General features: G+C 39.1%; 24 protein-coding genes, 2 long non-coding RNA genes and 1 other non-coding gene across 47 annotated transcripts; 15 read left to right on the top strand and 12 right to left on the bottom strand.

The window, feature by feature from the left end:
* Window positions 1-2,237: 2,237 nt before the first annotated feature.
* Window positions 2,238-10,568, bottom strand: LOC105833930 (condensin-2 complex subunit D3). The gene is made up of 3 exons (XM_012676044.3): window positions 6,985-10,568; window positions 5,259-5,808; window positions 2,238-4,534 (listed from the first exon to the last, which is right to left on the bottom strand). The coding sequence occupies exons 1-2, from the start codon at window positions 10,536-10,538 to the stop codon at window positions 5,382-5,384; spliced, it is 3,981 nt and encodes a 1,326-aa protein (XP_012531498.2). The 5' UTR covers window positions 10,539-10,568; the 3' UTR covers window positions 2,238-4,534; window positions 5,259-5,381.
* On the top strand, window positions 3,873-12,762 carry LOC105833932 (syntaxin-1A). Its single transcript, XM_012676046.3, has 9 exons — window positions 3,873-4,014; window positions 4,275-4,370; window positions 4,460-4,553; window positions 5,253-5,327; window positions 11,284-11,475; window positions 12,034-12,107; window positions 12,181-12,318; window positions 12,416-12,526; window positions 12,604-12,762. Exons 1-9 carry the CDS (start codon window positions 3,982-3,984, stop codon window positions 12,673-12,675), a joined length of 885 nt encoding a protein of 294 aa, XP_012531500.2. The 5' UTR covers window positions 3,873-3,981; the 3' UTR covers window positions 12,676-12,762.
* Window positions 12,630-14,871, bottom strand: LOC105833931 (lymphokine-activated killer T-cell-originated protein kinase). Of its 4 annotated transcripts, none has more exons than XM_012676045.3 (5): window positions 14,628-14,871; window positions 13,789-14,022; window positions 13,414-13,710; window positions 13,040-13,264; window positions 12,630-12,934 (listed from the first exon to the last, which is right to left on the bottom strand). In XM_012676045.3, the coding sequence occupies exons 1-5, from the start codon at window positions 14,734-14,736 to the stop codon at window positions 12,780-12,782; spliced, it is 1,020 nt and encodes a 339-aa protein (XP_012531499.1). In that variant the 5' UTR covers window positions 14,737-14,871; the 3' UTR covers window positions 12,630-12,779. The 4 variants fall into 4 exon arrangements, with proteins under 4 accessions (XP_012531499.1, XP_028044599.1, XP_036146241.1 ...); XM_028188798.2 differs by lacking the exon at window positions 14,628-14,871 and adding an exon at window positions 14,470-14,615; XM_036290348.1 differs by lacking the exon at window positions 14,628-14,871 and adding an exon at window positions 14,483-14,615.
* A 447-nt stretch (window positions 14,872-15,318) lies between these two features.
* On the top strand, window positions 15,319-22,477 carry LOC105833928 (cell division cycle protein 27 homolog). Its single transcript, XM_036290342.1, has 13 exons — window positions 15,319-15,558; window positions 16,480-16,555; window positions 16,686-16,833; window positions 16,918-17,301; window positions 17,374-17,695; window positions 17,770-17,958; window positions 18,029-18,275; window positions 18,356-18,536; window positions 18,752-18,977; window positions 19,066-19,193; window positions 19,278-19,599; window positions 19,686-19,839; window positions 20,513-22,477. The coding sequence occupies exons 1-13, from the start codon at window positions 15,535-15,537 to the stop codon at window positions 20,638-20,640; spliced, it is 2,529 nt and encodes an 842-aa protein (XP_036146235.1). The 5' UTR covers window positions 15,319-15,534; the 3' UTR covers window positions 20,641-22,477.
* A 129-nt stretch (window positions 22,478-22,606) lies between these two features.
* On the top strand, window positions 22,607-25,603 carry LOC105836893 (ras-related protein Rab-38). The gene is made up of 6 exons (XM_012681245.3): window positions 22,607-23,060; window positions 23,510-23,542; window positions 23,840-23,936; window positions 24,085-24,141; window positions 24,591-24,832; window positions 25,114-25,603. Exons 1-6 carry the CDS (start codon window positions 22,934-22,936, stop codon window positions 25,236-25,238), a joined length of 681 nt encoding a protein of 226 aa, XP_012536699.1. The 5' UTR covers window positions 22,607-22,933; the 3' UTR covers window positions 25,239-25,603.
* A 478-nt stretch (window positions 25,604-26,081) lies between these two features.
* LOC105836892 (phosphotriesterase-related protein) lies at window positions 26,082-28,544 on the top strand. Its single transcript, XM_012681244.3, has 7 exons — window positions 26,082-26,308; window positions 26,513-26,672; window positions 26,832-27,022; window positions 27,197-27,355; window positions 27,457-27,621; window positions 27,932-28,152; window positions 28,261-28,544. Exons 1-7 carry the CDS (start codon window positions 26,272-26,274, stop codon window positions 28,393-28,395), a joined length of 1,068 nt encoding a protein of 355 aa, XP_012536698.1. The 5' UTR covers window positions 26,082-26,271; the 3' UTR covers window positions 28,396-28,544.
* Window positions 28,545-28,800: 256 nt separating this feature from the next.
* On the bottom strand, window positions 28,801-42,935 carry LOC105836890 (G-protein coupled receptor moody). Of its 8 annotated transcripts, none has more exons than XM_036290343.1 (10): window positions 42,404-42,935; window positions 42,183-42,334; window positions 32,677-32,829; window positions 32,061-32,201; window positions 31,618-31,788; window positions 31,340-31,467; window positions 31,015-31,168; window positions 30,725-30,924; window positions 30,073-30,276; window positions 28,801-29,331 (listed from the first exon to the last, which is right to left on the bottom strand). In XM_036290343.1, the coding sequence occupies exons 3-10, from the start codon at window positions 32,802-32,804 to the stop codon at window positions 29,240-29,242; spliced, it is 1,218 nt and encodes a 405-aa protein (XP_036146236.1). In that variant the 5' UTR covers window positions 32,805-32,829; window positions 42,183-42,334; window positions 42,404-42,935; the 3' UTR covers window positions 28,801-29,239. The 8 variants fall into 8 exon arrangements, 7 of the variants coding, with proteins under 7 accessions (XP_036146236.1, XP_012536692.1, XP_012536691.1 ...); XM_012681238.3 differs by having other exon boundaries at window positions 42,183-42,315; XM_012681237.3 differs by having other exon boundaries at window positions 42,183-42,935.
* Window positions 42,936-46,293: 3,358 nt separating this feature from the next.
* LOC114254635 lies at window positions 46,294-50,127 on the bottom strand. The gene is made up of 2 exons (XR_003625948.2): window positions 48,516-50,127; window positions 46,294-48,292 (listed from the first exon to the last, which is right to left on the bottom strand). It is a non-coding gene; the product is annotated as an uncharacterized LOC114254635 (long non-coding RNA).
* Window positions 50,128-51,477: 1,350 nt separating this feature from the next.
* On the top strand, window positions 51,478-58,799 carry LOC105829924 (G-protein coupled receptor moody). Its single transcript, XM_028195063.2, has 5 exons — window positions 51,478-52,326; window positions 53,962-54,180; window positions 55,605-55,843; window positions 56,145-56,457; window positions 56,824-58,799. Exons 1-5 carry the CDS (start codon window positions 52,255-52,257, stop codon window positions 57,571-57,573), a joined length of 1,593 nt encoding a protein of 530 aa, XP_028050864.1. The 5' UTR covers window positions 51,478-52,254; the 3' UTR covers window positions 57,574-58,799.
* Window positions 58,800-58,923: 124 nt separating this feature from the next.
* LOC105829909 (sensory neuron membrane protein 1) lies at window positions 58,924-66,885 on the bottom strand. Of its 2 annotated transcripts, none has more exons than XM_012669002.3 (9): window positions 66,701-66,885; window positions 64,967-65,080; window positions 63,629-63,786; window positions 62,878-63,077; window positions 62,049-62,251; window positions 60,994-61,249; window positions 60,393-60,613; window positions 59,874-60,100; window positions 58,924-59,670 (listed from the first exon to the last, which is right to left on the bottom strand). In XM_012669002.3, exons 2-9 carry the CDS (start codon window positions 65,069-65,071, stop codon window positions 59,454-59,456), a joined length of 1,587 nt encoding a protein of 528 aa, XP_012524456.2. In that variant the 5' UTR covers window positions 65,072-65,080; window positions 66,701-66,885; the 3' UTR covers window positions 58,924-59,453. The 2 variants fall into 2 exon arrangements, with proteins under 2 accessions (XP_012524456.2, XP_012524448.2); XM_012668994.3 differs by lacking the exon at window positions 66,701-66,885 and adding an exon at window positions 65,690-66,048.
* Window positions 66,886-70,451: 3,566 nt separating this feature from the next.
* Window positions 70,452-76,053, bottom strand: LOC105829935 (sensory neuron membrane protein 1). Its single transcript, XM_012669023.3, has 9 exons — window positions 75,823-76,053; window positions 75,100-75,213; window positions 74,326-74,483; window positions 73,806-74,002; window positions 72,572-72,777; window positions 71,976-72,231; window positions 71,469-71,680; window positions 70,873-71,099; window positions 70,452-70,790 (listed from the first exon to the last, which is right to left on the bottom strand). The coding sequence occupies exons 2-9, from the start codon at window positions 75,205-75,207 to the stop codon at window positions 70,595-70,597; spliced, it is 1,560 nt and encodes a 519-aa protein (XP_012524477.1). The 5' UTR covers window positions 75,208-75,213; window positions 75,823-76,053; the 3' UTR covers window positions 70,452-70,594.
* A 4,019-nt stretch (window positions 76,054-80,072) lies between these two features.
* On the bottom strand, window positions 80,073-89,208 carry LOC105829904 (zinc finger protein 512B). 2 transcript variants are annotated; one of them, XM_028188749.2, is made up of 3 exons: window positions 88,898-89,208; window positions 83,338-83,602; window positions 80,073-81,792 (listed from the first exon to the last, which is right to left on the bottom strand). In XM_028188749.2, exons 1-3 carry the CDS (start codon window positions 89,096-89,098, stop codon window positions 81,365-81,367), a joined length of 894 nt encoding a protein of 297 aa, XP_028044550.1. In that variant the 5' UTR covers window positions 89,099-89,208; the 3' UTR covers window positions 80,073-81,364. The 2 variants fall into 2 exon arrangements, with proteins under 2 accessions (XP_028044550.1, XP_028044549.1); XM_028188748.2 differs by having other exon boundaries at window positions 88,856-88,946.
* A 1,894-nt stretch (window positions 89,209-91,102) lies between these two features.
* Window positions 91,103-94,284, top strand: LOC105830515 (protein suppressor of hairy wing). The gene is made up of 2 exons (XM_012669881.3): window positions 91,103-91,962; window positions 92,057-94,284. The coding sequence occupies exon 2, from the start codon at window positions 92,181-92,183 to the stop codon at window positions 93,771-93,773; it is 1,593 nt and encodes a 530-aa protein (XP_012525335.1). The 5' UTR covers window positions 91,103-91,962; window positions 92,057-92,180; the 3' UTR covers window positions 93,774-94,284.
* On the bottom strand, window positions 94,020-116,354 carry LOC105830514 (actin-histidine N-methyltransferase). Its single transcript, XM_012669880.3, has 7 exons — window positions 115,386-116,354; window positions 114,626-115,117; window positions 113,793-113,916; window positions 97,533-97,647; window positions 97,308-97,460; window positions 96,768-97,091; window positions 94,020-96,663 (listed from the first exon to the last, which is right to left on the bottom strand). The coding sequence occupies exons 1-7, from the start codon at window positions 115,510-115,512 to the stop codon at window positions 96,538-96,540; spliced, it is 1,461 nt and encodes a 486-aa protein (XP_012525334.1). The 5' UTR covers window positions 115,513-116,354; the 3' UTR covers window positions 94,020-96,537.
* LOC105830513 lies at window positions 100,491-113,731 on the top strand. Of its 2 annotated transcripts, none has more exons than XM_012669879.3 (2): window positions 100,491-101,142; window positions 109,882-113,731. In XM_012669879.3, the coding sequence occupies exons 1-2, from the start codon at window positions 101,116-101,118 to the stop codon at window positions 113,029-113,031; spliced, it is 3,177 nt and encodes a 1,058-aa protein (XP_012525333.2). In that variant the 5' UTR covers window positions 100,491-101,115; the 3' UTR covers window positions 113,032-113,731. The 2 variants fall into 2 exon arrangements, with proteins under 2 accessions (XP_012525333.2, XP_012525332.2); XM_012669878.3 differs by lacking the exon at window positions 100,491-101,142 and adding an exon at window positions 103,810-105,419.
* Window positions 116,355-116,765: 411 nt separating the features above from the next.
* Window positions 116,766-130,858, bottom strand: LOC105830516. Of its 5 annotated transcripts, none has more exons than XM_036289929.1 (12): window positions 130,566-130,858; window positions 126,820-126,893; window positions 125,462-126,685; window positions 124,266-124,802; window positions 123,996-124,099; window positions 123,577-123,874; window positions 123,168-123,285; window positions 122,210-122,357; window positions 120,496-121,409; window positions 118,846-119,413; window positions 118,183-118,744; window positions 116,766-118,074 (listed from the first exon to the last, which is right to left on the bottom strand). In XM_036289929.1, the coding sequence occupies exons 3-12, from the start codon at window positions 125,949-125,951 to the stop codon at window positions 117,905-117,907; spliced, it is 3,909 nt and encodes a 1,302-aa protein (XP_036145822.1). In that variant the 5' UTR covers window positions 125,952-126,685; window positions 126,820-126,893; window positions 130,566-130,858; the 3' UTR covers window positions 116,766-117,904. The 5 variants fall into 5 exon arrangements, with proteins under 5 accessions (XP_036145822.1, XP_028044579.1, XP_028044578.1 ...); XM_028188778.2 differs by lacking the exon at window positions 130,566-130,858 and adding an exon at window positions 127,823-127,955 and having other exon boundaries at window positions 126,809-126,893; XM_028188777.2 differs by lacking the exon at window positions 130,566-130,858 and adding an exon at window positions 127,823-127,955.
* Window positions 127,664-130,434, top strand: LOC105830517 (proliferating cell nuclear antigen). Its single transcript, XM_012669883.3, has 4 exons — window positions 127,664-128,030; window positions 128,607-128,784; window positions 128,866-129,010; window positions 129,560-130,434. The coding sequence occupies exons 1-4, from the start codon at window positions 127,810-127,812 to the stop codon at window positions 129,883-129,885; spliced, it is 870 nt and encodes a 289-aa protein (XP_012525337.2). The 5' UTR covers window positions 127,664-127,809; the 3' UTR covers window positions 129,886-130,434.
* Window positions 130,859-131,914: 1,056 nt separating the features above from the next.
* LOC105830518 (G patch domain-containing protein 2-like) lies at window positions 131,915-135,379 on the top strand. 2 transcript variants are annotated; one of them, XM_012669884.3, is made up of 5 exons: window positions 131,915-132,208; window positions 132,886-133,061; window positions 133,360-133,717; window positions 133,799-134,001; window positions 134,186-135,379. In XM_012669884.3, exons 1-5 carry the CDS (start codon window positions 132,189-132,191, stop codon window positions 134,896-134,898), a joined length of 1,470 nt encoding a protein of 489 aa, XP_012525338.1. In that variant the 5' UTR covers window positions 131,915-132,188; the 3' UTR covers window positions 134,899-135,379. The 2 variants fall into 2 exon arrangements, with proteins under 2 accessions (XP_012525338.1, XP_012525339.1); XM_012669885.3 differs by lacking the exon at window positions 131,915-132,208 and adding an exon at window positions 132,255-132,566.
* On the bottom strand, window positions 135,275-136,182 carry LOC105830519 (mitochondrial import inner membrane translocase subunit Tim9). Its single transcript, XM_012669886.3, has 2 exons — window positions 135,980-136,182; window positions 135,275-135,801 (listed from the first exon to the last, which is right to left on the bottom strand). The coding sequence occupies exons 1-2, from the start codon at window positions 136,025-136,027 to the stop codon at window positions 135,574-135,576; spliced, it is 276 nt and encodes a 91-aa protein (XP_012525340.1). The 5' UTR covers window positions 136,028-136,182; the 3' UTR covers window positions 135,275-135,573.
* Window positions 136,183-142,184: 6,002 nt separating this feature from the next.
* LOC105830393 lies at window positions 142,185-221,455 on the top strand. Its single transcript, XM_036289926.1, has 10 exons — window positions 142,185-142,300; window positions 144,227-144,393; window positions 147,196-147,618; window positions 148,357-148,453; window positions 212,904-213,153; window positions 213,225-213,397; window positions 214,480-217,995; window positions 219,164-219,200; window positions 219,932-220,126; window positions 220,949-221,455. The coding sequence occupies exons 3-10, from the start codon at window positions 147,237-147,239 to the stop codon at window positions 220,976-220,978; spliced, it is 4,680 nt and encodes a 1,559-aa protein (XP_036145819.1). The 5' UTR covers window positions 142,185-142,300; window positions 144,227-144,393; window positions 147,196-147,236; the 3' UTR covers window positions 220,979-221,455.
* Trnat-cgu lies at window positions 158,490-158,561 on the top strand. The gene has a single exon. It is a non-coding gene; the product is annotated as a tRNA-Thr (tRNA).
* LOC118646621 lies at window positions 158,564-172,146 on the bottom strand. Its single transcript, XR_004964129.1, has 2 exons — window positions 168,381-172,146; window positions 158,564-165,739 (listed from the first exon to the last, which is right to left on the bottom strand). It is a non-coding gene; the product is annotated as an uncharacterized LOC118646621 (long non-coding RNA).
* LOC105840407 lies at window positions 172,466-177,177 on the top strand. The gene has a single exon (XM_036289927.1). It carries the CDS (start codon window positions 174,357-174,359, stop codon window positions 175,080-175,082), a length of 726 nt encoding a protein of 241 aa, XP_036145820.1. The 5' UTR covers window positions 172,466-174,356; the 3' UTR covers window positions 175,083-177,177.
* LOC105833141 (interferon regulatory factor 2-binding protein 2) lies at window positions 189,680-208,900 on the top strand. Its single transcript, XM_012674623.2, has 5 exons — window positions 189,680-191,489; window positions 204,115-204,266; window positions 204,468-204,654; window positions 204,872-205,116; window positions 205,226-208,900. Exons 1-5 carry the CDS (start codon window positions 190,664-190,666, stop codon window positions 205,364-205,366), a joined length of 1,551 nt encoding a protein of 516 aa, XP_012530077.2. The 5' UTR covers window positions 189,680-190,663; the 3' UTR covers window positions 205,367-208,900.
* Window positions 221,456-221,674: 219 nt separating the features above from the next.
* On the top strand, window positions 221,675-225,914 carry LOC105840617 (inositol-tetrakisphosphate 1-kinase). The gene is made up of 5 exons (XM_012687601.3): window positions 221,675-222,776; window positions 223,051-223,149; window positions 223,224-223,365; window positions 223,428-223,564; window positions 223,782-225,914. Exons 1-5 carry the CDS (start codon window positions 222,492-222,494, stop codon window positions 224,358-224,360), a joined length of 1,242 nt encoding a protein of 413 aa, XP_012543055.2. The 5' UTR covers window positions 221,675-222,491; the 3' UTR covers window positions 224,361-225,914.
* Window positions 225,915-228,720: 2,806 nt separating this feature from the next.
* On the top strand, window positions 228,721-231,090 carry LOC105829353 (anamorsin homolog). 2 transcript variants are annotated; one of them, XR_004964073.1, is made up of 6 exons: window positions 228,721-229,059; window positions 229,164-229,489; window positions 229,572-229,716; window positions 229,994-230,106; window positions 230,210-230,373; window positions 230,846-231,090. XR_004964073.1 is itself a non-coding variant. In XM_012668118.3 (5 exons), exons 1-5 carry the CDS (start codon window positions 228,906-228,908, stop codon window positions 230,300-230,302), a joined length of 831 nt encoding a protein of 276 aa, XP_012523572.1. In that variant the 5' UTR covers window positions 228,721-228,905; the 3' UTR covers window positions 230,303-230,381. The 2 variants fall into 2 exon arrangements, 1 of the variants encoding a protein (XP_012523572.1); XM_012668118.3 differs by lacking the exon at window positions 230,846-231,090 and having other exon boundaries at window positions 230,210-230,381.
* LOC105829354 lies at window positions 230,932-233,940 on the bottom strand. 2 transcript variants are annotated; one of them, XM_036289613.1, is made up of 3 exons: window positions 233,674-233,940; window positions 231,789-231,941; window positions 230,932-231,594 (listed from the first exon to the last, which is right to left on the bottom strand). In XM_036289613.1, exons 1-3 carry the CDS (start codon window positions 233,797-233,799, stop codon window positions 231,556-231,558), a joined length of 318 nt encoding a protein of 105 aa, XP_036145506.1. In that variant the 5' UTR covers window positions 233,800-233,940; the 3' UTR covers window positions 230,932-231,555. The 2 variants fall into 2 exon arrangements, with proteins under 2 accessions (XP_036145506.1, XP_012523573.1); XM_012668119.3 differs by having other exon boundaries at window positions 230,940-231,636; window positions 233,674-233,845.
* Window positions 233,941-243,793: the final 9,853 nt, after the last annotated feature.

The following is a 243,793-nucleotide window of genomic DNA, read 5'->3' as shown; positions in this document are numbered from 1 at the left end:
TCGGAAAGTGATATTGCCAAATTAGGAGATTTGATTACAGAAGATAAGTACAACGTTTAAAATTTTCTTTGTAATAAATTGTCATTAATTTTCAATATTAAGATATATTACTTTTTAGTGGGCCACGTCCTTGGATCTAAAATATCAGAAATGTCAGCCAAGATAGACTATTTTGAAAATCCATTATTACAATATCAAGATAATGAGATCAGAAATATGGGAAAAAAATAGAAGAAACAGAATAAATTTGTTTTTTTAGATAATGTAGAAAAGGTTATTGTATTTGAAAATAAACTTAATAACAAACAATATCAGAAAATAGTGGGACATTTACGAAAAATAACAGGATCAGCAGAGCCATAGAAAACTGCTAGTTATAAATTAACTTCTACATTATTTACAAAGTAAGTGTGTTATAACATTTGAATATTCTAATTAAAGTTTTTATTAGTAATTTAAGAATGCATTAATGTATTAAACTAATTCTTTGTTGTAGAAAACTCACCATGTATTCACGAACCGGTGCAAACCGTACTGGAATAACCAAAAAGCTTTTCCAGCAGTTAGTTAATATTTTGGGTAGGTTTAATTTCATCTTATGTTACTGTAGATCTAGATTATATAAATATTGTGTGCGTGTGTGTATGTATGTGTATATATTTAATGTATACATGTATGGATATGTGTAAATGTATTACATTATATTTAAATTATTTACATAATGCTACATGTACAAAATTAATTTTTTTTTTAATTTTAGATGTTTTATCAAGTTGTTAAATACGCAGATAGCACTTTTTCTCATAAAGGAACAGTTTTTTCGAGATGGTATTTTAAAACATAGCAATACCAGATTAAATCCCCCAAAAAAGTTACAAAAGGTAAGTTCTTTTTATCAAAATATTACTTTATAAGCAACTTTTAGTCAAAACTTTATACCATTTATCTTTCATGTAGTAAAATAAAAGTTATATTAGAATTTAGTAAATTTTCTTTTAATTTAACAAAAAAATTATTAATCTGTAAATAAAGTTTTCTAATCAATTATTTTTAAATAAACTTAATGTAAAGTAAAATTTACAGTATTTTTGTTTATATTTTAAGTTATCTTTTAAAGTACATTGTCAATTTAGAAAACGTTTGAAATACTTAAAAAAAGAATATTTGACAACTAAATTATATTGACAACCTGCTATATTTTTGTTTAAACACTAATAATTAACTTAATTTCTGTAAAACCAATAATAGTATTTTTACCTTTTTAGGACAGAGTAAGAGCAATATTCTTCCAAATGATTTGAGGAATAATCATCAGGATAATAAAGATACAGAAAAAAACAGTACTTCTGAACAAGATGTCAATGATGATATGTCTAACAATATTGATGACCCTGAGATTAACGAGACCAATGAATATGATTAATATTGTTTATTTTTGTTTTAACTTAAAGATAGCTTGTGTATAAGGTAGTTATACAGGGTGCTAGTCAATAACTTGTCTTAGGCTTAAGACTCAAGAGATAAAATGTACAAAAAGCTCAGAACTACATATCACGATATCTTTGTGTTTCATGGAAAAGAATTTATTAATTAAATCTACTGCTGCGAGAAATATATAGATTCGAGTCTCTCACACGTCTTGTCCTAGGTAGTAGATAAGTTACTTGTGCACTATATACCAACAAGTAACTTTTTGACTAAAAAGTAATTGAATTTTTGGTATATATTTCTTATTGTAGATTGCAGTATTTCTAAAGAGGATAAAAGGATACAACTTACATAGTGTCCTGGAAAAAAGTAGGCTGGCTTTAAAGTCGATAAGAATTTTATTACTGATAAAATATTGTCATAATGAAAGTTATTTTATTATTTTATAGATTATTATTTAAAAAAATTACTATATATATTTATATATAAAGAATGCAAAGTGTAATATATATACATATATCTTTTTATTACTGATAAAACCCTTATCGACGCTGGAAATAAAATTGGACTTTCTCTTTCGTGCGTTACTTTGTATAATATGAGTGATATTAATAATCGCTCTCTATTAATAATCTATAGAATACTTGTACTGACTACAGGATAAATTATCGAAACGAAAATGAAATTTATTGAAATTGATGAGTTTACAAAACTGATTTGCCTTGAGACGCATAATTTTCTTATTGTGCAAGTATAAAGTGCAATCTTTTATCTATTCTACTGCGTAAGAAATGTGTATGACGATAAAATTGTGATGTTTGTTCAGAACACTTTATTATAATTTATTATAAACGTAGATTGGATAATTTTCTTCAAAAAAATTATAACAGTAATCACATGAAATATTGCATATACATATTACGCGTCTTGAGTTATCAAAAAATAAATTTCTGTTCAAGTTAAAATACACACATACACACAGTAATACCTTAAGCATTTTATATATTTTAATATTTTGTAATAATTTTAGTTTTGTAAACAAATAATGGGTACTCTTCCCTAACAACACAGTTCATAAGGTGTAGTTATCGTATTATTAACGAAGAGTTGCACAAAATTAATGATAAAACGTTTTACAAGAAAGATAATTCCTAATGACATAAAAATATGTTATCAATATATTCCATTATATGAAACAAATTTGATTATTATTCGTTCATGAAATATATTTTGTGCATATATATTATTTTATGTAACTATCACTAAATTAATGTTGTTTGTACTTCTCTCTAATATTTATCATTAATTTTCTTTTATATAATATAACTAATAATCTATATACACGCATGTACAATAACTCATTATATATGCGTATATATAAATTATAGCCAGGTTAGCTTTGCGCATTATCACAGAATAGTTCAATAACATTTGGAACGGCATAAATTAAAATAGCACTTCAAACTAAATACCAGTCGATAATAAAAAAAAATACATTTAAAATACGCCTTTTTATTAACTTTCTGATAACCATACTGTAATAAAATAAAACTTATTGTAATAAATAACAATAAATCATGTCCATATTTTTATCAACAAAATTAACTTTTTTTAAGTTAGTAAATAAATAATTAAAATATTTCGTCATAATAATAAAAGTAACTCTGTTGAGCAAAAATAATTCTGAATTCATAATTATTTTAAAATATTTTCTTTTTAATCTTATTACCTTTCACTCTTTTCTATTACATATATATATATATATTGAATAAAATTTTAAAATAAAAATAGAAAGTTAATTGCTAATCAAATAGCATGTCATCAAATTAATTTTATATTTGCATTTATTTCAGAGCATTTGTCTAAATATCTTATAAATAAGAGCTATTAATAAAAAAAAATAATTGGCAGTTTTTCCATCGTTACGAACTAACCTAAGTTTAACGATAAATCCTTAATCGGTGTCCAAGTTTTGTTTTATCATCATGTTCTAACTCAAGTTTTAATTTTCTACAGGATCGTACTGCCTTATTGTCATTTAAATTTTTTTAAATTAATTTTACTCAAAAATATCTGTTACAAGTAAAAAGTCGATATTTTAGTTTTTATTTCGGCGGCTAGCCTCTTGAAATTGTAATTTTTTAAATTATTTTGTCTTAAATATTAAACGTTATTTGCCGAACAAAAATGGCAACGCTTTTAAATATCAACATTATATTGCTCTTTTATTGAATGAATAAGTTCATATAAAGAAACGTGTAATTGCGTCGTCCTTCTGACGCGCAGCTGCCAAGTGCTCATTTCCTATTTCATTTCAGATGCAAAGTATCTTGTACCTATGTGCAGTTCAAAAGCGCCTCACGCGTTTCAGTCGAAGAAACACTCGTGGTGTTTCTCCATCGACGGCGATGTATCGACTATAACGTTACGAAGCGGCGAAACGGATTTCAGCCGATATTCATAGTGCACTGATAAGAGAGATAACAAAGTGTACCGTATTTATTCCACTCACAAAATTATCAGTTACATGCCGATTCTAAAGGAATACTCATCATGGTTCGCGATCGTATGCCCGATTTGCGTGCCGTTAGTATTTTTCATTTTTTCTAGAATTATTAGAAATGTCAAAAAGAAAAAACGACCGCCGGTTGTCGAGTATATCACCTCGAATAATGCGTTCGTGAATGACGTGTGCAAATAAAAGTTTTGATAAGAGAAAAAAGTTTCGCTTTAGAGTCAACTTGTCGCTATTCTCTCGCTTACAATTAACGATATACATTCGAGCAAATAAATCAAACAAACAGCCTTAAAATTGCCAAATTAACACAATGTACTAACTTTTCTAGAGCCGAAGCAACAGCAGTACCTTTGGCAGAGGATTCCTGCAGGACGTACATCTTCAAATAGCTCAAAACAAAAAGCTGAAGGAGGTGCTCGACGAAGTACGTATGAACACTATCAAGTTTTCAGTCAAGCCATGTACCTTGTACTCTTTCATAATTAAAATAATCGTGACACACCGTTGACGTAGGCCGAAGAAATACGCACTCTGATCCACCTTATAGTCGAGAATGTTTCTATCGTGAAGAATTTGCATAACAATATCCTGTCACATACAAACAAGGGTAAGCGTGGCAGTATTTTGAACATATAAAAAATTTAATTTGTGTAATTTAAGTAATCAGGATGTTTACTCAAATTTTAGAGAATTCTCGAATTTTGCAGTAATTTTATTCAAAGTTCCAGGTTATAGAAATTTTTCACGCAGTTTTGAAATAAATTTATTTTATACCTTTTATTTAAATATCTTTAAAGTTTCTCCTCTTAATTATCAACAATTGCAAAGAAAAATCATTTAAATTTTAAATATTAAATTTGATGAACTAAATAAATTAAATATAACAATCTATTAGCAATGCATGGATCTAACTTAAACAGTGTCAATTTAGAATAATGTATTGTCTTCTTTGTCATTAATTTTTTTTTTGCAAAAAACTGGCAAATTACACGAAAATATATATGGATATACCATATTTATTGTTAATTAATTTTGTATTATCAAAAGAAAGTGATTAAAGAAACAATTTTTTTAACAGAAAAAGAATTTCAATTCAAAAATTCTAAAATTTTCTTCTATTATCAATAAGTCCCACAAAAAAACCATGATTTTGAATAACATAAAACAAATTCCCTAAAAATCCCATTTTCTTGGTTTTTTAATAGTAAACATCCTGTTTATATATAATCTTTAATTTATGTAACATGTTTATGTACATATTGTATATATATAAAATCTTTAATTTATATATATAATATATTTATAGACTTACAAAAAGAACTGGAGACTCGCACATGTACAATTTCGCAAACGGCTTTTCGTGTACAGCGAAAATTACGAGGTAGGTAGATTTGTACGTAGATTTCGTAAACGCGTAAAGCTGAGATCGAAATCGTCATTCACAGTTCACACTGTCCGTCAGAATTTTACGTCGAGCAGGATCCGGTGATAGTCCTCGCTCATTCGAGGGCCTCTTTCGTTCTCCTCGAGCGGGAGTATCGCTGGAACACGACTTTATATCTCGTGTCAATATAGGTGTGCTAGTACTAAAGCCTGGCTCTGGAGGTGGTGTTTGTATCAGCAACGATCTTTCCGGATGCATCGATGGACTTTCTATTAACGTGTAAGACCTTGCGATTTGCAAGCAATTACCGGACTCTATCGATTCATTGCTCTTGTAACGTGATATCATCGAAGATGAGATACGTTGGAGTAGAACACGGGCCCCCTTACGTATTTCCGGATCCCTGTGATTTGCAACGGGTGACAAACTAATGCTTCTACTGTCATCAGTTTCCGAATTAATTTTGTCTTTCAGTTTCCTGAAACATTAACATGTATTTATATAATATATATTTCTGAAAAGCAGATTTAAATCACAAAAGTTCAGTGAAAAAAATTACGGTTAATTCAGTTTCCAAATGTTTACTGTCTCAAACTTTATGCAATGGAATAAAAACCGACAAAACTAACAAAAACTATAAAAATTATTAATATGCAACATTAAAATATTTATATGTTTTTATGCAAAAAGAAATTTTTGCTTTAAATCAGTAAACCAGTAAATTATAGTAATCTAAAATGTTTCCTCAAAGTTTGGAGAAATAGAGTATATAACTAAAAAGAATTCCCCATAAACTTTCAAGAGTAAAAAAAAATGATCTAAATATATCAAATTTTCTTGATTTTTTTCGCGATAGTAAACATCGTATTATCATTATGGTTAAAAAAAAATATATAATAATAAATAATAAAATTACATAGTCAATAGTGACAAAACAACAATAATAAAATACAATAAAATTTTTAATTCTAATTAATTTTAGAAATGCTTTTTTAAAACAAAAACTTTAGAGATATAAATATAATTTAATTTTAATTTTTATAACAAAATTAAAAATCTGTACTTATATGTATAGATCTGTTTCATATTTACAATTCAACATCTTATCTTATAACAAAGGCTAAATTTATAAATTTATAAATTATTTACTATGTCCTAATTTATTAAGGATTTCTGCAAGATTAAGCTTAAATAAGAAAAACCTTTTCATTAGCAACATTCTCTTATTATCTTCTATTTATTTTATCATTGTTAATAGAAAACAAGTTATTACTGTTGCCCCCAAAAATACTAATTTTCTTATAACTAACATAAACTTTTTCCAATAAATGAAGATTTTTGCCTATCCTATTGAGAAGATAATTTATGTTACAAAGATAATTTCTGTTACTAACGCATTTTTAAGTCTTTGGATATTTTATCAAATATTTATAATTTTATTCTGCAGAAGATAATCTATAAAAAAAGCATTTTACATCAAAATGTATAGTATCGTGTAAATTTTAATACAATCGTTCAAAATTGTGGAGCCTTTACATCAAAGATAAAAATTAGCTTTTGTAGCAAAAAATTACGAGAAGTATAAAAATGCACAGGAACTTTATATGAATTTGTACTAGAATACAGAGAGATGCCGTTTATAAATTTTACGTACCGTTGATAATGATCCATTTCTTTTTCCAATTTAGGATATTCGTTCAATATGCTGACCAGCTGTTCTTTTTCATATTCCGAGTAAATCTTAAATAACAGACTGCTCACGTCGTCCTCCAAGGGAGACTTCAATGTAACCAATTTCTTCTTGAGCGTAATCAACGTAGGTAATAGTTTATCCAAATTATGTTTCTTCATTGCCGCTATAATGGCATTCGAAGCGTTGTTGTTAGACGTACTGGAGGGCGTACTCGCAATCGTCTCATCGAGCTCCAAATCTTCCTTGTGCTTCTCGCCAAGGGACGACGGTTGCAAACGATTATTACTGATTATGAATAGCGCGTCCCTCAGGACACATGCACCCTCCTCAGTCGTGACGTCGATAGAATTCTCGTCGCATACCTCCCGAAATATATACTTGGTCAGTTTCACGACCAGTTCCGACCTCGCGGACACGTCCAAGTGCTCGAGCATAAATTCGTAGATAACATAGCGTTTGTGTCGATTCGCACGCCCGGGCAGCGTCAGGAGTTTCCGCTCCTGATCGCGCATCACATGCCCGCAAAACGCGTTCCGAGAGCGACAGTTGTTGTAATGGTATATGCTCTCAAGAAATTGCTGGGAGATCAACGTCTTGTTCTTCATCAGAAGTCTCTCCTCCACGAGGAAGATTGTCAGTTCGCGTATCATGCTGTCTGCGTCCGACAGCATCGTCAGAATGTGAAAGAAAAATGGTCCCTTCATCCTTATGAAATCCTCCAGCAGCAGCTCGATGAATATCACGACTATGGCCTGACGCACCGCGGGATTCGGGTCCTTCATGCTGATGCACAGATCCGGCAAATACGGCTCCACCAGCGCGGTGAACCTCACGCAGATGTCACCCAGCGCCTTTGCGGCGTTTATCTTGACCGCGGTCCTCGCCAACGGTGAGTTTGTGGTCGTCTCCTGGCGCATCAGATTGCCGAGTATCGGCGTGACCTCCTTCGCGACCTCGCGATCCCTCAGCGCCTGCTGGCAGAGGAGAACCACCGCGGACGCCTGCAGGTCCTTCACCTCCTTCACCGTGTCTGGTAGCGAGTCCCACTGCAGCAGCACTCTTCCGAGAATCTGCAGGGTCGACGACGAGATCTTGTTAGTGCAAAAGAGCGACGCGTGGCCCAGCGTAAATATAGCCCGCATCTTCACTGTGTCTTGCGCGCAGTCCTCACTCTCTTCCAGCAAACTCTGGATCTCCGCCTCCGACAATCTCATTAGCTCCATTAGGTCCGAGTTCATCATCAATTGATCGCTCTTGGCAGAGTCCTTTAGGTGGAATCGCGGTAGCCTACTCAGGATGTCCAAGCAGACGCTGATCAAGTTGAAGTTGACCTCGAAGCGGCAGATACACTTGTAGAGATGCTGATAGAGGTCCTCGAGTCGGTCACGATCCAAGTCGCGCCAGACGTATCGCAAAACGTGCAGGACCAGACTCGCATGAAAATCGTTCTTCTGCAGAATCTCCTTGTAGTCCGCGATGTACCTGTCTATATTCGGAATCTTCATGTTCTCGGCCAGCGCGGCCAGCAGTATCCACGCGCCTATGGTGTTGTCCGTGCCGACGTGCGACTGCAGACTCGTTACCAGAGACCGGGTGATGACGCCGTTCTTCACCCACAAGCTGCAGGCCTTGGACAGATGTTTCCTCATCCTCATGTCGCTCAGTCTAATCAGCAGTCGCCACGGCAAGCTGTTCGACGCGTCGTTCGGCACATAGGCAGCAGCATTTGTTATTCTGCCTAGCAACACGCTGCCCAGACATTCCAGGACCTTCTCCTGCACTTTGGCCTCGACGTCGTATATCTGCGGCACCACTGCCCATATCCACTCGTCGAGGAGGCCCGAGTCGTGTGGGAAATGCTGCAGGATCTCGGACAGAACGTGTACGGCGAACTGGCGCACGGTCAGCGTAGAATCCCTGCAACGATCGCTTATAACGTTTTTCAATTTGCCTACGAGCGATGGAAACATGACCACCAGGTTCTGCGAGATCTTCAGAGCGTTTCGTCGCACGAGCGCGCGCTCGTCGGTAACCCGGTCCAGCAGCATCGCGATCAGAGCGGTCGAACCCGGCAACGGCGGCTCGACGTCGACGTCCCCCTCTTGCGACAGCGCCTTCTTCAGCTCGTCGATCGCGGGGAAGGTCCTGTCCGCGGCCGAGATCTCGAACATGCCCCGGAGAATCGCTCGGTCCACGTCGTTGTTGCAGTCGGAGAACGCGGCGAGCGTGGCCATGGCCTTTCCCCTCACGAAGGCCGAGCGATCCATGCAACGGGACGCTACGATGGCCACCAAGATCTTTCGCATCCTCATCTTCACGTTCCCGTCCAAATTATCGTTCGACAGGGAACTCGATTCCGTCAGTAGCTTCCCCGCGATCTCTTGCGCGAACAATCTGTAAGGTATCTTATTGTGGTGTGAGAACAGTACGATGTCTCGAAAAACGCTTACAATTACATTCTTGTTACATATATTCAGTAGCTTTATCAGAACAGCCGCTTGCCTCTGACGCCCCTCCAATCTCTCCGGACACTTCACCATCAGCTGGTGAATTAGAGCTACGATCGCCTGGACGGTCTCCTGCTCGTGAACCTTCGACAGGTTCTTCAGAAAGTGTATGGCCGCCTCGTGCACGTTGATCATAGACCTCGGTTGCGCGGGATAGAACAGCAGGTCGGGCAGCATGTACCGCGCTATCAGCATGACGGTCTCGGTGACGGGTCCGTGGCGACTGTAGCACAGCTCTTGCAGAGCCACGAATATCTTCTGCGACAGAGACGCCGTCCCGTAGTTGTTGCCATGATACTTGACGTGCTGCGCCTCCAGCAGCCTCGTGACGTCCAGCAGCTCGCGCACCGTGACGTCCAGGGACTCGTGGTGCTCCTTGAAACGAAACAGCTCGAGCGTCGTCACGAGGTCGGTGACGACCCTGTTCAACTCTCTCGCGAGCTTCGTCCTCTCGGAATGCGAGAGACCGAGTTCCGACGGCTCATCCTCGACACTGAAGTTCATAGCGTGCACCTCCCTGCTGCTGCCGCCGCCGACGGCAGGGAGAAATAGACTTTTCGACATCCTCAGCGTCTCGATCGCTCTCTTGTACAGATTCGGATGGTAGACTCGGAAGGCATTGCTGCCGGGTATCGCGAGCAGCATGAGGTATAGGCTCGTGGCGTCCAGGCAGGCCTGTCTGGCATCCCCGTCGGTCTCGACGCGGCTCTGGCCGGTCTTCATTACGTAACCCAGGACGGCGAGCAGGCCGCGCACGTCGATGTTCAGGACCATCAGCGCCTGCCACGAGAAACCGTCCGGGTCACCGCCATTCGCGGCGACGAGCCATGTCCGCAGGACCCGGCAGCACTCGTCCAGCAGCATTCGCGCGTCCTCGCCCTCCAGGTACTCGACGTAATCGCACGGCGGCTCGTCGTAGACGACGAACTCGCCATCCCAAACCGACTTGATCCAGTCCTCCTCGAGGGTGTCGAGCTTGAGGCTGTGAAACACGCGCAGCGAGTCCATGACTGCGCGCCGACGATCTCGGAAAAACTCAAAACGCAGCACCCGCTATCATCGTTCGCCTCTCCCGCGCGACATAATAAACATAACCTCAACTTATCGCGTCGCGATAGCGGCCCCCGCAGATAGGGATTGCTCGTCCCGGGGGTTTCAGGTTATCATCCGCGCGCGACGTAACGACGATGATTTCACGGCTTTGCTTTTACGATATATGCGACTCGCGAGAACTGTCCTTGTGAGGGATTTATCGTGGAACATCTCGTTCACCGTAACGGGATACGTGAAGCGAACAACAACATCCATCTATAAGCGGGAAACTGAATGGCCAATCATTCATCTGCTGCACGATGCAGCGTGCAGTGGCCTGCACCACTCAAACAATCGTTACGTCACACGCTCCTTACACATGATATATATGTTATAAATATTTGTTTTAATTAAAAGATTTGAATGTTGCAATTATTATAATTGTATGTACATACGATAATAATAAAATGTAATAATTACATGATAAACAATAAAATTAAAAAATCAAAAATTTTATAATTAGAGTAAGAAATTGCATATACGTTAATTTAAATTTTCGACAGTTAATTGTTTTTTTTTTTTAAATAAAAAACAGTTTATGTAAAATTTCTGCCACAAGATCATTCTATTAGATTTATGTATTTTATCGATATTCGATTTAGACAATGTATTTATTTTCTTTTCCTGTTATTTATTAATTTTACCCATTCATCCTTTATAGAGATAGGAAAAGATATTGCTGCCATTGATGATTTTACTGCAGCGCAAGATGAACCTGTGTACACGAGAATTAAGACGATACAGTACACAACTATGTTGCAATCGTTTTCTGAAATCATGGAGAATTATAATGCCTCGTTACTGAAATATCATGATAAATGCCTCTTGCTTTTGCAACAGCAACGTTTCCTATGTGCGTAGTTATAAAAAAAATGTTATTCATAAATATATACTTTTACATATTTATGTATGTACATTTATATATATAAATTCTTATAAGTATATTTTATTACAATTATTAAACTATAATATATAGCTTACTTTAAATTTCCTTATATATTAATATATAAAACTAATTTTATACATAAATATAATATACATAAATCAGTTAGTATTTTTTTAAAACTAAATTAAATAAAAATTGATGACTTATAAAATTAATTTAGTTATGTTAAAAGTTTTTGAACTCATTTAGAAAAACTCAGTTGAAAGAATGTAATAAGAATTTGATTAAACTTAAGCTTAATTAAAACTCAATTTTGAAAAATAAATATTTATATTAAATTACATAGTTGAAACAAAATTTAGAACTAGATTACTTTAATTAACAAAACAATTACAATTTGAATAATCGAATATTTAAGTTGAAAGTTATTAATTTTTTAACTTTTACAATTAATTTATAATTAATAACTCAATCCTTTGACATTTATATATCCATTATTCATTAATTAAACTATTTGTTGAATAGTAAGACGGCAAGTTACAAGCATGGAGCTGGATCATATGCTTGATACTCAAGAAACTAGCTTATTTGTCGATAATGTAAATATAAATATTGTGTGAATAATAGCATTTATTATAAATCTTTTTGCATCAAATATCTGATTAATTGTAGATTTTAGAAGACAGCAAGGTAGCAAGGCAACAATTGTCCGACATAAAAAGTAGACATAACGAAGTTCTAAAATTGGAAAAATCTCTCACAGAGATCAGAGATATGTTTGCGGAAATGGCATTTTTAATTGAAAAACAAGTGAGTATAAATCGTTAATAGCAAATCATAGTTCATGAAATATATATAATATTATTAAATATGCAATTTAAAAAATATATTTCAAATCTTTTTATAGGGTGAACAAGTTAATAATATAGAACATTTCGCTAATAAGACCACGTATAATATAGATAGCGGACGCATTCACCTCAAAAAGTCGGAACAAAAGAGTCACAGGTATAGAAAGGTAAATCGTACATATTTAGTTACTCCGCTAGTTATTTTTAAGACGTCGATATAATAATAACTATATTATTTTTACAGCGGAAAATCAAGATTGCCATTATCATAAGTATAATAATAATAATTTTGCTTTTATTTATTATCGTACTTTAAAGACTATACAAGATATCCTATAAATGTAGTTGATGATTTTAATATTGTTGAAAGTTATGAATAAAAGTATTATGTGTATGTGATAAATTTACAGTGGTAACTTATTATTTTTTATTAATATTTGCATATTTTTCGTAGTAGTTTACCAGTGCTTTCGCGCTGGGTCTTAATTTATAATTTGTAGTACATATAAAAAATATTTCCAGTACCTTTTCGTATTCTTTCCTCAAATCGATAGCAGGCAGGGCTGGACGAGTGCCTAAGATTAGATTTTTATTTTATTAATAATTTAATTCATACTAATATTCACTTTTAAAGAAAATTATACGTTACATAAACGGGAACATTTAAAATTAATGCTTACCATATTTACTGTTTCTACGTGGCATTATTTCTTTCAGGAAAGTCATACTTTCGTTCATACTAATGTCAGATTCATTAAGCTCATTTAAACTCATATCTTCTGACACGATTGATTCATCGCAAGATTCATCATTATCCTCACAGTGAGGTGGCGATAAAGATATCATTTCCCAAAGAACAAGTCCATATGTCCAAATATCAGCAGCACTCGTAACCGGTCCATTTTCTGCAAAAAGAATTTCAGAATTTAAAAAATTGTAAATATAAAAAAATGGAAATAAGATTTCTTAAGTAATTATGATTTTGAAAATCATGAATAAACTCAGTAATACAATTTTAAAAAGTTAAGAATTATAATTGAATAAGCATACATACCGGATACAATCTCAGGAGGATTCCAACACTCTGTCCCAACATAACAAAAATCACCTTTTGACGTGTCCACTTCTAAAGATTCTGTTAAAGGTAGAGAATTTCCAAAGTCGCACAATTTGACAGTCTGGAAATCATGGGATACCAAGATGTTCCAGCTTTTTAAATCACCGTGCAATATGTGTGCGGTGTAATGCAGATACTCAAGTCCCTTTGCAATTTCGAAACCAACTTTCAAAATGTCCTTAGCTAGGAATGGTTCGTCCTCCAAGGCATCGCGTCTCTCCTCAATTTTGTCACCTGATTTGCAACATTAACATCAATATGAATACAAATGTATACTTTAAATTGTTAAATTTGGATTGGCTTTGTAAATACCAAGTGACGCATCCAGCGCTTCCATAGCCAAGCAAGGCTTTCCATCTACTCCCTTGGTGAATGCTCTGAAACCGACGATATTGGGATGATTCAGTTGTCGTAGGACATCGGCCTCTAATCGGAGACGTCCATCATTTTTTTCACTGCTCCTTCCTTTCATCCATTTCTTTACTGCCCAGGGAGAACGTACAGAACCCACTTTGGGTGATCTTTCCAACATATATACTGCAACTCCTAATAAAAATAAAATAATGAAAATAAAATATAATTCTGAATATAGATTCAAGTCTGATAAAACAAGTACAATAAATGGCAATAAAATAAAGCAAAAGTTCTATATAATTAATTTTGTTTACCTAAACAAAGAATCAATACCTCAATTCATAATAATGATAAAATAATAAAAATATTACCTAATAAATTAGTCAGAAAAAGAAACAAATTATATCATTGTATAAAAATGTCATAAGACAAATGCATGAAGAAATGGGTAAAAAATTAAGAAAGAAACATAAACTATAGGATTTGGGCATAAAAATTTAAACATAGTAAAGAATAATTTTTAAAAAATAATAAAAAGATAAAAAAGAAATTAAAGAAGATAAAGTACAAGGATGGAAGCGTAGGTTAAGAAAAACTAAACAAAGTCTCTGTTTGACAGATCTAAAGTAAATATTCTACATTGTTACATAACAAATTAATCATTAATTAATTATCGACTAAATCAATCGGAGCTTGGTCAGTCAAGTTGTCCTAAACATTTTTCGGTTGTAAAGCAGATAAAAAAAATAGAGGAGTATGAGAAAAGCGCTCGCGGTACAAGATTACAAAACACGTACCAGTGCCATAGCCTATCTGCTGCAGGAAAGGCGAAGCCGGTATTTTTATCGGCGTGTTTAATTCGGCTTTGTCTCTCCTCACCCTCGGCGGTGTACGATGCTCGGTCATGTTCCCGAAATCGAGAAAATTGGCGGAGAGACAACAGATATCACAAACAGACGCTTGGAATATAATAACCTGATAATAACGGTTTCTTAGTTTTCAAACGATTTGAATTTCGACGGAGCTGCGCAGGCGCGTCTCACGCGACGACGCGATTGGCTATGGGGAATATCGAAAAAACTTTGAGTCACGATGACTTCGATCATACTTCAATTAGTTTCATCAATTGATGAACTAATTAGATTTTAAAACTATTGGATTTTAAAAATCCAATAAGCGAAACCGCTGAAATATTGATGTTTCTAATTACATATAATTTAGCATAATTAATCTTCTTTTTTTAAAATTAGTAACTACAATAAATCCTTAATCTGTTTTTTTTTCCAATTATAAGTATCTTGATTATTCGATCGGCAATTAATCGAAGCCGCGCGCTCCGACTTTTTCCTTCGCCGGTCTCGAGAAGACGGCGTAACGGAAGCCGATTGGTCGCCGCGTGTCATTTTCCACCAGGTTGCCAATCGTCACGAAACTCGAAGACAAAATCCCTGCCCTCTCCCTCCTCCTCCTTCTGTCACGAGGTTGGCGGCCCTTCAACCCGAGAGAGCACAGAGCAGTCACTCGCTTCAAAAGAATCGAAGTAAAGATGGACTCCTGAGAGAGACTTTTATACACACATACACACCAGAGAGAGTCGCTCCCCGAGTTTCTTCGGATATATTCCGCCGTTAAATTCCCACACCTGAGGCGCGCCCGGAGGGCCGGCAACGTTCCTTTTATGATCACGCTTGCGGGGTGTGAACGATGATCGTGCAGGAGCCCGTACAGGTAAATCGAAGCAAGGGAGGAGATGGCGAGAGAGAGAGAGAGAGAGAGAGAGAGAAAGAGCGAGAGTGAGTAGCGAGGAGTGTTGGATTTTCGGTGGATCTCGTTGCCGCTGTGACATGCGAGAGATTTTTTTATATCGGGCCGCAACGTCCAGGCGCCAACGTCCGCTTGCCGATCCGGACTGATCGCGTCGATCGACGATCGGCCTCCCGAGGGCAGGATGGTCTTCTGGAAAAACAGCACTCCCTCGCGCCTCTCGTTTGCGCCGTCCTTATGGTGATACTCTGGAGGTGCATCCTTCAGAGTGTGCTCCGTTGTAAAAATATGACCGAAACGAAGAATTCTGATTATAAGTAAAGCACAAAGCTTCATTGTAGGACTCTTGATAGATGCCTGAAAATCGAATATGGAAAAACGTTGCCTGTAGAGTTCACATACGTTGCGTTTCTGTAAAAAAAAATAAACTTGTTACTTTGTTTGCAAATTATGTTGGAAAATATTAATATTGCATGTGTCCACTGAGTTGCTTGTTCAGAATCTGAATGGAATAAAGTACATATTATCTGTGTGTTATTCTATCAATTCAAAGATTAAAGCAAATTTAATCGTATCAGAATTTTATAGTGTTTGTAGTATTATAATTATTAAATTAAAATAAGACTTAAAGATATATTTTAAAAACTGATAAGTAACAGTGATATATTGCATCACTTACGTAATAATGTATAATAAAAGAAGGTATCTGTGCCTCTCTCTAACATTATATTGAAATCTGAGCATACAGATAACACATATCTCACTGTAAAAAATATTGTTTCCTTGTATGTTGTTTCTTTATTTTTTTTTTTTTATTCACTTGAATTATTCCTAGTAGTGTTACGTAATCAGTTACCAAGGTAAATGTTGAATTTCTAATTTCAGGCAGCCATATGGCATTGTTTAAATCATTATGCTTATCCAGATGCTATATTCCTGGCAGAACGGTTGTGTGCAGAAGGTAGGATTGTTATTTTTAATTATTGATTTATTCTCATAACATTCTTGAAACAAATTGATTAAATAATTTAAAAAATATACTTAATATTGCTGCAACATTGTTATTCTTGTTATTATTATTGTTATTACAGTGGACACAGAGGAAAGTTTGTTTCTTTTGGCAACATGTTACTACCGCTCTGGCAGGATTAGGCAAGCTTATGCCTTGTTGTCTCAGAAGGCGCCTAGTTCGGCGCAGTGTAGGTTTCTGCTAGCAAAATGTTGTTTGGACTTGGAAAAGTGAGTAATATGATCATCTTGTTTTGTTACTGCACTGCTGAATGTAATGCATGCACATGTTGACCTATCCTCAAAATTTTCTAGATATGCGGAAGCAGAGGCTGCAGTAATTGGTGGATATTACAAACAGTTGAAGAATCTGGAAGAAGTAACGACTCAGTTTGGAGAACAGGCATGTTTTTCTCTGCAGATAATAGCCAAGATCTACTACAAGATGATGCGGACCACGAGAGGCAATGAGGCGCATAAGTTGGCTTTGAAATTGAATCCCTTTCTCTGGCACTCGTTCGAAGAACTCTGTAACGTCGGCGAGAAGGTAGATCCCGCTAAGGTTTTCCAACTAGACAAATTAGACTCTTTCGCCATGTGCCATGGTACCGGCTCTACGCTCAACTACGTTACCGAACCGGATCTTATCGTACCTGCAAGTAACGCCAATAGTACACCAATGTTGAATGGCACTAACCTGTATGTATAAGATTTATATTACGATATAGTTTTTTTTTTTTTTTTTTACTAATTTTATTTTGTGCATTGCAGTACACCCGTGACGACAGCGCAGACGCTGATAAACGGCGGCCAGGTACCTCAGGTACGGTTGTGTTCCACTATAGAGGAGACGCCGCAAAATGCGCCAATTCACTACAGCAATTGCTCCTCGATATCGCCGAGGACCAAGCTGTCGCGTTATCGCAGCATGTTCAGCAATTCCATGAGCCCACTTACTCCTAGCTTTGGTATTTTGCCGTTGGATAACAATACGCCTGAGCCAACGGTTCCGCCCTCGCATACGACTCTCACGGAGGCCAACGATCAGAAGAGCTTGGCGAAACGCGTCAGTAGTCTAAGAGCTCATGTAGGGGTGAGTGCTGTAATCTTTCGCTTCATAATATGCATAGTATGGCAGCTTGACATTCTGTGTTCATGTCTTTATAGCAATTAATGTCGAGGAAAGAGACACCGTTGCAACAAGGCAAATCAGTATTTTCCCAGTCGGGTAATACGAGTAATACTGCCAATATTGTGACAGTGACAGCATCCAATCCGACTTCACCTCCATCACCGACGTTTCAAGGCACCAATGTTAGACGGTCCTCGCGACTATTCAGCCACAACTCCGTAAAGGTACAATTTTTTACTTCTGTTCTTCTAATTACTATCGTTCCCAATTTAATATAACACATGTATATTTTAGGAAAATAATAAATCACCTAATAGGAATAAATTTGCAACTCCAAAGTCCCCATCTCGGAAGACAAAAGCGAGATTAGCCAAGGCAAATTTAAATAAAGCCAATTTCAACGAGTTAAACGAGAGAAATAGAAATGAAAAGGAGAAGAGTGAAACGATTACGTCAGAGAAAGCTGTGGCTAATGCAAACGCGCTTAATGCCCAAAATAATAATATTCATTCTGGGATAACGTTACAAAAACAGTCGGCAGGTATGTTAGTTACATTTAATTAATATTCACTGTCTTTTTTATTAGGATAATTTAAATTGTTTTTACTGGCAATATTTCAGAGGGCTTAATGTCTTTGTTGCGAGAATTGGGGACGGCGTATCAGCATTTAAGTCAGTTCAAATGTGCGCAGGCGATTGAAATATTAAGTATACTGCCGATGCAGCACTATAATACAGGCTGGGTACTTTCTATGTTGGCTCGTGCGCATTTTGAAATGATGGATTATAAAAAAGCTGCTAGGTAATAAATTTATATTAATTGTCACTGTTAAAGAAATATATTTATTTCGACATTTTCTTTCATTTATAATTAAATAGATGTTTAAACTTCGAAGCAAGGAAATGAAAGGAAATGGAGTGAAAAGTGCAACTAAAACAGATCTTTTATTTTTGATACATTTTGTATTCCTTTTTAATTCTATCTTTTTAAAATTTTGTTTTATTTTTTGTACAAAGTTATTTCGCCGAAGTGCGACAGTTAGAGCCACAGAGGACAGAGCTGATGGAGATTTATAGCACTGTTTTGTGGCATCTGCACGCAGAAGTACAGTTGTCTACGCTTGCTCAAGATTTGGTTTCCCAAGACCGTAATTCGGCGGCGGCGTGGTGCGCCACGGGCAACCTCTTCTCTGCGCAAACGGAACATGAAACCGCGATTAAGTTTTTCCAAAGAGCTATTCAGGTACTAGACGTTTTATATTAAATATGATAAAATACATGTACAATTGTTTTTTTTTTTAATTGAAAATAATATATGATCTAATTATTAGGTGGATCCTAATTTTCCATATGCCTATACGTTACTAGGACACGAATATGTTTTGACTGAGGAACTGGATAAAGCAATTACTGCTTTCCGTAACGCCATCAGACTCGACCCGAGACATTATAATGCATGGTAAATTCTTATAGAGTTTAATTCCGTTTTATACTTTTTCACTCTCTGAGTTTATATGTAAAATTTTTCCATATTATGTTGAAGGTTCGGACTAGGAACGATATTTTCGAAACAGGAGCAATATAGTTTAGCGGAGTTACACTTTAAACGGGCCTTACAAATAAACCCGCAGAATTCTGCGTTGATGTGCCACATAGGTGTCGTGCAACACGCTCTGAAGAAAACTGACCAGGCATTAAAAACTTTAAACACCGCGCTAATTAACGATCCGGATAATACTTTGTGCAAATTCCATCGCGCAAGCATCAACTTCTCTATTGGTCGACATATGGAAGCTCTAAGAGAATTTGAGGAGCTGAAGAATATTATACCCAAAGAATCTCTAGTCTATTATTCAATAGGAAAGGTAAGGAAAACTGGAATAGAAAACTTAATCAGATAAAACTTTCTATTTTAATTTCTTTTACATAAATATATCTATTTTTGTAACAGGTGCATAAAAAGTTAGGCAATACCCACCTTGCATTAATGTACTTTAGTTGGGCAACGGATTTAGATCCGAAGGGTGTTAATAGTCAAATTAAGGAAGCTATATTGAGTCCAGGTCAGGGAGATGATGATTCCCCGCAATCTCCGACGCAATCCGGTATAATGAGAGCTATACAATTTTTTTAACTTTAAAGATGTAATTTGGAAATATTAAAAATATTTTATACATATAAAGTTAAGAAAAATAACGGTTTTCCTTCAAGTCGCCAGTAATAAATAATCAGAAAATGACTAAATCTTCGTAAATTTAACCCAACTGGCAATTTTTATTCAAAATTAAAAAGTCAACTACAACGTTTCGACCACGTATCGGGTCCTTTTCATGTACAAAGCTGACGTAGTTGGCAAAGAAACATAGCAATCAATAAACTTGTTATCGCAAGCTACAGATTATGCACTGTGTAAAAAAAGAAGAGAAAAAATATAATAATGACCAGTTTTTTTACACAGTGCATAATCTGTAGCTTGTGGCAACAAGTTTATTGACTGCTATGTTTCTTTGCCAACTACGTCAGCTTTGTACTTGAAAAGGACCCGATACGTGGTCGAAACGTTGTACTTAACTTTTTAATTTTGAATAAAAATTGCCAGTTGGGTTGAATTTACGAAGATTTAGTCATTTTCTGATATAAAGTTAAGATTGTCTATTTTATTTTATATTTATATATGAGTTTTTGTGTGTAATATCATTAACACATATGAATTATTCATAATATAACTTGCATAATATGATTATACTTTTAAAGCTTAAAGTTATTGTATTCCTGTAGATGAACAGCAAGCACAAAGTAATTCAATGGAACAGGACATCGAAACCAGTAGAGAAGAAAGTGCCGCGCCACTTGCCGGAAACGTTTCGGTTGAACCTCATGCTGACGATAGCGACGATAGTTTATGAGAACGATGTGCGAGAAGACTTCCGTGAAAAAAAATATGGAGCATCATCATCCTCATTGTTAGCCATTCGAATCGTTTCTCATTCGCCGACTTGGTTTCGCTTACAGAATCACTGATGAGCTATCATTGATTTAAATTGAACGGTTGTCGACATCTTTGGGAACTATTTCGTACGATATATGATTTGGTTAAAAAGAATTTATATTATTTTTCCGCATCACATCAAATTTTCTTTTCATCTTGCACGAATTCAAGATCCTTATGTACACGGATGCGGTTCTTGCGATGGTGAAAAACTCGCGTGTGATATTCTTTATTGATTTGTACATTACACGTTCGCATCTGTATATTTTTTACGATTACTTTTTATATTCCTTCATGCGCTCTTATCTTTTTCTCTTTCTCTTTCTCTCTCTTGTACCTCGTCTTGCGGATTAAACATTGCTTCAAGTCAAATATAATTCAAAAAACGGGAGTTTGCAAAGCTGATCAAGTTTGGTTTTGATCAAGCTAAATTACAATAAGGGAGGAAAGAGAAGGGACAATTTAATTCTCGCTCGCGGATGAGATATTTACGGTTGAGTAGGAACTGTATCATGTTGCGAAAAGATGAGTGAATATAACCGTAAGCATGTCATATATAGTTAGATAATATAATTGTTCGCGAATAAGGAGGAAGAGTCTTGTGTAAATGTAAATTATTATTACTGTGTATTTACCGCTATTATTACTATTACTATTAGCGCTATCATTACCATTATTATTATTCGTATGATTATCATTGTTGATTTAATGATTGTGAAAATGTCGTTGGCCGCTCGGCGTCGGAGCGGCCGCTCGGACGATCGTGCAATTCTCGTCGGGAAGATTCCCCTTGGTCGATCGAACATATGAGTCCGAAACACCGCGACTGCGATTTCGGTGGTTCAGTAATCGCGCGATATTCGATTTTCGATTTCGACTCGATTATTCGGAATTTAGCATAACTCGCCTCGCAAATGTCTATATATATATACATATATATATATATAGAAATACTCGTCGGATTATATATATTCTTAATAGTGCTGGACAGAATCTATGACGGCGTCGGTCTTCGTATCGATATTAAGTGTACAATGCAAATTGTGTCATTACTCTTCGAACTTCGGCGGATTTCCCGGAGAGATCGCAATGTTGTACCCGAAGAAAGAAACGGCGTATATAAATATATACGTTTATCTCTAATTTTGATTGAAATGAGTTGTGATCTTAGCGCCGTTGCGCGTGACTGTACCACTTTATATTGTACACATAATTAAACGAAAGACACGTCACGGAAAAAAAAGGGAAAAAAGTTTAGACAAATCGCCGATTGAGAAATGCGTCTGCGTGTGGTGCACGCAGGCACGCGTATCCCTCTTGTTTTTTTCCGCTCCTTTATATCTGTCCTTTACAAATTTATTTATTTGTGTTTTTTATATTTTATTTTTTTCGCGTGTTCCACGTTCATCTCTCACGTCTTTGGAGGAGAATAGAAGGACGAGCACGAGGGCGGAGTTCTTTTTACATATTCGGCATATATATAGCGTCTAATCTCGTTATTTATTAACGGCGTCTAATCTTTATTTATTATTTCATCTCTGTATGTTTATCACCGAGCGGAAATGACTATCGCGACTATCTTCCAAAGAATTTAGGAAACCAATACGCGTATGTATGTGATGTCTGGTTCTCGCCTTTACCCAGCCTCCGCGATACAGAAATCGAGAAGGTTCGATCGAAGTCAACAATTGCTGCCGTGTTACTCGTTACAAAGAGGTGTATGCGCAAAATAAAGGCCTGCACTTTTTACAAAAGTATCGCTATTCTGACGACCTCATCACTCCTACTCCCTGCGTCTTCGATATAAGGTTTGTTTTTTATCCCTGCACTGGTGCAATAAATTAGAATAAGACAAATATATTTTTTCTCATTCTAACTTATTGTACTAGTGCATCAGTGGAGGAATAAGAAACAAGCCTATATTTATAGCGATTTTTTCACGCGGCGCGAAAGGATTAAAAGACGATATTTATCAGCGTAAAGATATAAATATATTACAAATCTTAAGAAGAACGGTAGCATGTTTGCGGCGATGTGAGATAACGAGAGAATGATACGAATGCGCTGACCGAGAGGGGAGCAAGAGGTGGACGTCGACTTGCGGGGTCGTCCATCTCTTTCATCTTTTTATGTTTATCATTCTTCTACCGTCGGCGAGAAACGACAAGTGGTTCACGAAGTGAAGTATTGTGAAGTGATCGAATCGAGCAATGAGACGAGCGGATCGAACGATGAGCATGACCCTGCGAGGGTCCAGGAGGGACTCTGATATCGTGTCCAACTTTGTACACAAGGAGCACCTCTTCAAGTTCCTCGTTATCGGTGATTACGGTGTCGGTGAGTCACATCAAGATTTTCAATCTCGTTAAACACTTTTATATATATATATATATATTATTCGAATCTTACAAAAATATCTTTTTTTCCGATAAGATAAATATTCGATAATCTCCTTTTCGGTTTTATCTAGACTCTAATTTTGTAATAAACAACCATTACCAGTGACCTGAAAAATAATTGTAAACAAGCTACTTAATACAAAACATCTTTTTTTTGTAGATCCTAACATGTACGCGGAAAGGACGGTTTTGCTGAAGTGTTTAACGAGTCAAAATTTATTGCGATCGTTCATCATGTTTTAACGTTCTTCACAATTATTTTGATAGTTCAACAAATTGTTTTAAGCTCTGTTATTTAGCTAAATTTTTACATACTTCAAAAGTGCTTCACGTTCTTTCCGTGTACAATTTCCCTTAGATGGTTTTCACAGAAATTTTCTGTTTTAGGCAAAACTGCGCTGGTCAGAAGATACACGGAAGGTAATTGCAATTTGTCCCTCGCTCTTTATCAAAGCTAATTAACGATTCTTAGCTCAAATTCGTTCCGCAAGAAATTCCTTAAACGTTACGTGCGTCTGTCGTGATCGTAGACGGATATATTGTGAGAGGCTATTGCGGGGTCGTTCGTAGAATGAAAAAAGAGGAAAATAAATGCACGCAAGCCGGCTTATCCGTTTTAACGATATAAATACATACGTCAAATAGCGCAGCTGTGATACTACACTGTTAATCCGGGTGTCTCACTCCGGCGCACACTCTCGAAATTGTTTTTTCCAGGGAAGTTCTCCTCGAATTACAAGATTACCATAGGCGCCGATTTTGCGATAAAAACGCTCGATTGGGATCCGCAAACTAAAATTAACTTGCAGCTATGGTACTTGCAGACGCATAATTTATATTTGCTTATTTCGTAATCCTCGAGGCTCCCGCATGTACATTTTGCGGCCCTTCGGCATTATTCTCAATCTCGCAAAATATAATCGCGAAGACGAGGACGATAATTTTAATTTTGAACATTTCAGGGACATCGCTGGTCACGAGAGATTCGGATACATGACGAGAGTCTATTACAAATACGCGTAAATATGACTTTAACGTGCCTTTTTTATCTGATCTGTCTCAGTTAATAGTAAACAATTAGTTGAAAACAAAATAGTATTGACGATAATTATGCAAAATGATGTATCTGTAAAAATATTTAAAATATGATTTGTGTGCTATAAATTTAAAGAGACAAATAGTATTAACATAGTATATTTATTAAAAATAACATATTCTAACATTTTAATATTTTAGTAATTATGTCAATATAATCTTTAAATATTTCTATTAAATCTATTTCAACTTTTTCTTCAATACTTTCAATATTAGTCTTATACAGTTTATTTTCTCTATATCACATATTTTTTATTATTAATATAAATATTTTATAATTCGAATTTATCTCTTGAAACAAAACTGCATACAAAAATGTATCATTTGACTAATTAATCAAAAAATTTTAACAATTGATTTGACCTGCACGTAGGGTGGCAGCGGCTCTTGTATTCGACATTTCACGTGCGGCGACCTTCCAGTCAATGAAAAAGTGGCTGAACGATCTCAGGGAGAAAGTCACGCTACCGGATGGTTCGGGTATACCAGTCGTACTCCTGGCGAATAAATGCGACATATCAGTCGCCGTGACCGATGAGCAGATCTCAAAATTCTGCAAAGAGAACAAAATATATGCCTGGTACGCGACTTCCGCAAAGAACAACACCAATGTCGGTAAGGGGACATTATCATCTCTCTTATTAATTGATTTTTAATTATGCTTAAGTTTTTTCACGCTTATATATTTGTTATTATTTGTTGTTATTTAGAAAATAATTATCGGTATTATTATTAATATTTTTATATTTATAATTTCGGGCGTAAAACTTTTTTGCATTAAAGTTTAATGCCACTCTTTTTGAAAATTGCGTAACTAAAGGTGGAATCCATTGTTATTCCTCGTTACATGTTAATGAACAGAGAACTGATTGCACATTCTATCACGAAATTTACAGATGCAGCGATGCGCTACTTGGTGGATAAGGTGCTGAGTGCGAGGCTCGACAATGGTATACGGGACTCGATACGATTACGACGCGATAGCTCGTCAAATCGCGAAAAAATTATGTGCTGCAAATAGAGCGATGCGTAGATGATCTTAATTAATTAAGAGTATATCGAGTACATCGAGGATCAATCAACGGAATGCTTCGGACAGATAATTAAGGGATTCTCAAACATGATGGTTGTGTGACTGCACGACGAAGCTACGAAAATATATCGTTGAAATGTTTACTCATTGTTATTAAATATCACAAAAAATATATAATATATTATTAAAGAATACATTACCAAAAGTTGATCGAAGTTTCGATTCTCCTTTTGCCGCATAAAACATATATTGCATGCTGTATAAAATAAAATATTCAAATATAATAAATTAGACAATAGTGAGAACTAAGTAAAATATGTTATTCTTCACTGCGAGGCAGGCTCTCCAAAAAATTAAATAATAGAAAGTTTTAGAATAGTGTTATTAACGAAAAAGATCAAGGTTTAAGAAATACACTGAACGATTTTCGAAAAATACTTTTATGTTAAGATGACACATATGTCTTTTAATGCAAAATATTTTCGAAAAGAATTAAATAATAAAATGTATTTAAAATATCATTCTGTAACAGCATTTACCAAGAGAAGCAGAGCTCGAAGAGCAATATACGATATTGGACGACTTTCAAAAAATATTTTTATAGATAAATGCCAGGCATAATAGACGAAAACGCAACTTCATGCTTCTTACAGGTGCGTTATCTTTGTGTACAAATTGCAAGTCTATGTATATAAGTCGTGTTTTCAGTAAGTTCTACTCCTTGTAGCGATGATAATGTTTTATTAAGCATTGAAACAGCATTTAAATGTTTGAGAATGGCGCTGAGCACAGAGAGATAACGAGTATCTCCAGGTTGAGTTAGGTTGATTCTAAAGTATGCAGTAAACACGTCACAGCAGTTATAAATTATAGCTTGTAGCGAGCAGATGTGCCTACATTTCTATGCCAACCGCGAAATAATTCCAAGCTTATGGAATTTTAAAAAGTGATTTTTCTGTATTAATCGTAAAGTGCAGGACGCAGATTATTGAGCTTTTTAATTTGTAAACGACGAAGAGTGATGATGACTGACAACTGTTCGGATATTGTAAACACAGGTAAGTGTATGTTAATTTAAAAAATATCTAAATTAAAAGGGAAGTAAATAAAAGTTAAGCAAAGAGAGTTAAGAAATACGAAATAATACGCGCGATTAGATGCTTGAGTAAAAAATTATAATTTATTATTTTTAAATTAAATTGCAAAGCTTTCGATATATTAAAATCTAAAGTTTATCATTGCTTATTATTTTCCGATGCAAGTACTAGGACGTAAACCGTTGTCCGAGCTTGGAAAAACGCTAACGCATGAGCATCTGGCTCTCGATTTTCGCAAGTTTTACGTACCTCCACCGCAGCATCTTAAACATTTTCCTAAGGGCCGTCCGTCTCTTCAAGATATTGGATACGTTCGGCAGTATCCGTAAGTCAAATTGAACTATATTTTTCTCATAGTTTTACGTAAAATGAGAATGTTTATACGATTATTATTATAATCGTCATGTCAATAAATAAAGAATTGCATTAATAATAAAGATTTAGAATTAAATTAAAGATGACAAATTTAAATGTTTCGTATCAGGTATAGCAGCTTATACAATTTGGAGTTTTATGATGACGACGCGGCGGAAGCCGTTTGTAAAGATGTGGAATTATTCAAAGAAGCCATTGGCGGTACCATTGTGGAGAACAGTAGCCACGGTTTGAAGCGTGATATCCCTTTAATGAAAAATGTTAGCCGGTCCACGGGAGTTAATGTGATTGCAGGAACTGGTATGTTATGCTATAATAATAATAATGAAAATAAAATAATAATATTACAATTATACATAACAACATATTATTTATAGATTCTAAATTATATATAATAATATAATGTATAATTTACAATTTAAATTATTATATCTGTATTATTATTACTCTTTGTCTTTTTTTGCATCTCGATAGGATATTACGTCGCCAGCATGCAAAGCGCGTCGACTCTCAATATAACTGAAGAAGAAATGTATAATTTAATGTGCAAAGAATTGGAAGAGGGTTGCATGGAGTGTCCAGATGTAAAAGCGGGATTTATCGGGGAAGTCGGCAGTACTTGGCCGATCGAAGGTATGCACGCAATCACACACTGACTTCAGTAATACTTGTACTAATTGTAAAATATTATTTATGAACAATGTAATTAAAATATTATACAATATTCATATTAGATTTTGAAAAACGTGCCATTCGCGCGACTGGCGAGCTACAAGCTCAGTTACGTTGCTCCGTGAGCTTTCATCCTGGAAGGAACGCATCTGCGCCCACAGAAATAATGAGAATCTATCAAGAGGCTGGTGGAGATACGAGCAAGGCCATCATGTCTCACGTCGATCGTAAGAGTTACAATTTTTTTCTTATTCTACATGAATTCTACATGAAAAGAATAAAAGTTTTGCTAAAAATTTGCTGTATAGATAAAGATTTTGTTAGATTATTAAAATAATTATATAGAACGTTCGAATATGATGAGCAAGACTGTAAACAGTTTTGATACTCGATTTGATTGTCTTTCTCAATGATGATCTGCCAAAATTATTTTTAAACCTGTATTTAACTTAATTTTTAAACATTTTATCAAAACCTTCTTTCTTTTCATGAAACGTTAATAGTACGTCGCTGAAATTAATTAAGTCAATTTATTAGGTACGTTGATAAAAAAAGAGCAACTCATGGAATTCGCCGATGCTACCAAGTGTTACATCCAATACGATCTGTTTGGCACCGAGTGTTCCTACTATCAGCTGAATCCGTCGGTCGATATGGTGTCTGATGCACAGCGTGTCAAACGTATTGCACTGCTAAAAAAAGAGAAAAAACTGGATCGAGTTCTAATGAGTCACGACATACACACTAAGCATCGACTGGTACGAGATTTTCTCGTACATTTTCTATTTTTTATTTAATTTTATAAATTAACGTTTTTTCGATTGCCGGGACCAGATATTTTTTAAAGCATTTTATTGACTTTTAAGGTGCATTTTGGAGGACACGGATATTCTCATATCACTAACAATGTTGTGCCAATCATGAAAAACAAGGGCTTTACGACGAAAGATATCGAACTGATAACGATTGAGAATCCTAAGAGATGGCTTACCCGGCAGTAATCCGTTTGACAGACTGCATTTCGCCTTATTGATAATTATCCACAAATAGCGCTTTTCTAATTGTAGTCATGGCATAAGAAGCACACATGTGCTTTCTGTATATGATCATGTTTTTAATAATAAACAATGTTGCTAATTGTATAATTCAATTTAACGAGAATGCAGACCCTTATGCGTCAATTCAAATAATGATAAGATATCAATAATTATTAAGAGAAAAAGGTATCTTAAGATAACTCCTTCTTTTAATAACTTACAAATTTCTGTATCGATTTCAAAAGTAAACTTGAAATTTTTGTGCTTGGTAATTTATCGATGCATCTTGGAAACATATTTGGGGATAAACAATATTAGAGACTAATTATATAATTTCAATCAATAGGAGAAATGATTTTGCGCAATGAATTTTTATGAATATAATGTTTAATCTAATTACTACAACAGTCTATCTTTAATTGTTATTACATATAAATAAAAAACAATGCGAAGTTTGTATTTTATTATAAAATACAATGACACATAACAATCTTTGGTAGAAGTTATTATCAGACGGAGAATATAACTTTTTGTCTAATGTCTTTTGTCTAATTCTGTCCACAAATGAAAAAGGAATGTCTCGGAAATTACATACGTGAAATTATTATTTTGCTTTTTAACGGAGAAATAATTTATAAAATACTTTATTTTTCTATTAGACAAAGTAAAAAATTATGCCAACTAATTCGATAACTGTTGCACTGTTATCAAGAGCAATTTCTTCTTTCTCTTCTTCTTCTTCTTTCATTTCTTCTCTTCTTGTAACCGGAGATGTCCTTTCTCTTTTCGATTTTTCCCGATGTCGGCCTCACAGCTCCTCTTGAGTTTGCGAGCCTCTCACGGGATTCATAGCGATAGAGACGGTCGACACCATCGTCTTGCTGAAGTCCTTCGAGTAGTCTGGTCCAAGAATAAGATACAGTTGCATTTTGATGAAAATACAGTATATGTAAAATGCACAAATAAAGACAACAATGGCAAACAATAATAAAGCAAGTTATTTTTAAGCATAATTACAGATTTTTATTTTATTACGTCTAATATAGTAATATACATATAATAATAAAAAATATATATATAATAATAAATAAATTTAAAGAAAAACAATTAAGTTTACAATCAAAGTTTTGTTCTAAGTTCCCATAGTTTTGTTCTAAGTGTTAATATAATTTAGTTTTAGTCATTAATTAGAAATCAGTAATGAAGATTAGGACTGTATTTAGTAATTAAGTAAATTAAGTAAATTCAGCAAATTGCAATAAAAAAAATACGAGGATTTTGTTAGCACATTGTTCATTGTAACGACAATCGAAGCTGCGGAAGCATCCAGCGACGATCGCGGCGATTTAACGCCGCTTGCTCATACGGCTCAAGGTTCTGAAAGTGATGAACGCAGTTAACAAACGTGCTGAGCATAAAGGAAACTGATTAGGGGATGCGATTAATCGACGTTATTAGTACGCATACACGCACACACACATAATGCAGACTGACCAGCAGCGGTACCGAAGGCCAGCGATCAAAAACGAAAAGCAGCAAACTTGTGGTGCCCTTGACTTACGAAGTGAGCGAGTGGTCGCTTAGGTCACGCGTTCGGTCAGAGTTTGGTGAGCGTTACCGCGTGTCGTTGCTCGAAGTTACCTTGGGCGTAGTCATGCTGATGAGCCTGAAAGCCGCCGGCACCACCCGGCGCGCTGCTACCGTACGGCGTAAGGCCCGCCCTTATCCACGAGCAGCCGATCACGCCGGCGTACGCCTGTCTGTACTGCTTGTTCATGATCACGTAGATGATCGGGTTCACGCACGACGCGAAGTACAGCAGCAGATATCCCAGAATGTGACACTCTGAAACAGTTCGACGTTCGTTCATGTAAGTGAAAAATCCTGGTATCGCTGGCACAGAGGCTCAAACATTTTAGCCTTTGCGAGAAAGATGTTATTTAGATTCCTGTATAATAAGAAAGAAAAAAATCTCACAAATTTCTTTCATGGATTTAAAAATATACCCCGAGAAAATGTTCTTGCTGAATTATCTAAAAATTTAGCTAGATATAGATGAAATAATTTTGTTAAACTATTAAAATAATTATGTAGAACACTCAAGCACAATGAGCAACATTGCAAAAACTTTTAACATTCTAACAACTCAGCAAACACAGAACATTACAGCAACATTGCGGCAATTTTGTAATATTGCTGTAATGTTGCTACAATGTTATAACGTTGCCGCAATGTTGCTATGTTCTACGTTTACTGGGAATCGGCTTCAACATCATAAAGCACACATTCTTACCAGGACACCTGACTTCCGCGTCGGCCACCTTGACGATGGTGATCGGTAAGTAGCACGCGAGGAAACTGAGAAAGATGGCCAACACCATTTTCGTGATCCTCCATTCACTGCGTTTCTGCTTGAGCTCTCTGATATCCCTCCCGGGCGTGTGAGGTGACTTTATCGTGGGTGCAGCGTGCTTTCGCATTCGCGATTCTGACCTACAATGCAAAATTCCGATTGATTAACATGACATAATTGAAACGATGATAAAAGTATAATATTTAAAAAATGAGACGGGTGTTAATTACTTGTGCACCACCCAGAATATCTTGGCGTAACAGCCGACGATCACCACGCAAGGTATCAGGAACCCCATAATGAAGAGGAATGTCTTGGAAGTGCGGCCATGACGGTCCTTGACGATGGAGCAAGTCTCCAGATTGGGATCGTAGTCGAATCTACCTGATAAAGCGCAAACGGATAATAAAATAATAACAAAATGTAATATATATTTTTTAAAAATATATATAACATTTAAAAAGTACATGTACAAGCGCAAGCATAAAATTTTTAATTTCTTATTTTAAAAAATACTTAATGAATAGTTATTAAATAATAAAAAGCAACTCTTACCCCACACTCCCGCTAGCGTAGGTATTTGCATCCCGTAAGAGAATAGCCAGCAGAAGACTATCATTGTGGCTATCCAGTATTTCGTGTAAACCCTACTATAAATAGCGTGGTGTGCTATCATAATATATCTACAAATTGAAAAGTTTCAATTACCATTTCTTATTATACTTTGTCGTATATTAATTTCGTTTCTTAGAATTGATTGAAGAAAATCTTTTAGCTGAATAGGACATTTTCTATTTCAAAGAGTTAAAAAGAAGATAAAGAAGAATGCTCGCCTATTGATAGTGATTGCCGCGACAGACAGGAGACTGACGCCGACATTGCCGTACCGCAAAAAGGGCACGAAAACGCAGAGGAATCGTACGTCCGCCCAGCTGGCGTTGATGAACCTGATGGAATCGAACGGCAGCACCAGCAGACAGAATACGAAGTCCGCGATGCACAAGCTGGGCACAAGTGGTAATAATTTTATTATAATTGACATGTACATGACAGAAACAGTCGCTTTTAAATAATTTAAAAAAAGCTAGAATGTAAGTGCCAAGCGTTTTATATTAGAATGACGTCATATGTTCAGGCAAAAAACACACACAAAAAAACAAATTTATTAAAATAATTAAGAACTTCACTGATTTATCAGAGCAGTTGTACAAGCATTTTTATTGTAAGTTATTTTTAAATGTGAATAAAGTTACGTAAATAAATTTGATCGCCATACCTTATGATAAAGGCCGCCGCAACGTTGCGAACTTTGGGATATTTACATAAAGCAACGATAGTCAATAGATTACCGGCTAGACCAATAATCATAATGGCGATCGCCATCACTGCGGCGAAGATCCTCAAAGGCTTCGGGAATCTGCGGCAGATGAAACAACCATTCCTCGTGTTTTATCATGATTTTATTTGTTAACAAGTTAATATAAGTAATTACATTTTTCAATAAGTATTATGATATAAGTAATAAATAATTTTAAATAACAAATTAAATATAATTATATATAAATTACATATAATTAAATATAAAAAAACATTTTAAAATATATTAAAAAGGCAGAGAATTTTCCAAATTAAATTAAAGGCTCAAAACAACAGGTCGCACGTAAATTTAGAAATTCCACGGAATTTATTTTAAAAATAAAAATCAAGATTATGCGCCTTAAATTCAATTCACACAATTTAATTAATTGTGTTATTTATCTAATTGCACGATTTAATTTGCTTAGAGACAATATCCTTGTTACGGTAAAATCTTAAATTCTAAGGCAGCGTCAAGAAATGTGTATATGTGATCGGAATATCTAGGCGGAATTCTAGATGTGAAGACGATATACCTCGACACTTCCGCGTCGACAATGGTGCTGTACGTGGCGTTGTCCACGATGCGCGGCAACCACGCGTTCGTGCCGTCCATCATGCCGGCCGTGCCGAAGGTGTCGAAGCCCTGGTCCAGCGCTTCCATTCGGCCTCAATCCGACCTCGAAGGCCTACGACATTCACGGAGCGGAAGAACGGATTAAATATTCGACCTGCATTCTCCCCTTAACGGATGACTAAAGCGGATGACTAAACAAAGTCTCGTACTTTGAAACATTTTTTGGCGAACACAAAAAACGAGGCTGGAATATTCTAATCTTATTGTTAGATCGATGTCTTACTCTAACAAATAATTAATATTCTTATTTCTGTGATTAGTAATGCTTTGCATTCCTATTAAGCGAGAAACATTGAGATAACATTTAGAAAGATTGATTTCTAAATCATCTTCAATTTTATGTATACGTTTAAAAGTTTTACATAAAATAATATTGTATAAATATTTTAAAAGTATATATTTGATGTATGATTTGTTTCAAAAAATAAAATATTTTAAGAATATTATCTCCAAGTCATAATTACAGTTTGTTTATGTTATATTAATATTGTATATAACGTTAAATTTGACATATTTAGAAAATGTTACATATTATTAAATATCGTTGTAATAACATGATAATGATTGTATACTCGGTTGCGACGTTACGGTAGGATACGAGAGAGAGAGAAACTGGAATTTCCAGGCAGAGGAAACCGCGATTTAAAATTCCGGTACGACGCATTTATTCGAAACGATCTGACGCAAAACATATGCAATGTATTTGTTTTAAAACTGTTTTCTTGAAATGCGACAAAGAAACGCTCGCACGACAGCGAATTAATAATTCGTTTTATTACGATTTATTAAAATTCATAACGGTATGCTCTAAATAGTATACGGTAAAAATTAACTCTTTAACATACAATTGTAAAATTAGAATAAAAAATAAATTCTAAACGTGTATATTAAAATATATTTTTGTAAAAACTATTAATAGAAAGTTTATTATTCATTTATTTATTAGGAACTCTAACAGTTCTCCAAATAAAAAATATTTTAAAACTATTATTAAAAGTCCCGTACAAAATCTTTTGAAAAAAGAAAAACTATATACGCCAAGTTATGTTTAAAAATGTTGTATATGCTTTGTTCAATAAAAAAAAAATAACTGCTCAAAAATATATCAATTTAATTAGCGCATTACCGAGACTAACTTGATACGATTATGTGCAATCAAATTTTTTTATATTCTTTACTTTAATGTACAGCATACAATTTCTAAATTTCGTACAAATGTATCGTATTCTTAGAGGTATTGAAGACTTTAAGGAGAGATATATCCGCGAAAGCGATTGTCCGAGGACGCGTGGGACGTTTGACATTTACGTTATGCAAATTTCGCACGTGCGAATCTGCGCATTAAAACAATTCTCCGACGTGGACAATGGCTGGAGAACAATCTTACTGTTTAGAAAGATGGATCGTCAGAATTTATTATTATTATTTATGGGCTCTCGTGACGCGCGAAGGGCGCCATTGACGGAAATGGGCCATCCGGAGAATTCACGGAGGACAATACGAGACTCTCACGACGGGCAACACCACGCTAATTCCACTTTTCAACGCGCTATTAATAACTCCGATCCGGTCGAAAATGTCATCACACCACATACAGTTGATAATGTTTCGTTAATAACTTTAAATTAGTGAAGTTAAATTCACACATAGAAAAGACCGTTTATGCTAAAATATCTCAAAATAATTTTCTGTCAGACCTTAAAATAATTAGACAGGACATTGAAAAAAGTTAATTGCTAAACTATCAAATTTTCTGCAGCTAATCATCCTTCATAATTACTTCGATTAGATCTAACTTCATATTATTAAAATCCCATCAATGTATTTTTTATCGCAATTATATTTGCTTCGCGCGGTGCTTTTTCGCATAATTATGACCGCCAAGAAAAAGTCTGTCAAATGTTTTTTTTTAATTACCAATAAATATTAATTAACGGATGCGAAACGAGTTTCCTGTTGAAGATACAACTGTACTGTCGCGTATAATATTTCGCGTCATCTTTCAGACATTTGAATTCATACGTCGATTACAAACACTTAAGAATCCATAAGTCATACGTTTTGTCTCTCTTATTTCTTCGACCGCTCGATCGCAGTCACGCTAAACTAACTGAGTTTGCTAATGACTGCAGCGGGTCACCGGTACATGAGTCACTCGTGTTATTGAAACATGTGTCACGATACTCGATATTACGAACTCGCAATAGGCACGTATCAATCCCTTGCAATTCAAAAAAATTCCGGAAATCTTCTAAGTGCTGACATTGTTACGGCTTATCACGTTTCTTCAAACCATTTAAATTTATTTCATTTAGGGGCGGTTGTTCCAACTTCTTGATAAACTTACCTAACAGGTAAATATGTGTTTGTCTTTATTTATTTAAGAAAAAAAATAGATAGATAAATGCTTATCTGGTAGGTAAGTTTACCAAGAAGTTGGAACAACCGGCCCATAATTCTTAATAATTGTAATTTAACGTAAAAATATAAATAAATTCTATTTTATTGCAGCGATCACATCGTTACAGCGATTCACACGTCTCTCGACGCGAAAGAGAATAGATCGTAGGAGAGAAAAAAAGACGAAAACAAACAAGAACAGGCTCCTTAAATTCTTCGAGTGTTTGTCTCCGTAAAGTCGTATGAATTTCGGTATATACATATGTCCTAATCGCATTTGTGTTTATTTTTGAATTCTTGCGATGGAGAATCGCGAACAATTCGTTTATCGATCAGCGATCTACATATGCGTAAACGCATAGCTGCAGAGGGTGCGTTAGATTTGGTAAACTGGGGTCAAGCTGCGGTGCATTAACCCCGATTGAGTTTAATTAAGGGAAATTAACGGACACCCGGTACTAGGCGTCCCCTCGCGACAAAAAAAAAGTGATGAAAGCCACGGAAGACATGGGAACGCATCAACGCGTCGCGTCAACTGCTCTTGTTTTCATACATTTTGTCGAGATATTTGATATTATCATAAGCGCACTGAACAATTGATTCAATATAAAAAAATTTTTGGAAAAAAACTGGATCGGTGTTATATTTAAAAAAGTAAAACAAGAACAAAATCGAGATTAAATTTAAAAAAAAAAAATGTAATTTTTAAATTTGTCATTTATTTATATCAAGTTCAGTATGTCATGTTACTGTTTGAATAATATGAGTGAAAAATCTATGAACTTCGTTTTTATTATTGGTCCTAAAATTTTATTAACATTAATTAATCTTAATTAACACATCAGCGAGTTTAGGGAATTATCCGTTTTTATTACTACTACAAGAAAATTGAATTTTGTCAGGGATAAGCGTAATCGTCTTGGTTGATTCAGATCTGTTTAGGTGACTGGTATTTGATTTAGAAACGTGTGTTTGACTTTGATACCGGTTCGATAAGGCGAGTCCTAATCGGTCCCCCCGCTGACGAAGGAAGACGCGAAACCACGAACATTATTTTTCTCGTTCCGTGGAAGTCCTTGGTGACGGAGAATTGACGTCACCGAATGATTTCCGCGTTAATCACGCGGCGAACGGCAATGAATGAGTCAAGTTGAGTCACGGTGAAAGTACCTAGGCCGAGTCGTCGATGCGTCGGTCCGCGTCTCATTGCACCTCCCCGATCAAAGGCGCGTTTGTACCTTGTACTCTTGGATTTACATCAGAGGTTTATATCGATGCCCTTCCCCCCTCCGGACAATACTTCGGTTCGAGGGGCTGCCGATTTAAATCTCCTCCGATGTAAATTAGCATCGGCTGACACGCAGATAGCATCGCTATAGAATACTTAATTCGCAGGAGGATTGAGCTAATACTTAATTAAATAAATTACATCTATACAAAATTATTTAAATGTTGATCGTTTTAACAACATATCTTTTATTATTAGATTAGAGTTAAGTAAATATTCACGATTTTTTATAGCAATATTTCAAAGCGAGCAAATGATAATGTGAGTTATTGCGCGATTTTTATTGCACTATTAAATTCGGTGTGTTGAATTATACTGAATTTTGATCATTCAAATAGATCGTCTTGTCATTAATCCTAAGTATATCGTTATTTAATTAAAACAATAGATTTAAATGATCTAACTCAAAAAATGTCAAATTTCACTCAAATTTAGTTTATTATTTATGCGTTGAACGCTGCTTATGTTAAAACAAAGTAATTATAAAACTAAGATAAAGTTGTTCTTTTAATTACTTTTAATTACTCGTTTTGCGTTAAAATAAATTTTGATACATGCGGAAATTATACAAAAGTATCAAAACGGCATTTATTATAACTCCAAAACTGGCTTAATATCTGTGCTTTTCCAAAAAACTTCGTGCCTTTTTGTTTTAGGGACATAAACGGCGAACGATCTCGAGATATAAATAAGCAAATACCGTGTGCGAAAAGATATGTGCGCGCGGGTCGAGTGCGGGATCGTTGAAAGTCGATCGAGTCGCGAACAACTCTCGTATCCCGCCCACGAGAGCACCACGTGGTGTGGATGTCAAATGTCTGCACGTACGACACAAAACATGTGTCGTGCTATTCACACCGTGCATTTAGCGTCAAATACGCTGGGTGATATTAAAATACCGACCTGCCATCTCACTTAAAGCGTAATGTTTTCTGGCAATTGCGGAAAATATATTTACGAAAATTTATAATTTATTAAGAAAGAAAGATGGTTTTATTCGACTCTGAAATGTGGCAAAGCAAGTAACAACAATGAGGAATCTATGGTGATCGTAGGATTTTTCAAAGTCCATGATATTTTTGAAAATTAATTAATTAATCAACTTTGGGATTCGATTAATTGTATCCGATAAGAGCAGAGATGCTCGTCTAGGTATTCGTGGATCCACTTTCGCATTAACTTTCGGTACGGCCCAGCTAATTGAATGCCACATGACCGCGCGTCATAATTCTCTCCGCGTCACGTTTCTAAATTGCCCCTCGGGACCAGCGGGTAACTCGCGGCGCTTTTTTGCCCGGTTCTTGGCATTGGTCCCTCAAGATCGCAGAGACCAATGCCGCCCTTGCGAACGGGGGACTCGGGTTAGCGAAAGCCGCAATTACGGATCGAGTAAAATGATATTTCTCGAAAGATCAATTAACCGAATTAGCGCGAGCAATTATCCTTCTCGTTTCATCTTCTTTCTGAAATGACAGTCTTTCAGGAATTGAATTCTGTGGTGGTTTCGTGAATCGGTTGCGTTTCGTGAGGTGTGTGACTTAAAATTGTTACGATATACTGTTAAAAAGAAATTGAGAAAGAGAAGGAGAAGATAAATCGGAAGGTATCGCGTCACTTACCGCTTGTAGTTGCTCTTATCTCAAACCCGCCATAAGTTTGAAATTGATAATCGAAGAGTGGGGGAGAAAAGTCTGTTTGCTGATTGAAGAATACGATGGGAATTTTCGACGAAACTTCGACACGCCCAGGCTGCGTTTCCTCGAAAAATGAATTAAAGTCACCACACGACGTGTCAGGGAAATTATCCAGCGACGCTGTTTCACGCGACGATTCTCTAATTGTCCAGTTACCGAACAATTAACTCGCGACTGAAGTTTCGCAGTCTCTTTTTTAATAAGTCGATTTGATTTGACGTCAGTTAACTTGTCAATGACGTTTCCATTCGTTCCAACTATCTGTCTTTTTTCGGTTCCCTCGTAGGAACTTCACTTCGGCAAATTTTCAACTGGTCCTCACAGAGTCCAGTTTTCTTCCTTCGGAAGAAGGCTGATCCTGTTGGTTGTTGCTCACAAGAATCGCGCACGTGTTTCAATTGCGAGGATCTGGTTTCAAATTTTCTTTCGAACCGCCTTGAACAGTTTTCCTCTTTATTATCGGAATACCTGCCGCTTCGAACGATCGCGGTGACTCGCGATGATTGCGCGCGTCCACCGGGGAACGAGCCAATTCGAGGACCACCACCGCACGGGTGTTGCTCCGGCACCGTGCACGCGCCAACGTCACCGTGAATGGACTGCTGCTTATCCAGCATTCCGTCAGATTGTACACACGCTAGATACGGGCCTCGCGCGAGTAGGGCGATCGCTGGAGGAGGAAGAAAAGTTGTTGTAGGTGGGGGAATTGCGGGGGAGCGGTGGCTCGATGACGAACGTCAGTGATGTGTATAAGTATGAGGGCACACCATCTGCACCCAAGATTCAGAGGAAAGGAAAGGGAAGGGGGGGCCCCAGTTGACCCTTTCACTGTGACACATCGAGCTGCTTCTTTCTAAATTGCGCGGAATGTGCTGCAATTGCGATATTCTTTCGTTACCACGTTTAAGTGGGATGAGAATTATGCAAATTATGAACCTCGATTGATTTGATCATTTCCTGGTTTGGGTTGATTGATACTCTTTTCAAATTAACAGTTAAAGTTAATAATATATAACATTAACCTAACCTGGTTATATTAAAAGTTGAATAAATGAAATTAAGATTAAATTAATTATAATCAAATTAAAAGTTAATTTTGAAAAGCGTTATTTATATGTAAATTAGAATGTCGGAACTTTTTAAAATTGGATTACTCTAAGTAACAAAGAAGTTATAGTATGGATTATTAAATGAATTATTATTTCACTTATAAATTAAATTTATAAACAAAACTGAAAATATTAATTGTTATATAGGAACGTATTTTTTCTTTTACATTATAAGTAAATTTTTAACTTAGAGGAAAGAAGCGAGTCAAAGTTTATGATGTTTTTAAAAGATCTAATTAAAATTAAGTTATTAATTTTTAACTTTATTCCATACTATTCGGCACTGATTGTTTAGTAAAATTTTTCTTATGGAATAATAATTTAAATATATTAGAGTACAAAAAAGTGTTCGGACTCTTCTAGTTCTATGTCTATCAAATGAAAAGTTAAAGTTTCGACGAGATCTTACTTTGACATAATTTTTATTTCCGTCTCGATTATTTTCCAGACAACTCGCTGGATGCAAAAAGAGACGAACATCCTTAAAAGAAAGAAAGAGGCCATCATGAGACTCGTGAGTCACACGCGGATATGTGAGGTTTCGAAAAAATACAAAACAGCAAGCATGCTGATAATCACAAAGAATTAAATACTAGGCAAAATATACATGTGATACACGACGTATAAATTAATTTTTTATGTAAAAAATTGATTTAATTCGTAATTTTGCTTCCTCATTTTAAATTTGCAAACAAGTACTATGCGATTTTACATAAAAATCAAAAGCAAACAAAATATAAAATAACTTTTAAAACGATAAGAAAGTTGCACTCAAATTTTACACAAATACTCAAACGTAGTAATAAAACAATCTACAGAATTTTCAAATTTTCGGTAATACTTTAAGATGTGACATCCATGTTCTTAAAACAACTTGAACGCAATAAGTTGAGTAATTAAAAGTTAATTGTCTCGTGAATGACAAGTAAGTCCACCGTGAGACAATGGCGAACCATATTTGGTACAAAATTTGTGCAAGAAGAAGTCGAATAACCGCGGAGCTACTTGCGGCCAACCGATAAGATCGCCGCTCATACCGCAAGCGCGTATTGCGCAAGCAGCCGAAAACACGCGGCGTGAGTGAATTAGACCTAACGAAGTGGAACCGACCGGCGGAATTAATTGCTATGACTAAATCGAACGTCTCGTTAGTTTCACGCGTCATAAAGGCGACCCGCATCCAGCCGCGTTTGCCCGGAATTGAACTCGGTCGACTGAATCGTTCGCTTTTCCAATCTGTATCCTACACTCATTCTATGTGAGAGGAGATAACATCGTTGAATCTGCTTTTAAACGTAATTATTTATGAGTACAATATTAACAATACGCTTACACGAGGCGTTCTAGATTTACCGGATGTCTTTCCGGCGTGCCATAGATACGCAATAAATGATAAATTAAAAATGTCAATCATCACAAAGAGCTATGTAGAGAATTGAAGAATTATCAGCAATTAAGTCTCATATGTTAAGGAAGGCTTAATTTTTAATTAACCAGATATGCATAACTAGAAGAGTAAACATGATTTCGTTCAAAAAAAGTTTGTTTTCCATTCAAATTGCCTAAAGAATTTGTTGTTAAAATATAATGCAATAAAATCAAGACACCATGTAGAATTGTCGCCTAATTAATTCTTATTATTTAGATGGTATACATTTATATTATTTATATTAAAATATTAATAAATCGTATAATGTGTATGTGATGATTCACTGATTATCGATTGCGATTATCAGTGCGGATACTCTTTTGATCGCGGATTTTCCACGAAATGTATTAATTCGAAGTTTATTTCTATTAAAACGAAATGCGTGACATCAGTTATTTCTGCTAACACTATATTACACTTTACAAACGATATTTTATAATAGTGTCTGCAAGTAGCCGGAGATTGCAGTGTTTCTAAAACTCGGACAAGAGCAGCGAAATGGGGAAACGCGTTTCCGACTCGCTCGCTTCCGCTCGCGTACGTTCGTGCGCAGCTGGAGGCTCTCCCCCTCGCGGCCGCTACTAACAAAATGCAATTATTTTTAAAAAGGATGTAGGGACGCTCTCCCGCCGCAGTTTCCAGGGGACGGTACGCCGCCGATTGGAGGTGCTCTACTACAAGTGGCATGTCGACCCCGTGGCTGGCACCGTTTTAATACTTTCTCTACTACATCGTCGCGCGACATATACGCAACATCCCGATTCGCGCAATAAATGTTTGTAATAAAATTAGAGGGCAAACGATGCCTTCGCTCAAAGCTCATTCAATTTTATAAAACTAAATTAATATACGGAAAAGAGAGCTTTGCCGTCTAAAAATTTAACTAGATATAGAGCTAAAGATAAATGTTGTCGGAAAGAAATGTTCAAGCACAGTGAATAATGATGCAACCAGCTTGAGTGTCCTGCATAATTATTTCTATGGTCTGACAATATTATTTTCAGATCCTATGTAAGATCTAACTTTTAAATTTTTTGGATACTTTAATAAAACCGTTCTGTAATGCAGCTCACATTACGATATGGCCTGTTAAAAGATTTCTGTTTTTACATATAAATAGAAGAGAATAAAATCTCTCTCTTTTTTTTCTCCCTTGAATTTTTCGGAGAGAATTTTCTCAAAATCGGTGTCAAAGAAAGAGTTAAATTTGATACAAGTGCAGTGTATATAACTAACAGGATATTCCTGGTAAATTTATGATTGCGTCTCGCAAAACAGTGCTCCGTTGTTATAGTCTCGTATGCGATCTTCTCAATCTCCGTTAATATTATTATAATCTCCGCAAGTGAAAAGTTGATTTAATTAATTAAACTGTTTAAACTAATAAATTCACTATTAACAATTATTTCCCGACTAAGGCACGGAGAGCACACTTATCTTTCTCTCGACAGACAATAACTTTAACTATGCGCTGCTGTAACTTACACTTGTCTGTATTCTCACTCGCGTCCGTTCTCAGGTAGCGCAGCTGAACGACTGATCGCGTTGACCGCCGAATTTTCCTCGATGATCGTCATCCCCACTCGAATTATTTTCACTTTTTCCAACGCCGGATTTGCTAAGAGACATCAGGCCAACTGACATAGTGTCGTTAAGAGACAATACAGCGGAAAGGGGATCACAAACGCTGCGGAGATTCATGTTACCTGCATGTCGCAAAAAAGGTCGCCGACCTTTAATTAGCTGGCTAGGGGGTGACACTCCGAGCAGGTCCGCAGCCTTGTTTCAAGGCCCGTCTACAGAGGTCGCAATACGTCAGACGCAATTCGCAGACGCACACGCAAGATGACGTTTCTCGCACGCTGATTGGATCGGATATCCACTTGGGGAGATTTAAGAAGAAGCACGCAACGCGCACGCATTCGCAAATCCGTCGCGCGCGACGAATTTAATTTTCTACGGTATATAGCTGCGTTGACCAATCATAGAGCTGTGTCGACCAGAAATAGTTGGTTTGTTCGCGTCGGCCAATATGCTCCAACTCACTTCAACGCACTCTAATAGACTGGCGTCATCGGAATTAACGTATTGGAGTACGTTGAGGGTGAATACGAGCATGTCGGGGCATGTGACACGAACAAACCTAGTGAAAGGGTCTTAGTACATTGACTAATTTATAATTTTAAAATTTTATTTAAAATTAAAGCTAATAAATAAGCAAAAAAAAGTAAAATTATAAATATTAAGTTTATATTATTTGTTCACAATATCAACCTAAACATTTTAACTTATTTGAACTTTCTTAACGATTTCATGAAATAAAATTAGTTAAATTTTAAATAAATTTAACATCTTATTTAATTAAATAAAAATATTTAACAAAATTTTATTTAACAAAATAAATAAATCGCACACATTTTAATGTAAATAAATAATCGACAGATTGAGCGATTACGTTATACGTATACAAAGATTCCTATTAAAACTTAACATGTCAAACTGTTAAGAAAATAGGGTTTATTTCTAAAGAAATTTTGCGACCGTGTCGAATGGTCTAGCAACATACGCATTTGAACGGGCCTTTGTTAGCTCGGTCATTGCTTTCTTAAGAATTTCGAAGCTTCTCGATTTATCGATCTGCACGTTCATGTCTGAACATGCACAATTGTAACCATCTGCGATCATAAACTACTGTCGTCAACCGGTTCGGGACCATCCCCCTCGCCTTGCAAAGGGCTGTCCCCACTTCTGCTGCCTAAGGGTGCGTTCGGGGAGCTCACTATTAGCGCTACGCAGCACTACCGCTGTTCGCGGAGACGCTGGATAGCGCTATCAAAATTATGATGACGTCACTGTCTGTAGCGTTTGACGTCATAAACGCGCGCTATCCATGCTACTGCTTCAGAGGTAGTGCATGGATAGCGTTTGGCTCAATCCCCACCATTGTCTGTTTAAACATCACGTGCTATCTCTCTTTTAAGGTTAGAGAAAATTTATGCGTGATCTTGAAAGAAGAAAATAAGAAATTGTTTATATGTCCTAATGAAAATATTTAATTAAAAATCTCTCTTCATTGAGAGAGAGAGAGAGAGAGAGAGAGAGAGAGAGAGAGAAAGAGAGAGAGAGAGAGGAGATCTGTTTCATTAAAATTTATTAAATTTATTAAAATATATTAAAATTCCTTAATATATACTCATTTAAATTTGTTAAAATTTCTTAAAATTCATAAAATTTATTTTATTACATTGTTATTTATTATATAAATAAATTTTATAAATTTTAATAAATGTTAAATATTAATTTTTAATAAATTTTAATGCATTTTAATAAATCTTAATAAATAATAAAAAAGGATCAAATAAAAAAGTTTCTGTGAAATATTTCATTAATATATTTCTATCGAGATGATCAAGACTGGATCTTTGAGTTTAATATTATTTTTCATCAAAATATGTATATAATAATATATACTATTTTGATTCATTACACTGCATGTACTGTTTGTCTTAAAATGCAATCCTTTTCTGTACCAACTGCAAATATGTAAACGATTTAAGTATCATTATTATCAATTAAATTGATAACGTAATCATATATTATTTTAAAATTTTAGTTTAAATAATTAATGCAATTCAAAAGCGACAGTATACGACATAGTGCAAAAAAACATAAATTTACATAAAAAAATTATATTAGGCATAAGCTTCAAACATATAATATTATGTAAAATAAATATAAATTAATAATTAATTAATTTGATTTTGAATTGAGATAGAAAAATGGAACAAAATAAAAATTTATAGGAAATTGTTTAAATTATTTTATTTTATTACATATAAAATAATTTTAATTAAAGAGTAATATATAGGACTTATTAATTATTATTTAATTTATTTAAAAATTAAAAAATTTATTTAATAAGATCGTAAATAACTTTAATAATTTTTATTTTGTGAACTTCAATAATTTCAATTTCCATTGAAAAATTTAATTGTTTAATAATCATTTTATAATTATTAAAATATTGAATATAAAATAAATATAAACAAATAAGTATCATATATATATAAAGAAAAATAATAATAAATATACTAAGTAACATAGTTAACATAAATAATTATTAATATATATATAAACATTTTGTTAATATTGCTGGCAGTGGCTAATCAACTGCCCAACAGTGTTTGCTACGCTATAGCTGTTCACGGAACTCGCTATCACTACCGCGCTATTGGCTCCACGAACAGTTCAGATAGCATTAGCGTTTGTAGCGTTAATAGTGTCTCCCCGAACGCACCCTAAGATTTTGGTGTTTCTAGTCGTTTATTGGAAATTGCGTAAAATATGTCAATTCCCTCGATATCTTCTTAACCAATAAACTATTCAGAAAAGTGGCAAGAAATCTGGGCGATGAGTGGGGACAGTAGTCACGACGAAAAATTACTATACTATCATTCTCCATACGCAAGTAAAACGCTATCATTATTTGAATACCTAATAATTACGATTTCATGCCATCAATTAATTCTTGTGATTATCGAATGTTAAACGTATTGTGGCGACGATTATTCACCGATATACATATTTTTCTCTTATTTGAAGGAATCGAAGCAATAGAAGAAAATAATTCAAAGTTATTGTTTTATATAATATAATAATTGGTAATTATTTATTTGATAATGCTTAAATAAAAATATTGCGTTTCTTCATTGATTTCAATGCAAATTGATGATTATTTTTCACAATTGACGTGCAAAGTAATGTACGAATCGCTGATTCGGGTAATTTAAGTGTCGAAAAACCATGTTTTGTCAACGGTTATTAATAATATGTGTATTTCGAGAGATATAGTACTCGAAATGTACTGTACATGCTATATTAAATTTCGAGTATATATATTTTTGGATTATTCGTCATAACTTAATTCAAGTTTGTTATTGCATGATATGAAACTTGACGATCGGAAACGTAAGATTCCGAATGGAATCATAAAAGTTACATAATAGCTGCCCTGATCTGGTGATACAGAGCCGGAAAGGGGTCCAAGTGGTCGATGTAACAGTCCGCCACGAGGACAATGATTACCTTGCTCAGGGACACAAAGACAAGCTACAAAAATATAGCCGACTGCTACCTCACCTGCGGCACGAATTAGGAGCGGTGTCTGCAGAAGTCCTACCAATTGTGGTAGGAACGCGAGGGGCTATGCCCAAGGAGACGGTCAAAAATTTGGCAAAGTTGAAAATAACAGACCGCAAAACGCTCATCACAATATCAATGCTCTAGTTTACACCGAGCACTTGGTACGCGTATCAAGTAGTGAATTTAGCTGATCAGCCAATGATTAAACACATTCACTAGTTATTTACTACTTGATACGCGTACCAAGTGCTCGGTGTAAACTAGAGCAATGATAGCGTTACGTAATTCCATCGAGCAGTACCACATGTTCATGGATTACGATGCCCCTCGTAGGCCGGCGAAGGCCCCCAGCCTTGTCGGTTAAAAACTTCCGACCAAATAGCCTGCTAGCCAAATAATGATTGAACGAAGTGGTGCCACAGGAGTGGACCACGGATGACCATGATTTTATCTATTTATTTATTTATTTATTTATTTATTTATTTATTGCCGCTTTATGGTCTTTTACTGCAGGACATCGGGTGATCCGGACAGCAAGGGCACTTTACACCCAAGCAAGAAGGAGAACCAATTTTACACTATGACATTGGCGTAAGCCGCATCAATTGCAAGTTTTTATTTATTTATTTATTTATGAATATTTATTAAGCTTTGCATAAGATGCGATGTGGTAAGGCTAGCAGTGCGAGTCGTAAGGCCCCGAACTTAAAAAGAACCATAGTCATGAGTTTAAAAACTATACAACTTTCAAAAATGATAGAATCAACAACATAATAGGAGGAGGAACTGCAATTATAGCCAAAAATTGTCTAAACCCTTACAGAATCAATCTTGATTTGCCCATAAATTTTAGGCTTGAATATAGTGCCATATCTTTCGGCAAAGGAACAAACTCTAAAGAAAAAGAACTACTGATTTCTATAGACCACCAGACAAAAATATTAGTAAGACAAAGTGGCAACTTTTTTTAACATACTCCAAAATAAATCGCTTGAATTAAACATAGTAGTATGCGGAGACTTTAACGCTCAAAATAATTCATAGGACTCTTCCTACTCAAATGAACAGGGGAAATCATTAATAGAAGTCTTGAACCATTCACCATTTGTTTTCCTCAATGACGGCTCCCCAACTAGAATATCTGGAATCCCAAATTTTCTTAGTGCCCCGAATATCTCCTTAATATCAGGTTCTTTTGTGAGATATACCACGTGGAGGACGAGTGAGGACAGCATGGGCAGCGATCATCTTCCAATTACAATAATTTTAAGTTCAAAAAGTCACCAAACTACAAAAATTGATTACTTCTCACAAAACGAAATGACCAGAGAAAAATCGCGAGACCGTTCCAAATATTTAGAACTTGGACAAAGATAAGTTGCATACTATTATTTTTGTATATATATAATAATATGAAATGTTCATAAATTATATACATATACAATACTTTAAATATAATGTTACATTATGTAGTGAATATATGATAGTTTTTTAGTAAAAGCAAATGTAGGGTGAACGAAAAGTAACATGGGTGAGTTGTTACAGCTGTATAAAAAACGTCATGAATAAGATATAAGAGCGTAAAAAAAATAGAAGTTTGTTATAGTAAGTCTTTGTCTTTTTGTCTTTTTTCCCTTTTCTTTCTCTTACACAGATATATGTACGCGTTTGGAGACCGTTCTGAGGAGCCAACAGAGACGGACATGTTTCGCCAAACCTTATATATAAAACATAGTGAATTTAACAAAAGAAAATTGAGCTTGAGCTTGTATCACTTATCAATCAAATAACTATAATCGGCTCCTAACCAAAAATTATACCATCATAGCAAGATATCAAAAGGCTTTTCAACAAACTTCTCTCGGATCTTTCACTCGGATTTTGTAAAAAAATAGCGAGAAATCGTGATTCATATGGCACTATATTCAAAAGTGATTCATTATAAACAAAACTTAGAATCACATATTTATATTTAAAGCATATTACCAAAATTACTTTTAAATCAATACTTTTCAACTAAGAAATTCGTTTAATTTGTAATAAAATTAGTGTCAACCAATAGTGTAAGATTTTTTTTTTAAAGAATAATTTAAAACTTTAACGATTATATATATAAGTAACTTTAAAACGTTAAATAATTATCAAAATAAAACAATTTAATTAGTTAATAGGCACAAATAGAAGTGTAACTAAGTTACAGATAAAAAGAAAGGAGAAAAACAGTTAAATCTTTCTTGTGGCGGTATCTCCAATATTGTAATAGTTGATATATGTTTGTCTCATCTAACCTGTCTAGCAGCTTTTCGTAATAAAGAAATGTATATACGTATCTTTTGCGCTTTTCCTTACAAAAGGTCATCTAAATTCTGCGAGCACGAGGGCTGATTTAGCTTCCTGGCGTTTGTCGGTTTCTCTAGTATAATCATCTCGCATCCGTCGGGATTCTGCGCTTTCTGCGTATTACAATTAATTAAATTAAACAATTAAATTACAATAAAAAGAATTAAATTACAAACTAAAAAAACAAACTGTAACTCGTTATAAGTAATAAATTATTTTCTAACTTTGAATTAAATATATAATATATTATACTATCATAATATACAAATATGCACGCAAAGTGTAATGTAATAATATATTCTATTATATTCGAATATAATAAATAAATTTACTCACCAGCCGACGAATCGATGTTTTCCTTGTTGCGTTCGCACACACACACACGTACTCGCACGCACACGTTCGACACGATCAGAAATGCTGATGACGCCGCGAAGGACACGACCACTTTGCATGCCGATTAACGGCATGTCGGCTCGATTCGGCATCCCCGATTGAGATGCCTTCCGCGGGGAAACTCGCTCTCGACCGACGAGAGGACCGCGAGGAACGCGACGAGACCTCACCTCGCGGCACTAAAGAGACGAGACAATTAATGGCGGCGACGCGACACTCTACGTTGCGTACGCCGGACACCGGCGATGCCTTCCACGGGGAGATTCGCTCTCGATCGACGGGGACGCGAGAACGCGACGAGATCGAGCGGAGACGGGGACTGCGACACGACACGAACGCGTGCAACCGTTGTATGATGATGAACCGCATCACACATGACCGTCACTGTGTACACAACGTACGCGACGAAAAACTCAAGCGATTTCGCGCCAATTTCTCACACACGAGAGGGGGAGGGGAGAGGGGCGCGAAGGACGCGACCACTTTTTACACGTCGATTAACGGCGTCGACTCGGTTCGGCATCCCCGACGATGCCTTCCGCGAGGAGACTCGCTCTCGATCGACGAGAGGATTGAGAGGAACGCGACGAGATCTCATCTCGCGGCACCAAAAGGACGAGACAATTAATGGCGGCGACGCGACACTCTTGTTCCGTACGCCGGACACCGGTATCCCCGGCCGGCCCCAGCGATGCCTTCCGCGGGGAAATTCGCGCTCGATCAACGGGGACGCGAGGAACGCGATGAGATCTCCCCTCGCGGCACTAAACAGACGACACTTGCCGAGTTGCCGCGCGGAAAAACGCAGAGCGTAAATGATCGCGGCCACCCGCTTGCGTGTTCGCGATGGTACTGAGATGGTACCGCGGTACCGCCTGGCAATAGGAAAACTCTAACGCTTCGGCTCATGCCTGGCGCCAAATATCACGTGAAAACATGAGCTCTACTTCCGAAAGGAGATTAACCACATACATGGCGCGGCTCGATGTTTTGATCAAAAATTGTTCGCAATGTATCAGAATTATATATACCATACAATTTTATAATAATTTGAAACCGTATTATTGGTTCGTCTGTATTAAAAAAGAAGCCAACTCTTGTTTTAAATATGAAATCGGTCTAAAATAATAAAAAGTGAAACATATACAGATTTAATTTGAATAATTTTAATTTAAAAAAATTAAAAAGCACAATTGTCGAAAGACACAAATTATATTGCACGAAATTAAATTTGTTTTCATAAAAATTTGCTCATTAGATACTGGAACGCTAATTTTCAAGAAAGAATTTGCGATATTATTTTTAAAATAAAGGGTAAAATTAAGTTTTAAAAACTATATAAATCTGCGAAATAGCTACTTAACATAAAGAACATATAGTCACCGTAACCTTATCTCTTTATATTATTTAATTTCATTAGCACACATTAATGTGCAATGTAAAATTCACGAATGTTTTATCAGGAACGAGACAGAAGAGAAATATTTATTTATTTATTTATTATTGTATACGTCCAAATATTGAAAAAACTGGCTGAATTTAATAATTCTTTTCGTATATTAATTTATATAACATTTAATCCTGAAAGAAAAAAAAGAAAGAAAAGAAAAAAATTAATGTGATATTTTTACTGTAAAATATTAATTATTTCCTTCTCAGCCAAATTGTAAATAAATCAGATCTATACATAAATATATCAGGATTTCTTATAAATTTAAATTATGATTCAAATTATTCACTTTTAAAATAACTGTAAATTCCATGAGAAAAATTAGCTACAAATTTGAAATTAATTACATGACTGTTGCAACTTGAAAACGAAGCCTCTAACAAAAAAATGGTACAGAACATTTTTTGTTTATCTTGATGTTTTCTACAAGGAAAATGTGTTTTCAAATTAAAAATTTGTACATTTGCACTGCAAAATAGAAAAAACCGATTAAAAATATAACCTTTTTTTAAGCGCTTTGTAATCAAGATAAACATTAGTTGTTATTAATGAAAATGTAGATTAGAAAAGTTTAAACTATTCTTAACTTATATTCCAAAGCCGCCCGTGATCCGTCGAATAGTTTTCGCACAATCAATTTGTTAATTTACAAAAATTGAAAACTTTGATCAAATGCCGCATCTATAAAAAAGCCCTCATATAAGCGCTAATTTTTTTACATATTCTCGGGAACCTCCTAAACAATAAAAAATTGAAAAAATTCAATTTTTTAGTCTTACCCCCTCTTTAGAATTTTTTGAAAATTTTGAGCTTATAAACAAATAGAATTTCTTCAAGGATTTTGATCGGAGAAAAATGTTTTTTTCACACATTAATAGTGTTGCAAAGCCCGGTTAATTTGAGCTCAACCAGTTTAAAATATCTTGATTAGGTTCGGAGATATTAAAGGTCAAAGTTAGTCGCTGTTTGCGGCTAAACTGTATAACATACCGACATTAATCAAAAACGTGCTGGCAGGTTATTTCATGCAGTTTTTAAGCATGTATTGCATATTGACGTTAGCATTGTTCTGCGTCTTGAAAAACAGTTGGAAGAGTACTGCGAGCGCGAGAATTTTGCTGCTGCGGCTGAAAGTGGAGGGGTGGGAATAGCGAGGAGCAAAAGTAAATCCGCGCGCTTCAAATTCGCTCGCGCAGCAAAAAAGTAATTTTCTCAGCAACGGATGCACGAATCGAGACGTTTTTTTTTTAATCGATATAGAAAATCGAGAGAACAACGAATTTGATGTTAAAAATTAAAAATATCCGTAAACTTCTTACTTATTTCAGGTGTTTCGCAATATCCACACTTTTTTGCATATTTAAACGAATGTATATTATTTTTTCATACTATTAGTTACTATTGTTAGTCCAAAATTATTTAGTGTAAATTAAATAAATAAAAAAGATAGTGCAAATTAAATAAATTGAAAAAATTATATTTTATTAAATAAATTTATTTATTAACCCGAATAAAAGTATTTTAAAGCTTACATATTATTTTTATTATATTTATTTGCCCTGAAATCTTGCTTTTTCACAGGGAATTTTAATATCTATATCTTTAGTATTAATATGTATATCTATATCGTCGTTACTTTCTACTTCTACATTGTTATCCACACAGAATCTGTTTATGAATTGTGCCGTGTATTAATAATTAAAGTTTTTTATTTAAAAGCAGCATTCTATTTTCCTATCCTCTTATAAAATAGCCATGTAACCCTAAAGTTGCCTGCTAATCGCGATTGCATTGCTACAAGGACTGATAATCAAAAGAGTACATCTATGTTCTTGTCTATTATACCCAGTACGTAAAAAGTTAAAAAGAGATAGAGAAAAATCCTTTGGACAGTCCATCCTTCTCTCGCGTTTCGTTTATGACATATGCATGCCAGTGACGCTTCCAATATTATATTTCAGTCCTTACAATTCCACTAAATACGTAGACGAAATGCTGCGTAGCTTTTGCTTAAACGCGCGTGCGCGAGAAAAAACTTGCGATCTTCCCTCACTGGTTCCGCATAGTTTTGATTGCACTTTCAGTTAGTTCTCGACGAGTTCTGATGAAAAGTCTTATGAGTCAGAGTGATTCCGACAAACAGTTTGCAACGTGTCACGTATTCGATCAGTGATTGAACATTCTTTTTTAAGTTTCAAATACTTCTGATTGCATTTCCACGCAGTTTTGATGAGTTCTGACGAAAAGTATTATGCCTCAATACAATCGGATAACATGATAACCAAATATGAGCCATTTTTGGTAGGTTTAAAAATTTTGTTTATTGTTTGTTTTTTATTTTACATTTCTTTTGTTTTTGGATTAGTGTATAAAAACATAACAAACGAATACTTAGATCAGATAGAAATCCGACTATGGTTTTTTAATGGGAAAGAAATTATCGGAATATTCAAAAATAATTGTAAGATAAATACTTATCTATCACTTTTTAAACGGATAATTCGTTTTTTCGAACATTACGACAATTTTATTTCTAATAATTACTAGAAATCATCGTAATGTTACTTTAAAGTAAATTACTTTAAAGTAATTGGATTTTTGTCCGATCTAAATATTCGTTTGTTACTTTTTGAAAGGATAATTTGATCGAACAGTTTCTTTACTGTACAAGAAACTCTTAACCTCTTTAGTAGAAAATAGGAAATACTACGAAACTCTAATGTCCGAGTACTTATTTAACACATGCGTTTTTGTTTGCACTTTTTGTGTGCATCTAGCGAAAGGGAGATTTTTATTTGCGTGCGAACGTTAATGCGCCTGTCAATTTGATGATTCGCGACTACACGAACTGACCGTTGATACTTCGCGGGACTTTAGATCGTGGTTCGGACCATAGAAACATCTGAGAATTTACGCTTCGGCGAAAGAGTTTATCGTCTCAGGTGGCAAAAATAGATCTCTCTGTTCCTCTCCGACGCACGATTGGGAGAAAAAAGAGACGCCCCCCGGGTCCAACGCACAAACATGCGGGAGCGACGGCAGCGTACGAAATTCGCGCCTTTGAAAAGACAACAGATACGCATATGTTGATCGTTAAACGGGATCGTAATGTATTAGATATAAAAAGGAAAAAATGAGAAAAGTGTGATAAAATAATGTATTTTCAGTCGGGAATAGTGTAAACTTTTGAACATATCCCTAGTCGAATCTTCTTAAAAATTCGATTATACGCTAATATATAACTAAATAATATAATATGTAATAATATATAAAATTGAATATAAGTTAATATAAATTGTATTAAATTAAATAAGAGCTAGTAGCTGTAAATTTAATTTAATTGTGTTAAAAGCTATACAAACAAAAATTAAAGTTATGTTAAGATTAAGTTAACTCAAGTTAAATTAAAAGTTAAATTTAAAATATTATTTATATTAAATTAATAAGTCATAAGTAATTAAAGATTATTGAAATTTCAAAACAATTATAATATAGAATATATAGATCAACAAATATATTTATTATTTTTTACTTGTAAATTCATATGAAATATCCAAAAAATTTTTTTATATAAAAATGTATTTTTTCTAGAAAATTAAATAAAAATTGAAAAATTAAAGCTACAAATAATTAAATAATCTGTATTAATCAACTTTGGTGAAGGTGACAAAGCATCGCTCAATTATGCTACAATGATTCAATTTTCACTTCATAAAAATATAAATTTCGACTCTTATTAGAGTAGCGAGTCACTTGAAAAATTGCAGAAGCTCAATTTCGTGTGACTCTTTTGGAGTTTCACTCTACGGGCTTTAGAGAGAGAGTCGAGATAAATAAATATCTGGCAAATGGCGGAATGTAAAGTGTCAAGACTCTATTTACGGCCCTGACACGACATTCGTAGACGTACTCGGTGAGAGTTCGGCTTTTCAGCAGATGCTGGAGTACTGGTGGATGACGAGCAACGAAACCGGACGCAATCGCAGCGACGAAGCAGCGATCGAGGAGATGCTGCAGGATCCAGGATTGGTGATCCTCTTCGTCGACTATCCACGGTGGCTGCTGTGCTTCGCCGCCGCCTGTTGCATCCTCTTCATGCTAGTCGGCATTCCGGGAAATCTCATCACGGTGATCGCATTGTTTCGCACCAAAAAGGTCCGTAACCGTAATTCCATACAACTATCTGTATGATAAATAATATAATGGTATAAAAAAATAAGAGTGAAAACGAAAGAAGAGAGAGAAAAACAGAGATTGATTGATTAGTCGATTTCATATAAATTTCACTTTACAACCCCGATGATGATGTTGGTGATAAGAAAACGATAGCGATTCGTAGGAAGGAAGACAGCAATTTATAGAAAAATGATAACATATCTCAATATCGTTGCGACGTGTTGTCGCAACAAAATTCCTTTCTAAAAGAAAAATATTCTGAAGTGCTCGTTAACACAAATAACGCACTCTCATTAGTGAAATGCATTTTGTGCCACTTGTAGTAATTTTCTCGACTCGTGCTCGGAAGGGTTTAAATATAATGATTCGTATTATGCAAGGCTACTTATGTTTCCGGCACTGCTTACTCGCAGAAATCTTAAATACTGTGTCTGAGTGGTTTAGTTCGAGTCATTATACTATTAGTCTTACAAAGCGTTAAATCCTGGCAATGAGAGCGTTAAAGCGTACAGAGTATTTCTCAGTCAAACATTCTTTCTCAGATCACAGTTTTATCTCATACAAATTCTGTATGTACGTAATAATTTTTTATTTTATATATTAATCCTTTATCCTTTTTATCGAATTAAATATCTTTTTTTCACGACGTTGCAAAAAACATTTATATTTAAAGTGAGCTAAATCTTTAAATTAAATAACTCCATAATATCTATAATTGTAATATTGCATAATAATAATAATATAAATAATAAATATATTGCTTAAATTTTATATTATTATTAAATTAGTGACATAATTTAGGAATATAGAAAACAATTATTTTATTGCTTTTTAAAGCGTATTTTAGTTCATGAAAAATAACCGATGATGAACGGAGGTCGTCGGCACGATTCTATAGCATAGTCTTCAGCCAAAGTCGATCATCAATGAGTTAAGTTTGGAATCGATTACGCAGAACCGCGCGCATATACAGTCCTGTGTTTTCACGAAGGTTCACGTACTCCATTCCGATATAATCGACTAACATCGAATCGATGAGGGGAAGTCTCCATCAATTTTATCGTGTTTACTCCGAGAAATTCGAGAGAGTTTATTCGCTAACTTTGCAAATCAATTTTCACGATTTCAACAATTTCTTCGTTATTATTCAAGTATTATTAAATATTTGTCATAATTGTAATTAACTATATATAAAGAAATTTAAAAATATTCGGGCAGCATAACAACTTCTAACAAAAATAATTCTGGTCAATAACAGCAAATTATTTATTAATATAATAATTATATTAAAGAATATTTGTGTGAAGAATGTAATTTTGTAATTTTATTTTTATTTTTAATTTTAATTTTATACTTAATATTTTATTGTCCTCTATAATTCTCCATAATTAATTTTGTGACAGTTAAAAAACGCTACGGCGGTCTTCATCATGAATCTCTCGATATCAGACTTGATGTTTTGCTGCTTCAATCTACCACTCGCAACTTCAACGTTCTGGCATAGGTCGTGGTTACACGGACCACTTCTGTGCCGGTTGTTTCCGCTCTTGAGATACGGTCTCGTTGCAGTCAGCCTCTTCAGCGTTCTCGCGATCACCATCAATCGCTACGTCATGATCGGTCATCCCGGTCTTTATCCTACGTAAGTAGTCTTCTCTTCCTCTTTCTCCTACATAATTATTTTACTTTTTACAATTGTTTCTCGCATTTAGCAAACTATATAATAAATAATAATAATATATTTGTAAAATAGATAAAAGAAAAAATTAAAATAACAATTAGAGGAAAGAAAGATGTTATAAATCTTTCAATCTTTAACATTTGAAATTTGAAAATCAAGCCTTAAATATGTGAATCTTTCTTGTTACCTTTTGCACATAAAATAATTGTCTCTTTAGCCGTGTCACGAATTAAATAAATTAATTTTTAAATGTTGTTTCAAGGCTGTACAAAACAAAGTACCTAATACCGATGGTTGTCGCGATATGGATCGTCGCTTTTGGCCTGTTGATTGTCACGTGGTTTGAGCGATTCGGGCGTTTCGGATTGGATCCTGCTATCGGATCTTGCTCGATCCTGCCAGACGTAAACGGACGGAGCCCGAAGGAATTCCTCTTCGTTCTCGCGTTTCTAGTGCCATGTTTCGCTATTATCATTTGCTACGCCAGAATTTTCTATATTGTTCGTGAAACTGCGTCGAAGAGCAGAGGCAGAAAGAAAATCTGCAACATAGAACCTACGGAAACCAGCCATGACGTAAGATCTATTTATTTCCACGAGAGAAGAAGAGAATAAAGTTCAATGCGAATGAAAATAAAAATCACAGAAAATGTTTGAAAGACCAAAAAAGATAAGTTATTATTTTTGTATCTCCGCATTGTTCTCGTTAAAAAAAAATACATGATTTAAATATTAACAGAAATAATATGCATACTTTAAGCAAATAAAATAATAAAATTATTATTATTATATGTTATAAAAATAAAAGTAATAAAGTTGGACAATTCTGTTAGAATAAATGTTCTTTTTTGCTTAATCAAAATATAATTACGGTTAATTACGGTCTTCCTGGTCACATTATTTCAATTCTAATAATTTTTCATTTTCTAATTATCTTTGCAGCAACCGTCCGCTAGAAACCAAGAGCAGGAGCTTTCCATCCTCTGCGCTCCCTCTTCGTCGATGCAAGCGGTTTTTCTTAATCCAAACGAAAGACGAGATCTCCAGGTATCATCGACCGACGAAATTTCGATGGACGATCAACGAAAAACTGACACTCGTACAGACGACTCGACGACGAATGTCGGCCCCGATGCAAACTCCAGCGACGATTACGACGAGGATATGCCATTCGTGGACGAAAGGACGGACTTCGCGGAAACGAGATTGTTCCCGAACTGGAACCAGTGCGAGCCGCAGCGGAAGTCATCGGCGAGTCCCTGCGGCCGGCTGGGGAGGCTGACCGGTCGCGCGTCCTTCGCGATGGAGTCCTCGCTGCAGAGAATCGCGAGGGGTGGCGAACGCCTGGACCCGGGGCCGCCTGAGATTCGCGAGTCCTGCGCGAGGAAGGCGTTTCGCAGGCAGTCCAAGTTCAGGAGCGTCGGCAGGACGCGCGAGTACGCCGCGCCCAGGATGTCCGCCAAGGATCGGAAGCTGCTGCAGATGATCCTCGTGATATTCGCGTCGTTTCTCGTGTGCTACCTGCCGATCACCGTCACGAAGATCTTCCAGAGCGCGGTAGATTGGCGGGGTCTCAACATCGCCAGCTACATACTCATCTATCTGACGACCTGCATCAATCCCGTTATCTACGTCGTGATGAGCTCCGAGTACAGGAGCGCGTACAAACACGTGTTGCTTTGTAAAAGGTGAATGAGCGACGAGGAGACGATTGAATCTGCTAACACCTCCAAACTGCAAATGTCTGATGTAAAGAAAATATTATGAAAGAAAGGATGGAGGTATGAGTAAGGACGTAATTTGTATTTGTCATCTAGAATTTTTGTTGGCGCTTATTGAGGTTTTCTTTTTTGTGATATAGTATCGCCTTCAACAGCACGTATAGTATTAACTTATTGTTACAATAAACGTGTGGATTTCTAGTCTTTTGGTTTTTGTAGTTTTTAAAAATTTATTTACTTTTTATTTATTACAACAAAATTAGTTTAAATTAGATTGTATAATATTATTTCTTCAATGGTACTCGCCATTTTTTTACTCGCTTTGCGTGTAATCGAATGATAATACTTTCTAAATCAGAATTAGTGTATTATTCACTGAAAGACAATGAATAGTCTAATTTCAATGTATACTGGTATAAATATATACGCTGTCTTTTAGTGATAATAGACTGATTAGTTTCCGATCAATAACCCTCTTTTAATCGGAATCACGGAAAGTGAATGATGATCACAGTTATAACACTTTAAATCAGTAAGACTTCACTGATTCAGATTCAGAGAGTAATTGTTTAATTTTATAAAATTAACCCTTCGCGAACTAGGTGGGGTTAAATTAACCCCAGCAGTTTTTAAACTGCCGTAGTTTTTTTTCGAAACACGCAAGCGGTCTGAAAGAAGTTTCAATTTTTATTTTAGAAGTCAATAAAGTAAGTCTTTGTGTTTTTTATAATAAATCGTAAAATTAAAATTAACTCCACATGGTTCATTTTTATTTATCTAGTTCGCGGAGGATTAATAGTATTTTTATACTTAATTTGTTAGAAGATAATCAAAATCTCTAAAATCTCTAAGTCTAAATGATCTCTTTTTGTGTTCTACTTAACACTCGCAACATTCACAAGCGTAATTTGTCTTTTGTTTGATAAACAACAGGGATAAAATAATTACAGGTAAAATAATTAAAATAAGAATAACGGTTTAGGAAGTATCCGTTGTGAGTGTTAAGTGAAACGCACGCTAAGGGTATTTAACTTCGTGCATATTTCCCGATAGCACAGTCCCACAAATCTTTGTCATCCGTATCAAATTATTACTAAAAATCAAAAACCCGAACAATGGTGTAAAACGCGTTTCAAAATTCTTGTGGTGTTTTATGTTAAATATATATAATCGATATTTCAATTGTGAATCGCAAAGATTAAAAATCTTTGATTTATACTGTACATTACAAGTGCATTGCAAAGTAAGAGCTTTGTAACTTTCTTACAACGAGGTAGTTAAATAATTAAGTATGTTACACATGACGCATTGAGTCTTATTTCCCTTGTGAAAAAATATTATTGGATTAATGAAAGGAAAACCTATTGGAACAGGTAATATATGATATTGAAATGGTTTTCGAATTTTTTTAGTTATTCCAATCAATTTTCCGCAAGTCCAATAGTATTTTTCCACAAGAGCTATATCCTTAACTATATTCGCAAGTTTAATTATCTTTAAAAAAAATAGATTTATCTGTTATTCGATAGGCTAAATCTTCATCATTCTAAGAATACTTTGGTTCATATTTTCAACTCACTTTTATCAATAAAAATAAGTTGAAAATATGGACCATTATTTTAGTCCCTCAGCCCTTTTGATTACTTAACGTCGCAATATTAAACCTTTGTATTTCTCTAAAAAGAGGTGGATTATTATTCTCTAAAAAATGGCCCTTTCTCATATTTTAAAAAGACTTTCTAAACCGTTATATACAAAATGATTATAGTCGAAGAAAGACGTTCGAGATTGAAGGGACGATCTTTCGCGACGTTAATACTGATTAGCTTCTTAATCTCTCAAAAGCAACGTTCAATTTCTGTCGAGACTGGGCGGCACCGATGCTTGTATCGTGCTGATGTTCATGCCAGGTGGCCAGCTCTTCTCCACCTTGTTGTCCTCCGCGCCGGCAGTCTTCGGTGTCACCTTCGTGACATCCAATTTACCGGTTTCGCGACTCTTGTAGTACAAGTATCCTGCTCCACCACCCATACCTACTCCTCCAAGTATCATCAGCCACTTTAGGAAGCTGCAAACGAAGTGTCACGTTAATAATAAATGATTTATCACGTCGGCAAACCTCGAGCCGAGATAAGCCAAAGAAATAATTGTTGTTCATTTGCGAAAACAATTTGTTAAATTAATTGCAGAGCACGCGTGACAGTAGATATTGGTATTAACTGTCCGTTAAATAAAATTTCTATAGAAACATTATTCGCGAGAAACACTTACTTGACGACCGCCATCACTTTGAACACCACCTTCACCTTGTTGACGAACTCGTCGGGTAAAAGTATCCCTTCCTCAACCCAGAACAGAGGCAGTAGCGCTTCCGGAAAGTTCTTCATCAGCTTGAACTTCGCCACCGGTTTTATGAATATATTAAATTGCAGCCTCTTATGCGCGCGTAACGGCGTGGCCGTCATCGGTTCGAAATCCATGTCGATTTCGTGCTCCTCCTGTCGATGGATTTCAAATTATTCTAATTTATTTTTTAATTGTTTCTTTACGCAACTGTTCTCACGCGAAAAAAATCTAAAAATTTAGCTCGGCATATACAGATGAGACTGAAAGCTCAAGCTGGTTGATAATGCTGCAAAAAAATTTGGCATATTTAACCAGCTTGAATCAAAAAAGAATTGCTTTCAGATCTGTACCTACAGCTAAATTTTTAAATACGTCAGCAAAAAGAACCATACTTCTTATATGTTTGCCGTCTATATTTTGATATTTTGTTTATTTGTCGATTACCTGAGTCGGGTTCAAGCCATCCACCATCTTCAAATATGTCCCGTCACCGCCGTAAAAGTGCGGCAGGGATCCAATAATCGGTACGCCCAGACACTTCGTCATGTCGTACAAATTTTTGCCCAGACAAGTTTCCGGTGCCTCCGGTTTCGGACAGAAACACCTTTCCCTTTCATTCTTGCTGCTGTCTCCCAGATCCGCGGTGTAGCGAAGAGTTTTGACGCCTGCGAATTCGAGAACATTATAACGAAATTATGTAATGACAAACGCAGAATTTCGTTTCGTGAAATTGATTTTGAAATACTGAAGAATCTCAACTTTTTCACTTCTTGAAATAAATAGGCACGACGCATTTTTCGTATGTAGAACTTAAGTTTTGTTACACTTGTAGATATAATCAGAATTAGGTAAGTTAATATTTTTTAAACTAAATTAAATTTTAAAGTTAATTTAAAAAATTAAGTTAAAACACTCATATTTGAAGTAAAAAATTAACATTTTAAATTACGTTAAAAGTTATTAATTCTATAACTTTTATCTCTTTCACTAGTTATTACCCAATCCTATATAATTTATGCTTTTAATTCTCTATTTTGATACGTGCCTTTGATTTTGCTGTGAGCATCGAATTTCGCGCTGAGACTTCGACAGATCTCGTAGCCGAACGAGACGATATCGTCGTCCGGACCGAACAGAGGCGGAAAGATCGTGGAATCGGTACCGTTGAAAGCGTTGCAGTGATCCTCCGGCCAGATATCTAACGCAGGCTTATTATCGAATTCCAACACACGACCGACATCCTTGAAATTTTTAACACCACGCAGAACTTTCATACGTTGCGGAACCGCGGTATTGTTTTTCTGCGAAAGTTCAGTTTTCCGTCAAGTCATACTCTTAAGAGCGACGCAAAAAGATTTCATGATTTTCTAATATTTTTTTTTTTTATGTAAGCACGCACTTCTCGCAGATATTTCAAGACGACGACAGTTTACTTTTATTTGCGACAGAATTGCGGTCAGACGCAACGTAATTGTTCGCTATTATCTCCATGCGTGACTCGCTTCTTTTTCAACATACAATTAGATCGACAAATACATATCTTCAGAAGCCAGAGATACTGTATTATTATTAAGACAATTGTTACGTATCTATCTGAACATATGAGTATTTTTTTTTTAATATAAAAGATATAGTTTGATATTCGAATAACCAGTTCGAATATCTTACATAATTACTTGGCTAAATTATGTTATTTCCAGAAACAATGAATTATTCGAATCAATCAACATTTAATAAATTTTAATCAGCTTTGGCTAAAATAATTATAACAGTATACAAATATTTCTTTCACTTAAACGTTACCCTCAACTACAGCTAATGAGCCTTTTGAATTCTTGTGAGAAAATTTTAATTTTGATTAACATTTCCGCACTATAAATTCTAAATTGTAAAAAAGAAGATTTGTAACCTATTTTTATTGTCTATTAATGTGTAATTCAGTTGCATTATGCTCTTCAACCTTTAGAATTAAAATGATCTTTTTATAGCTGCAATCAGGGTTAAATATCATTTTTAATTATAATCAGGAATTTGAAACATGTGCGTGTACAATTTCTGTATTAAATAATAGAAATTTTTTTACTAAAATCACCTACTTACCCCGCCAAAGAGAGAGAACTTGTAGCGATTTTCCCCGTCCGGCACCAAATCTTTCGCTTCCGACTTCAACAGACTGCACACCGCCGATCCGGCGAAGTCCGTTACAGTGCAATCGACGGGCAAACCGTCGAAAAGTATATCCTTGGCCTTGGCTGTCACGAATATCGAGTCCGGTTTGTGGAAGATGCTGTCGACGGCTTTGCCTACGTTATTCAATCGATAATAAATTTTAAAAGATTTAAATATGAAACACCCAGAAATGTTAAAAAATTTAGCTAAATACAGATTTAAAAATATTTTATTGTGTATCAAATTAAGCATAATCAGGCCTGTCGATAAAACCGCCAAAAATTTGGACACCCTAGCGATCAGTTTTAATGTCATGCACAATTATTTTGATAATCTAATAAAATTCTCCGATCTGTGTATATCTCCAGCTAAATTTTTAAGCTTTACTTAAGCAAAACCATTCTCTCTGTGTATTTTGAGGGCTTGTGTGTTACGATGTTTTTCCTATGTTTCTTCGCAAAACGCTCGCTATTTACGTTAAAGGGGCTTAATCATTGCGCGAAGAAACGCACGTGGCGTGAATATGGAGGCAACGGAGGCTTTATAAATAATTCGCACCTACGTCGGAGGTGTACGTACGCTATAAGAAAACGTATCTCACGTTCTACTTCAAACCTTCCGGGGGGGTCTCGCATTATTATAGTCCGCGCCGACCCTGTGCGATACGGCCGATTCGCGACCGCAATCGATACGCGACATTGAAAAAAAAAAAAAGAGAGAAACGATGACGCTCGACGGTGATCAAATTAAATCTACGTACCGACGACCCCGATCGCCGCGGGCTTTTCCAGAAGGGTGGCCGCCACCATACCCAGAATCATGAGATGAGGGTACACCATTATCTCTTCGCCCGTCAATCCCTTGCTCTTCTTAGGATTAAAGATCCACCAGGACTTCATGCTGTACTCGACGGAGTCCTCATCCTCCCGATCGACGAGGTCAAACTTTAGTTTGTACTCGCTGAAGTTGATGTTTGGGCGTTTGAAAAATTTTCAAAGCGAGATTTACGAGAGCCAAACGTAATTTTCAATTTTAGTGCAAATCAAATAAAAGAACAGTCGATGAAGGACGCAAACAATTTTGTGCAACAAAATTTAATTTTAATACACTCAAAGAAAAAGTGTTTAATTTTTGTTGCTAAGTCTCAAATTTTTATTGCTAACTCGAAAAGAAGTATTTAATTTTATAAACATTAAGAGAATATCGATGTTTACGTTGCAACGTGAGAATTTTATTCATAATAAATATTTGCGTAAGTGCACTTAGTGCTAGCTCTTATTGACGATATTCTTTCAATGTTTATAAAATTAACTCCTTGTTGAATGTAGCAACAAAATAGAAATAAAATTTAAATGCACTTCTATCAAGTTTTTTAATCTGTGACAATATTAGAGAAAAATAAAAAGATAGAGAAAGAAAAAGAGAAAAACTTGAAATATAAGATATTAGACTTTAAATATTATAGATTCTAAGTTTTCATAATTATCATGATTATCATAAAAACGACTCACTCGTAGAAGAAAGGTCCAACTTCTTGCAGCTTTGGCTTTTTACCCTCCATAATTTCAGTAGGGTTGGTTACATTGAATAAATAGATCTTAAAATCCAGTGGTAATGGAAACGCCGACCACATTTCACGTATCTCACTTCCTGGTTTCAGTGCAATTTTCTGTATACATAAAAATTTGACAGTTATGATTGTAACAGAAACAAATCAGATAATCTGAATTAAAATTGAAAGAAGGCCGACAATTATAGCAGAATCTTAGTATTTAATAACATATCTTATATAAATTTATATTTCTGATTTTTTTATCTTACGCTCTGTTGCTTTCGGTCTTGAAACGCATGAGATAATTTACTTTTGCAAGACATTCATTTCTTAAAATTATAGATTTTACAATTTTGAATGAGACCGTCGATTGTCCGCGGGAAACTTTACGACATGACATGTAGGAGAACTTTGCAATCAAAAACGAATTCGTGTCCATGTGAATTGCGCAAATTACAGTGTTGCAGCAACAAACGCGAGCATTTATGTCAGTGAATGTTACGGTTAATTGTAGCTGTGGAAGTAAAATGAATGTTTATCAGCAATCACATGCCACCAATTTTGAACATGTGTCGATGTGACATAGCAGTACAGTAAAAAAAAAAATAACATTTCAATTCCATTTTCATTTGGATCGGAAGTTGTGCAATAAAATGTCAAAACAATATATTATAATAACACACGGTATAGCATTATGGCAATAAAAGTTCAAGGATTTCGCGATATAAACTGTCGCGGAATGACTTGAATGTTTTGCGATATTTCAAAGTAATGACGACTTAGATACTAGACTACTCATGTAAAATAATCTGAGACTTAAGAATAGCAACAAAAAAATCAACAAATCATATAAAATTATACGTTTGTTAATATGCGTGGCATAATAAATAACATTTTTGTAAAAGTTAGAAAAATGAAAATATGGCATTCTGGAAAGTATGTTCTGAAAATTAATTTATCATAAAGAAATATAATTATTAAATTAATTATAACTAAAAATTGTCTCTGAAGTTCGAGAAAATTGCTCAAGTTAAAAGCGCTGAAAAGTTTTACTATTTTGTCGATCAGTATTGTTTGCCTTTCGAAATAATTATTTTTGAAATTACACAAATCACTTTAGATTATGCTGCTATTATTTTGCCATATAATGAGTAACGTCAAAATTTTAATATCTTATGGTTAAGAAATTTTTTTTTGTAAGAGTAAATACGACACTTTTTAACACAATTAAAGTATTTCACGCAAGAGCACACAAATAAAATTTATTATTAATAAAATATATATTATTCATACATACCGATTTTATCTGCGACCTAATTAATCCTGGAAACCCAGTCCAGAGTAGAATGCCGAAGACGAACGAAACTCCACCGCCAATTCCAAGCTTCTTTATGGACACCATTTTAACGCTCTGCAGAAACGCCAAGTGATATTTAAGCATAAACACACCGGACCGAAATAGACATTTTGAACTCAAGTATAAAGCGACCACTTGATACAAACTTGAGCAAACAAATTACGCAGTATTAAAAGGATTCATATTTAAACTTACGGATTTATACTTGATAATACATATTATTACACATTTATTCGGAAATTAATATCAATCCATTACGATTTATGACTAAAGGATGCGGTCAAAGTGACGCTTTGGGACATTCAATTTACAAAATTCTTTGTTCTGATTGATCAATCAAATGTTTCAAAGCATCAGGCTATTCTCACGCGATGTATGCAAAATGCCTCGAAACTCAAGACGCTAATTGTCGAAGGCTCGCCCTTGGTCTCTTTAAGGAGCGGTCGCGTTTACGAGTGTTAATGTTTCACGTGCTCTAGTCTCTTGACTTCGCAATAAAAGATCGAAGAAAGATCATTAAACGTTATTGAACGTTAACAGTCGAAGACTCTCCGGTCCTTGGTCTCCTTCCGCGGGCGATCGCGCTTATGAGGGTTTTAATGTTAATTTTTCACGAGTTCTATTCCCGACTCGCGAAGATCGACATCATCGAACGATTGAAACCTTATTGCATCTTTCGATGACGCGGAGGACGTTGTCGAACACCTTGCCACCCGGGAACGCGTACACCAACTTCGTGCGTCTTAAGACATCGTATATTCTCCGAAGCTTGCGAACGACGACGTCACACACGCGTCGCTTGGTGACCATTATTATGCTTGATAATGATTACGCTCGGTACATCTGTCCTTGTACATTTTGCATCACTCCGACGTAAAAAAGAGTAACACTTCTCGCTGCACTGCACTTGATGAAAAAAAGATTCAAGATTCCTCTAAATATCTTTAAGATTCTTTTAATCGATCTCTGACGTTTATGAAAAATTTTGTCTGCGACACGTAAAAAAATATTATAAATATTATAATTTATCAATACAAAAAATTAAATTTAATAAAAATAATGTACATATATATATCTAAATATTTCTAAACTTAATAGCAGAATAAAATTAAGAAGAATAAGAAACAAAAAATTTGGATACATATCCTTTTTATACGTTCTTATGATATTTAGTTCGACAAATAATAAAGTAACAAAATTAATAAAAAATAATTAACACAACTTCATCTACACGTCAAATATTATTATAATTGCCCGAGAAAAATTCTCTCTACGCCACGAGTTAGTTTCCGTTTCTTTCTACTTTTTGTCTTGGTAGATCAAACAAATGAACTAAGCGCAGTATCTCTCTTCAGTACCAGTGGACAATTTGGCATCAATCAGTATTCAGAATATCCGTGTTAAAATTTCTTGCACAATTTTTCCCAAAGAGATGAATTTATTATTCCAGAATAATTCACGTTCCTTTCTCGACGTAAAAATCTATGAAAAAATCGGGATAGTCGTGCGAGTTCGCAAGCGTTAAAATCCCGAGATGGTTCGTCGTTCCATCGACGGTCCCTTCCTCGCGCAACACGTGGACCACATCCCTTCGCCTCCGTTTAGAATCTCGTATCTTAAACTTAATCGAGAGCCGCGAGACGGAAGTCTCGACCTTCCCCGCTGTCTTCGCACCTGTGCGGTCTCTCTCTGTGGCCGAACTCTTCGCACCACCCTTGGTCGTCCTCGTCCTCGTCGACGTCGCCGTCGCCGTTGATCGTGCGCGGCTCGTCGCGAACGGACTGCCCGCGCGATAATGACACCGACGTCTTACATCGGGCCGGCGGCGTCGGCGTACTCCTACTTGCTACTCGGCCCCTCGTCGTGGAAACCTGTCTTGGTTTCCCTACGCAACGGCATCTCCGGTGGAATCGGATGGCATCCACGACGACGACGACGGCAATGCGATCGAACACGTACAATTTTACTCGCTGGCTCGCGAACGCTGGAGACGCTGAAGATCCTCCGCTCAAAGACATGAAAGAAAATTTTAAATTAGGCTGGCTGACATTAAAGTGACGGTAACTCTCGCTTGCCACGTTCTCTAACTACATGATGTATACGTATTAATGCAACAAATAAACATACAGAGAAAGAAGCGGATAGTTATAGAAGCTTCGATCATTTTAAAACTTTTCAGTTGCTTCAGGTAACAGACATAATATCGTGTCTAATGACTATTGACTAATGAGCATTATATCTATAAAAAATATATAACATTGGTAATTATTAGTGCTGTAACTTGAAGTGACTGTGCAAAAGTAGTTACCGCATCGCGTGAATATTTTAATATCGTATTAAGCTCAATTCTATTTGCTCATCGACATAAATGTTTTATAATAATATTTAAAAATTTTTTTAACATTTAAGAAGTGTTACGGTATATTAATTTTACCAATCTCCCTAAATTTTACATTTATTTCTAACTCTTGCAGAAATATTAATGTTTAGAATTTATTTGGATTGGTTAGATTAGATTGCTATTAAAAAGTATAATAAAATAATAATTATTTTAAATATAAAATAAAACGTAATACTTCGTAATTCTTGTTCGAAAACTTTTTAAAGTCTTATGATTAATCTTCTTTTTTAAGCAAAAAAAATTAATTGTAAGTTGATAAGTTTGCCAAAAAATAAATATTGACAGCATGCCAATAAGTACATAATGTCAATTAAAAGGAGGATGTTAAATATTAGTTATTTTGCAGCTAACATGAAAAAGTTACAAATCATATATTATATTAAGAAGCTACTTAAACAGAGTCGAGTGATGTATTGCTTACCTTGAGAAATATGATTTAGAAAATATACATTTGATATTAAGCAGTACTTTAATTTATATTTTATACATCTTGAAATTATTTTGATGGCTAAAAACGCCAAACTTTAATGTCCTTTTTTCAACGTACGTAATTTTCACAATTATTAAAAAATATTTACAATAGAAAGAAAAATTAATATATTTAAAAAATTCATATGCAATTTAAAACCACAACAGGAAACAATAAATCAACTTATTAAAATTTCCTATTTTTATTTAGTTTCTTAAAATATAAACTTCTGATAAATACCATGTCGCTTTATTAGACAAAATGTAACACGGTATTTTAACAACTGTATTACAACTGTAATTTATCTATATATGTCATTACATTAAAATAAAAGTTAATAACATAAAGAGCAGTTTAACTACTCTTTAAAGTGCCCTTAAAATTGTTCTTTAAAACATAACTAATATTAATCACTGTCTCAAAATATATTCTGGATCGATGGTAATAACGACGTTCATAATGCGTTCATAAGCTAACAACCATAATTGTTAATAGTTACTCATATATTTATAGCGGTTGTCCATACAACGCGCATATTACAGACATCGTTACTATAATCGTTCTAGAAATGGTTAACATTAGAATTAAAATGTAAATATTATTCCAATATCTAATGTATCACTTAATACACAACAATGTTTTTCAAAATAATATTATAATTAATGTACAATAAAAATATTTAATCAACTACGGTTCTAACATACACTGAGAAAGTTATTTAAAAAAAGGTATTCAAAAGCAAATGTTATTTGTAATATTTTCGATATTTATTAATTATAAAATATTTAGCTGTGATACATTTCTGTGAAATCTCATTTCTTTTATTAATTGTTTTATTTGCTAGAAATACAATTTTTTTATTATATTTAAATAAAAATTTGTTTCAATAAAATAAATATTATATTTCAAATTTTTAAGTATTTTTTTCTCAATGTACGTATAAATATCCCTCTAGTTAGACTTACATTCGCGGCTTGCTTGATTTGTTTTTTAATAAACTTGTTAAATTTAATTGGTGTTTAAATTAAATATTAGTTCTATAATATCAATTATTATTTAAAAAGTTATATTCTTTAAAAACTTTATAATTATTTTTAATAATAAAATAATTAATTTTGCATAATTAATGTTTTATTTATATAAAATAACTGCAATAGTATGTGTCAATTTAAACAATATATGTATAATATATATATATATATATATACACACACACACACACACACACACACTATGTGGTGGGGGGAGGCGGTAAATGCGTGTATGGGTGTGTAACAATAAATATAGTTAAGCACGCTTACGAACAAAATTTTGGAATGTACGTCATAATTTAAGAGATATTTATATAATATTTCTATCACACATCGTATACAAAATAAATTGCAATGACTGCAACGCAACATGTATTGGACAAACAAAAAGACACCTAGAGACTAGATTGAAAGAACACAGACAAAATATTAAAAAACATGAAAGCAATTAGTCTGTCATAAGCAAGCATCGCCTATCACATAATCATGATTTCAATTGGTTAGCTCCTGAAATTTTACACAAAGAAAAAAATGTTAAAAGAAAAGAAATTACGGAGATGTTTTTCATTAAAAAACACTCCCATACTGTCAATGCACAAAAAAACACGGAGAATTAAAATCCTATCTATAATCGTATAATTGAGTCGGTTTAATCTTACAGATACACAAGTATTTAGTCAAATATTTATTTATCGTATAACTTGACATTGAGCTTCGAACCATCACGTTTGTCATCTAAATTAGTTTCTCAACCACAGCAGTGTAAAGGTCGTGATTTTTATCAGAGTGATTTCCCAATAAACTGCCACACTTGCACTTGACTTCTGCATCGCTTACATATTTATAGTATCACTTTTTTAATAAATAATTGACATACCTAAATCAGACACAAGTGATACTTCACAATGTTGATGACGGTTATAAAACACAATCACGTAAATATATATTAATTTTTACATAAAATATGTATTCTATCGACAATTATTTTAAAGAAATGTAATTCTAGCGTCTGGCTTATTTGCATACTGGATTTACTTGCATAATTCATGACGAACGAGATGGTTGCAAGAGGTTTCTACGTATTAAAATATTTAATATTACATTAAAAGTAGTTCGTTAAAAAAGTATTTGTTTATTTCTGTCTCGTCTGCATGTCTCCCTTTTTTTATCTACTTTATTTACTTAATTTTAAAACTGCACTAGTCAAAGTACTTTCATATACGTCACATTAAATTCATGAGAAATTAGATAGATATTATATTTTAGTTTATACATTATGTTTTTACAATTATAGATTACACTTGAGAAGGGCCCAAAACAAGGGTCGAAACGTCGTGTTAACATATTGATTTAATAAAGTGGCCAGTTAGGTCGTCCAAAATAAGCAATATTGTTTGAATTCACTGGCGAATTAAATATTATCATTTGAGTAAATTGATTTAATTTTAACACAATTTAATTAATAATAAATTAGTTTTTTGTTTATACAACTTTTAAATAATTATATTAATTTTATAAGCCTTTAACTTCAACTTAATTTAATTAAGAAGAAATATTAACCAAATTAAGTTTTTAAATTATTGCTTTCAACACAATACGACCGATATCGCACAATCAATAATTGTGCCTTCCGGCTTCTTCGGTATAATAGTAATAATTACTCCCTGTTAATCAATTTTTGGTGGCACCATTTCAGCTTGTATGGTACTGATGGTTGACTTCTCCTTCGGCACATTGTTCTGTTCCTTTCCCGGCAGAAGATTCGGTACCGCACCGTTTTCAGTTTGGTTTTCTTTAAAATGTTTCGCTAAAGCGGCCATCATCGTGCCCAAGCCACTCAGCATCATAAACCACATTATTATCCTGCAAAGACAGATGGATTAGACACTCGCTGCAGTAGAGAAACTTTGGAGAAGTACATCCAAAAAAATCTAGCATTACTTACTTTGCGATCAAGATCTGTTTGTATGCAACTTTCAGCGGTTTTATGAGAACGTCCCCGAGCTCGAGTCCATCCTCTACCCAAAATAACGGAAACATCGCATCCGGAAAGGTCTTCATCAACCGAAGTTTGGGAAGAGGTCCAACTAACAGGTTAAATTGAATCCTTTTGTACGCTTTTATCGGGGTGCCTGTCAGCGGCTCGAAGTTGAAAGTCATACGGTGCTTCTCCTGCAAGCAACATCTCTCGTCACAATTCCCATACACAATGTAATTGCTCGATAATTATGGTGGTAACTTGATTGCAATCTAAAATTGATACAGTAAATTCTTATGCTGTTTTATAAAGTTTTATATTAATTTAATTTACTCTCTATTATCATTTCTGTAAAAGTAACTTTAATTAGTATAATTTCCTTTGCTATTCTTTGCTCAAAATTAGCTTTATTTATATTACATGTGTATTTTTATAAATTCTTAATAGAATACGTAAAACAGACATAAAGAAAAACAACTATTTTTGTGTCAATAAAAAATTATGAAGCAAAAAATGATCGGTGTACTTATTTCCGTGAATAAACAATCATTAAACACACTTACAGGATCGGGATTTACACCCTCGACCATCTCGAGGTATCGTGGATCGGAATTATAGAAATGGGGTAGACTTATCCTTATAGGCACGGTCATGCAAGGACCTGCGTTGTATATGTTCTTAGGCATGCATCCTTCAGGATCGAGACAGAGGCATTTCACATCCTCATCCTTGGATGGATCGCCCAGGTCCGCTGTGTAATGTAGCGTCTTGAAACCTGCATTACAAAATTACACAGAACATAAAAAGAATTTTTGGAAATTAAAAAGAGCCAAAGTAGATGTCTCTTATAGATTTCGACGCGCTAAATCCAAATCCCTGAATAAAAATGACTTTTCTTAGAAACCTCACGGTCAATTAGTTTGAAACTTTTTTATAATATTAATTTCGGTTTATAATATAAATAATATTTAAATAAAATTTTAAAGCATTTTGATTTTTTGATCATATTTCCTTAAAATTAAGAAGTTAATTTAAAAGAGTACTACTGCCTTATAAAAACTCATGTATACCTTGGACCTTTCCTGGTTCCAAGTAATAAGCGCCGATACTTCGACAAATATCTAGGGAGTGTACCCAGACTTCTTTGTTTTTGTCGAGAAACGGCGGGAAGATGGTTCCGTCCGTGCCACGAAACTCGTTGCAAGGACTGCCAGGCCACATATCCATCTTACTTTGATTTGCTAAAGTCACCATACGACCCACGTCTTTGTTATTCTTAATTCCGCGATTAACTCTTATGCGTTCCGGCAAAAGGCTTCCGTTTGTCTAGAAGACACAGTTTTCAAAATATACGTTTATAAAAATGTGTTGTATTTTAGAAATTTATAATCGGTTAAAAATGTAATAATTCTTGCTTGCATTAATCGCGTTAGAATTTAAATTAACACGCACGTCTGAATATTAAATTTGTTTTATTTTAATAAAAAACTTTTTTGCAACGATATTTTGTGACATTTTATACATATAATAAAAATAATACATCGACATATGTTATTTAATATGAGATTAATATTTTTGACAGAAAAGAACAAGTTTCTTTATTATTAATAATATAAAAATGCAATCGTAGAAAATAATATTTGCATAAATAAAGCAGATACATCACCTTAGCGAGATAACCAAATCTGTAACGTAAACCTTCCTCTTTGATTAATATGTGTTCTTGTTCCTGCAACGCACCGCACACTGCGGATCCAGCGAAATCCGTTATATCCGTACAATCAAACTTTATACCGTAAAAGAACACTTCTCTTACAGTAGTTTTGATAAATATCGACTGAGGCTTCTTGAAAATACTGTCAAATGCTTTACCTAAAGTAATATTAATAGGATGTAAGAAAACAAATAAATAATTATATTTAGTTTGCATTATATAAACATTGTATAAAACAAGAAAAGAGAGAGAGAGAGAGAAAACAGAAGCATGTAGTATAACAAATACAGAAAATAAATAAAAATAGTAAACATCTAAAATTCTAGAAAGTACGGTTTTTATTAATAAAAGGCAAATCTATCATTTAACATAAATTTTATTTTTGCTGAAATAAAGTCCTACAATGCTTTAATAATCACTAATAGAATGAAAACTATTATTCTTTTAGCAGAACGTATTTAAGCATTAATTATATGATGTGATCTTGAATTAAAAATTTGTTTTTTACACTATTTTTCAAAATCTCTATTTTCTTTATCAATATCAAGATCAATCTTTTTTTTTGGCCATTATTTTTATCTGACTTAAATATCAAATTACTGCAGTTTTTTAATTTAAAGGAAAGAGTGAAAAACAGATTTTTATTTCTTTTAAAAAGCATTCTGCTTAAAGAAATGACATAACATATTGTGACCATTTCATTGCGTAACTTTATTCTAAACAAAGAAAAAAATCTTTATTAAAAAACAAATGATAAACTTAAGTAGAGAAATACTTGTACACGCATTTTGAAATAAATACATATACATATACGCAATGCAATTGAAATTATAACAATAAGAAAAACATTAAACATCTTCAGGATTAGTATATTTTTGATTTTTAAATTGTAAATTAAGTTTTTTTATATGTATAATACATAAAATATTTTTCGCATTAACACAATTTTCGAGGCAAATCACAGTTAGCGCTGTTATTATCGTGCAAAATTATTTATCATAAAACATTAAACAATGTTACAATTAAGACGTTTTGGTTCAAAATTTCGCTATCGTCAGTCTTCCCAAAAAAGTTAAACAAAATTTTTCATCTAGATACTTAATCTGCATAAAACCCATGATAATGTATTTTTATATTTTACATAAAATATGTTATGTTTATCTATTTATACGATGTAAATACGTACTAATTACTCCCAACGTTTGTGGTCTGTCTTTTTGAATAATTAAAGTCACCGCTATCATAAGAGGATGAAATGTGTAAATCTCTGTATCCTCTGGCAGAATGCTTTTCTCTCGATTGAAGTACCAAACTTGTCGCAAACTGTATTCAACGGTATCGTCTTCTTCTCGGTCCACGACGTTTTCCTTGTCTCGATACAAGCTGGAAATCATATCGATATCAATCAATTTCCATTGTGCTTATATTTATATCTATAGATATTAAAATGACTTAATAACAATGGAATGTTTTGCTTCTAAATTGACATAAGCTACTTTTCAAATTTTTTTACAATCTTAAATACGTTATATAAAAATTGCACGTATTTAACGTATTTAATGTATTTTATTCAATATTCTTCATGCTTTCGAGATTGCTATTTTTATAACAAATGACAAATTGTCTTGTAAACATAAATTAAATACTATACTATTGTATAGAAGGGATTATATAAAAGATTATGTTATAGAAGAGAAATTACTCACTCATAGTGAAAGGGTCCTAATTCTTGCAGAATCGGTTTAGATCCTGATGAAACCTCATTGGGATTTGTTACATTGAAGACATAAATATTAAAATCCAGCGGTTGTGGAAGTTTCTCCCAGAAATCGCGCATCTCGTCTCCTTTTTTTAATCTAACTTGCTGTAAATTTTGTAAAATATAATACACTTTGACACGAACTTTCTTCTCTTACATATAACATTCGAAGTATAGAATTTAAAAGACCACTGTAACAAGATTTTGATTTCAATTTTTCATTTATTAGATAATTATTATGAATATTGCGTGTGTAAAAGTTAGTTACATATCCGTATGTAGCCACAATATTGATAATGTTATTATATTATATTATTATATTATATTATAGTAACATAATGTGAATGGATGAATGGAGGTGTGGTCTCTTTCTTTCTCAAAATATAGGCGAAGCGCAATGCGGAAAAGCGATATTATTTATTTTTATAAGCGGAGCGGAAGTCCGCCTGTACCCCGCAAGGGAAAAGCAAATAAAGATATTATTATATTAATATAATGTTATTATATTAATCTTCGCACAAAAATATACAATAAGCACAACCAAATTTATTTAAAATGAAATGCGAAAGATTTTATTGTCATTTACAACTTTGAAACTATTTCGAATTCTAAATAATCCAATATTGGGAGAACTATCTTTTTTTGCAATTCTAATTTTATTAATTCGAACAGAGCTCGAGTTTGTTAGCTCGGAGGTATTTATATTTCAAATATTACTTACAGATTTAACCTGCGACTTTAGTATAGAAGGAAATCCTATGCAATAACTGATGAGTCCAATGGCGAACGTACAGGAACCGGCGAGTCCTAATCTTTTCACAGTCACCATATTAATCTGAGAACACATCACGCGAGTTGTATTAAATTTCCCATATTGGAATGATGTCGACAGAAAGTTGGCACCTTGTCAGTAATGTATAATACGATGTTGAGAATTTTTCCAATCGTGAAAAAGGATAATAAAAGCCTGAGATTTGGATTATGCATCGCGTTGTATATTCGACGTAAAACACGACGTACGTTGCTTCCCAATCTTTCAAAAATTTCTTGAAAAGGTCTCATTTATTCTGTCGACCTCTCGATTTTCGAAATACAAATTTCTTAATTATCAAATTTAATGATAAAATCTTGATTCCTAAAATTGATTTAAAAAATCAATGTGCTCTAATTTTAACAAAATTTTAAGCTTTCAGAATTACTAAATTTCTCGAAATTCTTTTTTGTAGACCGTACTTTTAAATTAATAGAATTACGATGTTTAGTAAATCTTTAATATCAAAATAAATAAATGCAAAGTTCTCGATCGTCATTATCAAAATTCTGTCTCAAATGTGAAGATTTGAAGTCTTCTATATATGTTCTGTTTGATTTTTTAAATCTTGCAATTTTAGATTTCAGGCTTCCGTTTTTTTAATGTTGTCTTCGTAAGATTTCTGTGGCACACCTGGGAAACTTTTCTTCGAAAAAGGTTACCAATGGGCGAGTGACCACGACTTCTTGCGCTTCAACGTTCTTCTTCTTGTCGGTCCTCCTTAACAATTCTCATCGGCAAACTACCACTTCTCTGGAGTTCCTCTCGTATTCACACGTTCTCACGTACACATGCGTAACTTTGTTTGCCATTGACTGTGATTCGATGGCATCGGTGTTTTGCGACTGCGCGATCAGTAGCTTTTGAATAGCTTTATCGAATAGCGATAGAAATAACTTCTTAAGAGAACTTTTCAAATAGGCTTTCTATCTATGACATATGTGTTTCTTGTATTTACCAAAGTTGAAAAGATGATTAATAGTTATATACCAAAATTCAGAACAATTGTTTAACAAAAAAATAAAGATTATTATTGTTATTATAATATATTTTTAAAATAACGGCAGCTTTTATCTTTGAAAAAAACGTATAAAATTTGAATGACAAAATTTTTACGATATCCAAAATAGACATGTATATTTCAAACAGTAGTAGTAGCTGTACAGGACATTTTTTTTTTTTATAAAATAGTAATATATTATAAAATTGTATTAAACATTATAAACCTTTAATATTACATAATATTTATCATTAACATCTATTTATACTACCTATAAAATAAAGAATTATACCAAACTTCTAAAATTCTTTCTATTTATTAAATTACAATTACAATATAAAATTACAATTTAAATATTTATAATAAATTAAAAATTTTTTAAGTCTAAATTATTATCTCTATCTAAATTGATATCTAGAGTAAAAAAAATTTCTGTAAACTAAACTATAACAAATATAACTTACAAAGAAATACAATTAGTGTTCTCTTTTGATTTCAATAAGGATATATTAATTAGGATGTGTTAAAGTATAAGTAAAAATACAAAAAAACACATGAATTCTTCTATAAGTGCATTTTTGCATAGAGAAATACGCCTTTAAAAAAATTAGTTATTTTCTTTCATAATGCTAAGAAAAAATAAACAATGAAAAATTTTTTACATAAAATAAAAGTAAATTTAAACAAATAAAAATTTTTAGAAATTATTTATAAAAAACACTTAAAATCATTTTTAACTTTTAATTAATTTCTTCAACTTTATTATTATTTTTCTACAATGTACATTTAAAAAATAAAAAATATTTTTTAAGAGATTTCTTTTTTCTTGAGAATGTCACACATATTTTATCAATCAAATTTTATTAAATAAAATATACATTTTGTTTATTCTTTCCTATCAATTATGTGCGCATATAATTTGTAATATAGTTTGATAGAATATGTTCTTTTGACTCATATGTACGTATAATAAATGTGTATATACATATACATATATACGTAAACCGCGATTTTCTCTAGTTTATATCTTCAAATTATCAAACGTAACTAAGAATAAAGTTTTCATCACCTGAACTGTAAATAAACTAGTAAATGCTAGCAAAGACAACTCAAAGCAAATACAACTCAAACATAAATATTACATTAGTCTTAATAAATAGCGAAATGTAGCAAACCAATTGCAATTAAAAATTTTAGATAGCATAAATTAGTAAAGAAATAAATAAATCAGAAATATGTTATAATTTATTTTAATTTATTTTATTGACTAAACCATATAACTAATAATTTAAAATTAAATTAATAATATATATGTATAAATTATTACATAAATTTTTCATTTTTTAAAATTTATTTAAATTTATTTAATTATCAATATAAAATATTAATAACATATATAAATAAAATAAATTAAAAATATATTTTAGAAATTAGCATAAAGAGAACTAAAAAAATCCAATATGATAATACTAGCAGAAGACAAAAAATGTTCTACATTGTTCCGTCTTGTAAAAGTTATTCTGAATCAGAGTTCATTTTTTTCGATCGCGACAGTGATGTTTAAGTCGACTTTAAGTCAGTGTTATGGATCTGCGCCTTTGGTGTCAAGTGTAACGCCTATCGAGCGCAAAAGGCGCCGAAGTATTAATTAAATATGAGCTTGCTATAGATACCCTATAGCACTTGCTACAAGTAACTTCTTTACATTATTACTTACGTCTATCGTAGACGTAGTTACCGTAACCGAGGTCCCATTAAAATAAATTGCTATATATATATATATAAAGAAATATATGTACATATAAAGAAAAGTCGAAGCTCGCACGTAGAACAAGAATCTGAAGATAAGATATATCTTTCTTCTTAACAAAGTCGCAATCAGTATTTGAAATGTGTACCTTAAAAAAATGATGTAATTACGACCACCGAAAACGGTACACTTGCAATCGTATGATACAACATTGCGAAGAAATTTTAGCAATTTTATCTTATATTTTGTTTAATATTATTCTCCTGCTAATATTCAGAACTACATTTCAATAGTATACGTAGACAAAGAGAAGAAAATAACAGTGACAATTTTAATATAAATTAACGTTTTTTATATTATAATAAAATTTATCACCATGTTAAATTATTATTATAATTATTAGAGTCAACATAAAAAGAAGAAATTAAAATCGCAAAAAAATTTGACACTTGATCGATTGTTAGATAAATTTTTATTTTTATATATTAATAATTAATTGGAAGAGAAACAATGCTATATACAGCTATAATAAAATTTTATTTTCATATTTTGTTTTATCTCTAAATCTTACGCCTTCGTTTTTAATTTTAAATCCTTTCAAGTTCAATTAAGGCAACATATAATTATAGTATATATCTGTGTTATTGAATCCACAAGTAAAATCCACTCTCTCGCACTACGTCGCTTAAATAAATTACAAATAAATAAATCACACTCATCCATTTTATTACACCGCAAAACTTTTTCAGCAAATATTTCTTCGTGCAGCGGTGAGCGATCGCCAAATTTTTCGCGTAAAAAAACTGAACACAAACGCACGCGATCGGAATCACTCTTTGCAGAGACAAACCACTTGCGTTTGACCATACTGGAAAAGAGAAAATCCGCGTATCTACCTTGCCGAACGGATACTGAGAGCTATGATGGCAAAGAGATAGCGGTTCGCCCTAACGGGGTTACGGTTTTCTTTCTGAGCATTATGATCTGACAGATGACATGGTCTGGGATGACATAGGGCGAGAACGTCCATGTGTTTTCTCGTTTCATTTGCAGAGTAATCGACGCAGAGCGTCGATACCGGAGAACCATTGCGTTTGTTCACACGATTGCTGATATATCGAGATCATGTATAGCAGTGCTCTTGATTAACGCAGCCTGTTTTATCTCCCTTGTTTGATCTACTTAAAATCCGCTCGATAAACAATTTATTTGCAAAAGCGGTTTGTTAATTTTTCTAGTAGAAATCGTTAATAATAATTTTATTTGCCGTGGCTTAAATTATGTCGAAAAATAAATACAAATAAAAATACCACGATGTGTTAAACTAACAAAATAATAGTTAATTAAAGATAACATATTAGGAATTAAATTAAATAATCTTCAAATTATTTTTATTCATTTTTACAAAAATCAAATTCTAATGCAACAACAATAGTAAATAATTCTTTTTTTTTCTAAAAACAAGTTACAAAGAAAGATAATCATTTAGCTTTTCTCGCGTTTAACATCAATTAAAAAACATCCTATATCAATATTAAATTTATTAATTAGACTATGCAGTAATATACGTATTTAAACAACAAATTTTTAGATAAAATTTGCAAGTGACCTAGCTAACAATTTACATCAAGAGGTCTCTGTCAATCACAATCGATCGAAGATAGTTGGAAATTCGCGTATTCTTCGGGAATTACTGAAAAATGTATCTCTCGGACCTATAGACGAAACTAGAATTATGTGTTCCCTAACACGGGCGATGGTAGCGCGGAACGCCTCTCCTAGCAATTCGCTCGTCAACAATGCATGAGAGAGCCGCTACGTGGAAAACGACCTTTCCCTGCCGCTCTTTCATTGGTACACTTTTCCGATAGGAGGCAGGCGTCATTTTCCACACCGCATCGCTCGATCCGCATACACGGACACGCGATGGCATTTCATTGGCGGTTGAAACCTCCCCTCTGATAATAAAGTTGTCAGATAACAAAATATGCCAAATTTTTCATTGTTTGATCTTGCGCGTTTTTCAGAGAGACATTTTCCTACGTCTTGCACCGTTGTATTGATTTTTAAAGTGTTATTTTTATTCAGGTAATCATGCGTACTGGTGATTACTGACATATCAGTATTTAGCTGTTTTTTTTTTCGATTTTGACAAGTTCTGTAAAGCAATCTATTCATATACTCATCTGTGCAATCATTGTTTCAAACAAAAAATTTTTTCACGCAAAAAGTATAAATTTATATTGTGTATAATGTTAATTTAACATAATAATATCGCACAAATTATCTTTCTTATATTCTGATTTTGATAAAATTTCTGAAATAGAAACAATGTTGATATTTTGACGCTACACATACATAATGTGTACATGTATTACGTAAAATATTATTAATTACAATCTATAATGTTGTAATAAAATGTATAATTTAATTTAATACATTGTTAGTGACATAAAGTTAAAGAGTAAAGACGTGACAAAAAGTTTATAAAGTTTTTTTCTGTAGGTATATAAATGCATTAATAAATTCTTTTCACCTTGCAACTACTTTTCTATAACATATTATTACTGCATTAAGCATGATAAAGACATTTACTAATAGAACAAGTTCACACCATTCATACGTGGCAATAATAGTATTATCAAGGTTACTGCCAAACGCAGATTTGGAAAAATTTTTATTCGACTTCTCCATTTTTATATAAAATTTATATCGATAAACAAAGATAGAAAATAAAAGAATTTTATCAAAGTAGAAATAAATTTCTTAATGAGTTTATTATATATTTTAAAAACACATACAAAAACTCGCTAACGCAGTAATCAATTTTAATATAAAACTACATATCAGTCAAACAAAAATAATTATTTATAACAAGTATAAAACAACCGCACTTCTATCAACACAAAGATTATACTTGTGAAAACAATATTGCCGCTGTATTAAACGCTTTTTAATGTAAAATATAAATAAAACTTTTTTGTTAATAAAAGAACAGGTTACGTTTTTAACAAATTTTAATCTTTTTTTTCATATGTTGCTATTTTGAAAATTTTCATTGTTTTTCTTCTCTGTAGAGAGTTTATACTGTAACACATATTAAAATATTTATATTGTAAGCAATTTTTATTATTATTTTATTATTATTTTTTATTTTAGATTAGTAAGAAGTGTAAAATCAGGAACAACATATGTATTACACATTATTTTTACGGGCATATTTTGTTTAATCAATTTAAAAAAATAAAGTAAAAATCTTGTCATAATAAAAATACATATCTATATCATCAGATTAATATAAATATCTATATAAAATTTTAAAAGCTTACCTGTTATAGTCTTTCTGTACACAATTTAAAAAAAAGCATAATTTTCAGTGTTCTAAACCTAAATATTTTCCTAACAGGAGCTCGGGGAGTGCCCGGTTACCAACCGTGTGACTTGTAGTGCGCGTGTATGGCGACCGGTACCGGGTACGGCTTCGGCACGTGTACTGGCACGGCCACGTGCACCGGATACGGTCGCTCCACGTGCACGATCTTCTCGAAGGCGACGGGATACGGCCTTGGTACCGGCACCGGAACATGCACCGGCCGATCGACCGGGATGTGCACCGGTTTCTCGACCGGCACTGCAACTGGCCGGTCCACATGAACAATCTTCTCCACGGGAACGGGATACGGTTTAGGTACCGGTACTGCTACCGGCACGGCGCGATCGACGTGAACCGGCACGGGTACGGCGACCGGTACGTGCTTGGTGACCACGATGGGCACAGCGACCGGTTGCGGTACCGGGTGCGGTATCGGCTGCGGCACCGGCTGCGGAACAGGTACAGGAACAGGCACTGCTCCTAAAAAAGACAGATATTATAAAGATGTTATTGATATAAGAACAGTTTTTATTAAAGGTTTTTATTAAACAAATTAATTGAATACAGTGCCAAAAACAATATATAAATAAAGTAAGTTAGAAGTATGTAAATAAATGAATATTAGATTTATTAAAGATAGATAAATGCTTGAATGGTAAATTTAAATAATAAAGAATTTGAGAAAAATGTTTATATTAAAGGACAAATACAGGATATTAAAAAAGGTAAAATCGAACACTAATTTCGAAATAATTATAGATATGATATTAATTATTTTAAAAATTAAATCATTTTAAATTAAATAATTTCGAAATAATTATATTGACCGGGAGAAACCGAGAGAGACCGAGAGAGACGAGGAGAGACGGGGAGAGACGGGGAGAGACGGGGAGAGACGGGGAGAGACGGATAGAGACGAGTAGAGACCTGGAGAAACGGGGAGAGACGGGGAGAGACCGGGAGAGACCGGGAGAGACGGGGAGAGACAGGAAAAGACGAGTAGAGACGGGAAGAGACCCGGAGAGACGGAGAGAAACGGGGAGAGACCGGGAGAGACGGGGAGAGACCGGGAGAGACCGGGAGAGACGGGGAGAGACCGGGAGAGACGGGGAGAGACGGGGAGAGACGGGGAGAGACCGGGAGAGATCGGGAGAGGCAAAGAATGTTTCTATTGTGTTTAAATTAAGGTAATAAGAAAAATGAAGATGGCTGTTATTTTATTGAAAAAAAGGAACTTATTTTTAAAACAGTCTTTTGAATGGATTTCTAAATCCATGGCAGCTTTTAGAAAAAAATAACAATAGTTTTTTTAATCGAAAATTATTTCAAAGTTTTAATAAAATATATTTATATTACATTATAATAAAAATACAAAACAATAAATAGAAACAAATTAATTGAATACAGTGCCAAAGGCAATAAATAAATAAAGTAAGTTAGAAGTACGTGAATAAATAAATATTAGATTTATTAAAGATAGATAAATGCTTATTCAAAAATAAAATAAAAAGAGCAACAGTAAAGCAACGCTCTTGAAAGTTAAACAACAAAAGCAAAGAAAATTTGAAAAAAACGTAGCATAAGAATAGAGAGCCACAGCAACGCGTGGCAGGGCATAGCTAATACTCTAATAAAATTATTTTTAAATGTCTACATATATATATATATATATATATATATATATATATATATATATACATACATATATATAAATATAAATACATATATATATTTAATTTTTAAATATTTTAATAAAATAGTGCCTTCTGGGTAAATGTATCCATTTGCAATTTTAAATTTAATTGCACATAACAAATAATGAAATTAAAGCAACAGTATACAGTTACATCTTCTTTCTTCATCATAAAAAATCAAAGCTAAAAAGCCATTATGAATTATTTCTTCTAATTAAACTACATTTTAATGTTTTGATAAATTTAAGAATTAAGTTAATTGTATTTCAACATGTGTTTTCTAATCTTATAATAAATATATAATTAATAAAATAAATGAGAGATTACTCACCGATTGGATGTCCAAGGATAGGGGGTGATGGTTCCGGTATGTGTCCCGGTACCGGATGCCCGGCATCTGGCGCCGGAATCTCGTAGATCGGCGGTGGTGGCACCGTCGGTAGACCATAAAGATGTTCTTGATGCTGTAGACCGTATCCCAAGCCGTCCAAACCTCTTTTCCCATGTTTCTTCGCCTCTGCGAAAGTACTGTGCCGTTGCCTGAAATTCTTGTCAACGGTAATTGCTGTAGTACTGGCCAACACCAGCGTCATTACCTGTAAAGATGTAACGAAATAATATCAACATAAATAATTCAAGTCCTTGCAAAAAACTCTAAAAAAGAATTTATATTTGAATGCAATAAATTTATTATAGAAAATGTTTTTACAGCGACTCAATCAACGATGTCAGAAGCTGCAGGAAGATTTTCAAAACTTTAACAATGCTTCGAAAAATAAAAATCATTACATATCTAATTACAGATATTCAATTTAAAAAAAACTGACTTGTACTTCTAGCTAAGATAGCGCATGCTTTTGCTGCTGTAACGAAGGATGCTTGTTATAAGCAAATTCTCATTTTGTCACAAACAATTAATTACTCTAATATTTCGTTCCTTGCTTTTAATATAATTTATTCGTTGAACTACATTAAAAGAAATGTTTTCTATGAACCCAAAATTTGGTTAAAAGATAATATTATTTAGTTACATAAACAAATATTTTATACAATTACATGTATTTTGTGGAAGAGACTGAGATCTTTTCTTATATGAAACAAAACATTTGTTTGTACCAACTAAATAGTTTTATTAGGTACATTTGGATTTATAGAACAAAACATATTTCCTAGTTATGAAATCTCCTAGTTACAGTTATAGATCGAAACGCGGCAAGCTATAGCTTTGCTGAATCATCTAATCTATTTTTTCCGTGAAATGACACACAATCCATCACAATTCACAAACAACGCACAAGTCACTGAATCAACGTGTCGCATTCTTCATCTTTTCTTACGTTCATCTAAATTCAAATGTAAATATTGACAATAAAACAAAAAACAAAAATTTGCCGGTACCAGGAAGAGTTTCATGATAGATTACTGAGAGAGTTACAGTTGCCGGTCGCGATGTCAACGAAAAACTGAGTTCGCTCTGCAATTGCGACCCCCATATGTATTTATAGGTCATCGATGAAGAAGAGCGATTCTATGGGCCGATACACTTTCGCTGCTATCCAAACCTGGGCGACAGCCAAATGGCGGCCACTTTTCTCTCCTGGGAGGTCGAACGACGGTAACAAGGAAGACGCTCGAAAAATTCTGGAGCATATATTAGCGATCCAATTAGTTGGAAGTTCTTCGATCATTTGGTCATTCAGATTATTAGATAGCCGCGGTTGCGCTTGATACGTGATCCGATTCAATCACGCTGATACACAATTGGAATCAGCGAAATGCATCGCATCCATAATTTATATTATAAAGCATTCGTCAATTTTAAACGATCTGTAATTTGTGTGTCAAAATCTAAAGGAATTCCATTTACAACTTCGCGTCCTGTGTAATACGAAAAATATTTGAAGAATACATACAGTAATGGTTTTAGTTTTAAAAAATAATGTATGCATGCATATAAAAAATTCATATCAATAATAAATCTATTATTATTATTATTATTATGTAGTGTCATATAAATATAATACCGCAAATAAAAATTATAAATTCTACTTTAAAATCTGATACCCAAATTATAGACATATAAATTATCATACAACAGTAGTTCGTCGAATAAATCATGGATGCGATTTTTTAACAGAATAAATTTATCACAATTAAGTAATCAACTAATATTGTAAACAACACACGATGAATGTTTCTTAACAAATTAACAAATTACTGTTTATCGGGGAAGAGTAAACAGCTGATCGACTCGGCACTTCACGCGATCACGACGTGTGAGCGTGAAACTCAAGGATCCACGCTCCGGGTCGGTAGGATGAGATTACTGTTTCCCGGCAAACTCTCGCGATGGGAAGCAGGAAAATATTTATGTCAAATGTTTGAATGTAATTCACAAGTTCTGTAAAAAATCAAAAGTAATTTTTTTATTCGAATAAATTGAAGAAAATCTCAGGTTTCGCGCAACAGCGAGAGATGAAGGTATGCGGATGCTAATGGCTCCGGTTTCTTCAGCGTCCTCCGGTGTCCTTTATTCGGTCAACGAGATCGAGACGGGTGCGATTTTCCTGTTCGCTTCCGCGTTAACGCCCCGGGGACTTTCCTAACTTTCATTTTCTAATGCCTAATGCCGTTGCGTTCCTAATGTCACCCACGTTACCTGCCATTCATTATTCATCGGCAAGTTCGAGTCGGCAAATGCGCAACAACACGACCAATGACGCTGGCCAAGGTTCACCAACGATATATCGCGAATTAGCGAAATGCACACGTACGCGATGGTGAAGTATAACAAGAAACGGCCCATGCTGTAAACGTGCAATCCGAGAACCTCGATGACGAAACAATGTTGCTATAAGGAAAACGTTGCTTCAATTGTCTCGTTCACTCGCGAACTTCTAAAAGCCTAAATTTTAATTTATTTCCTTTTCTATCAGTCAGTTTTCTATATTACAACAGCACAGTTTCACATTTGAATAAAATTAATAATTATAATTATTCAATTTGTTAAAATAACATAATAAATTCAATAATACAGAAAGATAATTTTATGCAAAATTAATCAAATATATTAAAACTTTAGTGAGACATACTAGCTAAGGTAGGACATACTTTTGCTGCTACGCTGAAAAAAAAATTTACTAGATTGAAATAAATATCTTTTCAAATAGTACCAACCAGAAGTTTTGTAAAAAATAAATAATATTTATTTCAAATAATATTTTCTATAATTTAAAAAATGTATAATCCATTTTATAATAAAGAAAACTCGTTAGCAATCTTTACTATAGCAAAGTTGTTCTAATAATTTATTTATTGCTTTAAAACATAGTACTTTTATTAAACTTCATTAAATCTTCTTAGTTACAAATATTGAACTCGTAGCGAATTGTAGCTTTGTTTAATATTATTTATATTTTCTTAATATACATATTATATAAGCAGAAAACTAGAGTAGTACATTACTAATTGAAAATTAATTAGTATCCAAAATCAGCATGACTAACAACTACATAGTTGCTGTAGTTATCTGCAACGTTTATCCATCAACGCTTATGCACGTAGCATTAAACGGCACGCGAAATTCTTAAGCGTTTTCGTTTTCACCGTACGTGTACGGAAGTGCGTTTGCAAGCATAATTAAATAGGTATAAGGATATAGGTAAGTAGTACAGACGCTCTGATCGTTGAACGTAATTACGGCGTCACATTGAGAACACGAGTGGAGTAATCGAGTGGAAAACTAGTGTCATTTTTTTTTAATAGAAAACACATATGTGCACTTGTATCAATATATTAAATAATATTCAATATTATTTTATATATTAATCTTAAATATTAAATATTTAATTATACTTAATGTATTATAACCATACAATAAATTTGCATTAAAAATAAATCAATTAAGTTTGCATACTTAATAATCAACTTAATATTAATTAATATGTCAAATAAATTAATTTAATATTAATTAATATTTACCGTATTATTTAATATCGTTTATTATTCGATTCGCTATAAAATATTATTTTAAAATACCATCTCAAACTGGATCCGACGCAAGTAACTTTCATCACAGGAAGTTCGAGAAGAGTAAATTTCCGATTTGATCGTAAATGGCAACTTGACCTGTTCCCCGATCAGAATCCGTCAAGACATCACTGGTAAGAATCGTAAATATAAAAGGCGTTGTTACAATCTTACGAACAGTTTAACCGCGACACGAGAGCAATGTCGAAGATCTTTGTAAGTAGCTGATGTACTTCTTCGTTCAAGTAACGTGTATATAAATCAAGATAAAGTTTACAAAATATACAATATTTGGATTCAAAAATAATCTATTTATTTTTCTCTAACACTAAGATAGTTCTAAGTATTTTCATTAAATTCTCTCGATTTTTCTAATTTGTAGTACGCATTAAATAAAAAGATCTTACGACACGATATTAAATTATTAGGTTTAAATTTTCTTACGTATTTCAGCTATTCCTGACATTATGTACCTGCGCATTCGCATCGGTACCGAAAGATGCGAAGCAGCAGAAGCGGGGTATCATCGGTAACGAGGGATGGATCGGTCTATTAAGCCCTTACGGACATGGACAACCGTGGTCGATCGACGCCCCTTTGAAAGGACTCAAACTTCCCGAGATCAATCTGCACGCAGGGTAAAACTACACTATATCGAAAATAAAATAGAAGTTTATATTATTTTGAATAATTCAACGTAAATTTCTAGACTAGAATTTCCGGGAACTTTTAGAATCTTTCAAATAATTTAAAATAAATTTCTCTAATGTTCTAAAATAATGTTAATGAACTAGTACGAAATACTAGCTAAATGAGAAATCGCATAAAGCGTTAATAAATATTTTCCGGATTTATCTACTCTCCTGCAAATTTTATATCGCTTTGTTCTAAATTTCCTGTACCTCCTAAAAATTAGGACGTCAATGATCATTGCGAACTTTCCGTGTCAATTGATAGATTGCAGCTGGCAGGTGCGACTTATGGTAGAGGTGGCATTGCCCTGACGCCTGGAATTCTGAAATCTCTCCCGGTGTATATAACGAAGCATGTGGTGGTGGAGAAACCGGTGCCAATTCCGGAGCCTGTGATCATAGAGAAACCGTATCACGTGCCGTTACCAATCGAGAAGATCATTCACAAACCGGTCCCCGTCCCGGTACCGGTGCCTCAGGTAACGTCCGCCATTTTACTTTCATTAACAAAGCTATTAATGATCACTCATCCTTATGTAACAATTTTTCGAAAAGCAGTGTGAAGAAAATGCGCGAAAAGTCTCTTAATATTTAAATTAAGGAGTGAATATTTTGAACTAATATTCTGAATGACATGTAAAATCAACTTGGATCATAATAATACAGAAAAAGATAAATTGGATGATTCAGGAAAGCCACAGCTTGCTGCACGAATTCAATATCTATAATATATCTAAGAAGATTTGATAGTTCAGCAAGAAACTATGAAAGCAACAAATTAATAGAATAACTAATTCTTTGCTGCAAATTAAATTGCTAATATAACGAATTTTCTTTATTATAGCAGCAAAAGTACGCGCCATCCTAGCTGGCATGTTTTGTTAATAATTTTAATTCATATTTGAATACATATATTCTAACTTTCGCAGAAAATTGCTTTTGTATTAACACATCATGTAACACATTTGCTATACTACAACAAACATGATCGCTATAATTTTACTCATTTGTAAAACTCAATTACTAATTTTATTATAACATAAAAAAAATTAGTTATTTGTGTATTAAATCATTGAAGTTCTTAGTTGTTTCATATACAATTTTTTCCGGATTCTTAACAAAATTTACCTTTAAATTTCTGGAAATTCATGGAAACATCTCTCCGAACACGCAGGCGGTGCCGATTCCCGTGGAGCGCCCCGTGCCGATTCCGGTGAGGCAGCCGATCGCGGTGCCCGTGCAGCAGCCGTATCCGGTTCCGGTGAAGCAGCCGGTGCCCGTGCCGATTCCGGTGCCGGTCCCGGTTCCGGTGCACCCGTTGTCGCCCCCGTCGCTTCCGTTGATTCCGAGCGGCGGTCTTGCTGGTGCCATCTATCCGCACGACTACGCACCCGATCACCTTTACGTTCATCCGTCACCGGCTAACGTGCACTTGGACCATGGTATCGCCCCTCTCGCCCCCGTCGCTCCCATCCTTCCTATCGCTCCAATTGCCCCCATTGCTCCCATCGCTCCCGTCGGCGCTATCGCCCATGGTTTCGGCCATGGGCTTGGTAACGTGTTGACACATGGTTACGACCACCTTGACGCTCATGCTCACGTCCATCTTGCCCACGAGCACGAGCACAAAAAGAGGAAGACCGACAAGAACTGATTCGAGCACGAAGGGCGGACGGCCGTTGTAATGTTGTATATAGAAAGGGATCGCTCGGTGTCTCTTTAAGTATTATATGTATATAGTTTTAAGGGAAATTTTATCCGCTTCTTTGCTTCCTTTTGATCAATTCACAAGGAAGATTGTCGATGCGATGATTTTTTTGAATATCGCTAAAAAATTAACTAACGCCGTAACTCTTTCAAAAAAAAAAAAAAGAGATTTGTGCAATCTAGCATGTATAATAATAGACGAACGCGAACATCCGGTTTTTATATTTTGCGCGCGGGCAAACTCTCGTTACATCGCGTGTCTAATGGGAATCATTTTGGGAAGCCAGATTGCCAGCAAATATTGCTCGGAAAGAATTTTGCAAGTATTAAAAATTATTTAAAAACAAAAAAACATATCTAATTGTAACACGCGTGAAAAACCCTGCAAATATATTTTCACGGATAAGAGAATAAGAGATTTCTCAAACATTTTTATAACGCTACACAGAAAGAGATTATTTTTTAATAAAGATTGCACGATATATATTGTAATAGAAGGTCAATTAACTGATAATTAAATATAATGAGAATTTAATTACGTCGTCAAAGGATTTTAATCTATCTATAAGAATGTAGCAAATCTACTGCCAAATTCCTAGATAACTATTATAATGATTTTTCGAATCTTTTATTATTAGTCTGACGCGCTATTTCATGTCTTCTATTTCCGCTTTTCGCAATATACTATTCTAATAATTGTGATAAATTTCCGAAACTTTGAGAGGCATGTATTCTAATGATTCTTTTTTTCTTTCTTTCTTTTTCTTATTTTATATTGTCGAGAAATGCATTCTTATGTCTTTACGCTAAAAGCGTGAATAGCAAAACAAGTATTGTCCATATAGATTTCTTTTATATAGAAAACTGTTTTATTAAATAATAATGTAATCATAAAATAAATGTATGATGTAGCTTTAAAGCTATAACATTCTTCACTTCTGAGTTAATTTTTATTACTTTTATTACAAGTATAATAAAGCTCTTCATTGAAGACTGTGCCAACTTCTTGGTGAACTTACTATCAGGTAAACCTGTGTCTATCTTTATCTTTCTTTCTAAATAAATAAAAACACATAGGAGGTACCTGCTTCGGGTAAAGCTTCCCAACAATTAAATTAGAACAATCGACCTGACAGTTCTTATGAGTACTTTAACTTCTCTATTAGAAAGTATGTGATTGTATATTCAAGAAGAACTGTACGTATAAACTAATTACAGCGCATTCAGTTTTCGTCAAAGAAGAAAAAAAATCGCAGGACAAGATTAATAGCGAGCGTCACATTTTTTGATACCCAGCCAATACGAATCTTTGAACGACACTGTACATCTGGCAAACAGAGAGAGAAAGGAAGAGAGAGAAAAAGAGAAAAAGAAAAGAAGAGAGGGAGTAAGAAGAGAGAGGAGAGAGGAGAGGAGAGAAAGAACGATCGGGAGAAAGAGAAAGGGAGAGAGAATGTGAGAGAGAGAGAGAGAGAGAGAGAGAGAGAGAACGACCAAGAGAAAGAGAAAGAGAGAGGGAGAGAGAATGAGAGAATGAGAGAAAGAAAGACAGAGAAGAGAATGAGAGGGGGAGAGAAGGGGAAGAGAGAGAGAGAACGAGAGGGGAGAGAGAGAGAGAGAAAGAGGAGAGAGAGAAAGAGGAGAGAGAGGAGAGGAGAGGAGAGGAGAGGAGAGGAGAGGAGAGGAGAGAGAAACAGGGAGAAGGAGAGGAAGTGAGAGACTCGCGCTAGAAAGACCCAAGTTCGTTTTAGTGCGACACGCTCGAGAAAAAAATAGCGCGTATTTTATCTCGTAATCCACGGGTGACCCAGCGGGCAGTTAAAAGGAATCGGCGCAAACTGAAAGAAGTCGCGCGGATACCTTCTCCACCACCTTCCCGTCAAACAGGAAGTCCGTTTGAAACGAAACAGGCGAATATCCGGGGCGAACATCGGCACCTGGGTGTGCGTGTGTGCGTATTCGCACGGGGGAAAAAGGAGGAGAGGAGATCACAAGCGAGAGCGCGCATTCTTTCTTTCTTCCTTTCTTCTTTCCTTCCTTCCTTCCTTTCTTCCGCATCGATTCGCGCGGCACCGAGTCGCCGCGGGTCTCCGCTTTATCGAGCCCCTATTCCACATCGAAACCGGAACGCGGCAGCGGAGCCAGCGCGGGCGGCGGTGGTAAGCGCGACGACGCTACGCTACGGCATGGCGAACGGGATCGTTCGCTCTCTCTCGCGCACAGCCGTCCCGAGGAACAGCTGATCCAGCGTTAGCGGAGGATAGACGTGGGGAGACGCCAGGGCCAGGAGGGCAACCCGTCATCGTCATCGTCGTCGGCGTGTTCCCTGAACGAGCGACGAGAGTCTGGTGGGTTGGCACGTCGTGGCCGGGCGTTTCCACGGCCTCCAAGGGGGACGGCGGACGCGACCATGCGGAGTCCGCGGGCGTCCGGATCCCGGAAAAATCGATGCGCGGGGATGCAGCGACGTGACGACGGCGCGTCGTCGTGAGGACGCCCCCTCCCCCCCTTGCCCCGATACACAACACGTGAGTACTCTACGTCGAGCAGTAAGACTGTTTCGGTGCGGGATCTGGCACGTTCTCCTTTCTCACGTTGTCCGCCGTATGGCTGTTTTAACAGGACTTCGCCCGAGGTGCGTTGATTAGGTTATGTCGCGTCTGGCGTCTGGCGGTTGTAAACACGGGTAGCCCGTCGCGTTGTTGTGAGGCAACGTAACCGCAACGTCGTGCAGATAGCAGCGTCGATGAGGCGGCGCGACCTAAGGCGACCCGACAAGATGCTGAAGCTGGACGAGATCGAGGGCGAGCAGCATTCTGTGCCCAGGAGAATGCGGAAGGCTGAGAAGAAGGAGGAGAAGAAGAAGAGGAGCAAGGGCCACCGCAAGAAGAGCAGGCACGCGGGCAGCGGCAGCGGACGCCGCAAGCTGCGAAGCGCCGCCGTGGAGGCTGTGCTCCCGCACAAGGTGGAACCACCGGAGGTAGAGGAGGAGGAGGAGGAGCAGCAGGAGGAGACGACACCGCTAGATCTGTTGTACCTCGCGAAGAATGCCTCTGACGTGTCCTGCAAGATCGAGCCGTCTGTGTCCAGCGAGGACAACTACATCCTGATGCCGCCTCTGGAGACCCTCGAGGACGCGGGAGTAAGGATGGAGGAGCTGCTCGAGCAGAGCATGCACAAGATCTCCAAGAGTCAGAAGAACGGCAGGTGGAAGCACAGCTACAATAAGATGGTATACCTGCGGAAGTGCGCGGCCAACGGGTCGGATCAGCAGCCAGCCGAGCCGGACGAAACCACTGGCCAGAGCACGTCCGAGGAGCACGAGCGTATCCCCAAGATCGAGGATATCGCGTACACGGAGAACGCGGAGAGGATCAAGCGTGACAAGAAGTGGGCGAAGAAGCTGAACCCGCTCTCTTTGCACTACACGGACAAGAAGAGGCCCTACCTGAAGTGTCCTGCGTGCGGCGCTACCTTCTTCAGCCCGAACACGTATCAGAGGCACCTGCTCTCGCACCTACACACCACGGCGGATAGTTACATGTGTAATTTTTGTAATTATGCGAACGTGGAGCCCGGAATGTTGTTCGCTCACTTGACCAAGCATCAGAACCAATGCGAGTCCTGCAACGAGAGCCTCTTGCGCAAGGACAACTACGAGAAGCACTATCAGTGCTCGACCAGTCTGCTCGAGTGCGGCCTGAAGCGCGATCATCACGGCATGTTCGTCTGTGCGGTATGCGAGCTGGTGTTCGACCTCCTGGCGCAGCTTGAGAAGCATTGGTTCAAGCACACCTGCAAGAAGCAGAAGTCGTATCAGTGCAACGAGTGCAGCGGGATGTATGAGAACACTGAGACCCTAAAGAATCACATATGCCTCAAGTGTCCGGTTTGCGGCGAGGTCTACGAGAGCCTCCATCGGCTCAAGATACACACGATGTGGACGAAGCACAACCTCAAGTGTAAGATCTGCTCCTACGAATTTATCCTCTCGATGGATCACGAGAAGCACATGGACCTGCACAGAAAGGTCTATCAGCCCATGAAGGATTACATGCACTGTCTGCGCGCGGTCGATGGCAAGACGTTTCAATGCAACCTGTGCGACAAGATATTTTACGCCTTACCTGCCCTCCTCACGCACCTTACGGAGGACCACAACGTGGGGAACGTGAAGGTAGAGGAAGAGGAGGAGGAGGAGATGGGGGACGATGGTTACGAACTAAAAGGAGACACTATCAATATCGTTGTAGTTCCTGACTTTAAGGATTCCGACAGTTATTACGACACTGAGATCGATTCCCTGCAGCAGGAAACCGATCTCTACGATCCGTCATAAAGGCGAAAAAAAAGTATCGCTCGAGCATCAGCTGTGAAAATAAGAGAGCGGCGAACTTACTCCTACGAACGGTCGTTAGTTTTTACCGTCGAACATCTCGTAATAGTGATACTCAAGTCGGACTATCAAGTAAGAAAAAAAAAACTGATACAATTGTAAGTGCCGTTTATAGATATAATTAATGCGCTATTTTTAAAAGTGTATCGTTTGCTTCAAGATTTTTATATCAATTTATACCACAGAACGTTAATTTTACACAGACATGTTATATTTTTTCTGTTTTTTTTCCTGTTAAGTAAAATGTATCGATGATAATTAAACATATATTAGCAATCCGAAAGTAGATAAGGAAAAAATAGATACGGAACGATTATTGTGAAACGATCGAAATAGCAGATATTTTCTGATGGACTTGGAGAATTCGATTACCTACACTACTTCGCAATGATGTACTGCAAACTATACTGTACTTAAATTACTTAAATAATAAAGCATAAATATTGCATTAATATTGATTGATACTTTTTATCAATCAATGATAGTAGATCGCTGAGTGTGTTTTAAAGTTGCGTTTTAACAGATTAGGTAAAGTGGATGATAAACAATTTTAATTTAATTTAATGTCGCTACTGAGACATGAACAAAAGATTTTTAATTTAATCATCAATATGACACAAAGCCTGATCTTTCTGTTGCTGATACTTTTTTATTGACGATAAAACTTCTGCCTGACTAATTGTATGGCGAAGAAATGACAAGAAATATTTCGATAGAATGTAATATTGTATTTCACCAATCAAGCTATTTTTGTATTTGGATAATTTCACGTGTAGTATAGCTTTTGATGTACATCAGTGCGACATAACATGATCGAATTCTCTATATATGATAACGTCTCGGAAAATTTAGGAACATGTACAGATAAACAATTGTTCACAGTTAGTGATTATGATTCTAATTTTTTTGCAAAAGTAACTTCGAAAGAGTATGATGTGGTGCTCGATGGGTTTTACGAAGCTACTTTTCTTTGGTCCACAATTCATTGTATTTGTTAGCGTGTTAAAGGAACACATTTACAAAATTTTATCATTACATATATATATATATGTAGATTTATATATTATATTATGCGTAGTATTTATTAAGTTTTCTTTCGCGAAATATGAAAATAAAGTTTGAGCTTTTGGAATTCTGAGTTTTTTTCATAACATTCTGTTGTCAACACATGGTTAAATTGAATTATTGACTATCTATATTTGATGATATATGAAGTGCAATGTGATATAAATTTAATTTGTGAATATAAATTTAATTTTATAAATAATTTATTAACATATTAGATATAATATATATATATATAATTTTTCGTTTATAACTATATGTAAGTACGTTATATCTTTTATTTTTATTTAATATAAAAAATTTCGTTTATACGCTTTTATTTTCTGCTGTGTTCCTAAGTTTTCCGAATGTCACTCTGCAGATTATAAATACGGAATAAATACAAATTAAATTTGTAATGTAAATACATTCCGCTGTCACACATAACGCTCACTTTACGCGGATTATTCATTCTTCAAAAAATTGCATCACAGATGCAGTGAATTTTCTTACAATCCCTAAGGTAAAGGTATAATCATAGACTTTACTAAGTCTATGAGTATAGCATACCGATTACATCATGAGTTTTAATCTCATTCGTGTATGTTACGTTTATGTCAAACAATGTAATGTTTATGTAATATTTTAATTATTCCTATATTGAAATATATTTAAAAAAGCGATATTCCGAGCTATCAGTCCTGCTGTAGCCTGATCATAGCGTCTCGCGTTACAATTAGCTTCATTAATTTTAATTAATTTCGATACGTGAAATCTGGCATTTTCGTGAGATCTAATCAGCGTGAGACGCGCAACATCTTTTTCGCGTAAAGATTTATACAGTAACATGAGAATCACAAGGAGCTAAACGCGATGGTATTTATAACGCATAATAAATACTCTCGGAAACATCTCGCAGGGTTGTATTTACGCGGGTCGTTCAAATTCACTCGTGCGTCAGGAAATATTTTGCGGCATATGTAAAAATTTAAAATGTCATAGGCCTACGCTATTACAATTTCACATCAAGAATTTCAGCTGTTATGTATTCATCCTAAAAAATAAATGTTCATTAACAATATTCTCTTTTTATGAATATCATTTTTTTATGTTATATATCAAAGCGAAACAAGTAAAACGTCAATTTTCTAGTAGTCCTAGATTGGACTCATTCGATCTCTTTCATTCTCTCTACCGATCAGCATTTGATTGGTATGCAATTTTAGAAAGAACAAATGCGGAGAAGTTTGAAAGTTTCCCCATTTTACGAAAACAAGAATTAAGATGTTGCTGAGCACACACAGTTATACAATTACATTATATATCACGTAGACGTATACATATAATCGTCGATCATTCATATAATTCTCAGTGCATTTTACAATGCGATTTTTTAATATAATTAATACACACGCACACGTCGACCATAAAGAGGTTTGCGTATTGAACAAATGATAAATATAACGCTTTATTACATATTATTCGTCTACTTTTATATATATATCTATATATATATATATATATATATATATATATATATATTTTACTTTTATATTTGAAATCGTCATTTTCGAAATATTGTAAAAATAAAGTTGGTTTTTCTCTCGAGATACTTTTAGTCACAAGTATATGTTCGATATCCCCGCCAAAACCACAGCCGATTTCAAGCCTTTATCCACTGCTCCACGTATTCGAGCGCGCCCGAAAGAATTCTCTTTTCCGTGACTCTCAATTGAACCGCCATCCTTTTCATCTGCGGTAACGTAGTCTCCAATAATTCTAGATCCTCCTGCAAAAGAGAGAGGGAAATGTAGATTCGTGTTGATTAACCGCTCGCGCGATCGATAGGGAAGGCCAGAGAGTAGAGGCGCAAGCGTCAGATTTCACTTTCACCTTCAGTGTTGTCGGATAATTAGCGATTAAAAGCTGCAGCCTGGTCAGTAAAAATTTTCTGACATTCTCCTCGACGACCGTCTCCAACGCGCAGTCCACGTGCTTCAGGTCGAAGACCTTGTCCGAGCGTAACCAATGCGCGAGCTCGGCTTTTCGCATACTGAACACTCGCAGGAAGGCCAATAGAGTGTCAGAGATGGGCTCCGTACCGGGTTTCAATAAAAATTCTCCCACTGACGGCAAATCCAGTTTACTCAACAGCTCTATTCGCTCCTTTTGAAGGGAATCCGCTTTGCTAATCCCGAGACGAAGCTTAAACCCGTCCTGCGAATTGCAACATATCTTTGTAAATAATGTATAAAGATGCGCATTGTGAAATTCTTCGTTCTCCGCTACAGATTCCTCGAGTGATCGAACGAGTTGATTTTTTTTTTTTAGCGAAGATACAAATAAACATTAATCACAGTTTCAAGTTTCAATGTTAAACTTTTTAATAATTAAGACTCACGTTTCTTTTCTTTAAATACAAAATATACGTACGTGCTCGTTATCTACGCAGACGAAGCCCGAGTGCACGAAGAAATCGGAGTTGGTCCTCGGCCCGTAACTTATGAACACCTGTTCCCCTTTCTTGAAATCTCTCAGCGCGTAGCACTCGCAGCGGTCCGAGGTCCCGTTGAAGTCCGTCGTAATCTATGGTAATGACAGAAAACTCATTGCTCATCCGCGCGCGCTGTGCTCGTCAACTATTTTTCCGTGACTTACCCTTCCGTTCTCGTGATTGCACATATCCCACATCGGGATTAAAGCGTGTATCATGCGCGAGCCATCCGGACTCGGGACCAGGTTCTGCCTCGTCATCACCGTGGAGACCGCCCAGCTGAAAAATTCATTCGACGTTAGAGTACGTGGCCGTTTCGCCGTAGCCGTCTCCATTGGAGACTTCTCAGTTTCGGTTTCACGGGTCTTTCATTAACTAAAAATAATCCAATTGCAAGCCTCTCCGGATTCCCGACTCGAGGTGAAATCTGCCGTCTATCAAAAGTCGCCGTTACGACGAATGCACAGTGCGTACCCCGCGTCAATCCCCGGAGCGTGAAGCGCTTTCGCCTTCGGGGCGAAATTGAGGAAGAACATTGTTAACTCGCCGCGAGCAAGCGGCTGCTTTTCGGACAAGAACTTGACCCAGAATCCCGGAAATGAACATGTAAAGAGGATTCATTGCCGCATCCGTCCGACGAGGCGGACTTTCTCTCTCTCTCTCTTTCTCTTTCTCTTTTCGTCCGTCTGGAGAAACGCGCATTTCTCATCGTCACCGTCGCGCGTCCTCCACGTGGGAGATGCTCGCGTGTTACTCTCGTTCAACCGATGATTTCCTCGTTTGCGTGCATATAATAAGATCCATACGCGCCTACACTGTCGTCTGCACCGGCGATTGCGTGATCGAGCTCTTCCTCGTGCAGAAGAAATTAATTACGGTAAACCGTGTCAAGCTAATGATGCCTGATAAATATTCATTGCCCGCCGACGGATACGGCCGTTTCTCGAATCAAATTCAGCGTTTTAGACGGCTTTAGAATTCAAAAATAATCAGAGAGCTCATTGCGTCTAAGTTGTCTTAATCTTATTAGAAAATAAAAATTATAATTATGCTGAATTGAAAAAGCGTCAACTCGCAGGTGTAGGAACCTTTCCGATACATATTTTTATATGTATAACTTTCCACGGTTACTTGGCGCGACTCAAATGTTTCATAGAGCAATTTTAATTACTTATTTATTAACACGGAATTTTTTCTTAAATGCAGATTTAAATGGAAACAAGTTCTTCAATTCGTAATGTAATTAAATTTGTGCGCGCACTTTGCCTCGAGGTCTCGGAACCGTTTTCGGCGTTCATTAGCAGCCACCGCGGGATTGATTCGAACGGGAAAAAGTCAACGACCCTGCGCGAAATATTTAGATCCGATTGGGCCCGTAAGGAACAGGTTTTTGCTTGCCGGCGGTGCAGTTTCTCCGTGATATACCGCAAAATGATACACGTCATCCACTCTGGCAAGCCACCGTAATCTATTACGCGCCCCTCGCGCGGAAAAAAAAACCTAGGGATAATCAATAGACGGAGAGTCGTGTCGCAATGATAATCGGAAATAAAATTATTCGCGAGGAAAAACTTTCTTCGCGGTATAAGCGGTAACAACGGAAAATCATCTTCGCCGCAACACGCCTCAATGCCGCCGCCGCCGTCGCCGGTTCGCCGCCTCTTACGATAAAGAGAATAAAATTTCACGGTCCGTTGACACGGCGCGCCGCTGCGTTTATATAGCACTCGAGTTCGTAATTTCGTGTAACTTCTGGGAGTCGCGCGCGAAGCGTGTCCTGCCTGGTGCATGCAACACAAGAAACTGCACGAGAGATTGCTCGTGCGTTAAAAAGCAATGATAGCACGCGCGCGCCGCGCTCTGGAGAAATAAATTTTCGAAAAAGAATTTTGATGAAACCGTGAGATTTCGCGCCCGACACGCTTCGCAGTTCGGTGTTGCAAGAGGATCGCAGTTTAGCGCGAAGTCTCGTTCTGTATGTATATATATATATTTTTTTCTCTTTCCTATGCGAAATCGTAACGTAATGCGAGAAAATAATCGAGTAATAACGTGGCTTTGTCTTGTGTGTACGTTGGAAAAAAAAGTTTGGTAACAACGAGGCTTTGCTCAACGTTTGATTAACATAATCAAGTACTTAATAATATTAGTAACTAAAAATATAATAACAGGTGACGCAATTAAAACGTTTCGCAGAGTAGTCTTAATTATGTGTTAACATGGATTTTCTTTCTTAATGGAATACGTTCGTTCAATTTGCAGTTCAGTTTCGCTAAACGGTTACTAAATATTTGGTCGCGTCGGCTGAACATTCCATCCGAGACTATTTCCTCAAAACCGGGAATAACTGGTCATCTAAGCTAGAAAAGCTTCCGCTCTTCAAGTTTCCGTACACAAATTGCCGTCGCGAATGCAAACGCGCGCGCGGTTGCGAAGAGCGCGGCGTCTCGTTCTCCTCGGGCATCCTCGAGATGTTAATCGCGATGCGCTAGGAAGACCGGATTTGTCATGAAAGTTCGGATCCGTGTGAAAGTGCGCGAGGCAGCGGCAGCGCGCGGGCTGGCTCTCTTTACGAGCTCCTCGGCTCTCTCGCGGACAGCCGAGATATGTACGCGAGAGTTAGCGAAGCGCGCGTTCTCTAATGTTCCCTCGGCCCGAGGAAAGGCCCGCTCCTCCTCTTCCAATCGCCCTCACCGCGCGTATTTGCATAGCGAGAGCACATTCGCGTATTATGTGCGTGCGCGCTATGAATGCGATCACGCGTGTCTTTCGCGTTCACCAACGTGACGCTACACAACTGTATGTTCATTAACAATAACCGGTGAACGTGATTTATTTCATGCGCAAACGTTTCTGGCACTTGCCGCTGGTTTTTCCCGCGCTGGCCAGGCAAGATTTACGATAAAGAGATTTGTTGTGTGGTATCCGTGACGCTTTAAAATATTTACTAACGCGCATTGTATAATAATAATACAATGGAAATATAATTACACTCTATTGCTACATATATATGGTATATATTTAAATTAATAATCCACTAATTATAATTTAAAAAAATATAATTATATGTATTTATAAATAACAATAAACATACAACCAATCTATATATGATTATTAAAATAATTAAAATAATAGGGTGTAAATAATTAACTCTCAATAAATATATAATAACTAATAAAATTATCATTAGCTAACAATATGAATATATCGTACATGAAAGATCTTTCATAAGAATCCTATTTATATTTGTATGAATGACGTATTTGTATTGTTAACTTGATCAGCTTAAATAAGTTGCTAACAAGTATCCGAGTTAGTGGGACACGACTACGTCAATGCTGGTGAAGATTAACATGTATATCTATGCAGATAGGAAAGGTTGCCTAAGTATTCATAATGCGGAATTGACGGGTGTATAAGTAAATACGTATTTCATCATGATATGCGCGGCAAAGTCTATAATAACGTGTAATATAAGTTAATAGGGACAAGGAACATTGCAGGACAGAATTCCCGTGTTGGAAATCTTGAGCTGCCAACGTGGCGTTTCGCAGTAGTCATTAATCAACGTTAATTCGATACGTGCTTGCGTACAGTGCACGCTTTCGCGGTGGCGTTTACGTATCAACGTGATAAAAAAAAAACCATCGGAATATAAACTAGATCGTTGGAAACCGGATATCTGAAAAGCACGAAAGTTATTCCGTTTGAAAGTCAATTCCAACATATCTCTCAACACTTTTCCAGATGGGAGACCGGACGATACAAAAAAAGGTTTCAAATTACATTTCTATTCAACAATCATTGCTTTACATGTAATTTCATCTTCTTTAAAAAAATTTGAATCTCAAATTTCAACAAAACATTGTATTTTTATTTCAATATTATAATAATCATCTAAAAAGCACAATGTAATATTTTGATATTAATATTATATGTTTAAATAATATTATTTACAATTCTAATTCACACTGAAGATATTTTCTATCCGATATCTTCTCCGTTCAACTCATCTCGTATTACTACTGAGTAATGAGAATATTTTTCTTGATGAAGCTATAAAAAATTCTTTACGTAAACAAATTATGTCTATTCAACGTTTTGTAATCACATTTGAATACTTTACATTCTGAAAAGCTAGAGATTCTTGAAAACAATTCTTTTTTTCTACGTACTTGATTGAGAAAATTGCGTGAAAAGTCTGCAGATGCAAAATAAGGGATATCTCTCAACGAGAGAAAAAGACACGCACGTCGTCCACCGCACGTTTTTCTTACATCGACACGTTAGATTGGAAAGTACCATCGCGCGCTGGTATCATCCTTGTGGGTTACGAGAACACGGGGGTTTCATTGGACGCACGGTAAACTAAAGCGATCGCTATTATTTCCAGCGTGAAACGTGTCCGAGGCCGGTCGGTCGAACGGTCAGATCCTTCGCCATGGCGCAGCACGCTCGGTTATCGCGTAGAAAGTATATGCATAGAGAAGATCTCACGATCTCCGATTCATCGCGCGACCTTCCCACGTGCGCTCGAGTGTGCAACCATCCCCGATGTGCCATTAGTGAGGCCCGTATATCAACGGATCTATAATTGAAGCTTATTTCCCAAATATCGAGTACCGAGTCTGAACGTTCGAAATAGGGATCATCGTCTTTCGTGTACCTTAAGATTTAATGTATTAATTATACTTAATAACTGTAATAAGATTTTATGTTACGGAACCTGAGAGGAAAGTGAGATCCGTAGAGGATTGAAGGTTTTCTTACAAAAATTTAACGAGTCTATTTTTCTTCAATCTGGATTATGGTGCAAAATCATTCTCTATCAGTAACGTCACATCGTGAACGCAATTTTGTTCTAACGAAAATCAAACACAAAACAAGAAATATAAATATAAATAGAAAATATAACATTCATGAGAACTAAACGAAGTCCAGGGATTTTTTAAACTTTTTTTTAAAGGGGTCTTCAAAAAATATTAATTAAAGTCTAGAATTTTAATTTTACATCTTATATGTCTAGAGAAAAATTACCATATTTATACAAAGAGAATAATGTAAAAGGATGTTTTCGTTAATTTGTAAAATTTGGTAAATTTTTTTCCTTAAAATGGATTCTTTCGAAATATAAATCAAAATCTACAACTTCATTCTTATTATACATCTGAAAAAAATTACTCTGTTTACATAATAATGATTTGAAGATAGATGTTTTATGGTTCCGGAAAATTTACTTTTTGTAAGAAATCAATTGTATGTCAAATTCTATTTAGTATCTTAGACTCGTGTAAAGCAAACCTAAGACAATGGAGCCGATGACTATCTACCTCGCAACGAATTGCAAAAGAACCGCATCGTCATTACATCCTTGTCCTCGTCGTTATATCGTCATCGTTTCACCGTGGTTCATTAGCGACGAACTCGCGACAGCCGTTCTCATCTCCGTCGGGAAACCCTCGTTAATTTCACTCGGTCGCGTTACGTGTTATAACCGCGAGCTATCCGCGTGTTATAACTAGCTGCATAATGCGATAATTGAAACAAACTTTTCGCGAGAAATAACGGATTCACACGCAAGCACCTGCGAGAAACGAGAGATTTCGTTGGTCGTGACGAGTTCTTCCCGCGTAACAGTAACCTAAGAATTATGGAAAAGAAATTGTTTGTTACTTTAATAATTTGCTGTTTTCAGCCCGTGAAAGTACAAGGTAAAAATATATACGGGAGGCCGAGTGAAATAGTTCAGTACATAAAAGGAAGACGATAAATGTCACGTAGACGCTGAACTTCTGCCGACATTAAAGGCTCGCGAGACGCAGAATGATAATTCTTAGGAAATTATCACGAATTTCGTTGGCAAAAGGTATCATTTTAAAAAGAGGAGAAAGGAGGAGAAACCACGTCTATTACAAGTATTGTCTACGTAAATTACGCGTAAAAGGACAGTTTGCACAGTCTATTGTTGCAAACGATCGGCACACTTTTCTATTTTGTGCTCGCGTTTACCGATCGTAATATATGTAATGACGTGCATTATTATATACACTACAAAACGCACGATACGATTTCCCTGCTTCTCCAATCGCGCGGGGAATTACCCCGGCCATATATTTAATAATACGCAAATTACGTTAAGCCTCAATGGCGAGTAAACGCATCGCGTGCACGTTACCGCGCGAAATATCCGCGATTCGCGTAGTTTATTGCTGTGCACGTTCAAGTACGCGGAGATATGGCCGCGAAGGGTCATAAAATCCCGCGATCGAAGGTGACAGATATATACACGGAAAGAATTTTCTCTTAAAAGTTACCCTGAAAATCGTGGTAAACTGAAAACTGTAGGACAACGTAAACCTTGAAGAATTTTACTATACTTCTAACAAAATTCACTAAAACTTTGCTCAATTTTATTAAAATTTTAGTAAAAGTATAATAAAATTCTTCAAGGTTTACGTTGTCTCACAATTACCACGATTTTCGTGGTAATTTTTAAAACAAAATTCTCTCCGTGTACGAGCGCGTTTGCGTTAACAAGGTATTCGCGTCGAGGCTGTTTAACGACTTCCTCCCCCGTCGCGAATTCTTCCCTCGGAAAGTCGCCGTTTCCGAGCGGTCAACGAGCAACAGACGAAGTCGGTAATGAAGACGGCGGCAATTAAGGTAAACAGGCTGTCGATTCTTAACGGCCGCATCTGCACGCGCAATTACATTTCTCTCATTTGCCAACGACGCGCTTACTCAATCGTTATCCTCGCATCGTAATTCTAACGGCCGGCGTTTTCCATCCGATATCGGATTTCCAGTAACAAGCTTGCGTATCCGCGCGAAGAAAACGGTTTACGGCTCTCGAGCGATCGCGCTAATGATATTTATTTATTTATTCACTTCGACGCCCGGGTCCGTTCGATCTACTCTACTGGATATCCTCTACAGAACTGCACTTTCTCCGGCGCGTCCACCTTCTTCCCTTTTTTTTTTTCGCGACGCTCGCCGCGCTGAAATAACATTCGCTTCCCAATTTGGGATAGCGAAGTCTATACCACGTCGCGGCTCCTCGCCGATCGCTCGACGATGCGGCGATCGTCCTCTCGGAATTCATCCCGTCGTCGTTCCGGAGCGAGCGATCGCGGGTATAGGCAGCGACGACGGTAGAGGAGGACTCTTTTACTCCTCTCGAGTTTCACCGGCTTACTTAGGAGCGCGCGCGGAGAAAAGCGACGTCAGTTCGCAGGGGCGATTCGCGGCGAGAGCGCGGACGAGCGGTCTATCTTGTCTGTCTGTCTGTCTGTGCCCGCGAAAGTTTCGCATCTCTCGTGAGCGAGAAGAGAAAGAAAGACACACACACACACACACACGATTCGAAAATGGAGTACGCGTCCGCGGATCGCGACGTCCTGGGCGCGCGGTGACCGATTAGAAGGCTCCTCTGACACGAGAGTGGAAAAAAAAAAGAGGGTGAAGAGGGTGCAAAGAAAAAAAGTCGTTCCGTTCCAAAAGCGAGCATCGCCAGGGAATAAAGAGAGTGCTAACACGATGGATTAGAAACGTCGACGTGCGAGCTGATACGCCGGGCCAATTAGCAATTATCTTGGTGCGAGGATAATTACGAGGAAAGTTAATTACGGAGATTATCCGACTACCTTCGCGCTCCGACCTCCGTGGCTCGCGAGATCGGAGATTCAACGGGGGGAATTCCCCGAGCGGGTTTTCTCGAGCTCGCGGCTCGCCTGCATGGTTCCTGAGGGAGTCCTGGGCCTGTGCAACCGGAAGAACGTGATCTTCGTTATTCTGTGCGCCGCGGTGATCTACGTGCACTTCGTCGCGACGAAGAGCGACGAGACAAAGTGCCGCGGCGACAGGGGATCGCGGGGGTGTCGCGAGGACCAGGCATTGAGGTTCCTGATCGCCCTGTAACTATGCGGAGGGTGCTCCCCGTTCTCGCGCTCATCGCATTCGCGTGTGACGTGTCGCGCGTGGGCCCGCTGGTCCACGGTGATCCCGTGAGGAAGCCGGAAGCTGCGGGACGGAGCGGCGACCACGAGTATCAGGTAACCGCGAGAGAAGCGTCGTTCTTGCCGCGCTGATGAGCACTCGGTACGAACCTGCGGCGAGATAATGTGGCGTTCCTTCGAATAGGCGTAGAAATCTTTCGTCGCAAATAATACGGATGATTCAAACGGAGGAATCGTCGGGAGATCGACAAGACTGATTAAACAAAAATAAACATGAATGTAAATTATTTATATTTAATAATACATTTAATAAGTAGTAATATAAATATAAATTTTACATTTATGTTTATTCCAAATTGAATTTGAAAGGCATTGTATTATTTTAAAAAATAGAAACTTGTGCCGTGCACAATATTAATTATAAAATAGAGGCTTCCGAGAGTTTTTCATTGTATTAGGAAGTGACGTAGATCTTTCAAGAATTTCATCAATTTTAGCGTGAACTTTCTGGAGTAGACGCAACCAGGTGAACAACTCGTTTATCTTACTTATCCGGCCACGGGGCCGAAAGTCATACCTCTGACGCTTTTAACCGGTCGTGTTTTTTTTTTTTTTTACAAAAACTGGTAGGTTGCGTGTGACATTTCTACCGACATTCGTCACGCGAACGATTCCGAGTCGAATGATTCTAAGCCGAGCATAAATAAAGGTATACGCACGTAGTATGTCCCGATTGCAAAATAATCGTGACGTCCGTGGGTGACAGGTTCAACCACAAGTTCCGCTGTAATTATGTTCATTAGGCGTCGTTAAACTTGAGCGATTGAAATTAAGCGAGAGTTGTCAAGAGCCCTTTTAATTCACGCGCTAGTGCTAAAAAAACTTGACAGAACGTGTTCTGTGATGTTTTTATAGTCACAATAATTTTAAATAGTTTTATTGTACTTTACGCAGACTCTTTATACAATATTATTCTCTGTAATAACTTCACACTGAGAATAACGTATGATACTTGTAAATATTTTTGCATAGTAAAACAATTATAGTCAGGCCTATCAGTTTTATAATATAGTTTTATTATAATATTATATAATAATTGCATCCTTATAATAAATGCTTATAATAATTTTGTACAATTTATTATATTAAAACTCCATTTTGGTTATGGTAATCATAAATTTGCTTTGATTATGGTAATTGATTGATTATGGTAATCATAAACCAGTATTATGATTATGAGAATTTCAATATAGTTTAAACAAACTATAATTTACATTGTTGAATGACTATAAAAATATGATTGAGTCCAAAAATGACTATAAATTACAGTGACATTATACAACTTATGCAATGGTGTGCTTTTCACGAAACAATTCTACATAGACTATAAGCCTACATTAAAACGATTTCTTCTACAAAATATTGAATAAAATAATTTCAATATTCACTTAATTTAATAAAACAGAATTTTAATTTTTTAAATATTTAACATTACCAAATAGTTTTTCATTATTATGTTTAATAGAATTTAATTATCGTTGATTATATTAACGGACTATTTAATTGCCGTTATTTGACATTTGGAAATTCTTCCGTTTGATTTTTCATCACTACAAAATTTATAAAGTAGACTTTTCTATGCATTATTCATCTTCCACTTTAAACATTAAACTCTTGGCAAATAAGATTCACCGAAGCGTAAAATCACTGAAACTAGCTTCCGATCCCCCGTGAGCACGAAAACTGTCGACACCTCAACATCGAAACGCGCCTCATTTTTTTTCTACCGTTTATAACTGCAGGGAAAGTGCATGGATTTCCGAGCAGCCTCGTTGTATCCTGCTTGTATCTCTCCTATAACTACTGTTATATTTCGCGAAATCGTCTCTCAGGGCGCTTTTTCTCGCGGAATTTTTCGTCGACGCGCCTGGCCGCGAGATCGACGCGCTGCGACGAGAAAACTCGCGCGTGAACCGTGAGAGAAAGAGAAAGCTGGTACCGCGCGCGGAAAGTTCGAGACTTTACGAGCGTTTTGTCGCGTATTTCTCGCCGTATTTCCCCGATCTCGGGGCTGAAGGCGAAGAACAAATATCCGCCGATAGTCCGGCTTTCTGTGACAGAAAGAGGGAAGAGAGGAAAACGAAAAATGTACTCGTCCAGTAATAAAAAGCGCTGGGCAAGTTCTCTCCCTCTCTCTCTCTCTCTCCCTCCCCAAGAGAAAACGTGCAATTATAAATTCAATTCAGTTCATACATTGCGAATGAGATAAGAAGATAGATTTTTGCGTGATGATACAGCGCGATGGAACGCCGGAGCTGTATATAGAAAAAAAAAAAAAAAAATTCCGAAGCGCGCCTCCTCCGACGGTCGCCGGCTCTCGCGACGAGTCGCGTAAATTACTCTCCCGCGATTTCCGTTGCTCGCGGCGGGAGTAATTGCGAATAATTTCCCACGTGGTTCTTCGCGAATATGCGAGATCGGACCGTGGAAAATGGGAACGCGCGCGCCGCGGGATCCTTTTTTTTTGCGCGCGCGCGCGGCGAGAAAGCGAAGTGAAAATCATCCGCGAAAGCACGGAACTTTGTATTAATGAAATTACGAAATGCCTTAATATAACGCTAATGAGCCGATTGAGCTAACGCCCGCTTATGAAACGGCACAATGGCTCGCTTATGCTCGGTCTGTTTTTCGCCTGATGCACGGACACTTTAACAGCGTAACGGTAACTTAACGAGGCTGCCGTCGGACAAAATAATTAAATAAATCGCTGATATAGTTGTAAATTAAATGTAGGTGCAAACAAAAAAAATTTAATCAACGCATAAACGCGTGAACAATTGCGATTCATACGCGATTCAATCGTTTCGCCCATTGTGAGCAAATAGTAGTCTGAAATACTTTGCGGGGGCTTCGACAACGAATTAATTCGTCTACGAGAAAATGATTTCTGCGAAACGAGAACGGAAAAGCGGAATCTTCGGGCGAAGAGAATCGCACGCGGCTCTCTATTTTTCGCGCATTCTCACGCGCGCGCGCGCGTCCGGATTGCGAAAGTAAAAGCGGGAACTCCGCCGAATCTCCTTTCAGCATGAAGAAGATCCTGACGAATAATCGAGAGTGGGAGACGTGCGCAAGACCCGGTGCTCGCGACGCGTGCTTCCGCGACGCGCATGCTGTCAGCTCGCGGAGCACGATTTTTCAACGAAAATACGGTAAACGTGAAGATCGAGTTTCCCGAAACCCAGCGGTCGTCCTCTCAATTTAGAATCTTTCGCGAGCAAACGGCACGAAACCTGACTCCTCCACCGATCTCCGAGTGGACTTATCTTTAAATTTTAGAGCGCAAAGATTCATAAACGAAGAGAAAGATTTTTTTAGATTTAATAAACACAGTTTTGTTCGACAATTCCAGAGTATACATTTCTTATTTTTAATAAATTTCTCGAGGTCACACATTATTCCACAATTACCAGATTTTGAGAGTAAATTTTAAGAGAAAATTCTCTCCGTGTATAAAATTGAAATAATCGAACAAAACTGTTTATTAATCTAAAGAAATCTTTCTCTCTGTGAAGAAACTGATTTCCCGGACGTGATCATTACATATTAATGAACGAACGAGAAAATTTATTCCTACATAAGAAACAATATTTCTGCCGCGGAATATTAAAGTTATCCAAATAGAAAAATAAGAAAGTAATAAAATCTTTATTAAACGATGGTATCATGTACCTCATATATAATCGCGAGTCATAATCGCGAGAGCGATTTAATTTAATTGAAAAATGCAATCTTTCCGGTGGAGGATCGGCTCGCCATTTATGGTAAACGTTTCGTGATCGTACTTGTAAAGCAAGATTTGCAAAGTTTGCATTGCAAACGCCTCAAATACTTTCTATCGTTATGGTCGTTGGCCTTTACCGTCGCTCGCAACCGTATGCCTCGTTTAACAACGATTTTCCGCGTGAATTGTGACGAATCGCAATCTGCCGAAGTTTAATTTCATCCCTGCGAGCGAATTCAATAAGCGACAAAAATCGCAGCTAATTCATAAGATTCACAAAGAGACCAATTGATTTCTCGCGTTAACGTTACACATTACTGAACGAATCGGGAAACTCGTTCCGACGTGGGAAACAATATCTCTGTCGCGGAAATATTAGAATTAAACCCAAATGAAAAAATATGTAATTAATCATTAATAATCTTAATTAAATGATAGTATTATGTACCTAATGCATCATGGTTACGCTACATAACATCCTGTGCCGTCAAAGCTGGTTTAATATGTTTAAATATAAACCTATAAATATGAAATATGAACATATATAAATATATAAACGTTCATGCGTTCAGTTAGCACTTATAGATTAAATTACAAAAACTATCAAGATATGATTTAAAGGTTTTAAAAAATTAAAAATAACAAACGACACGTAAAGAAATTTAAAAATAAAAACAAAAGATGATAGAAATAGATATACCGATTGTTCTAGTGTTATAATTCATTAATAAAACTCATTGGAGGATTCCTAAAGAATTTTTTTTTTTCTTTCAGACGAAACCGCGTGGACAGCACGACAACGACGGGGAGGTGCTGCAGAGTCCCGCGGAGGATCGCGAGGAGCGGTCGAGCGAGCCTCCGCCGGTAGGCAAATGGAGAAGCAACGGCGAGGCCCTCGAGCCAAAGTGGCGCGACGGGGACTCCGTGCCGCTGCTACCGTTCTCGCAGTACCGGTCCTACGCGAGGGACGACGAGGTCGAGGATGCCGCCGAGCAGGCCGCCGCCCCGGAGACATCGAGTCGTCGACCGTTCAAGTACGCGCTCGATCAACCGGATCGTCCCCGAGGGAATCCGCCGCCGGCCAGGCGATTTCAGTCCCGGGACGACTATCGGGGACGAGACTACGAGGAGCCCGAGGACGAGGATTATCCGCGCAGGCGGCGCCGTCCGTTGAAGAGTCCGCAGAGTCCGACGTTCTACGAGGAGACGATCGACGGCGCGGAGAGCAGTGACGTGAAACGCGGTCGTAACATCATCATCGACGGCCCATCGTCGTCGTCGTCGTTGTCGTTGAACGAACGAGAGGCCACCTGGAGGTATCGCGAGGCCTTCCAGGCGCGTCCCAACGAGTACGAGCAGGAGTTCAGCGACGAGGAGTACCTGCGGCCCAGGCCGAGGAAGAGGCGACCGCCGCAGAATTACGAATTCGCGCTGGCGAACGAGGCGACCCCCGACAACGACGGGGACGGGGAGCCGAGAGACGCGTCCTCTCGTCGTTCGCCGAAGCGAGGCGACGACGTGAGTCCGCCGGCGGAATCGTCGTCGTCGTCGTCGTCGACGGACAGAGAGCGGGAGAACGCGCTCGAGCTCAAGTCGCTCCTCAAGATGCAGCAGGAGGAGGGCTCCAGCCTGTCGGAGATACTGCAGCGCAGAAACCTGACTCTGAACGACCTGCTGAGGGGCAAGGCTGACGTGATCAACGCCCTCAAGTCGAAGATCGAGGCCGAGGACGAGTCCGACGAGTACATCGAGGAGATGTCGAGGGTGATGTCCGACTCGTTGATGAAGCTCGCCGCGACGGTGACGCCGCCCTGGGGCTTCGCGCGATCGTCCAGCACGATGACGTCGACGACGACGGCCTTGAACACGGTTCAAGGTGGTACCACCAGCTCGGTGTCCCAGACGACGACGGCCGCCATGAAGAACGAGACCACGACGAGGAGTCCCGAGGAGAAACCCGCGAACGACACGAATCGCGCGTTTAAGGAGGAAGACTTGAAGGAGGACGTCGAGAAGCCGACGCAATCACACGATTCCCCGTGGCTGAGAGCTCCGACGACTCCGCTGACGCTCTCGACGGTGATCACCACGTCGCCGTCGCCGCCGCCGGTCGTGGTGAACTCCGCCGAGTACTTCCTGAACGACGACGGCAACGTGGAGTCGAGCGCGAGCGACCGTGCGACGAGGCTCGAGAACCTCGATGAGGACGAGATCATGGAGTTCTCGGACTTCACGGACTTCAAGAAGGGAAAGGGCCCGGCGGCGGCCTGGACGAGCGAGAGGATCGTCTCGCAGCAGGCGCCCCGCGACACCGAGTCCACCTTGAGCATCGAGCAAATTCTCAAGCCCACGGAGCGGACCAAGCTGAAGGCGAGAGGTCGTGAGAATCACGATCGGGTTACCGACGACGCCAGCGGTAACAGTGATGGAAAAGCGATTCAACAGATCGACGGTCAATCGGTTCCTATCGTCGTGAAGGATCACAGCACGTTCGTCGAGACCGAGTATCAGGGCGACACTACGAAACTTGAAAACGGGAGACGAAGTAAGACGAAGAGTCACTCGAGTCTGAACCCTGACCCCGCTGCTGCTTCGGGTCAGACCGAGAATCCGACTGACGATAGAGACCAGCTGGGCGACAAGAATCACTCGGCCGAGTATCATCAGGTGACACGACCGACGTCGGACGCGAGTCCTCGGTACGAGGACGTCATCTCCGAGATCGAGCCGGAGGCGCGGGCGGAGATCTTCGAGCTGTTCGCGTCCGGCTCGGCCGGCAAGCGACTGGAGCGTCTTCTCAAGTCGAGGAACATGAGCGTGGAGGAGCTGATAGCCCTGCGCCAAAGGGGCTCCAGCAAGGTCCACCTGACGGAGGTGTCGCGGCTGAAGATGTCCCAACCGAAGAATCATCAAACTACGGAAACCTTCAACGCGAACAACGGTGAGATTATCATACCGCTCTTGCCCGTGGGCAGCAGCTCCGACGAACGGGGTTTCGGCGGGGATGAGACAATCTCGGAGAGGGAAGAGGCGAAGCAAGAGGCGGATGAGACGATGAATCGATTCAAAGACATCATGAGCTACCTACACGATCCATTCTTCGACAGGAACGCGGAGAACATGTCGAGGCTGCTGGACCAGGCGCTTGAGCGCGAGAGAAACACAGCGAGGGGAACGACGTACTCGGAAAACGACACGCTGAACGACGAGGAGCGAACCGACGAGCTGGAGAATTCCCGTCGAACGGTGCAGATCGTCGATCTACTAACGACGTTCGGCTCTCTGCCCTTCGCAAGGGACGTGCAGCGGCAGTTCGAAGCCGAAGTCGAGAACGAACGCGAACCAAAGACGAGGCTACCGATGGACAACGATAACGCGAGTGTAGTGGTGATCGACGAAAAGGCGGAGAAGAGCTCCCGATCGGGCAACTCCAGTAAATTCCACGCCGGATACGTCGAGGAGGTCGTGAGGGAGGAACCGTCGGACACCGTCGACGTAAGGACGACGGTGTACGGCGAGACGGCGGTGAGCAGCACCAGAGACGGCGGAGAGGAGAAGAAGACCCTGTCGAGGGTGAAGCCGAGCATAATTGCGAGCGGCGCGATCCTGGGCGTGACGATCGTCGTGTTCCTGGCGATCTTTATCGTCTGCCGGATTCGGCAGAAGCAAAAGTACATGTACAGAAACACGTTCTCCCGCGCGGTGTTCCAGGGCCCGGTTATGGCAGCGAGGAAGCTGTCGAACTCCAGCAGCCTGAGCGCCGTGATGGTGAATGTTGTCGCCACGTCGACGACCAAAAGGCCCACGGAGAGAACGCAGGAGACGCAGGAGGCCGTGGAGGATTTCGACGGCAGGAGCGACATGGACAACGACTCGTTAGACGCGAACGACAGTTGGGAGACGATACCCGATTATGCGAAGTAACTCGTTGCCGGCACAGCTGCACGATTAGCCTGTTAGTTTGGTGCAGAAGGTTGTCATACATCAGCCTTGTTTATTAAGTGAAACTTAAATAAAATTGTGCCAGTTATTAATTTCACTGCAGTAACATTTACTTTGAACAAAATGGTTGCCATTAAGATTTTAATACCGATTTTCGATTTGTTTCTCAATCTTATTTTCAAAACAAATTAATTATTGAAAACAAAAGGTAATTAAGACACACGTGTAAACCTTTTGCGCCAATCTAATAGAAAACTGCCAGTATTTTCGCATACTTATCAAGGATGAGTTATATCGAAGGCTGATTGAATATCTTTAGTGAAAGCTACATCGATTGTTAAGTTACTCATCGCGTTATTTTACTGAGAATGAAGTAAAACCAGTTCCACAGATGTATATATGTACTTCTTTAAATTAATCATCCGACAGTAATTACGAAAAAATTATAAAATTGCAATTAACATTGTAGTTAAATTGCAATTAACATTGCAGTTAAATTAAATTTTTCAAATTGGATTTTTTTAGTGCAATAAATGAGCGTCTTCATTATAAAATTGTTAAACTATTTTGCTGAACTTACACGTGTAGAATATAAAACGCGTATTTATTTATAGGTTTATACATATATGTATATTAATGTAAGAGTTAAATTTTATATATAAAATTGTAAATTTTATTCAAATTTTGATTTATTATTTTCTATCCTTACTTAAAATTAATTACTTACCAATCTAATTACTTACCAATATTTTTCGTAAGTAAAAACGTCTTTAAGTATCGCTGAGACGGCGTTGTTGGTATTTTGAAACACTTTGTTAAAGTAAGAATACTGTCTCGCGATGTTTCGACATTGTTTCAGTGCAGCCTCTGCATAAAAATAAAGAATATAAATCTAAGAATATAAAAACTAAAGATTATAAATTTCAAACTATAAACTAAAGTGCAATATAAATTTACTAATATAAAATTAAAGGAATATTATCACTTTTAAGTTTCAAAAATTGATTATTTTTTTAGGTATTTTGTATTAGTTTAAATCTTCTGGCAATTATTTATAAATCTCTATGGACGTGTAAAAAAATATCATTTTACCTACTTAGCATGATTTAAAATTATCAGAAATGATAAAAAAAATAGATTAAAGGTAAGTTACTTGTAAAAGGTTTTATTAACATATAAACTATCTTCAATATTTTTAATGAGTTTTTAGAATCATTCTTTTTTAATTATTGTCTCACGATAATTCATCTAATTTTAATCAAATTAAATCTTTTTAGAAAATAAATCTTCTCTCTTTCTCTTATTATTTTTATAAAAATCATTTTTTTACTTGGTTGTAATTCAAATAAGAACTATAGATTAACATTTCTTGAATTTTTTAATCATTTCCGATAATTTTAAATCATGCTATGTAGGTAAAATGGTACTTTTTTACACGTCTATAGAGATTTATAAATAATTGCCAAAAAAATATTTTCTAATGGTTGTAAAAAAAATTGCAAAGAACGTTTAAACATCAAACATCTTTTCTATAAAACAATGCAAAATAAGATTTATAAAACAAATCCTTACATACCTAACGTAGGACTGCCTTTTAGCTCAATCATGTCATTAGTCTTCATGTATAAAACTGTATTATAACTACTTGGAAGCATATCCAAGTAAGGCTTCCACTTGGAGTTCTCCTTGTATCGCTCTATGAGAAGCGCTATGGCCAGTGCCACCTGCGGCATATGCTGTATCAATGGATCATTTTGCAGAACTGTCAACTCTGATGCTGCGGTATAAGTGCTAAAGATAAGTGTCCTGGGTATTTCCAGGATCAACTGGCTCTCGATGAAATCGGTTTCTGCTTTCAATCCCAGCTCGTATCCTGGAAATTCAGCGATGCTCAGGCCATCCACCCGTGCCCCATTCTCCGTCAACCAATTTATAAATGGTCCAATCCCCTGGGATCGCTGGGACGATTCCGTCTTCATCTCCTCCAGGCGTTTAACCTTCAGCAGAACTTGCGATATATCCAAGTAGTTGTTCCATGACTGTGTCACGTACGCTGGGTTGCTGCTCACTGTAAACGCACCAAAAATAGCATGTAAAAACAAATAATTCTCTCCGCTCTTTATGGAATAGCCTCCAACAGAGTCAAATGTGCAGTAAAATATATATAAAAAATCCTTGATGTATATTCAGCTTATCTCTAGTTTTAGATTCCCAATCAATTATAATCTAACTTATTTATTCGTAATCAAAGCGATAGGAAATCAATCTTTCATGGGGAAAACGCGTGGATTTTTCTCTGATACGCCGGGAAAGTGTCGAAGGGCTGGGGTACTCACGATGAAAGAGTTTCTCGCACAGAGCATTAAGCTCGTTCCTCTTCGCCGCGGACAAGTGCCTCTGCTGCTGCGGTGACGGGCCCGGTTGTTTACCCCTGGACGTAGGATGAGCCTTTTTCCTGCCCATTTTTGTCTACTATCTCACGGCGCTCTCGTGGCGGCGGCTCCCCCTCGCATTCAGATGCATTATAGTGCGTAACGCGCGGCGCCCACGGCGACCACCAGCGAGAATAAACAATTTTCGCCGCAACGAAAATAGAACAGTACGGGCGATCGGCGTGCGAAGACGGCTTGCCGAGTGTCGTAATTCACGGGCGACATAACCTCCAAGAGGCGCGTGAGCGCGCGATCCACGATCGTGCCGCGCCGCACTCTATTGATTTTCCCCCGATTTCTACCCCCCCTCCCCCGGGGGCCACCTACTTTTCGCGGTTACTTTTCGGCAGGATCGGCCCTCGATCATTCGCTGTCATTTGCGTTTCCAAAACGCTGAGGATAATCCCTAGATACAGTACTCATCATCAGGAACGACGCAATTTCGACGCCTCCACTGCGCACTTGTTACGCAAACATTTATGATAATTATACAACAAATTTAATCGACATAAATCAATGTACATACGAAATATATCAATTCGATTTCGAAATTATTTATCATGCTTTACACCTGTAATGTATCCGTTCAAACAGAATTATATTTTTGAAAAGAATACATGGAATTATGAATAAAAACGAAACGTTATATGCTATATACATTATGGAATTATAAAATAAAATTTCATATATAATTTTATGATCTGTTTCGTTTATCTTGTATCATGTACGAATTGTGTATAAGTATATACTACATAGATACATAAATATATATAAATATTATATAGATAAACGGAGCGTATAAAAAGATCTATACATATGTGTATTTGAATGTATATTTTATATATATGTATATATATATATATATATATATATATATACTCTTTCGTTAATTATGTATATATATATATTTAATTAAAAGAAAAAAATAAATTTTTCGTAATTTTCATAAACATTTAACGTTTACAAATCATATTAATGTAAAAGTTGTCTTTCTGTTACACAAATTTAATTTGTTAACATAAAATCCACTTAACATAAAAACATAATAAAATATAGTAAATACTTGAATTTTCACGCTGCAAAGCAAAAAAATAAATTCATAAAATATTCATAAGATATAAATAAAAACTATACATGGTCCAACAAAAAAGTAATTTGTATTAAAATGTTACTTATAGAATTTAAAAGGTTTATCATAAGAATTAAATAAAATTAAAGAACACCATATATCTATATATATATGTGTGTGTATAGGGTTCATTTGCAAAATAAATTATGGATGTATTACTTATAACATAATTTTAATATGTCCAATTTATATTATTTAAAACGCAAGTTTGCGTATTTTTAACACGTTGCTTTCTTATCGTGATATAAAATATAAATCTTTTCCTCTTCCTTGCTAATACATTTTTTTAGATAAGATAATGCTAGGGGTTAGCAAAATAAAGAAAGTTGCTTCTCATTAAGAGTATAGAATTCATTATTGAAAACTTACAGTTATACACATTTTGTACTCAATAATATGTCAATGAATATTTTAACATTACATTTGATTATGTATTGTGCATTGAATTAAGTATATTACACATTCTATACTACCCCAAATTTTGCCATAGTTTCTTTGCAGCGGAAAACTCGTATCCTAAACATTAAAAGATACAGATAGTCACAATATTATAAGTATATAGCATTATTTTATACAGTCTAATCTCTAGATAGAGCCGTACAGATCATGTGCTCTCATACTTTCTGTTATTCCAGTAAACTCTCGATGTTACGTAAGGTAAAATTATAAATTTAACTACTTTCGATATTGGATGTCGATCTTGTGTACGTATCCTGAAAGACCACCAACATTGAATGAAATAATTCTTCTCGCTTTTAAACATTTCATTAGTAAGAGATGTAATTTTACAAACATTAATTGCTTAATAAGAATCCAAAACATTCACATATTTGTGTGTAATCATGTTCGATTACTTTCAACGCAGGTACACATCACAGCAACTTTAAAAATACAAATCTATATACCATTTTCATTTCCTTTGAGAAAATAAAATTGATATATAAACGTCAGAATTTTATATTTGATTAAATTAACCCATGTAGGGTACCAGTTTGTCGTATCAATTAGCCTGTGACAGATGGTGCATGACACATGGTCCCACGTATTTATCACAAAAAATACTAAATATACCGCAGTGTGTACCGATACGTTGTGAAGGATTATTAATCGTTGCAACTTATAAAACTCATAATACATAAATACATAAGTTACTCTCCATCCAAAAAATAATAGATATAGGAGCACAAACCACTGTATAAAGTTAACTTTACAAAACTTTCCCGCAACTCTCTCGTAAATGTCACTAATTTTGTTGGTCTCATCCAACTTCGTATCAGTATCACCTCGTTCATTTTTATTGTGTGGTGGTATCGGAAATGCTTTGCCGCCATGTGGCATGAAAGGGAATTTTTAAAATTTTGACCCGTGTCTTAGGCAACGCGGTTAAAAGAAGCTTCTGCAATTGTGGCAACGGTAAAATGTCGACTTGCGGACTGGTTAGATGCGGCTGTTGCTTGTCATCGCCTGAAAAATGATCGAATAACGTTTCACAACAATCTCATAAAAAATATAGAAATAATAACACTAATTAGCTAATTGAAACTGTGATTAGTTCTACAATTCGACATATACCTTTTTGGTTCTCGTTCTCATCCTCAACATCGGCAATTAATTTTAAACAGGGGACAGGTTTCAAAACTGGTATAGAATCTCCAGTAACCTGTTTATTCATAAGGTTGCATTGATCAACAAACAGTTCCGTAACTCTGAGTAATTCGAGCGTAACGCCCCAGATGAAATGCGTCAAATTGTCTGATAGTTCTGTGACACCGCCGAGTACCATGTTGTTGGACGTTGCCGATTGAGATATGTAAGTCGGTATAATTAATAACCTCTTAATGTTTTTGCAGTTAGCAAGACATTTGTCAAAGCCGTTCTTTACATCAAAATTAACCAATTCCATTTGACTCAAATTCTCCAATTTCGATACGCCTTCAAGGATGTCAAATGTACAACAGGATCCTTGACCTTTTTCAAGTCTAAGACGTTCTAATTTTTTTAAGTTTATTAAAACAATAGTTCCAAACTTGTCAGGAAAGTCGGAGCACTCGCCCAATTCTAATGTCTCTAAATTCGTCAATGCTTGTATGACTTCAATTTTTTTCTTCCCGAGTTCTTTAACTGATGTCAAACTCTGTAAAAGAGAAATAATCGTGTAATTTTTCTAATATTAAATAATCAAATAAAACACAAATTTCACAATAAAAATTATGTTGAGAAGATATAAATTCTCACCAATTGTGTCAAGTGCTTTAAATCTTGTAACGGCGTGAGATCTTGTTGTAGTGACATTCCAGTTATTGCCTTAAGCCTAAGTTCTTGACATCGACTCAAATTCCCGATCGACTCTAATGTGAGAGAATCGCACTTGATTGACATTGCACTGAATACTTCCAATTGTGGACAGGTCTTGATGACTTCTTCCACAACTATAACGGGACATCTACACAGTTCAAGCTTCACGAGACTGGTCACTCGGGGTATGACAGACAAGAATTTCTTCCAGATGTTGTCGGATTCGCCAGCGACTAACATTTTCCTGAGATCTAGATGCTGCGTGCCACGTCTCTGTAACGTATCCGCCAAACCATCCCAATCAGTTACTTGACTATTCTTCATTCGTACGGTCTTCCACAAAGATGGATGTGCGGCGAGATCACGCCACATTTTACAAACTCGCGCGGCTCGCAATAACTCTTGGACCTTAAGGTATTGGAAAATACGCAGCAAGGCATGATAACCGGCGCAGACTGAATTCATAAAATTTTGCTGTTGTTCTAATTCCTGTTGGGTTTGCTTCCTCCTGAAAATATTTAAAAAAAACATGCATTTTAGAAACTCAATATTAGTTATTTGTGAATATGTGATTATATCATATATCAACTTATTCAAAAAATTTATAAAATAAAGACAAGAATTTATTTTTGAAGAGGCTTTTAAACATGTAATAATTAAAAATTATTTGTTACACACTATGATTTTTAATATAACAAATCTCTGATAAAAAAATCTCTAATCAAGAATTTGTTTCCATAAAAAAGGCATAGATATTCAAAAACAAAGAAATATAGAAGTAAAAAGGATTTAGGATTAGAGGAAAAGGAATGTGAGAATTTATAGGAAAACGCACTAAGAGTTTTTGTTTCAGCTCGCACATGTTATATCTGCAAATATAAAAAGTAAAAATGAATTAGATTTTTCCCACTGAAGCACTTATCAGTAATTTTGTAATTGCAACATGAATGTAAACATTCATATTCATATATAATGTGCATTTTAATATTGAGAGTAAAATTAATGGTAAAAATTATCTTGATACTACAATTACATAGAGTACCATGGTAATCAACAGGTGCACTTCTTATTTATTTTTTACGTTTGTCATAAATTTGGCTGCATTTCTAAGAAGCTAAGGCAGTGTGCTTCGGTCATAAGATAAAACCAAATTCATTTTTAATGTTTGTTTCGATTTTTATATTTCCAAATATAATATGCATCAATATATATATATATGTAAATATATATATATTGCATTTGCAATTTTATGTACTTTATTTATAATGTAGAATTTATATAAAATATATGTTGCTCCATATGTGGACCATATAACTTTAATATACATCCTAAAATGTTTTACTATGTAAAATCTAATATGCAGTACACAAAAAATAAAAGAATATATAAAGTTTTCTATATATATATATATATAATTGGATAAAGGTGGATTATTATATATAGAATCTTTATTAAACTTTGCAAATACAATACGTACACAAAGCAACTGCCAAAACCTCAAAAGAGAGTTGCCGTAACTCAAATTATTTGAAAATAAAGGTTCTAAATAAGAAAAAAAAAAAAAAGCCTATATGTTTCATGTACACTTACTTGCTCTTTTTAACTTTTTTTACGGTACCCACTTTACTTGGTTGCGGTTGTTGTCGATCTGCTTCAATTGTTTCAGTTTCTACACTTGCTTCAAGAGTATTAATAACACTTGCCGTATGTACAGAAGTACATGTGGGTTTACTTTCAGGTAAACTACAAATATCAACTTTTTGCTTTTCTGAGACATCATCTGTATTGGCAGTAAAAGATTCGTTTTCTAATATATTTTCAGAATTGTCTCTTTTAGGTGTATTTTTACTATCCTTATCTGTATCATCATGTATAAATGTTTCAGTCGTTTCTGTAGTAACAGAAGAAACAAGATCTGTCTGATGAATCGCATCTTTTGCGACTTCTTTATCAGATGTAACATTTATTTTTTCAGGTAAATCAGTATTTAAGGACGGAGGTATACATAAATCTGCCACAGAATTATCTGTAGTATTCGAAATGTCAGTAAGTAAACTGTCTTGAAGCAACGGCGGCTTATCGCCAATTTTGTCTGGTTTTACTGTTATAGCCGGTTGAACTGCCATTGCATTATTTTTTGGTACTACAATGTATCTTTTGCCACCCATTACAGCAATATTTTGAGCTGGTTTTGGCATAGTACCATCGTGACTTTGCAAAAATTCATTTTCCGTTTGAGGAAACCATGGACCTTCCTTTTTGTCGACGGTTATAGGCGAGTTTGTTACAGAAGATGGTGTTTTAATAGTTTTGGAAGAATTTCTTGTTTGCACTTCCGTACCGTCGGAATTCTTTGGAATTCTTTGCAATTTCGGAGGAGACGAATTAGTCTGATGTTTTGATTTTGCATTTTGCGCACCTAACATACTAATCGGAATCAATGGAGGTGGTGTTAAAGATGGATTATTTGGCATGTGAGATTCTTTAGTATCCGGCTGACAATTCTACAACAGATTTATATAATTATTATAAAAATTTAAATTACACATTTTAATATTAAAATAATTTTCAAATGTATATGTAGTAATTAATTTTAAAATATTTTATATTTTATATATTAATAAAATCTTTTAATATCAAATAAGAAATTAGGACTGTTGAAATTCAAAGATAAACAAATAAAATAAGGCTAACGAGAGTCTGAATGACAATGCAACATTAAATTTTGAAAAGTTGTGTACATGTAATTGCAAAATATGCAATTGTGCACCGTTGTCCACGCTAGATTTTTCTTAGCTGTGTTTCATTTATTTGTTTTGAATCCGAAAAGTCCATGTTTATTCATTCATACGTTTTTTTTTCATTTATATCATGTTTATAATGTATATGTTTATAAATGAATATGTGTCTGTAAACTGTTCTATACTTCATAAAAACAAACGTTTAACTGAGTTTAACATATAACTCTTTAATGCTCATGTACGATCAAGCATAGTAATCACTCTATATGGAGCACTTCTGCACATTACACAAGTCTTTTATATTTGTATAAAGTCTAAATCTTTAAATTAACAATGTAAATTATTAAAATCATCTAATTGTTAAAATCGCGAAATCCTAATTGCTAAAATTATTTTAAAAAGCAAAAGGATTGTTGGAAGTGCAGATAGTAAAAATTAAAAAAATTAAAAATTTATTATCAAAATTCCTTTTAAAAGAATGAGAAATTTTGTCAACTTTTATTGACATTGTATTATTATTTTTCTAGATAAAATTCCTTAAACTATATTGTATAGTAACCTACCTTGCAGACATATTCATCATTGCCTGCAAATTCCATGCCATCAACACATTCAGGATGATATAAACAGAGACAAACTCGACATTGTAAACTTGGTATTAATCCCATACTTGTCGAACATCTTATACTGCATGGCTCTTGAACTTTGGGTCTGTAAGATGTGCGTTGATAGGGACAAGGATTCAGGAAAAAAACATAAGATTCCCATTAAGGATGAAATAGGGTTAAAGGATAAAATATATTATAAAAATTATAGACACAATAAACTTCTCTCCTATCCAAAAGTGGCAATTTTTGTAACATATTATATATTGCATGCATTTTAAAATTACAGCCCACAGAATTATCTGTCTAGAATTATCCAATGTATTGTGTATATTTATGTATGCAATAAATATCTATGCACATGCACAAATTTTGTGCTTTATATAAAAAAAAATTATATCTTCTAGTCAAAATGTAAAATTCTGACATGATAAGAAACAATTATCTATAAAATTATAAAATATATTTTTAAAATATTTCTTCAACAAATTACAAAATAATTCATTAAATATTATATTATAATACAATTGTTTCTAACATGTTAAAGACTGAACATTAATGTACTAATCAAATTAATTATTTTATACTAAGGCCCATTTCTACCAACGTAGATTAACTTTGATCTTGGTTTAATTTGTTATTTTATTCTAATTCTAAAAATTAGATAAAGAATAAATTAAACCAAAACTCAAGTTAATCTACATTGGTATTTAATGTGTTGTTATATATTCTTTTTTACATCTAATTAAAATGTTCCTTTTTTGTGTCACATTATAATAAGTTAAATATTTAAAATTTTTATTTTACTTCAAATATTATAATTCTCTTTTTTTCAAACAGATTTTATCTTTCTGATTAAATCAACAATAGTAAATGCAATACATAAAATATATGATTAAATAATTAAAATACTCACGTTAATAATCTTTTGGTTTTGACTGGTATAACCTTCTCAGCTGCTTGCTGGTTTCGTCTTGTATTTGCCACACTCCGTTGAGGTGGAAGCATCTCACTTTCTTCTGATGATTTCATTTCTATTATAAAAATATCAAAATAAATTCATAAGATTAACAATAGTGTGTAAAAACTATCATTAATTTTGCAAAATAAAAAAATTTTATAAACAATTGTATCCATTAAAAAGTTGTAGAAGAAAAAAAGTAGTAAAATTTGATACTATAGAAAATCAAATCCCGAAATTATCTCAAAATATGTTATTAAGTTATTAGGCTTAAGTTATTATATATTAAGTTATTAGGCTGTCAAATAATAAACAATACATATACAACATAATATAGAAATAATTCTTAAATGTAAAAACGTACTTATTTGAGGAGTTTTCTTTGTAGTTGTTTTTGTTTTATATGCTGGAGAAGCTGATGCTTTTGTCGATTTAGCTGCTTTTGTAGGTACTGGTACAGGTGCAGGAACAACCTTTGAAGTTTCAGGAGGAGCAGGTGTAGCTGCTGGAGGTTCCGGTTTCGGCTGTTTTCTTGATGTACCAGATTCAGATTTTCTCGTTACAGGTTCCTGTGCTGGTTTCTTTATTACAGGTTCCTGGACTGCCTTTTTTATTGATAAAGCTTTCTTATTATATTTCTTTGCTGCAAATCCACCCGATCCCTGTAATGGCCAATAAATATATCAAATCTCTTTTAAAGTTTATAAAAATTAAAAAAACAAATTAATACATTATTTACGTGATATTTTATAGATAGAACTTAATATTATAAAAAAAACATACTCGGATCCTTTTAGCATCTCGAATAACTTCCTTTTCAGGATCATTGAGTCCAATAGGTTCTTTAAAGAATGTAAAATTGTCAATGGTCAATTCCTTTGAATTAACTGTAACAAAAATCATCATTTTAATATACATACATACATATAAAATTGATTTAATTATATATTAATAATAGAAATTAATTTTGGCCTAACTGGCCAAATTTTGGTACAATAATTGAATAAACAATAAAAAAAAATAGTTGTAAAAAGAATTCTTTTGTATACTTACGAGATTCTGCTACTTCTCTAAAACTTCTAACTTTTTTTCCCTTTGGTGTGTAGTAATATATATCAGCCATTTTTTTGAAGGAAGAATCATTAGTAGCTCTAAACACTAATTCTCGCTTCCAACCGTATTTAAATGGCTCTTTGTATAAAGGATTTGACATGTCAACAACAGCTTTCTGTTTTCCTCCTGGACTAGCACCACCAGAAATGAGACTACCTTTTGATCTTTGTGATGTTGCGGATGGACTACTCGCGGCCGACGAGGAATTCGCCGATCTAACGGAAGTTAAATCGATTTTGTTTGGCTCTTCAGAATCTATGCTATTTGGTATATCGATAGAATCTGTTTCCGATCTATCAGATTCCTTCTCTTTTTTAATCTTTGTTATTTCCAAGTGCTCGAAACTGTCTGTTCCGTAAACATAGGTTTTCATGTCGTCAATCAAATCTTGACTGTCATCCGTCTTTTCTCTATCAAAAGTCCCAGTAGAATATTTTATGCGTTTTGTAAGCTGTGCCTCTGCTATTTCTGCTTCGGCTATAATAAAACATATTAAATTCATAATTACCTCCTAACAGAGCTCCTAATAAAAATGAAAATGATTTTAATCAGCAAAAATTATGAAAATAATTTATAAAATAAAAAGTAAATTTTTCTAAATTCAATGCCTTATAATCTGACACCAATATGATACGTATTATAAAAGTACATAATAATGATAATATTATATATTATGATATTATAAAATTTTATAATTATTATTTATAAGGCATTAAAAATAATTAGGCAATATATTTAAAAATATGTTATAGAAAATTCATAATACATGTACATAGATGTAAAACAATTGCTGTTAATATTTTAATATGTAGAAATATATTATATCTTAATTAAACTTAAACTTTTCTCTGATATTTTGTTTACTTATTGAATTTTAAAACTAGACTTTAGTTAGGCCTTGTTGGTGTTTCAATGTCAGTTTTTTATGCATACAAACAAGATCTTTTTTTTAGAAATTTAAAAGTAAATAAAGAAATTTTTTAACAAACCAAATTCATCAAAATTTGAATCTCTTTCCCTCAACTTACTCAACAATTTTGAAAAACATACAAGTGAGAGAAAAAAGATAATTTTTAGGATCTTATCTTAATAATCAGTCTTGTCATCGACAAGGGCATCATGATCACAAGTCCTACCAATGAGTTTCTTCAGTACGTGACTGCCCGGTTGAAGTTCAATTCCCCGAGAGTCGAAGCCGTTGAACTCCTCGGATTCTTCAGAGCTGGCGTCTCCACGCTCCGAGAACTTGCGCTTGCGCCCTCTCGTTCCAGGTGCCGTCGTCGCCGTTGTTGTTGTCGTTGTCGTCATCGTCGTCGTAGCCGCCGTCGTCGTCGTCGCCGCGTCGCTCTCCACGGCGGCGCCTGTGGAATTGGCCTTGAACTTTTTCAGCCGTCTGCGGGGCAGCGGCGCGACGTGCTTCCTAGGGCTGCCCCGCAATTCGCCGTTAACCTCCTGCGCATCCCCATTACCACCGGCGGACGTCTTGCCGCCCGAGCCCTGTGCCTCCGTCATCGGCGCGATCGCAGCAACACTCGCGTCACCAGCACCGCTACCGCCACTCGCGAGGTTAGGATCCTCGCGCGGCACCGCGGCGGCGTTCCCGCCATTTACGTTCGCGCCGTCCATAGCGGAACCAAGCCGACGTCTCGCGCACCACACCGCCTTCTACGTCGCCCGACCGCGAGTCAATAATTGACGCTATCGATTCGTATCCACGTTCGAGCACTGTGCCTAATAGAACGGCCGATTACCGCGAACACCCCGCACACTGCCGCACACAGTAGAGTGTCGGTGTCGGTTCACCGTAAAGTTTCTCGCTCTCTTCTCCTTTTCTCCCTCGTGTGTTTATGCGTCTCTCCCTCTCTCTCCCTCTCTCACGATCCCCTCGCGACCCTCGCGTCTATCCGTCCGCGCGTAATCGCGCGCTCATCTGGCCGCGGATGCGCACCGGGCGTGCGCAGACGACCACTGCGCGCTATTTACACAACCGCCGCTCGTCGTCCGTCGGATACGTCCGCGCATCACTTCGTCCCGCGGTTTCAACCGGTCGCGCTCGACCAGGACCGCTGTGTCCACGTTCGCCGCTCACTCTCAGCAGCCGACGCGCCGATTCCCCGTGCGAGGCGAAAATTCGGCGCCGATAGCCTCTACGAAACACTCGCGGAGCGTCCGTTGGTCCTGCGCGACAGAGTACCGGAAATGGTGGCCGTGCCAGTGGCGGTTCACAACTTCACACCGCGTTCTAAACGGTTATCCGGATATCTCGAGTCACGCGTCCATTTCCTTTTCCAACCTTCGCCGACCATTTCTCGATGGCTTTCGGAACGCGCCGCTAGAATTCGTTCGCAGTTCGGCGGCGTCTGCAAAAAATTAAATTTTAAATGCTCCTCTCCATACTTTTCTGCTGACAATATGCATTCTATATAAATAAAGGAAGATTCTAGCGTTTTTTTTATGAGTTTTGGATAAAAAGCGAGACGAACTTTTGACTAACTTAATCGATTTAACTGGCAGGGTTGATAACAGCACAATTTTCTAACGTTCGTCATCCTCATTCTGTCCTCTTTCCTGTAATAAACAAAATTAATAATCTGTTAACGAAAGTATAACGGAAGCTACTTGGTAATGTTAATTGTCGATTAAATTAATACAAATTAATTTAATCGAAGTCTGATGTTCATTTAATTCTGTCGATGTAAATTGACTTATTTTTTATCTTTTTTAAATACTACACAGTTTAATTGATACCAAAATCTACATTGATAGAAATACCCAAAGCAAACATAAATCTGATTATTTTTCTCTCTTCTGTCACCTGCTCTTTGCCATTCTCGTACTTATTGTTTTTAAATTTTACTTTTCCTTTAGTAAAAATTTTTCTCAAAACTTTTCACATAATTTTTCAAAAGATTTCTCAGAATTTTTTATGCAAAGTGAAATACTTCAGAACTGTTGACAGTCTATATCCTTTCTAAAAATAATTCTGAAGTACCCTAAGATTACTAAAACTTTTTATTCCATAATTTCTGATTAAATCTTATACAATGTTAAAAATTAAAATGAAAAATCTTATATAATATTTCAAATTTCACACATGTAAAAAATTCTAAGAAAAGACGAGCACGCGCGTAGATCTTTTTGGCATCCCTGAAAATTATTGCAATTTGTAAAAAAAAAAATCAAAGAAATGTTCTAAAAAATTTTCATCAATGTTCTCACGATATTTTTTCCGCTTTTAGGGTGCTGTCCCGTGGCAGCCGGAATCCGGAAGATGAAATCTCGAAAAAGTAATGGAGAGGGGGTTAGCCAAAAAATTTCTAATTGGCTAACCCCCTCTCCATTACTTTTCCGAGATTCCATTTTCCGGATTGCTGGGCCACGAGAAATACTTGTTGATTCGGAGGACGAAGATTTTTTATCGTAGCGTGATATCCGTATTTCTTTACGCCAAATTTGTTAGTACGAGCGTGAAAAGAAGCACACCATGTTCAACGTACGCCTGAAGCCTCCCGCACTCCTGAAGAATGTGCTTGACACGGTGAAGGACCTTCTGACCGAGGCGATTTTCGAATTCTCAGAATTGGGGATTCGGATTCAAATGATAGACAACGCACACGTCTCTGTGATCTCGTTGACCCTCGAGAGTGACAGTTTTGACGAATACTGGTGTGATGGAGGACGACGGTTAGGGATGAATATCCGGTGGTGAGCGTTCGGACACGATAATTTGAAGATTATGCGGTGGGCCGCCCGTCTCGAACAAAGAACCATGTCGTTTCCTTTGGCTGTACTATCTTTTGTATTTTTCTTTCCACGAAACAAAATAGCCATGCGCTCTATAAAACTTAAACTAGGACATAGATAGAAGATTTTTAATAAATTCATTCAACAGGTCTAGAGTCAACAAATTGTTACAGTAGAGATTAATGCGAGCTTGTAGGATGAATCAATTTAAAGAAGAAATGAAGACTGGATTTTGGAGGAAAACAGTCGAAAAGAGTAGCTCTGGAGTTGGCAAATTGTAACAACAAATTAATGCGAGCTTCTAGGACAATAACCAATTCAAAGCAGAAATGAGACTTTCGAGAAATATAATTTAAAAAAAAAAGAGTTCTAAGGCTAGTAAATTAATGCTAGGACAATAATTTGTTTTAAACAAAAATGAAGAAAGAATTTTTAAGAAATACAGTCAAATGGAGCAGATTCAGAGCCAATAGATTGCTGTGGTAAATTAATATGAGTTTGTAGAAAAATAATGAAGGCTATGAAACCTACTTTCAGCCTGTCAAAGGTCCTGCAACGCACTGATGCGGGAGACATAGTGGATCTTAGAGCACATTCCGAATCTGTCGAAGTTGTATTCCTATCATCGAAGAAAGAGGAGGAGATCAAATACGAAATGGAATTAATTAACATAGATTATATACCACAGAACATGTACCTGAACCAGAACATATATGTGAGGCTTCACTTGCATAAGAGTATTCTATGTAGTTAAGACGGTAAGATTATTGTTTTCATTAAATAATTTGTTTTGTAGGATATCTCGTACTCTTACATCGTGAAAATGCCAACCGCAGAATTCATCCACATATGCAGAGATCTGAGCCAGTTGGGAGAATCTATAACTTTTGCATGCAGCAAAGGAAGTATCAAGTTCAGTGCGTCCGGTGATAACACCTCAGGTAAATTAACCATATACATTCTCGAGATAAAGGCAAACTAGTGAGAATATTGTGTAATTTTTCTATACTCATGTAATTGAAATAGAACATGAACACCATTGTCGTCAAGATTGTTTACGTTGTGTGTGTGTGTGTGTGGGTGTGTGTGTGTGTGTGTGTGTGTGTGTGTGTGTCAGTCAGTCCAACATAAATAAAAAATAACTGTACTCGATCTTTAACCAAAAGTACATTCGAAATGTATGTCTTACTAATCTTGTCAGTAGCAGAGGTCAAAGTTTTGTATACTCTTTCTTGTTTACGTTTTCACTTCATTGTACAAGATACATTTATGATCTATAAATATTTGGTGCTAAATGAAAGTGTAGAACAAATTTTGTAGATGCATTTATATACAGGTTTAATCAAAGTAAGAGTTCAAAACGATATTTATAAATAATATTACAAACACAGAATATTTAATATAAAAGATGATGGGAAATACTGATTTGCACAGGTAAATACCAATTCTTTATATACGAGTTTCTCATGCCGTTTCTATTTTCTTTGCAGCTAACATCCAAGTAGAGCAGACTGCGGACGCGGATAATGAAGAAAAATCGGTAGTAATTCAGATGGAAGATTATCAATCACCAATGAAGTTTACATTTCCGTGCCGTTATCTGAATAATTTTCCAAAAATTGATCTTCTCTGCAACCAAATTCAGCTGTCCATATCTGACAAGGTGCCTTTAGTCTGTGAATACAAGATGACACATGTGAAAAAGTCTAAGAAAAGGAATATTGGATCCATCAAGTATTACCTGTTGCCAAAGATCTACGACGAGGAAAAAAATAACGATGTAGAAATTAGATATTCGTATGCAACTAACCTGTAATTAATGGTACTGTATTGTGTCGTTTCGGAAAATTTTGTCCTATTATAGCGTTCGACATGTATAGCATCATCTTGAAATTTATTATGCTGAATTATTATTTGAAATAAATATATTTGACGAAAATTTATTTTAAATAATAATTCAGCATAATAAATTTCAAGAAGATGATGCCATACATGTATTTTACCAATCAAAAAAATTAAATAATCTGTTATATATATATATATATATATATATATATATATATTGAAGTACAAATAAGGCGAAGAGAATTAAAGGTACTTTTAAGATAATATATTATTTTAATTTTAGATTTAAATGTTATTTTTGATTCATCACAGTACTAGCGCAATGCAGAATTGACACTACTAAATTTATAGCAGAGTAACACGATTAGTATAGCGAAATGGTGTCATCCTTTTAATCAATATTCACATTATTAATGTTCCGATAGACTGTGACAGTATTTTGATATTACATTAATTGTTCCCTTTTTTTTACATGTAAGAAGAGCTCAATATATTTTCAAAAAATTTGATAAATTTTGAATGTGTTGTAAGTTATTTTTATATCCTAGCTTAGATCGAAATTTCAAGTTTTGTTTGATGCAAGTATCTTACTTTTTATATGTTTGTCATGTATATACGCTACTTTAATATAAAAATACATAATTAACTTACGAGCTGAGGGAATAAGAGGGCTATCATGGATGGAAAAGTCTAGAGATGGTATATAATAAAAGCTTACACAATTTGGATTAACCTATAATTACTTAAGGCCCATTTCTACCAACGTAGATTAATTTTAATTTCGAATTAACTAACTCTTTATCTCTTTCTAATTTTTGGAACTAAAATAAGATAAATAAATTAAACCGAAATTAAAGTTAATCTATTAATTGGTAGAAATGGGTTTATGTAATTAAGTCAATGTTTAATCATTGAATATCGGGTTATACTCTAAGAATTGTTTACACTCCTCGACAGATCTCTACAAATAGTAAAATCATTCGTCATTTGTCCTCTTTGTTCTTAAATAATTTTTTTTTTTACAAATAACTTTCTTTATACTTGCACTACATTTAAGAGAGGAAGAAAAGAATATTTATAACATTCGAATGAGATATCTTGGCAATATTAATCAGCCTTTTTGGTATCAAGATCCTGATACTGCTTTCTTGTTTCAATTCAATCAAAAGTTATCGTTTGACGAGAGGAGTTCTCTTATTTTACTTTATACACATTATTAAAAAAAAGATTGCTATATAAAGAATGCGACAGCTAGCTTTTAGAAAAAATAGTTTGTATATATATTTCTCTTTCTCTCCTATGGCATATTGTGAATTTTTAAAATATGCTTAGCAGAGAGGTAGAGTTCCTATAAGAAGAGTAAAGGTGCCTTTTCGCGCTGACGCTTGACGCTCATTTTCAGCGTCAAAAGACATCACGTGACTAAAAATAAAGATACCCATTCGTCATTTTTAGTCACGTGATGTCTTTTGACGCTGAAAATGAGCGTCAAGCGTCAGCGTGAAAAGGCACCTTTAGGGCGCGGGTCCAATAGAATGTTACCATAACCATAAACGTAAGAAGTTGAAAGACTAGTAACCTATTAAAGAGGCGATAAAGGTATCTGTAAAAGTTGATTAATTTGAACTTTTGTAGTTACAGCAGAGAGGAATCTGAGAGTGGCCACCGCGACCTTTTTTGTGCGACCGATATTTGACTAGCATATCAGCGCCAAACGTGGATGTAAAGTCTGTTTTACATTAATCGCAAGCAGCTAGTTGCGAATTGCAACATCCAATAGGCGCTTAGTTTCTAGTTAAAGCTCGACATTTATTGAGTGTTGCAAATTGCAACTGGCGACTGCAATTAATGTAGAACGGGCTTTACATCCACGTTTGGCGCTGATGCTAGTCAAATATTGGTCGCATGAAAAAAGCCACGGTGGCCGCTCTCAGGTTCCTCTCCTCTCTGGTATAACAAACGGATGGACAGATGTCAAAGCAGTCGACCGGAGCGGAGAGGAGGGAGATTTTCCTCCGATCGAGCGAGAGACGGGTTCTCATGAAGCGACCGACGTCGATCAAAACGTACCGTTCACCGTGCCTCTCGGGGCGCGAGAACACACACACATGTTTCACGGTGGAAAATAACGTCGGCGATCCCGCGACAACAGGCCTTCCAAAGTGTTACATTCACGTAGACGTCGCGCGATCCTCCCTTTTGTTGTCATTCAACCTGGACGGAGCGAACCGGGGATTCCGACAATGAGGAGGCAGCTCTGAGGCGACGGGACTCATGGACGTCACTTGTAAGAGGTGAGAGAGAGAGAGAGAGAGAGAGAGTGAGCGCGCGGGCAGGATGTTACGTATTGTGTCACACACGCCGCGACGGGGAGTTAAAAGCCCCGACGCAATCGCAACGATTTGTTTTGATCCCCTCCTCGGCGATTGAAGTATCGCGCGCGGACGTATATGCGTCCCCGGCCCCGGGAGATGGACATCGCCGCTTTTCGGCGCCGCGTCGTTCCCCGTCGCCCGCCAACGACAGAGATCACCAGCAGGCCGCCCGTCATCGCCCGAGAATGGATCGCGAATTAATCGCATCGCCCGTCGTCCTCGTCGTCGTCGTCGCTCGGCACGGACCGTCCACTACGCCGTAACGAAACGATCAGATGTGAATAGCAAGCATTACTCGTATATCTCTCGTACGCACGGGAATCTCAACGTAGCGATAATTAAATTGTAATTGAGATAAGAGAGAAATGGGGGAACGCGGCGGGTCGCGGCATCGGGCTGTAATTTTAGAAATCCGCGAGAGCGTTGAATGTCGACGCGTCGGGAGAGAGAGAAACTCGGTGACTTGTCACTTGGAGCGAGAGTTATGGTCGCCATGTAATCACGCTCGCGATAAATCGACCGAACGTCGATCACGCGCACGCGGCGTAGCCGAGGAGTAGAGTACCCTTTACCGTCCCCGATGCTTTGTTTTGCAGCAAAAAACGCGTCCTTCAAATGGAGCGTGTTCTGAAGGCTGTACCGGCGGATTTAAGAGTAAAAATGGAGGCCCTTGTGCACGACTTGACCCTGGCACTCGAGGAGAGCAGCAACAGCGCGAATCTCAGGCGCCGATGGGGCATCAGGAGGCGGGCCCGCTCCACGGGCAATATTCGTAAGTGTAAGGAACGACGATCCCGATACGAACTTGAAAATACCCACCTCGAACGAAACGTCAGAATGAAATACGAGTGACAGGGAGTGTCTTGAGCGTGTCCTGTGCAACCAGTAATTTACAGTTTCACCTCTGCGAGGCACGTGGTCGGCGTCAAGATAATCTTTGTAGAAACGAATCCCCGCAGCATCGGGAAGTTAGATATTGACTGCATGTGATCGAGAACCAAAGTAACGTGTAACGTCAAAGTAATGTCAATTGTACCGACGTTTGATCGATAATGTTTTCCCTTTTGCAGCGGCTCTAAGCACAAGCAAGCACTCGGACGACAGCTCATCTTCTATTTGCGAAATTCGCATTCCGAAAACTGCCAATGTCACGAAGTACCAGTCGGACAGCGACGAAACCAATCAGACGAAACGCTTCGCGCACTTTCCGAACCTGAACAACGTCAGTAACATCGAGAGCGACTCGGTGAACGAGAACTTCGTGCCGAGAACGAACATCAGACGCAAGAGGAAGTTCAAGAGGATGGCGATCGACTCCGACTCTAACGCGTCCACCTCCCAAGCGATGGCGATTATGTCGGCTTCGACGTTCGGTGGGAAAAAACGTATCTTCCGAAGCGATTGTAAAAATAGATACAGCGCCATATGGTAGGGAAATAAATTTAGTTATTTATCTTTTCAATTTGTACGCATGCACAACAATGATTCGTTCAATTTTCACATTTGCAGGTGCGGAAAACGTAAGAGATCGTGCAGGGAGCGTTCGATAGACTGTGAGATGAGAGTGCCGAAACCGACCAAAAATGCAAAGCCGAAAAATCGTGATAAGATACAAGGCGAGGACACTGTGGATTGCTCTCGTATATCCAGCTCGAGCATCTCGTCCAGCGATTCGGAGGCGGGTCTCATCACCAACGACGAGGACAGAGAAGGTAGGTTGCGCTCGAAAGCAGTGTTAAATAAACCTGTTCTTTTTAGTTAAACTTGCACAGCTAAATTCGTCTTCTTTTCTTTTCAAACTAAATGAAAGAAAAAGAGAAGATTGTACAAAAAATTTAGTTAAGTAGACTTGCGTTATGCCACACATTATACAAATCATACATGTAATATCTGCAGGAGATGACGAACAGTCCGATTGGATCGGAGAGTCAAGTTGGCGGGACGACGGGGAGAGCACCAGCGACGACAAAGCCACGTCGGATTCGACCTTCCAGATAATGCTGCACGGCGAGCACTCGGTTGCGGAGGCCAAGAAAAACTACAGGCAGAGAATACAACGCATTCGTGAGGGCCTGAGCGGCAGAGAGATCCGCGCCGGGCGACGTCACGTCGACAACAAGCCCGGCTACTCCATCATAACGTCGGCGAACGAGAAAGTCTCGCGATTCCTGCAGGATCCTACTCAGAGCGAGCTGAGACTCCATCCCATGCGGCAACCCGAGCGGGAGAAGCTACGTCGGCTCGCGAATCTATACAGTTTGAGCATGAAAGGCGATCAAGGCTGCCCGATACTGTACAAAACGCGGCACACCACGCAGGCCGTGTGCGTGGACCAAGTGTCGTTGAACAGATTCTCTGACTACAAGAGGCTGCGTAAGACACCTCCGAATTCACCGAACTCGGACTCGACGATGCAAACCGAGGAACCTCAGATCTCCACCGCGAGCTTCAGCTCTTCGCAGATCATAAATCAGACACAAGGCAATATGGGCTCGATACAAGCGAATGTACAAACATTTTCTTCATTCGAATGGGAAAGCGAAAGTATGGACATTGAAGTACAAGGGAAGTCAAAGTTTCCTGATTTTGGACATTCCAAATCTAGTTAAATTTATTTACATGTGTGTATGTATGTATAAATATGAAAAATATTTAGTTTTTTTTTTCTGAAATGTGTATATATATGCATACACGTATATATACGTTTTATGTGTAACATCCTTATGTATTATTGAAATTTAGAAAAATGTTAATATTCACATGACATGATGCGAAAAGATTCTACAGAAATTGTAATATATATAAGTATTTTATTGCAACTTTTACTTACTAAATGAATTTATATAGTTATTCATGTTACTATAAATTTATATTGTAAAAAATGTAATATTTATATGCAAATGTTATATAAAACTGAAAAAGATTACAGTACATCTAAGACTATGTGGTTCAGAATCAAACTTGCACTTCCACACTCATATTAAATACATCAAACAAGTTTACTTATATATTTAACATGTACAACTCCATCCCTTTCATACTTTACATGTTTAATGTTTTATATATTACAATATATTATAGAGTACAATTTATTATACAGTCAATGTTCCTTAACTGCAAAATAAAAACTTTATCTTGAACATGTATCTATTAGATGTTGAATGAATCAGCCTATCAAACAGAGGTATTCAAGAAACTTACAGCGGTTGTAATCTGATGATTACACCAAAAAGATTCAAATAAAAGTGACAAGATCACATTTCGTCTATGATTCTACTTTGAAACTAATTCGCCTGACCTTGTCTCGTGGCAGCCAGAAAATTCTCATTAGCAGTCATTTGAAACTCTTGGAAACGTTGTGATACCCTCTGATTCATCTTCAGGTACTTCTCCATGCAGTTCAGGACGCACTTCTCCTCCTTGCCTTTGATCTCTCGCGTCGTGAAGTCGCTTACGCAGTCGATAAAGCAAATCTCAGAGAGCTTATTATACGAGGCTAAAAAGTCCCGAAACTGCAGAACAACAAATATTCAGGTTACGTCACGCGCGCGCGTGTATGTGTGTGCGGGGCAGTTCATTTACATCGTCTCGTCGAAGACGAATGTAAATATAACTCGCGCAACGTTCGTACGCTTTTAAGAGCTGCTTATAGCGTAGCAACGATATCGTTCTAACGCTGGTAATACATACAGACTTAATCTGATCGGCATCCACGTCAGTCGGGACTTGCATCGCCATAGTTAATCAATATTTGCGTGAAATGGTCTTTCTCGACTTCCCCGTTACGTTCTCGGCGCGTTCCCGACGTTCTCGTGAATCGGTGAATATTGCATCGGGTTCTTTTGAGGTTAGGTACGAGCACGTGCGCACGACAGTGATGTAGGATTTGGGCCCCCAACACCTGCCAACACAGGCAGCAGTGCAGCACCGCCAGCACCTCGAGTGCTCCGCCGAGCACACAAGTCAGTCGTGGTCTCGGGCCGGCTCGGTCGCTTTCGTCGTGTCTGTTGCAAATCGGTTATTAGAAGGAAAGAGAAGGTGCTGGCTGTTCAAATCTAGCGCCACTGGTGTGTACGGTGGCGTACGGTCGCGATTGAGGTGTTTTAGGGACGCCGGAAGATACAACAAAGGTAAAAATAAATGCGACTAATCCTGTAATTCCTATATGTTTTCTACTATCATCTATAAGCTGTATTTATTCTTATTTTTATACATCTTCGTTGCGAGAAAAGAACAACTTCAATCTTTTTTCTCTCTCCTTATTACGTTATTTATTGACTTGGCGATCTTAACCTATTTCCTGCGCGAACGGCGTTTCGATTCTTGAGGTTGGCAAACGTGATCGTTTGAATAAAATTTCAAACCGCCATGCAAACGGTCGTCCGACGAATAATGCACCCCGATTGCCTTGCGGAAACGGTTTTTTTGGAAAGATACTATTTTAATCAGCATTACAAAAAATCTATTTACTTTCTTCAAAAGCGCAAAAAAGTATGTATATAAGAATGCGTTGCGTAAAAATAGGGTTGTGAAAATAGAACCTTGAAATTTTTGCAACAAACTTAAGCAAATTAGTTCGTATGTAAATTTAGAGAAAATGAGCTAATATAGCTGATTTTACGGTATAATAAAGTTACCATCTCAAAAAGTTCGCACAGATCTAGCGATAGACCCATTCCAAAACGAACACTTCTCACAGATGTTTTTAAAGTGATATTAAGTTCTTAGTAATATGTAATGCTAAGTTAATGTAGTTATTTGAGAGTAGTAAAGAGAAACCAAGGTAAACTTACGGCAAAAATATTATTAAAAATCTAGTAAATACAGATTTTGACTTGAAGAAATACAAATCAAGTGACTGAATTAGAACTTGTTTTAAAAAACAACAAATTTGTATCTTGTGATATGATACTGGGCTATTAGTAGTATTAAATTATCGAATTATACTGACTACTGATTTGTAGCTATTGCAATCTCTTGGCACATTGTACATAATGTTCTAGAAGGAGAGAGAAAGAGAGAGAGAAGGAAGGAGAGAGTGGCAGAGAGAGAGAGAGAGAGAGAGAGGCGCCGCAAGTCCCCCCTTGCTGAGAAGAACAGGTTGACAGGAGGAGAGGAAGAGAAGAGGGAGTACTTCATATAGTGAGTTGTCAAAATAACTTCCTTTTTTTTGCTGCCTTGTTATAATAGGACAGTGATAATAAAAAACCAAAAGAATTTTTTATGTTAGGCAAAGAGCTTTCGAAGCCATTACGATATGCTAGAACTACCCCAACAAAGTAGTCATTCGAGGAGTTCGGCTAAGAAAAATCCTGAAGCTGGTCCTAGCTCAAGCAAACGGAAACGTTCTGTTACAGACACAAATGATGTGTCAAAGAGGCTGTGCGAAGACACAGAATTGCCTAATGATTTACAAGATAAATCTAGGCAGGATATGCCTGACGAATTGCTTAATCCTTGTCAAACCAATCAATATAGGAGTAATCTTCCTCATGCTTTGATTAGATTTATGTACCGATTAGACTTGTCAGTGTTTTGCGCACTTAGAAAGTTGAAATATAAACATAAATATCCTTCATTGTTATTAGCATTGGAAAATTCTGAAATTGATAAATTTAATAATATTGTTCTTTGCCGTGAAGAGAAGTCAATTCATGTACAAATTGAACATGTAGACAAATATTATATAGATAATGATATTAGTTATGCTAAATTATTTACTAAAAAAAGACGAAATTTTTTTTTAATTAATGATTACTTCAATAGTTTTGTTAAACATTTAATATCTAAATCAGGTAATTTATTAAATGATATAGAATATCTTATTATCTATACTAATTCAGGCTTGAATCTTACAGAAGAAGGGAAATTAAAACAAGAACGATTCAGAAATTTTTATCCTTTTAAATTTGATAGAATAAATATAGAAAAATGTGACATTTTACAAAACTTTTTATTTATAGGTGATAATATACAAGGGCGTGGTTTTTATCAATTTTTACAGGATGAAACAACGAGAGGAGAACTGTTAAAGCGATTAGAATTTTCGCCTGCTATGCAAAAAGTAATAAAAGGAAGAAAACTTTCTCAAGAATTTGAAAAAGAAATAAAAGGAGCATTTTTAGATAAATTAGTATTTGCAGTTAATCAGCCTAATAGAGACGAAATGAACAGCATTGTTAGAAGTGAAATAGAAAAAAACAGTAAAGTTCAAGATGATTATATAGCATTACAAGAAAAAGTATTATGTGGCTTAACAACTCTAGAAAAGCATAAAAAACTTAGCGACTGTATATCTGGAATTACATATGAATTCAATCTATTAATGTCCTTCTTGCATTCCATGTTCTTGCATAAAAACATGTTTTCTGTAAATTTTGAAGGAAAAAGCGATGGTATATCTAATAACATTACTATCAATTATAGAGGTAGAGTTACTTATGTAAAGGCTTATACTACAAATAGTAGTATTGGTTATAGTCAGTTATTTCCTTCCAAACAACAGGGAAAAAGAGATATGTTTTCTATTAATAAGCACTTTACTTTTTTTATTGAAGGACTAAAAAATGATATAAGATATTTTATTATCTATACTGATGCAAGCATAGATCTTACAGAAGAAAATATATTAAAAAAAGGGCGATCTAAAGATTTTTATCCTTTAAAATTTAACAGTATTGATATTCGAAAGAAAAAGTACAAAATTCTAAGAAATTGTTCGTGTATAAATGAGAACAACCTTTATCAATTTGCACAAGAAGAAACAACAAGAGAGAAACTTTTGAGTCTATTAAAGCTTCCCCCTTCTTTGCAAAAAGAAGAAGGGGGACTTTCTGGTGAGAATGAAAAAGACATAAAAGAGAAGTTTTTACATAAGCTAATACTTGCAGTCAACCAACCTAATAGGGAAAATTTGAATAGTGTTATTAAAAATGAGATAAATAAGTCTAATGTTCCATATAATTACGACAAATTACATGAAATAGCGTTACGTTGGTCAGAATCTCATGAATTTGGCTTTATTACAAAAAGAATAATGGAAAAGCTTTTGGAAGATATAAAAAATAATAGATCTAGTTACCAGGAAATTCAAAACAAAAACATTGATGAAGAAATTAAATGTGCTAGAAGTGTGGTTGGTAGTGAGGGAACATTTACATTTTATCAGTTCTTAGATTTTTTAATTAAAGGAGAAGGAAAAAAATATCTAGAAGTCCTAAAAAAAAAAGAAATAAACCTAACTAGTGTGTCCAGTATTTTGCATAAAACAGGAACCAATGCTGCAAAAGCTTTTAAAGACTTGTATGATCTGTGGTTTGATGCAGAAGGAAATAAAACACAACATTTAAAAGCTCTAGAAAAAGAAGGAATAAGTCCAGCTAATGTATCAAGTATTTTACATGGAGCGAGAGCTAATGCTGCAAAAGCCTTTAGAGACTTATATGATCTTTGGTTTGATGCAGGAGGAAATAAAACACAATATTTAAAAACTCTAGAAAAAGAAGGAATAAGTCTAGCTAATGTAACAAGTATTTTACATGGAGCGGGAGCAAAAGCTGCAAAAGCTTTTAAAGATTTATATAATTTGTGGTTTGATCAGCAAGGAAATAAAAAACAGTATTTAGAACATTTCTTTAAGAAAAAAGAGGAGGAAAAAAGTTTTACGCTGTATAACTTATCCAGTATATTAGGTGGAGTAGGGGTTAAATTTAAAGATGCTTTTGAAGAATTGCATAATGTTTGTTTTAATGACAAGGGAGAGAGAACGAAACTTTTAGATGACTTCTATAAGGCTGGCTTTAGACCAAGTAACTTATCTTGTATATTATGTAAAGCAGGAGTTCGTGCTTCTTCTGTTTTAAAAAGATTACATAGTATTTGTTTTAATGACAAGGGAAAAAGAACGAAATTTTTAGATGATTTCTATAAGATTGGTTTTAGACCACGTTACTTAGGCAGTATATTAAGTGGAGCAGCGGATTCTCTAGAAAAATTTCATAATTTTTGTTTTACTGGAGAGAAAAAAAGGTATTTAAATCATTTCTTTAGAGAAGGTTTTACACCGAAAAATTTATCTAATATATTTCATGGAGCAAGAGATAATGTTTGTCCTGCTTTAAAAGATTTTTATAACGTTTGTTTTAATGCCCAGAAAAAAAGAACGAAACTTTTAGATGATTTCTATAAGGCTGGTTTTAGACCAAGTGATTTATCTCGTGTGTTAACCATGGCAGGGACTAATGCCACTTCTATTTTGATAAATTTTCATAAATTGTGTTTTAATAAAAAAAATTATTTAAATCACTTCTTAGCCGAGGAAGAGCTTTTTACACAGAAAAATTTATCTAAGGTATTATATGGAGTAGGAATTAATATTTGTCCTACTTTTAAAAAATTGCATGATCTTTGTTTTGATAAAGCAGGAAACAAAACAAATTACTTAAACAATCTTATCAAAAATAACCCGTCGAACAAGATTCTTAATATAGTATATAAAAAAATTAGGAAAGCTCCTTTTTTAGATGATACTTTGCTTTAACAACAGAATATTAGTGGGATAGAGAAAAACAAAATAAGAAAATATAGATGACCTTGCACAGTAAACCAACCCATTCGAAAAAAACTAGTTCTCACAACAGCTGGTTGCTGGAAATGGTTATATTGTTTAAATTTTTATTGAAATTCCAAATGATTCTTTCAGATTTCAAAATATTTTTTGCAACCCAAGAGGCTCCAATTGCTTCAGGTAAATAAAATATCTCCTACAAGTAATTGTAGGTACGTTTTTGCAACTTTCTGGCGCATTTTAAAGCCTTTTTCAGTTCAAATAATTCAGTGGCTACGTTTCTCAAGTAACAGCCCAGAACTTTGACTTCAATATTCCAACTATTAGCTAATCTTTCGAAATCTCTTGATAAGTGTGCCCAACAAATTTGACTTTTTTCATCAAAGTAATTGTATACTGCATACCTGTCGGTTACTACCAAGCTATTACGATTGTAGCATATATTAGTTTTTTAAACTTTTATTCCTCTTGACTCTGTAAGTTTTACAAAACTTGCTTGATTACTAGCAAACATCCAGCACCAACCAAGCTTATCTTTATTGTAATGACTCGTTTCATCAATATGCAAAACTTCACTTCTGTTTATTCATATGTTTTTCCGCATTTTGATGCAATCTATGTTCACTGTTTGATATGCTGCCAACACTTATGACAATCTCTGCTTACTTTTACTTTCGTTTCAAGATTTTTCTCATCCAATATATAATTTTCTATACTCTTGATATTCACAGTATTATTTATTATTAATTCTTTATCATTACCGTTATTATCTTTGAATTTTACATTCATTTTACCACCATCAATACTTACTTGAGGAGAATCTATGATTATAATTTTTTCATTATAAGCTTCAATACCAAATAACTCTTTAACACGTTTCCTCTTTTCCTGCTTTGTAATCTTCTCTTCGTCAAATGAATCTATGCAGATCATACTGCGCGTTTTCTTTCTTTTAGAATCGGCGCTAACTAAAATTAAAAATAGAACTATGAAAGCAGGAATAATCTTATCACTCGTTAATATTAAAGAACTTTTATCTTCAGCTCCCAGATTAAAAACTACGCCTATGAAAAACATTTTGTCACTATCTATAATTGTTTTCAGTGCTGCACCTTTAGCATATCCAGTATTTTGTTCTTTTGTTAATCTATCAACTTCCTGTTTCTGTTTCAGCTGATCTTGATTTAAATTTTTCTCTATAAGCTTAAATTCCAGCATTATAGGAGTATATTCTTTAGTATCATGAGTGGAAGGACCAATGGCTTGAATTACCATATCGACACGACCACCTGCTCCTACTTGAAATTCAGTGCATTATTTGGATCAACTTGTCCTTCAGTTCCAGTTCCTTTGAGTTCAATAAGAATTGGAACTGAATCAACAGCACGATTAGGATCACGAACAAGCAAAACGATAACAGCATAACCTCCACCAAATTATTCCAGGTAGGCCTTAGTATTATCACGATATCGAAAGTTATCAAATATTCTTACTACAAGATCATATTGACCAGCTTCACGAGCTTTATTTCTATAAACATTACTTTGTAAGTTTAAATTGGTATGGACTTTTTAAATGTAATTTAGAATTTCTTCGAGATTTTCCACAGCTTGACGTGTACCTGAACTGATAAGCCTTTCTATATAATTCTCTAAATAGATAGATCTACTTAGCTTCTTTTTCACTTCCACAAATTTCGTTTTAGGCTCGATAAATCGATTTACGATCTTCTTACTTTTTACTTTAATGTTTATTTTTGCATTTTCCCCATCACTTTTTAAAGTATATCCCTTTTTTGTTACAATTTTTGATATTTCGTTATTAAAATCATCAAGGTTTTTATCTGAGCTATTTAGAAATTTATTAGCTTTTTTTAAAAATTCATCTTGAGATAGATAACGACCTTTTAATTTGCATTGTTTTAGTATTTCCATGTGCATCCTTAGCTTTACACTTTAATACCTTATTCTTCAGATATAAGTATAGTTTCTCTGATTGAACGTCTCTATCGGGCCTCGGCTGAGCTTTTACTAACTCATATTTATGTTTTAAAATTTCTACTACATTAATTTAAAAATTGTGTTTATCCTGTGGAGTATAATCTTTATCCATCAAATTTTTTCACTCATCCACAATATATTTAGTAAAAATAAAACACATAGTTTGGATCCTATTTTTGCTACAACCTTTAAAGTTCTTGACTTCTCGAAACGAAAGTGTAACTTTTTTATATCTAACTTATCATTAAGCTTAGTATCTAACACACTGGAAAACGTACGCACAAGTACGCACTACACCACCTTTTGATCTCCAATTCTTTAGACCCCTTATTAGGATTGCTTTCTCTTATTCTTTTATAATATCTTTTCGTAATCCATACTTAACGCTTCTACCTAAAAAAATTTAACAAATTTTAAGGATATTATTCCATCTTTATTATTATTCCCTTTAAAACTTGTCAATCACTATTTTAAAAAAATTTTCTAATCCAAAGTAATTTTCGATAAAAGTTTCTTAATAGGCTCAACATACGATCTTAATTCTTCCGCAAGAAAACTAATATTAATTTAGCAAAACATTATTAAGATTTCAAGTAAAATAATCATTTCCAGCGCTCAAAACTAAGGGCGGTGAGAATCTTTCTTTTTGACTTGGTCTACCTCTAGATCCGTTCGAACACACTTTTCTATATAATAATTTTACTATACTATAAAACTATCTATAATGGCTTATTTTAACAAAATTTATATACAAAATAATTTACTTAACTCTATTATGAAAATTTTGTGCTTTTGTTTTCAAAATCATATTTTTAAGTAGCTTGTTCTTACAAATGTACGTACTATTTTTACAACTATGAAAAGAGTAAATAAATCAATTTTTTGTGATGCTACTTTCTAGGTATTTTCCTAAAAACATTCTAGATGCCTTGCATTTTTAGTATAGGTTTGTCATAAACAAATTCCAAAACTATTGAATCTACACCAAGTTACAGCTGAAGAAATATAGCTCCATCATTTAATCACAATCACAGTGTACACTTTCAACATCTTTATCTCTGACGGTGACCACTTCCTTCCTTAGATATACTCAGCTGAGGATCTTACATTGATGTTGATGGCATTGATGATCTAGATAGTTGACTTCTAAGACTGACATTTGTCGAGCTGTGTGGAACACCAGCAACAATAAGTTTATCACTTAATAGTATCAATTTGTCTTTACTATCAGCCTTTTGATTGAAAGAGATCTCAATAAACGCCACCTTATTACTTATACTTCCATAAATCAACTTGAGTGTTATCGTTCAAGTTTCTATGATAGATGTCGTTATTTGTATATACATCGTCCTCTTAATTTGGGATTTTCAGACACGCATATCGGAAACGGCGGAAGCTGGCGCTCCATCGTTTTTTTTCCGGTCGTTCTATCGATCAGATTCGCCATTCGAAAAAGAGGGAGACGAACGATGTAAACTCGTTTTCGCGCACGAGTTTAGGACATCCAGCTGCCACCGAGTCGCAGCTGCGTTCAAAAGGTGAGTCCGCGGAGAAATTTTTGGGCGGGAACCAGTGAAAGTCAAAACGGCCGACCGGGTGCCGATCAAGCGATCGTTCGATCGCCGTTTTCTGGAAGAAATCGGCGATGTCGGTGGACATCGCGGCAGAAAACGAGCGGCAGATGTGCATTCACGTCGAGGCGCGAAAAGAACCCGTGTTCGCCTCTATCGTACGCGCTATATTGTTTCCGAAACGACAAACAATTATTTCATTATCATCACATTATATTGAGTTCACATATTGTCGAAGAAGGAAGTTTTACGCCAAATATAAAGGAAGAGGCACTGTCTTCTCGACGGAAATTAATCTCGAATATAATCGATTGTCCTGGTCTTCTTTTTCTTTTTAAACTTCTACTTCAGACGATTCGCAAACCAATCGGTCAATAATAATAAGGGAAGGATGAAATAATGGGTTTCTGATTATTTTCCATGATCATGCGCTTTAATGTATTTTATATACCTATTATTTAGATTCTTGTATTTTTCATATTGCACAACAAATGTGCAGTGTTTTATTATAAATAACTTGCATGAATTTCTAATTACAATTAAAATATAGACTGTGTTATAATTAAAAAAATTTCCTACAAAAACCAAACAAGTGCAAAAAGTTCATTTTTCGGAAAATAATTTTGTATTTCTTTTTATATAAATATAGTAATTTTTCTCTGATTGTAATATAAAGATTTTGGTTTTAGAATTAATATGTTAAGAAACTCATTTAAAAAAATAAAAATCTGTAGACTTGTTTTGGTTCTTGTCGAAAATTGTATATTTAGTATCTGTTTGTATTTCTATTTTTCATTTTCTATTTAATTCTTGCTGAAACAAAATTGTTCACGACGTGACACCATTGTTAGAGAATGATTTGACGCTATAATCTACAATCTATCAATCATTTTTTGATGAGCTTGTTTGGTCCCCCCCCCCTTTTTTAAGAGAAGCCCTTCAATCACTAATGATTTAAATTATTAATTATATAAATAGATACAGTACATACAAATACGAAAATTAAGTAAATAACACGCTACGTACCTGATGCAAATTATCGAAGCGTAAATGGATCGCCTAAGAGCCTGAAGTTAACCAGATCCATGGGACACGATCCTGCGGCTCTGTTCTCCACGGCTCAATTCTTCATGTCAATGATCTTTGTTTCGAAGCTGACGTTCACGGCGAAAAATCGAACGTGACATCAGGGCGAGCGGGGTGTTCGTCGCTCCGTTCAGCTGGGTTCCCGTAGCACGATCGTCCGTTCCGCACGACCATCTCCGTAACGTTTTGTCTTCGTCACGGTAGCGCGAGCCGGACACAGCTGACAGTCCAGGTCTTCTCTTGATGAGCCTGAAACATACTGTATATAACACGCAAACTTTGGAACAGGCGCACGTTAAATCGTCAGTCCGTCCGTCCGTTCGTCGCGGAATCCCACGTCGTAACAACGCGAACGAAGCTTCGTTTTTTGTTTCTTTAATATCGAGGGAGATGGGGATGATGTATCGCGCGATTGTTTCACTTGTTAATTCGCGCCGCAGCACCGCCGCAAATTTATAACCCCCCGTTGCCAACCGTTACGTCGCCGCTACGTTGCCGACATGATTGTAAGTTATGGCGATTTTCACGCTGACGTGTACGTAACTTTTTTTTTTATATACACGGTCGGACAATAAAATAATACTGTTTCTGTTAGTAAGCCTTGAAGCCTGTTATCACTGATCATTTTTTACCTCGATAACTTTCTTCTTCCTCAACTGGCATGGCTTTGCGTTCTTTTAATCCGAAGCGGCTGCTTAAAGCGTTGCTTGTCACGAACACGAAATTTTTTACAGTAAAGTAATTACAGACTAGCTGTGAAAAGAGCTTCATTCAAATGCTTCAATGTGGAACCTTTCAAATAGTTATTTTCCTCATGTCCTGCCATCGCTCGTAATTCTGGGAATTCTGGAACTCACGTTGTTTGGCGCGTTTAAGGTCCACGTCACGATTCTTCGGCAGGACCGTTAGGATAAGTGCGCGCAGGGACTTTGAGGGTAATCGCAAATGCCAAAATATTTGAATAGAGAAACTTTCTTTAGAACCAGTCTCACGACTTTATTGTTCGAATTCCATTTTCCTGCAGACAAACAGCACGAAAACACGTCCGAACTAATTGTAAGTTGCCACTCCGGATTGAAAGAACGCAGAGCCAGCTGGAGCTGGAGTTTGGGAAGGATCAAGGTCAAGAATTGACAATTATAGGTTCAAGGAGTTGCTGATATGAAAGAAAAAAAGATCAGTCTCATTACTTTACCATGTTCGAACATGTACCTTTCGTTTTAAAAAGACATAAATATTATAATGAATGTTACGAAATCTGAAAGTGTAACATGATATTTATTTTAATACTTTATGAAAAATATGAAGAAAAGTATTTTATTGCAATTTGATTCTATGGCAGATTACAACACAGTAATTTATCGCGAGATAATAATTTGAGGAATTTTTTTTTTCGTCTCAATAACATGCAATTTGTTGCAATCGAACGGGTTTTTTATGACGTAAATATTATACATATTATTCGCATATTATTTTAATATGCTTAGTATTGCGTGTTTGGAATTTCAAGATTTACTAAATAAAATTAAATTGTATTTAGATATCGGTTTTTAATTATAGGTTTAAATCTCTCTCCTCGTTATTTATTATGGCACCAATTTACATATGATACTACTTGCGCGCTTATTCACTGCCATTTGTTTTTTTTTTGCATTGTAATTGTTACTGTTTTATATCCCGCAGGCAGCCTAAATATCGCGAGCGTGGAAGACACGCCGTCAACGATGTTTCTTCCGAGCGACGCGCGAGGTCGACGCCGGATGGAAAAAAAACCCGCACCCGCAGGAACGTTGCCGCAAAAGATGCGGTCCTCGAAGGACGCGAAGGGCATCGGCGTAAAAAGTTGCGCGAGCAAGTCGCGAGGCCTCCGCGACCGGCGGCTTCTTTCGCGGCGGGAAAATAAAATCGTGCGCGACGACGTGAAACACAAGACTCGCTTGTCCGACGAGACGTCCGGCGTCGCCAACAGCGTGGACAACAGCGATCCCATTTACATTTTGCGGAAGGAGATACACGACTGGAGGGTGTCCGGAGGGCAACTGACGGACGGATTTGAGCGCGGTTTGCGCCTCACCGAGGACGAAACGGAGAAGAGTTCCGTTCGAGGTAAAAAGAAAATATAATGTCGATGATGTTTCACGCTTACTCGGTGTCGCTATTTTTGGCATCTTCAGACCGTCAATTATCTAATTAGTAAAAGTGTTTTTAAAAAATTTGAAAAAAAAAATGATATACCTTCTTTGAACTTTCTAAATAAACACTAGAATAATAAATTTGAAAAGTAATTTGCTTAAATATATTTTTATTGTAAATGTTGTAAATTGTAACAATATATTTAAGCAAATTATGAGTTATTAAAAACTCACTTCTAAGTAACGGCCATGTTTCTAAGTACATGGAGAGATTTTTTCTTAAAAATTAACCCTGAAAATTGTGAGACAACGTAAACTTTGAAGAATTTTACTCTACTTTTAACAAAATTGACTAAAATTTTAATAAAATTTGGCAGTTTTAATAAATTTTGTTAGAAGTATAGTAAAATTTACTAAAATTTTGTTAAAATATTTTATTAAAATTTTAGTCAATTTTGTTAGAAGTATAGTAAAATTTTTCGAGGTTTACGTTGTCTCACAATTACCACGATTTTCAGGATAATTTTTAAGAGAAAATTCTCTCCATGTAAGAAAAAATTCTAAAATGTATGGTAGATTTAAACAAAAGTGAAATGAAATTATAGTCGAGAGTTTTCTCTCTTGAGGTTTTCAAGGACTTACTTTACCAAATATTATCTTGAATCTTTCCTCTACCAGAGAACCGCGCTTAACGATAAATTATAATTTTCAGACAACCGCGACCAAGCAATCGGCAGAGACGTACCAAATTCAGATGTTCTCTACGAATTACCGAGTTCCACCGTCGTTGCTTATTTGACGCGGCGCACGTGAGTACATTTAACTCTCTTATCGGGAATACGATCTTTATATTTATTGAAATTTCATACGTACGGCGCGCGCTTGTGCGAAAACACGCGCGCGCTCGCTTCGCGGAGACGAATAATCATCTTGGGTTACGTGTCGAGATAATCATACGCGTTTATTGAGGATGCGAGTCATCATCATACTTCGTAATATATCGCGAAGAACAACCCCAGATAACATGGGCTAGAATACTATTGCTTGCATGCTACTGTAGTTAGCATATTGATAGATAGTTGTTAAAGCTTTTATAGGAAACGTAGAAATGGCCATTTTTCATGGTTTTTTCTATTTTACAACCAAACTAATCGACCGATCTTAATGTACCAAATTTATTATTGTAGCTTTACTTAATACCTACAACTTTTATTTGAAACTTTTTTCGATTCCGCTTTTAGTTTACGAAGCGCAAGCAAAAAATGACTTTTTCCTCACTTCAACCCGTAATATTTTAATAACCCCCAGCTTTTTTGCGAGTGGCAAACATACCTATCTTAATCTACGCATATTAATTGTGCTTTACGCACAGTCAAACCTGAGTTACCAATTTTTTCCCAAAACGGCCCTTTTTGAAGCTAATTCTACTAGACTATAAAACTACTGGAGCGAATGGAACTTACTCACTTGAGTATAAGTTCGAAATCTTTCTTCTTCTTCCCCCCTTTTTTTAACAATCGAGTTTTATTCCGACAGATATCCGCGTACGGCATCGTAAATTCCATCGATCCTTTCGTCCCGCATTTATTTTTCTCGCGCGAACGCGAGACTTTTTTCCCGGTCGGGAAACCGTGTCCGCTCGCGTTCGCTCGCGAGTTATCGCGGCGCGATTATTTTCTCGCCGCCGCCGATTGCCATTTTTGCCCGGTGCGGTTCACCGGCGTCGTTGTACCCCGCCAGTGATTTCTTGTCAGTGTTCTATAGTGTATTGTAGCGACGACGGCTCGACGGGGAGAGACAAGGTAAGTGAAGCGACACGTTTCCGTTCGCGGTGCCACGTGGTGATGATGCATGCAACCCACGCTTTTCGTCTTCGCGACGTTTAATCGCACGCACGAGTTTTTTTTTGCTTTCTTCCATATGCACGAATCCGATCGAGCCGCGAATCGACCTCGGGAACGGATCGAGAGATAAAGAAAGAAAGAGAGAGGGGTTGGGGGAGGGCAGGCTCGTTTCTCGTTACGTAAGTAACTGTAAATAAAGAATGAGAGAAGCGCACGGCCGCGTGTCTTCGCCCGCTGCGCTCGCACACCCGCCGAGAGCGCGACTACGTCATTCTGGAATTTTCGAAAGTTTCGTCCAACCGGTTCCCGATCGCGCGCACCCGAGAGAAAGAGAGAGAGAGAGCAACCCGTTCGTGACTCGCCGCCGATAATGCCCCCGCTGCACACGGTGGGATGCACACCGCGTACCGTTCGTTGGAAGCCGATCGTCGTTCACCGATCTTCCCGGCTCGCGTTCTCGCGCGAGCGAAATACACACGCGGATGTAGAATCTTCCTCTGCGTCTTTATCGCTCTAGTCTCCACGCGAGGTATCAATATCTCGACAAGTCCAGGGAGAATTACCAGCCAAATTGAGGGATTTTTCGAGACACGAGCAAGTCCAGAAAGTTAAATTTTCAGGATACGAGAAACTTCACAATCTCTCATCCTCACCTCATCTGTCCATTGTGTTTATTTATTTGTGGAATTTTTCTCCGGGCACAAGCAGAACGCAAGTAATGGATAGAGAAAGAAAATCTTTAGACTTGTTTGATTCCTGCGGGAATTTTACATTTCTGACCTATTTATTCTACGATGTTTTTTATATTTACTTTTTTTAAATAACATTAATGATTACAAAGATAAAGAAATATTAGTTAATCTTTTGTATTTTTTCCTTGTAAGAATCTCATGATTTTTCTCTGGACATACAATAAGTTTGCGAACGATGATTTAGAGGCTTTAAAATTAATATGTGTGTTGAGAAATCCATTTTTCTTTAAATAAGAACTTTCTAGATTTGTTTGATTCTTGCTGGAAATTTTATTTTTACTTTTTATTTATGTATACATTTTCTGTTTTTGGTTTTTGCAGGAAATAAATTCATTACGCTGTAAAAAATTTTTGTAAAATTACAATTATAATAATGGGTAATTTTGAGATCAACTATAATAGTTGTAAATTTTTATGTGTATGTAATTTTGTATAATAATTTCTTAATTTGTTTTTTACACTTATGTATACACCGTAAACAAAGTTATGACATATTAAATTATTTTTACTTGTATACTGCAAAATTATAGACACGAGAAAATTTACAACTATTATGGCTGATCTCAAAATTACCCACTATTATAGTTTGTAATTTTACAAAAATTTTTTACAGTGTATCGGTACTGATATATTAGAGTGATTTGACCCAGATTTTTTTTAATGGTCTTGTTTGATTTTGTGGAAATTCCTTCAGTTATCTGTCTCGGATCCGCGATACATCACGGCGACGTAAGATACCGTCGTAATCGCGATTACGAGGGGGAACGAGGGTTTCGGCGATTATTTACGTTCGCGAGATTCGGTCAGCGAGCGGGCGACACGTGCGCGACAGAAATTGAAATTCCACGTCGGGGCGAGCGGAGCGGAGGCGGAGGAGCGCGACTACTCTCCGATTCCCCATGGTCGAGGACGAATTCGGCGATTTCCGCGATCGTCATTCGACGCACGGTCCCGCGGCGCCGAAAATACATTTTTGCGACACAGACACGCGTACCGCATGCGTCCCGGTTCATTAGGCACACGAGCCTATTGTTCTCACTAACCTACAGCACTGTGCGCCTCATTATCATTTTCCGTTCGTGACGCCACTGTCAAGAGATTCGCGGCCGCGAGGTCGTCCTCACGAAAAAAAAAAAAAATTTCAGGCTCGAGATATGCCACGTCTCGTGGGATCGTTCCCATCCGACGAAAAATATATAGAGAGGAATTTAACCTTCGTCTATAAACTTCTCAAGTCAAATTGGATTGTTTTTCGGAGACTCCCTTCTTCCCCCCCTCCCTCTTCCCTTCCGGTTTAATAACGTGAGATCTCGACGGTAAAAGCGAAGATCCTTGTGATTAAATTAGTCTAGAGATGATCGCAATGAATTTCGTCGGTGTTTCGAAACCCCTCCCCATCCCCCCGTTTTCATTCTAGCTGAAAATTACGATGATACGAAAATATTGAATCGATACTTCGAATGATTTAAATTAATTGAGATGGGCTGAGGTAAAACCGAAGGTTGGATGAGAATTAAAGTCGATAGGGATTTCCTCCGTGAAATTGAGGTCCCGACCTTCTGTACCGTCTGAAAATTAAATCCTCGGATAATCAGAAAGATTCGATTTCAGTTTCGTATGACAAATCCTATATCGACTTCTCTCCCAATTCGCATTTGTTTTTACGGGCTAATATAAATGTTCCGCGGGCTTACGAAATTCGTTTTAGAGAGACAATTTCGTTTGAACAGTCGAAATAGGCTCTTACAGACGTAATAATAGAACAATCTATGAAATTTTTATATTTTTGATAATGCCCATGAGTTGTGACACTGTATCTTTGAACAGACGAGCGTGAATATTTATCTGAATATACTGAAGCCTAAATGTTTAAGCACACTTTTCTTATCGGTTTAAAAGTTACTTAATTTTTCATTTTAACTTGCCCTTGATTCTAAATAGCATTTTAATATTTTTTTGAAAATTTGATGAGATGATAGCATTAAGAATTAATCTTTTTTACATGTACCAATAAATATTAGAGTAGTGCAAAAGTCCATTTGGATTTATCAATTTTAAAACTTGTCTACCAAAAACTGCGAAATATGATCATTTTTTATGCACAAGTATGTAATACCATTAAAAATCAAATTATCTTTTCTTCTTTACGTTTGATTTCAGGACCAACATCTTTGTTGTTGATCAAGAAAAAAAGAATAAACTTTAGAAGCTTACAATTTTTTAATTTCAATAAATTTCGATGAATTGAAAACTGAACGTTGACATTCATCGACATGTAAGAGAGAAATGTTTGGTCGAGTCTAGAATCAAAACTTACAAAATATCTATAACTTAGGTCGTTATTTATCAAAATGTAACGACTGCATGAGTCAAATGAGAACAAAAAAGAAGTAGAGAAAAAATTTTAAATAATTGATTCTATTGTATGTTTCTTCCTTCCTTATTATTGGCCTTCAACGACCAATAATAGAATAATCTATACAATCTTTAGAATTGTATTGATAATGCTCCGAGATATGACGTCCTTAGAGCGAGCCGATGACAGGGCAGCGGCGATTCGCGAAACAATGCAGCCGAGAGAGGTTTAAATTTAGATCGCCGGGCGACGATGATTCCCTCGCGCGGTGCGCCGTCCTCTCCTCGAATATTCCGGCCTACGGTTAGCGCGCTAAGGAGACAGTTTCGTGTTAAACTCGTGCAACGCCGCAACGTTCGAGAGCCAGCCCCGTGCAGCCAGCTCTCATCCGGATAATGATGTAGGTTAGGTTCCCAAGCGGTATATATCGCAAAAATCAACATTCTTCGCGGAGCCGCCGCGCCGAGCCGCTCGCAAAAAGCGTAAACCGGTTTGCCTCGTAAATGGCACACGGGCGTGCGAACGGCGGCGGGCGGGAGACACGGACGAAGCGACGATAAAGCGGATAAAGGAGCACGCCGGGGCCACGGAGGAGGAGATGGGCTCCTTCTCCTCGTTGCACTTCGCCTCTATCGCTGCGGTTTTCGGGCTCGCGAGCGTGTAAATCACGCGTCCCGCGAGGAAGCGTCTCGCCCGCCGGTTTCGTTTAATCTCCGCTTCACGTAGCCGTGGACGAGCGCGAAACCGTGTGGTCCCTACACAGAAAGAATTTTCTCTTAAAAATTATCCTGAAAATCGTGGTAATTATGGAACAACGTAAACCTTGAAGAATTTTACTACACTTTTGACAAAATTTACTAACATTTTAATAAAATTTGGCAAAATTTTGTAAATTTTACTATACTTCTAACAAAATTTACTAAAACTGCCTAATTTTATTAAAATTTTAGTAAATTTTGTTAAAAGTATAGTAAAATTCTTCAAGGTTTACGTTGTTTCACAATTACCACGATTTTCAGGGTAATTTTTAAGAGAAAATTGTTGCGCTGTATCTGAATGTTGGGCGAGGTTTTTTTCCCAATTCGTCGATGTACGCACACGAAGTGTCAAAATCAAATCGTCAATTTCAAATCAACAATGTTGTTATATATATGCAAGAATATATATGTTATATATATGTAAGATCTTTTTTAAAGAATTTGATAATTTTCGATGGAAACTAAATTTCTTTATGCGAGCAAATTAATATCCGTTTAAGATTATCGAATTCTTTAAAGAAGATTTTTTTATAATATTGTCGACTTAAAATTAATGCTTTTTTTCCGTGCAAACGCAATCTTGTAGCTTTAAGAAACTCGCCCGATTAAAGTGAGCTTAACGTTGAATTGTTTCGAAGAGAGCTGCAGTGTTATTGCTCCGTTTAGGTGCCCGCTGTCTCTCGGTCTTCTTGAGAAGCCGCGCGCGTCAGAAATTTTATTGCTGATCCCTTGCGAATGAACGCGCGACGGATGACGAAAGGAGCAAGTCCCGTTCGAGAGATTTCTTCGCGCAACCTTGGCGCGAATTCGAGAAACCTCCTCCAGATTTCAGACGACCGGGATTCTTTCCGCGCAGCAACTTGCAAAAGGATCGTTACTCTATTTATATTCGGAACCGGTTTGTCATTTGCCCCAGTTCGCGCCGGTACACTTAACTCGCATCCACACGGCGCGCGGATCTAGATCTTTTTTTCTCTCTCCTTCTTTTCGACCTCTACCTCCCGTCTTTCGTCGACTTGAAGACAGAGAGTATCGAAAACCAATTACTACCAATTAAGTCGATCGTTTGGCGTAAATCGCGCAGGGGAACGTTAAAGAGAGACGAATGTTCTTCTCTCCAGAGAAACGCTATTACAAAAAAACTCTGCCGTGCGTAATCCGATAACATCCGATGTGGTGCAGGTCCCCCTCTTCCCCCGCGTTCTAGCGCGTCCTGTTAGTCCGGTTTTACGGCCCGATAAGACGGGTAACGCGGCACAGCGTGGCGAATAAAAAAAAACGGTGTAAGCGATGGAAAAAAGTGTGTGCGCGTGTAAGAGCGAGAGAGAGAGAAAGAGAGCAGAGGGGGAGGGGAGGTATAGAGGAAAAAACGGGAGCTCTCTCTCTCTCTCTCTTTCCTAGTCTGCCGCGACTCTCGCGACTCGTGGCAGACGTCGAATTTCCGGTTTCGTCTCGTACGTTGACCCTGCCCCGCGCTCGAGGGACCGTTCTATGTGGGTTATGTTTGTCTATGCTTTCTCTCGGACGCTCCGCGAGTAATCCACGTTCGAACGGCAAAACCGGCGAGAAGAAGACCGACCGGCTGCGGCTGACGTCACGAAGTCGGGCGCAGCGTCGCGTAAAAGAGAAAGAAGGAAAAAAAAGGGAGAGGGGCGGGGGAGGGAGAAAGGGGGCAAGAAAAAAAGGGAAAAACGTCGCGGCCGGCCGCATCTCGCTGTTCTCGCATGGCGCGTTTAGCGCTCTAAATATGGCTATCCGATTCTCGTGTTTACGTTACGTCCACTTGGCTTTCTTTCTTTTTCTTCTCGCGGCCGAGGGAGGGAGGGAAAGACGGGAGGAAAAGCGGACGCGTGGTATGTGGTGCATACGTGTGCGCGTGGAGCGCTAAACGCGACGCTAAACAAAGACGCGGCCCGGGTAAGAAGGGCCGGCAAACTCAAGCTTAACGTCGCGTGAAACGCGGCGTCCGCGTCTCGCGTTTACCGCTAATCGCGGTATCATCCGATCGTCGCGATAACGCCGTACGTGATCTACGTGCCTACGAGCGAGTCAACCTTGGGGGAGATCCCGATACGGTGTGTGTACATTCAACACGCTAAACGCGGAATGAATTACGAGACGCGAGGACTCATCCCCCCTCCGCCCTGGCTCGGAATTTAAAAGATTGGCAGAAACGTGACGGACAGCGTCGGCGACAGTGAATATGCTAAACGTTGCCTCCGTTATTAAAAGGCTGACATAATCGCGGAGCCGGAGCGCGCGTCTCTGTCTCTCGACGTGGCCGTCGTAGAATGCCGCTTATGCGAGCGGGCGCGCGGCTACGCAACGCTACGCAACGCAACGCGGCGACACGCTCCACCGAGTGGAGTTCGCCAGCCAGTCAGCCAGCCAGCCAGGCCAGTCAGCCAGCCAGCCGCACGTTTTTTACGTAACGCTACGCGTAACGCTGACGCGCGTGACGTCAGCCCGTTCGGCGTCGCGCCAGCCAGCCGACAGCCCTCAACAACGACAACGACGACGACGACGACGACAACGACGAAGGAGGAGAAGATGGAGGAGGAGGAGGAGGAGGAGAAGCGAGCGGCATGGAATTCTTGCGAAGAAAGCATGCACCGGGCATAGCCGAGCGTGACCGAACGTAGCCGACCGACCGAACGAACATCGTGTCCCTCCGCCGCGCGCGCCCCCGCGTCCTCCTCCTCCCTCTCTCCCTCCCCCTCTTTTCGCCGACTCTGCGCGGCATACTTGCACGAGGTGGCAACGTCGCGAGCGTCTGTTAGGTTCAAGGGTACGGAGCGGAGGTTGGCTGGCTTCGTCTCGCCACCACCACCACCACCACCACCACTGCCGCCGCCGCCCGTCCCGTCGTTCTTCGTCGTCGGTGGCCGCGGCGCATTCGGCCGCCGATTCCTCCGCGCGACTCCTCCGCTTCCCGTCCAACGGGAAACCCTCTCCTCCGAAGGATAATGCGCGACGTCGCGAAAGACGTGGATGCTGGGGTTCTCTCTCTGTAGTCGGCACACTCCCAGTGGGTGAATGAGGGAGATCGTATTTGATGCAGCTGGCACGATTGTTCTTTATGAGCCGATCGATGAGACCAGAAACCTTTAGTTTCTTAATTTTTCAGTATCTGCTTTAGCGATTTTTTCTTTTGTATTCCTTGGTTTTTAAAATGTTACGTCTCATCAAATATAAATAAGGAGCTTTTTGGGTTCTTGAAAATGAAATATGCAAACATTATCTTTCTTTATCTAAACACTTCGTTTGAATCTAATAACACGATATTTTGTGATATCACTATCTATCTTTTTAAAGATTACCGCTTGGATTGGAGTAGGAAGACCTTTGAATGGAAACACAAAAATTTATACTTGATCTTTTTTTTTCTAATGTAATATGATATGTCTATATTTGTTATATATATATATATATATATATATATATATATATATATATATATATATCATTGACTTAATACATCAAGCTATCTCGAAGGATTTAACGCCTGATGTCACGACTATACGTCATGGCAACCGATTATGGCAGTAACGTAAATAAAAAAAAAGGAGATTCAAAACTGATAATTTTCAGGTACGTGTATTCTCAGACATGAGTACGCGGCGTCATTGCGTTTTCCGTGTGTCGTACGAATGCGTATGAGACAATACACGTTTCGTCGCGGTTAAAGGGGCATCCGGTCTTTTAATTAGATTCTCTGAATTTTCAAGCGTCGAGAATATTGCGCCGCACACGCCCGACGGATTCGCAAAGGATCTACAAGGCAATATTTCATATGTGATCAATCATCGTGATGACAGGGTGAAACGATAACTCAGTTTGTATCTGAAAGATTTATTTATTGAAATAATATAATACAACTTCATGATGATACTTGTAGATTACCCAGCGTCGTTTTATATGAACTGATTTATGGAAAGGGGAAATAAAAAAGAACTTTTTTCCTTGAAATTATTTTGAACACATTTTCAATTGAGTGAAAAAATCAATTATGTGGAGATTGAAATCGAAAAGATTTTTTGTCGACTTTTTCTCCAAATTTTTTGGCATTTAAACATGAAACCAAAAATCTGAAAGTATCTTATAAGAGTTTTATTAAATCAAACTTGTGACAAATTCAATTCTATCTTCCTCCCTCTCTCTCTCTCTCTCCCTCCCTCTCTCTATGTTTAATATTTTTGATTTAAACACTAGAAAATTTTAATTACGTCTGTAATGAATAATCCATCTTCGATAAATTTTAATGATATATTAAAACCTAATCAACAATCCACTCACGATGCGAAACGCATTCTACTAATTAACCATGTCGATAGGAATATTAATAAAGTATTTAACGATAGCGAAGAGAATCGATTCGAACGCGTAAAAGAAAAGGATTGATAAGCCGCCTTTTTATCGGGACGCCGGCGGTATAACGTATACGAGGCGAAGATGCAAAAATTCTCAGGCACCCTAGAAAAATCGTGCCCTTTGTCCGCGATTCATATTATACATTGCGCATTCATTGGATAACATCTGCTTAAATAGTACAATGGTCTTACGGGCGCGTTCCGTTGAGTTCCCTTTTATTGCGTCTCACAGAGGGCCTCGGCCGTTCCCTTCCCGAAAAGGGTCGCCCCTTCCGAAATCTTTAAGACGGTCCCGCGACATCTGTCCTCTCTCGGGCCGGCCGAAATAGGGAAAGGGCGTTCGCACGTGTCTCTCTTTCCTTAAGTTTCCCTCCCTCCCCCCTTTTCCCCCCCTCGGAAGCGTGGCTCATTGTGCGTACGTTCCGCGCGAAACGGAAAGTGGCGACTGACATCTGCTTTGCGTCACCCGTGATTTGTGGGTCGAATTATTTTCGGAGGTACCACGAGGAAGCGCAGCCGCCCTTTAAAAAGGTGCAAACGTCAACGTCTTAAATCGACGCGACGTGGAAAGGGCAGAACGGAAACGTCACAACGGGAGTCAAATCGAACGTGCGCTCGGACATCGCGACTATTAAATAGATTATAATTAACGTATGCGATGCGTGCGCACCGATAATTGCGTGTCTTAGGTACGATTTGGCAGAAATTCGGTACGGCAGGAGCACCCGCAGTGTATCAGCTACCGAGCAAGAGTGAAAAACGTCCGCCTCTTTAGCTCAGTGGCAGAGCACTGGTCTCGTAAACCAGGGGTCGTGAGTTCAAACCTCACAGGAGGCAAATTTCTTTTTTTTTTCTATTTTTTTTATCGACATTCCGGCATTTTTTATGCAATGTTTCGCGCTCCGAAAATTGTTTTGTGTCACGCCTTAATTAAGAAAAAAAAAACTAGACACCCAACACGTAAATATTTAGGAACATGTCAATATTGAATTCTAATAATATTACACTTGCAATTTAATTTATTGCAGGCTGAATAAGAGAACAAAAATCAATTAATTTGATGCCTCTGTATTTACGACTTTGTCGAGAAAGTGTCAACGGATCAATAGCCGCTCTGTGTTCCGTGGCGAAGAATGTATCTTCGTTAAAGTGTAAAGGGCAGGAAGAACAGCGGCGGGTATCGAACGGGCTGAGTCCGCGGATAAAGAAGGCGATTCGGAGGCTGTTCCGAGCGCGAAAAGGATCCGTGATGAACTCCGGCAATTAAAACGAACCGCGAATCCGGGAGGAAGGGAGGTGGCGGGGACGAATCGGCATTCGGTCCGCATTCGCGGTCTCGGACGCGAATGCGACCCACGTCCGTAGCCAAGGAGGGGAAAGAGGGGAGGGGGGGGAAGACACCCGGTCCGGTTCTCGATATTCAGGAGTGCTACCCCGGGCGGCGCGCCGCCGTGCCGTTTCCGTAAAACGTCGTTTCGCGAAGCGAGAAAGCCGCGAGAAAGAGGAAGGACTTTAAAGCGAGAGGGAGAGAGAAAGAGAAGGAAATCGAAGGGGAGAGGCGTAGATACACGTAGGGGATTATACGAGCGCAGTTACGACGAGGGAAAAGAGGAGAAAGGGGGTTGGACGTTCCTGGGAACGCTCCACGACGTTCTCTGCCTCCTATTCCCGGCATCCCCTTCGCCCTCCCTCCGCTTTCGCAGTGCCTGCTGCCCGCCGCGGCCGGCGCCGAGAGCGGAATACTAATTTTTACGTCGGAGACGCGAAGAAACGCGCGCGCGATCGATCCGCCGCCGCCGGTGCCACCGCCACCGACGCTTCCGCCGAGGGTTGCACGCGGCGTATAGCGCATCGGGGGTGCATGACCGAGTGTTGCCGAGTCGGTTAAGGGTTAATAGCGCGCTGTACGGCGCAGCTCCTTCTTTCTTCTCTCTCTCTCTCTCTCTCTCTCTCTCTTTCGCTATCTCTATCTATGTATCTATCTATCTCTCTCCTCTCGACGACGTGGAATGTCGTTAACCCTTTGCGCTCCGCTTCGCGGTGTATCTTATGACACCAGCAACGTGCACTCGCTAGCATATCGGCGTCTCATCGACGAGCGAACAAATACACTGCTGAATAAAAAATTCTCCATCGCTGCACGCCTCGAGAAGGCTTTCTGCTGAGCTCGGGACAATGCACGTAAAACGTCGATGGTAATATCCGCAGAAACGAGTTACTCCGCATAGCAAGAGTCGCATGAAGTAGTAGACTGAATTTTCAATTGAATTATCATTTGAGCTATCTATCGTTACGCCGAAGAAATCTTACCGGTGTCGCACTGAGAGAGACATGTTAATCTTACTGAATTTTTCAATGCGATTAAATTCCTTCGGTTCAAACGTTTATGCATTCAAATTAAATGTATAAAATACTTTAGTCTCACTGAGACATATAAATACTTGAATTCAAGAAATTTATTACCAATTCTTTTATATGCAACTAAAAATAAATCGACAATTAATTTAATTATGCTATTTACAATTCGTAACATTACACATGCATTTACGTCTTGTTTTCTCAGCTGTAATGACACCTCATACGCGAAGGCAAATTTAAATCGGAGCATGGACTTGGATTTCCTCTGCGTAAACAAATGTCGTTGGAAATAGTTGGGGGAGGAGGATCCTAGGGAAGATTGCGACGAAGATTTACGAAATTATTCCTCGTCCCTCAGCTCGATCGGCGATTCGCGTCACGTTTCCGGAGCGGTTTAATTCGTCGTGGAATATCGTCGCAAGCCTCTCCTCTTCTTCTCTCGCGCGGGGTCTCGTAAAAGGCGCGAGAGAGCGGCCTCGTCTCTCCGATCGTGAAATCCGGCCGCATAGTAGGTAGTTACAGCACTGGTCGCGATCCAAAACCGGTTTTACCCGATCGGAGGACTTTAGGCGATTGTGCCTCGCGACGTGGGCGAGGTAATGGTTCGCCGGGGCGAGGTGAAAACGCGTCGAACGTGGTGGCGGCCGCAGGTTTCGAAGGCAAAGGCGAAGGCGATCGTCTCGCTCTCAGTCTCCGGTGGCGGCGGCGGATCTTTCGGCGGCGAAAATTCATATGGGGGTCACAGCCACACGTCAAGATCAAGGGGATCCACCTACACGAGGAGATACGAAAAACGCTTCGTCGTCATTGGGACGAACCGTTTCGAATTCCGCTCGGCTCGTTTACGAATTTATTATATTACGTATACGCGCGCCGGCTGACGTAACGTTTCCCTCGTCACCCTTCTCTCTCCTCCCTCTCCGCCTCGTTCTTCCCCGCGTGTTACGTGTTGCTTTTTACTAGATTCACGCGCGCGTGAATATGCATAACAGTGCCTTCGGCGCGGCGTTATCGCGCGGGAGATTTACGTTCCTTCGAAGGAGCCCGAGTCATCTCGCTCGCGAGGAAAATGCAAATCCACCTGATGCGGCGTGCATTTCATCGGATACCGCAGTCTTCTCTCTCTCTCGCTCGTTCTCTTCTCTATCTTTTCACGTTTATACGGACAGTTTAAAGCCGCAATTTCGCGATATCCCGCGTCCATCATATTTCACGGTTATCGCGATATTAGATACCGCGATGTTGCGCGGAGGTGTATCACGACGAGAAAAAGATTACCCTCTCGTCGCTCGATCTTTCAGGAGCCCGCTACCGTGTTGTTGTTGTTGTTAGGCGCGGATTCACCGTACGCACCTTAACGTATACGAATAACCGTACGCAGATGACGTTACCACGATTATACGGGATACGTTAATAATATTAATCCCCACGTCGTCGGGCTGAAAGAGAACGTTTCATGCCGCGCGAACGTGGAGTACATTCCGATAGAGGAAACCGAAAATTCCGAGCTCGTCGTCTCTCTCTCTCGCCGTGAGCTCGCGCGCGCGTTATCCGCTCGCGCGTTGCGGGTATGCGCCGCGCATTCTCGCCGCTGTAGTATTCTAGTATTCCGCGGCGTGCTCAGGGCACCCTCGGAACTACGAGGTCTACGTGACCGGCATCGAGCACCGTCCGCGACGGTTCCCTCCTTCCCTCTCTCGTTTTTTCTGGAAAAAAAGAGAGGCGCCTTCCACGGTTCACGAATCGCAAAGTATCCCGCAATTACGGGAAACGTCAGCCGCGCGGTGATTAAAAATAACGTTTGCTACTTGCGGGGAGAACGATCGGATCGTTCGTCGTGTGCGAACTGATCCCCCGTCTTCTCTCATTCGGATGCGGAGACGCGGTTGAAAATTATGCGTCCTGACAGCGCACACTTTTCTCGAATGAAACGCGAAAGGAAACCTGAAAGTTTTATGTATCGTTGAATTATTTTAACACAACAAATTCGCGCGGCTAAAATTTATCTAAAATTTTTCTTGTATCTACTGGTTGAGTTCACAAATGTATCCATAATCCAAGATCTAATTTCATTTGTAATTTGCTTTATCTAAGAAAATTGTAATCGCGAGACAATGGATCAACTCCGTAAACACACACACACACACACACACACACACACACAAACATTCGCGATAATATTGCGCTTTGTTCGGATCGCTTTAACGACCGTAAGTGACGAACGGGAAGCCTCCTACTGCGAAAGATCGAATGTCTCGCCACTAATGCCGATATTTTCTCAGAAGAAATAAAGAACAAATCTGAACCTTTTTAAGGCTTTGTGCCCGCATGTTTCCAAACCGGTGTGTGACCGTCGGGAACCCGAGCCTTACACAATTTTTTGCACAGAATATAAAATACTTCGCGATTTTCTGATAGTCCGACCGTATTGGATACACACCCTCGACTTAAATATGAAATAAATGTGTCATAACAGAAACTGAAAGCGCATATCTAATTTAAATAATTTTACTTAAACAAAAATTAGAAAAGCATAACTGACAGGAGACAAAGCAAATTATGTTGTTTCAGTTTTAGTAAAAGTTCGCTCATCAGTACGACATCAGGCATTGAAACGCTAATTAGTAAAGAATTTCCCACAATGTCGCTAAAACAAAGGACGGCTACCTAAAATAAAACCAGCTCTCTTCATTACAATAAAGAAACGTGCTTATCGCGGACGCGCTCGTCAGCCTTACGATCCAACGTATTCTACATCCTAAAGCGTCGACGAGATCGTAATACGGACGTCATCGCACGACCGGTAAGCACGCGTCCTTATTCGTGGAGCCCGATCCTTACGCTCCGCGTATCTCGGCGCGGCGATAAGCGGCTTATCGGCGCACCGGCGACTACAACGGAGCGTCGCTCGCTCGCTCGCTTGCTCGCTTGGCGACGACGCCGAGGGCGAGGGCGCGGTATCGGTATCGACACGCGAGGACAGCGTGGCTGCCCTTCCCGCGCCTCCTCCGGCGGAGCCGGGCCGCCGGACGACCGCCGATCGATAGAAAAGTTTCGCGTGTGTACCGCTCTCGCTCTTTCGCACGCGACGAGGGCCCTCCGCGCCGTCCGCTCGCGAGCAGCGGCGCACGCGAATGTGTGCGAAATTTGTCCGACGGGACAAAAGTGCTCCGCTCGGTTGCGCGCACACGCGGGGAGTGCTTTCTGCATTTCTCTCTCGCCTCCTGAAATTGCTCAGCGCGGATACCCCGCGAACCGAGAGGTTCGAGCTCGACGAGTACGTTTTCGCGGAGGGAGAGAAGGGGAGGGAGATAGGGAGATGCATGCATATGTATTTATACAAAAAGTTTCGAGCGTGGAAAAGTGGCTTCTTCTCTACGACGTGTAATTTCACCGGTTACTCGGAATCAACGATGGAGCTCTAATAATAGTTTTTGATCCTTGAGCCGTAGCGGCGAAACGAGTGCTCGATTAGAACGCAATCTCGCGATTTGCTTAGATCTTCGAATAAATTCCTCAAATATATAAAAACGGTCTTATTAAGTATTGCAATTCATAGTTCAAGATAAATCAAACTTATCAGACTTATTCCGTCCAACTATGTACATAAATCTTCCTCAGGAAATCTCGGAATCTCCGAAAAATTCGGTTTGCAAGAGTTAAACATTCACGAAAGCCTGTTTTGTCCGCTTTAAAAGTGTTGTACGTTCGTATAGGAGGATAAATTCACTCGCGACTGCAGCCTCTATACATATTTTTTTTTCCACGTGGAACACGCACAGAACGTACGCATGGAGGAGCTTTTGTTAATTGCCGAGATTGCCGCGCATCTCTCCATGAAAAACGAGGGCGAAAACGATACGATCTCCCGCGATACCGCGGGCGTTCCGGCGACGATATAAATATTTATTTCGCGTGGCGTGGAAGCTCTCGCGCACGAAAAATATTCATCGTCGCGGGCGCGCGACGCGTCGTCGGCCGCGTATCGTACACCGGTGGTGCTGTACCATATAGCCGAATTGGCAAATAACTTTACGCCAATGCAACCGCTCTTCCTTCCGAGTTCACAATGCCGTTGAAAGTCGCGTCTGTCGCGCGCTACTCGGATCGTTTCCGAAATCTTCACGGTTCTCCAAATCAAGGTGGAAACGAGGAGCAAGTTTCGTGCCGATGGCAATGAGGGAGCCACGCGGGTTCCGCGAAACGTAAAAATTCCTGTCTCGCGCGCGGAAATCACTCATGCATACATCACGTATATTTTCTCGCGATTCTCTCATTTCTTCTGACGTCATAATATAAGTATTCTCATGCGCGAATTTACCTTGGACTCGCAAGGATCGGCGGTATCGTTCTCACAAATCGTTCTTAAATATTCAAACAGACGCGGCCTCGAGAACTTCCTTAGTAACTATTTCGAGAATCGCGCGATCTGGGAATTTTTCATACGGACCATGTAACGTATATATCTATAAAGTATAGAGAGAGAGAGAGAGAGAGAGAGAGAGAGAGAGAGAGAGAGAGAGAGAGAGAGAGAAGTATGATTAAAAAATATATATTGAATTGCTAAAGCCAGCACTCAACAACGTACTCTTTGAAAGAGGGCACTGTAGGGATATGCGTAATAAGAGACAGGGCACGGACGTGTGCCCACGGAAAGACGCGTATAATGCGAGGTGCCGGCACCGAGTGCGCCGAGTTGCAGCGGTGCAGAAGAACACGCTGACCTTGAATCCTTCCTTTTCGCCGTGGTCGCTGAGGACGAACGGCCGAGAATCGGTTGCGGGGAGAAAGAGAGAGAGAGAGACTCGCTCGGGCACAAAATGAGCTCCCTTCGCGTATTAAAACGAGGGTCCGTTCGCGGACGAACAGAACACGGTGGAGCCGTGCCGCGTCGTCGGAATTAAATTGATGTTATTGTAGCAGCTCGCAATGCGAGCGAGGTGTATTGCCCGCCGAGGTCGTCGGGTGAAAAGTGTTGCTACTTTTCCTGTTTCGAAGTTTTCTTCCCTTTTTTTTACCAATTATTATTTCATTCGAATTTTATTTACCCTTCGACCAATGAAGATTTTTATCGCCGCTGTTAAGTGTCATTGCCGGAAAAGAGAGAGAGAGAATTATCTTTTCGCGCTTTATATGTAGCTAGACGAAATTTAACTGCAGCAATATACCGCGGCTTTTATAGACTCTTAGGATAGCTGCGGCGTAGAGGATGAATCATTTATGCAATAAAATCGCAACAAACTGGCGCAATAAAATCGCGACGGGCTGGTGCAAGGTACTTTTATCACGATCCCGATACTACGTGTTATACTAGTAAGCGCGCATTACATAAGTATCATTAGAAATAAACACGTTAGCCGACGTAGGAATCCGCCTCACCTCGTGATATTTCTGTCTCACACTTTCCACCTCGCACAATGTATTGCGTATCTCGCAATTGAGAAACGTGTACCGTAAAGTATGGTAACCTTGGATCGAAAAGTAATGTGTAATTGAATTTCTCACGTAATGATGGAGTACGTGGTTGGATTGTGCAAGGCGTATACGCTACGAAATGCACGACTATTCACGCTATTTACGGGACGTTGTTTTCCCTCGGCGAGATAAAATTATCCTTCACTTCACGCGCCGAGACCGATCCTCCTTATAGAGCCATGCTGAAAATAGAAATAATTACTTCCGAAATATTGCTCTCTGTCTCTTTCTCGCTACCTTTAAAGGGCGGGAATAACAATCGCCGATGCGACGTAGTTTTTGGGATATTGATCAGCGTGTATCTACCCGCACGTGCGGGAACGTCGAAAGGTAGCCTGACGATTTTTCGGGAACAGCTGGAACGTCCGGCGACGCGAGAGGAGGCGGCTGGTCCCGGCCGAAATGCGGGGCGGCTATGATTTGAAGCGATAACATCTTACTCGGAGGAGCATATTTTACTTTCGTCTAATCAGACGTGGACGAAGTGCCGGCAGCTGCTCGGAACTCGAGTCCAGGCGAGTTCCGCTCGTGCACGAGGACACTCGTTGTCTCGCATTAATCCGATGCGATTTGTACGAGCACTGACTGTCAATCTGAATAATTCTCGAAAGTAACGAAAAAAAGTTTTCTTTGTGACAGACTGAACTTTATTTCTCGCTCTTATAAGCACGTGTGATAAGAGTTTTGTAAAATTCTAGATTTTCGATAAATTTATGAAATGCATATTTTTATTATATTGATAAACTTAAGACAATTTTATTACGTAAGGCTGGGTTTTGTGGGTGCCTAAGAATAGCTTATTTAAATTTTTTTGTTTTTTTTACATAGTATGAGCAAAAAACGTGACATCAAGTGGAGTCAGCTGTTGAGAAGATTAGTGTAAATATTATTTTACATTATTATAATAGGCGAATTATCGTGTTGTAAGAGTACAAATTTTCAGAATTAATTTTTTTAATTGAAATAATCAGCAATTTTATTTTACTTTTTTTAATATCCACTTTTGTCTAAATTGTTAAAAAAATATATTGAAAAGATTTTACGATAAAGAGGGGTACACATAAATTAAAAAATACGAAAAATTCGCAAGAATATGCGTCGATGTTTAATAGCCTATATTTAATTTACTATTTCTCACAAAAATGGTCGGCAATCGGCTGTCAATTACAAAAAAATAAATACTTGTTATATAAAAAATCCGGATTTATTTCAAGATTTTTGTTTCACGATAGAACTACCTTTGATTTAATTTTTTTTCGCAAAAATGTTCGGCAACCGACCCTCAATTGTTTTTAAAAATGAATAGTTCGGACGATGTCATATAAAAAATTGAAATTTATTTTACAACTTTTGTTTGACGATATAAAACTACCTTAATGCCTATAGCTTTTTGTTTTGTAACCTTACGGACATTGTTTCCCTTTTAAACCTACTTAAAACGGGATTGTTGGAAATGCAAAGATAAATCCTCCATTATTGCGAGCTAATGTCACTTCATTATTTGGTGCGCGCCAGCGGCGCCGGTTAAATTAACATTTGCCATCGCGAATCGCGATTAAATGATGGACTCGTCCATTTCCCAAACATGGAATTCACACGCATACATTATTCGCCCGCGATTAACCAAACATTATTTGAGGGCGGTAGATGGACAGAGATAATAGCGCCGTCGTCCGGTTGACGCTCGGTTCATTCCGAGCGATTATGCCGTGTTCTTTAAATAGGAACGTTTAATAAAATTACCATACCGCACACCGGGGACCGCTACCTCGTCGCCCCGACCGGCCGGCTCGTGCACGAGGCAAGCTAGAAATGACGACGTAGCGAGAATGCATAATCGTGTCACGTTTTCGCTGTCCCATTCTTACACGTGACTGCACATACGGCTCCGCTCTTACGTATACACGGATACGCCGCATACGGACTCGTTCGCATGCATGCATGCATGTGCAATGGATGCATGCATGCGTCGCATGCTTCGCGCCACGTGTCCGTGAAACGAAAAAGAATGAAGAAAAGAGAAGAAGACGTCGCTCGACGTTACGAACCACCTTCTTCCTCCCGGAGATAGAGAGAGAGAGAGAGAGAGAGAGAGAGAGAGAGAGAGAGAAAGAGACGCGCGGAAGAGACGTCTGTCGAAGGACGTTCGAGGCGGACTTTCGTCGGCGAGAAAGAATCCTCTTTCTTGGATTGGCGGCCGAAGGATTTAAATTTAAAGCCTTCGGCAATCTATTGCACGTAAAAGCCGAAATATAATAGAATCGCAAAGTCGAGCCCGACTCACATATTCGCACACGGAAAGAATTTTCTCTTAAAATTTACCCTTAAAATCTGGCAATTGTGGAATAATGTGTGACCTAGAGGAATTTTACTATACTGCTTAGTAAACTTTACTAAAAATATAGTCAAATTTACTAAAAATATAGTATAATAAAATTTCTTGAGGTCACACATTCTACAATTATCAGATTTTAAGGGTAAATTTTAAAAGAAAATTCTCTTCGTGCATGAAACATGCGAAAAATTGTCGCGGAGAGGAAGGACGAGAGAATGTCCATTTCTCGCCATTGAGAACTCCGCGGAGACGTTTCTCGGGATTAAAATCGCCCTTTCTCGTTTACTCCAGGTAAAAACCGAGCGCGAAAGTAATAATTCGCGAATTATTACGCGCGCGCACGAGCACGTTCTGCCGACGTCGCCGGGCGTTAGTCATAGCTAGTAACCCACATTTATGATAGACCGCTTTTATAACGCTTTCTCGAGTAAAGGTGCCCATCTGTTGGAGCACCTGACTCGATTCACCTGCCACAGGTATGTACTTACGTACGACGCGGGCTGCCCGGCTGCCTGGCTGGCTGGCTGGTTGTCTGGTTGGCTGCTCGCTGCCTGCCAGCCTGACCGCCTGGCGACGTCAGGTGTTCCAGGAGCGGGCGCGCAACTTAACGGCACCGGGAACAAAGAATCGACGCGTCGGCGGCGTCTTTCCGCGGGGCTTCCCTGGACAGAAATATCCCGAGGTAGCGTTTGGCTGCGAGCGATGACGAAATCTCACCTGCTTATTACGTGTGTTATGCCGGATCAACAACCGCGATAACAACGCGCTCGCGGCGACGGTTCTCCTGTTTCCTTAACGTGTTAACGAATGGCCGAAATCGCTAACGCTAATAATTCACGTGCGAGCGAAGTCAAAGTCACGCTCCGGATATAGTGCCGTACTGATGAATGGGGAGGAGGATCGAATTAACGAAATGAGAGAGCTGCCACGGACGACTCTGGCTTTAACGATCGAATTATTTCTGATTCGCGCCGACGAAGCGTGGATAATGCATTTCTGTAATTTTATACCGAAGACTACCGAGGAACGCGCGGACTACGGACTTACCGTCCGTTAATATCGAAAAGAGAGGGAGAGAAAGAGAGAGAGAGAGAATTCGCGGGGTAAAACGTAAAGAGAAAATCCTGCCGGCGAGGAGCGCGTGCAGTTACCCGCCGTCTTTTGATGGACTTTCCGACAGCGCGTATTCCGCTGTATTGGCTTCGCCCGACGTGCAAAGAATGACCGTGTCATTATGCAGCACTTTCCCACGCAACGGGAGAACATGTCGACGTGCGCTATCACAGAGAGTTCCTGACCGAAGGGAGATACGCGAGAGTGCGCAAGGCGGGCTGGGAACTTGCGGCCCTTTTCGCCCAAGACGGGGTTTCGCCTTTTAACTTTGGGACATATCGCGACGTTATTTAGCTCGCCCGCACCGGAAAAAGAGATGGGCCGTAGAAAAAGATCTAACGATATCCTGCGGTTTCCTCTTCCCCCCTCCCACCCCACCCCCGATTAAAACAAGACTGCATTGTGTTGCGTCTTGTAAAATTAAAAAGCAAATCGTTGAAATCCCCGGGATAATCCGCGAGATAAAATCAATCGCAAGGTGTTCCGAAACTACCGCTTATTATTTTAATGACGGTCCATTCGAGTCGATTCCCTAGGAATCGATTCCTCTGGGTCCGACCGGCCGCAGAGCCAGGTAATCTAGCAGCATTTCTACTCCGGCGTGTGCGCAGTTGTACACGTTGAGAATTTAATCCTCGTATTTTCACTCGGAAATTATTGATGGAGGGATACTGAAATGATCGAAACGTGTTTTTTTTTTTCCCCCCATTTAGCTCAACCCGGTACCTGCCTCTCTCACATTAAAGTATTGAACTTTGAAAGCAAAAATATAGGGAAAATGTCAGCCAATGCGGAATTAAATATCGGACGAGAAAGAGAGAGAGAGAGAGAATAACAGAAAAGCAAACTCTGCGAAGCGAATCGAAAGGAAAAAAAAAGCGTTTCGACATCACGCGCCGAGGAATTGAGATCGGCATTGCGAACTCCCGTTACTATTTTGCAGAGTCGCGCGGCTCGGGCGAGCAAAGAGGCGACGACTCGCGCGCGGGAATTAAAAGTGCAAGTGAGAGGCGGGCTCGAGAGCGGGGCGGCGTTCGTGCGGCGGGACATTTAGAAGCCCGGTGACGCGGCGGGATCCAGGGGATCGCGTGTAATATCCGCGACACACGCGACCGCGAAACGCACGGTTCGAGACACGCGACATCGCGTTCCCGTCGAGTTTCGTTTCGTTCCGTTCGTTCCCATCCCTCCCCCTCCCGCCGGCGAGTCGCCGTCACGCCATCCCGCCATTAAGGCGGACCCGGTGCAATATGCACCTTAGGACGTCGCCGGTTTCTCGTCGATCGACCCGAAAGTCAAACGGCGAAAATAAAGAGAAAACGAAGTCGTCAAGGTGCAACGTCTCTACCATATGCACCTTTGGCGTGCGCGCCTTCGACGCCTTTTGAGAGTCGCGCGGTGCGAGGCCGACGACGACGTGCGCACGCCGACGAATGCGATTAGATTAGCCCGGGGGCCTCTCCCTTCTTTCGTTTAAGGCGCGAATATTTCACCTCGCGAGTGGAATACGTATTTTGCACGGCATTTCATTTATATATATATATATATTTTTTTTTAACGAGGTTTCAATATTAAAAACATTTTTGAACGTGTTTTTGTGAAATTGTAATTGTTGTAATAATTAACGGCCGGATTATGAAAAGCTAGAATAAAATATTTGTACGCGAGAAGAAATATAATTAATTATTAAAAATAGGTTGAATTAAATGGAATACAATACGCGATTTACGCTTGTGATGCGCGCATATTAAAGCAATCTCTGAATATTGCTTTCTCTTGTATCAATTTATATAATATTTCCCGATTTATATAAATCCTGGTTGAAAACGGAAGGATAAAATAATGCAGAGATTTTAAATTTCATTTAAAAATATATCTTTTCAAATAAAGTGCTTTTAAAAAAGAAGGAAAAAATAAATATTTGCTTTGGTTCGTTATCCGTTGCCTCCCAAGCCTCCCCCTCTCTTGCCAGACTACTTTGTTGCACTCGCGCAAATATCACTTGAACGAAAAAACGATTAATTACGATCGCTCTAATATACAGCACTCTTGACATACGCATTTTATTATGTTGCAATTAGAAGATGAGAAAAATATAATCGCACAAAGCTATAAACGCTCGGTACGATGCGAAATTTTTTACGAATGAACATGAAACAAGTTTCGAACGACAGAAATTTTTGATAAATATGGATATACGTCGAGATTTTGGCAATTAAAAAAAAATTTCGTTACGACTGCATTGATTAAATGCGCCGGGGGCGAAATCCCTTCACTTTATCCCCGCGATATTTAATAATCGCAAGTTTCAAAAAAATTACAGTCGGGAGTTTTGCCCTGCTATTGCACGATACGGTGCGATTAATAGAATCAAATTAACGGCTAATTAAAATGCGAAGGGACTAACCGAAATTCAGTATTACGCGCACGTGCGTGATACATTTTCGACAAAATAAATTTCATGGTATTCACGTATTATTGACTCGTCCGGGGGTTTTCCATTATTTCAAGCTTTCGACGTGGATCTCGTGTACACCACGCGCACTCGATCGCATAAAAAATGCTGAACAAATTAGATTTAAATCAATGAAAAATTCGGAATGCTGCGAGGTGCAGTCGAATTTGTGATACGTGTTATACAAATAATCAATAATTTTAATCTCGTCTCCTTTTATTCTTTCAAGTAATGAAAATGAATCGCGCGAATTTTCGTCGACAAGTCGTCGTCTCCTTTACGAATCGAAATTAATTGTAGGAGTTAATCAGCTGCGCGGCATGGCATCCTTCCCTTGATCTTCGTCACGTTTCGAGATACATAATGATACAGGACGCTACAGAATCGTGCCGCTGCTTTCTGGCTCGAACTTTGCGCGAATAACAACGTGACTATCTAACCACTGCACGTCGGTTAGTTCGTAGAAACATCGAGTGTTAGAAAATAAACGAACGACGAACGTTCTGTCCTTGACATTTATTATTTTTTAAATCAATTTCGACGAAGTTCTCTCTTCCTTTCTCGCTTATTACGTTTCGTGTTTCATTTTGCCAATTTGTTTGCTTCACGTGATTCAAACAAGATAAATTACATTTATATAATAATTGAGAATCTTAATTATGTGCCAAAATTTTACATGAAATTTGCCTACATTTATTTAAATGAAAATACCTATGTGCAAAAGAAGAAAATTGTAAAACGAAAAAATACATTTCCATGTAAGAAAGCAATATTTCTTTGTTATTTTAGATGAATTTAATTTACAAATAAAATGTTAAATTTATTTAATGATCATATTGTTATGGTTTTGTTATTTAGAGTAACATGATTTAAAATAATGACAATTTAATTTTGTACAAATAATATTTTTTAAATTAACCTTTAATCTTAACGCAATTTTCTAAATTATACTTTTTTATTTATTCAATTTTTTGCGTAACTAAATAAATTTTATAAGCCATTGCTGTAATTTAATTTAATTGAAAGAAATATTAATTAATCAATTATGATATTTTTGGATATTTGGTGTGCTCGAAGTTTTAAAAGTAGATGATAAACATCTCAATGCTCGAAAACAATATTTCTACATGTATCTATTATACATTTTTATGTGTACTGGTGAACCAATGACGATGGTGTCTGCCTCGTGAACCAGTGCTGATTTATATGTTTAATCACATGATTTATATGTTTAATCGTGTTTAGCGTTTTCGATCGGCCTGGGTTAATCGCTCCAGGAGCTATTAATGACGTCATAAGTACTGCGAAATGGAAAAAATTTTTGCGCCGGACGTAACATACTCGAAATTAATAAGTTATTAATATATTTGTTTGGTGCAGTAAATTTTGTCTCATCAAAAAATTTATTGTTCGAAATGCACCTCACTTGTTGGAAACAAACGATAAAAAATATTTATAATTTTTTTCACTAACACGATTACCCGTAATAATCGCGATTTGGCGAGTAGTTGGTTAACCGGGGAACCGAATAACCGAATCTACACGGGAAAAAGTTTGGCAGCATTGCTGTATCATAGGTGGTAGTGAAGCGCCATCTCGCATTTAGGACTACAGTAGTGCCGATTTTGGGTAATTGGCAGCACTAAGCGCCGGGAGAACTGTTGTCCCTAAGCTGATGGCTGCACCACTGGTCAGCCCTTGTCCCTAAGCTGATTGGCGATTACTGCGCTTTAAAGTTGGGACTGCTGCGGTGCGAGATTGGGACAGCAGAGCTCCCAAAATGAGAGAGCTACCGTGTCAAGGGAAGTACAACAACGCCCTCTCATTTCGTACAGCTACCTAGTTAGTTCTTTTGTATTTCCAAACTTTTTTCCGTGTAGAAGAACCGATAAACCGGTTAATTATTTGATACCCGGTTGATTGTTTGATAATCGGTTACACGGTTAAATCAGGGCAGCGATCGTGTAACTTTTTCCTTAGGGCGGAAACGTGAAAAGTGAAAAGTTTCATGTAACTATCTCTTTCTATTGGTGTTGAATAGAAAGAGACAGTAATTTGAAACTTTTCACTGTTCACGTTTCTGCCCTAGGGGAAAAATTACACCATTGATACCCTGAGCTTTAGTCATAAGGCCAATCACAATTGTTTTGAAGATTGGAATAACTGTGAGTGGCCAGTTCTAGAGAAAAAGAACTTGAAACGTGAACCCAGCTCCAGTTCGAAAACGCCATCAGTTTGGAATCAGTGCGCATTTTAACAACTGTAAAGAAGGGTCGACATATCGTCATATCGCGCATAAATTTTTCTCCGATGAACGACGAGTTGCTTATCAAGTGTGTGCAACAATATTCAGTGTTGTACACTAATACTAATAAAATATACTTCAATGAGATTCACAGACAAGTCATCTGGCAAGCGATATCGCGACAAGTCGGGTACTCAGGTAAACTATCGATTATGCTTTGATCATTTATACAGTGGAAGCGGGGCTAGTTAGATTTATATTAGTTTCAAATCCTACGTCACTTAGGGTCAATTGTTCTAACTTTTTGGTAAATTTATCTCAGTAAATATATGTTTATCTTTATTTATTTAAGAAAAGAAATGATAGACACATACTTATCTGGTAGTTAAGTTTACCAAGAAGTTGGAACAACCGATCCTTAATCCTGGATATTAATAATAGCAAACTTTCTATTATTCTTTTATTACTATTAAAGTCGGGACTGCAATTTTTTTTTTTTAGTAAAAAGGCGAAGCGTAAACGCGCATTTAATTAAGAAATTTGAAAGCAAAATTGCTGTATGAAAGGCAAGATCGAGAGATAATAGATTCTCGAGATAATCCGCGTTACATTTAATAATTCGAAAACACGTTGTTACTTAATTTAGCGAGAATGTGCAAGAGGCGATGGTACAATATCAAGCACGAATACTGGCAATTTCTGGAAAAACAAAGCAAGACGCAAACCGCGCAACTCGAGAACGTGAAATACGAATACGAGGAGCAGCTAAAGTTTCTGCTCCCATTTCTGAAACCATTCCTAAAGGACACTCGTTCCCACATGTGTAATTTTAATTTGAAGGATAACGATGAGATGTCGACGGCGGAAACGGCGTCGACGACGAGTACAAGGTCGACGGTGAAGCGCGATGACAATCGGGATTCGCGGATGTCGCACGACGAGGAATCTACGGCGACAAACGAACAACATGATAAGACCGCGACTAGCTCATCCGTAGAGCGCGATGACAATCGGGATTCGCGGATGTCGCAGATCGAGGAATCGATGGCGAGAAACGAACAGCCGCATGATAAAATCGCGACTGGCTCATCCGTATTGGATACCTCTGAAACAAGAGCAACGATTAACCAAGTCGCGTCATCCGACGTTGACTCCAACTCTTTCGTGGACAACTTTCTGGCCGTCATCGCGCCGACTTTGAAGTCACTAAATCTCTATTACTTGAACATCGCCAAATCCAAGATATTCTCGGTTGTGCAAAAGATGGAAAGGGCCCAGATGAAGCGGCGGAAAAAAAGGAAGCAGCGGTCCAGGTTTGGCACAGAAGCGTTCTCTAATCACGTATCGTCGTGCGATTTCTCTTTTTCATCTGATTAGTCGGTGACACAAATTCATCGCAACTAGCTAACACATATAGACCTATTACTTAGTTCGTAACTCGATAACTGGACTTTAGCACAAGGTTGACTGTTTGTAATGTTTAACTGATGACTGTTTCACTGATTGTAATGAAACTTCGCAAAATGTAATGAGTAAAATGTTTATTTCTGGTTGTAACGATACCACGTTTTGTAGGCGAACGGTAAACTGTCGAAGATTAGCGCTAACTTTTGGTCTTACATCTCGCTTTAATTGTTTCAGCGATATATGCAATTTGTGGTTCTCGCAAAAATGGATCACTCGTTGCTGCAAATCCTTTCACATTGTTTGCGATTCGAGGTTTCATCATTTGTACAATATACATATATGTATAGCTCTGTATGCGAGCGACGCGAATTGACACGTTGTTGACTCGAAGCGATTCGTGTATCCTTCGATTCTGTCGAAAAACCGTTCCGTCGGCGAATCGGCACGAATAGTAAACAACGAATGCAAACTGACAAGGGAAGGCTGTGGAAACTGCCCCCCCCCCTACCCCGTTGATTTTAATGAAACTCAACAAACATGTAAATGAGGTAAATGAGATCAACGTTAATCGATATATGTATATAACTACATTTTTTATATTTACAATAAATACACGTATATATGTAAATATACATTTTTGTGTGCGTGTGATAAAATAAATGTATACTATGAAATAGTATTTTATGAACGCATACCGGAAGCCATCCAAAGCCATGAGGTATGGATTACAAGTGAATAATTGATCGGTAAACCTAGATCTCATTTATCTTAAAAACAATTTCTCGTCTGGCCCGAAACGGGCGGAGAAATCCGGAGACACGGTACGTCGAGAGTCGTGTATCGATGCTAACCGATGAAACAAATAACGCAACATGAACGGGAAGGCGGGAAGCCGGCCGATATATGACAGAAAAAGAGGTTCAAAGGAGTGTCGGACGGTCCTTTTGGCGCGGAGAAGGGGTGGAAAAGAAAAGGAAAGAAAGAGAAATTACGGGGACAAACAGAGAGTCTGCACACAGCGTAGAGGACTGGTTGCGAGAAGCGTCGGCGATTCGTCACGATCTCCTTTGCGAAATGCTTCACGAGTTCGCAAAAGCACGATGCACGAGCAACCTAATGGTTGCGAACGAATTGTTAGGCAGTAACGGTTACGGACGATTATTGCGACAGATACGGGTATGATAACATGCGATGCAACATTGAAACGTGATACAGAAATGCTTCTGAGTCACCTTATTACGCGGCGAATAAGGAAGTAATTTTTTTTCTTCGCAAACGACAGTTATTCCAAAAATGCGTGACAATTTGCGAAGAGTTCATGAAAACATGACGAACGTCACATTTTTTTATATCGCTGAAAAAATTGTAACAACGTAGCGAAAATTTGCACTACGTGTTGTCCACACAGAGAGAAATAAATGCATTTTGTTTTGTACTCGCGCGCTGAAACGCGGCCGTCTCTTCTCGTTTATCTATAATGGAACGTTGATCGTGTTTAATGTCAGAACAAGAGATTCATTGGGTTGGACGCGCGTTGGACAGGTAACGTTTGCATCGCGGGGTGCATTGTTTCGTTCGTAGAATACGGGGACCGACGTAGATTGTAGATCCAATATTTTCGAAATCCACCGGCGGCAACACACGCGGTCATCGCGTGCGTAGGTAACAGTCGTGCGTGCCTGACGCATCGTTCTGCGTACGGGGTGTCCCCGCCGGATGCCCCTTCGACTGCAATTTGAGGACAAGTTTCAAGGCGATTCGTTCTTGCGACAAAAACTCAGCGCTGTTTCACGAGTTTAGCGAAAAAACGAGATTTCCTTATCATTTTACGCGAGCTTAGATTAAATTTCTTCAATTCTTGACTTTAATTTTTTTTTAGTACTGTAATTGTCACGTTTATACACCATTTTTTAAGACAACGGCTACACCAATACTTTCTAGAAATGTTGAAACATTTTAGAGTAAGATTCATTGAAGAATTTATTTACTTTTAAAAATAATGCAAATTAATTAAGAAGTGTCACGACTCAGTGTGTGTATGAAGAATTAAATTTCTTAAGTCTTATACATTTTTTAAATATTTAATCTCCTAAATATTATTCTTATAATCTTTTATGGCACTGATCATATTCTACACAAAATAATTGGACATGATCAGAATATTCTACACAAATATATTTGTACACAACAAAAATTGTAGGTGGAAAAACTGTGCACAAGAATTATCCTTGAATTAAAAATTGCACACGGATATATTGTGCGTAGAAAAACTGTTCACTACACAGTTTTTCTTTGTATTTATATTTGTGTAGAATATTCTGATCGTGTACAATTATTTTGTGTAGAATATGATTAGTGTCTTTCTTATTACACTTATTCATCCAATGTCTCATTGAATCTCTCGACGAGTAAAGATCAAAGTTTATTAATTTATCGAAATATCAATTGACGCTGTATTTCGGACACCCGGTATAGCGTGCATCGCACCACCGTTCGCTCCATCCCCCCTGTCATCCCTCCCCTTGCCCGACCACGTTCCTCTCTCGCACCCGATGCTAACGTGTTCTCCGCCTCTGTGGCTCAACTTGCAGCGCGTGACGTCACGGCCGCGTACGAGAAAACGAGAGAACGACGCAACCACGCAACCGAAGCTCGACAAAGCCGAGTTGCACGAGGAAGGAAGGCGCGCGGAACTCGTCTGCGCAGCTCCAGCTCGCAGTGCTGGAGAGACACGTGGGAGCCGGCCGTTCGATCGCAAAGCACCTAGCTTCTCGTTCGTTTTCTTCCATTACGATCGGGAGAATGTAATACGAGAGCGGAGGGCACGCGCGTTTTCTCGATTACGTGTTACAAGTAGTCGATAAAGAGACGCCTTGCCCTATCGCTAGCGTCACTTTCATAAAATATCGACTTGGGAAAATAAATTTAACGTCAATAATAAAGATTTATTTTCGAAACGGAGAAAAAAATGTAAGAGACTGATTGGATCTCTCTGCCGTGGACAGGATATCATCGTGGACGTTTCTCTCTTCGGACGAATTTAACAGTAGAATTTGAAATTAAGAATTACAGAGTTCCGTTAGGCCACGTCGTTATCCGGCATCGATTCTAACGATCTCCATTGTCATTAACGACGCACAGCTTGCCCTCTCGGGGCAGGTGCACGGGTCGCGTCCTGACAAAAATAAAGGGCCCACATCTGAGCCCAGCCCTGAGGAAAGAAAGAGAAAGAGAGAGAGAGATTTCTCTCCTCGTCGTCGTTCACCCTCCCGTTTTCTCCTCTTTCTCTCTCTTTCTCTCTCTTCCCGTCTCTCCCTCGCTCGACCTGTTTACAAACACGCGTAAACTCGGCCGAATATATGACATCACCGCGCAAGCTCGCGCAGCACGGCGACCACGGAAGAAGGGCGCCAACGACAACGACGACGACGACGAAAGGAGAGCCGCTCTCTCGCGGCCGCGGTATCGATCTGCGAGAGAGCCGACCCCGGCCACCGTACTTTCGTTTTCTCACGTTTCGCGAACGAACACGCGACGCGCTCGCGCCCGCGTGTTCAGTCTAGTCTAGGTGACGAAAATATCGCGGCCAGCTTTACTACGGAAATATTCCATAGCTTCCTCTCTCGAGACACCTAATTTCACTCGCGCGCATCTTCGTCTCTCTTTCTCTCTCTCTCTCTCTCTCTTTCTCAAAACATGCGTTGCTGTTCTTCGCCCCGGGAGTTGTTCCGCGTATGTATACGACGCGAAACAATATAAACGAGAGAGGATGCTCGAAGTAAAACTAAAAGAGCGACTCTCCCGGATATCATCGCTGACGTTACACATTTCTGTAAAATGAAGCGAGCAAGCAAGTCGGCTGCTGCTGCTGTTGCTGACTCCGCGCATTGCGGCCCGTGCGAGTTTATATGAATAAGGGGCGTTATCAAATCCTACTCGGAACTTCGCTTCGTGGCGTTTATAAGGTGCCGGCACCGAAAGCGTGTCACGAGAGCGGGTTTTAACATTAACGCGCAACACACACGTGTGGTACGCGACGGGCAGGCACCATTATCGTCACGCTCGTCACCGCGCTCGTCACGTACTACGATCCGTGACTAGTAACGAGTAGACACACGCACACACGCCTGGTCCGCATATGTGACGTCACCGTTATCAGTGGGCCGGTCAAATTGGGTCGAACGCGCCCGGGCCTGTCCATTCTTCTTTTCATTTTTTTATCTCTCCTCTCTCTCTCCCCGGGTCGATTTAAATTTTAAAGGATGCGCGCGCGCTTGAACGGACAAGAACCAGCTCGGTCGTCACGCCGGCCATTACCATCACAATGGCGAGCGAGCGGCGCCGCTTTCGTTCGGCAAATTCGAAAATTGCCGGCGCGAATCCGCGCGCGCGCGCGCGCCCGGAGCGGGCTTTGTGCACGTCGCGACGACGTGTCCATTAGCGTGAGGTGACGGCTAAAGGGCGAATCGCGCGCCGCCGGTCTGCGGCTTGATTAATCCTGGTTAGCGATCCATTGCTCCTTCCCTTATTATAGCAGCAACGTGGGCGGGGAGACGTTGCGCCGTGCAACGTGCACATTGTTCCTGTCAGCGAGATAAAGACGTGATGATGACAAACACGTCTTATTTTTCTTATTGTTTTCGCTGCGATGGAATTGCGACAGCGCGACTCCTCGAGAGAATGATGGTCGTTGATCGGTGCTTGTTTGGGTACAGTTTTGTAAGGAGTATCCTTCGGGAAGGGTGTATTGAACTTCTTTGAAGTGCTACCGTGTTATTGTAGAAATTTTATTGTCAGTGTGTCAGTCCTTTAGACGGCGGCGTGAAACTCCAGATGTCAAACATCTGATTTCAAAACCGATACTCGTACTGAAAATCGCTGAAATGGATCTATGAACGGTTAAGACTTAGAATTTCTACCTAACCGAATCAGGCACAATTTATGATCTTTAACCTAAGACCATTTTATTGTTCTCTCTTTATTCAATTTTCTTCATCTTTTAAACGGTGCATTTAGAACTGAATAAAAAATTATTTTATTGTTTAACTTTTTTTTTAAATCAAGAAAATACCCATATTTTTCTCTCAAATAATAGCACGACAAGACACTTCGCTTTATTCAAAAGAAAACCCGGCAGGTACACTTGTTGGAAATCATAAGTTTCCGGCGTAGCTTTTCGCAGGTAGTAGAATTTCAGGGAGGGTTTTTAACCGCTTGAAAAGTGCTGAGTAAGGGTCGCTTTCTAAACTTTGCAACCGCGTGTGACGCAGGTATACGTACTATAACCATTACCAATCGTACAACTGGCGTGAAGTAGTAAAAGTTAAAATGCTGGGAAACACACTACAGTTATCTATCCGTTCGGAGCCGTCCAAATAAGTCACCGTGTCGGCTTTTTGGTGATTTGTCTTAGTTCCTTTAACTTAAAAACTTGTCGATTACGCTCTACTACACCTTCGACGCTACTACAACTTAACGCTATATGTCTTTTTACATATTGCGTCAAGAAAATGAAAACTCAGAAAATTTACGTCACAAATTTGAAAGATTAATTTAAAAAAATGGTAGGTCAGTTATTTTCATTTATTTCGATTGCTTTAAAGGTTGTGTATGTTAAATTTAGAACATTATATGATAAAATGCAACTTTATTAAGAATTCTTTTTTAATCGAATATCCCGATCAGCAGTTACACACATTAGCAGGTGAAAATAACAGCGACGATGTAACTGACGATGAGATCGATGACCGACATTGAAGAGGGAATCGATCTTAAAAATAATTTGTTACCGTTTCTTTTTTTGTAGTAATCTCTTGTATCTTTCGCTATACCTATTAAATCGTCGATAATCAAAGTATACGTATCAATGCTGTAAAAAAATTCCCCGGGCGATAAAAGCTAAATTAAATCAAACAAATACGAAAGGCATAATATTAATAATAGAATTTAAGACTCTTTTAGCTCGAGAATATAACAATATTTTAGTGCAGGAGTGTGATATAGAAGAGAATAATAATAATAATAATAATACAATGATACAAATTCGGAACATTGGGAAGAGGAACGCATTGCGAGAGCAGGTGCGCTCGGTGTGCGCGAGCCTTAAACCGCGATAAGGAGACCCGCGGTGATCGGGGGAGGAGGTGGGGAAACGTCGTCGGCGACAAGAAAGGAACGAAAGGGAGAGAAGGAGAGACGCGCTACCGCTAAAGCGCGCGGTGGTGCCCCGACTTCTATTTCGGAGCCGGCCGTTACTCCGCGGATTTCGCAAACTCGTGCGAGCGAGCGGGCAACGCGTGCGGCGAGCGTGAACGAACGGAACGGATGAACGAGCGAGCGAGCGAACGGCACAATACGCGCGCGATATCCCTCGCGAACCGATACGGGGCCAAGGACACGGTCGAAGGCCAATATTCATGAAATGACACACCGTCGGCGCGGATCAGCGCGCGTCGCCTTCCCTCCCTCTCGTCCCTTTCCCGTGGGACGAGAAGGAAAAGGAGGAGGGGGGAGTAATTCAAAAATGCGAAAAAGGTGGACGGGCCAAAGATAATGGAAGAAGGGGAGGGAAAATAGCGAAAAGAGAAAAAAAATGAAAACAAAAGGATCGAGCGAAAGCCGGGTTTGCGGAAACCCGAACGTTCTATCTGAAAAGGTACATGAACCCCTTCTATTCCTCTCTCTCTTTCTCTGTCTCTCTTTCTCGCTCTCACCCCCCCCCCTGTCTCCCCGCCCCGACAGAAATAACCTAACGCAACCTCGGGTCAATATCGCAACGGATCCTTGAAGCGCGTCGACGTTTTCTGCACGGTTAGTAGCGAGCTGGCCGACCGCTTTTCCGCTGGAAGGTTAGTAGCGCGCTTCTCCGCTAGTATGCGCACGGAGCAGATTGATTTTCTCCGACCGACCGACGGGACGACCGTGTGACGTGACAGAATGATATTATCCGCTCCCAGCTACCTGCCGCCGCCGCTTTTCCACAATCGGCGGAAGAGGCTGCTGGCGTCGTCCTTACGGTCTTTACGCGAGCGAGAGCGATTCAGACCGGATTTTTCCTCTCTTTTTTTCCGAGTTCCTTGTTCTCTCTCTCTCTCTCTTTCTCTCTCGAGCCGAACCGAATCGATTCGGAGTTCGAGTATTATGATTGTATTTATAGTCCGGTGTGACTGCTTCAAGTCTGTCGAGTCTCCACCGTTCGACTTTCGCGGTCTAATTAATTAAGACGGGATACGGCGATTAATTGAACATCTTATATTTTTAGCTTTAATTGAATGATGTCTCGCGCAACGCCGAACATTGATGCTGTTAATATGCGACTCGAATATGAACCAGAGACACGTTCTAGAATCTAGATGAATAGCAAATTTATATCCATATCGTTCATTTGCCGCGACAACGACCTAACTCGATGAAACAAAGCTCGAATGTTTCGAATCATTGAAATTTCGCGATATTACTTCCAAGTGCAACTTTTTTGGAACGGAGGGAATAAAATTATCAAATCGCATGGGAATTCGCTGTTTTCCGCGGACGTCTGAAAAACAATGACAACGCTTTCGTGTTACGTCGTGTTACCGCGGCAAAGTGAGCGATATTTTCTCAGACCTCTCGGATACGGGCCAAGGTACTGCCCTCGGGCAGTGTGTCTTCGCGAAACTATTCGCCGGTCGCGGCCAAAGCGGAGAGAATCTCCGTTCTGACGACGCGTCAGCCGTGCGTAGGAAGTTGACACAGCCTGAGTTGCGGCTTAAATCCTTCGACGTTACGTTACGCGTCGCGGCTCTGTATCGAGTAGTACGTATACTCCGCGTGGCGTCACGTTCGTCATCGTGCGTGCGTGCGTGCGTGCGTGCCCGTTCGCGTACGTGCGTGCACGCGTGCGTGACGAAAGGAATGCCAACGGAAATCACGATCGAGTCCGGCGGGTCCAGGAGAAACCAGACCTCCCGAATTTCCGGCGAGAGAGAGACAGAAAGAGAGAGAGAGAAAGAAAGAGACCCGGCGTGCGTGCGCGCGCGTGTTTGCTCGTCCGCTCGAGCCGGCAACATCGCGCGTCGTCCCCGTCCCCGTCCACCGCCCGTGCGGCGTTGCCAGATCGCGCGCGCGAGATGACGTCACGAGACATACGACTCTGGGGCGAGCACGTAAAGCGGCGAGCCGGCCGAAGCCTGAGTTACACGCGAGAAAGTACAACGATCCCTTTGTTATACGATCCAAATATGCGTCGGACGGAATTAATGCAGAAAGCGAAGTGCCAGCGGTTCGCGAAATATTCAGCTGTTATTTATCGCATACTCCTGTATTTCGCCTCTGCCTTTAGATCCCTTTTTTTTGCAACAGGAAGTACGAAGAGAAGATTATTTTCGGTCTCCTCTCGAATATACGCATTTTTTTGTGTGTCCCACATACACAAATCGCGGCTTGCGCGAAGAAATTTTTCGAGATTAACGGCGTTATTTTCGAAAACGCGAGATATAAACACGGCTGTTTTGCCGTCCACTGATATTCGCCGAGGCGATAACGTAACTTGTATCACGCGCGCACGTTTGAATCTCGTGCAACGGCCGAGGGCAAAGCGACTCTATCTGCAGCCGTTTCTGCAAATAACTCGCGAGCGAGTTTTTTTGAAATCCTTATCGGTCATGCGGCACACTCGTTCTTGCACATCTCGGGCGCACGCACCCCCCTCTCCCTCTCTCCGCGATCGAGGAGGATTTCCGTCGATTTAAAGAGCTCGGTCGTAAATAACCGATACCGAGATATATTTCTTACGTCACGCCATCACGTGCCGTCGCCGTTGTTCGTTTTCTCAACGGGCGATTATAAGGCATTCGCCATTTGTCGTTGCCCTATCTCGCTTTCCGCCGCCTCGCGGGAGGAAGCGCGAGAGCGTCATTCAGAGCTCAGCGTCGCCGGTCGTTTGTTCCCTATCGTTCGTTGATACTAAAAATTTCACCGCCGCGCGCCGTGTGTCGGAAAACAAAGAAACACGCGACGATGATTGGACGGTTTCTCTGTTGCGAGGTGACGGCGCCGGTTTTCTTTTTTTAACAACATTTAATTAAGTGCGTCGCCCCGTGCGTAAGGTGTCCAATTAACATTACATCCATGTCAATCAGACGGTTCGGACGAGACACTTGGGCTGGTCCGCCCGCCCCGGCGAGACGGAGACGAGCACCGCGCGAGATTACGTAACAATCACGTGTATAGTGGGTTTCGATCGCGCGCTACCGGATGCGCCGCCTCGTGCGAAAATTCAAGGTGTCGAATCGATTCGCCTCGTCGGCGGAAATTCACGTCGCCGCGTGCGAGCGAATCGATACCGAACGCGCGCGACACGCGATCCGGCGTCGTCGCCGCGAACGTCGCTTATCGGCGAGAAATCTTCCGCTGGCAGATCGTTATCGAGGCTGTGATAATGGCGGATCGAAACGATCGAGAGAGGTGAAAAACACACCTTCGGGTTCGCGATAAGGTAATCGATTGTATCGCACGCGGTAGCGCGCGCGCGCGCGAGTAAAGCGATATTTTTGACGCGTGCTTTTTTTTTCAAAACAGCTCCTCGATAAGGACGGCGGATTTCACAGTCTTTCGCACGTACACAGAGAGAAAAGTTTCTTTGGATTTAATAAATTTTCTTTAAGTCAAACAAATTTGATCATTGGTATACGCCAATGAAACTGATGTTTGAACTAACAAATACAATTGTTTGGACTTTTAAACAAAGTAATTGTTTCTTTTAAATAAAATATTTTTTGAAAGAATTTTTTCTTTGATTCAAATTCTAGTGTTATTCAACGATAAAACACTATTTGAGCACATATTTTTCTTGCAAGGAGACAGAAGCTCGTGACCGAATAGGTAGGTGATTACTATAGATGTTACGATATTCTCAGTTACGTTTGATATGTGAATGATACGTAACACGTCGCCGCGTTACGCGAGGCTCGCGTAATATCTCTTATTCACGGTTATTCGGATATTATTGAAGAAATTATGAAAGTAATATCTCGTTCTCCTTTACCGTGATGCAATCGAACGTAGGTTGCGTCACGGAAAAGGAGAGAGATCTGCGCTCCGCATAAGTCGCGGAATTTCTCATACAGCGCGCACGAGTGAGAGAGAGAGAGAGAGAGAGAGACGTTGTGACGAAATCTACGCGAACCGTCGTGAGCGCGAAATCCGGCGCGCTCGATTCATTCCCCTCGATGTCTGTCGTGCAATAAAATTAGAAGCCTGCAGACGGCTTCTTCGATTAACAGCTGCGCCCGTCGAAGAACGTCGAGACAAACGAACGACCGCGTGCAGTGACTCTCATCGGCTCCGAGTCTCTTGGCCGGAAGTTGTTTTGCATATCACAATGCCAAAGTTGCCCTATTACCGACTTGCCGACCTGAGAAGAAACGATAATAATCTGTCGTCAGCGGTAAACGCGATGAAAAATCGGCTGCGCGAAACGAAAGGAATAGACGACGCTTTTGTGGTAGAGAACGAAGGATTTTGGACAGACAAGCGTACTGAAATACGGAATAAAATCACGCTGAATCCACAAACCATAAATAAGATAATGGATGTAATCTAAAAATGTGAATCGTCTCAATTCACAAAGCTGTCTTCGAAATTTGTCCTTCCCGTCTGTTCTTTTCCTTTTCGTGTATAAAAGACAGACTTGAGCTTTTCATGAAAGTTGCCTTAAATAATGTAAAAATTAAAAATGTATGATTTCGACGACCTTTGAAATTGATCCGCGCTTAAGCTAAATACTAATTTTATAACAGCAATCATTAAGAAAAATAATTTTTTTTTAATGTTGCTTTGTCATTTTCTAAATAGTTATTCCGCACAAATCGTGTTACGATCAGTTCGACCGAACGTAACTCCGTTCGTAAGTAGAGCGATACCTGTAACAAACGAATAGGAGTAAAAACCGTAAACGAACGGAAACGCATATCCGACTGTTAGCGCGATTCACGGCGAGAGTCTCTCGGAGTCCGGATGCAAGGGCACTCGTTTTCTCGGCTTTTTATACGTAAAAACGCCGATAATGTTCACTGGGTCGCGGGCGCTTTATTATTACGTCTACGCCGCATCCGATTCGATGGAGGGGGGGAGGGGAGAGGAGGGTCGGTTATAATCGACTCGGTCATAATCACGGCGAGCTGTCTCCGTTATCTCAGTCGGCGGCGTGTGTATTCTTGGTCCCGACCCGATAAATAATGTTTGGCGCATTACGCCCTGCACCGTAATATACAGGCGGCACGTGGCCGAGTTATCCAGAGGTCAGGCCAAATTTACCAATCGCCGCCTCGGAGTCGGTCGTCCGTTCGATCCGCCAGCCCGTGTGTTTGCGGTCTGTTTTCTCTCTCTCTCCCCCCCCCTCCCCCCCCCCGAGAGAGAGAAAACCCTCGGCCTTCGCACAGTCTCGTGTTGCTATCGGTATCCCTCGAGAGAGCGCGAGAGAGAGAGAGAGAGAGAGAGAGAGAGAGAGAGAGAGAGAGAAGGATAAAACCGCCCGATTAAGTACGCGATAACACGAAATCGCGAGCCGGGATCGCGCGAGTATCGACGAGGATGAGCAGGGTCGCGATCGATGGAGAGAGAGAGACACGGATCTCGCCCTCTACGCGGATATTGTTTTTTTTTTCTTTTGCGCGCGCAGGAATTTATTATCTTGTATGCATCATGTGTCCCGCGCGGTAATTTATGTGCGTTATCTCGCGTTATTACCTGTATATTACGTAACACGCGCGTTATCATTTATCAATCGGACGCGGATACATCTCGCGCGGACGATCTCGCGGCGGTTTTCCTCGACCGCTGATTTCTTCGATTTAATCTACACGCATGTGCACGCACACATACAACGTGCGCGCGCTCCTTTTCGAGAGGGAGATATCTAGACGTAAGGAGGCATTTGTTTGTCCGGATCCGAGCGGAGATGGCGACGAATGAACAACTGATAAGCCGACCCGTCTAATTATACCCTCTCTCACTCCCGCTCCATGGTCGAGGCTAGGAGGCCGACCACCGTCCCTCGCTCTTTCGAGAGGAGGGTTCACGTTACGATCTCGTGGCTGTACGCTATGATGTCAGATTGATGTCATGCTGGCGGCTCGGTGACTCGAGCGAGCGAGCGAGAAAGAGAGAGAAAGAGAGAGAGAGAGAACGAGCGCACGCGGAGCAATCGCGATAGCCAACATTCACCGAATTGTACGTAACGCAGGAGTTTGCTCATTTCTTTCTTCCTTGTTTTTTTTTTCTCCGCCCGATCGGCATAATCGACGAGTCTCGCGCCGCCGCGTCAATCGCCGTCTCGTTAGCGGGCGACGCGAGCGTCATTAATGAGCGTGTAATAATTCGAGAGATATGTGTGATGCAAACCGTCGAGCGGCGGTCTTATCGGCGTTGTTATGTAAATAACCGAGATATAAACACACAAATCTCGCATCATTCATTCCAGGCGCCCCGGAGAGAGAAAGAGAAAGAGACGGTGGGTTTATTTCAGCGTGATCTTTCGCTACTTCTAGCCGTAGCAGGCGGCAGCGATTACGAAATCTTCGCGGCGAGTTATATAAATCGTTATCGGGGGGCCCCGGCCAGACGAGATATCCCGTCGTTACGACGAAAACATATTCGACTCGATAGGCTGAAATTTCGTGGAACTGCGATGCCGGATCCACCTTTACGATCGAGACGCTTCGCTCGGTCCCGCTCACTCGATGTAAATTAAGTTAATTGATGTAAATTAGTCACATCGACGCTCGACGTGCCGTAATTAACGTTGGATCGTGCCGACACACGGTACCGCTCGACGTGGACGTGTTCAGGATTAGGTTTCTCAGGCGTTAAAAGAACTTGTTACTCGCGACGAATTTTCCCGAGAAACTGAGTCGTCCGACTCGGTAGGATGACGCATAGCGTATGTTGTTCCGTCTCGATAAACGCCCGGGGCCGTGGGGCGCGATAAATGCGCCTACACCACGGCATTCCTATCCGTTATCGCCGGCCGTCGCTATCGCGAAGAAAAAGCGATAAAGTAACGCGCCATTCGTGCCGACTCAACGGCTGCGACGACAATAATGATCATTGTTTATGCTGCAGAGATTAGAGGGGACGGCGGCACACGGAGTCGATCACGACGAGAAGTGCAAGTTTTACACGCCGGGTTTTTTTTCTCGAGAAAATATAGGTTCCTTTTTAACTTTAAAGAAAATTTCACGGATTGTTCTATTCTAACTTATTGGTTTAAAAGTGTAATTTTGCCCTTGCTCTCGACTCTGATAGAAAATTGCATTTTGTAGTTTGCGAACACAAATATTCGTTCAAGAGTTTATTGCATCCGCTTGCTCGCTTGAAAATTATTTGCCGAGGACTGCAGGGATATGATCATTTTTGCAGTACAAGTTAAATTTTTGTTTTGTTCATTGCAAACCCAAAAATTCCAAAAGCCAAGACTTTAAATTTTGCGAACTAAATTGAAAATTATTTCGAAGAATTCAATGGAGCATAGTTGCAAATTCCGAGCAACTCCGTAAAAAAGTCCTTTGTATGCGCATAACATATCATATAAGTAATGGCAATTCGATACGATGGCGATCGCATTGTCGCGTAAAGCCGCTGGCGAGACGCATGTGAAGCGTTCTAACATACGTAATCCTCGGGACACCTCATTGAAATTCGACATCGCGTTTATTGATCCGCGCCGGCATCCCGGCGTTTTAGCGATATTCTCTGCTTAAATTATTTAAAAAAAAGGGGGGTGGGAGTACAGCGGCGGCGAGAGAGTCTCTCTACGTGACTCGGCGCACTTTATTCTAAATAATCGTGCGGATCTCCGCTTCGGCCACGTCACGTCGGCCCTCGCCGCCGATGCACCAGCAACCAGTCCTCGTTCGCATTCTCAGCGCTTGAGATACCCAGCGATAAGAATAATCGGTCCGGCGTATGTACAGTACGGAGTACTGTTCGTCCGTTTCTCTACGCGCGGCTGTGTAAAACCGGCTGTTCATTGCGAAGAGTGGGCGCCCGAGCTTGTGTGTCGTGCGATGCCAGAGAACGCGCGCGCGCGCGCGTGCGTGCACACAGCATGCAGCCTCCCACCGTTCCCCTTTGACCCCCCGACGCTCCATGGAGTCCCTACCCCCCTCGCCCCTCGTCGTCCAGCGACTCCCGCACTCCACCGGATCCCGGTCGCGCTCTGCCTGCCTACGTGTCCCCCTAGGGCAGTGCGCGGCGCGCATGCGCGGCCTCTCGCGATTATGACGTCATGTACCATGACGCCACAACGTCCGATTGGCGGAGCGCGTCGTCGCCGTCGTCGTCGTAGTCGCGTCGTCGTAGCTGTTTTTTAGGGCCGAGGGTGCCGCGGGGCGAGTTCGGAGGGAACGGCTTGGCAATGGCTCTTGGCGAGCGGGGGGGCAGAGGGTCGAGAGGAGGAGGGAAGGCGAGCGTGACGGCGGGGGGAGAGGGGGGGCGAGCGGCGCCGAACGTGGCCGAACAAACGCGAGCAACGGGTCGGGAGGGAGGGGGGGGGAGAGGGGAGGGGACGCACGACGGTCTAGCTCGGCTCGGCTCTACCGCCGCATTCTCGAGCGTTCGTCTCTTCGTACGACAGCCAGACGGACGAGCGCACGTCTCGTCGTCGCGCCCGATATCCGCGTTTGTAATTTCGCGTCTCTCCGTGGGAGGAAAGAAGGAAGGAAGGAAGGAGGGTGAAGGGTGATCGAAGGGAGAGAAAAAGAAAATATTACGCGAGAACGCGGTGTGTAAAGCTTGGATTCCTTTCCCGGGGGTTTTTCGTGCGAGACAAGTGCGGGAGTAACACGGAGCGTCCCGGAGCCTCGTTTTCGGAGCGGAGTGACGCCGCTCCGCGCGCGGATTCCCGCCATCGCTCGTCGTTGTTTTGTCGGCGCCATCGCGGATCCATCGTGAGCTCTCTCTCTCTCTTTCTCTCTCTTTCTCGTTCGTCTACGCGATAGGCGCGGCGAGAGGTTGAGTTGAGTGAGGTGAGGAGCGGCGGGGCGTCGTTCGGGCGTCGCTACGTCGCGTCGTTTTCGCTTCCTCTAGCGGCTCATGTGCTCGCGAGCCGCGGCGACGGAGTGCTGCGCGCGAGACCGGCGGTGCAGGTTGACGTTATTGTCGTCGTCGTCATCGTCGACGTTATTTCGAGCGGCGGTAACTAACTTCTTCGCGGACGAGTGGTGCGGTCGGAAATCTCGTCGGGTCTCGTTTCGCGCGGAGTGAGAGAGAAAAGAGATATATAGGTGGTAGACAAAGCGGGACGATTTGGACGCGCGCGGAGATAACGCGACGATAGATAAGAGAGAGATATATATATATAGGTATACGTGTGCTGTGTGTGCGTGCGTGCGCGCGCGCGCGCGTGAGACAAACAGTGGATGTGATAAGTAGTGATAAGTCAACGAGTCACAGTGGACGCTTGAATCATTCGTCCCCCACCCCCCTACCCCCCACGCGTCCTCGTGCCGCGTCATTTATCGTTCTCGAGTCCCCCGCGCGCCGACACCACGTTCCTCCTCGCCGGCAGCAAGATGATGGGCAAACGGACGCAGTGCTATCTGTGCGACCTGCCCAGGATGCCGTGGGCGATGATAATGGACTTCTCGGAGCCGGTGTGCCGCGGTTGCGTCAACTACGAGGGCGCCGACCGTATCGACCTCGTCCTCGAGTCGGCCAAGCAGCTGAAGAAGGCCCACGGCTTCCAGGACGCCCGGCCGTCCGCGTCGAAGAGCGCGGGGTACCGCACGAGCGCGGGTGGCGGTCACAACGAGCACAACGGCGGGACGAATCTCGACGTCCTGCCGATTCAGAACGCGCCCCAGGCCGGGCACACGCGCCACCACAACATCGCCGCCGGGTACTCGCAGCTGCACCACCGTAACTCCATCACCGAGTTCACGTCGGGGACGGCGGCGGCGGCGGCCGCGGCCGCCGCCCGGCAGCAGCAGGTCAGCCGTCAGCACGGCGGGGGCGGGGGCGGCGGGGGCGGAGGCGGCGGCGGCGGTGGCGGCGGCGACGACGGCCACGAGATCGCCAACAGCATCGCCAGGAGCAATCCGCCCCGCCTGTCGAACGCGCACCTCGCCGCGGTCGCCGCCCACCAGATGACCCTCCACAATCGCGGCATCACCCAGCTGAAGCGCGGCATCTCGGCGATCGAGGAGGACGATCACGCGGCCGAGAAGCGGCTCTCCCTCGAGGAGCAGCAGCACCCGGCGGTCGCGAGGCCGCCGCTCACCCGCGGCGACTCCCTGCCCGCCGTCAGCCTCGCCGTCAGCTACGTCCAGGACCGGAACAAGGAGAAGCATCCGGTGAGAGCGCCCAGCTTCGACACAGCGACCACCTTCAAGGCCAACGGTGAGTTTTCCCTCCGTTTTTGGGTCGCTCGATCGATCGGCTGGCGCCGCCGCCTGCTGCTGCTGCTGCTGCTGCTGCTGTTATTCTACGCTCTCTGGGAACGAGGCGAAATTGCGACGCGTTGTTATCACGAGACGACGGGGCTTCGTTTGCGCTCTTTCTCTCTCTATCTCTCGTGAAGTACATTTCGAAAACTATGTTTACATTGCGCGTAAACGGAGAGATGAGATAAACTGCCAGAGGCACGCATGGCAGCTCTTTGTACCAATTTATGCGGGCGTTTACGAGCGGATCTCTGTGTGACTCTCTTTCTTCGCGGAAATCGATTCTCGGTGGTGCGATTCGATTTCGCGGATGCGACGTACGTTATTCATTCATTGACCTTTCCATTCATGACGCGTAGGGTCCGACGTCGCGTAGCCGACGTAGCTAACGAGCCAAGTTTCTCGAAGGATGACCACGCACCTTCGATAACCGATGCTCCAATTTAGCGCGATTAGCGGGGAACGCCTGACACAAATGTGAATTGCACGTTTCGTCGAGGCTGTCATTGTTCCGAGCGCGATCGTAATTTCTCGTAGTTTTTTTTTGGGCACCGAACAAATATTTTTTGCTTCACGCAATGAAAAATTTAGTCGTTTCTGCGAGCTCACGGATAAATAAACAAACTACCCGTTTGTACGTGTACCATGCACTGTACCGAACAAAACTGCACCATTGATACAAGTGAATATTTTTCTTCGTTTACACGTATTCCGCGGAAGCGACTGAGTACCTTTTCCTTCGTTATGTAAAACGAAATATTTTTATACTTGATCGCCGCATAAAAATCAATCTCGGCTAAGCAGACTTTCGCCGAAGGCGTCTGATTATTTTTTCTCCCCCTGGAATCCTCCCTTCTTCTTTGTGTTAAATGTAATATCTGTGCCGCGGTATACACACATGTTTCTCGAAACGGAGGCCAGTGTGTCAGTAACCGTAATCGGTTCCATATAAGAATAAAATCCCCGGAGGAGGGAGAGAGAGAGAGAGAGAGAGACTAGACAAAAAGTGCCCCGGGCCTTTGTTTACCGCGCCGCACTCGGTAGCTCGACATAATTTTTTTAGCGGGCGGTGTTCTGGCGTTTTTATCGGTCCCTACTATAAATAGTTGAAGAGGAGGAGAGGGCTGTGTGTACTGCGCGCACGGCCATTTGTTCGTGGCCATCTGGCTCGAACGAGGAGGCAATGCACACGTACACACACGCACGCGCGTATTTGTAGATTGGCGTTAAAAGGAAGCAACGTCCTCCGGCGCGTCCTCGCTCCGCTCTCTTTCTCTCTCTCTCTCTCTCTCTCTTTCTCTTTGCCTTCGATCGGCGTCCAAACGCGTACAAAAGAGACGTATACGTCGAGCACGTGATGGGACGACCAAAAGATACACAGCGGTTCAGTTGCCGTGTCGTGACGTGTTCAATCAGATGACGTCACGCAGTCTCGCGCCGTATTTATATCCCCGATGAATGAGACCGTTGTTGCGCGCCGCTGCCGGTCGCTCAATAACGTGCGAGTCCCGCGAATTTTTCCAGCGCTACGTCGCTTCTCACGTTTTTGTTTCTTTTTTATTACGCTTTTACGTCGCGGATAAGAAAACGAGCGAGCGAGCGAGTTGGTCGGATCCTCTCTCCCTAGTGAGAAATAGTACATCGATTCGACATCGAAATCATCATTTCGATATCCATTCGACGTCGAATTGATGTCGAATTCATTATTATTTCTCGCTGGATCGTTACTTTGCGAAGGCGATGATAAAGTCTCTGTCTCTGGGCCACGCTCGCCACCGCGGAGTAACAACTTCCTCTCTCTCTCTCTCTCTCTCTTTCTCTCCTACGTCACGACGCGATAGTCGCTCCGTGCTTTGGCCTTTTAATCGAGGGAGCGCCAACGAAGGGAGACGACGAACGTTACGTCGTTGGCTCCGACACGAGTTCAGAAAATTTTTCGACCGGAAATCGCGCGCGCGCATCGTGCAGCTCTGCTACATACGCATCTCTCTCTTTCTCTCTCTTTCTCTTTCTACGCGTCGCGTCGCAGCGACGAAACCGGTTGTCTCCTCGGGTTTACCGCGGCGTGTCGTCGCGACATTTCTTCGTCGGGATAACTGTAGCGTGCCCCCCTTTTCTCTCGCTCGCTCGCTTTTCGCCGCGGCGACGGAGAGATACGACGTGGCTCATTGACGATGCGGCGGCAGCGACAACGCGATGACGCCGACGTCGTCGTCGTCGCGTAACCCTACCCTAACCTTACCTAAGATAACCTAACTGAGCGCTGTCTCTCTCTCTCTCTCTCTCTCTCTCTCTCTCTCTCTCTCTTGTGCGCGGGCGGCACGCTGTGACCTTGTTGCTCGCCGACCATTATTTCGACACTCTAAATTGGCGGAACGAGCTTCCACGCGGTATGGGTTAATCCAGATTGTTGAAATGAAAATTATCTGACCGACGTCACTTCGCTTCTGTTAACATTTTTCGTAGATTTCAATTTGAAGATTTAATTCAATGCTCTTTATCCTCCAATTTGATATCTCGATTGTAAAATTTAATTTATAAATTTTCTCGCTTCTACGCTAAGGATTGTTGTGTTTTGAAATCGAGGAGGAAATCAGCTGACAAAATATCGCTGTTACTGTCCGTGAAGGTGACAAATCTCGGGGGACGATAATCTGGCGGAGACTGAAACGCGCGCGCGCGATGTTTTCGGGACACCCGGTGCAATGACGTGATGGAGAAAGCCACGCGAAAACAGCTGAACATATAACATATTGTCGCGCCGTCTGGTATCAGTCGCGTTATCTCACCCGATAAGCGCGACCGGGTAAGATAATCGGCGATCACGAACCGCGTTATCGCTCTGTTATTTAACAACGTACTGCGTGTGTACGTCTTATTAAAATATTTGGAATTGCCTGGCATAATAGACTTAGGAAATATATCGCGTTCTAATTGCAGCGATCGTCGGAGAAATGTGTCGGAAATGTTTGTTTACTTTACCGTCGTATCGCGAACATCTACTTCTGAGAAAATTTTTAGAGCCCAAATCACACGACAATTTCTACGTCGTCGCGAACTTTTCTCGCCGCAAACTTTTCGTCAACAGTAGGATTCGCTTGGAAGAACTTTAATTGAAATCTCAACTCCGTGTTATGTCTTTTTGTGCTGTGGGAAGTTTCATTGCCGCATCTTTCGGGGAATATTGGCGGTTACCCGTGATGCACCGGGATGCGGTTACATCGTGTTGCCGCGTCGTGAAAATGCTATTGTAACGAGGTAACCGAAGGAGATGGAGAAAAAAAAGAGTTCATCGTTGAAGCGGCATTTGCTTGTTTTTCCTGCCGAGCTTTTTTTATTTCTTGAGGTTACTGCTTCCGTTCGAAAGACAGCGTCCACGTTTTACGTATACGCGAGTTTCGATAAAAATAGATTACCGCTGGCAAAGATTGAGGTCTGGAAATAAACACGGAGATGAGAGAGAGGGAAGGAGGGAGAGAGAGAGAGAGAGAGCCTTTGAGAAAGAGATCCGGAGAAATTCCGCTTGTGTTGTTCGATTCGGCCATCGATTATTGATCTTTCGCAACTAAATGCCTGCTAGATTTGCTCGACGACGTATCGCTGATTTATACGTTGAGAGAACAATTTCATCCGTGAATACGAATATCGCGTATCTCCGACACAAGGACTGAAGTATACAATTTTCAACGAGTGCGATTTTTAACGCTGAAAATATGAGAAATATTCAGCCTCGCGCGCGCAATTAAAATAAAGATGCGCGTGTAAAAATGCTCTCTGTGAGTTTTATAATTAAATATAATATCGATTTAATGCAATTATACACAATCTAAATATTTTACAATTGAAAACAAATATTTCCCTCATCCGTTGTGATTAAATCAGTTGCAGCAATTGCAGCCGTTCCATTATCGTCGAGATTTCATTTCTCTGGTGAATGACGTTATAAATTATCTCTAATCTCGAGATCAACTGTTTCTCGAGTTTGTATCTACGCGCGTTACTCTGGACTGTCATTCATCATTCCGGAGTTTGCCGTTTACAACGCAAGGATCCTCTTTCTCTCTCTCTCTCTCTCTTTCTCTTTCACGCGTCGACAGTACCGTTTTCCTTAATGGAAACTGAATCTCGCAAATGGACGTGGCTATAATTCCACAAGTCTTCCTCGGCCATTTAATCCTTCGCCGCTCTGCACGTTCTGTTATATTTGTTCCACAAATTCTCAAACTTCTACATTATTACCAGCGCAAATTTTATTCGTCTATTTTTTTTTTACAAGAGAAACTAATTTAACGTGAATTTATTAAAACCCCGAATTTACGTCTCTTCGTATATATTTTATGCATTTCGGGAGCACTGATGTACTTTATTATCCGTGCAATATTGTATCAGTGAGCACTATTTCTACAACGTACTACGGATCGACTTTCTCATTAAAAACTCGCGAGTACTCGAATCTTCCTTCGTAATAGCGGCACAACTCCTTCTCGTACAAGTCTCAATAGCGTACAATAATAATAACGATAATAGATCGGAGCGGTGCTAAACGGAAGAATCGGATTCTCGGGGTCCCAACGTTGTGACGTTTACCGGCACGAAACGCTCGGAATCAAACCGAACGTGATCAGCCGGCTGTCGCGTCGCCGCCGCACGCGGGAAGAGCGTCTATCTCGTTTCGCGAATGTGTTGAGCACGTATACGTTACGTCAGGCGGTTTCCGGCGGTACGACGGCGACGTCAATCGCGATCAATCATGCGGCGAAAAGACTCCGGCTTGTTGTTTGACGACCGGCCAGAAGCTCTCACGTTCGCCGTACGTGCGCGACGAGGAGCAGCGCCGAGTACGCGAGACGTCCTCGGGAGGCGAAGGGCATAAGAGAAGACTTTGTTCTCGTATTCATGGCGCTCTCCTTCTCCCGTCGAACGGATCGAACAGATCGGAGCCGGAGGCGACAGATCCGCGCTCCCGATCGTGATTCCAGTATCCGAATACTGTCGGAATTTATCCCAGTGTCCTTTCGCTAGAACAATTTCTTCGCGTTATCGAGGTTCCGAATTTTCAAGGGATTCATTTTTTTAGCCTTGAAAATCGTGGTCTCATTCGGTACACGGGGGAAACTTTTGACGAACTCGGCTTTCAAATTCTATCTCTTTTTTTTTTCCTGATAAAATTGTTTCTTTAATCATTTTTTTTCTGGATGCATGCAAAATCGGTTAACAATAAGTAAATATACCTATCTACGTACATCATCTCGATCACTTTTCGAATTTTGTACTTCCGGTAAATGCGCGTGTTTTGCGGACAGATTATATTTAGTTCATATTCTTTCCCCAACTTTAATATTCAAAGCTCGAGAGAGAAAGATAGAGAGAAGGAGAGTAACTAATAATTAAGAGAAAAATAAAATAAATTCACTTCAAAGCATTAAAAAATTCTCTTCTTTTATCTAGAATTTTAATTAATATTTCCAACGAATTCTCAGGGAATTTTTTTTTACAAAATTTGAATGAATATCCTATTCATAACAAAATGGATAGATTTATAATCGCGCGTGAAACAATGAATTCGATAAACCGATAAATTCGATATGACACAAAAGTAAGGAATTCGCCGCTACTAAGTGCAAGAGAGAGAAAATATATGCAAACGTTCTAAAGATATTAACTGCGATGACTCAGGCCAAATTCCGATTAGTTTAACCAGCAATTTTATTAATTATACCCAACAATATGTATTTTATTATCGCGGATTAAGTCGTTAATCTTTTGTTATTTGGTGATAAGGATTTTATAGATTAGGGGTAACGAATTCTACAAAAACATCATGGGTTATAAACAGTTTTGCCGGATGAATTAATCATCGATTAAGTTAACTGGAATTTTATCGAACTCGCTCCAGTGGCACGTCACGCTGAATCTAACATAAATATACTGACCGAGAATCCCATTCAACGACCAAAAAATCGTCGATCTCTCAATCGATCAATTTACTCACTTTGTACCGCGTCGGTATATGCATTATTCTGTCATCGAGTTGCTATTTATATTAAGGAATGCAATATGAAACTCGCTCTGATCACCTCGCTCTCTCTTTCCCTCGACATTTTTTCCTGTCCTCTGAAAAGAGGAAAGTGAATTATCTCTATTAATTAGACGTAGATTTCTAAAAAAAGGGAGGAGGAAAAAATGAAAAATGAGAGTGAGCTTCAGGCTGCTGCTGCTGCTGTTGCAGCAGCAGCAGCGACGAGAGGTGGACGACAGCACGGCACCTCGACGAGCCGTGGGGTTTCGCAACCATCATCTCGTACTCGCTACGTATTGCTTGTGCGAGCGGCAATACGATCGATCGCGCGCAAGATAGGCACTTCGCTCTCCCGTCCTACGTCATCGGGACGAGTTTCACGTACACGTTATGGCGATGCGGAGAGCGCGAGACAGGCATAAATACGTATCAACGACGACGACGTGTGCCCATGGAGGGGCTGTACTTTCGAAACAAGGCCGCTACACGCCGACCGGCGATACGCACTGTCCAGGGACGTGCGAGAAAATTCGCCGGCTGGAAGCCAGATTGCCGCGTCCAAGGTCCAGGGAAACATGAAATTCGTTGGAAAAGTTAGAGACGAGGGGCTGCGTTTTTTTATTTCCTAGCGTGAATTCGAGTGTTTCCCGTTTTTTTTTTAAATTTTTTAAATAAACTAAAAGATATCTCGCACATATAACACGAGATAATTCTCGGTATTAGAAGCTCAACAATGTTTACACGCTCGCGAGATAAAGGGGAGGGCTAAAGGGGTGAAACTCGGCGAGCGATAAGATTAGACGAGACGCGCTCGACGTCTGCAGCGGTTTTCGTTTCGGAGTATAAAGATTCCAATCTTTCACGTGATCGCGGAGAGACGCGCTCCTCATTGCCGTGAAGCTTGACGAGGAAAGAACGCGCGTACGAGATGTCTATTTGAATCATTGCCTAGGCTCGTGCTGCGTTTCAACCGTGAGTCATCGAAAATAATAAAATTTTATTTTAGCGGCCGCGTAAACGTCGTAAATACACACATTTTCCCATTTCCTTTATCTACCGGTCATAATCGCGTAACCGCTGGTTACCGTACGTAAAAAAATTTTTATTCCGATAACGACGCGCGTGTCCGCATCTGTTTGCGGCGTTGTTAATCTTTTCAATTTTGCTGAACGCATATAGCTGTACAAATACGTTCTGCAGTTGTGGAGTATAGGGTTAGCAGCACTCAATGATGCACCTGACGGGAACGTCCGATTAGATTATTGCTTTTTTTCCCCCCTCCGGAAGATACGCTATCGAATAAAGTGAACGGTACGGCGAGAGAGCTAACTGAAGTATCTATCAATCGTGGCCAATAGAGGAAAGTATCTTCTATTTGAGCCTCGAGATCGCAAAGTAACACGCGTGGTTTACAAGAGATGAATCGAGAAATGAAGATTGGAAAAATGTTCCATTTAAAATTCTAAACAGCTAATTCTAGAAGAATGATCTCAAAAAATCGATACGTCGAACATAAGATTCGCAAAAGGTGATCGTCTTAGCTATTGATACGGAGAGATCGTGCACACAAAAATTCATTCCCGTACTAAGTTTTTCATTTTTTAATTTTCTTCTTTTAAGTATTGGTTATCTTTGCAAAAAACAGCTCTTTGATAAATAGCTTTAAAATATACTCGTTATTTATTTGAAACGAGATTTACTTGAAATAAACTTCTGCGTACACATACAGGAAAATGTGTGCTTGAATTAAATAAGTATCGCGTATTTTAAATAATTTATAAATTTATATATCGCAAATCTATCACAAGTAAAAAGTTTATTTAATTTATTTAAGAATATCAAGTTAAAATAATTTAATTTATTTACTGTCTTGACCTTCTTCAATTCAGTTTTATAGTATTCTTCGAGTAAAGTATAAATTCTTCTTTCAAGTGTATGATAATGAGTTTTTCTAAAATTCACGATAAGTGTATTTCAAGGCTGCTATCAAGCAAATATTCTTCATCCGGAGATAACCGTTACTTATTATAAGGCAAAAAGTAAATTGAGCAATCGCTCGTGTTGGCATTGGAAATAAACACTTTTCTATGTGTATCAGCTCTGGTGCGGCGATCTCTTTCTACACCGGGACGAGATTTTTCCGATCTTTCAGCGGCGCGCGTCCTCGGCGCCAAATTGAACATCCGGAAACAGGCTCGTTTACCGGGAAGTGGCGGGAATGCCGTTTCGGCGTAACGGCGCGAGAGGTGCGTCGCTCCGAATAAATCGCACGGCCCTGATCGTGTGTGACTAAGCCGCCTACGTGCGTGGTGCGGTTACGGAAAGAAGGAAAGAGAGAGAAAGAGATCGAGATACAAACGCGCGCGCGCGCGCGTGCGTACGTTTTCCCCCTCGTCGTTCTACCCGTCTTGCTCGCGCGATCTCTCCGCGCGAGGATGGAGAGACGCGTCGCCGCGCCGGTTCTCCTCCGGCGCTCTATCGGAGCCGTCACGGAAAAGTACCGGTCACACGTCTACCCGGTGGCACTCTATCTCCGTCCTCTTCTCCCTTCTCTCATTCTCTCTCTCTCTCTCTCTCTCTCTCTCTCTCTCTCTGTCTCTATATATCTGCTATCCGTATGCCGTAGGCGAGGCCTCGGTGACTCTCGCGCGCGTACACACCGTCATACTACGCCGCGGAGGCGGCACGCGGAGGGGGATACGCGCGCGTATCCGCGCGCGGGATTGCGTGTCATCGCGAACAGCCGTGACCGAACGACGACGACGACGATGATGATGATGATGATTCTTCTCGCTCGAGCGAGCGGCCAATAAGTCGGCCCGCCTGTTGTTGGCATATTGAAGGCACCGTCTTCTCCTTCGTCGCCTTTTCATCCCACCCCCTACGATCCTCGCGGAGAGAGAAAGAGATGCATCCGACGTATATATACCCGGGGCGCCTTACGCGGAGGCCTGTGTTGATGCATTGCAGGCGCTCCGCGGTTAAAAATAGACGCTTGACGGACGAGGATGACGTATCGTATACTTGTAAAAAAGATGACTTGGGTAGGAAGGAGAAAAAGGAAGGACTCTCCCCGCGAGCTCCTCTCTCTCTCTCTCTCTATCTATCTATCTCTCTCTTTTTATCTCGAATCATCCGAGTGTTCGTGATACGCGGCTGCGGATGTTAAAACGCTGATTTTCGATTCACTCTGGGCACCTGTCACTTAAAAAAAAAGAGTTTGGTAATAATAAATCGAGCACGGCAGTTACTAATTAACCTTTGGTGGATTAATTTCAATTAAGTTCAATGTATTATTATGTTATTAACCAGACGATTTAATTGAAATTAGTTCAATTAAAAGTTCGTTTCATTAGTGCACGAGACTTGGATTTTATCTGCGGATTAGCACTCCGTTCACGATCGTTTTGATAATATCTCGCTTTCCGTTTGCGCCCTCATTAGAGTCGTATTAATTTCTACTATTAATTTTCCGAGGGTCATCGCCGAGGGTGTAATCGCGTTAATCGCCCGTCCCAGCGTTGTTTTCGCGCAACGGGGTTAGCGCGAGGGGTTAGCCACGTGCGTTTCGAAAGTACACGCGAATCAAACTCCGAAGTCCTCGTAAATAACAGCCGCGCGATATCACGCCACTCTCCGTCACCGAAATCCATTTAACAATTCAGTTACCGCGAGCATGCGGACAGATCATCTCTTTCTCTCTCTCTCTCTCTCTCTCTCTCTCTCTTTCGCTTCTGCGATAACGTGCGTTTACGATTAAAAAAAAAAGAGAAGAAGAACCTGATATCTATCCGGGCAGCCACAATGTAGCTAAATATAGAATTCAAATGCGGGATTATCGCGCTTCGAAGTTCGATCCGTCGCTTATCGCGCTTATCGATTAATTATTCACGCGCAATCGGTAAAGACCGCGAGAATTCCGATGGCGGCGTTCTCGGGAAGTTTCGAAAGTTCCGGGACGGCAGTATCTGGTGTGTATCTCGTTGACGAGTATAACGACCGTGTACGTGAGCGGAAAACCGCCGCCGTCGCGGTGCAAAGGCGCGCGTCGTCGTCGTGCGCCAAATGCGCGTAATTGAAGCAACTATGTATTCCGCTCGCTCGCGCGACGAATCGTGACCATGCGATTGGAGGAGAGGCGCAGCGAGCGCGCAGAGTGCAGCAACGCGCGTATACGACGATCGGCGCGAAAAGGAGAAAAAGATGCATGTCGCGTTGCGCTTATTATGCGCTTTATATCGCCGCGTCGCGTTCTCGGAATGATTTATCCGCTCCATTTAATCGTTCGAGTCACGCCGGCGGTTCTCGGAAGATTCGTCTCGAGACACGCACGAGATCTTGTAAAGAAAAAAAGCGGAGATTACAAGCTTTGAGCTTCCGAAGACCGCTCGTGACGCCAGCGGCTTGTTGTTTGTGTCCGCCGAGCGAGCTTTTTATTGTAAAAAATTAAGAAAATCAAAGGGCGACGAAGAAATTGTTCTTCGAAAAGAGGATGAAGGAATTACTTCCTGTCATTTTACTTTGAAATTCTCGACTTGGCCGTTTGAAAAGTAGGACACATTTTGCGACAATGTAATATTATCAGAATTATCTTAATTGCGACGTTGATTTGTAGGAAGTGCAAAAAATGAACGAGCGGGAAAACACACTGAAAGAGAGAATTTCATCGAGAAGAGAAATAATAATCAAGCTTCGGGGAAACAATTTCAACGAAATGTTCGATTAACCAAATAGTCAGTAATGTTTAGTGATTATATGAATAATGATATAGCCGATCGGTTATTAAACATTTGGTAACATCGACCGAAAGCTTGGTAACTGTCGTGTCTGGACTTTGTTATTACGAAATCCCTTTTTTTTCCCCCCCAGCGCGTGCATGTGGGTAGTAACGTCGAACAGAAATTTATATACGCCGCGTGTGACACACGATAAAGCGCAGTGTGACTGAAAGGAGCTAATCGCGATACATAAAACATCGGGTAAATGATCGGCGCGTGTCGAAGGCCAATACGACGATACGACGCAATACGGTAACGTGGCCGCGCCGTGATGATACATCCGCCGTTGTCGTAGTCGCGTATGCGACCTGCGTGTTAATCGCCTTCTTCGCTGCCGCTTAAGTGGCCGGCCGAGTAAGCATTATCAAAATGCACCGCCTCGTGACGACGCGCGGACTTGCAGTCGTCGCGTAATGTAAGGCCGACCTTTTTTTTTTTTCTTGCGCGCGACACAAAGGTCTTCCTCTCGAAGACGAAATCGTCGATGTTGTCACACGTTCGAAAGAATATACGTATACATTATCGTTTGCATAAGAGCCGACAAAAGAGAAACGCATCGGTTCTATTCTCGGTGCCATCGCGACGTCGAAGGCGTATACTTCTGGGAAATTAATGATCTCGCTAACATTTATCACCATCGACATTTATATCTCGTTAACGTTTCCTTAAATCTCGCGCAGTCAACTGAACAATTCTATGAAGTTCCGACGTGCAGATTTATATCTGTCGAGAAGAGCGATAGGGACATACTCCACCTTGGATTCCCGTTTAATTTTATATCGGTTAATTGATACTGCAATATACTTTCAGGCGTCTCCGCTTGGAGAAGTCAAAGGTCAAATATATATATATATATATATATATATATATATATATATATATATATATATATAAAACTTGCTAACAGCTAAAGGAAGTATTTTAGCTCTCGCTGAATCTCCCGTCGGAGGCGCGGATCTCCACGGCGTAGGATCTCTCACGCGGGGACGTCGATTCAAGGTCCATCCGAGAGAAGCGCGAGCACGAGAAAACGCCGTTACTGACGTAATCTAACGCGCGCGCGAATTAACGATTCGCTTGTATTCCCGCCTCGTACCATCGTAATCGTTTCGCTACCATTATCGGTGGCGACGACGGCGTCGCCGGGGAGAAAAACGACACTTGTATTTCTGCCCGCCAATGAAGTCATTGTGCTATAAAGGCGATTATTATAAGGGGGGAAACATTCCGCGCAGATTGCACGCGGCAAAAAAAGTAGACGCGGGCAAGGACAATCTCGACTCGCGGTAAATTACGATCGCACGTCGTCGTCGTGTCCCGCGTTTCGATCACTCTGTGCGCGCTTCACCCCCGGCAGAGAAAACCCCTAGCGAACTCGCTCCCGTGTCATTCACTCTCTTTCGTGGATCTGGAAGCCTGTATTTTGATTAAAAAAAAAAGAGATGGGGAAAAAATGACGCCAAATATCCGGGAGAACGTGGCGTTTAATTAAATTCGGTTACGTTGCGAGGTGTCACAACCCTTCACACGTTAAAAATAATTACCCAGGAGTTTATTCTCAAAAGGATATTCAAGTCTTATCGTGAAAAAGGAACGATTTCTTGAAGAAGCAAACATTCAAAGTGGAAAGCAAAAAATTGCTGCGTCGTTTTTTTTTTCCGAGCAAACTTTTAAATGCCGTGTGAATTCCTTCGCCTCGGTTCCCAGAGTTGGATATTTTGCATTGACGTATTCTTAGATACACGTTGAGGAGCACGGACCTTGATGGTTGTAAACATTTTCAGGTGCATACGTCGGGCCATCTATACCGTTGGCACCGGGCAACGTCGCGGCCAACGGTGGTGGATCGCCTCTTCGTCCAAGAACGAGTCCTCCACCGCCGCCGCCGCCGAGCCAGGAAGGCGCCAACGACAATTCACAGTCGAATCATCATCAGGTACGCACGAGATGCTGCAACTTAATTATCCTCGGCCGGCCCATTCACGGGCGACGATCCATATTTATCCGCGCGCGTAATCAACGCGCGTTTCTGCGCACCTTCTGGCCTGCTGAACGCCTACGCGAGAGCGAGTCCATTAGAAGCTCCGCGAGCCTTCCTGCCTAGAATACCAACTGACGGTGACGCTTCCTCTTTCAGGGCACGGCGAATGGCCCGTCACCGATGGCCGCTCTCATGTCAGTCGCCGACAATCTGACATCGCCTGAGCCGGTGCCGCAGCCACCGAATAATCCCAGTCCCACCAGCAGAAGTCCGCCGACCACGGCCACGAACGCTCAGCAACGCAGTGCTTCTAGAAGCTCCCAGCACAGCCCGAACAGTTCAAGTAATTTCAGTAGAATCATCAATTTCTCTGTTTATCTACATCTTATCTTGATACAATGTGCCTCGTGTTTATATGGATTACCGTATCTTATCAGACTCACCGACGAATCGTATGATTTTATATATATAGAAAACATTTTTTAAATCATTAAAATCAAGCTTTTCAAGAACGCAACAAAAATGCATCAAATTACAATCACGAAAATGTGTGATTACAGGTTCGTCGGGCAGGCGGTCCAGTAGTTCAAGGCAGGTGTCTTCGACGACTGTGACGACGTCCTCGGAGGGCGCGGTTGCTCAAGCTGCCGGTGTCGAACCGGTCACGGCGCCGACCCTCAAGTGTACTCTGTGCCAGGAGCGCCTGGAGGACACGCACTTCGTGCAGTGCCCCAGCGTGCCGCATCACAAGTTCTGCTTCCCATGCAGTCGAGACAGCATAAAGAGACAGGGTGCCGGCTCGGAGGTGAATATGCATCCTGGATCTCGTGCATTTTTCGATGCTCTTCCCAAATATTCCACATATTCAATGGCATACTCACGATTTCCGTTTTCGGTTTTTTTTTTTGTTTCAGGTTTATTGTCCGAGCGGCGAGAAATGCCCGCTGGCGAACAGCCAGGTACCGTGGGCCTTCATGCAGGGTGAGATAGCTACCATCCTGGGCGAGGACACCACGGGCACCGGGCTTAAAGTCAAGAAGGAGAGAGAAACTTAAAGGGCCCTCTTTCAATGTCGAATCAGGGCTCAAATTTTCTGCCCCTCTTTGTACAGAGGGTCTGTTATTTGGTTGGAACCGTGAAGGGTTTCACCGAACGCTTTTGGTAACGGTGATAAAGACTCGTTGGCGACACACGGGAGAGCCAACGAACGACTCGAGCCAAAGACGTTGTCTGGTGCGATACGGATTCTCATGAAGTTGACGTCAACGATAAGGGGGGGTAATATGGGAGGGGAGGGCAAAAGAAAGAATGGATAGATAGGGGATTGGGGAGGGGGGGAGGGGCCAGGGAAAGTGGACGATTTGATTTTATTCGGAGCCGGCAGTTAATGACGCAGTTTTTGACGATGTGATCGGTATCGTACGGTATTTTATCTATTGTGATCGGTTCTGAGAAGAAGTCTTTGGCAAATTGCATGCTGGCGATCGATTGTTTTGCTGCACACATGTACATACGGATTTCGTAGAGGGCGGTTGAATTAACACGACGACGGAAGCAGCGCATTATTTTTCTCGAATGTAGAGGAGCAGTGCGCGACGTTGGAATCGCGACGGCAGTGATGATGCTGATGATAATTTGTTGTGCCCGGTTGGGTTTGTACTTAGGCTCGATATGCCTTTCTTCATTGTCTCTTGTATCGCGGGCATAATTGCTCGCGTTCTTTTACACACACGTACACAGACAGACATACACGTGCATAGACATCACTTACATTACAGACACACATATACAAACGGATACAAAGGTACACTAGACACACGTGAGAACACCTACATTTAACGTACGTACACTTCGAAACGGAAACATTGACTTGGTATCGCGAAACGCACGCGACCGTATTGTACTTTATTTTTTTGTTTCGCGCGCGTCCAATCGAACGATTGGAGTCGTGGATTTAAATAATGACTAACGCGAGAGACAAGTATCTCGTCTCCATGGCTATCGCCGCTCCTTTTTCTGTTCTTTCATTTGTATACTCTTTCTACCTATACTCTTCGCTCGTTGTATTATATAATAAACATATGGCGACATTCGGACCCAGCGCACGGGTTTTCTGTACATTGTGTATATGTGTACATACCTACATTATTATAATAAAGCGTATAACTAAAAGAATTTTTAACGTTTTTTAAGTGTACAAAAATCTATATTCGTTTTTGCGTTTTGTCTCATTAAATTATTATTATCCTCTGTCTCTTTCTCTCTCTCTGTCTCTATCTCTCTTCTTTCGTCTCTTTCTCTCTTTGTTCTCGCGAACGAAGTTGTATTCCGTTATCTCTCCGAGAGACTTTTTCGGCGCGTCGTGTACCTTAGCTCTTTTCGGTTTCTCGCTCGCGAAGGCAAACGACGTTGCGTTTTATTTGCGCCCCTTATGACCGCGCTCGTCCGGTCTACGGGTGGGAAAATAACGAAGAAAAAAAAAAGTAGAAGAATCACGTGAGACACGTGAACACATCGCGCCATCCAGTCACTCCGCAAAGCGGATTACGTAATATGATAATGTCCGACTGTATAACGTCCACTTTCGCCTTTAGTTTATGCGCTAGACCTTAAGTCGAGGGCCTTTTGGTTTTTCATTTTCACCGATGAAAAAAGCACGCCCGTCAAAATAGGAACCACATACTCGCTATGTCTAAACGATAAAAAGAAAAGGAGTGAAGGGAAGGGGGGAAGGGGAAAAGGCAGGCAGAGGCACTCGCTGGACGCGCCCGAGGGAGGCATCTCCTTCCGCGCGACGATCGAGCTGATCCTCTCGCGGAAAGTGCTGCCCTTTTTCTCTTGGGCGCGCGCGCGCGGGCGGCTCCTTTTGTATATATTTGTACAAAACAGATCGGCGCCACGTACACATATACACACACGCGCACACACATATACACGCATACACAATATACATAAAAACACACACACACATACACAAACGAAAGGGGAGCGGTTGTCGGAAGTTGTCGCGGGGAAACGAAGCGCTCGGAAAAATAGAAGATTAAAGAGAAAAGAAAGGAGAACACTAGTGTCGTGGACAGATTCCGCCGAGGCTTCCGCTCGAGATATCCTCCGCCTCCGCGTTGACGGCACGCTCCTTCGATTTAGCGACGAACGAGTGATATTTCGAGGCTGAAAGTGCGTCTAAATTTGTAACGTCGTATCGCGTACCATGAAATTTACACTAACGATATACGATCGCGCATTCATTGATTAAAGCCGAACAAGTAGAAGGGAAGTAGAGAGACACGTAACGCGTTCTGTTTATGTATCGACGACAGTTAAGGAATAAATCGATCAATAACATCATAGATTGTTCAATGTATCTTATGCGTTTCAGTACCGAGAGAGGCGTGCCTTTTGCACTCACGATCGAACAGTTTAATTATATGAATAAATGTCTCTTAACTTTTGTCGACGAGCGTTCGTACGCGTCTCTGTCTCTCTCTCTCTCTCTCTTCAATTTCTTTCGTTTCTCTCGACGATACGCGTCAACGTTGCAGGTCTAGACGCGCAAAATTTCTCTCTTACGCCAGGTTTTCTCGCGCGCTTCGTTTTTCCCTGCGGATTCGCGCTCTCCTTTTAACGTATTAAATCCGTAGTACCGAATCCTTGTACCGGAGAAAACGAGAGAGATTCTCTCTCTCTCGACGACGGGCGGCTTGGTCGTCGCGTGCCATACTATCCTCCACACTTTCTATACATGTATTCGTTGCATTCTCTCCCTCTTTATCTTTTTTTCCTCTCTTTTTCTTTCCGTTTATCTCTTTCTCTCAGAGTACCGGGATAATAATTCCGCGGGAGGATGTCCGAGGCCATGCCTGCTCGGGGGTTCTGTTTCACGGGAAGCGCCGCGTGCTTTGCCGTACGTAACAACTCCGCGAATTAATTGCTAATTATCGGGATTGCTCGGCGACGTTACCCTCCGTCTATCTCCGTTACTGTCGTTGCCGTCATTATCGTTAACAGTTGACGCGGGATGGATGATGCGGAATTGGGGCGCGCCAGGAGTGTAAGACCGTTGCGAGGCGACGCGGCCGGGATTATCCGTCGACATAATCGACTGGCCTTCCGTCCGATTGATTCCCGTCGTCAACGACGATGACGACGACGTCGACGACCAAGCCGCCCGAGTCGCCCACGTCTCGACTTTTCTTCTCCGCGACGGAGGCGCGGCATGGAGGGACGCGCGATAGTCCTTCCCCGATCGAAAGAAAGCGAAGAAAGAAACTAGGAACTTCTCACGCTCGTAATCGTAATTCCGTTCCGTTCGTCTCTCTTTCTCTCTATCTTCTACCGTTCTTCTTCTTCTTTCCGTTTTTGTTCTCTCTCTCTTTTTTTTTGTTTTCCCCTCCTCGAACGATTCTCGTATAGCTAACGCAGATACACGAAGCCGAAGAGATATGACGAAACAATACGTCGAATAGCAATTGTAGTAGTGGATAATGAAAATTTTCTAGTATACCATACCTCGAGGAACGCGTAACATTGTACTGTTTATCGTATGTATGCAACAAGCAAAAAAACAAAATATATGTGTTGATGTGAAACAAATGCGTTCTCTTTTATTCCCGCAAACCACCACCACCATCACCACTTCCGCACTCTTTTCCGTCGTCAAATTGCGACGTTGCTTCCTTTTCTTTTTTTTTTTTTTTGCGTTTTTGAACCACCCGATAATACCGCGAAGCGCGGTTTGACGCTTGATACATAGACCGTGTGATATATTTTGTTACTTTCCCCTTTGTTCTCTCGCAAACGTCGAGAAAGAGAGAGCTTTCACTGTGCCGCCGTCGAAATACGGCGCACGGGGAGGAAGATCGACCGTGGCGTGTCAATTTCCGTCACGTTTCCATTACTCTAGACAGCTTGAACTTTTCATTTTCTAAGATTAAAACGGCAGCGTGCCCCTTGCAAATCCGATATCTGCGATCTAAATTTAAAGGTCGCCGCGAGGCCGATCGATTTGCGAAAATGGGACGAAATTTTAGATATTTATCGCTTCGTCATCTTTTAACACTTGGACCTCAGCGTTTCCTGTTCTTGAGAGTATAACCGCGCGCAGATCTGTATGTGTGTGCGCGCACACACACACACACACACATACACGCAAGCTTGAAAACGTACACAGCGACCTTAAGCCCGAACGTTCCGCCCGGGGTTCGCAATCGAGGAAGGGGTGGGGGCAGGGGGTGGCAAGCCCTCCCGAACCGTGAAAATCAATGCCAATATTCAGCTGGGGTGGGTGGGATGAAGGAAGGAGGGCGGAACGCAACGTGGCGGAATATTGATCTGTGCACGTTCCAGACGGCTCTGAAGGCACATCGTCTCTCTCTTTCTTTCTCTCCCTCTCTTTCATCCCCCGCGCGCCGCTGTGTAGAACGCGTTGCGCCACGACTTTGCGCGCGCGCGCGCGCGCGCTTAAAGCGGATGAGGTGTAAATTATTCAACGGCCGCGATACACGCGACGGATGGACCGGGCAAATGAAATCGATTCTCCTCGCGGAGAAGGGCTAATTCACGCGTGGGACGACGCGGCCCTCCCGAATTGTCTCCGCGAAATTGGAATTAATCCAGCGGAACCGGAAATGCGGTTTTACCCCGGCGCAGACGTCGATTAAAAATGAAAAAGAAAACGTGTATTCCCGGAAAATCGTTACGTACTCGCGGGACCGCGGGAGAAATCTCGATTATACATCCTCGCTCCATTTTATTTTATTTTTGTACGTCCATTGTTCGTAGCTTCACTATTCCCCGTTTGTAACGTTTTCCACGTGATCTCAGAGCGTCCGATAAACGGGGATTCCGATTTCGAGTCTGACCGGTCGGTTTACTCGTTCCACGCGGAATTCGCCGCGGCGTAAAACGGGGGGAGGTTCGGTTCCGCGCGCGGCCGAGCTATCTTTCGCCTTTAAGGGTCAACATTCCCCGACCATTGTGCCGTGCGATGAAGACCGTTATTACGGCGATAGCCGGCCGTAACAGGGTGACGAAAGCCGCCGCGCGACGCGATAGCGCGCGTACGTCGCGTAAATTACGATCACGCCTCCATCGCGATCGCGCGCCGGATAAAAGAAAATTGCGAGATATCGGGGAGCTTTCCTCCCCTCCCTCACCATTGCCTCTCCGTTCCAGCGCACTAACGAGCCGCGCGCTACGTGCGCGTCTTAATCGCCGTGGCTTCGAAGATTAGATGAGTCGTGCCGAAATGCAGCGATAAATGTCTCCAGTTAACGAGATTTTCTCACATGGAGATTCTGAAATAGAGAGAAAGTTCCGACGCGAGATGAGAAACGGAGACGATCATTCATACTTTTATACAAAACGATGACTGGAGGAATTGAATTAAATCGACGCTTCTGAAAGAGCGAATCAAAATTATATTCGGAGCTACCAGAGATACATCCAAGTCGCGGGGATCCGTCACGCTTCGAGATCGCGCTTTTCCCTGAATTTCCCTCTTTTCTTTTTTATTTTAATATTTTCACGATTGCACTCGATGCTCGCGACTGTGCGTCCAAGGCGAATGACCTGCCGCGCGCCCGCGAGAGAGAGGGCGGTCACGACGCTGCACGTCGGTCCATCGTCTTTAAAGGACGTCCTGCACGTTACGTACCGTTGACGTACCGCTATTGATCGCGCGTGGAAGCGTTAAAGCGGCCGAGGGCTTCTCAGCCGAGGGGCTGTAGAACGTGAGTGAGGATCCCCCGGCGTTGACGTCATCCGACGTACATGCCTCTCGCTAAATTAGTGTCCTTGCCTCCGAGACGACGCGCATCTCCGCAGCTTTGTGTGGCACGCGTGACATTTCCTTTGAAAAAATGCCAGCGCGATTTTCCCCGTGGACGCGTCCGGGGAACGGACGGGGGGGGGAGGGGACGGGGATTGCATATCGCACGATGACGCGCGGGGGAAAGCGCGGCTCCGTCCGTGTGTAACGTGCGCGTGTTTCACGCGCGAGCTGCTCGCCCAGCAAGAAGCGCCGGCGTGTTATTCACAGGTCAAACGCTCTACGTGCGCGTCCACCCTCTCTTCCCTTCCCCTTTCTTTTTTTAAACGCCGCCTTTCGCGAAAATCGCGAGATGCCTATTAGAGATGCCGGAGGAATTCCGAAGTGGTTGGAACAAAGCGACGAGAATCGCAGCATTGGGTGAATCCCCGAGCCCGACGACGAAAAAGCGTGCTCGCGCGCTCGGCGCGCGGATTCGGACGCCTCCCCTTTAAGGATCGATACCCCGTTGTCTATAGAAACGTACGTCGGTTGCAGCCGGCCGGGATCGCGGAAGGTTCGACGACGTAGCTGAACGTAGGACTCGCGGGAACTCGCTTGATTTCTAGCCGTAGTCGGGAGAGAGCTCGAACGAACGGGAGGGCGACCACCCCCGCTTCAAAGGCGAGAGAGAGAGAGAGGGAGAGGGAGAAAGAGAGATTCAGAGAGCTTTATTATCGCCGGTCCTTGAACCCGCCTTTGCAGGTCGAACGTAACGCCTGCAACGTTCTCTTGTTTTCTCGTTTTTTTTCCCCCCTCCGAGTTACGCCGTGTTTTCGATTGATGATTCGATGCCGTTCGCGATGGAAATAATTATTTTCATATTTGTCTCAACACTCGTGCATGCTCTTTTTATTTATTTTATTTATTTATAAGATCGTCTCCCTATTTTTAAATAATCTAACTTGAAAAAAACTTCCGACTTTCCAATTCAATATATATGATGCTTTTCAAAATTAAGTTAATTCAATTTTAATGTAACTTTCAGCCAAGTTAGCTTGACGTCACTAAATTAATTTTATAAACCGTTAATTTACTTTTAAAGAAGAATACTAACTTATTCAACTCTACTTTAAATATATATTTCTGTTATAATTAAATGTTATAATAATATAAAATGAAAAAGCATTTGAGATAATAGGATTAATAATAGCAAGTTTCTATATGAGTATACCGGATATAGGTAATATGCTCCATCGCTGGTCACTTCACGTGCGATGATTTGCAACTTAAAAAAAAATTATATCATCGTTGTTTGTCTATTTAGTTTATCATAATTGGGGTTAAACGCCACGGTGCACGTTCAAGGACGCTGCACGTGCTTGCCAATTGATGCATATTTTAAAGTATCGCCGTGGACGTTAGGTCGCTACGTACGGATATTTTGCTGTTAATATTTTATCGCGACACGCGACACACATTATTGTGTGCCACACGAAAAGGAACGTATTACTCTCTCACGCTCCGCTGATGCGACATGCAGTCAAAAGTGTGGGCGGGGTGGCCGTTCCAATTATTTATCATCTCTTGCGAAAACTTTCTCCGCTCGACTAACTTTCTTTGAAAATTATTCAAGCTCACCGTTAGCCTGCTACAATTTAATAATTAATACAATAAGTAGAGGTAACGCGCACGTCGATATTTTCTGCGGACGTTTGTCGATTACTCTTTATCACTTTGTCATTATTTAACGATAAAGAATTTTTTCGCTCAAACATTAACAAAATAATGACGACGTGGAGGAAATATTATTCTAGACAGGTACCTTCTTTCTCTTGTTACAGGGAACATTCGAGTTCTCCGGAAACGTGCAACGACAGAGTCTGCATCACGACGTCTCCGGGGGAGATGACTTCCGTTCGCACGTGTTACTGCAAACACGAGGAAGCGGCGCGCAAAAAGGATAATGATATCAGAATACACAATGGGAATCGACGTCCTGCAACTGTCATATCTAAAAAATCGATAGTCGCTAGTAAAACTTGGAGTCCCTGCGAGACGAAAAAAGCGAGACGCGTCGCAAACGAGGAAACGGTATTATTAGTTCGCAGTTTTACTTATCCGACATTTAGCCGTCCGAATATACACAATAGATTCAACGCCAGTTACAGCCCAGCACGAGTCGATCCGTGGAAACGGAGCCACCCAATCTCGTCTTAAGCCCCGAAACGTCAGCCGCGCTCGAAAATGCCGAGAAAATTATTAACAATGCAAAGATGCAACTCATTGAGGTCTGCGCAACGTCGAGCTTCGATTCCGCACGTCGCAATAGAAATACGTGAGTGGAAAAGGAAACCCAATTTACAGGAATATTTTAACTCTCTCTATTTGCAAATTTTTAGTATCTTTTTTTTTCGCAATTGTTCTCGTCGTATAATTCACACCGTAACTAATATTACGATGTATTGTCATCGTCTAAAAGTATCAACTTCAAAAGTTACTCGTTGACCTCAATTTTAATTATATATGCAGTAACGATGTTTAAATAGATTTCCACCCAACTTTTCCGATTGGTCGCGATATTGTAAGATATTAATAAGAACCGGAATAATAAAAATTTTTCCTTTTAATCATATTATTTCTCGTTTATTACATATTATTAGATTTCGTTTATACAGTTTATCACATAATATTAGAGCGGCCGGAATGTTTTTTTTTCCGATGTTAGGTGATACTCTCATGTGTATATTTTATTTTTACCATTGGCAACATTATCATCAATAACGTTTATAAGTAAAAAAACAATGTCAATTTCTGTTTTTTGCTTTATTGTGTTTATTTAGACGAAAGTTTCTTAATTACGATGGCAAACAGAGAAGTATTTTAGTGTTTATTACAATTCAGCGAATGTTCGTAAATGCCAATAATGATTAGATTTTGTGGAAATTTTAACCTGGCTTTCGTTCAGGACGATAATATTCTATGTACTCTAACGGAAAGTAATTTGAAAGTATATGTTCCTTATTGAATTGCCGCTTAATCAAGAATGCCCAAATAAGCATAACAGAGCAACAACAAATATCATTTATTTTTTAAACATTATTCACAGCATCACTATGAGCCGGTTGTTTCAACTTCTTCGCAACTTACCTGTTATTATTAGGTAAGTTTGATAAATTTACTTACTATCAGATAAGAATGTGTCTATCTTCATTTTTTTCTTAAATATATAAAGACAGACGTATATTTACCTGATAAGTAAGTTTACGAAGAAGTTGGAACAACCGATTCTGTATGTCATATTTTAATATTTACTTACTATGAAAACAAAATACAATCGACAATAATTTAATATATAAAAATATTATTTTTCAATTTTTTTCCCTAATATATCATTTATACAATTATTATCGTAATCAGATATTTGGACGAGCCGCCGTTGGACGACGAGACAGAGGAGCGGCTGTACGTTCGCCAGCTGGTAGCCTCCAAGTTTCACGATGCGTGCTCGTCGAGATTATCAGAGGTGGCGAATGGCGATCGGGCAAGCACCAGCTCGGGGAAGCGCGATTTTCCCCGTGTCAGCGTACGCAGGGTCGACTTATCGGCGCCGAAATTTCGGGTGTCGTGTCGACGGCGCGCCGACTGGTCGTCCCTGGGATACGGGGGCGACGTTCGGTCGCGTGGCGGACGTGCGTCGCCTACCCGAGTGCCGTCGAGGGACTTGATCGCGAACGAGATAACGACGACGACGGCGACGACGGCAACGGCGACGACGACAACGACGACGGCACGCGACGAGCAGCAACGAGAAGAGAACACGTGCAGAATTCAAATAGGACCGTCGGTGCACATCGTGGACCGGGAATTGACCAGGCAGGACCTCGAGGACGTGCACATCTCGCCGGAACCGATCCGGGCGCAGAGCCGCGCGAACACAGCCACTTACACCCTGCGCCACGAAGCCATTCAGACTGCGGATAACCGGGCGAACGTCCCATCGGAAGTGTCAGGGACGCCGAGGACTCGGAGCGTGAGATTGGACACAATCTCATCACCACGAGGCAAACCGATTATCGTCGAGGCGGCACCGACGGTCTCTCCCGCCGGAAAGGATCCGGAGAACGTCGGGAATTCCGATTTTGGACAAGTGGACGGACCAGCCGAATCCCCGAGGGTACGAAATTACAGGCGGGAGAGGAAGGCTCGCGAGCTCGACCCGCAGAATGCGGTCGAGAGTCCAACGAACCGCGGAGGCGCGGTTAAATTCACCGTGATTGAAACTCCGAGGAGCGATCGAAATGGAAAATCGAGGAACAAAGCGAGAGACGAGGGAAGTGCTGACCGGAACGGCGAAGACATCGTGGGCAAGATCCAGATGGTAGAGAAAGAGAACCGCGGTGATCGATCAGGACTGTCGTTTGCCGGCGACACGTCGAGGAAGGCGGGTTTTCCTCGGCGCGAAAGCTCGAGATTTCCCCGTCGGACGATCGACGGACACTTGTCGTACACGTTCAATAGTCACAACGGACAAGACGGGTCGCGCGACGTCGTAGACGACGAAGACAATTTGGTCGAGATCGAGTTGTACCGGCCGCGTCTCGGCGACGTGGATTCAATTCTGCACACCAACGACAGGAAGATCGAGCGCGTGGTCCGCGCGACCAGGAATCTCTCGGAGCTCCTGGCTGGCCCCGAATTCGCGGTGTACAAGCTGGATGAAGGAGACGCGGATCGCGAGAAGCTCGGTGAAAACGCATCGGCCGATAAGGATCGCGAGTATCCGTTCGCGGTCTCGGGAGAGTCGGGCGGATCGTCGATTCCGGAGACTGAACCGAGAAACGAGAACCTCACCGTTTCGGAGACGCGCCAGACCGACGAGGATCCACGGGGAGGCAACGCGACGGAGGCGAGATCGTCGACCCGCACGCGGGAGAATGCGGGTTCTCGCAGCGTTTACTCGGGGAGCTCCGTCGAGTCCAGCAGCGTGTTTCCCGAGTCGGGCGCGAGCGACAGAAGTCCCAGGACATCTCGCGACAAGGCGGAGAGATCGGATTCGCTGTCGCTGGACAGATCGGACGTGACGACATTCTCCAACCTGGCGCCTGTGTTGTCCAGCACGCGGACGGACACGACGCAGACGTCTCGACGTCCACGTCGTCGGGAGGGGAAGGTCGCGCGGGAAAACGAGGTTCGCTCTGGGAAGAAGTACACCGACGATGGGGATGATGCTTTCGCGCGGAAGGGCACGTCGCAGGACCGGTTCGTCGCCTACCTCCTGCAGGACGAGAAACGGAGCGTCGAGGGGAAGATCGCGAGCGCCCTGAAGAGGGCGATCACGCCCGCGACGGTGCAGAAGCTTCTGGATCATCTGCGCGAGGCAGAGACGATCCGTGATGACGCGCACCAGACGGAGACCCTGGACATCCTGAGAAACTTCCTGATCGGAAGCCAGTCCGACAACGCGAACGACAAGAAAACGTCCTCTCGAAACGTTCCCGATTCCCTCGAGGGTCGAGGAAACAGGGCGCCGACGGGCGCGATAATCGGATTAACGTCGCGAGAGGAAAACGCGCGGCAAGGGAAAATCGACGCGGACGGGGTTGTTAAAGAATCGTACGAGCTCAGAGGTCTCGGCGAATATTCGTCCGATTTTTCCGAGTGTCGCGCGACGAGAGACAGCGTTCGCACCACGGCACGTTGCGAGTCCGCACAAGAGAGTAATAACGAAAAGGACGCAGGTCGGGGGGAAGGGGCGAATGCTGCGAAGTGCGTTGCTGGGACGACTGTTGTTCCGATCGATGCTAAAGACCAAACGGACAAAGGCGTTAACGAAGACAATCGGGATAGGGAGGAGACAAGCTCGCGTAACGCAAAGGATGATACGAACGACGCCGGGCAAATCATCGACGAATCTAACGATCTCGGGAATCCCGACAAATATTTCTCCGTCTCTCCCGCGATTCCGGAAGCAAGAGAAAGCGCTCGTTCCGCGACTCATCCCGAAGCTGCTCGAGGCTCCAGGGATAACAGTAAGGATAACAGCAAGGGAAACACGTGTTCGGAGACCGAATCGTTGAAGCAAATCCCCGATATCCGTAGCGACGACGATGGCAAAAATCTCGAGGAGAACTCCGAACATTTGTCTACGAAAATTGCATTTGCAGAAGCGAAAGGTGAATGTAAAGTAGAAGCTACCGAGTTGATTGCCGAGAACAAAGAGGATCATATAAACATCGAGAAGCCCGAAGAGGATAAATCGCGCGATGCACAGGCCAATAAAGATCAGGCGAGCAAAACTGTCACGAATAAAATCGACAATGTCCCGAAAGAAGTGATAAAAAAAATTACAGTAAGTGAAAAAGCGCACGACAGAATCGCGCCGGCGAACGAAAGGATATTATTTGCGTCCTCGGAAGTCTCGGGGATGAGGGGCGAACGAATTTGCACGGATGCAAGTCTCGTCGGACCGAGGTACGTCGATGAAAATCTGACGAAAAGCGACGTTGGTCTCGTGCAATCGTCAGCGAAGGAGGACGCCGAATCTTCACGTGGAATAAAAATCAATCCGGAGCATGCGGTGGCTGAGCAGAGGATCAGTTCTGCGGACAATCGCTTGGCCGATCCTCCGCGAAATTGCGTTATGCTGAGTGCAAAAAACGGCGAGTCGCGTAGCAAGCAAATCTCATTTGACGTCGCCGGAGAGGCTGACTCGACGGGGAATACGAGGAACGAGGAAATTCGGAAGCCGATGACGTTCCTGGCGGAGGAAAACCGCAGAGATGGAAATGAGATCTCAGAATCTCGGAAAACTGCGAGAAGCGATGACGGGCGACAACCGATGGATTCGACAGACACAACGCGAAAGAGTAAAATAAACGTCCTGTCGAGTTCCAATTCTAGCATTAGCAGTATGCTGTTGGATCACGACGATAGGTGAATATAACGAACAAGTTCTTAATAATTTAACTTCCTTGGAAGCATACATTGTTTTCGTCCTGTCAATTTTTATAAAAATATTCCAGGGTTCTTGGAGGCGCTGATTAAAACATATGAAATTAAAGTTATAAAATTCAAAATTGTAAAATTCAAAATAGCGGATTTAAAAAATGATTAAAAAACATTCAAATTAGAGGAAAATTGGTACATAGAAAATTGATAAGAATTTTTTGGATTAATGTGTCAAAATTACAAAATCTAAAAGGATAAATTGTGAATCAAAATTTTAAAAAACGTAAAGCAGAGGAGGATGTTTTATTCTCTATAGTTTCAAGATAAAGTAGATTTGCACCAATTGGATTTACAAATCTGTAACGTTCCTCTATACTCGACTAGAAGGAATGTTTCTCATCCTTTCACTAAAAATGGTGAGAGATTGATTTGCAAATATCCAGAGCGTTGACGTATAAATATAAAAAGAGATAAAAATAATAACTGAAACTAAAAAAATAAAAAGGTTTGTCCGTTTTGAATTTATTCTAAATTTTATAATTTTAGTATGTTTATAATTATAGTGGCCCCAAAATTCCTGAATTTATGTTTCGGATAAAAATTTTAAAATTTTAAACTGCCAGATTTGAATTCAATCTTATAAAACTTTGATTTATAGTTTTTTAGTACTGCGAAAAATTTACGATGCAAGTATTTTATCAATTTTCTGAAAATAGAAAATTTATTAACTATGAACTCGTCATATTCAATTGAATGTATCAAAATTTGCAATTCTGACTGAAAATTCAGATTCAACGATTTCAAAAACTGTAGACATAATTTTAAGTATTAAATTAGAGTGATGTTTTCCTTCAATTGCAAAAGATAGTACCTATATGTACTACTGTACTTCAAAGGGTTAATTTGCGAAATTATTTAAACATTATCGTATTAACTGAATTGCCCTACGAAATGATATAGCGACCCAATTCTGTTGTAATTGAATTTTATTATGTAATTTAAGTTTCTTGACATAAAGAAAGAATTCTTGATTAGCGGATATTACATCGGAAAATTAACTCAGTAAATTAAACACTACTTTCAGTTTCAGGTCGGAACTATTCACCTAAAAACGTTTCATATAATGTTTTAGTCGTGCATTTTTTATTCGCAGGTCGATCAATGGCATGTTAAGTGCAAACGTAAGGAAAGTAAGTAAAAAAATATTTTAATTATTATAGAGCATAATGAGAGAGAAAGGAGGGAGAGAAATGCATAAAATATATTATATAATGAGAATTTATTGTAATAATATCATCGAGATATCGAAGAAATTTCCGCTATTCTCTTGCTCTCTCTCTTTCTCATCATGATAATATATTATACTTATGTTAATGCTGAAAACGATGTTATAAATTAGCATAGTAATGCGATCAATCGTTGTATTGACTGAATCGTTCTACGACATGGACGTATGCAGAGGAAAAAGTTTAAGGGTTCAAACCAAGCTAAACTTTTTCTGAAATTAAAAAAAAAAATTTGCGTAATACGCTGACAGAAGATCATTGGAATAACATAACTTTTATATCAATTTACAGAAACTATATTTATTGTGAACTCTGAAAAGAAATAAAAGTTATGATTTACAAAGTCTAATATTTTTTCCATTAAAAATCGGGAATAAGAAGACAGTTTAAGCTTTAAAATATTCAAAATAAGTAATTTATTGACGTAAAAAATTACTGTTTATATGATATCTGAATCAATAACTGCCTTCTCGAAAAAAAAAAAACTGCAGGATACGCCCATGTCTTACGAAATGGCATAACAACACAATTCTTCTGTAATTGAATTTTATTGTGTAATCTAAGATCCTTAGCAAAGGAAGAATTCTTGATTAACGGATATTACATCGGTAAATTAACTCTACTCGCGGTTCTAGGTCGGGACAACCTCCGAGACGTCTCATTCCGAGGGAGAGCTGTACATGCCGAGCTCGTGTTCGTATTCCCTCGGTGAAGTGCGCGTTCTGAGGAGGAAACGCGACTTAATCGAGGATAATGCAGTCGATCGTGACAGCAGCGCGACAGTTCTCGTCACCAGGAGTATGTTAACGTCCTTGAACGATTCGACGATAGTAAGTATGCCAAGACATAAAGAAACAGCTATGTTAAAGGGGTATTTTAGTGCGTGAAGAAAAAAGAGAGTTTGCCTTTTTGGAAATTTTTAAAAGAAAAATAGTGCACATATTTTGTTATACTTCTATACATTTACTTATTCGGTAAATAGTCACACATTTTCTAGCTAAATGTTTATTAGATTAGGTAAATTTAAAAACACATATTTCAAGTTGGCTGATATGATTTCTCAGAAACTGCTACCGAAGCTAAATGACTTTAACTTTTACATATATGTAAAACACATGTCTGTTTATCGCCTGAGCTAAGATAATTGCAATATTTATAAATTAATTATTTTTCCATACATGTTAAATTCAATCGATTTTGTTAAAAATTGATACTTGTTCTTAAAACTGCGTCATTTTAATAATTCGCAATATTTTTCGTTAATGCTAGTTGATAAAAATTTACTAGAGATATTTACTTTATTATTTAGTTTATTATAAATAATACTAAAATTTTAAATATCCGGGAAAAATCTTTATATCAAGAATCAAATTATACATCAAATTGTATCAGCAGAGAAGATCTAATTTTATCAATCGGTTTATAAAATTAGATCTGCTATGATATAATTTAATCTTTTAATCTTTCTGATATAATTTGATCTATTTTGATACAAAGATTTTTTTCCGGCTGTTCAAGTAGGTATACAATAATGTAGAATATAAACAGCAATTTTCTTCATCAAAATTCAAAAATAGGCAACTTTTTCGCGCTCTGGAATTCCTTTTCAATGTTTTTTACATGCATTTTAAACTTTCTTGTTTCATTTACAGTCTCTGTTGGAAAGTTCCGGACGCGTTTAGAACGAGTTGGATTTTTTGACGCGACGTGTGACACTTTGGCTTATCACGAGTCGCTTTGATCTCCTCTCCATTTTTACTTTGTGATTTTTACTCGTAATAACGAGCAGAGTTAACATTACGTATCGCAAGCGTTCAGCCTTTCCGTATAGCAAGCGACAAAGCATGCCTGCGATATTGTTGAAATATTTCATGCTTTATGGATGATCGTGTTTCCGTAATATTATATCATTGAAGTGGTCCCGTAATATATCATTGAAGTGTAATCTGCGTTACAACGTTGCCGCAGTATTGAAATGTATTTCGTTATACAGGATATTTTTTCATCGCTTTCGCAAGGTTTTTAATTATTTTTTTTGTTTTTGTTTTTTTTTTAATGCAAAAGGACCCGAAGTGACATATTGTATTAAGGAAAATATTTTGTCGCAATAGCAAATAACTTGATTAAAATGTATCGAACAGAAACGTCAGTTAGTGTAAACAATTTGTTTTATTTTACATGTAGTTTGCAGAAGCCACTCAATTTTTTGTCATAAAACGAAATATTTGATTTGCCATTGAAAAATGCCAAAGCTCTCGCTGAAGGCACTGAACTTTTCAATTGTTTTATATATAGTAAAAAATTTACTTGCTTTGTGTGCAAAGTACATGCAAAAAAAAAATTTATACTTAGCTACTAAATATTAAATAGTATTGTTGCGGGTACATTTTCATTAAATAATTCCTAACGTATGGAAGGACACGTAATATGTTCTTTCAACTAAAATACAAAATGGAGAGGAAAACTAACAACAGCGTGTTCTAACTGCAATTTAGTTAAGGATTAATTGGAACACTGTAACAGCATATATCCACTATATAGATAAGATCAAGTATTATCTGTTAACCCTGAAATCGTACTTTACACTTGAGTTTTTCCCGATAAACCGCGGAAAGTTGTTTACGGCATTCTCGAGCGATTACGAGAGGCTTCTCCGTAGCTATGTAATGCAGAAGAGCCGACCAGGCGCGTATTTGACGAGCAAGACCTAATGGAACGATCAACAAATACGCCGCATCTTTTCCGCATTCTTCCTTGAATATCGCGGTTGTAAAACGTCGCCGCCGGCGCCTCTCGGATCGGACGAGGAGCAGCAGCACGTGTTTACCTGATGATCACGCACGATAAGGGGCTACGACGTAGACTTCCGGTCCGGCGGCGTGTGCGCGTCGGAAGGTAAACAATAGGATCGGCGACGCTGAGAGAGGACACGCGCGATCGAGAGACGACGAAAGCGGTGGGAAGCCTCGAGAGAGGTTTCCGAGGAGGAAGAGGTACGTGGAGTTTGGATTCTCGGGAGCAAGGAGACGTCGTTCGCGGCGACGGTCGTCGAGAACGACCGCGGCGAAACCTAACCTCGTTCCACGCGGCGGTCACGTTGCGCAGACAGAGATGAGATCGCCCGCCTCGCTGGGGATAATCGCCCGGACGCGAGGGTAAGAGCCGCCGACCGAAGTTTCCGTTTCAAGCACGACAATGACAACGACGACGATGACGACGACAACGATGATGACGACAACGACGACGACGGCGGCGGCGGCGGCGGCCGCCGCGACCTCGTGCGAGGCAGGACGTGCGCCGTCGATCGAGCGCCGATCCGCTGCTCCACGTGATCGGTGTCAGCGCGGCGCCGTGAACGAGGACGGCGGAATGTGCGACAAGTGCGTCATCGGCTACTGGGTACCCGAGAAAAAGCGGCAGAAGTTCAACTGGACCGATTTCGAGAACATATGCGAGTCCGAGGGATTCCGGTTAAAAATGGTGAGCGAGGATGTCCGCTTGACGGAACGTTCCTTCTTAACGTCGGCATTAATTTTCTCTCTTTTTTTTTAAGTGTTATGTAAAATAGATGATTCACTCTGACATATACACCGAAAGTAATTTAAATAACAGTGGCTTATTACTTGTACAAAATTTTCTTTTAACTTCAACGTTTTTCCTAGAAATCTCACACAATTGTATTTTTCTATGTTATTTTTGGCAATGTGATATTGAGAAACGTTTCTGACGTCTTTGAACTTTCCATATGTTTCAGATTGATGTAAATTTGAGTCTCGAGAAGCAGGGACCATTACACGTTTTCATACACAAGCTGACAGATATGCAGTCGCATGCAGAGAGTGGTGATAAAAATGTATGAAGTCATTCTTGGAGCTCTTTAAAGCTTTATTTGTTTGGACAGTTAATGATTCTATGTATTTTTTACAGGCTGAAGATATTGTTTCGCGGCTTCAGGAGTACATTGCCAAACATCCAGATTTGATCGTTATCGATCCTCTGGACAATATTAGGAACTTAAGCAATCGTTTTAAATCTTACGAGTTTATACAAGAGGGCATTCAATTTAAAGGTAAATATGATTATTACGAAAAACTGAGCTGTATGTTTAGCATTAATTAACTTTTTTTTCAGATATATTTACTCCAAATTTTGTAGAAATTAAAAGCAGTAATGTCCATGAAATAGCGTTGACATTAAAAAAGCGTGATATTAAATATCCGTTTGTTTGTAAACCACTTATTGCGTATGGCTCGAGCAATGCGCACAAGGTAGGTATTTCGCACGAGGTAGATAGTTTTGTACAAGGTGCAAAAATTGGCGGATTCAAACTTCAGCAGTTTCAGCAATTAAAATTGTATCCAATTGATTGTATCTACAAGTGAGAACAACGCTTGGCAAACTGCTCTGTTGGTTTGAATTCGTCCAATGTCGGAGGCAAGAAAATGATGAATTTATTTTAAAAAGCTTTTAACTTTTTAATTTTAGATGATGATCATCTTCAATGAAAGGGGTTTGAAAGATTGTCAACTACCTTGCGTCGCTCAGGATTTCATTAATCATAACGCTATTTTATATAAGTTATTCGTCGTAGGCGATCGTTTTTACGTGGTTGAGCGTCCTAGCTTTAAAAACTTTTACCAAGAAGACTGTAATTCATTGAGTACGATATTCTTCAACTCGCATGATATATCAAAAAGCTGTAGTAGGTCTAAGTGGTCAATACTGTCCGAAGAAGACATTCCTTTAACTGTGAAGCCAAATCACAAAATATTCGAAAGAATTGTTAAAAATATTCGAGAGATCTTTGGTCTCATTCTAGTTGGAATAGACGTCGTAATTGAAAATCATACTGGAAAGTACGGGATAATAGATGTTAATGTGTTTCCCGGATACGACGGTTATCCGAATTTTTTTGAACATTTAATAGATAGTATTAAGAAGTTGTTGATAGAGCGAGAAGTTTGCAGACAAAACTCCAAGGGTTGTACATTAAAAAAGTGTCAGAGCGACGATTTAGACTCTGGTTTTGAGAGTGACGAGAAGAGGAAATGTTCCACAAAATGAACATGTGATGGATAATGTTAATTTTAGATAAAATTAAGCTGTATTAGTATTAATCGCGGCAGTAGTATCAGTATCGACATTTCGTTATTTTGTATTCATCTATATATTTTTCTAATGAAATTCGGCTCTCTTATAACTCTTCGCACAGTTTAATTCAATAATAAATTTTTTATATTAAGTTTTATATTACATTGAAAATCATGCTTGGCGCGTTGCTTATTTCGTAGATTTGTATGAAGTACGAATATTTGAATTGTTCACAAATTTGAATCCTATATTTTGTAATAAATCCCACAGTACAACATCACTACGACTGCCAGAGAAGATATTTTGTACGTTTTACGTGTATACAATTTTGCATTTCTGCGATGATGTCATATGCCTGTGAGCTGTTGAAAATATTAAGTACATATAATGAAAAGTATGCGGCGCGATAAAACATACAAACATATAAACAATCGAAATAATCGCAACAATGTGAATGAGTACTTTTAAGTTTAATGTTTACAAGTAATTAAATTAGTGGCTATTATTTTTTAAATTGTTTTTTTAATAAATATCTTGTTAATAGAAGATGTACATATTACATCTATTTATTGTTTCTATTGCGATTGTATCGATTAATTTTAAAGGCTAATATATAATGTGCTCTTCTTGTTTTCTTGCTTTTTGTTTCTTTGCGCATTATTTTATAAAGACTCTTGTTTTTTTGTCTTTTCGCGGAGTTTGTTTTGGGCGATAGAAAATGAAATAACATCTGAATGGCAAGGAAAACATTAGACAGAAAGCGAGAAACAAGATTCAAAGAACATTATAGATTAGCTTCGAAATATTAAGTATAGTATATTAAGTTATCTACTGAAAGTTGTAATTATTTAAAATATTTACTTCCAAAATAAGAAATGTTTAAAATATTCAAGGTAGACGTTCAATTTAAGGTAACTTTTATTTAAGTTGGTGATTCCTATAAATATTTTATTCAATTTTATTGTATATGAAGGAATATCAACCGTTTACTTATTTATATGTACATATATTTTATATGAATAAATTGTACACAGAAAAACAAAACAAAAGTCACGAAAATGTGCTGCAATTTGACAAGGTGATAAAAATAATGATTTAAGATACACAATAAAATCTATTTTCATTAAAAATAATGTTTTAATGAAATTGCACAAATTGGAGCGCATTTTATATTTATATATTCATATGTCGACGTGTATTTTAAAATATGTTTAGGAAAGTTTCTAGTGATTTGATTTTTGCATTAGCTCCAAATCTGATGAAATTTTAGGTCCCCTCTTTTTAGCTGAACTTTTTGCATTTAATTGTGCAATATTCTACCTTTTTTCTCTTTATATTAGGAAGAAAGAAAAGGAAAGATAAATTGTTGCAGAAGTTCAGTAAAATAACATCTTAATTTTCTGTTCACAGAAAGACTCCAATACATTGTGAGATTGACAAAGAATGATAAAATATTCTCTAAGAATTTCTAATTTAAGTTATGTGACAAGATTATTTTCAATAAATAAGAAAAATTTGCCAGAAAAACGATTAAACTGATGATTATTCTTTCAAAAACTTTTGCTATGATTTTCTTTAGACAGAGGTATAATTTTACGATTTGCCTTTTGGATCTAATTTAGGTATGATTAAAAAAATAATTTGAATAAAGATTTTTCCAATAAAATAATTATTTGTGTTGTTCATCATGTATTATTTTTTTCACATGTGATTATTCAAATCGTGAATTAAATGTGAAAAAAAATGAATTAGTCCTGATACAGTATGGAAGAGAATCAAAATCGTGGATATTATCTACGAGATTTATAGAGATTGACTATGTAGTTCAATATTTACTTTTTATGAACACAGAGACGCTCCAAAATAAAATCACTCCTCAGTTGTTTTAGGTGTTTTCATCCATCAGCACCTCTATGTGCACAAATGTGCTACATTGAACTATGTAATCAAATATCTATGAATTCCGTAGGTAATGTGCACGACTTTTTGGGTTCCTTCTACGCTATGTCCACGTTTATTTGGTTATATTTCATGCTGTACCCGTAAATTTTACAATTACATGCAGTCATGCACTCGTATTTTAAATCTGTTTTATGCAAATGTGCAATACCACATATACATGATATAAATTCAATTAATTTATTTGATAAAAATCCACTCACCGATTGCTGTCGCTGCTCCTGTTGCTGATGCTGCTACTGCTACACTCCTTTTCTGAAATACCAAGCATGGATGCTGCTTTCTGCTGACATCATCCTGCTATTCTCGAATTACACATTAATAACGATCGTCCAATACTTTATTCGACACTCCCGATATTACGGATAATATATCACACACGAGTAAAACGTAAACCGCGCACGAGAATTTCACTTGGCACGACCGTTACATTTGAAAAAATACGTGAAAAGTACGGCTCGTCTGATTGGCGGCGAATCAAAGAAGAAAATATGGCAGAAAAGTGATACGATGCGTGACGCCACGAAACGAAATCCGAAAAAAAGCGCCAAGAATCACACGTCGAGGCACACTGAACAGAAGTAAGGCAATTCGCTCCCCGAGTTTTGTATCACTGTATGCTCGCACGACGACTAGTAGCGTTTCACTTCACTTCACTTAACTGACACTCGCGATATCCTACCGAACGTATCCTCTTCGAGCAAACACTTTGCTCGAACGTGCACGCGAACACTTCACTCGAAAAAGAAAGGCAAACGCACGATGTCGCGCTTTACACATGAATTCGATCTCACATGCCTCGCGGGTCGTCTGTCAGCGCGACGACGTTCTTAACACAACACCGTACCTGCGCACAATGAATACTGAATACGCGAGACACGCACAGAGTCGACGGAACGTCCGACCGGCGCTGGAGCGCGGAGCAACATGGCGGCGGCAGCGGCGTACGTGACTTGCAGCGCTACTCGGCGGTAGTCGGCGGTAGTCGGCGCCACTCGGCAAGTCGGTCGCGCCAGCAGCGCCGAGTGGCGCCGACTACCGCCGACTACCGCCGAGTAGCGCTGCAAGTCACGTACGCCGCTGCCGCCGCCATGTTGCTCCGCGCTCCAGCGCCGGTCGGACGTTCCGTCGACTCCGTGCGTGTCTCGCGTATTCAGAATTCATTGTGCGCAGGTACGGTGTGTCGAGAATGCCGTCGTGCTAACAGACGACCCGCGAGGCATGTGAGATCGAATTCATGTGTAAAGCGCGACATCGTGCGTTTGCTTCGTTTTCGAGTGAAGTGTTCGCGTGCACGTTCTGTTCAGTGTGCCTCGACGTGCGATTCTTGGCGCTTTTTTCGGGTTTCGTGACAAATTCTCGCGCGCGGTTTACGTTTTAGGCCGAAGGCAGAGAACGAGACGTGTAGGTGTCGCAGTCGTAGTCGTAGGGTAAGGCAGAGAAAAACGTAAATCGTACATGTCGCAGTATACTATTCTAGACTCTAGAATAGTAGTATATTACGACTTACGTTTTTCTCTGCCTTTCCCTACGACTATGACTACGACACCTATGTCTCGTTCTCTGCCCAGCGAGAAACGATAATGAATTCGACATCAATTTGACGTCGAAATGATGATTTCGATGTCGAATCGATGTCGATTCGATGTACTATTTCTCACTGGGTGCCTTCGGCCTTACTCGTGTGTGATATATTATCCGTAATATATCACACATTCGGGAGTGCCGAATAAGATATCGGGCGATCGTTATTAATGTGTGGTTCAATTTGAAATAGTAGGATGATGTCAGCAGAAACCAGCATCCATGGAGCGACTCGGTATTAAATATACTATTTTTTTAAGTGATACATTTCTTTACCCATGCTTTTGTGTTTGAGTTTAGAAATAATATTTATCACATTTTCAGAATCAAAACCGGAAAAGGAATATAGCAGTAGCAGCAGCATCAGCAGCAGGAGCAGCGACAGCAATCGGTGAGTGAATTTTTATTAAATCAATTATTTGAATTTATATCGTGTATATGTGGTATTGCGCATTTATAGAACACGATTATACACATTTGCATAAAACATATTTAAAATATGAGTGCATGTAATTGTAAAATTTACGGGTATAGCATGAAACAGAATAAAATAAACGTGGACATAGCGTAGGAGAGACCCAAAAAGTCATGCACATTACCTACAGGATTCATTGATATTTGATTACGTAGTTCAATGTGCACATTTTGTGCACATAGAGGCGCTCTATGAGATGAATGAAAACAGTTTAACGTCGCGATGACCGCGCTCTCAGGTTCCTCTTTCTGCTGGTTACATATTTTTCTCAAACTAGATGAGAAAATGTTGGTACTAGCAAAATTCTCTAGGCATTACAATTTCGAGTTGGTGATAGCGGTGGTCTGATCTCCGTTCTCCAGAGAGAAAAGCAAAGTTAACCTCTTCAAAATTCGAACCTAAAAAATTTCCAGTTTCGTTTATATTACACCTTATAAAAGATATTTTTGCAATTTGACTCTCTTTTTAATTGTATACACCTTGATCGCTTTGTCGATGACATGATGTCTCTTGTCAACAAAGGAAATGTGGTTCTCTTTGTGTCAGGGAATGACGTGCCTACGGATGACACGTCAGATTTTATTGCTACGATTAAGCAACGCGTCGGAGACTCTGGCAAACTGCAAATTGCGAATTTATCAGGTGTAAAGAAGGGTGAGTTTAATCTGCATTTGCAAAAAATGTGTTGTGAGTTTATAAAAATCTTTTGATATGCAATAAAGATTCAAAAATGCGAATTGGTTCTACTGTGATTTTAGAAAGTCATGGTGCTTCTACTTTTGACATTGTCATTGCCATTTTTAAACAATCGTGCACAAATGAAGATTTTCTAACTGAAGCGTTGAGAATTCTGAAACCTGACGGTTTGCTTGTCATTTATGAACCATTGTCGGCAGATAGAAAATCAGATACGGTACTTACATATTCTGAAAGAATATCTAGACTAAAGTTGTCTGGCTTTAAAGTGAAAGATACAGAGCAGAAGAACTGGGACGTAGATTCGGAGAGTAAAGATCTTTTGCTAAAGATATACAGCAATGTGCAAAATGTTTGCAAAGTATTGGCGAGTAAACCACCATTTGAAGTAAATTGACTTCTTTTTTCTAGTTGCGTGTAATAAAGATAACGTTCAACAGTGATTCTGTACAACTTTTTATGATAATTAGGTAGGCTCCAGCGTTCCTCTTTCATTTACGAAAAAGCATACTAATGTATGGAAATTAGATGATCCAGTAGAAGAAGATTTAATAGATGAAGATGAACTTTTGGATGAATCAGACCTTGTAAAACCAGATGCATCTTCCTTAACAGGTGAAATATTAAAAATAAAATTGGATTTATTTTGAATAAAAATAAATCCAATTTCTAATGTCCAGACATGTGTATCTCAAATACTTTTTTTATTATAATGATTGTAATCTTTAAATGTTTAATATTACAATTAAACTTTAATATTGTAAAAAAACATTTGAGATTAATAACAATACGCTTTTGTGTGTCTGGATATTGATAAATATGTTCAGTCATTAGGACATTTATTTTAAAAAGGATGTTTGAACTTGTATTTAAATATATCTAATGCGTTCAGTTTGTGCTACAACGGGCAAGCGAAAAGCATGCAAGGACTGCACTTGCGGACTCGCGGAGGAATTAAGTGGTAAAGCTGCACCGGAAAGCACTGTTAAATCTTCTTGTGGCAATGTACGTTTACTGTAGTTCTTTCCAAAAAATCACTGAATATATCAGGTTGTAGTTATATGCAATTATGTATATAAACTAAATTTTAATTCCAAATTTATTATAGTGCTACCTAGGAGATGCATTCAGATGTGCTAGTTGTCCTTATCTTGGAATGCCTGCCTTCAAACCTGGGGAAAAAGTACTTTTGCTCGACTAACTGTCGATTCTTAAGTTTGTCTTTTCTTTACTAGAACACAATTACAATAAACACGTATTATTCTTATTCATGTAAGTAACTGCCCTGTTTTTGTTTTATGATCCTTTTTTAGAAATTCTATTTTAAATATTTTTATTTATGTTTAATATATAAAATAATTATTCTTATAATAGTATAAAATAATTATTATTTAAATAAAAAGTGTACTTAAATTATAATTTAATATTATTTTATATCCTCTTTCTAAAATAATAAAGTCACACATAAGAGATATTCGTTAACAATAATACAAAATTTAAAATTTGTGTAAAACAGTTATGTTGTATTTGCAACGTTTGATAAATAATTGTTATGGAAATCCTGAAAGAAATTATGCATTTTGTAAAATTAATTAACATCTTGTTTTTTATATTTTTATATTTTTGTAACAATTTGAATGAATAATAACAATTGTAAATTATATTACATTATATCACAGTATATATAAATATATCTATTATTATATTAAGAAAGAAGTTGTAAAACATGCTTTTTATATTCTAGATAACAAGATAATGGAGATAAAAGTTTCTATTCAATATTTTTCTACATGTAATTTATCTTCTATAAAATGTTTTGGTCTTTTCAAGTTCTTTTCTTTCAAGGATAATTGTGTATAATTAAATTCTACCCCTTATTCTATATAGTAAATGTTACTTGAGTAACATGCATGTTATCGTATACTGAATTATATTATTCAAGAAATGTCATTTTTTTAATATAGCGAAATATAAGAGCAATAAGTTGATTGAAATCTGGTGCAACAGTTTTATTCGTTTACTTTGTGCAGTATTATTATCAACATTGCGATCGTAGTTAATATGTGCGTACAGTAGAAAAAGTAGAAAAAGTTCGTTCTCGGATTTAATTCCTCGGAGAATTCGGATCATCTCCACGAGGCTGCACGATATGCATTGTTTAATTTGTCTTTGTGCATGATATGCATTCCCTTTTTTTTTGTGCTTTTTTTCGTCATGCATATCATGCAGCGCGATTATAATACGTCATCAATTCAATCCTTTCGGGATGGCAAAGTTGAAGCAAGAAGCCGTCTCTTCGTTGGAACGGTGGACTGTTATTGTAGCGCGCGTGTTCTTTTGCTGCAGACTGCACGACCGTGCAGTCATCCCCAAAGGGCTCGTTCGTTAATCGTTCACCTCGCAATTAGAAAGTTGCCCCTCCTTGCTCTCTCTTCTCTCTGCGAGCGTTTCGTCTTATTTCCGCGGCCGGCCATTTCGCTGCATGAAGCAACCCTTGAAGGAATTTAATCTCACGTCAATCTCGCCCTCCTCCAACTGAAACGTGCGTTCATCGTTCGTTTACCGAGTCAGCTCGCCGGAAGTGAATTTGTATACCGGATATACGTATACTTAGATGTACAGCATGCCAAGAGACATGGCAACCAAAACGCAATTAACGGAATTGGTGTTCCCGCATATACCTGTACCTGATCGAATAAATAGATCTCCCTGTAACAGGACGGGGACACGCATTCCCGGATGCATCGTGTCTTGGCGACGCTGTCGCTCCTGTGCTGCGATAGCATCTTGCAAGCGCCGCTCTCCTCGCACGCCTGCTCGAATTGTCGGAAGAGAAGCTCCTGTACGACAGAATTTATCGGTCATTGCGACTACATTGCCCCCCCCCCCTCTCCCCCCGCTGTAAAATATTATCCTCCAGCCGTTACGAATATGTATAAATACAAAAAGGTTTTAATATAATAGCAATATGAATAAATTGCAACTAAATCTCTTTTGAACTTTACGTATCCCGCGTGTACGTCGATTATTTTGACATAAAACGTCGCAAATGGATTCTGTGGTTAAATCCGGGAGAAAGGGGAGGGGAGGGGAAGAGAGAAGAGAAATGTGAGCGTTTATTAATGTTTATTTTTGTAGGCGGGAAAATTATTCCGTTGGTTCGCGGATATTGATATAAAAACGAATGCCTCGCATTCCGCGCGTCGCGGCGAAGTAAAGCGGGGGAGAGGGGTGCAACAATTGATTTGTGCATGTCGAAAGATTAACCCCAATTAGAGCCAATGCGACTTCCAGCGCGCGGCACACATATCTGCGTGCCTTTTAATTTCCTTTGCGAATGCATAACTCCGCGCGTCTGCCTTTCTCCGGGCAAATAAAAGCGAGAGAGGTCTCTGGAGGAGAGAATGTTTGCCGAGCGTAATACAGGAAGGTACATGTAACCGTTCTCTTATTTCGCTTCCTGGAAGATACGATCGTGAGAACACGTCTCCGATAGTGGGCTTCGCATTTAAGACACTAGCAATAGATCGTCCGTGAAATTAAATTCAAGAAATCTCTGAAATAAAATCTGTTTTTCCTCGCCGAAAATGTGTTGCGAGCGAATTGTGATTTTTTGAATCAAATAATACTTTGTTACTTGTGACTTTTTATATATAATTTATTTATTATTTTAAAATTTATTATTTTAATACAAAACGTGTAACTAAAAAAACAGTCTTATTTAAGCAACCTCTCTTTCTCTGTATTTCAATTGTTTATATTTAAAGTAAACAGCGTCTCGTGAGCTCCTAGTATTTAACAAATCAAATTTGAGTAAAATTTAATATTTTTTAAAAGTTAAATTAACAACATATGAGTAGGAGCAACGGTGTTCTTATAGGAATAATTAAATGCTTGGAGTTGTATCCGAAAAACGAAAATTTCAAATTTCGGGGATTGATTTAACCCTTAAACGTATACGGTAGAAAAATAAATGGGTGTCTATTATTTTTGATTACTCTGCAGGTGTATTTGGTTTAAATAAATTCGGCGGGTAACAAATTTGAATTTATTTGTAAGGCAAATTATAACAGATACGTGCAATTGTTCTAAATACAAATATTACTTTCGAGTACGTCTATACACACTTTGAACTTTAGCCAAATCTCTCTCAGCGTTAATGTCATATTGATCGTTTGGGTTCTTCGTTAAAAATTACTCGCTCTGAGTAAGTAATAGTAGTTACTAAACTTGTCTTCTATACGTTTCTGAATTTATATTTATTTTTCAAAAATACAGTAGTTTCTTTTATTTCAAATCGGATTCTTCCAATACAATTATAATTTGTTTTTCATTTACACAAATAAGACCAAAGGTATTTTGCAGTCAATTAGTGATCCACGTGTAAAGACGGTCTCGAAGATTGTTCTTAACTCGAAAATCGCCACCGAGCCCGGCTTAGGGTTAAAGCTACCGTCCCCAGCGTCGTAAAACTGCCACCCCTAAATGAGGGTTGCTCCCCATAACCTGTATCAGCGTTCAGCACGTACCACTCGTCAGGGAGTACTCTGATGAACTGTATGGACGACTTACGTTCTTCGTCGTCTCCTTGTACGGGTATTCCGGGAATGTAAAGGTCTTCGCGAGGGACCCCGGTCCTTCCTGGAGGTGGCCGACGACGAGGATCAGGCTGAGCGCGAATACCACCCCCGCCGCCATGTTGAGCGGAGTCAGTGACCGATCAATAGACGGGGGTGGCGCTCCGGTTTCTCTATCGGGTTTCCCCGGTGGAAAATAGGAAACTTTTAGACCTAATGACTCGTAAGAGTTGACTGTTAATTACCGGGTATTTTATCAAGGTCTATAATTCCCAAACGTGTTTGACAACCAAGCAATTGTGTTAACTTTCTATTGTCTCTTTGCGCGACTGTGTACGTTCGCAGTAGATCATTTAAACTTTTTATTTTCTTTTTTGAGTAATTTTCTGAAACTCGTTACTGGATTCTATTATCCCGTCTACTACGTCGAACCGTAAAATTCCGTACTGTCTTTTCTTACCTGGTAATCAAATATTTTAACTTATTGCCGCTCAATTAATTGAATCTCACTGTTTTATTCTGCATTCTACATAAATTCTTTTTTATGTAGGTACATCTTTTTTGTTACTTTATATGCTATTTTATTTTATATAATATTGCTAATCTTACTTTACCTTTTGTACTTTACATGTTTTCTTTTTCTTTTGCAAGTATAACTTAGAGCATTGACTTTGTTAAATAAAAAAAATTGTAGACTTGTACATAAATGTATTACATGTACATTAAAGTTATTATTATTATGCAATATACTTGTATCATATTATATACATTTACAATTATATGCATTCATATTTTAAATCTGTTTTATGCAAATGTGCAATAAATCTTTTTTATTAATAATAACAAGACTTAAGTATAAATATATTTGTTAAATTATAAAATATATATCTTGAGTTTGATTAATATTGTTCATTTCTTATATCTAACAGTAATTAGAGAAGTTTCTTGTACAAAAGCCAATATTTATATTATTTTATTTACGTTAAATCGTACTTGTTAAATTTATATTTTTGTAAGATATCCAATAAAATTTAACAACGATTCTCGCGTGAACTTTGGAAATTGTTGCGATTCGCGACATGCGTGAATTTATCGATAGCTCCATATAGCAGCGCAGCTGCGATATTTGCATAAAACGTATCGAGGCGTATGCACCAAAGCGCAGTAGCATTTATCGTTTCGAATGTGTATGCGAACGGTAGACGAGACGGCGAATGTTTTTGCCGCGTTAGGCGTTGTGCACCACCAATCCCAAATTCCGCGCGCGGCTTTCGTGCCATTAATTCGAGATTTCGGCGGCGATTAGCAACAGTTCCGGCTCGCCCGATATGTTCCTCTTGTCCCTCGCGCGATTGCAACATTCTGCTAGTTGTATAGATAACCTGTGCAACAATCCGAAGAAATGTTGCACAGCCAGAAGCGAATAGTTTTCCTCTGCTCTTCGCTTTGAATTTAATCAAATCATTGTTAACTATTCGGTCTATTACCAATTTTATATTATAAGCTATATAATTTTTTACTTTTATAGTTTATAATAGTTTTACTTTACTTCGACAAATTAACCTTTGCATAAAGCAGTTTGACCTTTTATTTATTCTCTCTTTATATCTTTCTATTTTATTTAATTATATTGAATGCCATGTAATATAATTGTGGCTATAAAATAAAAGTTTGGAGAAAACGGATCGGATTATTTCTGAACAATCTTTTAAAATTGTATTGTCACTAAATTATAATAATTTATGAAAGGGATTTTATTTGTGAAATATTTTGGTAGATAATGAAATGAGACAGAACTAATTAAAGCGCACATGTATAAATTATTTCCTTTTTTATATTAAATTGGAGAACAAAATTTGCTTTTGCGATTAAATTTTAAATATTTGATTATATTTTGTGATTTTTAAATTATTTGGATCATTGTTATAAAAAAATGATGAATATATAAAAAGTATCAAAGAATGCAACAAAATCTTGTTGTATACAACGATAGGAAATAAAGGATGTTTAAATTCAAAACTATATTAATTTGTTATGCAATGTACCTTATTCACAAAAATGAAGAATTTGTTATTATTAATAATAATGTAATAATTTTTGTCTATTATTAATTTAATACAGTTAGTTAATATTTTCCTATCTATTTGCGTTATAATTACTACATCGATTGAATTGATGTAGTATAATTATCCAGGTGTTAACTTGACGGATACAAGCTACTTTTTTGTCTCGTCATAATTACCTTCTCTCGCTTGATTGAAATTTATAATTAAACTGTTAGGTTAAATACACTTGATATAAAATTCGTTACTGGGTGTGTCGAAGATTAATTGAAGATTTTAATTGTAAATTAATTATATTTCCTGTACAAGGTAAAGCGGTAAGAACTTTATTTAACTTTGTTAATTTTATTTTTTATTTTATAAATTTGTCTTAATAATTTCAGCGAATAACCACTACCATTGTATTAACAAAATTTATATTTATATATATTATCACTATGTTTCTGAAGAAATGAAAAATAAATTTTTTATATTTAGGTGACTAATAAATACTTAGAAAATTGTAATATAAAATGAAAATCTCTGTTTAAATGGTATGATGAAATTCCGTCTCTGCACAGTGAATTATATTTTGTCAGTACAAACGTAATTAACGTCCTTGCATACCTCTCGAAGAGAGAGAACGATAAGCAAGAGCGATTCTCCCGGGTGACGTATTTCATAGTTAGAGTGTCACGATAAGAAACAATGAAATACGGCGAACGATCACAAAATACGAGAACCCTTTGTATCCCAGTGGATATATACAACTGTAATAAGCTGTATATCGATGTTATCTTTAAAATATTAAATATTGTAAATGTAAACACTAAATTAATATAAAATAGTATATTAATATTAGTATAAAAAAAGTAGAATCAAAATATTAATTGTGTGTAAAATAGAAGAAAGTGTAATTTTGAATTTCTACTAGATTGGAGAATGTAATTCTAAACTATCGACACAGATTTAGCATTTTCTATCAGCAATTCTTTTTTAAGTGCACTAGAACCTATGTGCCCTATGACCTATTTACGACCGCTTGCAGCCCACACAATATAATGTTACGTAGAGTGTTGACATGTATGAACTATGACTTATCAATGCTTCTCGAAACTTGGGAAATTTAGTGCAATTTAATATAAACGCGGAAAGTGTAACGAAATTGTTTTGCCTTTATCAAATAATAATAAATTCAATACACATAAATTTGAAATGCAAATTTATAGATTTAAATTTACAAGTTTTATTTATATGTAAAGAATATATTATTTATAAATACTCTTTTGTAGACATTTTCTCATTTTAAAACTATTTAATTTAATTAACTTTGTAAAGTCGATTTCGAATCTGCCGTTTTTTTTAACAGTTTGCAATCTTACATTTATTATAAATGGTTTTAATGTCAAGAATGGTTTAAAAGTCAAAAGAAATTTAAGTAATTTTAGTGGTAGACTACAATAATAGAAGTTGATTTAATTGCTGTGTAATTAAGTACCAGATGGCAGAGCGGTTAATCTAATTACGTCGATTAAGAAACTTCGGGCCGGGACAGGATTCGTATTTGTGTTATATCCGTAATTAATTCTCTTGTTCTTACACAAATAATTTGAGAATCATTTCTTTTAATAAAAGCAGAAAAATAGAAAAGAAGAAAAAATTAATTTTTAACAAAGTTACTACGTTTTTTTTTCTTTTGTTAAAACATAGGTATATTAAAATAATAAATAGTATGATATAAATATACATGTAATATATAAAACGAATATTTGATTGTTAAAAAATGCCTCGATTAAACAATTTTTGTTAGAGGCAATTAGATTTCTCTTCTATTGCTCCTAGTCCTAACATTCAGCAAATAAAGATAGAATAATCACAGGGACACTGAGGTTTTCTTAACCATAACGTAATTTCATTCTTTCTCTTTTCTCTTTTTTTCTCTGTTAAATTAGAAAATATCATATCGCAATTGTACAAATGCGTCTGTTATTATCTTTGAATAGATGTTTAGCATGTCACAACATATACAATTGTATTTGCATGGCGACTATAATTGTTAATTTAAACTCAATTTACTGAGGCTCTTGACCGCGTTATCGCATTTCGCGCGGACCATCATACGAAGGAGGAAATGAAAGCCGCGAGAATTGCATTCCGCTGTTAACGGAATTGCGTGCCGCGAAATTTTGTATCAATATCTCTCTCTCTCTCTCTCTTTCTTTCTCTCTGTTTCTCTTTCAAGGCAGATTCGTGCTCTATTGCGAACTGGCACGGCGATATACAGTTGTGTCGTGAGCCCCTGATTTATCGGTGCACCCCTGAAAAGCCCCCTCCCCCCGATACGACGGCGGTCCCCTTGGCACCGAATACAGCGCAAATCCTCTCCGCAATTTCTGAGCGGAAAGGGACGGCAGCAGATTTCCCCCATGCTATTGACCATGCAAATAAGGATCGACAATAATAGGTATCGTTGACACGCAGGCAAACAAGATCTATCCCTTTCCCCGAATGCGCATTCGCGACGTGAGATTGCATATATGTGCGCGTTATCAATTGTCAACTTGGATCTCTCCTCGTTCAGTGTTCTCGCGTATTACTCATCTCGCAAATGTACGACAATTTGGCCGTGGCACCGATTACAATAAGGGAAAACGGATCGAGCAACTGAGACTTGACACGTCTGATCAAATCTCACGAATTACGCGGAGGATTATCGGAGGAACGATTTTCTTATTCCTGGAAATGTTTCGGTTTCTTTTATTAAATGCTTTGATTGTGCCATTTTTTTATTATTTAATTTGGAATCTCATTTTGTTATTATAGTTCTTGCAAAAGAATGACACGTATTTCAAAAAGAATGTTATATAACGCCACGTGTGTGTAATAGTTGATGAATTTTAAGTGCGAAGCTCTCCTTTATTAGCGTATAACCGCGATCAGGCTCCTTTATTAGCTAGCATTTCCGTGTAATGATCGTTAATTACTGAGTTTCGGTATGGTTTAATGATACTTAATCGTCAATGCGCGAGTACCCTCGCGCCCATAAACTTCACGACCCCTTTCTAATTCGCATTGTCACCCGTAGAGACCAATAGGTCGGGGGACCGTTAAATTAATCTTTAATTAAAAGCACGTTATTTATTCATATATTTCTGCGCTACATTGCATATTACGGATATGAATAGTCATAACTTTCATTTAATCTGCTGTTGGGCTATTTCTGGGTGCTATTTAAATTGGTAACGTGGCATACATTAAGCCAATAAGGCTTGATGGATTTTAGCTGAAAATGAAGCAGGGGCGACCATAAATTTCTATTAGTATCCAGTTTCGCCTAAATCAACAAAATTTAACTGTGTTTCGTAAACGAAAGTTGGACGGTTCTTTCGGTGGATTTATGACCGAAGAACTTTAATAAAATTTCTGCGGCAAGAAGAGGTCGACGCCGGAAACGGCGGTAATTCCCACGTGGAATTAGGAAGGGATGACGTATGCCATATTATGGCGGCGTCATTTGTCAAGGGTTTGGCAGGACGCCAAAGCCAAGAACCCGTGTGCATCCGAACCCGATCAAGTGCAACAAGTACAATTAGGGAAAGCAGAACTTACGTTGAACACTGACCTGCGCACGGTCGAACTCGCGCACAATCGATATACGATAGATACGTACTAAAATTCGGCTGACCAGAATCAAAGGAGCCGCTTGTTCTCCGCCCGACCAATCGCTGCCGGGGGGGGGGGGGACTAAGTTGAAATCGGATTACCCGACGCTCTATAGCGTCGCGATGGATTCAAGTACGATTTAATTAATCTCGACGTAATCTCGAACGCAATCACTGTGTGGTGACATAAATATACCGGCAAAATTTAGTGGAAAATAAATCCGACGTTCCTTATTAAATTTACTTGTATAAATAAATTTGTTCGTTGTAGATCAATTTGAAAAAAATCATCAGAGACATATAAACGTGTTATTACGCTGATATAACTTAACGCGATTTGAATTTAATCCGTGAATCCCGCAAAATCGCACTTCTTGCGAGAAAAAGAATGTGCGTGTACGATTTCCAAATGATATTGGAATAAACATCGTTTAATAGTGGGGATTAATTAGTAATTATATACAGCGTGTATGGCCGGAGAGAGCGGTTTAATATTTATCAGGTCAGCAGGATAAATAAAATAATTATTTTGCATATCCCGCGCATATTAACATTGGACGCGGACGGGCATTAATAAATGTAATAATTACTGAATTCGAAATCGAGATACACCTTCCAGGGTGCGCGATATGAATTACGCAAGAGTTCTCCCGCTGTTTGTTTGTTATTTTTGCCCGGTATAACCGGGGCAACGCCACGCGCTTCTCCCGTACGTATCGCGGCATAAATTACGCAAACATCACCGTGCGATTTTACGTGCGTGAAGCCTGTGCATATTGCGTCTTGTTCGAGCGATTCGGAACGCTCGCCCGCGCGGCGTCAGAGTGGAACGTATGAAACAGGAGGAGCGCATCCGCGCGGAGGAAAGAATGACACGGTAAACAGCACAAACGCGGTTGTTCATCGGCCGCCGTAATACCGTGTGTAATTAATTTCCTGTGATTAATTAATTCGTTATTGCAATGCGCCAATTATTACCGCAAATGTATCAATCGGTTTATCAGAATTATACACACAATAATCAGCGAATTAAATTTCCATTTTGTTGCTTCAAAAATCAGGGTATTATTCGGGGGAAAGAGGGAGGAGGGGAGGATAAAATAGTGCGGCGAGACCCGCCCGGTGTTTTCCATCGCGCGCAAAACGCTCGATTTTACACAGTCGATATTTCACGACGATCGGGACATTAATTGGGAAGGACCGGCGCGCGCCGCGAAGAGTTGCCCGGGTTTATCGTCAGTTAAGTTTCTAAACCCATATTTATCACCGGTAACATCACCGCCGTCACGCGCGTCAATTGTGTATATCCTCTCTTAGTGAATCTCATTACCTAAACGCGTTGGCCAATGGCGGGCGAGTGTCATATAAATTTGCAACACAATATCACTTTATCATTGCATGACAACCACCGCGATATGAATTATGGAATGAGGCGCACGTCAGACTTTGTAGTGTAAGCCAGCGCGTCGCGGCCGCCGGTGGCTGCTGCGCCGGCATCGGGGGGGTAGAAAGTGATATCAACGAAAATGATGCTCGTACGGGTGCAGCTTACGGAATTACAATGCGCTCCCCGCGAGCGGGCGACGGCGATCAGCCCCGGGGCGAGGCGTTACTCCGCCTCGGAAGTCGGAATATTGAATATATCGCGCGCCAAGGATAACGCGAACGCCATTCACGGTGACTGTATAATAATCAATTATACGAAATACCGGAATGCCTTGCAGGTTGCATTCTCCCCCCCCCCCCGCCGGAACAGAGCGGACGTCATCGGCGGACACCCCCGTCGGAAATTAGCATTCCATTTTTAGAATTGCAATTATAATTGCCCGAGTTCCCGAGAGTTCGGCTCGAGCTTTTAAGGAACTCCAAGGACCGCGCCTGACACGGCACTTCAAAAAGTTGTCCTGGAAAACTCCGAGGAGTCCACTTCCCTTTCGCGCAATACGTAAGATGGAAAAGTTCCGTACACAATATATAGATTTGCTCGGGTCTCTCCACTTGAAAAAGATGGAACCTTCTGTACGTGTACAAAATTTACTGCTGTCCCTCCCGACGTAGCAGGCTCTCCCCGTGTTTGATGTTTTCTGAAAATATTTACTCGCATTCGCATATATGTATCCTCGAAAACACGGACCTCGACAGGATGGGATTTGATCCCGCGGACATTTTTATCTCGCGCGCATTTTAATTATTATTACACCGTTCTAGGAATCGCCGGATGTGAAAAAACATCGGCGTGAAAAAAGTCATCCCGCGAAATGTAATAGGTAACGGAATAAGTGACGGGAAAAACTAACTTTTTCCCGCTATTTCAATTAACACACTGTGCACACACGGTTTCGACATCCATCCAGGTTATATAAATTACATCCAGGGTGGCTTTAATTTTAATTCGCGATACTTTTTCATCCGGCGTTGCACAGTGCGTACCCACGAATAGCAGACGAGACTTTGTTAACCCGATAGCATTTTGCAATTGTGATCATCGAAAAGGGTAAACGATTTTATACTCTCAGTTCGTGCCATGTAATAATAAAAAGCTGAATTATTTTGCAATTCACCGCTCTCGTCGAGTTAATTAATGTACCGTCCCGTTCCCCGTCTCTGCAATGAGAGGTCATTTCTCTCTTTCTCTCCCTCTCTCTTTCTCTCCTTCTCCCCCGCCCTCAATTGCAACGGCGCTGTCGGGTGAATTCGAAACTCGAAATAAAAAATTCAAGTCGCGTCGATTACTATCGGCGCGCGGAATCGCGGCCTGCAAAAATGATCGCGGAACGCGCCATTCCAACTTTTACGAGGCAATTTATAAACCGTGTACCACACTCTCGTGCACTCGTAGCATAATTACGCTCCGTTTTGTGTGCACACACGTGTGTACGCTCGTCATTACGAATGTAATTCCTTTCTTAGACAGACCTTTTTCAAAGCAAATGTCGTGTTCAAATATTTGCAACAACCTAACCTCGCGTTAAAATTAATTTCTGAATAAGTAATTTAAAGAAACGATGAAGTTATCTTGAAGCAGATAATTATATTAATAGTAGGCGTCATGTTAACACGAGATAACAGTAAAGCGCAAATTATTAATTAATATTGTTAATTATAATAATACGTATTTATATTGGTTTAATTAATGAGCTAATTAATAAATAAAATTGTTGCATTATATTTGTTGGAGTTACATTTTGTAATCCTATTATATAAATAAATAAATTATTTATATCCGTAGAATTTAAATAAACGAAGAGACAGGAATTTGAAGCATTTGTAAATCAATTATAATAAAGAAAATTATTTTATTAATTTGTTAATCCCTCTTTTAAGATATTTTAATATACTTCGTGTTATTAAAATAATATAAATTAATGAAGCTTTGTATAATAAAAATGTATTAAATAGATTGTTTATATAAAAGCATTTTCTCCATTTTAAGGTTCTTTGCTTTTTTAAGATATTAAAAGTGCAAATACGTTTCTAAACGTCACATTTCAGCTATTAAATTGCTAATGATTGCCGTGGAACTTGATAACACCTTTAATAACATAACACAATAATCGAATATCTCTGGTCACGTTGATAGACCCGCTCTGAAAAGGCCTATGGAAGACAATCGCGACATCGAGTGTACATATTGCATACGTGCGTACGAGCAACAAGCAAAAGCACCATCCCTGGAGTATCGATTTTCGCGTATCCTAGTCGGGCCAATTTCATTTGACGGGGTACCTACACCCCCCGTTTCGTGCGCGCGCGGCGGTTTTCAGCGACACCGCGAATATGATTATGCACGCCCGAGCGTCACCGAAAACAATATCGGCCGCGTGCGCGGCCCGCAATCTGATTTCGGTAACAATATTCGGTAGACGAATGCCTACGCCACGGGGCGACGCGACCAACGACCGTAAATCCGATGACTGGCATTTATTCGGAATTACAAGCGGTAATTAAAAGGACTATACCCGCGCTCGCCCGCGGCGCGCGGCCCGCGTAAAATTCGCGCGCGTCCGCTCTTCTCCCTCCCCCGCCTCACACTCCCGCTCTCACCCCCTCGCGCGAAAAAGCAACGCCGAGATCTCGCGCGCGCGCGCGTTTATCGAAACAACGAGACACCGCGCCGCGATAAAGCCCCAGGATCGCGCGCGACCAAAAGCACAAACTGCATAACTGAGCGAGGAGCGATAGATTCGGTACAAGCGAGCTTTGATTGATGATAAAAGGGGATTATTGACTTGCGCCGAGCGCAGATGCAACGTTCCCTCACCCCCTTTCCTCTTTTTTTTTTGTCTGAATACAGGGCTTGATTGATAGTGCGTGCGCATTTCGTCGCTGATACCCTCCCTCCCCCCCTTCTAGGCCGCCTGTGATAAGAGGTTTTCGGGCGCGAACAGTGAAATTGTGTGTAAAAGCTATA

Source organism: Monomorium pharaonis, chromosome 7, assembly GCF_013373865.1.
Source record: "Monomorium pharaonis isolate MP-MQ-018 chromosome 7, ASM1337386v2, whole genome shotgun sequence".
NCBI classification, from domain to species: domain Eukaryota; kingdom Metazoa; phylum Arthropoda; class Insecta; order Hymenoptera; family Formicidae; genus Monomorium; species Monomorium pharaonis.
Note: the sequence above shows the minus strand (reverse complement) of the source record. Positions and strands in the feature narration are given on the sequence as shown.

Bases quoted from the DNA above. Each gene is read 5' to 3' on its own strand.
- LOC105829909 (XM_012668994.3), bottom strand. From the start codon at position 65,836: ATGGTCACCAAGCGACGCGTGTGTGACGTCGTCGTTCGCAAGCTTCGG. The intron at 63,078-63,628 runs GTGAGTCGTTTT...CATCAACTTCAG, and splicing joins GTTGGACCTTTCTTCTACGA to CGAGTACAAACTAAAGTTTG. The intron at 59,671-59,873 runs GTAAGTGTTTCT...CTTCGTTTGCAG, and splicing joins AAAGTGATGGCGGTCGTCAA to CTTCCTAAAGTGGCTGATGA.
- LOC105830513 (XM_012669878.3), top strand. From the start codon at position 105,288: ATGCGGAGGGTGCTCCCCGTTCTCGCGCTCATCGCATTCGCGTGTGAC. The intron at 105,420-109,881 runs GTAACCGCGAGA...TTTTTCTTTCAG, and splicing joins GCGGCGACCACGAGTATCAG to ACGAAACCGCGTGGACAGCA.
- LOC105830393 (XM_036289926.1), top strand. From the start codon at position 147,237: ATGTTTCTTCCGAGCGACGCGCGAGGTCGACGCCGGATGGAAAAAAAA. The intron at 147,619-148,356 runs GTAAAAAGAAAA...TATAATTTTCAG, and splicing joins GGAGAAGAGTTCCGTTCGAG to ACAACCGCGACCAAGCAATC. The intron at 213,398-214,479 runs GTGAGTGGAAAA...TATCGTAATCAG, and splicing joins GCACGTCGCAATAGAAATAC to ATATTTGGACGAGCCGCCGT.
- LOC105833931 (XM_012676045.3), bottom strand. From the start codon at position 14,736: ATGACCGAGCATCGTACACCGCCGAGGGTGAGGAGAGACAAAGCCGAA. The intron at 14,023-14,627 runs GTACGTGTTTTG...TATTTTTATTAG, and splicing joins GCAGATAGGCTATGGCACTG to GAGTTGCAGTATATATGTTG. The intron at 12,935-13,039 runs GTAAGCATTAAT...ATCTAATCTTAG, and splicing joins ACGTAGAAACAGTAAATATG to GCACTCGTCCAGCCCTGCCT.
- LOC105836893 (XM_012681245.3), top strand. From the start codon at position 22,934: ATGAGACGAGCGGATCGAACGATGAGCATGACCCTGCGAGGGTCCAGG. The intron at 23,937-24,084 runs GTACTTGCAGAC...TGAACATTTCAG, and splicing joins AAAATTAACTTGCAGCTATG to GGACATCGCTGGTCACGAGA. The intron at 24,142-24,590 runs GTAAATATGACT...ACCTGCACGTAG, and splicing joins AGAGTCTATTACAAATACGC to GGTGGCAGCGGCTCTTGTAT.
- LOC105830519 (XM_012669886.3), bottom strand. From the start codon at position 136,027: ATGGCGATGCAAGTCCCGACTGACGTGGATGCCGATCAGATTAAGTCT. The intron at 135,802-135,979 runs GTATGTATTACC...GTTGTTCTGCAG, and splicing joins ATGCCGATCAGATTAAGTCT to TTTCGGGACTTTTTAGCCTC.
- LOC105836892 (XM_012681244.3), top strand. From the start codon at position 26,272: ATGATGACTGACAACTGTTCGGATATTGTAAACACAG. The intron at 27,023-27,196 runs GTATGTTATGCT...GCATCTCGATAG, and splicing joins TAATGTGATTGCAGGAACTG to GATATTACGTCGCCAGCATG. The intron at 27,622-27,931 runs GTAAGAGTTACA...TCAATTTATTAG, and splicing joins CATCATGTCTCACGTCGATC to GTACGTTGATAAAAAAAGAG.
- LOC105830514 (XM_012669880.3), bottom strand. From the start codon at position 115,512: ATGGGCAGGAAAAAGGCTCATCCTACGTCCAGGGGTAAACAACCGGGC. The intron at 115,118-115,385 runs GTGAGTACCCCA...GTGCGTTTACAG, and splicing joins GTGCGAGAAACTCTTTCATC to TGAGCAGCAACCCAGCGTAC. The intron at 97,648-113,792 runs GTAAGTAATTAG...TGAATTTTTCAG, and splicing joins TTTACTTACGAAAAATATTG to CTGGGCGGTCTCCACGGTGA.
- LOC105829354 (XM_012668119.3), bottom strand. From the start codon at position 233,799: ATGGCGGCGGGGGTGGTATTCGCGCTCAGCCTGATCCTCGTCGTCGGC. The intron at 231,942-233,673 runs GTAAGTCGTCCA...TCTGTCGTACAG, and splicing joins ACAAGGAGACGACGAAGAAC to GAGCTTCTCTTCCGACAATT. The intron at 231,637-231,788 runs GTACAGGTATAT...CGCACGTTTCAG, and splicing joins AGATCTATTTATTCGATCAG to TTGGAGGAGGGCGAGATTGA.
- LOC105830516 (XM_036289928.1), bottom strand. From the start codon at position 125,951: ATGGACGGCGCGAACGTAAATGGCGGGAACGCCGCCGCGGTGCCGCGC. The intron at 124,803-125,461 runs GTAGGACTTGTG...GTTTTATTATAG, and splicing joins CGTACTGAAGAAACTCATTG to CCGAAGCAGAAATAGCAGAG. The intron at 124,100-124,265 runs GTAAGTATACAA...TTTTTGTTACAG, and splicing joins TAGAGAAGTAGCAGAATCTC to TTAATTCAAAGGAATTGACC.
- LOC105829904 (XM_028188749.2), bottom strand. From the start codon at position 89,098: ATGGCACCAGCAAGACCGCCGCTCGGAATCAACGGAAGCGACGGGGGC. The intron at 83,603-88,897 runs GTGTTCGGAGAG...ACATCTTTACAG, and splicing joins CGGGAATCGGCACCGCCTGC to GTAATGACGCTGGTGTTGGC. The intron at 81,793-83,337 runs GTGAGTAATCTC...TGTCTTTTTTAG, and splicing joins TATCCTTGGACATCCAATCG to GAGCAGTGCCTGTTCCTGTA.
- LOC105829353 (XM_012668118.3), top strand. From the start codon at position 228,906: ATGATGTCTCTTGTCAACAAAGGAAATGTGGTTCTCTTTGTGTCAGGG. The intron at 229,060-229,163 runs GTGAGTTTAATC...CTGTGATTTTAG, and splicing joins TTTATCAGGTGTAAAGAAGG to AAAGTCATGGTGCTTCTACT. The intron at 229,717-229,993 runs GTGAAATATTAA...TAATGCGTTCAG, and splicing joins AGATGCATCTTCCTTAACAG to TTTGTGCTACAACGGGCAAG.
- LOC105833928 (XM_036290342.1), top strand. From the start codon at position 15,535: ATGATCGTGCAGGAGCCCGTACAG. The intron at 19,194-19,277 runs GTAAATTCTTAT...ATTATGTTGAAG, and splicing joins CCGAGACATTATAATGCATG to GTTCGGACTAGGAACGATAT. The intron at 19,600-19,685 runs GTAAGGAAAACT...TTTTTGTAACAG, and splicing joins TCTATTATTCAATAGGAAAG to GTGCATAAAAAGTTAGGCAA.
- LOC105836890 (XM_012681237.3), bottom strand. From the start codon at position 32,804: ATGGAAGCGCTGGACCAGGGCTTCGACACCTTCGGCACGGCCGGCATG. The intron at 31,468-31,617 runs GCGAGCATTCTT...TTCAATTTGTAG, and splicing joins GCGGCAATCACTATCAATAG to ATATATTATGATAGCACACC. The intron at 30,277-30,724 runs GTAAGAATGTGT...GAACTGTTTCAG, and splicing joins CGCGGAAGTCAGGTGTCCTG to AGTGTCACATTCTGGGATAT.
- LOC105833141 (XM_012674623.2), top strand. From the start codon at position 190,664: ATGATGGGCAAACGGACGCAGTGCTATCTGTGCGACCTGCCCAGGATG. The intron at 191,490-204,114 runs GTGAGTTTTCCC...AAACATTTTCAG, and splicing joins GACCACCTTCAAGGCCAACG to GTGCATACGTCGGGCCATCT. The intron at 204,655-204,871 runs GTAATTTCAGTA...GTGTGATTACAG, and splicing joins GCACAGCCCGAACAGTTCAA to GTTCGTCGGGCAGGCGGTCC.
- LOC105830515 (XM_012669881.3), top strand. From the start codon at position 92,181: ATGAGGCGGCGCGACCTAAGGCGACCCGACAAGATGCTGAAGCTGGAC.
- LOC105840407 (XM_036289927.1), top strand. From the start codon at position 174,357: ATGTGCAAGAGGCGATGGTACAATATCAAGCACGAATACTGGCAATTT.
- LOC105830518 (XM_012669884.3), top strand. From the start codon at position 132,189: ATGGACGTCACTTGTAAGAG. The intron at 133,062-133,359 runs GTAAGTGTAAGG...TCCCTTTTGCAG, and splicing joins CCGCTCCACGGGCAATATTC to CGGCTCTAAGCACAAGCAAG. The intron at 133,718-133,798 runs GTAGGGAAATAA...TCACATTTGCAG, and splicing joins AATAGATACAGCGCCATATG to GTGCGGAAAACGTAAGAGAT.
- LOC105833932 (XM_012676046.3), top strand. From the start codon at position 3,982: ATGGTTCGCGATCGTATGCCCGATTTGCGTGCC. The intron at 11,476-12,033 runs GTGCGTAGTTAT...TTTGTTGAATAG, and splicing joins GCAACAGCAACGTTTCCTAT to TAAGACGGCAAGTTACAAGC. The intron at 12,527-12,603 runs GTAAATCGTACA...TTATTTTTACAG, and splicing joins AGAGTCACAGGTATAGAAAG to CGGAAAATCAAGATTGCCAT.
- LOC105829935 (XM_012669023.3), bottom strand. From the start codon at position 75,207: ATGGTGACTGTGAAAAGATTAGGACTCGCCGGTTCCTGTACGTTCGCC. The intron at 74,484-75,099 runs GTAAGTAATATT...CAAAATTTACAG, and splicing joins TAAAGTCGCAGGTTAAATCT to CAAGTTAGATTAAAAAAAGG. The intron at 71,100-71,468 runs GTAAGTGTGTTT...TGTTGCTTGCAG, and splicing joins AGGGTGTAAATCCCGATCCT to GAGAAGCACCGTATGACTTT.
- LOC105833930 (XM_012676044.3), bottom strand. From the start codon at position 10,538: ATGGACTCGCTGCGCGTGTTTCACAGCCTCAAGCTCGACACCCTCGAG. The intron at 5,809-6,984 runs GTACGTAAAATT...TTAATGTTTCAG, and splicing joins GAAATGGATCATTATCAACG to GAAACTGAAAGACAAAATTA.
- LOC105840617 (XM_012687601.3), top strand. From the start codon at position 222,492: ATGACAACGACGACGATGACGACGACAACGATGATGACGACAACGACG. The intron at 222,777-223,050 runs GTGAGCGAGGAT...CATATGTTTCAG, and splicing joins AGGGATTCCGGTTAAAAATG to ATTGATGTAAATTTGAGTCT. The intron at 223,565-223,781 runs GTAGGTATTTCG...TTTTAATTTTAG, and splicing joins GCTCGAGCAATGCGCACAAG to ATGATGATCATCTTCAATGA.
- LOC105829924 (XM_028195063.2), top strand. From the start codon at position 52,255: ATGAGTTCTGACGAAAAGTATTATGCCTCAATACAATCGGATAACATG. The intron at 52,327-53,961 runs GTAGGTTTAAAA...GCTTTTCAGCAG, and splicing joins CCAAATATGAGCCATTTTTG to ATGCTGGAGTACTGGTGGAT. The intron at 55,844-56,144 runs GTAAGTAGTCTT...TGTTGTTTCAAG, and splicing joins CATCCCGGTCTTTATCCTAC to GCTGTACAAAACAAAGTACC.
- LOC105830517 (XM_012669883.3), top strand. From the start codon at position 127,810: ATGTTCAACGTACGCCTGAAGCCTCCCGCACTCCTGAAGAATGTGCTT. The intron at 128,031-128,606 runs GTGAGCGTTCGG...ACCTACTTTCAG, and splicing joins TTAGGGATGAATATCCGGTG to CCTGTCAAAGGTCCTGCAAC. The intron at 129,011-129,559 runs GTAAATTAACCA...TTTTCTTTGCAG, and splicing joins GTCCGGTGATAACACCTCAG to CTAACATCCAAGTAGAGCAG.